This window comes from Vipera berus (assembly GCF_964194415.1).
Source record: "Vipera berus genome assembly, chromosome: 2".
NCBI classification, from domain to species: domain Eukaryota; kingdom Metazoa; phylum Chordata; class Lepidosauria; order Squamata; family Viperidae; genus Vipera; species Vipera berus.
In genome coordinates, this window is record NC_138203.1 from 160,868,917 (window position 1) to 161,116,045 (window position 247,129).

Sequence of the window (247,129 nt, forward strand, 5' to 3'; positions counted from 1 at the left end):
TACTCGTACCAGCTTCTGCCAACCTAGCAGTTCGAAAGCACGTAAAAGTGCAAGTAGAAAAATAGGGACCACTACGGTGGGAAGGTAACAGCGTTCCGTGCGCCTTTGGCGTCTAGTCATGCCGGCCACATGACCACGGAGACGTCCTCGGACAAGCGCTGGCTCTTCGGCTTTGAAACGGAGATTAGCACCGGCCCCTAGAGTCGGAAACGACTAGCACGCATGTGCGGGGGAACCTTTACCTTTACCTATTGTGTCTGATGCTGTATAGTAACAATAACAGGCTGTTCAGCTCATCCTGTTTAGTCTCTACTGAGAAGCATGCATTTCTATAAAACTAAAGTAAAAAAACTGAGAAAAAGCAAAGCTAAAATCTTGATTAGGGTATTGTTTTCTACTTGATTGTTTGTCTGGTATTAACCCCTGCTTATAGAATGTCAGTTGCTGGAGAATATGTGTTCTGGTTTGAATGCTAAGCTTCCAAGAATTCCCTAGTGCTTTTGAAGTTAGTTTGGTCTAAAAATGCTAGGGAATTTCTGGCACTTTGGCATTCAGACAAATCAGCCATCAATAGACACATAGAAATAAACCATATTACACACCATTCAAAAGAGACAATAAAAGAAGTTAAGAAGGAAACAAATACACCAGAAACACAAAGTGTTGAGTGGAGGAAGAGAAGGGAATATCCTCTAGGCACACAACCTGAAACTTAAGACATCAATCTTGGTTTGATTTGATCTCGCAGCCTTTCTGATGAGACTTTATTAAACTGTTTCAAAATGGCATTAGCAATTCATACTTTTATATTATGTCTATTCTGGACTAACCTATACTTTGTAAGAACAGAGAATGAGTGCTAGGTATAACCTGTGCAGATCAGAATTGTCCCTCCTTCCTCTTTGGCCTAGTTGTAAAATAGAATTCTTTCCCCGAAAGATTACACAAATGTGAAGCTAACACATTTTTTAATGATTATTTATTTAAAGGGACTTTTCCATCAGTAACTTGTTCTAGATTTTGCTCAGGTCACTGTGATTTATTATCTCTATTTTCCCCAAGAGTTTCTCTTCTTCCTGACTTCCTTACAACATGTCAGGTGCTTATCTCCTTCGCCTTCTTTAAAAAAAATTGAAACATCCATCTGGCAATTGCCATGATTGGAGAGTCTGCAATACTAAATGCATTAATGGCATGACAGCTCTATCGATTTCCTTTCTACCTCCACATAATGCAAGAGATATACAAGCCGATAGGCTGCCTCCCCCCACACACACACACATCCCTTGCTCTCAGAAGGGCTAGTGCATTTTCCGTAGCTCGTGTTCCCTCTCTCTGTCGCATTTTGATAGATGGGATGATGCTATCTCTCTCAGACTAAAGATGGATGCTTCCTTTCTCCAAAATAATTCCCCTAGATGTGAGGAAGTGTCCTCATTTCCTCTGTTGATGTAGCCTAAGCGGTCACAGTTTTAGAGTCTCAGAAAAGGTCAGATACCATCTCCATCTCCTAGTTGAAACTCAGCAGGATCTTTCCCACTTACGTTAAAGTGTTTTTAGAAAGATGTTTGATTTAATCAAGTCAAGGTCACACAGTGTGGCATTCTCCCTTCCCGCTTGGATTTTCACTAGTGTAATTATAGAAAGGAGTCTGTTTAGCTTCAGGAATGGTCAAGTAGAAAGGTCCCTGATGCCACCTACCAGCCATCTGTGGCTGCAACCATCGTTGTGTTGACTCAGACTATACCAATCCACAGCCCTAGGGCTAAACCATGGGTGTCCTGGCACACCTGAAACAAGAAATCATTCAGGAACCCTTAAACATAATCTGCGAAGTGGTGTTTTGTTTTTCTTACCTTCAGTTTAGCATGAAATTGGCACAATGCTGCCTTTTAAAGACAGGAGAGAATACCACACTGTGGGAAAATGTGGTGATAATAACATACACAGGTACCATGCAACTGTTTGGTTGCAAGCAGCTTTTGAGTCTATATTATCACGGCAAATTAAGTATTCATGCAAGTAGTCCTCAACTTACAACCATTCGTTTAGTGACCATTCAAAGTTACAACAGCACTGAAAAAAGTGTCTTAGGCAGCATCCCCACAGTCATATGATCAAAATTCATGCGCTTGGCAATGATCGTGATTTATGAGGGTTGCAGCATCTGGGCGGTCGTATGATCGCCATTTTCGACTTTCCCATATGGCTTCTGACAAGCAAAGCCAAAAGGGGAAGCTGAATTTGCTCAACGATTGAGTGATTCAATTAACAACTGCAGTAATTCACTTAACAACCATGACCGCAACCTTGCCCGGCAATGGAAACACTGGTTCCAATTGTGGTCATGAGTCAAGGACTATCTATACTTTATTTCAAAGTAAGGTAAAGGTAAAGGTTCCCCCGCACATGCGTGCTAGTCGTTTCCAACTCTAGGGGCCGGTGCTCATTTCAAAGTAGCCCCCAATTATTTTAGACCCCAACCCTTCTCACAATTAACCACAGGATTTTATATCTGTACTAATGCAAGATCATTTGTGCCAGAGCATGATCTGAAGATAAATGATGAAGGGATTTTTTTTCAGGAATTTTCCCTATAGCCTCTGGCCAGATATGGCTCATTATTTTGTTAGCTTCTCCTCCAACAACCACATTTGATCCAGTCCGTTCTGCTGACAAGAATTATCCTGCTGATGGAGAGAAAGAATCTGGAGCACATCTGCATTAATTCCTTCCAACATTCTCTGCAACTGAAAGGACTAAAATCAAGCTAATTTGATTAGATCTAGCCAAGTTGATGACAGCACACTTTCCTCAAATCTTCCTAGCACCCTATCTGAAACAAAAGCACATTCCAGACTCTCCCACACTGAACACAATCCAGCACTGTTAGGCCTGAAGTTGGTCCAAGCCTTGCCAAATATTAGTCTTCTAAGTCACTAAAACAAAAGGTTGGAAAAGTGTAGCTACCCTATTAAGATGTTTTTCACAAGATAGGAAGCAATACCTGGAGGATGGACTAAAAATGTCTGAATCCAAAACAATATTGTAGCTGTCCTAAGGCCTCCAAATACGTTCATATAAGAATCTAGAACCATTTAAAAGCTGTACAATAAAGCTTCCTAAGGAATCTGGTCTTGGTTCCTCACTGTGTTCCTAACTCAAACCTTCAAGCTGAAGATGGAATTGTTCCAATTAAAAATCATGCGTTGACTCTTCAGACAAATCCCAGACTTCTTAGCAAAAACGTATTGGTGCCGCCTGAAGCCATTGTGGATTCTCCCTGAATGTATTGATTCCAGTGACATTTGATCAGGCCAACACATCTTTCAAAGAAATGTGCCACAGATGTGGCTCTCCAAAATGACCTCAGCCAGGCTCCACCATATGTTAAGTGAAGCCACAAAATAAGTCTTCCTCCTGCACACTATCTTTACAATATTGTCCCCTCCATAAACACCAAAAGATCTTTTATTTTTCCTCATTGTAATGGCCTCCACTCTGGTCTATTAGAGGGAAGGTTCTATAGCATACCGAAAGAGTTGTGGCTTTGTCCTTGAGGTGAGGGAGATATTAACTATGGGTTATGCGTTGCTGTGTTGCTTTTTTTTTATAGAAATTTATGAGAAATGTGGTTCTCTGGTTCTCTGTCAAAACTCTGATTAAACATAAGCAATTCCTCCAAGTGAGATGAAGTTGAAGTCTATTAACTACATCATGGGTCCCCAACCCCCAGTCCGTGGACCGGTACTGGGCCGCGGCATGCCTGCAACCGGTCCGCACAAACAAGCAAAGTCCCATCCACAGGATGCAGGCAGCACACAAAACCACACACTCTGGTCTGCAGAAAAACCTTTCTCCACAGAACTGGTCCCTGGTGCCCAAAAGGTTGGGGACCTCTGAACTAGACTTTCATCCTTCAATACATCTCTTTTCTTTTTTTCCCTTTCATTGTTCCACCTCCCTTCCACCCCCTCCACCCGTTTTTCCACTTCTCCTTTTAAATATGCACATAATGCTCTATGTTTTATTTTACTACTTCTTTGCTATAATTGGCTGACCATTACAGTCTTAATCCCAACAAACCGTAGCAGGCCTTCTGCAAATGTTAAACTTAATATACGGTAACATAGATTTATATTCTATTCTCTTAGTGTTTTAGAAATTTCAGCATTCTTATGCCCTTTCATAGTTATCTATCATAGTTATTCATACCATTTATAGTATTTCATATAAAATCAATTGCCGTTTTATAGGATTATTTTGCGTGTGAATTTATGACCTCTGCAATTTTACATTAATAATTTTATCTTTACCTTATTTGAGTCTATCAATATGGCTTCTTATTTTCATTTCTATTTAACATAATTGTTATATGTTCTATGCTGGTCTATGACCAAACTAAAATTGATTGTTAACTTCTAAACAACTTCAAACTTTACCAAATGTCACCAGAAGCTGCGACTGCTTCTCATGGCAATGATCATATTAAACAGCATTCACTTTGCAATTGAAAGATGTTGTTTCCAAAACAACAACAAAAATCATTCTTATGAAGTCTCTGTATCTCAGCTTTAGTTCCAGATCTATAAGATGACAGAGAAGGGGGAGGAGGTGTAATTTAGAGGCTTCAGTAAGATAAGAAAGATCTATTCAAAATGGAAATTATCTGAATTTATAAATGTGTTACCCATTTACATTCATTATCACCCTAGTAATCCTGAAGCAAGGTGCAAAGTTAAGATTGGCAACGTAAAATTGCATTTTAGGTCATGGATAATAATTAGGAGGCCTGTGAAAATCAAATGCTCATCTTGAATTCTTCACAGTGTTGTAATAGGGGAGGTGGTTATTCATAGTCAGAGACCCTGCTAAGAAAAGATTGCCTTTCATAATATTTGTATAGGTAGTCCTGGACTTACGACCATAATTGGCCCCAGATATAGGGTCATAGGTCGAGGCAGTTGTTAAGCAGGTCACCATGTGACCCAATCCAATTTTACAATCTTTTTTGCGGTTGTAAAATTCATTAAGCAAATCCATTGCAACCAACTGCCTTTTTTTCCAGAAACCAGAAGGAAACACTGGTTTTCAACAAAAGGCATTGTAAATTGTGGTCACATAACTGCAGGATGATGCAAATGGACATAAATGCAGGCTGTTTACCAAGCACCCAAAATGCAATCATGATGGTCAGGGGGGCTGACCATCAAAACTTCAAAGCTGGGGAGTTCTGTTTTAACTTTGAAGGGATGCTAAGTAACCAGTCTTATGTCGAGGATTATCTTGTATCTGTAACAGAGGGAGGGCTCCTATGAATTAAGCAGCACTATGGATTGATTTTGATTATCTTTTTTCCAATAAGTCAAAAGGAGGGAAAGTAGTGAGGAAACAAAGGAGAGTTTCTAAGGCAGAATGAGGTGATCTAGCCACATACAGTGAGTTAAGCTTATTGAGGATTAAACTCGCTGAGAGGGCTGGCCATTGCTACTGGCAGATGATATGAAATGAAATGCCAGGTAGTTGCACACAATGTAACGATTAATGACAGGCTAATAAGCAGTTCCTAAGGTGAGCATGATTCCTGTGCAAGCCAAACTGGATTGCAACTATGATTAGTCTCCCTTTGGGGATGGATTGTTTTTCATTTCCATTTTTCTTCCTTGCCCACTTTATTTCAAAACTGTATTCAGGGCGCCCCCTTGTGTTTTATTTTTATCACTACATCCATGGCTCTGATAAAGGAAATGAGGAACAAAAGGACACACAAAATAAGGACATGCAGGGACTTTGCATTAGCCCTAACTCTCTCCTTCTCCTACATAAAGTAAAGGCGGGTGACTGTAGACTATCATCTAACTTCAAAAGGCCTGTCTAAGCTATCACTTCAGGTTTCTGACACAAGCCCTCTGTCTTAAATCCTGGGCAGAAAAGAAGCCGATGGTACAAGGAGGAAAAGAGGTGGGATAGACTGCCATTGGTAATAGCCTCCAACAGATCATCCTTAAAGGCATGCAATAAAAAAAATTATGAAGATGGACAAAGTAGATGTCTAAGGCTATAAGCTCAAGTATTCCAAGTATTTTTACTACTACCTCAGTGCAACAAGAACAGATGGGCAGAAACATGCTTCTCTGTGGATAGGTAAAGATAGGGCATGTGTCCATTTTATCTAAGGAAGCCTCTCCTGAAACAATTGCCATTTCTGATGGCCTAAAGATGCCCATCACTCTAGCAAATTTTAATAAATGCAGCTACTACTTCAACGTAATGTATATAGAGGCTAACATAATAGATAATGTATAAATCAATAGAGCAAAATATGAATGCTGTTCTATATTGATTTTTCTCAGGAATTCAAGTCACAAGTATATCCATTTATATTAAAGCACTGAGATCTGGAAGTTTATAACTGCTGAAAATATGAAATGGGATCTTGCCAGTTTAAATTTCAGTTCAGCCATAATTTCTCTCAGTTTCTTCAGAAAGTCAGTCCTAAACTCTTTCTGCAATTAGGGAAAATTATGTTGATTGTGCTAAGCTTCAATCAGGATTGCCAAGATCAAATGTGTGAACCACTCTGCATACATGAACGTTGTTGCTATTGTAGGTAGAGCTTTTTAGCAACTACAATTGGGATCAGCAAGTTGGTCATTAAGCGAAGCAGTTGTTGAGTGAAACCATGACTGTACTTGCGATTTTACTTCCGCTTTCCTTTCCTTTACAGACCTGTGAAAGTCATAAATGTGAGGATTGTTTGCAAATTTATTTCTTTCTGTCGTAACTGCAAATAGTCGCTAAGCAAGGCAGTCAATAAAAGAAAACTACGTGTACAATTATTGTAGACGATACAAATATTCCACAATTTCTGATTTAGGAGTTGGGAATCCAAACCCAACAAATCTGGAGAGCACTAAGTTAAAGAAAACTGCACTTACATGTGGCTCGTTTTCGAAATTGCCATCTTCCATTCCCTTCAATGCCAGGGAGTTGAATGCAGGATTTCTTTCTGAGATCCCTTGGTTCTGCCCAATCAGGCAATGTGATATGCTCCTGTCACATTTTGCTCAGGTAGCTTATAATCAGGAAATAAAGGATTCTGGACCTAACCACAGGGAGAGCACCACCCCCTACAGTCAGACAGGACTGGACACCTTTACTTTATCCATTCCAACCTAATTGGAATCGATCCAGTTCTGGAAATCAGTGCACACACAGTGTTCTTCCATAGCTACTTGGTTCTTGATGCAAGCGCCCATTGTCATTAAATGTTACCCTTGTGGTTTTTTGCTCTGCCTAATGACTTCAGACAGTTATATCCCTCTCCAAATATATTTGTACACCCTTGAATTAGAATTAGAATTAGAATAACAGAGTTGGAAGGGACCTTGTAAGTCATCTAGTCCAACCCTCCACCCCACCCCACCCCACCCAAGCAGGAGAGCCTACACCATTTCTGACAGATGGCAGTGCAGTCTTTTGTTGAAAGCTTCCAGTGATGAAGCTCCCACAGCATCTGAATTTTGTATTTTGCCATTCTACAGAAAGCATGATATAAACTGGGTGGAAGATAATATAATAGCATGCATAATGTGCAAATTTATAGGAGTCTTGCCAGGCCAATTCGTCATGCCAAACACTTATTTCTCAGACTAGATTCCTCAGAGGATGCTCAGTCCTATTCGTTTGTTTTCTTCTATTCCCCAAGCTTCCCTGCTCTTTCAATACATTCTGATATCTCCTTCAACTCTACATCATGTCTGACTGGTTCTTAGAAACCTTCTGCCTGCATAATTTTTCCATTTTAAGACCGCACTCTCTCCAACCTTCTATTTCATAATCCTTTCAGAATGGATATAAACTACTATGGAAACCCACTTTTCTACAGTGTGTTATGTAAATGCAGGGCTTTTTTTCTCATAGAACGCTCAGAACGGAGTTCCGGCACCTTTTTTGGATGGAACCTTGTAGGGTAGGCAAGGCGGGTTGTATGACATGTGTGAGTTCAGGCACCTTTTTCTTTTACAAAAAAAAAGCACTGTGTAAATGTCCTACAATACATTTAAGGATCTGATTGCTTCCCATTTTTCTCTAGGGAGAGAGAACCCTCATAATTATTGTGCCTCTGAAGCAGTGCCACCATCAAAATTTCTTGGATCCCACTGTTGTTAGATCACTGATTGCCAATTCCCTCAGTTACTCCTCTAAAGTTTGGTCTAAACCAGAGGTCCCCAACCTAGGGACCGGTTACGTGGAGAGAGGTTTTTCCACGGAACAGAGGGGGCATGGTTTCGTGTACTGCCTGTGTTAAGCATTGGTATCGGTGAGGCATTGACGAGGCAGTGGTGAAAAGCAACAACACGTTTACTAAGTTAACACGAACTGCCGCTTAGCTTCTAATTATACGGACCACCGATAGGCGGCGGCCAATGGAATTAAAGCAGTATTTTTCCCCTTAAAACACAAGCTAACAATTCTGGAGACAAGCAGTCTGGAGCTTAAACAAGACTCAGCAATTAACTATTACTTAAGTTTCCAAGCAATTTACATCAATACATAACAGCCTGCATTCTGTGGATGGGGCTTTCCTTCTTTGTATGGACCGGTTGCTGACATACCACGGCCCGGTACTGGTCCACACCCCAGGACCCCTGGTCTAAACTACAAAGAAATAGGTCTCTCTGTGTCACAGATTCCTCAATTACCTTCTGCTCTTTTTAACTATAAGGGCTAATGCAGGAATTTATTTTTATTTTCACGGTGGAGGTTGCTTAATTTTATGCACTTAATCCTTGCTGCTGCAAATTTTCGCTGCAGCTGCTGCTGCTGTTGATAGTGTGCGCATTTTGCGCGAAGTTCGCAGATAAGAACACAAGTAAGCAAATTCTCTAAAGCTTGACTTACATACAAGATGGATTTTGACACCTACAACGCTTACTACATTCCCTGATCCCCAGCTACAAAGCGCTTACAAGGTCCATGCATTTCCACTCCCAACCTCGCCCGGTTTGAGCTAGTTTTGCCGCGCTTATTATTGTGACCTTCCTCGGCATCCGTAGCTTAAGCTCCCAGCAAGGTTTAACAACCCGGATGCGGAAGTGCGTGTTCTTTTCTTTCTCGGGTGGCGTGGCTGTTGTTTCGAGCTTCTCGGTAAGAAGTGATTACAATCCGTTGGCATCCGTGGCTCGTCCAGGTGGGGGCAGCTGGGAAGAGGGTGGAGGAGGCGCGTTAAGGTGCCGAGCGTGTGACCGTGGATGCTTAGGGAGTGGGGAAAAGGGGCGGGAGAAAAATAAGTCGGCGACTGAAACCCCCCCCTCCCAATTCCTGCAATTACTCGCTAACTGAACGATTTGATTTCTGTTCTGCAGGCAGCTGCGGCCAGAAGCCCTCGCCATGGTAAGTGGCGGCTGCTCCTGAATCGGTGGTTCTTTTGATGATGCCAGAGTTGAAGAAGTCGGTTGGGAAAAGATACAGAGGGGGAAAAAAGCTTTTTTTTTCCCGCGAAGGGGATTTTGATAATGATGAAGGGCTAACATTATTCACGTTACACTAATGCTTAAATGTGTTCTGCGCTCGTACTTAGTTTTCACGCTTTAAACAAGGCGGTTTTATTTTTTTCTATTGAGTGAAATTTAATATATTGAATGCAAATGAAGTAAGAGAAATCATTTCATCTTATTTCTCTGAGTATTTCCACTCAGTATGTTAAATTTTATTTTTATTTATTTTAATTCCATTTATATCCCGCCCTTCTCCGAAGACTCAGGGCGGCTTACAAGCTTAGCAGTAGCCTTCATTCTATGTATAGTAAAGGTAAAGGTAAAGGTTCCCCCGCACATGTGTGCTAGTCGTTTCCGACTCTAGGGGCCGGTGCTCATCTCCGTTTCATAGCCGAAGAGCCAGCGCTTGTCCGAGGACATCTCCGTGGTCATGTGGCCGGCATGACTAGACGCCAAAGGCGCACGGAACGCTGTTACCTTCCCACCGTAGTGGTCCCTATTTTTCTACTTGCATTTTTACGTGCTTTCGAACTGCTAGGTTGGCAGAAGCTGGGACGAGTAACAGGCGCTCACTCTGCTACGCGGCACTCGGGATTCGACCCGCCAAACTGCCGACCTTCTGATCGACAAGCTCAGCGTCCTAACCCACTGAGCCACCGCGTCCCTTATAATTCTATGTATATGCCTGCTTATTAGGGCTTTCACACACACCCCAAGCGGCATTATTACAAAGTCAGCTTAATTGCCCCCAACAGTCTGGGTCCTCATTTTACCTACCTCGGAAGGATGGAAGGCTGAGTCAACCTTGAGCCTGGTGGGATGCGAACCTGCACTAATTGCAGGCAGCTGGTGTTACTTAAGGAGGCATTAGCCCACTGCTCCACCAAGGCTCTATGCAGCAAAACCTGGGGGCATTCTAGGAGAATAGTAATGGAAAGCAACTAAAATAAGTTTTAAGTTTTCAGATGTAGCTTGGCTGTTAGTATTGTAATCCCAGACCTAGGTAAACCATGGAAGTGGTTAGCCATTGCCTTCTTCCAGGATATTTTTTCAACTTACTGATCTAGCCAGTATCTTTAGTATTTCCTGGAAGTTTCCCATCAATGTAGTAACCAGAGTTGAACCTGTTATTATCTGAGCCCAGAGAGGGTAACACAAGCCATCCCTGTTCGCTGTAAGGAAAGTGTGTGAAAGATACTAGCACTGGGGGAGAAGAAACTGGAAGAACACAGTTTGGTATTGGGAAAGACAGTGAAAATACAGGTGGTCCTCAAGTTACACAACCATTTGTTTTGTGACCATTTGAAGTTAACGGCACTGAAAAAGGTGACTTACGACCGTTTTTCACACACAACAACCGTTGCAGGGTCCCCATGGTCATGTGATCAAAATTCAGTTTGCTTGGCAACTGTTTCATATTTATGACAGTTGCAGTGTCGCACAGTCATGTGATCCCGTTTTGCAACCTTCTCACAAACAAAGTCAATGGGGAAGCCAGATTCACTTAACAACTGTGGCAAGAAATGTAAAATGGGCAAAATGCACTTAATAACTGTTTCGCTTAGCAACAAAAATTTTGGGCTCAATTATGTTGTAAGTTGAGGACTACCTGTACTAGCTTTTTTGAAACATGCTGCTTTTGATTGAGACCTTTGCTGGATAAAAGCATAATGTAACCACCTTCCTTTTTGCTATAGCTCGATATTTATTTACATGCATATGCCTGTTGCTTGTAGATATCAGAATAGGGTAGAATATTCATTCATTTTGGTAAGTTTTGTGCCACTTGCAAAGGGAGATGAAAATGTTTCACTGATTGATCTTCGTCACTTTACTTACTCCAAGTTAGGTGAAAGGTTGGAATTACAAAGGCATCTAAAAAGTCTTAGTTGTATAAAACGGGTCCCCAACCTCCGGCCCGTGGACCAATACCAGGCCGTGGCATGCCAGCAACTGATCCACACAAACAAGCAAAGACCCATCTGCGAGATGCAGGTAGCACACAACACCACTCATTCTCCGGTCTGTGGAAAAATCTTTCTCCACGGAACTGGTCCCTGGTGCCCAAAAGGTTGGGGGCCTCCGGTATAAAACACTAACCAAAGCCTGTCAATCCATCAGCCTTTCCAATTCTGGAACAACAGGAAAGGGTTAGGATTATAGCTTGAAGATATTTGTAGCAGATTCAACAAATGTTCCATTAGTGATCCCAGCCAGTCTTTTCATGGGGATGGGATGGGTTTTTATAGACATTGCTGTTTGAAGATAAGATACCTTTAGTTTTCAACCCTGTTTTCTCCCAAGTGACCTTTGCCTTAAAAACAATTTATGATGGACATTTTTATTGGAAAACTGTCAGGATTGCTCCAAACAGCATTCAGCCAATCCCCCTGTGTTCTCTTCAGGAGAAAAGGGATGTGGAAGTAGGCTTGTCCAGATGACTGAACGTGAACGTGATTTCTGGAAGTTGTAGGTGAGAAAGCTCAAGCAAGATTTAAGAGGCAAGAATTACACAGACAGCAGTAAGATGTCTTTAATGCTAGTATTAGGAGCAAATATGGAAACTCAGAAGAATTTCCAGGCCTCATTTGTTAGCAAAGTCATTAAGGTGAAGCCACTCAGAATATTGCGGAAGAGTTTCCCAGATTTCTTCCCTCCTGCGCTAAGTTACAATTTATAAGATAAGATACCAATAAGCCCTCCTAGTCACTGGGTTGTTTATGTCTTAACATTCATTGAGGGGTCCTTGGTGCTCTCTGAGCTTGGTTGTTTACTTGCAGACATTTCATTATCCAAACTAGGGAACATCATCAGTGCTAGTCCTAATGATGTTCTCTAGCTGGGGTAATAAACACATCTGCAAGTAAACAACTAAGCTCAGAGAGCACCAAGGACCCCTCATTTCAGCTCTGAGCTATAAATATTCTTTATTACCGACACTCATTCCTGTCAGCCTCCTTATAAGCTCCGACACACTACTTGTTGCTAAAAATGAGTTCATAAAAGTTTCAATTTTCTGTTTGATAGAATGGAGTGTCAGAAAAGGAAAAATTGTTTGGGCTGCAGAAATAAAATATATTTTCACATTGTACTAGATGTCAGACTTACGTTGATTCTTCTATTTATTACAGCCTCGAAAAATTGAGGAGATCAAAGATTTTCTGTTGACTGCCAGGAGGAAAGATGCAAAATGTGAGTAGCAATTTCGGCTCTTTGCTTTCTTTCACTAATTATATTGGTTGTGTGATTTAGTCTTGTATTTTAGTTTATGCTGAAAATATATTTTGATTAGTATGTTCTAATGGTATTCTTTAATATTAATTGTGGGCACTGTCAACTTTTAAAAATGTTCCATAGCAACCCAGGTCTTGTCCAAATACTGTATTTGGAGAGCCATATCTTAGCCGTGCATTCTTTCCCTTCATCCATGTTTTAAAAGCAATGGCTCTTTTTGCCCTTATTTTTAAGTGATGTCTCTCAATATTTTCTCATGTATAAAAACATCATTAAGTAAATGACTGGAAGCTTAATAGTGAAACATTCTCCAAAGCAGTTTTAATTTACATCATTTAGAGTCATTTAAAAACCATAAAGTTTGTAGTACCTTCATTGGCATTACTTAACCATGGTAAATTTCTAATCAGCTAAGAAATTGCCATTAAACATTTTTAATGCATGTTTGATTTTAGAAACAGTTTTGGGAATTGTTTTATGCTTCAATAAAAGCTTTTCTTCATAATGGTTTTGAAATTTAGAAATGCACTGCACAACTGCATACAAGCTTGTGAGCCCTTTAGAAATATGCATAATTGAAGATTTGCTGGAAAAAGTATGTGAACCTGTACATAATAACTCGTGATGTTTCCTGAAGCAGCAGTGATTTCAGCAAAGTGATTCCTGCCCCTGTTAATCCTATGCATTAGCTTAGCAATATTTTGGCCTCTTCCTCTTTATAGAGTTGTTTCAACTCAATGGTGATGAATAGGTACCACTGTAGTAGGAAGGTAACAGCGTTCCTTGGCATACAGTCATGCTGGCCACCTGACTCTGGAAAGTGTCTTTGGACAACACTGGCTCCCTCTGCTAAGAAACAGAGATGAACACTGCCCCCTCGAGTCAGATACAGGGGGAAATCTTTACCTGAAATTGCTGGCTTTGGGTCATGCCACAATTCATTTCAGTTAAAATCAGGACTTTGATTTGGCCTTCCCCCCCCCCTCAGCCATTTTGTTGTAGATATGCTGGTGTACTTGGGATCATTGTTGTGCTGCATGACCCACATTCACTTAAGTTTCAGTTTATAGGCAGATATGCTGATAGGCTCCTATAGAATTTCTCAGTACAATCCAGATTCCATTGTTCCCTCTTGATTCCGAGAGTGCAGAGCAGCCCCAAATCATGATAGTGCAATTGACATGCTGGTTGGGATGAGAATTGTTTGTGGAAATGTTTTCTCAAAATACAACATTTCTAATTTTTCCCACAGAGTTCCACTTTTGAGCCCTCTGTCCACAGAAAATATTGCAGTAACCTGTTGAATAGTTCCTTACGGAAGACCCATGAATAGTTTCAGTGGATATTGTAAGAATAGCCTGCAGATCCTTTGCCATCACCCTGGGTTCTTTGTAGTATCCCAGTGTATTGTATTCCTGAAGCAGTTAGTTTAGGTTACTCTTAAGAGAGCTAATTATCCTAAGGTTTAACATATTTTCTCTGAGATAGTGAATGTTCCCTCAGAATGTTACTTAAAGGTGTAGTTCATATTTATTGGGATAAAAAAATCTGCTTATAGGTCTTAGGTCAAGCTGATATCACATTGCTGGTCACAGTATTGTAGGCTTACAGATTATTTTAAAGGGTTCACAGACTTAACACTGTAAGCCTCTGCTGTAAAGTTTTTAGTGCTAGTTATTAGTAATAAAATCACAGCAACTAGTTTTTGGCTTGTTTTTATGTTCTTTTGATACGTATGAATCTGTAACAAGTATTAGCTTTAAGGTTATTCCAGTAAGGTATTTAAAGAAAAACATTTTTTAAAAAGGTATGATAACTTAGTTCTACTTCACAAGTATCACTGTTGTCATGAGATAAAGTAGATATAATAAAATATTCAGTCTCAAAATTTCACTAAAGTCGGTTTTTTATTAGGCAGTTTCTTCCTTAGTATAATCAATGCATAATGATAACCCCAGTATTTTTGTACCACAGCTGTTAAGATCAAGAAGAATAAAGACAATGTAAAGTTCAAGGTGCGTTGCAGCCGATATCTGTATACTCTTGTCATCACAGATAAGGAAAAGGCTGAAAAACTGAAGCAGTCTCTACCACCAGGTAACTGAATTATTTGTGGAATTGTACAACATGTGAGAAAATTAATAGTAAGCAAATGGTCCCACATTTTAGCCAGTTGATCCTTATTGTGGTTTTAGGTATACAATTTCATTTATTTGTTCTTTCATAAGATGATGGGTATTCTCATTGGGTCACAGAATAGCAATTGCACTTAGACTTATATACTGCCCCATAGTACTTTATAGCCCTCTCTAAGCAGTTTACAGAGTCAGCCTATGCCCCCCCACCAATCTGGGTCCTCATTTTACCGACCTTGGAAGGCTGAGTAAACCTTGAGCCGGTCAGGATCGAACTGGATTAAGCAGTGAGTTAGCCTCAGTACTGCATTCTAACCACTGTGCCACCACGGCTCTTATACTATATAAGATGCTCTGAACATCTGGATAGAAGGCAAACTAAATCTAAAATGATTAAGTTATTATGTGTTGCATGTGGGGAAACCCTGAACATTTGGGGCACTGGGCAAGTTTTGAAAAAAATAAAATCATTACAGGCTTCCTGAAAATAAATATATGAAGAAATAAAATCAATCTGCCTTATATGAAGAGTTAACTTTACTTACTTAAGGATGCAGTGACATAAGTGAGGATAGATAGGTGATCCATTCATTTTAACAGGTCAAAGAAAATGGGGACATCCCCCCCCCCAACTTGTCCTTAATAGATGGTTAGAAAGTGGGAGCCATCTGGAGATGAAATTCCAGCGCCTGGCAGAACTGCTATAAGTTCCTCTTTTTAATGTCAGCTAATCCCCCTTCCCAAGAAGTGGGAAGGGGAAGCCAGCAAAACAGTCATAGGTAGGAAAAATGGCCCTTTAGATATTTTAGTTGATAATGAACTTTGAACATCATTGCCAGCAGTTTGAATTGGTCCCAGAAACAATTGAAACAATTTAGGTAAAGTAAGCCCTATTTTCCTAAATGGAATTTCTCTTAAGAACCTGGCTATTATAGCATTTTAGGTTATTTCAAACACCTTATTTCAATCCTCCAGATGTGGAATATTAAGGCATGAGTTATTCTGACCACATCTTCTCTCTCCTGACCTAAGCTGGATGAAGGCATTCCCAATTACAGCTCATGTCTGAGGTCAAAGCCAAGTGCAGAGAAACTGCTGAGCTATGAACCTACATTTGCTATTTTATCCAGCATTGATTAAATTGTTATTCCAAAGTCAGCATTACTAAATAAAAATGACTCTGTCACAGCAGAGGTGATTTAATCTTTGGTGATTTGCTTCATATCCAGGCATTGGTTCTGGATCTCTTGATTTAATTCTAGGGAAGCTATAAAAGAATCAGTCTAAATATTATCTGTATTTTGACACAAACTACAAATTCCAGCATGACATCTTCCAAGAGTTTTCTGGAACTGTCAGATGTTATGAATATAATGAACATTTAGTCACTCACTAGTGATTGATAAATTGAAAGGCCATTTTCTTCATTCAACAAGAACCAAACTATGTGCCTAAAACTATTTTGAAATTAATCCTAATTTGTAGGTATAGTAGCTTAAAATTGAAAGGCAGTTACTTTAAAATGTTTAAAAATTGAATCTGTAAACTGGCTGGAGTTACTTGATACTGTTGAATTAATTAGGCATTGCCTCTTAGAAGGACAGTGTTTTTCCTCTGAGAAGAAAAATTATAGTTAAGGAAGTTTAATTTCCATTTATTTCAGTCAATGAGTATAGCATATCCTTTCAAAGCTAGTGAGATTTAATCACTTAAATCCCTTTGCATTGTAAATTGAATTACTGTGTTGTTTGCTTAACAAATAGAAATATATTTTCCTTATTGATATCAAAATGAAAATTTGCTTCTAAGGGATAATTCAGTTTTAATGAAAACAATAAATTGGTGCTCAGTTCGTGTTAAAAATAGAGGGGGACTGAACGAAATGAAATGATCCCAGAAAGCAGTAGATGCATCCAAATAATACATATTTTGTATGAGCACTAGTATTGTTTCAGAATTGTCAACAAGGTGGGTTAAAAATACAGAACAGATTTAAGGGGAATGACTGAAAAGCAATGTAATGAATATCCACAAGGGATGTGGCAGATGGGAGAGTTTTGAGTTTTGCAGCAGATACAAATGAAATGTCAGCCTAATAAGTTAAGCTTTTAAAACCCTATGTCTAAATGTCATTTGTGTAGCAGGGATATTGTAGAGCTGGAAGGTTGCATTTAGGACATCAAATCCAACATTTCTGCTGGATAGAATAAAGAGATGTCATTTTGAAGAACATTGTTGTTCAGTGACATTTATATCAAGCCACCAATTAAAAACTATGACTCTTCAGGTTACTTGCTTTTCTAGCTATGAGGCTGCAAATTATGCTCTTACACTTTCAAAATTAGACAGTGTTTTGAAAAATGGTTAAAAACAATAGTTTTACAAACAAATGATTAGAATATTGTCTCTTTGCTCTTCTTCAATGTGTGTTTCTTTTTTTCTCTAGGTTTGGCGGTAAAAGAACTGAAGTGAATCTGTCCTTAGAATTTGGCTGATGGATTGTAATAAAGAAATGAACTTTCACTCTTGTCAGTGTCATATTTTTCTGTAAAGCTTGGGCAGGAAATATAACTGACCTAGCAAGCATTGACCTTCCACAGAGTGAAATCAATAGGCATAGGCAAAAAGCATCTCTTAATTTTGAAATAGGATTGATTTGAGTAGTGCCATGTGCGGCTCCCATCTACAGTTCTTGTTTAGAATAGTTACAGTTCTGATGCATGCGAGATGGCCTCTTGCAAATACAATTCTAGAATATTAGTAAGATGCAAGTTGGCATGAAACCCCTAAATCCCAAAGCAGGCATACTTTAGATGTATTGGGAATTTTAACCCAATGCATCTGAGGAGGCCAGGCTGGGGAGGCTGTCCAAACAGACCAAGTTTAGGAGGCATCTCTGTGTTGTTACACTTGATTTTTGTAAGCTGAAACATGTAATAATAGAATTGTCAATGTATGCAATATTCTTGTTTTGTAAGCCTCTTGCTGGCTCTAGAAGATGTTCATGAATAATGCAGGGGATGGTCTTCAGTATATAAGGAGTATGTTTCCATTGACCACTGCCAGCTTTCTTCCCATAGCTGAGTTGATTCTAACTACTGATCTGATCATCGTGGTAAGCAGGAGTTCTAAATCTTATAATTAAGAGATGCATTTTAAGATACGCTGTGATGCCCATAGGCGCCAATGTACCTACAAATAATTCTCTTGCAGCTATCAGACTTCTTGCAGACGTCTTGTTTTTCATATCTTCTAAAATGGAAAACTGGCATGCCATGGAGCTTATGCCTCTAGCATTTTCATTTCCAAAAATGTTTATTGATACTCGTTAAGCCCAGAGGCAGAAAATAAAAATAGCAATGCTGTATTTCAAGGTGTGTACTTGTCCAGAAGAAAGATACTGGTAAATTCAGATAGCAGATTCTTGCAGAGGAATGGCAGACATGTTTATTGGCTGCTTGCAAACTTAAGTCTTCATGCTAGTTTACCAGTGAGGTTTTAAGTTACAGTGCTTCAATATCCTTCTAATGTCCAGTGAGATTTCTGCTTGCCATAATTACCAGATCAGTGGTTAAGACCCATTTGTTTATAAGAATTCTCTTGAAAACTGGGCTTTTCACAACTGTATTTCAAAAATAAAACTGGGATTTGGGAAAAATTGTTTCAATGTATTACATTTCTAGATCATTACAAACATACCACTCAAACGTATAAGTGTTATTTAATGTGTTGTCTAAATTATAAATATTCCATGTTAAAATGAAAAAGTCTTAAACAAACCTTAGTTTGCTGGCTGTACAGCATTGATGCGGATGATCAGATTTTCGTAGTGTCTACCAAATTGTAATTTAATCCTAGAGATTTTGTACCTGTTTTATGAGATGATTAAGATATTCGACTGGGATGGCCAGGTTCAAGTTCCAACTCAGCTATGGAGCTCACGATTGTTAAATAGTTTGCTCTTAGCCTAATTTATCTGACAAGGTAGTTGGGATAAAATAAGAGATGATACTCCTCAGACATACACACAATTCTATGGATTCAGAGGAAACCCAAGATATAAATGCAGTAAGCACCGATAATGACTTCCTCTGTCTTTTTTTCTAATTTTGAATATCAGTCCTCTTAACAGGTTAATTGTAAAGATACAAGCTAAGGCTGTTAGCTGAGCAGCATTTTGATTAAAATGTAGCACCGGGTATCTTAAGTACAATAAAGGTTGATAACTCTTCTGCCGCAAAAAATACAGTGATGCTTAAAAGTTTGTGAACCTTTTTTGAATTTCCAATATTTCATAAATCCAACCTAAAAATTGATCTGTCTCTACATGTCCTAAAATAGAGCCCAATTAAATGAGTCTAAAACATACTAGTATGAATAAATATAGTTTGGTTTTACAACAACTTACACATCTTTTCCTTTGTGAATTATAACAACTTGCAATACGTTATTTGATGACATCATCCTAGAGGAAAAAGAAAAAATCCCATGCCTCAGAATTGCAAATATACATTCAATATTATAATTATGGCTGCCGTTATCCCATTAATAAGAATCCCCTAGTGCATGTTTTGTGAGATTAATTTCTCAATATTATACATGGGGCTGCCCTTGAGGACCACTCGGAGGCTTCAACTAGTGCAGAATGCAGCTGTGCAAGTTGTGATGGGAGTTTCCCGATACTCCCGTGTAACACCTCCGTGAGCTGCATTGGCTTCCGGTTGCCCTCCGGGTGAAATTCAAGGTGCTGGTAATGACCTATAAAGCTCTCAATGGCTTGGGTCCGGATTATCTAAGGGAACACCTGCTGCCGGCATCAACTTCCCATCGTCCCGTGCGCTCCCACAGGGAGGGCCTTCTTAGGGTACCGCTGGTCAAGGAATGCCGGCGGGTTATCCCCAGGGGAAGGGCGTTCTCTGTGGGCGCGCCGGCCCTTTGGAACCATCTTCCCACGGAGCTTAGGACTGCCCCCGACCTTCGCTCATTTCGCAGGGATTTGAAAACTTGGCTTTTTGAGCTGTCTGGCCCAGACTGAGGGGTTTTAATTATTTATTAATGGGGTTTTAGTTTAAATTCAGGGACTTAATTTAATTTTAGTTTTAACCGATTTTAACTTTGTATGTATGTATTTTTAATTTTTCCCTGTAAACCGCCCTGAGTCCCACGGGAATAGGGCGGTATACAAGTTTAAATAATAAATAAATAAATAAATAAATAAATAAAATAGAAGTGGCCATTACAAAATCAGGCAGAAAGGTAATCCATTGGAAACTTCAGCTACAATTCATATTCGGTCAGTTCACTTTTCTGTCATACCACTGACGTAGTGGTAGTGCTTCCTACTGCATATTGTTCTGTGCTAGAGAATTGTCAGTAAAAGACTAGAAGCTTTTTATCTGCCTGTGAAAATTAACATTTGTTGGTTGCACTCATTGTTCCAGTGGTAAAAGAAGTGGATGGAACACTGCTGCGTGGGCATAAAAAGAGAATCAGCAGAGGATTTGTCAGTCCTGCAGGAAGAGATGTTAAATATGGACTTGAGTTACCATTTTCTCTAAACACTGTTTTTAAATTAAGCATCATTTTGAGTCACATCCTTGAGTAGCATTTCTCCCGTCTTGTGTATTTGCAAAAAGGCTGAGATAGCCGAATTATCTCCTTTTCATCTTTAGTAGTGCAGCTGAAGCAGACATAAACTGGTATTAAATCTTCTGCTAAGTGAGAAGAGCTGTTATGTGGTTATGCTGCTTTGCAGTGATAAATGGAAAATCTCTTAATTTCATTTCACAATGGGATACTATTAGCCTTAAAAAATAAGCAACATACAGAGAAAGATTTCTATTACATACTTTTGCCCTTTCTGTCATCACTTCATGTAATTTTACCTGATTTTCATTTAAACACATATAGTTTTCATATCCTCTATTCCCTCCCATAGCATTGTTTGTAATTTGTTAATATTTTTTTTAAACCAGTAGTTTTTTTTAAGGTATTTTAAACAATGAGTACAAACTAATAATTCTAGAGCAATTCATCTGCTTTTAACAGAATGGAACTGAGATGCAATACCAAGAGAAATATTATAGATATTTTTGCAAGTCATTTCTTCATACTTTTTGAAATAAAACATGGCTTTCATTCCAGCTTGCATTTCCACACATAGATAGGTATTAGATACAGCAGAGGAACTCCAAAAACAAATTTCTCAGCAGGTTACAGAGAGAAAAGGGATTTTGCTGCAATCTCCACCTAACAGAAGGAGATTTTTCCTGTGAAAAGAGTTCAGCTCATAAAACGTGGGGTCCAAAACATTATTAAATTCAGCAAATCCACTTAAAGTGGAAAAGAAACTCAAGTAGTTTTGCCATAGCAAATTTTGTCTTCACTAACAATAAATGCATGGTACTTTGGGGGAAATATCTTTTTTTAATCAGTTTGACATCTAAATTCAGTGGGTTAATCTCAGCATACTAACTTCAGACTACAGAATATACTTTAAATGAATGTAAGCTTTAGAGTTTGTCAATATTTATATTCCTGTGCCCTGGAAGAATTCTATGAAAATAGAAGACAAGCATTGGCCTAGGTGACCACATTAGATTACAAAAGAATACAAAGATACATGAACTGACATCCACAACAACAAGACCAGGGGTTACGATAGTTCAGACAAATGACAAATCTTGGGAGAAAATCATGGCTGTTACACAACTTCCTCATTTGCTCAGTTTCTACTCCTGCTTGAACTGATTTGTAGTTTTAGTCTATAGACAATAATCAGATCAGGAAGGAACATACAAAATGAGAGGATAAGACTGAAGGATTTGGGTTCTCTTTATTATTTTTCACCAACCCTGAAGTAGCTAATGGAACATAAATCCCACCCCTGCATGTAAAGACTCCTTATTAGCATCCTAGGATGTAGCATTCCAATCGCCAGCTAATTACCATTCCCTTGAAAGGACCCTTCAGTTAGATGTTAAAGATTAATTGCATCAGACTGGAAGTCATGACCTCAGACTGGAAAATCTTTGGGATTTATACATTCTATTAACCAAAGAATATAAATTCTTGGAAGCTATAAATACAGACCATTGGTACAATGATTCATAAAGTCTACAAAGAATAGTCTGTTGTCTGGTAAGTTTCCTCTTTCAAATAAAAGTTTTGCAAAAGCTTTACACATATACAATTTGCTTTAAGCAATGCCAAGGGAGTTCCTTTTCACAAGTGAGACATGTGCAGCAAACGCATGTTTTCACCTTAGTAAAGTAATTCTCCTTTGAAGTGGGAGAAAATATGATAGAATTGAGAAAAAAAGTCCTCATTAAGCATAAATCACTGCTCATATTTAAGCTATTTAGATAATATAGGGAAATGAATTGTGACTCTTGCTTCTTAAGCATAATTTAAATCTTTTTTTCCTGAATGTTCAAAAATAATAAAGTGAGTAATTTTAAAAAATGAACATTGGTTTAATAACATTCAAAAATCTCTGATCTTGCCCAGAGTCACAAGTAATTTGTACTCTTCTTCCTTGCCAAGCTGTCCCTTGATATCATTAAGCATCCAGGGATCTGAAACACATATCTGATAATCTAGCAAATGAGCTTGTTTTTGTTGTAAACACCAGGTTTATCCAATTATCTTCCTTGAATCGTGTTGTACAATAACTAAGGATAATATTCAGTATTTTACCATTTGGATCTATTAATCCATCCCAGAATGTATATGCGCTGCTACATAGTGGAAAAGTTTGTCGTCTCCTTTTGAGAATCAATCAGGCTTAATTTATTATCTCACTGATTTACTACCCTTGAAGACTACCTGGAAACTGCAGCCAATCCAAATGCAATCTCAGACTGTGACTTAAAAAAATATGTCAATGTACACTTCTTCAAGAGCTGCACTATTTGTTTCCAAGGCCAACTCAGTTTGATAGTGGACATCTTTAAAACCCTTCATCATTCAGGACCAGCTTCTCTCACCAGTCTGTTTCTCCACTGAGACCCAGACAGCATGGTTCCCATAGACCCTATCCCCACAGGAATGCTCTATGCAGGAATCTCGGATTTATACTTTCTCAGTTACAGATTCCTTCTGTAGAACAGTGTTCCTCCTGATAGGTCCTTTTCACAAAGCTATTGAGACCAGGCTGTCTCAGTGGGTCTTTGGGAGCTAAGAGAGCCATTTTAAGCTCTCAGATGAGGATGGTATAATGATTGATCCTCAACACATGGGATGTTATTTATTACAATGTTAGTTTATCTTATTATGCTTATACTGTTGTATAATCTACAGAATACAGAATAACAAAGTTGGAAGGGACCTTGGAGGTCTTCTAGTCCAGGGGTCGGCAACCTGAAAAAGCAAAAGAGCCACTCGGAACCGATTCCATCACACACACAAAAAAGTGGGAGCCGCAAAAAGTGCGCGCGCCTGCGTCCACGCACGCGCATGCGCAAAAAACAAAATGTTTTGCGCATGCGCAAAACGGGAGGCACCTGCGCGGTGACGGGTCTCCCTGGCGACGGGCGCCTTCAGCCCGGGCGCTGTCGGAGCCACCCCCGGGACCTCCAAACCGCCGCCCGTTCGGAGAGGTGCGCGCGCAGCTCTCCAAACCTTCCCACTCTCCAAACGGGCGGCGGCGCCACCTGTTTGCAGACCTGCCACTGCCCGTTTGGGTGGCGGTAGGTCTGCAAGCTTCCATAGTCCGTTTGCAGAGTTGCCACCTTCAGAGTTGCTGCAAATGGGCCGCGCCAGCTTTCCCAAAGGGCGGCGCCACCGCCCGTTCGGAAAGGTGCGCGCGCAGCTCTCCAAACCTTTGGAAAGGTGTGCGCGCACCTCCGCCTGAATGGGCGGCAGCGCCACCCATTTGCAGACCTGCTGCCGCCGGTTTGGAAAGCTGCCACGGCCCGTTTGCAGAGCTACCGCCTTCGGAGGAAGGCGGCACTTCTGCAAACGGGCCGCAGCAGCTTTCCCAAAGGGCAGCGCCACTGCCCGTTCCGAGAGGTGTGCGCGCAGCTCTCCAAACCTTTGAAGAGGTGCGTGTGCACCTCCGCCCGAACGGGCGCCGCCACCACCCATTTGCAGACCTGCTGCCGCCGGTTTGGAAAGCTGCCGCGGCCAGTTTGCAAACCTGCCGCCTTCGGGGGAAGGCGGCAGCTCTGCAAACGGGCCACGGCAGCTTTCCAAAAGGGCAGCACCACTGCCCGTTTGGAGAGGTGCACGCGCACCGGGTGACTGGGAGCCGCAGGAGATGGCTTAAAGAGCCGCATGTGGCTCCGGAGCCACGGGTTGCCGACCTGTGTTCTAGTCCAACCCCCTGCTCAAGCAGGAGAGCCTACACCAACTCAGACAAATGGCTGTCCAATCACTTCCTAAAAACCTCCAGTGGTAGAGCACCTACAACTTCTGAAGGCAAGCTGTTCCAGTGGTTAATTATTCTCACTGTCAGGAAATTTGTCCTTGGATCCAGGGAGTTCTTAGATCTTATTGTTCTATATGTTGCTTAGAATCACACTTGGTAAAGCAGCATATATGTGTACATTTCTAAAACTAGATTACTATAAAACTAGATAGTAGAAATTACAATTCTTACTATCGTCCTTCGGACATACTGTATTATACAAAAGCCTAGCTCTCTAGGGAAGGCACTAATGCTGGGAAAGGTGGAAGGGAAAAGAAGAGGATGACCAGAAGGACTATTACGGTAGTGATGAGTACACAATTGGAACACCTACATGATCTGATGGATAGATTGTCATGAAGAAAAGAAAATCTATGTGGCTGCTAGGAGTTGAAAATGACTTAATGGCACATAATCAACCAACATGCAGGACCAGGTATTCCATTCTTGGAGAACTGCACAGTTGCCAAGCCTTTTAGGAAAGTACTCTCTAGTAAAAGACCAGCTCTAAAGAAACCACTTAAGATCGATTTAACTAAGTTGTGTTGGCTTGCGTTCATTTTCACAGGTACTTTTTCCAGAAATCAAAAAGAAATCTCCTGCAGGAAAGAAGATGGCTTAAATGAAAATGAATTGGCCTTTCCTGCTTTCCTTATTCCATTAGTGTCCATTGACATAATATTATTTCACCATCATTTGTTTTTGCTGAATATCAGAATGGCAGCAGACAATAGTAACTTTGCCCCATAGCTGACTCTGTGCCCCTTCTCCATCTCCTTCAGCTAAATTTCTATAGATGAAAGGGCTGCCTGTTTGATGAACAGACTAGACCCAGAAGATCACTTATGTTTGGTGCTTAAATAAGTTGTGAGATTATTACCCTTCTTTAGTGGAAAGTGCTTCCAAAGGGCAGCTTTACAATTACTGCAGAGCAGAATAACCCAGTCCTACACATAAAATTTAGCTTCTTGTCCGTAAAGTAATGGTAAAGGTTCCACCGCACATGCGTGCTAGTCGTTTCCGACTCTAGGGGACGGTGCTCATCTCTGTTTCAAAGCCAAAGAGCCAGCGCTTGTCCAAGGACGTCTCCGTGGTCATGTGGCCGGCATGACTAGACGCCAAAGGCACACGGAACACTGTTACCTTCCCACCGTAGTGGTCCTTATTTTTCTACTTGCATTTTTATGTGCTTTCGAACTGCTAGGTTGGCAGAAGCTGGGACGAGTAACAGGCGCTCACTCTGCTACGCGGCACTCGGGATTCGACCCGCCAAACTGCCGACCTTCTGATCGTCCGTATCACATTTCAATAAACCCTGATTGTTATTTTACTTCTGGCAATAGCTTTGAGTTAGCTTGGTTTATATGAGCAAATAGGATTGTTGTCATAAATTGTATCTTATTGCAAAGAGACGTCTCTTGTACTGTAGTTTCTTTTAAATCTCCTATTTTTTATTTATCTTTTCACTTATTATAAAATAGAAGAATAAATCTCATTTTATATAGTTACAACAGAAATGAAAATAGTGATAGCCTTGATGGTTGCAGGACCAGGCTTTAGGTTCATTCTTCACTCTCCTCTTCAAATTTATTGTGAGGCGGCTAAGCATCTGGCTCTTGTTGCTGGTGTACATTTCTATAAAATCCTATGTGTAGTGATGGTGCATAAAAATAATTCTGTCAGTGATTTAGAAGTAGATACGTTTGACCTGACTGACGTATGCACATAACTACACATAACTATAAGTGTATACACATGTAGATCCAGCTAAAACCCTGTGCAATTTATTAATTGAAATCAAATAAATAAATAAATTCCTGTAGAAAGAAGCTGAGGTGCACCCAATACACCAAGTTATGGCTTTTAGCTAAATATGATGGATCCATCCATTGCACCTTAATGTTTCAAGAAGGCTACTATGCCTTTTTAATACAGTATTGTTAGATTATATTTATCAAGCTAAAAATGGCTTAGCATTATGTGTGAACACCATCAACGAGAAGGAAGAGCTGCATACCCAAACTCCATATACTGATCCAGAATACAAAGCTGCATATCATCCATCTCCTACAGGGATATTTTCATAGCACCCATTTTAGGCATGAAGAGAAAGGACATGTAGCAATCATAAAAAATATCTGTATTGTGTTACATTTGGCATTGTTAAAATTTAAATAATTAAATACAGCTGGGAGTCTTTTGGTGAAGCCCATTGAGGGATACTATCAGCCTGAGCTCTTGCTTATCAGTTCAGAGGCAAACAAAGAATATTTATTTATTTATTTATTATTTTAATTCCATTCATATCCCGCCCTTCTCCGAAGACTCAGGGCGGCTTACAAGCTTAGCAGTAGCCTTCATTCTATGTATATGCCTGCTTATTAGGGCTTTCACACACACCCCCAAGCGGCATTATTGCAAAGTCAGCTTAATTGCCCCCAACAATCTGGGTCCTCATTTTACCTACCTCGGAAGGATGGAAGGCTGAGTCAACCTTGAGCCTGGTGGGATGCGAATCTGCACTAATTGCAGGCAGCTGGTGTTCATCAGCATTTATTCTATCTTGGTTCATAGAGGGAGAAACAAGTTGTTTAGCTGTATCTGCAGATTTTTCCTTTTCCTTTATATGCATCTCTGTCCATAGTTCAGTCTTGTTGCTGGAGCTGATACCACAGACAAGCTGTGTGGTAAAATAGTTGGGTCTGATAGGGAAGAGGTCAAAGTAAATCCTCATGGAAAAAGTGAGTGTAGGGTTTACAGATAGTGCTCAACTTACAACCATTCTTTTAGTGACTGTTCAAAGATACAACAGCACTGAAAAAAGTGACTTATGACCATTTTTCATACTTATGTCCATTGCAACATACACTTGGTCACCTTGTCAAAATTTGGATGCTTGGCAGCCGGCATGTATTTATGACAGTTGCAGTGTCTCAGGGTCATGTACTCATCTTTTGCAACCTTCTGAGAAGGAAAGTCAATGGGGACGCCCAGGGCTTTTTTTGTCATAGAACTCCCAGAATGGAGTTCCAGTACCTTTTTTGGATGGAACCTTGTAGGGTAGGCAAAGCAGGTTGTATGATGTGTGTGAGTTCCGGCACCTTTTTTTTTTTTTTACAAAAAAAGCACTGGGAACGCCAGATTCATTTAACCACATTACTATCTTAACAACTGAGTGACTCACTTAACAACTGTGGCAAGAAAGGTCATAAAATGAGGCAAAATTCACTTGACGGTTGTTTCATTTAGCAATGGGAATTTTGGGCTCAATTGTGGTTATAAGTCGAGGACTACATGTATATATATCTTCCTTCCTTCATGGTTTCATGGTATTTATGACAACACAGTGAATCAAGACAGAACAAGCTAACCAAAGTATACATTTTTCAGATAATAGAACATATTCCTGAATAAATTAAAATGAGGGGTTTTTTTGGCCAGAGCCCTTTAAGAATGATTAAATTATTCCCCCTGCATTCCATGTCAATATAATTTTTCCTCCATTTCTTTTTCATTGAAGCCAGTTATCCATGAACTAGGAGCGTGCGAGAAAACTGAAAGAACTTGTTAATATTAATACTAACTAATGTTGGAACCATTCTTACTTGTTTGTTTTTACTACCTTGCATGAAATATTTTTTTTTAAAAAAAAAAACAACCGCGACCCATTTCACGGTTTCAAATTCTGCTTTCTACTTCAGAGAGAGAGGGAGGTGGCAGGAGCAGTAAACCATCAACCCCCCCACACCAGTTCCTCACACGCCCCTTGAAATACTCCTGTGTGATCCCCATAACTTGCTTGGGTTCCCTGCGGTGAGGGAAACATCCCTCCAGGCGGGAAGAGGGGGGGGGGGAAAGCCGCCTTCCTTTTTTGCCTGGAGACGGGCAAACAAACTGAAGGCGTACCGAACCTTTGTGTCCCCGACTGATAGATTTTTTAAAAAGAGAGAGAGCACCAAGCCGGGGACCCTTTTACCACCGGCTCCGACATCCTGCAGGGGGCGTCGGCTCCTATCCTTAAAGGTTCCGCGCCCTTTGCCGCGCGAAGAAAAGAAAAGCCGAGGGGGCGAGGCCTGGCGGAGGAGCTCCGCGAGGCGGCACGCGGGAGGCAGGGCTCCCCCCCCCCCGGTCAGCGTGCGGAGGGGGACCAGCGCGAGCGGGCGCGAGCGGATGCTTCGGGGCCCCGTTTGCGGCAGCGACGGGAACGATGTTGCTGGCGGCGCGGGCCGAGTACCTCGCGCCCTGGTGGACGTCCTGGCTGCACGGGCTCCCCCATTTGAGCTTCAGCTTGCGACCCGTGCCCAACGCCTTCCGCCCGAGGGACGACGACTACCAGCAGGTGCGCTTTCGCCCGCCGCCTTCGTGGCCTCGGGCATCTTCGAGCCGTCCCTTGACTTTGCATGTCTTTTTTGCTTTTTGCCCCCCTTCCTCAAAACCGGAGGCTTGCGCGCAGAGTTTTGCTGCTGCTCCTCTTCCTCATCCCTCCGGATGTTCTGCAGATCGGCGTCCTGGTCCTGTTGTCCGTAATGGAAGGCCGGCTGTTTGCTTCGATTCCCTTCGGGTCTCTCGTGCTTCAGCTATGATCTTGAAAGGGGAGCCGTGGGGTTTCCCTCCCCCAGAATCTTGTGCCTTTCCAAAAGGACGGATTGCGCCGTCCGTGTGGGTAAAATTCCCTTTCTTTTTTTTTGGAACAAGAGATCTTTAGACAAGGGACCTTCCAACTTCCTTCCCCCGCCCCCCCCCCTTTCCGTTCACCCCCGTGGTTTCTTTGAGCCGATGGTGCACTAACGGGCCTGACTTGTTCCCCGATGATAGACCGAAGCGGAGGGTTTGGGAAGCCAAAAATAATTTCACCTTCTTTGTACGATTCTGCTCTACTCAGCCCGGTCAGACCTTTAATAAAAAAGCGTTCCCGATCACCGACGCGATTAAAGCGTGGTGAAGTCTGGAGTACTTTGTGCCCAGTTGGCTTGTTGGCGTTCTCAAGTTAAAGGCTGTGATTTCCACCAGCACCCCTTTTTTTTCTTTCTAGGTGCTGGCGTGTAGCATTTTGCCCTTTTCGTATTTCTGGTTGCTAGGGAATTGGCCCTTTTTGCTTTGATCTTGGCATGATATCATTACCTTAAAATGCAGTCTTTGGGATTCTGTCATTTAAAAAATGTGCAGGCAGCTGAGCTTTCTGTTGGCTGTTTTAAAACCAGGTACCCATCGATTGTTCCTCAAAGTTACAAAAATAAAACAAAGTTTATCTTATCTGGATGAAATGTGTGTTAGAAACCCTTCTGGGCAGTGGACTTTCTCTCTCCCAGCTTTCCCCAGTTAGGCATCCTTTTGGTTCTTTGCTTCTCCATATATCTTACTGCCTCAGTGGGTCCATAGAATTGGAAGGATTTTTGAAGATGTCTGATTTGTCTCCTGTTCTGTGCTAGATTTATAATGTGGGATAAAACTACAACATTCTTAAAAGATGGCCCTTCATTCTTTGGTATCTAGAAATCATTGTATATTTATATCGAGGCAGGCTGCGTCTTGGTCAGACAATTCTTTCCTGCCAAACAATTAATTCAGGACATATTTCTGTGCATCTTCAGTTATTGGTTCTTGTGTTGATCTGTTCTATCGAGGTCCAGGGATCAAAAGGACAGTCATGGATAATTATGTCCTAGTAAATCAGAGAAACTATAGACAAAGAGTTATTTGGGCAAGTTGTGAGTCATAAGTTATTACATGGAGGTGGTCCTCAATTACAACAATTAGTTTAGTGACCATGTGAAGTTACAATGGCAGTGGAAAAAAAGTGACTTATGGACATTTTTCACACGACGATTGCAGACTCCTCATGGTCACATGATCAAAATTCAGCCGTATGGCAACTGGCATGTATTTATGACAGTTGCAGATCCCAGGGTCACGTGATCACCTTTTGTGACTTTCTGACAAGCAAAATCAATGGGGAAGCCAGATTCATTTAACAAATGTGTTACTAGCTTAACAGCTGCAGTGACTGGATGACTGTGGCAAGAAAGGTCATAAAGTGGGGCAAAGCTCACTTAACAACTGCCCTGCTTAGCAACAGAAATTTTGGGCTCAGTTGTAAGTTGAGGACAACGTATATGGGATATAAGAGGGGTCGAGACAAGGAGAGAGGTCACAGTCTACACAGCAGTTGATACTTAATATCCAAGAGAACAAATTATGGTAGCGGTTCTTAAATGAGTATTATTTCCAGTAATCATCTGAAGCTGAGTGCCATAAACGTCCCAGCAACCCTCTACCCCTAGCCAAACTGGTGCGCATGCTGGCCTACAGTCCCAAGGAGGCTATTTCTCCTAGTGTACCAACCCTGAAATCTGGTGCTCTTCCGCTCAGGGACAGCTGATTAGGGATTGGAGCTGTAGAGTCTGGAGATGTTGCCCAGTTGGTTTTGCTACAACTTTCACTCCATGTCCTCAACTCTGGATCACAACAGATAACCTGGTTCCCCATTCTTACTCTCTTGACTTCTCTTCTCCCAAAGAAGAACCCAGGGCATATGTGACAAGCAGACTGGTTTGAAATTTTTGGGATCTTCTATGTCAGACATGTCAAACACAAGGCCCGGGGGCCGGATCCGGCCCGTGAAGCCATCCTGGAAACAGTGAAGGAACGGCCGCCACTGCCTTGGCCCTGGCCCAGAGACCCTCCTTCTGCCAGAGACCTTCAGATCTGTCCCACTCCTGCCCAGGCCTCCATAGGCACCCTTGATGCGAACAATGTAGAGCTGGCCATGCCTATCCAGTAGGCCATAAGCACTCTAGCCACGCCCACCCAGTAGGCCACGCCCACCCTGGCCATACCCACCCGGCCCCCTGAGGGCAACCACAATGCTGATGCGGCCCTCAATGAAATTGAGTTTGACACCCCTGTTCTATGTAATTCGTCTACTTTCTACCCTCCAACTCATCACACTCTGGAAATTCTCACATACAACCTAGAAATAACTTCTTCGGACCTCTTCAGCACCTGGAAATATCATTTTTATCTGGTTCTAGAAATGTAAACTAATTTAAAATAGTTTAGACATTTTGTAACATTTCCTTTCCTGTCTATACCACTGCATGTAGTGTATTCTAGAGAGCCCAAATTTATATATTGGTATTTAAGATAAGATAAGATAACCTTTATTATCAATTTTTACTGTGGGCACACTGGGACACATTAAAAATGAAATTCTGTTGCCAGCTCTCAACAGTGTACACATACATATTACACATATAAACATTCTATATACAACATATGTATATATGTACACCCTTACATATCAATACACATAAATAAATATTAGTCACTATCCATCTTGAATACATAGCGGATTTCTGCTACTTCTTGAGATTGGTATTATACGCATGCTAAAATTATTATGTCTTAATAGTTCATTTTGCCAAACAGATTGACTACTACCACTGGAGGGGGAAAAAAATCAATGCTTCCTTTGCAATGAGGTAGCAAAGACTGACATATAACTGAATTGCCCACAGATTATATAGTGATTTTTGGAGTTGATGTTGAATTCTTTGATCTGCACTTCTTGGTTATGAATTTATGCCTCCCAGTATGACTCAGGGGATAAAGCAGGTCAATGTGTTTGGTTCCACTTTGTATCACTTTGTGAAAATTGGCCCCAGGTGGTAGACTCTCAAGGAATGACCCATAAAAGCAAGACAGTTTGCCAACCCTTCATTTAGATGCAATTCTTCCTGAAAGAGGACCTTACAGAACTTAAATTTTATCAATCTTTTTGTATAATTTGCTTAGCAGACTGCTTGGCATTTTATTTATAAAAATATAGATACACACATCACCATATATGCCGTCAAGTCCAGTTGGATGTTTTTTTTCCATGTTGAGCTGTCCCTAACCTAGTCTTTTAGGTCTTCTTCTGAAGATGTATGTACCTATCATTACTGTGGCTAAGTCCATCACCTGCTCCTCCTCGTCTTCTCTTTCTTTCCACCTTTTCCTGCATTAGGGTCTTCTGCAGAGAGCTAGTCCAGAGTAGGGTAATTTGAACCTGATCATTAGTGCCTTGAGTGAGAACTGTGAGTTGCTTTGTTCAATGATCCGTTTGCTTATTTTCTTGACTGACTATGGTATTCTCAGGAGTTTTCTTCAACATTCAATATTCTTCATATCCTGCTCTTTTTATATATGCAGTTTCACTTTAAGAAATTGACATTCTATATGTTTCTTTGCTACACTGCATTTGATTTTTTTTAAAAAAAATACAAATAACTCTTACAAAATAAACATTCAAACAATATTACTAATTTTGTGGTCTTCAGTATGTATTGTCAGAGCTTACTGGAAATCTAGATATATTCTAATTCTCTCTCTCTCTCTCTCTCTCTCTGTATTTTGTTAATTTGTTGCTTTCACATGATTTGTTTTCCCTATTATTTCATTTCAGATTTCTCCCACTTGCTTCTTATATAATAGCCAAGTTTTTTCTTTTAAAAAGCATATAGGATCCCAGTATTGTTGGGGCAAGATGATTTTGGCAAGAAGAACTATGAATTGTTTCATCAGTGTTCCTTTTGTGTTTCACTCAGTGAATCTGCTGTGTGTGTTCATTTTATACCATTATAAATACCATGACCCTCTAATATCACAAACAATTTTGTACAATGAGTTTTCATGACTAAATCTATGCAGGAGATTAAATATGTTTTAATATTTCTTTTAATAATTAAATGTTAATGCATGTGTCACAAAGTCCTTAGAACCAATTTGGTGTAATGGTTAAGGCACTAGACTAGAAGCAGACCAGGCATACTAGTCCTGCGTGAGGCCCAGAGCTGGCTGGGTGACCTTGGGGGGCAGTCACTTTTAACTCAGCTCTAGGAAGGAGGCAGTGGCAACCCACTTCCAAAATCTTGCCAAAAATACCTAAAGGGACTTGTCTAGGCAGCCACCATGAATCAATACTGAAGGGGCACACACAAGAGTCTTCACTGTTCGTAGTAAAGCCGTTTACTTAACCAAGAGCAAATTTTGACAGTGCTGCCACTTTGCCTGGAAAGCCTGATCAGCTTTTTTTTTAAATTGAATCTCCTCCCAAAAGTTACTTGCAATCTCTGAGGGGTTCCTGACTCATCGTTTGAGAATCCCTATACTCTGATCTTGGTGTTCAAACACAGAGTATTATCCTGTGTTCTTTTCCTAAATAGGTTGTTTTCATCAGGGGGCAAATTGATAATAAAAGTTCCTGTAATTGAGGGGGTGGGGGGAATTTCCTCATTGGAAATTGCTGGTCTAAATGTAGGGGGTGAATACCATTTGTCATTTTTACACACCACATTGACTGAATGCAGTGCTATCCATTAGAGATGGATGTGTTCCACCATGGGGCTATTCATGATTTTCATCCTTTGCATAGCACTTTTCAAAATACCATGACTTCTGGAGATTTGTGGCTTGCGGGTGAAAATTTTCCCATTGTGTGGGCAGGGCTGAAGAATTAGAACTGGACTAATTCAGACCAGGATTTTGAATAATTCCCACATAATTGAGACCTGCATATCTGTAATATTCCAGGAGCTAGTGCCGCAGATGGCAAAGAGGAGAAGTGTCATTAGTATGCCTGGAGGGGAAAGAATCAGAACAGTAGAAAATGGATGCAGTTATATTTTGTTAAATGTCACTTTGTAGGTGTTCACCTGGAAAACCATCTAATGAACCTTATATGCAGGAAAGCAAATTATAGCAACCTTTATAAAAAGAATTCTGGATCTGATTATGGTTAAAGCAAGAATTTAATAAATGTTTCCTATTGCCTTTTTGTGGTAGGTTTTCAGAGTCTCTTGCTCCTCCATAAGTATCTCCTGGAAAGAATTTGTGAAGCAGCATTTGATACAAATTCAGAAAAAACAAATGTGCCTCTTTTTGTTAAAATAAATAATGGCTCCTATTGTTCCAGAACAGTACCCTGTAAATGCAAAAATCACCAGTCACAGTTTACTGGCTATCGAGTTATGGATATGTTGTTCATATAACCTAAATAAACTATTAAACCCAAAGGATATGTAACCTGACATTTATGCTGCAAGATATTCAGAGGAACACCGCAAGCATGTTATCTTGAAAAAGATGATTAGCACTTACTGTATTTATTGGCGTATAACACGCACTTTTTCTTCCTGAAAATAGGGGGCAAATGATGTATGCGTGTTATACGCCGATATAATGTTAATGACCCATAGTAAATACCGCACCTTTTTAAAATGAGGTGCGTGTTATACGCCGGTGCGTGTTATACGCCGATAAATACGGTATTTGTGAGTTATCCAGAACATGATTTCAAAATATAGCTGTAAAATACTGCTGCTGATAAGAAACATAGTTTAGAAAGATTTTTGTGTGTGTGAAGTCTGAAACTGCACAGTTAAATGTAGCCTTTAGACCTGATAAAATGAATCAGACTTGTTTAGCCCATATCTCTTTGAACTTGTGGAATGAGAATGAGTTAAAACAGAAAGCCAATGTCGTTATTTTGGACCCATGTTCATCTATATATTACTAAAACTCTCATTTCTGTAACATTTAACTGGGTGAAAGAGCATCATAGGGCAACAATTTTGAACCAAGGTACCTCAGATGGCTTAACTTATATAGAATGTGTCCAAAAAATCAGGGACCCTTGTCTCCATTATGATTGAAATTTGGCAAATTTGTTGTCATTTCAATGCTGTCATGCTGCTGTGCTGGCACCCATAGGCTCAGTAAACTGACCCCTCCTAGCCTCCAGATTCCAGGTGGACCCGACCCCTCAAAGGCTGCTGGAGATCAGACAGAATAGTCTTACCCTGGCCTTCTGGGGGACAGGTAGACAAATCCCACCATTGGCTGCCAGAGGGCAGTCAGCCATGGTCAAGCCAGCAGGAACTCAGAAGTCTACTGCTCCCACTGCTTTTTTTGTCCTTGATCATTCTGCTTCTCTGTTTATGTAAGGAAATATCTCCGAAATGATGAACCAATGGGTCAGAGGTTGTCTAGTTTTATCTAGTGTTCTTGTTAAGCTAGCAAATCTTTTATGTATCCCTTGATATATTACACATCTGATTTATTTATTTATTTATTTATTTATTAGTTTTTATAAACCGCCCTTCTCCCGAGGGACTCGGGGCGGTGTACAGAGGAAGGAAGGTATACAGACCGAACAATAAAATAATAAGAAACACTAATAACACAAACTGGGACCCCAATTAACGTTATCATGCCAGGCCAGCCTGCTGGAATAGGAAAGTTTTTAAGTCGCGACGGAAGGTACGGAGGTCAGGGGCCATCCGGATTTCGGTTGGTAAGGTGTTCCAGAGGGCTGGCGCACCCACTGAGAATGCTCTCCCCCTGGGGGCCATTAGCCGACATTCCTTGAGCGGTGGCACCCTGAGGAGGCCCTCTCTGTGGGAGCGCACAGGACGGTGGGGTGCTGACATCGGCAGAAGGTGCTCCCGTAGGTAGTCCGGACCCATGCCATGTAGGGCTTTGAATGTCATTGTTAGCACCTTGAACTTCACACGGAAGGCAACCGGAAGCCAGTGCAGCGCACGGAGGAGAGGTGTGATATGGGAGTATCGGGAGGCTCCCAAGAGTGTCCGTGCCGCCGCACTTTGCACCAGTTGAAGCTTCCGAGTGGATCTCAAGGGCAGCCCCATGTAGAGAGCGTTACAATAGTCTAGGCGAGATGTCACAAGGGCATGGGTGATCAATTGAATAAAAGGTAATATCATAGCTTCTTTGAAAGTGGTTGTTACTAAGTTTGAATCCTTATCGGCAATCTCTGATTGTAAATGATTTGTTATTTCAGAATGCTATTGGGGTGTCTTTGCAACAAGGAAGCCATATCTGGAATTTCTCCATGGAGGCCTGTTCCTATTCTGATTCATCTCATTCTCTAAAACATTCTTGAGTGAGTCTGTTGTTTTCAGGATGTAAACATTCACTTACTTGGAACTTGTAGGAGTTTAATTGGGCTTTAGAGCAACTTGGGAAAAGATGCTCTGCCCAGAGGAAGAGAAATAGAAAATCTTTTCAAATAGAAGTACCGTATATACTTGAGTATAAGCCGAATTTTTCAGCCCACTTTTTGGGCTGAAAAATTCCACTTCGGCTTATACTCCAGTCAACAAAAAAACTTACCGAGGACTTGTGCGCGGCCGAGGCTTTGGTGCTTCCGGGATCGCGCGCACCTCTCCCAAGCCACCGCCGTCCGAGACCTGCCGAAGTTTGGGGAGGTTTGGGGAGGTGCGCGCGCACCTCCCGAAACCTCCCCAAACGTCGGCAGGTCTCCGTTCCTCCGCGCCCTGCCTGCCTGCTTCTTTCCGCAGCGGAAAGAAGCAGGCAGGCAGGGTGCGGAGGAACGGAGACCTGCCGACGTTTGGGGAGGTTTGGGCGCCTCCCCAAACCTCCCCAGGTCTCCGTTCCTCCGCGCAGACCTGCCGACGTTTGGGGAGGTTTGGGCGCCTCCCCAAACCTCCCCAAATGTCGGCAGGTCTCCGTTCCTCCTGCCGACGTTTGGGGAGGTTTGGGCGCCTCCCCAAACCTCCCCAGGTCTCCGTTCCTCCGCGCAGACCTGCCGACGTTTGGGGAGGTTTGGGCGCCTCCCCAAACCTCCCCAAACGTTGGCAGGTCTCCGTTCCTCCTGCCGACGTTTGGGGAGGTTTGGGCGCCTCCCCAAACCTCCCCAGGTCTCCGTTCCTCCGCGCAGACCTGCCGACGTTTGGGGAGGTTTGGGCGCCTCCCCAAACCTCCCCAAACGTCGGCAGGTCTCCGTTCCTCCTGCCGACGTTTGGGGAGGTTTGGGCGCCTCCCCAAACCTCCCCAGGTCTCCGTTCCTCCGCGCAGACCTGCCGACGTTTGGGGAGGTTTGGGCGCCTCCCCAAACGTCGGCAGGTCTCCGTTCCTCCTGCCGACGTTTGGGGAGGTTTGGGCACCTCCCCAAACCTCCCCAGGTCTCCGTTCCTCCGCGCAGACCTGCCGACGTTTGGGGAGGTTTGGGCGCCTCCCCAAACCTCCCCAGGTCTCCGTTCCTCCTGCCGACGTTTGGGGAGGTTTGGGCGCCTCCCCAAACCTCCCCAGGTCTCTGTTCCTCCGCGCAGACCTGCCGACGTTTGGGGAGGTTTGGGCGCCTCCCCAAACCTCCCCAAACGTCGGCAGGTCTCCGTTCCTCCTGCCGACGTTTGGGGAGGTTTGGGCGCCTCCCCAAACCTCCCCAGGTCTCCGTTCCTCCGCGCAGACCTGCCGACGTTTGGGGAGGTTTGGGCGCCTCCCCAAACCTCCCCAAACGTCGGCAGGTCTCCGTTCCTCCTGCCGACGTTTGGGGAGGTTTGGGCACCTCCCCAAACCTCCCCAGGTCTCCGTTCCTCCGCGCAGACCTGCCGACGTTTGGGGAGGTTTGGGCGCCTCCCCAAACCTCCCCAGGTCTCCGTTCCTCCTGCCAACGTTTGGGGAGGTTTGGGCGCCTCCCCAAACCTCCCCAGGTCTCCGTTCCTCCGCGCAGACCTGCCGACGTTTGGGGAGGTTTGGGCGCCTCCCCAAACCTCCCCAGGTCTCCGTTCCTCCACGCAGACCTGCCGACGTTTGGGGAGGTTTGGGCGCCTCCCCAAACCTCCCCAAACGTCGGCAGGTCTCCGTTCCTCCGCGCAGACCTGCCGACGTTTGGGGAGGTTTGGGCGCCTCCCCAAACCTCCCCAAATGTCGGCAGGTCTCCGTTCCTCCTGCCGACGTTTGGGGAGGTTTGGGCGCCTCCCCAAACCTCCCCAGGTCTCCGTTCCTCCGCGCAGACCTGCCGACGTTTGGGGAGGTTTGGGCGCCTCCCCAAACCTCCCCAAACGTTGGCAGGTCTCCGTTCCTCCTGCCGACGTTTGGGGAGGTTTGGGCGCCTCCCCAAACCTCCCCAGGTCTCCGTTCCTCCGCGCAGACCTGCCGACGTTTGGGGAGGTTTGGGCGCCTCCCCAAACCTCCCCAAACGTCGGCAGGTCTCCGTTCCTCCTGCCGACGTTTGGGGAGGTTTGGGCGCCTCCCCAAACCTCCCCAGGTCTCCGTTCCTCCGCGCAGACCTGCCGACGTTTGGGGAGGTTTGGGGAGGCGCCCAAACCTCCCCAAACGTCGGCAGGTCTGCGCGGAGGAACGGAGACCTGGGGAGGTTTGGGGAGGCGCCCAAACCTCCCCAAACGTCGGCAGGAGGAACGGAGACCTGCCGACGTTTGGGGAGGTTTGGGCGCCTCCCCAAACCTCCCCAAACCTCCCCAGGTCTCCGTTCCTCCTGCCAACGTTTGGGGAGGTTTGGGCGCCTCCCCAAACCTCCCCAGGTCTCCGTTCCTCCGCGCAGACCTGCCGACGTTTGGGGAGGTTTGGGCGCCTCCCGAAACCTCCCCAGGTCTCCGTTCCTCCACGCAGACCTGCCGACGTTTGGGGAGGTTTGGGCGCCTCCCCAAACCTCCCCAAACGTCGCGCAGACCTGCCGACGTTTGGGGAGGCGCCCAAACCTCCCCAAACGTCGGCAGGAGGAACGGAGACCTGGGGAGGTTTGGGGAGGCGCCCAAACCTCCCCAAACGTCGGCAGGTCTGCGCGGAGGAACGGAGACCTGGGGAGGTTTGGGGAGGTGCCCAAACCTCCCCAAACGTCGGCAGGAGGAACGGAGACCTGCCGACGTTTGGGGAGGTTTGGGGAGGCGCCCAAACCTCCCCAAACGTCGGCAGGAGGAACGGAGACCTGGGGAGGTTTGGGGAGGCGCCCAAACCTCCCCAAACGTCGGCAGGTCTGCGCGGAGGAACGGAGACCTGGGGAGGTTTGGGGAGGTGCCCAAACCTCCCCAAACGTCGGCAGGAGGAACGGAGACCTGCCGACGTTTGGGGAGGTTTGGGGAGGCGCCCAAACCTCCCCAAACGTCGGCAGGTCTGCGCGGAGGAACGGAGACCTGGGGAGGTTTGGGGAGGTGCCCAAACCTCCCCAAACGTCGGCAGGAGGAACGGAGACCTGCCGACGTTTGGGGAGGTTTGGGGAGGCGCCCAAACCTCCCCAAACGTCGGCAGGTCTGCGCGGAGGAACGGAGACCTGGGGAGGTTTGGGGAGGCGCCCAAACCTCCCCAAACGTCGGCAGGAGGAACGGAGACCTGGGGAGGTTTGGGGAGGCGCCCAAACCTCCCCAAACGTCGGCAGGTCTGCGCGGAGGAACGGAGACCTGGGGAGGTTTGGGGAGGCGCCCAAACCTCCCCAAACGTCGGCAGGAGGAACGGAGACCTGCCGACGTTTGGGGAGGTTTGGGGAGGCGCCCAAACCTCCCCAAACGTCGGCAGGTCTGCGCGGAGGAACGGAGACCTGGGGAGGTTTGGGGAGGCGCCCAAACCTCCCCAAACGTCGGCAGGAGGAACGGAGACCTGCCGACGTTTGGGGAGGTTTGGGGAGGCGCCCAAACCTCCCCAAACGTTGGCAGGTCTGTGCGGAGGAACAGAGACCTGCCGACGTTTGGGGAGGCGCCCAAACCTCCCCAAACGTCGGCAGGAGGAACGGAGACCTGCCGACGTTTGGGGAGGTTTGGGGAGGCGCCCAAACCTCCCCAAACGTTGGCAGGTCTGTGCGGAGGAACAGAGACCTGCCGACGTTTGGGGAGGCGCCCAAACCTCCCCAAACGTCGGCAGGAGGAACGGAGACCTGCCGACGTTTGGGGAGATTTGGGGAGGCGCCCAAACCTCCCCAAACGTCGGCAGGTCTGCGCGGAGGAACGGAGACCTGCCGACGTTTGGGGAGGTTTGGGGAGGTGCGCGCGCACCTCCCCAAACCTCCCCAAACTTCGGCAGGTCTCCGGACGGCGGCGGCTTGGGAGAGGTGCGCGCGATCCTGGAAGCACCGAAGCCTCGGCCGCGCGCAAGTCCTCGGTAAGCTCCGGGCGGTCACTTGCTTCGCGTCTCCTGAGGGAAGGGGGGGCGACTGGAGCGGGCGTGTTTCCTCGCCTGCTGGGCGCCGCGATTTGCCCGGGGAACGCGCGGGCCCCGAATGGCAGCGTGGAGCGAGGAAGCGGACAGCCAGGGCTTCCCCGAGAGCCACGGCCACACAGGGTATTCCTGTGTATTCAGGCTTGCAAAATGGTGGATCGAGCCTCTGCTGGCGGCAGAGGCTTGCAGAGCGCGGATCCAGCCTCCGCCAGCAGCGGAGGCTTGCAGAGCGCGGATCCAGCCTCCGCCGGTGGCGGAGGCTTGCAGAACGGCGGATCGGCTTATACTCGAGTCAACAACTTTTCCCAGTTTTTGGGGGTGAAATTGGGGGTCTCGGCTTATACTCGAGTCGGCTTATACTCAAGTATATACGGTATTTGGCTCAGCAGTCCAGGACACAAAGTCTCATGTTGAATAGCTGTGTATAATCTGGTTTGTATTGGGAAAAAGTTAAAATATTTATTGGATCACAGGAGGGATGTTTGTGAATATTTTGGGAATAATATTCCGTGGTGACGCAGTGGTTACCATGCAGAAGTGCAGGCTAATTGTGCTGACTGCCAGCCGTTCAATCCTAACCAGCTCAAGGTTGACTCAACCTTCCATCCTTTCGAGGTCGGTAAATTGAGGACCCAGATTGTTGGGAGCAATAGGCTGACTGTGTAAACCGCCTAGAGAGTGCTATAGAGCACTGTGAAGCAGTATATAAGTCTAAGTGCTATAATTCTGCACCTAATTGCTTCTCTTGTCTGTTAAAAATAGAAAACGGAATGTGCTTGTCTCATGCAGAGCTGCTATTTGAATAGTTTAAGTCGACAAGGTGGTAATCTCTAACCAATGCTGGCCGAACTCAATATATGTGAGGTTGGTTAGTTATTGGATGGGAGACTCCTATGAAATGTCAGTGCTGTAAAATTAGCCTGGGAAGTCAGAAAAAGAAGGTGACAGTGGCAAACCACTATCATATTACTGTTAATAAAACTATGTGGATGGATGTAATCACCAGGAGTAAAATGAAACTTATGGAAGATTTTTTTCCTTTTTTTAACTTTGGGAAAGTATTGATGGTTTTTCTTGTTCAGATACTTGGACTGGTGTTAACAATTGGTTGTAAATTTTATGGTTTGAGGGCCATCCTTACATACACCAGAGGCTCCTAATCTTTGCTCAATATAGCACTCTGCCTTAGACCACTTTTTGCAGCTTTGCTAGCTTTCTTGCTTTCCAAAATATTGTTAGCATGCAAAGTAGTATTTTCAACTTGAAGCCCATCTCTCTAGACAGCATAATGAAAATTGTAATCTGATACATCTGTATATTAGGAAAACTGGTTTAAAGAGAGACTTTAAGAAGCATGGCTTGGCAAACGGTGAGAAAATCCAATGAGGAAATGCAGAGAGTCTTTGGTGGTGGAATGTCAAATTAAAATGTGGCTTCCTTTTACAATACAGTTCCAGCAGTTCTCAAATATTTGGCAGAGTCTGTGGCGATCCAAACAATCTAGCAATGTTTCTTTTCCTCTTCGGCTTTGTAGACCAGTGGGCAGTGGGAGAGGATGGTTCTGCAAGAGCGGTGGGTGCGCATGCGATCTCCCACCACTTCCGCGGCCCGGTTCCAAAACGGCTCAAAGCCCAGTAGTGGGTCGCGGCCTGGGGGGTTGGGGACCCCGGTTTACACAAGCATAGTGAAAGCGCTATCACATTGAATGTGAACAGGCATTTGTTGTTAGCTGCGAAGTCGTGTCCGACCCATCGTGACCCTATGAACAACGTTCCTCCAGGCCTTCCTGTCCTCTACCATTCTGCTGGAGTCCATTTAAGCTCACGCCTACTGCTTCAGTGACTCCATCCAGCCACCTCATTCTCTGTTGTCCCCTTTTTCTCTTGCCCTCAATCTTTCCCAGCATTAGGCTCTTCTCCAGTGAGTCCTTCCTTCTCATTAGGTGGCCAAAGTATTTGAGTTTTAGCTTCAGGATCTGGCCTTCTAAAGAGCAGTCAGGGTTGATCTCCTCTAGGACTGACCGGTTTGATCATCTTGCAGTCCAAGGGACTCGCAGGAGTCTTCTCCAGCACCAGAGTTCAAAGGCCTCAATTCTTTGGCGCTCAGCCTTTTTGATGGTCCAACTTTCACTGCCATACATTGCAACTGGGAAGACCATAGCCTTGACTATACGCACTTTTGTTGACAGGGTGATGTCTCTGCTTTTTAGTGTGCTGTCTAGATTTGCCATGGCTTTCCTCCCCAGGAGCAAGCGTCTTTTAATTTCTTGGCTACAGTCCCCATCTGCAGTGATCTTGGAGCCCAGGAAAATAAAATCTTTCACTACCTCCATTTCTTCCCCATCTATTTGCCAGGAATTGAGAGGACCGGATGCCATGATCTTGGTTTTCTTAATGTTAAGTTTCAACCCAACTTTTGCACTCTCCTTCTTTACCCGCAACATGAGGCTCTTTAGTTCTTCTTCACTTTCTGCCATTAGAGTGGTGTCATCTGTATATCTTAGGTTGTTGATATTTCTTCTGGCAATCTTAATTCCAACTTTTGATTCATCTAGCCCTGCCTTTCTCATGATGTGCTCTGCATATAAGTTAAATAGGCAGGGTGACAGTATACAGCCTTGCCGGACTCCTTTCCCAATTTTGAACCAATCAGTGGTTCCGTGTCCAGTTCTCACTGTTGCTTCTTGGGCCACATATAGGTTTCTCAAGAGACAAATAAGATGGTCTGGTACGCCCATCTCTTTAAGAACTTGCCACAGTTTGTTATGATCCACACAATCAAAGGCTTTAGCATGATGAAGCAAAAGTAGATGATTTTCTGGAACTCTCTAGCTTTCTCCATGATCCAGCGTATGTTGGCAATTTGATCTCTAGTTCCTCAGCCTCTTCAAAATCCTGCCTGTACTTCTGGTAGTTCTCGAACCACATACTGCTGGAGTCTAGCTTGTAGGATTTTAAGCATAACTTTACTAGCATGTGAAATGAGTGCAATGGTGCGATAGTTTGAACATTCTTTGGCACTGCCTTTCTTTGGAATTGGAATGTAAACTGATCTTTTCCAATCCTGTGGCCACTGTTGGGTTTTCCAAATTTGCTGGCAAATTGAGTGTAGCACTTTTACTGCATCATCTTTTAAGATTTTGAATAGCTCAGCTGGAATACTGTCACCTCCACTAGCTTTGTTGTTGCTCAGCTTTTCTAAGGCCCACTTCACTTCACATTCTAGGATGTCTGGCTCGAGGTCAGTGACCACCTCATTGTGATTATCAGGGACATTAAGCACATTCTTGTATAGTTCTTCTGTGTAATTTTGCCATCTCTTTTTAATCTCTTCTGCCTCTGTTAGGTCCCTGCCATTTTGGTCCTTTATCATGCCCATTTTTGCATTAAACGTTCCCTTCATCTCACCAATTTTCTTGAAAAGATCTCTGGTCCTCCCTATTCTATTGTTTTCTTCTATTTCTTTGCACTGTTCATTTAAGAAGGCATTCTTATCTCTTCTAGCTATTCTCTGGAATTCTGCATTCAGTTGGGTGTATCTTTCCTCAGTTGTTTGCAAAACTTTCTCAGACAACCATTTTGCTTTCTTGCATTTCTTTTTCTTTGGGATGGTTTTAGTTGCTACCTCTTGTACAATGTTGCGAACCTCTGTCCATAGTTCTTCAGGCACTCTGTCTATCAGATCTAATTCCTTAAATCTATTTGTCACCTCTACTGTATATTCAACAGGGATATGATTTAATTCATACCTGAGTGGCCTAGTGCTTTTCCCTACTTTCTTCAGTTTAAGCCTAAACTTTGCAATGAGAAGCTCATGGTCTGAGCCACAGTCAGCTCCTGGTCTTGTTTTTACTGACTGTATAGAGCTTCTCCATCTTTGGCTGCAGAGCACATAGTCAATCTGATTTCTGTGTTGACCGTCTGGTGATGTCCATGTGTAGAGCCGTCTCTTGGGTTGTTGGAAATGAGTGTTTGCTATCACCATCGTATTCTCTTGACAAAATTCTATCAGCCTGTGCCCTGCTTCATTTTGTACTCCAAGGCCAAACTTGCCTGTTATTCCGGTTATCTTTTGGCTTCCTACTTTAGCATTCCAATCCCCCATGATGATAAGGACATCATTTTTTGGTGTTAGTTCTATAAGTTGCTGTAGGGCTTCATAGAACCGGTCAATTTCATCCTCTTCAGCACTGGTGGTTGGGGCATAGACTTGGACTATTGTGATATTGAATGGTTTGCCTTGGATTCGAACTGAGATCATTCTGTCATTTTGAGGATTGTATCCCAGTATTGCTTTTCCTACTCTTTTATTGACTATGAAGGCTACTCCATTTCTTCTGAGGGATTCTTGCCCGCAGTAGTATTCCTGATGGTCATCTGAATTAAATTCACCCATTCCTGTCCATTTTAATTCGCTGATACCTAAGATGTCGATGTTCAGTCTTGTCATCTCTTGTTTGACCACGTCCAGGTTTCCTTGATTCATGGATCTTACATTCCAGGTTCCTATGGAGAAAAAATCTTTAAGCATTGGACTTTCCTTTCACCGCCAGACACATCCACAGCTGAGCGTCCTTTCGGCTTTGGCCCAGTCGCTTCATTCTTTCTGGCGCTACTAGTACTAGCCTTCTGCTCTTCCCCAGTAGCATATTGGACGCCTTCCGACCTGAGGGGCTCACCTTCCAGCTTCATATCGTTTTGCCTTTTGGTACTGTCCATAGGGTAATCCGGGACGTGGTGGCTCAGTGGGTTAGGACGCTGAGCTTGTCGACCAGATGGTCGGCAGTTTGGCAGGTCAAATCCCGAGTGCCGCGTAACAGAGTGAGCGCCTGTTACTCGTCCCAGCTTCTGCCAACCTAGCAGTTCGAAAGCACGTAAAAAGGCAAGTAGAAAAATAGGGACCACTACGGTGGGAAGGTAACAGCGTTCCGTGCGCCTTTGGCGTCTAGTCATGCCGGCCACATGACCACGGAGACGTCCTCGGACAAGCGCTGGCTCTTCGGCTTTGAAACGGAGATGAGCACCGGCCCCTAGAGTCGGAAACGACTAACACACATGTGCAGGGGAACCTTTACCTTTACCTATAGGGTAATCCCTTCATGGATTACTGCCTTGTCGTGGCGAAGGGGCTTGTGTAATTCAATGAAGCTATGAGCTATGCCGTGCAGGGCCACCCAAGACGGAAAGGTCATAGCAGAGAGTTCTGACAAAACGTGATCCACTGGAGAAGGAAATGGCAACCCACTCCAGTATCTTTGCCATGAAAACCCTATGGACAGTGAACAGGCATAGCAAGAAGCAAAACCTGGAGTCAGTTTTGAGAGATGGCTAAACCTCTGGGTCTAGCTACCTATTAAAACCTTCCAGCAATCAATGTTGGGAGGGCAGATTGTTTCCAACAGATTGTTCTATATATGTAAGTGAAGTTCAGTATTTTTAGCTCCTCTTTTAAAATTTGCAGCTTTTTAAAATGGTACTTTGTGTTGAGTGGTTGGAGGAAATCTAAATGTGAATGCTGATTAAAAATAAGCCTAAATTAAGAAAGCATGATTAAACTTACCTATTGTTTATTTCACACTCCTACTCCTAATTATAAATAAATAAATGGCTTTATTCATGATGGCACAGTTGCATAAATTCAGTTATCTTTTTTGGAGAATGCAATGTCATAATGTTTGAGGATTCCCTGTCTAACATATCAGAAATTGTTAGGAGTAGAAAATGCTGATCTATAGACATATGTGTACTGTTTAGCTTAGCTCTACTGCCCTGTGGTTTTGGCCTGCCCTTGAACATTCAGGATGAATTTTTCAGCAGCTGGTTTTCAATCATGATTATGCTATCTATAGTAATATATGATAGCTAATCTATATATTACTAAAATTTTTGTATTTACCTCTAATTGGACAAAATGTACATCATACGGCAAAAACCTATTCCACCAAGTTGTTACAAATGGCTGAACCTACCGAATACATCCAAAACCTATAACTCCCGTAGAATTGAAATTTGGCAAATGTTATAAAACATTTTATGACATAAACATTACCATAGAACATTTTATGTTATAAAACAAAATGTCATAAAACATTCCGTGTGATTAATTCCTGATCCTTGACTGGGCATGGAGTAGTTTCAAGGCATCTCTGAATATTTCCCTGAATTTTTAACAAGTTTCCCAGTGAAAACAGTACTTTAGAAGCTCTCTCATTGTTGAAGGCATGAAGGAATCTGGTAAGGAAATATCTATGAAATGATGACCCAAAGGGCTGGCATTAATTTTAGTTCATCTAGGCCCATTCCAAAAATGGTTTATGAATTGTGCTTCAGAATTTACTATTTACCAATATTAATCCTAATTTCTATTCAGATAATTTGGGAAGCTTTGAGTAAATTAAAAGCAGAAGCAAGCCCCTTATCTAAATTATATAAGTTTGAGAAGGAGCTTTTAAGCCCTGCATTTATTGCAGCTTCTTTCAATTTTGCATATCACAACAAATCACAGCTTAGTATTACATCCTGAAGATTTAGAAATTATTAATAGTGTCCTTAAAATTATCATTGCCACAATGTGTGTGATCAACTGTATTATAATAACAAATGAAAAAGTTTATTGATTTGTGTTTTCAAAATGTTTGAATTTTTCATAGTTATAATTCTGAGTTTCTCAGAATTTTTCTAATTATACAGTATGCCACAATAAAAGCTGAGATTTTTTGTAGACAAGGATGTAGTATAAGTAAATGTTTGTTTTTTCTCTAACACTTGACTTCAGAGGTTTTCAAATAATGAAGCATTTATTTAAAACACACACATACACACACACACACACACAATCAAACAATAGTACAATAAAATCAGGAAAAGAACACACCCAGGCAATGAACATCCAAATTCTAAGAACTATGTTTTAAAAAGCTGTTTTATAACATGGTTGGAGAGGTGACTGGTCTCTTCTGTCTATTGTCCAAATAGTGTATCAGCATATTATGGTATAAGGAAAGAATATAATTTTTATTAAGAATTTTAATTATAATACAAACTAATACAAACTAAACTTAGAAAAGAGAAGGAAAAGAAAGAATATAAAGTGCAGGGAAAAAGGAAGAATATCATTAAAAAAGTGACTTCTAATCTTCATCACAGATATGAACAAATTTAATAACTCTTTACTCCCAATAAGATAGAAGAAAGCTTTGTTTGATCCAGAATTTAAATGTATTTCTTTCTTAATGTCTCTAAACTTGATTCAAAAACATGAATAGAAGTTTCTAATATTATGGATAAATATACATTTTGATGAAGCTGGAATTAGGGCTTTTTCACTTTGTACACTTTGCAATGTACTGTATATTGTACCGTGACAAGCAAAAGATTAGACTTTTTCCTTTTGAATCTTGAAAATCACATGATTACACTTTAGTTTAATTTGATCTAGTTTAATTGGATTCTTGAGAATCTCATTTGTTGGCAGATCTATTTTAAATGTTGGTAAAAGACACAGTTCAAAAACTTTGTGAGGAAGTACAAGGGAGAGGCACAAAGGGAAGAATCTTTTTAATTATGCACATCTGCCTGCTTGTATACCCTGACTCCAAATAGTTACACTTTCCAATTTCCTTACTTCCCCTTTCTTCTGGCCTTCGTCAAACATTCCATCTAAGAAACAGGATCGGAAAAAGAATTGCTTCTTTTTTTCTAAAGCCACCATGAAGGCTACATATTCAGGTTTTTCCTTTGTGTTTATTGAATCAAATAAATCTCAGTCTAAATGTCTCCATTTTCAGATGTAATCCTCATACAGACCAATTTATGTGACCTCCTAAATGTCAGATTTCAGGCCCTCTGTCTTATCACACCCAGGATACTTTTTCAGTCTGTTCCAAGCCAATATGTTTGTCACTTTGTGTGATAGGATTTGTACCATGCGTTAGCCATTGTTTATTTTAACGATGGTATACTGAACAAGCCTTAGTGGTCTAGCTCACTTTAAATTCTGATCTTATGCATAGTGTTAAGCCCTGAATGAGAGGTGAAATCCTGAGGCCTAATGTCCCCCAACAGTTGATAGTATAACCTTCCAAATTATCCAAAAGCTATTACTGAACTGGAATTTGCAACGCAATAAAAAGTAAACATTATTCAATACCTAAGTAGGTAGTGTTGTGTCGGTAGTTAGTGGGGAGTGGTTTTCCTTCGGCGGGAAAACCTGGAGCAAGGATTGGATGATGAATTCTCGGCGGGAGATTCCTTGCCGGGGATTGGTTAAGTTAAACAGCCGTTGGCATATATATATTGGGCTTAAGGACAAGTTCTTCAGTTGACCGTTGTATAACAATAAACGTTACTGTGATTAACCTCACTGCGTACGCTCGTCAATCCGAACTTAACAGGTAGTATCATGTCAACTTTATTTAACTATAACTGAATACAAATTACTGTCTTAACATTGCCCACTTCTTTCAGAATGTGGCCATTGAGATGCTATCAAATGCCAAATGTGGCCCTCAGCTATGGAGTACCTGTATACCTCTGCCATAAATCTTGGTTTAACAACTCACATCAGTTGGGTTAATGCAACATACTAATCCACAATCAAAGTTGTGAGTCAGTATGCAGGTTATATTCCATTGTTACGTATAAGCTGGGTTGACAAGATCAGAAATGAGGAGGTGATAAGGCGCTTGGGAAAGCCAAGAGAAATCATCAGAACAATTAAAAAATGAAAGTTAAAATATTTCGGACAAGTGATGCGACACCCAGAAAAGTACGGTATACTCCATTTAATCCTCCAGGGAAAGATTGAAAGCAAATGAGGCCCAGGCAGAAGAAGAACATCATGGCTTCAAAATCTAAGGGACTGGTTTGGACAAAACTCAGCATCACTTTTTCGTGCGGCTGCTGATAAAAACAGGATTGCCAACATCCAATAATGGATACAGAAGGAGAAGGAGGAGGAGGAGGAGAAGAAGAAGAAGAAGAAGAAGAAGAGGAAGAAGAAGAAGAAGAAGAAGAAGAAGAAGAAGAAGAAGAAGAAGAAGAAGAAGAAGAAGAAGACATTTCTTCCTCCTCGAGTTAAAAAAAATAGTGAATTCTGATTTTCTTCCCTTTGTACTGAGACTAGGAATAAAAAAGCAAAGGAGAGAAAAGTTATGGCTCAGAATTTATACCTTTCATTGGTAGGCTGAATATTTCACTTAGTGGGTGCGTCCTTGTTCTCTTGCTGAGGTTTGTAGTTACTGTACGTTTAGGAGAGAGTGAGAAAGAGAGAGAGATGCTGTTTGCAAAACTGGTCTCATCCTGGCGGATTATAGATAGCAAATGCTATTGCTTTGCTGACCATGCATTAAAGGGCATCCTGCCAAGATGAGACTGAGCAGCTATTTATGAGCATGTGAAGTTGGTGGCTTGGGAAGGAAGTAAAATAATTTATTCTTCCTCCCACACTCCTCTGGCCTCAGGGTTGGAAATTACCCAGAGAAGCAGATACTGCCCAGGCTGTGGACTATTGCCTCATAGAAACCTGGCACTGTTTGGCTAGATTTACACCAGCAAAGAAATGAACAATGGTGCATGGCACAGCTGCCCACTCTACTGGATTTCTGATGTTTGTTTCTCATCTCAAGAGCACTTGATGGTGGCAGGGAAATAATGTGTATTGCATGCTTTTTCATTGCAGGCAAAGGATATAGGCTATGGGGACAGTGGTTGCCAATTACAAGTGCCTGTTCACATGACCAAGCATCCTTTGTCTTTGCTGCTCTGATTCTGGCAGGTTATTGCACTCTGCAAAGGAATATGTCTCCAAGTTGTGCACTGATAATTTAAAAGCCTTGTTTTTCCCTGCCCAGCATATCACATCTTATTAAAATCCTATAGCCAGTGATGGCGAACCTTTTAGAGACCGAGTGCCCAAACTGCAACCCAAAACCCACTTATGTATTGTTGGGTACCGGGTGGGCGTGGCCCATTGGGTGAGTGTGGCCCACTGGGTGGGCGTGGCTGTGGTGGTAACGGCCGACTGGGTGGGACTAAAAACTTCAATCAATCAATTCCAACTTTGTGAGATCTTTTTTTTCCCCGCGAGAAGTTGAAATTGATTGATTGATTGAACCTTTTTTATTTTTTGCACACGGTGGCGGAGGCCTAAAGCGAAAAGGTTTTCTAAAACCCAGCTGAAGGCCTAGGACTGGGGCGATGGCACATGTGCCCACAGAGAGGACTCTGCGTGCCACCTGTGGCACGTGTGCGATAGGTTCGCCACCACGGTCCTATAGCTATTGTCAGGTCAAGTGATTAGAGCCTTGTAAACACAAATTTCTGTTTTGTTTCATCCATACTTATAGATCTCCCAGTTCCATCACAAGCTGCATGTTGACTCCTTGCAATCCCAGAACTGGCATTTGACTGACGTGGGCATCTTCCGCCAGTGTGTGATTCCATATAGACCTCTAACCTAGAGTTATTTATTTACAAAAGTGCTTTATAGAAGAACTGATGTTGAAAAGGGTCTTTACATGCATCCATGTGCATTATTAACCTTGGCCTTGCGGGTCATTATCTACTCCCAAAAACTCTGCATACCCCAAGCTCTTTTCCCGTAAGTAACTATGAGAAATCTCTGTATCAGATGGTAACCTAGCATTTGGTAGCCTAGCTGGACTTGATACAAGCCCAATCTCCAAGTAATGGAGCTACTTTTAGTTTTAAGGACATTGGAGTGGTACAATGATTCTAAGTTAGCATCCTAAATAATCAGAGTGTATGAGATTGGTTTCTGAATAGACTATGGAAATTTCAGATGCCACATCTCAGTAATTTTCCTTGGCATTGCAATTTCTATACCAGACTTTATCTCCTACATGGATTCCCTTCATGTATTTTTCCCCTCTTCTGCCGTAATTCCCCTGATATGGAGAAGATGAAGTAAATAAATGATTGCATTACAATTGTTTAGAAAAAATATTTTGTCTTAAAATGGAATAGAAGCTGTTCAGAATCTGGTGGAATCACTATGTTTTTGGATTACTATCTCTTTACAAAGGAAAAAAGCTATCTTTCACAGAAGTTTCTTTTTAGCCATTATTAGTTTTTAAAAGATCATTGCCAACCAAACTTTTCTATCTTAGGCCCAACTAAGACAGCTGATGAGTGAAGCTGACTAAATTTATGTTCAATTAGTTACCAAATTGCAGTGTTTAAAAGATGATTAAATACATGTCTCTACATCTACCCATCATATTTTTTTCAAAATATGTTTTATTGGAACATTATCACCATGCTGTGAGTCTTTGTTCTTTTTTCAAAAAAATGCATACATTCAGTTATTTCTAAAGTACAATGAGATCTTTGTCCCCTTGAGATGTTCTTGCAAGTGTAGATTAAAACCCTTAGATATAGATTTTTTTTGTTGTCACTTGGATTCTTCTAAAGATGGTTTGAAATATTTTAAAGGGAAATGGGTTGAATTGAGTGGTGTGGATCAAAGGAAGCAGTCATAAGATTACACATTCTTGATATTTCCTTTGAGGAACTTTGAGGTTTTCACACCCGAAGGCCCAAAATATTGCATTGAGCAAGAGAGAGTTTTTGTTCTTTTTTCCTGTCGAATTACAAGTTCTTTCTTGCCACAGAAAGCTGGCTTTTGGTTAACAAATACTTGCTGTTTGTTTTATGTTAGGGTTACATTCTGACAAAAATATCTCTTCCCTCCCCAAGCAGGCTCTTACAAATGCCTTTATTGTACAGAGTCTCCTTTGGCTTCCTTTGTCATTCTGGCTGATGTTTGTGCATTCAGGATTTTGTGTGCCGCTGTGCTTTAACTGCCCGCACTTCCCTTCATCCCTTTGCTCCAGCATTCATCTGAACATACTGATGGCAACCTCAGGTCTTAACACCATCTGACAAAGCATACCTCTGTCCTAATGGGTCAAAAGATGCCTTTTAACAGCAACTAGAAGTCAGCTCAAAAAAGCTGCTCTTTGTCCAAAGCAATCCTTGTGATTTAGTTTTAAACAAATTGCCTCTCGTTGGGGATTCAAAGCTTGGCCCCTGTGTCAAGCAAGGCTCACTGTTTGACAGGCTTAGTTGATGAAAAGCAGCACCAAAGCCTCTGCAGTCAGTGGAAGAAGCAAAGCTTTTATTTTTCTTGAGAGAACTGTTTTAATGCATCCATTAATACATTCCCTGTTTGCTACTGGATTAAAGAATCCACGAGTTGAGCGGCCAATACATTTATATAAATAAATAAATAAATATTATGTGTTTTTTTATTTCGCTAAGAACATCTAAGTACAACTTTTTGATACTGAGGATACTGTGCTGGACATTAAGTTAACATCTTTATTGAACTATCCATTATCTTATATTACAATGGAATGGCTGAAGGCTAATTGAAAACCATTCTATACATTAGTAAAACCTAAAAATTATTTTCAGAGTGCTTGTAAGCAGACAGAGAAGAGCTTGTTTAATTTACCCAAGGATGCTACTCTAGAAAAATAAAAAGAAATTTGCTCTGACACTTGACAAATTGGTCTGCTTCAGCAACATGCCAAAGAAAAATTATGACATCTTAAAACTCCCACTAAATTCATACAGGGTAAATGCAGGTCTTCAGGTAGCCTAATTGCAGACTGTAATGGCATTATACTTCAAATCCAGTGTCCCTCATTGAGAGTAGAACAAGTGCACAATTGGTACTGGAGAATGACCTAACCTCCCAGCAGCCTCATTCACACTTGCCTAGTTATTGCTGTCTTGCAATGATTGTTAACGTGGATTAGAAATGCTTTGCGTAGAGACTGTCACTGTCCTATATTGTCCTATGAGACAATATAATCACTTAACAGCCTATCACAAATAGGCTTTTTGTGAGTTATACCCTCCAAGGCCCTTCATTCTTCATTGCAAGAACCATAGTGGTGCAGTGGTTAGCATGCAATTTGTTGTTGTTAGTTGCGAAGTCGTGTCCGACCCATCGCGACCCTATGGACAATGTTCCTCCAGGCCTTCCTGTCCTCTACCATCTTCTGGAGTCCATCTAGGCTCACACATACTGCTTCAGTGACTCCATCCAGCCACCTCATTCTCTGTCATCCCCTTCTTCTATTGCCCTCAATCTTTCCCAGCATTAGGCTCTTCTCCAGTGAGTCCTTCCTTCTCATTAAGTGGCCAAAGTATTTGAGTTTTAGCTTCAGGATCTGGCCTTCTAAAGAGCAGTCAGGGTTGATCTCCTCTAGGACTGACCGGTTTGATCGCCTTGCAGTCCAAGGGACTCGCAGGAGTCTTCTCCAGCACCATAGTTCAAAGGCCTCAATTCTTTGGCGCTCAGCCTTTCTGATGGTCCATGCATGCAATATTGCAGGCTAATTCTGCTGACTGCCAGCAGTTCGATTCTCACCAGCTCAAGGTTGACTCAGCCTTCCATCCTGCCGAAGTCAGTAAAATGAGGACTCATATTGTTGGGGGAAATATGCTGACTCTGTAAACTGCTTAGAGAGGGCTGTAAAGCTATACGTCTGTGGTATTGCTATTATTTTCTCACTTTATTTCTGTGCTTTGAGCTGAGCTATCATTTGGATCTCAAATGAGCGTTTTCTTCACTTGATTTCCTACAGGAATTGCAAGTAGCTTGTGTGGCACTCCCTATTTTTCCTATAAAAATCATTCGGAGGGGAGGGGGATAGATTGGGTGGAGAAATAGCCCCCAGTGAGGCTATTGTTGGCCTGAGCCAAAGCCCAACTATGTTTGTCAGGACTATGAGTATCCAGTTGCCAAGACAAGGGGCAACATGTTATTGTGGACTTTTTCTAACGTTCACCTGAATCTCTTGGGTGAAATATTGCTCTCCATCCAACATGTCACCAGAAACTAAAGCTTCAGGGATGCATTTATATGCACAGTGGAAAGCACTGTGATTAAAACAGCAACACCTATGAAGTTGTGCCATGAACATGTTTTCTGATAATGAAAAGTGAGGGGGGAAAATCAGATTCCGTGGGTGGGCTCTCGACACTTTGGAATAACGGCAAAGTAAATGTGATGGAGCTAAAACCTTTTCCACCCTTATTATTTCCCAGTAAAATCTTTCTGTTTCCAAATATTGCTTTGCTTGAAAAATAATTAGCAACCCAACAAGTGAAGACAGAGCCCATCAGATTGGAATGTTTCAATATGCAAGGAGGGGTGGAAAACTGGAATTGTATAAGACAAAGGCAATACAGCCTATAATTTTTTTTATATAAAAATATGGAATATAACCTAACACTCCCAAATAAGCAACCGTTAAAGTTACAACAGCACTGAAAAAAGTGATTTATGACCATTTTTCACACTTACAGCTGTTGCAGCATCCCATGGTCACGTGATCGAAATTCAGACATTTGGCAGCTGGCTCATATTTATGAACGTTTGCGGTGTCCCTGGGACATGTGATTCCCTTTTGCAAAGTCAGTGAGGAAGCCAGATTTCCTCAACAACCATGTTACTAACTTAGCAACTGGAGTGATTCATTTAACAACTGTGACAAGACAGGTCGTAAAATGAAGCAAAACTCACTTACAAACTGTCTTGCTTAGCAACGAAAATGTTGGGCTCAGTTGTGGTCGTAAGTCAAGGACTACATGACTGGAAATCATCCACCTGAAAAAATGTTGTTCATGATGGGCCAATCTATTATCAAGTCCATACATACTACATAACAGTTTAGTATCTTGTTCAAAGCCTTCACAAGGGAAAGTAAATCAACTGAGTCAAAATAGAGTATATATCTCGCTCCCAAACCGCAGTATGCAGCAATAAGGTTTTTCTCTGATCTTGGTGTTTCCATTAATAAAACATCGACTTTGTATAAAAACCGTAATAGTGGCATAAGCTAAAACATGCTTCATACCTATAAAAGGTAAAGGTAAAGGTTCCCCCGCACATGCGTGCTAGTCGTTTCCGACTCTAGGGGCCGGTGCTCATCTCCGTTTCATAGCCGAAGAGCCAGCGTTTGTCCGAGGACGTCTCCGTGGTCATGTGGCCGGCATGACTAGACGCCAAAGGCGCACGGAACGCTGTTACCTTCCCACCGTAGTGGTCCCTATTTTTCTACTTGCATTTTTACGTGCTTTCGAACTGCTAGGTGGGCAGAAGCTGGGACGAGTAACAGGCACTCACTCTGTTACGCGGCACTCGGGATTCGACCCGCCAAACTGCCGACCTTCTGATCGACAAGCTCAGCGTCCTAACCCACTGAGCCACCGCGTCCCTTCATACCTATACTACATTATAATAAACAATATATTTCCAGTAAAAGTATGAATGGCAGCAAAGGTTCTGCAAAAATGGACAGGCTTTTGGAAAATCGTTTGGACGTACTATCAAATGTTAGCTTTGAAAGAAAGGCATGACTGATCCTGCTTTCTGGAACCATCTCTCCTAAAATATAGAGAACCAACATTTTAATACTCACAGGAAAAAAAAGAAAGATTTTTAGCAGAATATCCTAAAAGTTTCTCTCAGTCAACAGATAATAATGCCATATAGACACACCATGTTGTGAGAGAAGGATGTGAGCTCTAAAGTGGTAGAACGAATTAAGGAGCAAGTTAAAGATTTATCAGGAGCCATCCTATTATTATTTTTTCCTGCTTAATTGGGGATTTCATTTGCATTTTAGAGCTGCACTTTTCTTAATGTTTGTATTTATAGTCCTACAAATACAGAATGGCTTGTAATGCAAAAAAAATTGTTTCACATGGTGAGGAAACTCCATCTTTCATGTAGAGCGTTTGGCTGGCTCCAGGCATTCTAAATGTAGCCTGCTTTCTGCCTACAAAACTAAAACCACTTCCATGTTGCAGAGGTAACTGGATGATGGGTTGGAAAACATTTTTAAAAATCAGTAAATAGGCAGTTGCATCACCGCCAGCCATAAAAGGGCCTTGAATTAGCCTGCACTTATGCAGCTATTAATGGTACAGTTGCCTAAGGCATAATTACCTCTTGTAGGAGAATGGCACTTCTGTTTAGGCACATAAAGCTTGTAAATGGTCATTTAGATGCTTATCCCCAGCAAGTAAGACTAGTTCTTATGATTTTGGAAAACAGATGGTGATTCTTATTTTTTTTTCCTTTTAACCACTCAAGTCAGAAATGACTGAGACAGTTGGGCATACAGCTGGTAGTGGCTAATATATCTATCTCTACTATTTGTGATTTGTGTTTATCACACATGCATATTTGCAAATGTAATGAGCCTTAAGTTCTGCAATATGAGCACTATTTATGAAGACCATAAGTTCTAGTCATGCCTTAACCATGAAAGCCAGCTGGGTGAGTTTGGACTAGTCACTTTCTCACAGCCAAACCCACCTAACTGGGTGGTTGTTATGAGGAAAATAGGGAGAAGGAAAATGTGATGGATATGTTCACCAACTGGAGTTATTTGTAAAAATAATAAAGACGGGATAGAAATAAATAAAATAAGATCATTTTTAACCTACTGATTCTCTGAGTTTATAGGGATTCTTATTTAGGTTCCATGAAATTTGATTTGCCTTGTTTATTTAACTACAGGAGAAGTATATATTTGATAAATAAATAGCTGTTTAAGTCAGAGACCCCCAACCTTTTAGGGACCAGGGACTGGTTCTGTGGGGAGAGGTTTTTCCGCGGACCGGAGGGGGTGTGGCCTCGTGTGCTGCCTGCATCCCATGGATGGGGCTTCGCTTGTTTGCGTGGCCCGGTTTCTCGTATGCCACGGCCTGGTGCCAGTTCACAGACCGGGGGTTGGGGACCTCTGGTTTAAGTGGATGCTGTAGCAGAATTTAACAATTTAGTTGGCAACTGCCCGATTTAAATTAAACAGGTTGGCCTATGGATGGAAATAGATCTTAACGCATTTGACATCTTTTCTGTTCCTTTGCTTTCCAGTAGTTTAAGCAAGACAAATTCCAAGTGAACTTCATTTTAGAAAGGCTAATTTTAAACTAATTTTATATGCTGTGGTGTACCGGAATCTTTCTATCCATTCTTGTTTTATGTTTTACTTGTTTTTTTTTTAAGCCATAAACAGAGGCTTAAAGAAAGTTCTCCCCTTCTTGTCTCATAGTCCTTGATCCTCTTGGCTCTGACCGGAGTTCTCTTCTTGGGTCTCAACCTGGTTTTCCTTGGCATCTATCTCATCTGCCTGTCTTGCTGCAAGAAGGAGGACGAGTCGGAGACTAAGAAGCCCAATTCTTGTTGCATCACCTGGACTGCTGTGGTAGCCGCTCTCATGTGTTGGTGAGTTCTTTCAGTCTGATCTGTAATAAGGGTGTGGGAAAGTTTGGAAAGCTTCCTTCAGTGACAGCTTTTAAAAGTGTCCTGTATAAAAAATTATAACTCAAGAGGGTTGGTGTAATGAGGGCTGGTTCTTCTCAAGAAGGACAGCGTTCAGTTAAACCAGGGGTCTTCAAACTTGGCCCTTTTATGACATGTGGACTTCAACTCCCAGAATTCCTCAGCCAGCATGCAGAGCTGAGGAATTCTGGGAGTTAAAGTCCACAAGTCATAAAGGGGCCAAGTTTGAAGACCCCTGAGTTAAACAGTGGGTCCTTAGAAAGACCTGTTGGTCCATTATTCTAAATGCTATAAGGAGGGCCCGCTCAGTTTTTCTTGTGTAATAGTATATGACTGAAAAAAACAGTATAAAATCTGTGTCCAAGGAAACATTCCCAAGCTGTCATGGATCTGAAGTTATTGCAAAATAAGATACTGAGTATTATAACCATAGCTTTTCTTCTGGGATGCTAGGAAAGATGGATATTGGGAAAGTGAGAGTTCATAGGATACCAGTATTATTTGCTAAAATTATGCGTTGTGTAAACAAAGAGCTCTGCTTCTTTTCCTCACCTCCTTAGTTTATAGTTTGAAAGAAAAACAAGTGTGACAAATGAATAGCAAAGTTGCAAGGGACCTTGGAGGTCTTCTAGTCCAACTTCTTGCTCAAGCAGGAGACCCAATATCACTCTGGACAAATGTTGTCCAATCTTTTTTTTTAAAAAAAATCTCCAGTATTGGAGCATCCATAACTTCTGAAGGCAAACCCTTCTGCTGAATGAATGAACCTTTATTGTCAAAGTACAACCATGTATACATTGAGATTGGCTGAGCCTCCCTTCGTGCCCCCCCCCACAACTCACATTGACAACAAACCCTCCATCTTATTACACCATGTGAGCTAATTGCACAACACACCGGCCTCGCAAGTCAATTATGCATAAAGTTTATAAAAATTATTTCCCGTTCAAGAGCCTAACAGCCCATGGATAAAAGCTGTTCTTCAGCCTGTTGGTACGGCTGGCTATACTCCTATATCTCCTACCTGATGGTAGGAGAGTAAAGAGATACCGACCAGGGTGTGAGTCGTCCCTGAGAATTTTCCTCACTCTTCCAAGGCAGTGAGCCCTGGCGATGTCATCCAGTGGTGTCAGGGGACACCCCACAATGTCTTGTGCTGTGCTCACCATCCTCTGTAATACTTTCCTATCCGCGGCTGTCAGACCAGCATACCAAACCACAATACAGTACGAGAGGACGCTCTCTATAGTAGACCGGTAAAAGAGGGTCATTAGCCATTGTTCTACCCTCTTCTTCCGCAAGACCCTGAGGAAATGGAGTCTCTGTTGGGCCTTTCTGGCCACCTGCGTTGTATTAACTTTCCAGGTAAGATCTTCACAGAGGTAGACTCCCAGGAATTTAAAGGAGGAAACTCTCTCCACACAGCCGCCCCCCCCCCATGTAAAGTGGGGCAGGTTCCTCTTTTTTCCTCCGGACGTCTAGCACCATCTCTTTCGTCTTGCCGATGTTCAGTTGCAAGTTGTTCTTGAAATACCATATGGACAGTTTTTGTACTTCCCCCCTGTATGCTGTCTCATCTCCACCTGTAATAAGACCCACTACGGTGGTATCATCTGCAAACTTAATTATCACAGTAGATGGGTCGGATGATACACAATCATATGTGTACAATGAGTACAGGTAGGGGCTAAGCACACAGCCCTGTGGCGAGCCGGTGCAAAGCTTCAGGGGGTGGATAAAACAGACCTGACCCTCACTGTTTGTAACCGGTCCCTGAGAAAATCTTTAATCCAATCGCAGATGGAGCGGGGAAATTTCAAGTCAGTCAGCTTTTCAATGAGAGTGCTTGGCAAAATGGTGTTGAAAGCCCAGCTGTAATCAACAAAAAGCATCCTGACATAGCTTCCAGGTTTCTCTAGATGGCTTGCTACAGAGTGTAGAGCAGTAGCTATGGCATCGTCTGTCGACCTGTTCCCCCTGTAGGCAAATTGATGTTTGTCGAAATCCAGTGGGAGACATGTCCTAAGATGTTGGAGAACCAGTGTTTTGAAGCATTTCATGACTACAGACGTTAATGCAACAGGTCTGTAGTCATTCAGGCACTCAACTGCAGTTTTCTTTGGGCCTGGGACAATGGTAGCTGCTTTTAAGCATGATGGTACACATGCTGTTTGCAAGGAGATGTTAAAGATCCTTGTCAGTTGTCAGGATCTTGAAGAAGTAAACATTTGGTCCATTAAATTCATGCTTTTATCATTGGTGAATATGCAACCACCTTGCTTTCTGCTCGTTGTTTTGAAGGTTCTTCTGTGATTCATGACTTTGCATTGTGTCTCCAAGTTATTTAAGCTTTTTCTTCATTATTTGTTTGGTATCTAGCATTTCATGATTTGCCTTTGCATTCCAAGGTATTCATAACTTTTTTTCTCCAGCCGCATAATTCAAAAACTATTTTTTCCCCATTCAGCTTTCCTGGTGGTCCAACTTTCATTGAAGGCCTTGATACTGCATGGCTTTGTTGTCAGTTCCTATGTCCTCACTTTAACCTTTTGAGTAGATCTATCATACTCTCTCTCCCCAGCAGCAGATGCCTCTTTATTTCATTGATAAAGTCATCATCCCCCTTAGCTGGAAAGACAAAATGTATTTCTTATTCTACTTCTCTGCCTATTTGTATGGGGTTGGCTTTGTAATAATTTACTTCTTTTAATATTGAGAAGGGGACTGACTTTTTGGTATCTTCTTTCTCCTTTAACAAAAGAGTCCTTAGACATCAAAGCAATATCACCAGCATATCTGATGTTGTTAAAGTTTCTTCCTAGAATTATAATTTGAAAATCCATTTCTTCTACTCCAGTATTTGTGTGATGTTTATTTCATTTATATGCAGAATATAAGGGGGCAATAAAACAATGTCAGTGCACTCCTCTATTAATTTGGGAACATTTGTTTGCTCTATATTGTCTTTGATTGCTTCCTAATCATCCCGTACATTGTTCAGTAGGCAGATGTGATCGCTTGGTACCATCCTATTTTTAAGAGCTGTCGATGATATCTTGTGATCTACCCAGTTAAAAGCAAACGAAGCAATAAATACTCTTTTTGGGAACCCTCTTGTCTCTTCCATTACTCACCAAATATTACAATGCAAGCTCAAGTGCCCCCTACTCTTAATGTGGTTTCTGCTTTTAGTAGTTCTTGTTCCATAGGCTATAGATACCCTAGTAATATTTTTCTTTGTGCTTGTGCCAGTTTTTAATTTTTTTATTTTTACATGTGGCACAACCTAGAAAAACAAACCCATCAGGAAAAGATTCAGCAGTCCATCTGCATTTAAAAGACAAAGGCCACTGTTTTGAAGACAGCAAAGCCCACATTTTGGACAGAGAGGACTGCTGGTTTGAAAGAGGGGTCAAAGAGGTCATCTGTGTCAAAATTGAACAGCCCTCTCTCAACATAGGGGGAGGGATACGACATTATATATCTCCAGTCTACAACACGGTCCTTTCAGCGGTTCCAAGAAGGCTCCACACCCATTTGCACCATTGAGGTGACCCTGAGGACACAGATAAACCTCCAGGTGGCCTCAGCAACTTTCTAAATTAGAATGCAAATGATCAGCTGTCTGCAAGGAATATAAATCCTTCCATTCCCCACCATCCAGTCAGAGCTGAAGAAGCTTCTTGGATGAGAGGCGAAGCATCTTCAAAGAGAAAAAAGAAAGTCCAGTTGCCTCTTGAAAAAACACATTTGGGAACTTTTTTATTTATTTATTTATTTCTGAGGATGCTTTCCAGAAAGGTAATTGTATAAGCCACAAGTTTTGATCACCAAGAAGCAAGTGGTCCAAATAAATAATACTTAACTTGGGCATCTTACCTGAAAGATGAACTCATCCATTTATACTCTTGATGATGATAATCAATTCCCTACAATCTCTGCTTTCAGAGAAACTGTCTTCCTGATTCTGTAAATGAAATCACAATAATGGCTTCTTGTCACTTATCTCTGTTAGTAAGGTTCTTAATTACCTGCTAATAGTTACTTGAAATGTAAAATAGACCATATTAACTAAAATATCATGTAGCTCCTGATGCTTGAGAGTACTTCACAGTACATACCCTTCTTGTAAGAAGTCTGAGCCATGTCACCTTTCTTTATGTCTAGTTTCTTGCATAGCTGTAGGAAAATGGACTTATTTACATGGAAAATTGCTGTGTTTTTATTTATTTATTTATTAGATTTTTATACCGCCCTATTCCCGAAGGACTCAGGGCGGTTTACAGGGCAAAGTTAAAAACAGTTAAAACAGTACAAAGGTTAAGATAAAGTTAAAATTAAAATAGGATTAAATAACAATAGCCCAAATTTAAAATTTAAATTTAAAATTTAAAAAATTAAAACCCCTCAGTCCAGGCCAGATAAATCAAACAACCAGGTTTTTAGGTCCCGGCGAAACGAACAAAGGTTGGGGGCGGTGTGGAGTTCCACAGGCAGGTCGTTCCACAGGGCAGGCGCGCCCACAAAGAACGCCCTCCCCCTGGGGATCACCCACCGGCACTCACTGACCGGCGGCACCCTAAGGAGGCCCTCCCTGTGGGAGCGCACAGGACAATGGGAGATTGATGCTGGCAGCAGGTGCTCCCTAAGATAACCCAGACCCATGCCATTTAGGGCTTTATAGGTCATCACCAGCACCTTGAATCTCACCCGGAGGGCAACCGGAAGCCAATGCAGCTCGCGGAGGAGAGGTGTTACATGGGAGTATCGGGAAACTCCCATCACAACTCGCGCAGTCGCATTCTGCACCAGCTGAAGCCTCCGAGTGGTCCTCAAGGGCAGCCCCATGTAGAGAGCATTGCAGTAGTCTAACCGGGAGATCACGAGCACATGAGTGACTGCGTAGGGCATCTCGGTCCAGATAGGGCCGCAACTGGCGCACCAGGCGAACCTGGGCAAAAGCCCCCTTGGTCACGGCTCCTATATGATCTTCCAAAGTGAGCCATGAATCCAGGAGGACGCCCAGGTTGCGAGCCCTATCAACGGGGGGGAACACCTCACCCCCCATAGTTAAAGATGGACAAAACTGGTTCATCTGAGATGCCGGTATGCACAGCCACTCAGTCTTGGTGGGATTGAGTCGAAGCCTATTTCTCCCCATCCAAACCCGGACCACCTCTAGGCAACGGGACATCACGTCGAGGGCATCACTGGGTTGGTTCGGGGTGGAAAGAAAAAGTTGGGTATCATCAGCGTACTGATGATACCCCACCCCAAAACCACGAATGATCTCGCCCAGCGGCTTCATATAGATGTTGAACAGGAGGGGGGAGAGGACCAACCCCTGAGGAACTCCACAAACAAGAGACCTTGGGGCTGACCTCTTCCCTCCTGTCAACACCGACTGCGAGCGGCCCAGGAGATAGGAGGAGAACCACTGTAAAACAGTGCCCCCCACTCCCAACCCCCTGAGACGCTGCAGTAGGATACCATGGTCGATGGTATCAAAAGCCGCTGAGAGATCTAACAGGACTAGGACAGAGGAGCAACCCCTGTCCCGAGCCCGCCAGAGATCATTCACCAGCGCGACCAATGCCGTCACCGTGCTGTACCCGGGCCTAAAGCCAGAATGGTACAGGTCTAGAGGAATGTGTGCAAACCAATTCACATTCCTCTTAATCTATTATATTTCTGTTACCAGTAAATTTGATTATTTCACAAGGGGAAGGGTAGCCAGATATTATAATTTCATTGGGTTCTTTGAGCGTTCAGCAGACTCTCCTCTTTTTCTCCCTGCCACCCATATAAATGATAGGGTCATTGGCTGCACTTCCATGACTGACTCAGAGAAGAAGGCCTAGTAAAGCCATTTCCAGGTGCCCCAAACCTTCACATATAATTCTAGATTTTGCTTTAATATGACTGAGAAGTTTATTGTGCTCCAATATTCATTTCCCTTGTAGCAAATTCCAAGAGGATAAAGGAAATGCAACAATGGAGGAATCTGTTTTACTCTATCTTCCAAAGGGATGGCACAATTGGTTTCCAAGGGTCACATGACATGTGCACATAGACTCTGAATTAGAGGACAATGAAACCAGGAGCCTCGGGAAAGTGAGATTATATCTTTATCTCCTGGATTTGAATATGATCATCTAAACGTTTCCTGTCTGTGTGAGATCTTCTTTACTATCCCACTGAACGAGACAGTGTAGTAATAGATGTTGCATGTGATACTCTGTTTCCCCAAAAATAAGCCCTACGCCAAAAATAAGCCCTAGCTTGATTTTGGGGAGTGGACCTAATATAAGCCCTACCCCAAAAGTAAGCCCTAGCATTGCGGTCGCCTGGGGGGTGGGGGTGGGGTGAGCGTGGCCAGTTTGATGTCTCTCGCATGGGATGTGAGGTAGCTCAGGCGGGGCTGGGAGGGGAGGGACAGGAACCATGGAGTTTTGCATGGTACAAACGAGGTAGAAGATACTGTTACCGCACCAAAGACATTTAGTCCGAGGTGACCAGTGAATGTGATTTCAGTTTTTACAATGTCCCTTGACTAGAAAGGGATTAATTCAGGGATCGCTCCCCTTTTCCTTCAGCATGGCCCAAGCTCCCTGTGCTTCTTTCCAAATCTGCCTCAAAGATCTGTCCTGTTCTTCCCAGCCCGTCCTTCCCTAACCCCACCCCCTTCCTTCGACTACCACCTCCTCATTTACCTATTTCCACCCACGTGGGGCAGGCTTCCTTTCTTGTTTCTTGTTCTTCTCCAGGGCTGTTTTCTTGCAAAAGTTTTGCTCAGTTACTTTCTCAGCAGCAGAACACGTCCCACTCTGAAAGGAGAGGGGAGCATCGCCCGTTGGTTTTGGCTTATTGGAGGGCTTCACCCAGTTTGGTGGTTGGCTTTGTCATGGTTCCGACAGATGAATCTCTTCAAAAGAACTTTGAGGCATTGTTTTCCTTAAAGAATCTTTTATTCGAGAAACAAAGTATTGGCACTACGTAGTTGAAGCCAAAAACTGAATTCCCCTCCCCTGGCACAAAGTAGCAAAGCACAATTCCCTCCTCCAATTAACAGTCATAAATCACATTCCCCAATTAGCTTGAAGCACAGGCTTTCTCCCATCACTCCTGCCCGCCAAATTTCTATCAACTCTGGACCTAATAACCTTGGGCTTCCACAGTTGAGTTATTGTTATGACTAGCTGGACTGTCATCCACATTCCCTCTCCCAGCATCAACGAACTCTAAAAGCGATAGAGAAAAGATGGCTACATTTCCATCTGTTGTCAGAGGAAGAACATCCAATGTTAGCAGCATTGACAGGCTTACAGGAGGGCTCCTCTTCAGCCTGGTGTATGCTGGGTGCTGAAGTTCTGTCCCAAGTGAGGTTTAGCAAGCCAAGAGCTCAGGGGCCCGTGTGTGTGTGTGTGTGTGTGTGTGAGAGAGAGAGAGAGAGAGAGAGAGAGAGAGAGAGAGAGAGATCTGATCCAACCTCTGTGTGTGTGCATGTGTGTGAGAGAGATCCGATACAAAATTTGCAGAGCAGAGAATCCACAGCATCGAGATGCCACGCCTGGCAATTGAAACTCATCCAGCTGCTGCCTCAAAGTCACATTTGTAGACCGTCCCGGAGAAGAACAAGTGACGTGACGAGAAAGAAAGCCTGCCCTTCGTGGGTGGAAATAGGTAAATGAGGAGGTGGTAGTTGAAGGAAGGGGGTGGGGTTAGGGAAGGACAGGCTGGGAAGGACAGGAGAGAACTGAATCGCTGAGGCTTTGAGGCAGAATTGGAAAGAAGCACAGGGAGCTTGGGCCATGCTGAAGGAAAAGGGGAGTGATCCCTGAATTAGACCCTTTCTAGTCAAGGGACAGCGTAAAAGCTGAAACAACATTCAGTGGTCACCTCGGACTAAATGGCTTTGGTGCGGTAACAGTATCTTCTACCTCATTTGTACCACGCAAAACTCCATGGTTCCTGTGCTCAGCCCCGCCTTCCAACCTGGTCCTCCAGCAGGCCTGCCACCCCACCCGCGATGACCCTGCCTCCGCTCCACCCAGTGCCTCTGCCTCTGCCTGCAAAATAAGTCACTCCCAAAAATAAGCCCTAATGGGTTTTTTGGACTAAAAATAAATATAACACCCAGGCTTATTTTTGAGGAAACACAGGGTAGGAAATCTTATCCTCATGATTAATTTAAAACAAGATATGAAAACGGGCAAGTGATTCCATCAATCCTTTGATAAAGCTAAGTGGTCAAACCAGGGCTATATCATATAGAATTGTTCTTATAAATAGGACCTAGTCTTCTTCTGCACATGAACATTCATAACAGTTAAACATGGAAATGGACAACTGAGTTCTATTGTGCTGTGTTTAGAAGTATGAGGGGGAAAGAAGATTGTCAAATGCTACATTACATGCCCTGCAAGATCAAGGAATATTTTACCATCTTATAGACAAGACTATTTCTCATCCTTACTTACACAGAGATGGGGTCAAATGTTGCTTTCTAAATTGTGGTTCAAGGCCCAAGTTTGTGCATATGCAAATAGCACCTTCCAGTGCCTTTTGATAATATCATTCTGTTTCCTTTGTACTGGGTCACTTTAGATGTAAAACATTGACCAACTGATCTTATCTTTACTCAGCAACCTATAAATTGGTGCACCTATGCCTTCCTGATTTGTCACTGATAAGACACCCAGGTCATACATTGCCAAAAGGCATTTAGTTAATTTAAAATGCTACATCAAAAGCTAATTACTAGGAAGAATTGAACAAAGTCCAGACAGAAATGTGACAATTGTACACCTTCTCCCCCGGAACCCCTAAACAACCTGGTTCTGCTAAACTATTTTTGCAACTTTTTTGAAAGCAAATAAGTGAAGAAAGATAGCTAAAGGAAGTTCATTTGTTATAGTAGTGACAATCAGTGTAAAGAAAGAATGTCCTCTGGATATGTTTAGTTACTTAACAGCGGCGTCTCTAAGTAGCAAAATAATAGGCCTGGCTAGGGTTGATCAGACTTGTAGTTAAACTTTTGGAGAGCTGCAAGTTGGGGAAGGTTGATATGTTTTTTGTGAAGTTACATAAAGTGGCAAGAATTATCCACTCTCATGGAAAGCTGAATTTTTGATGTTGTGTCTGGCATTTGTTCCACATCACCAATGAGAAATAACCACTTTTTAAAGGGTGCATATGCAAGCTTAAGAATAGCCAAAACATTAATCTTTGATGTATTACAGAAGATAAAGACTCTTTTCTTTCATGAATGATTTTTTTATTTTTAAATACTTCTTTTCTATGGTGCCCTGTTCCAAGCAGATCTGGTGTTTCACATTCTTGCATTAAAAACTGGTAATAGATACGCCCTGAATTTATTTTGCTATTTGACACTTTCGAAGAGTAACTGGTTTCATACATAGCACTAAGGTAAGCCATGGATTATTCAGGCTATGTTTACTGAGCAATCACAGTGCCCAAATTTATATATTAAGCATGTAAACATTAAATTGTGTGAAAACATGAACTCAGAAAACATCTTAAATCAAAATCAAGCAAACTATGGGATAGTTGAGCACAGTAATTAAACTAGGCCAGTCGAGTTACTTATGGCTTTTATTGCTATTTTTGTTGTTGTTGTTGTTTTTATTCTTTTTAAGAACTTGCAATGTTAGAAATAGGCATTCTGTATCACATCTGACTAACCTTAGCAACAAACACAAAGGAAATGACATCCACATACGTGCTTCATATATTTCCTTCCATGTGTTTTCTGCTGGGTTTCCACTGAATTCTGTTGGTTTCTCTTCTATAAACACTGTTCTCAATTAGATCATTCAGTTACTTTTGTTCCAAGGACTTAACAAGGATTTTAGTCCTTCATTGTTTGAGAGTCATCTGAGTCTCCAAAGGTGGAGGAGGGTTTTTCCCCCCCTCCCTAATTCTCTTTGCTGAATAGAACTATCTGTATCGAGGAATAAACATAATGATTAAACCAGCATGCTCTTCCCATTACTTGCTTCCTTCCCCAGAACAGAGGCATGTGATTTCCTTCGGGCTGATTAAAAACTTTGCAAAATCATCTCCATGGAATCAGATAAATGTATGAACTTTGAACAAATAAGATGGGGAGGAAGCAGAGAAATAAAATACCTAAGTCCTTTTAAGTTCCCCAGGGTGCCTTGATTGCAGCTGCTTACTGTAGTGTAATCAGTTGAATACCAATAGCTAGAAATCTGGTTCTTCGACTTTTAAATGAATAGGAAAAACAGTCTGAAAGAAGTTATACATAGTATGCCAGACATCTAACTCTGTCTTACTTTCTGCTCGCCATGTGCTTAGAAACATCAGTGTGGAGGCTTGCACCATTTAGGGTGGTATGATCAAACTGAAACTTGTATTTGGACCTGAATCCTCTCTTAAAGTTACTTCAGTTCCATTGGCTTGACATTTCAGATGTTAAATGACACTTTGCTTTATAACATACTATCACAGTGTGTATTACTTTTGCTTTTGAGCTGGTCATTGGTTGTCAATAATATTTATTTACTTTATGGAGATGAGAATCACAAGGGTTTTTAGGTTCATGGTGACTCTTTAGCTTACTTAAAACGGAGTGAAAAGTTGTTATATCTGGGTGTAAAGGTAAAGGTTCCCCCGCACATGCGTGCTAGTCGTTTCCGACTCTAGGGGCCGGTGCTCATCTCCGTTTCAAAGCCGAAGAGCCAGCGCTTGTCCGAGGATGTCTCCGTGGTCATGTGGCCGGCATGACTAGACGCCAAAGGCGCACAGAACGCTGTTACCTTCCCACGGGAGTGGTCCCTATTTTTCTACTTGCATTTTTATGTGCTTTCGAACTGCTAGGTTGGCAGAAGCTGGGACGAGTAACAGGCGCTCACTCTGTTACACGGCACTCGGGATTCGACCCGCCAAACTGCCGACCTTCCGATCGACAAGCTCAGCGTCCTAACCCACTGAGCCACCGCGTCCCTTATATCTGGGTTACATATATCCAGATAACCATTGGACGGCAGCAGAGAGATACATAAATATTAATGTTTTGCTGCCATCTAGTGGTCACCTGGATTTTTACAGTCCAAATATACGATTCAAGCTTGCCTTTCTATACGTAAGGGAATGTGTGGATGACCTTAGGGGACAAGGGGAAGCAATGCTGTCTAGACAAGAGACGCAGGAACCCCCAGTGATAGTCAGAGAAAGAAACATAGGAAGAACCTGACTAAGTGGATAAAACAGTCACAAGTGGGGTGGGGAGTTTGTACTTTCAGACTTACAAAATTCTGTTAATATATTTTTACAATAAAGTAGAATTAGTTTGTCTGGTTGTGTTTTCTGACTGATTTATCTGGGAGAACTGACATAAATCTTGCAAGTCTAGTAATCCACCAGCTATGATATAACCATCTTCTCTTAAAAGGGAAGGTTGAGACCAAGTGAAAATTGTTCAATACAGTTGGATCCTGCAGTGGGCTGTTTAGTGGGTGAACCACTGCCTCTTTAAAAAATGGTCAAGGAAGAATTCACCACCATTAGCCAACCACGATGGGCATGGATCACAAGTAAGCAAGCTATACGAGTACCCAGTCCACTTCATCAGGACCAAGCTTCTCCTAGATCAGGGGTCTGCAACCTTGACAACTTTAAGACTTGTAGACTTCAGCTGGCTGAGGAATTCTTGGGAGCTGAAGTCCACAAGTCTTAAAGTTGTCAAGGTTGCAGGCCCTGTCCTAGATAACCAAGCCACACTGAATTCCAGCCGCTGCTGTAGAACCTTCTCCAAGGCTTGAATCCAGTTTGGAGCAGAATCAACAGATGCCCAAATCTCCAAGTCAACTCTTCCCAGGAGGGCCTTGTAATGATATGTGAGAATGATCTTAACAGACAGGCTATTGGGTTAGGTAACTGAACCCACAGCAGGAATGTGGGTGGGGCAAGAGGAGTCCCTAGTTTCTTAGACTTCAAAGCAAACGGGGAGAAATATACTTTCAGATTTGCAAGATTGATGTCAACCTTACAAGGTTGACCAGACAGGAAACAACAGCACATAAGCTAATTTTATTTTATTGAAAAGTTACATTCATATAATATTGCAGTCACATGTACATTTAGTGATCATTTCCAATTTAAGGAATGTATTGCAGTCACTTAATGAGAGGATGTGGTATTTAAGACCTTCGAGATGAAGAAAAGAGTCAAGGTCATTCATATTACTGGAAGCAATGCATTTCCTAAATTTATATGTCTGATTTCTAGCCCAAACTGCTTGCATCTCACCTGGAGGAGGAATTCTGAACATGTTCTTTCTAGATGACTAGTTGAACAGACAGAAACCTGCTTGATTAGGAGTCCCTGATTTAAGCTACCACTACACTGTAGTGGGATTTATAAATTGCGTCAGGAAGCCTAGTGGTAACAAATGCAGTGACCTCAAAATAGGTGCAATACTATGTATACCATCCTGCCTTTAATCTATACCTCTGATTTTATTTGGCTGTAATTTTGAATACATATTGAAAATGGAATAAATTGTAACTCACAATAATGTAATAGAACTGTGTGTCTTGATTAAAAAAAAACAAAACCCCATACTCCAGATGTGTTCAGAGTCAGGACAAAAACTAAAGTTGATTAAAGATACTTCAGATCGGGGTGTGTGTGGAAAGGGGAGCTGGGTGGCACCAGCAGTGGACTGTTGCATATGTGTGCACACACCACTCGACTTGTGCAAGCAGCAGGACCACATGCACACACCCGCAACTCAGCTTCTGCAAGTTGAGCTGCTCATGTGCATGCTTGCCAGCACACCGCTCGTGCAAATCGAGCTGCACGCGCATGCTCGCCAGCCCACTGCTCACACGGCCCAGTAGTGGGCTGCAGCCCAGGGGTTGGCGACCCCTGCTTTAGATTACAATAATTAATTACATTTAATATGATTACTTCCAGGTAGTTTTAATTTTTTTGTCTAATTAAAAAATAACTTTTGTTGGCTCTTTGGGCATTGCTTTGGAGATCTATTTGTTTCCTTTTGATTTCAGATTACATGTTTCTGGGATGAAATAACTTTCAACTATAAAGTAATAACTATAAAGAGAGCAAACTAATTTTTCCCCCAGGTGGTTGGAAAAACAGAATTTACTCCTCTTGTTAAAAATTGCCTTTAGTAAGTGTCCTTCTGTGATTGATCACTAATTTTTTGTTACATGTCATTGACTCCATGCATGTGAGATCCATTAATGAAATAGTCAGGCCATGCCCTGTAAAGTCTTCAAGCCAGTGTTGCTTGTTTTTTGTAGAAAAACAGGGAAGAACTGCCAGGAATGCTTTCTATAATATAATGGTCTGTAATCTCCTACAACATACTTCCAATATTCCACGTGGGGACTGTAATTCAAAGCTGGCATCAATGTTTAATGAGCAGGAGATAAACATAGCCATGGCTGAGTACTCTTCTGTACGGTTCAGTAGGAGAAATGCACATCAGCGTTTAAAAAGTACAGCCCATCTGAAACAGGGAAATCATTAAAAAAATAAATAAAAGGAAAGCTGGCAAGCATGAATCATTTTTATTGGTTGAGATATCTAGGATAGTTGAATAGGAGTCACAAACTAAGTAGCTTTTCTGTATAATCTACTGCTAAGTAATTAACAATGACATGCACAGTCCGGCATTTCCTTTGTCTTCCTAAGCAACCTAGTGTTTTCAGAAGCTCTGGATTTTTCTTTCTCTTCTTCACTTCTCCCAAGGAAAATAGAAAGCATAAGGTTACACTGTTAAATTAGCTGCAATTGTTGTTGTTGTTTTTTTTAAAAAATAGAGAAATTGTAAAAAAAAGATAAAACCTTGCCAGACTTTATCCTCAGACAAATCAACGGAAAACACAATAAAACATGATGTCTTCTTCTGTAAAGTCTCTGTTTGAACTTTTATAATAATCCACCGCACAACCATTGATGCATAAATAAACTGCATGACATCCCAAAGTGCATGTGTGTAATTATAACCAGTCTGTTCATAGCAAACGTATTTTCTGGGATAATTCTTTAATTGATAGAATTGCTTAATTGATCAAATCAATGTTTGAGCTTTTACTATTTACATACTGTATTAGTTGTTAGTAACAAGCTGGTCATCTTTTTTGTTTTGTCTTCTGTTCTATTCAATGGTGGATTTTCCTCAGGTCACTCAAAAGTGAAAAGTTGTAGAAAAAACTTTTCTAGTACAGTACAAAAGGGCTTGTTCTTATTCCAAAGGCACTATATATTCATGAACTTAGCTTCACAACACCAGACAGACACCTTATAATAATAACACAATCCACATAATATCATAATATACCATAATCCAGGCTAGAGAAACCCCTCATCCAGAGAAAATCCTCAGGGAAAGATAAATGTAGACAGTTGAAATTTAAAACGTTTATACCATTTACATCCCAGACTTGTGCAAAAGCAAGCATGCATGAATTCAGTGGTTTAAAATGTCTAAAACTCTACACAGGTTGAAGTGCTTAATTTGCTGTATTCATTTGCCATTTCATGGCAGTTTTGGTAGCTGAATCCTATGTAAAATTATTGAAAATTAATTTGAAACTGAATTCTGATAAAATTAGTAATACTTTGGGTCATTGCTTATCTACCTTAAACTCTATGATTAAAAACGTGTTCTGAAAGGGGGGAACCTCTTTGCCCATTGAGGTTGAGGGGGCATACTAATCAAGCATAATATTGCACTATAAATGCTTTTGATAACATCCTAGCATATTAAATAAGTATATAATACTAATACTAATAATACTAATGCAGGTGGGAGTGAACTATCACAGTTGCAGTAGTTGAAAAAAAACAGTCCAGTAAGAGCTGAGCATGCAGCTTGTGCAAAAACTGTACGCTCCAACAAATCCTCTGTGAACAGAGATCTCTTCACATAGGGAATTCATGGAAACTTACAATCAGACCAGAAATGCTTAAACCTTTGCATGCAACTCAATAAAAGCAAGCACCAATGCTAATGAACTGTTGGGAGCAGAGAGATATAAAGTCAAGATGTTAATTATGACCTTTAAAACCTTATGTGGGTATAGGGCCAGGTTACCTACAGAACCATCTTCTCTCCATTACATCAGCCCATCCCACCTATTCAGTCAGGGAAAGTATGTTGAAGATTGTGTCAGCTAAAGAATTCCGACTCCTGGGATTCAGGAAGAGAACCTTCTCTGCCGTTGCCCCCACCTTGTGGAACAATCACCCCAGAATTGAGGTGGACCCCTATTCTCCTGACCTTCTGAAAAGATGTGAAAACATAGCTCTGCAGCCTCTTACAGGAGCAAACATCTGTAGGGCCAGATAGAGCTCTGAAAGTTGTCCCCCTGCCTTTTAATTTCTATCATTAAATTTTAATCATCCTTGCCTCTTTTAGGGGCAGTGCGGTGGCTGAGTGATTAAGATGCTGGGCTTGTCAGCTGGAAAGCCAGCAGCCCAGGTTTGAGACCCAAGCTCCACGAGTCAGGGTGAGCTGCTGTCCTTGCCCCAGCTCTTGCTAACCTAGCAGCTCGAAAGCATGCAAATGCGAGTAGATAAATAGGTGCCACTTCTGCAGGTACTCCTTTACTTTTTTTTTTGCCTCTCTTTAAATTTTATAGAGTCCCTCTATGAGGAAGATGGGCACTTTCAACCTTTGATAAAGAGCCTAAAATCCATTTGTTAGAGATCTCACTTCTTCTTTCTTAACCTCTCCATTAGGTGATTCAAATAATCCTAGTTATGTACAGATGAATTGCCAAAGATCAATAGGACTTACCATCTGTAAATCACATTTCCATTTCCATCTGTATTTGCATGCCAGGAATTTAACTGCACACAGATCTCATAGGTATGGGAAAAGAGATATTTGGGGGATTTCTCTCCTATGAGCAAGCTTAAAATCAGACAGCAAAAATAGTGTCTGGCCTTTATCCACTGATCAAGTGCAGCGCTTCCCCATATAGTTAGAATGCACCTTCCTTAGATGGAGTATTTCTAATTAGCTGCCTTTGAGTGCAAATGTCAAGCTATGAAATTTTTTGTCTTTAGGACCGCCTTAGTGCTTCTAGCTTGTCTACAGTTATGAGGGAGGTGGGAGCGGAGAGTTTGGGATCCACAGGTGCTCCCTATCAATGTGAGAGCTGAAGCCGCTGAAGAGATGTTTTGGCCAACCAAAGTTTCTTCTCATAACAATTGCTGGAAGTTTAATTGGACAATGTTGACCTGAATTGTCAGAGAGGGGAGAGACAGTTTTACTCTCTTAATTCTGTTTCCTACCATATTTTCAGAGCTAGCTTTCCTTCCATCGTACCAGTTTGCTAATGCCTAATCAAGTTTACATTAGAGATCGTAATGTCTCTGGTGTTTTGCTTTGTTGGGCTTCTCAGCCGGAGCTTCGACAGCAAATGCAAGATTATTTGCTCTTTGTCATGCTCCTTAGCTATTGTAATCTGTTTCATCAGGAAATTAAAAGATGCTATACCCAATTCTTTTTTTTTTAATTGAAAAGTTTTACAGTACATTTTTTTAAATAGAAAAAAAACCCTCCTTCCCCCTCCCCTCCCCCCAACCCTCCCCTCCCCTCCCCCCTCCCCAACTTCCCAGAGCTGAATACAGGGTATAAACTTACAAACCTAAGCTACAATATGCTAACAACAAAAATAAAACATTAAATTCTATCGCACTTTAACTCTCCATAAACATAACTATATTACTAACAAATAACAAGTAACTAATAATACATCTTATAAAACCACTACTTATTCAAATGCTAAATGAAACTTTTTAGTCCCATATTTATTCTGAATATATTCGATCCATCTTCTCCATTCCACAATATATATCTGTTGCGATTGGCTATACCCAATTCTTTCAATAAGATCATAAGAAAAATAAAAACTTTGGAAGAAGTGTGCTCGTTACTGTATATCCTTCTTTCTTATTAACTATAGCTTTGGATAACCTCAGCCCATAACACAGTGAAGCCTTTTGAGAGTAAGGTGAGGAAAGAGCCAAGGAAGCATTCTGAGCATGCATTTCTTTACCTTAAAACAAAATGCTCAAGACAAATATTTTAATCTGCAGTAAAGATGAATGGCAAAATAGAGCATGTTGGTTATTCTGAGCAAATGAATATATTATGAATTAGTGAACGTTTCTCCCCAAACAGCATCTCTTTCCTTGGAAAGAAACAGTCTCAGTTATCACTATTGAAGCTTTACCAGAAAAATATTTTTAACCCAAAGCAATATTTTTCTGCAAATTTTCACCTAGATGTCCTCCTAGATTCACAGCTCTCCTTGGATGATCATATAGGAGCTGTGACTAGGGGGGCCTTCGCCCAGGTTCGCCTGGTGCGTCAGTTGCAGCCCTATCTAGACCGGGATGCCTTGCGCACAGTCACTCATGCACTCGTGACCTCCCGTTTGGACTACTGCAATGCTCTCTACATGGGGCTGCCCTTGAGGACTACTCGGAGGCTCCAGCTGGTGCAGAATGCAGCCGCGCGGGTGGTGGTGGGGGCTTCCCGATACTCCCATGTAACACCTCTGCTCCGTGAGCTGCATTGGCTTCCGGTTGCCCTCCGGGTAAGATTCAAGGTGCTGGTTACGACCTATAAAGCCCTAAACGGCATGGGTCCGGGTTACTTACGGGAGCACCTGCTGCCGGCATCAACTTCCCTTCGTCCAGTGCGCTCCCACAGAGAGGGCCTCCTTAGGGTGCCGTCGGTCAAAGAGTGTCAACTGGCGGCCCCCAGGGGGAGGGCGTTCTCTGTGGGCGCGCCAGACCTTTGGAACCGTTTACCGGTGGAGCTCCGGACGGCTCCCGACCTTCGCTCCTTCCGACGTGACCTAAAAACATATTTATTTGAACAAGCCGGCCTGGTCTGATGGGTTTAGGGGTATTTTAACACTTTGTATTAATTTATTGAATTGGGCCGTTGTATTTAATGTTTTTTTAATTTTTATATATTGTATTTTATTGTATTGCCCTGTACACCGCCCTGAGTCCTCCGGGAGAAGGGCGGTATAAAAATTAAATTAAATAAATAAATTGCCTGTGCCTTTTTTCCATCTATTTTGCAGTGTCTGCAGTTTGTACTAGGATGTGTCATATGTTCAATTCTTTCCATTTTAAAAGCATAAAGGAACAAAACTGAAGCTTGCCTTACAGTGGATTGCTTTACATAATGCCTATAAATGGATCCAGTGGATATAAATGTCAATGAATTCCAAAATTATAGTGTATATGCATAATTCGTTGCTGTTATTTCAAACTTTTATAACGAGTACGAGAATATATCAGAAGTGTTCTAGGGGTGCAGGGCAGTGGTGGTATTCAGCTGGTTCGCACCACTTCAGCAGAACCGTTTGCTAATTTTTTGTTGCCCAGGCCCAGAATGGACTTCCGGAAGCGGCATCCACACAGAGAACCAGTTGTTCACATTTTTTAATCCCACCACTGGTGCGGTGTATAGAAAAGGTTGGGAGCCGCTGTCCTAGAGTGAATAAGACAACATCTATTCACTCTAGATGCATTCAAATCATCAGGACCAGATGGATTACATCCCATAATTCTGAAGGAGCTGGCAGATGTGGAGTTCTGGCAGATCCTGGAGTACTGGGGAATTAACAGAGGACTGGAAAAGAGCTGATGTGATTTCAATCTTCCAAAAAGGAAAAAAAAATATAGGAATCCTAGTGGAAAACCACAAGTATGAGCCAGCAGTGTGGTACAACTGCCAAAAAAAAACCAATGCAGTGTTAGGTTGCATCAACAGAAGGATAGTTTCAAGATTACATGAAGTGTTAGTATCACTTTATATTGCATAGTAAGACCACATTTGGAATACCAAATACCAGTTTCGGTCACCACAATACAAAAAAGTTGTTGAGACTCTAGAAAGAGTTCAGAGAAGAGCAACAAAGTTGATTAGGATACTGGAGGATAAAATGATGAACAGTTGCAGGAACTGGGTATGTCTAGTCTAACGAACAGAAGGCCTAGGGGTGACTTGATAGCAGTCTTGGATGGATGGATGGATGGATAGATAGATAGATAGATAGATAGATAGATAGATAGATAGATAGATAGATAGATGATAGATAGATAGATAGATAGATAGATAGATAGATAGATAGATAGATAGATAGATGATAGATAGATAGATAGATAGATAGATAGATAGATAGATAGATAGATAGATAGATAGATAGATAGATAGATAGATAACCTTTATTGTCATTTTCTACTGTGGGCACAATGGCGCACATTAAAAAATGAAATTTAGTTGCTTGCTCTCAAAGTGTACACATACATAACACACATTTAAAACATACTGTATACAACATATATATAGACCTACACCCTTACATATAAGTAACATATAAATATTAATCACTGTCCATCTTGAATACATCACAGAAGGAGGAAGCTTGAGAGTTCACAAGGTTAATACTGTATGGAACAAAACTGGGACTGAATCTGGATGTTCTGCTTCGGATACCACAGAGCCCCCTCCTCCCAGAAGGCAACAGGTTGTGAAGAGGATGTGTAGTGTCCCAGACAATCTTACGAACTCTGCTCAAGCAATGCTTATGTGCTATGTCCAATGTTTGGGGAGCTGCCACAGAGAGGAAAAGGTCGACCTATTTTCCAAAGCACCTAACAAAAATTAATGGTTGTAAACTTACCAAAGACAGATCCAATCTAGAACTAAAGAAAAAATTTCCTGGCAGTGAGAACAATTATTCAGTGGAATGGCTTGTCTTCAGAAGTTGTGGGTGCTCCATCTCTGGAGGTTTTTAAGAAGAGATTGTACATCCATTTTTTTTTTTTGGAATGGTATAGGGTCTCCTGCCTCAGCAGAGGGTTGGACTAGAAGACCTCCAAGGTCCCTTCTGACTCTGTTATACTGTTACTGTAACAGATCTAATTCAAACTTGGAGCATATTTGAAATGTTTAAACCAGGCTGTTTTGCACTCAGAGTAGATTTTTTCTATTCAAAGCAGAATGTTTTATATTTGATTTGATTTATATTTAATTTGAAACAGTTTGGATTAAAACCCTTTCACAGCTCCACCACCCAGTTCCCCTCAGACAGTTTGGCTCTCTCCCTCCCTTACAGTGCTGTCTCAGATTACTCAGAAGAAAGAGAAAGTAATGAAGCTTTCTTCCAGCTGTTACAGTTCACTGATTTCTTATTACTATTACATTAACAGTTAGTTGGCAGAAATTAGATTGCTTGGTGTCATGCCATTAATGTCAGCAGAAAATCAGCAGTCCTTTTCTAGGTAGCCAAGTGACTGTGTTGATCATCAGGCCATCATAAAACTGTATGAATTATAGGTGGTTCAACTGCCCACCCATGCGTTCTCTAAAGTAGACCATTTCTCATGTTGGCCCATTATGTCTCACATTTCTCATCCCTTCCTTGTCATGTTCCTTGTGGAGCATTTTAGACAATAAACTGTTTAGAATTAATATCTTTTGTACTCTCCTCCCAGAATAAATGGAAAATGGATGAAGGGAAAAACAACATGTGAAAGTTGCTTGGAATGGAGTGAAAAGAATGTTTTGGAGTGCCACATGGATGTGTGAGGTTGCAATAATGGGAAATATGAAAAAGATGTTTGGTGGATAATAAACATTTATTAACTTTATATACCACCCAACTCCCAGCCACTCTGGGTGGTTTACAAACTGTTAACACCCTTTAAAAACAAGGATACAACAAAATACAGGTAGCCCTCAACTTACGACCACAATTGAGCTCAAAATTTCTGTTGCTAAGCGAGATAGTTGTTAAGTGAGTTTTGCCCCATTTTACGACATTTCTAGGCATTGTTCTTAAGTGAATCACTGCAGTTGTTAAGTTAGTAACAAGGTTGTTAACTGGTTCTGGCTTCCCCACTGACTTGTCAGAAAGTTGCAGAAGTTGATAACATGAACCCAGAACAGTGCAACCATCATAAATATAAGTCAGTTGCCACACCTCTGAATTTTGATCACATGACCAAGGGGATGCTGCACCGATTATAAGTGTGAAGAATAGAATAGAATAGAATAGAATAGAATAGAATAGAATAGAATAGAATAGAATAGAATAGAATAGAATAGAATAGAATAGAATAGCTTTATTGTCACTTTAAATGTACACTAATCAGCATATATTAAAATGAAATTTCATTGCATTCAGCTCTCAAAGGGTAACCACCTCCAATATACACTACATAAACATGACAAAAATTATGCATATACCCACATACACATATATATATGACACAGAGAAACAACACAGTCTAGTTTGTCTGTATACATATACATGGCAGAAAAAAAGAATCCTGCAAATTTGCAAGACGGATGGCATAAGGAACAAAGCTGTTACAGAATCTAGTGGTTCTGCTAGAAATACTTTGAAACCTCCTCCCAGAGGGGAGCAACAGAAAGACCGTGAAGTGGGTGTGTGGGGTCTCTCACAATGCTTCCAGCTCTAAGCACATAGCGCTTATAAGTAGCATCCTGAATACCAGGGAGGGAGCTCCCTATGATCTTCTCAGCTGTCCTTACCATTCTCTGTATGGACCTTCTATCTGAGGCACTGCTGCCACCGAACCAGACAGTGATGCAGTTTGTTAGAATGCTCTCAATTGTGCCTATGTAAAAAGTGGCCAGGACAGAAGGAGAAAGATGTGCTCTCCTCATCCGATGCAGGAAATGCAAATGCTGGTTTGCATGCATCACAAAGTGGTTATAAGTCACATTTTTCATTGCTATTGTAACAGTTTCCCTAATTGGAATATCTATGGGGGGGAGGTGAACTGTAATTTAAAAAAAGTTGTATCAGTGAGGATATCATGGCAAAAAGAAGGAATTTCTTGAGGTCACTTTCATTATTGCATTGACTGAATGGGAGTTCCAGAAAGCTAGTTTCTCCATCTTTCCTTCGTTTAGCAGCTTCTAGAATTCTCAGGGAACTTTTATGATGGCATCAGGGCTCAGAGAGGGATCCCTAATATTGAACTGATTGATTTATAAAATTTATATGGAGGTCCTTTATGTAGTAAGTTAATCTTAAACCGTTAGTTCTCATTTAGATACAGCAAGCAGGAGGCTGTGCCACTCAGAACCTTACTATGGTAGAACCCAAAGTTTTCTACCTGTGCAATGCAGGCCATTCCCCAGCAAGAACAATTTTCATTCTGGGCCTACAGAATGAAATGTGGCATGCACTGTGAAACTCTATTCTGTTTCCTTGGGTTAATCTAGAATTAATCCACCCTCAGAGATAAATGTGCTATCATCATTTGTGTGATTGAATTAGTATTAACCCTCAGTCTAAACACGCAATCTGGGATTGTGCTTGTTGAATTTCCTGAAAAGTCAAATACTTGGACCTGCAGGATAGGCCATTCCTTAGGCCAAATGAAAAGAGTTAATCCATTCCCGTTCCCAACTATTTATAAAAAAAAACTCAAGAGAATAATCAGAAATGATATGCTGTTTTTTTTAAAAAAAATAGAATGAAATAGTACATTTCATTAAGTAAACATATCAAGAATCTGAATCTGTGAAAATACTTCATCGGCTTTGTGCATAGAAGGCCTTTATGGGGCTTCACAGATTCACCAGTCCTTTATTCCCATTGCTGCTTAAAAACCAAAACAAAACTGCTGTTACTCATCCATCAGGGAAGGGGAGAATGAACATCTAAAGAAAGAAATTCAAGCTGTCTGTTTTCAGAGTGAGGGTGAGGAATATCCCATCTTTCTGAAAAGCAGTACTTTTTCCTTTCTATACATAATCTTGGATCACCATTGAAATCTCTCTCTCTCTCTCTCTCTCTCTCTCTCTCTCTCTCTCTCTCTCTCTCTCTCTCTCTCTCTCACACACACACACACACACACACACACACACACGGGCAGGGGGAGAGAGAGACCACCCCATTACTGTATGGGAAAGATTTTAAGAATTTTTTTTTAAAAAATTCCTTTCAACAGATGGGACACCCTAATGATTTTCAGTCTAACTTTGGTGATGCTGCTACAATCACACTACCCTGATTTTTGTTTTCTTTTTACTCACATTTTTATATTTCCTCTCTTTTTTCTAGTGCTGCTGTTGGCATTGGATTTTATGGCAACAGTGAAACCAATGATGGGATTTATCAGCTGATCTACGCCCTTGATAATGCTAATCACACCCTCTCAGGGGTTGATTCACTGGTAAGGCATCTTTTCTGAGGGAAACAGCCTTAGAAGGGTTTTGTGGAATGCTGGAAATTGAAGCAGCTATCTGAGAATAAGATTCCATTGGAATGGTCTTCTATTGGAATAGCTGATACAAAGAGGCCTACCATTGTTGAAGTCTCTTCTCTACTTCATATTGTTAGCTTTCCTGCTGGAAATTTTACAATAATGGATCTAGAATCAATCTCAAATGGCCCTCTAGGAAAGCTTGATCTTAACATTTTTAAATAAGTTTTGGATCTTTTGGATAAGAATTGTGGCCATCTCACCTCAGAAAGCAAGATATTCCATAGGAAAAGAATGATACAGAATGTCCACCTTCAAGTATTTGTTGTCACACCTCCTATAGGTGGGGACCTTGAAGAAAATGTTCTCTGACTGATCTAATCAGGCTGGCAGGCTTGATCAAGGAAATGTATTGTTTCATAGCAAAGTTGATAGCAGTTTGGGCAGTTATAAAATAAAGGGCAGAGGCAGACAAGCCAACCTGAACAAAAAAGAGAGCCATTAAGAAGAGCAGGGAGGAAAATTATATCTAAGTGGATTTGAATACCCTTTACTTAAATAAGGCTTGCTCTTGAATCATTATAGCTGCTGAAATTCTTTGGCATGGTTTTCACAGATTTCCTGCAATTTTGCCTAAGTAGTTCATTCCTCTCTGTGAGATGAATCTGACAGTTAGTAGTACTGGATAAAGAATTGATTCGTGTCAACAGTTCCAGAGTCTATCATTATATTTTCCCTGAAGCTACTATCATCCGTCCAGTGCGCTCCCACAGAGAGGGCCTCCTCAGGGTGCCACCGATCAAAGAATGCCGATTGGTGACCCCCAGGGGGAGAGCGTTCTCTGTGGGCGCGCCAGACCTTTGGAACAGCTTACCGGTTGAGCTCCGGACGGCCCCCGACCTTCGCTCCTTCCGGCGCGATCTCAAAACTTTCTTTTTCGAACAAGCTGGCCTGGTCTGACGGGATGGGGTTGGGTTTTTATAAATAGTTTTAATTGTAATATGTATTAATTTTAAGGGCATAATGTTTAATGGCTTTTTAATTTTTGTATAATATTTTTATTGTGTATTGCCCTGTTCACCGCCCTGAGTCCTTCGGGAGAAGGGCGGTATAGAAATCAAATTATTAAATTAAATTAAATTAAATTAAATCTGTACTTCAGAATGGCATAATATGAAAGACGTGGTTGCATCATATACTGTCTCTGTTGGATATAAGCAAGGTTGATAGTTTCTTTTTCTGGAAGGAAGGCATTCTGGCTGCAAAAATGAAAAGTCAGAAATCTCAATTTGAGATTGGAAACGTTCACTTTGGTTAGTCAGTAAAGTGGACTAAATGGGCTTTTGTACTATCAAGAAATGCCTTGACTCTGGTTAACTTCAGAGCGATTATCTGAAGTTATTCTATTAATGTTGAAGGGAGTTGAGATCATATTGTAAGGATTTGGGCTGAGATAACCCATGAGAACATATTGTGTGAGGAAGGATTGCATGAAACAGAAGGGGGAACACTGTTGAACAAAGAAGCATTGTGAGTACCAAAAGGATATGAGTGAGTGAGTGAGTGAGTGAGTGGGAATGTAGCCATGATGGTGACTTAACATCCTTTTAGTTGTCTCATCCTGCTTTTGCTATACGGCTGTAGGAACCTTTGGGATTTTCTGTAATTTTACATATGTTTGCCAACAAATGTTTTCAGAGTTTCATATGGATCCCCATGACATATAAAAGGAGTCTGAAAGAAGAAGATCCTTGTTTTGTTTATTTCATAAAGCTATCCAACATGTGATGTTCTTGTACTGTTCACTGGAAACAGTAAATTCAGTTAAAGAATAACTAAGGCCTATTGTGTATCTCGCTGAATAATCAGTCTTGGTTTGACTCAGCTCTACCCTAAATAAATACTACTAACTTTGGCTCCCTCATTACAAAGGTCCCCACTCAGAAGTAAATCACGCCCTAGTAAAAGAAATCTATTAAGATTTCCATTTCAACAAAATTGTTGCCTATTGGTGAAGGAAAGATTTCAAAACCATTTCTCAAGCGTTGAGATTCCAGATTCGCAAAAGATTCCAGATTCGCAATCAGAAACATAATTTTGCAATGGGGAAAATTTGAGGTAATAGCGAACTTTCTTATAGGTGGCTGTCAAAATCAATCAAAGAGCATAGCATAAAATTGCACATGAAATCACAAAAGTGTCCTAAAGAAGTTCAGGGATGTGCAGTAATTTTTCAACTTGACTAAATTCAGTGTTCATGACTCGAGAAGCACTGTCAAGCATGGAAATAATTATGTCACGGTTTGGGGCTGGTTGACAGCTTCAGGGACTTTGATAACTTACCATCCTTGAAGAAAGCACACATTTTGGGTTGTTTCAGAGAATTCTACAGAAGAATATCGGGCTGTCTATTGGTCAATTGAACAAGTCAGTGACCCAAACATACAAGTAAATATACAAAAGACTATGAGAAGACTATGGTTGCGCGGGAAAGGCATGCCTTCCAGCCACCATAACACATGCCAGGCCTACGACCATTCACGACGGTGTGCAACGAGGACCAGTTGCCGATAATGCCCAGTGGCGTACTGACAAACAGCCCATTCCTAGGATGGTGGGGAACGGCAGAAGGTGCACAGACAGAGGGCCGTATCGTCACCGGGAGTGTCATCTCCGCTCTGTACAAGCGGTGAGACGCTCCGACCCTCTGTACTCCCCCGGAGGACCCGGGAGCGAAGGTGTGCAGCCTCCCATGTTAAGGCTGGTCTACCTGAATGCAAGGTCCGTAGCTAACAAAGCTCACCTCATTCGTGACCTAATGGAGAGCGAGCATGCGGACCTGGCTTGCATCACTGAAACCTGGCTGGGCCCAGAGGGTGGTGTCCCTCTGGTTGACCTCTGCCCGCCAGGTTTCCGGGTGCTGCACCAGCCTCGGGCCCATGGGAGGGGCGGGGGAGTGGCAGTTATCATCAGGGAATCCCTTAGCCCGCGAGAGACCACCGTCCCTCAGATGGTCGGGTGTGAGTCTCTCCTACTGAGATACGGCCCAGGGGCGCAGTTGGGCCTGCTGCTGGCGTACCTACCACCTAATCGTGCAGCGGCGGCCCTGCCCGAGCTACTCGATGTCCTCTCAGGGTTGGTGGTTGAATTCCCAAAACTTATGGTCTTGGGCAACTTTAACCTACCGTCCCTGGGAGGATCGTCCGAACTGGCTCGGGAGTTCATGGCTTCCATGGCGGCCATGGACCTGTCGCAAATAATTTCTGGACCGACTCATGAGAGAGGCCACACCCCGGACTTGGTGTTCTTGTCTGGACGGTGGCGTGATGATATCGGTGGGGGTGCCACAACTGTTACGCCCCTGTCATGGACCGATCACCACCTCCTGCGGCTAGACTTTCCCTTTGCCACCCCCCACCGTGGGTGTACGGTGCCAGTCAGATGGTACCGCCCTAGGCGCCTAATGGACCCTGATAAGTTCCAGGCAGCGCTTAGGGACACACATACACTCCCTGCTCACAGCTCGGCGGATGCCTTAGTGGAAGCCTGGGAAAAGGCAGCCACGGAGGCTCTGGACCGAGTTGTACCCTTGCGGCCTCTGACCCGGCGCAGATCCCAGCGAGCCCCATGGTTCACCGCGGAGCTCCGGGAGATGAAGCGTCGGAGACGGGGCCTAGAGAGCCGTTGGAGATCCAGTCGATCCGAATCCGACCGATTGCGACTAAGAATCCTCACCAGGTCTTATCTCGCTGCGATAAGGGTGGCAAAATCCAACTACTTTTCCACCCTCATCGCGTCCGCAGATAATCGCCCGGCTGCCTTGTTCAGGGTGACTCGCTCCCTATTAAACCAAGAGGTGAGGGAGGAACCCTTGCAAGGTCGAGCCGAGGAATTCGGTCAATATCTGCTGGATAAAATTGCTCGGATTCGAACTGGCCTGGACTCCAACTGGGCTGAGCTGGAAGAACAAGACATGGACAGTCTTGTCGACGTCATCTGGGAGGAATTTGATCCTGTAACTCCTAAGGAAGTGGACAGGATTATGAGAAGGTTGAGCGCCTCCACTTGCTTACTGGACCCGTGCCCTTCCTGGCTAGCCTATGCAGCTCGAGAGGGGACACGAGGCTGGTTCCTAGCGGTCATCTCTGCTTATCTGAGTGAGGGTCACTTCCCCACCGCCTTGAAGGAGGCGGTGGTGAGACCTCTCCTCAAGAAGCCCACCTTGGACCCATCCTCTTTGAATAACTTTCGTCCTGTCTCCAATCTTCGCTTCCTTGCGAAGGTTGTCGAGAGCGTGGTGGCGCACCAACTTCCTCAGATCCTGGATGAAGCGGTTTATCTAGACCCGTACCAATCGGGTTTCAGGCCGGGCTACAGCACGGAGACGGCATTGGTCGCTCTGATGAATGATCTCTGGAGAGCCCGAGACAGGGGCCATTCCTCTGTCCTAGTCTTATTAGACCTCTCGGCGGCTTTCGATACCATCGACCATGGTATCTTGCTACGACGCCTCAGGGGACTGGGAGTGGGAGGCACGGTTCTGCGTTGGTTCTCCTCCTTTCTCCAGGGTCGCTCGCAGTCGGTGCTGGCAGGGGGACAGAGGTCGACCCCGAGGCCTCTCGCTTGCGGAGTCCCTCAGGGGTCGGTCCTCTCGCCTCTCCTGTTCAACATCTACATGAAACCGCTGGGTGAGATCATTCGCAGCTTTGGAGTAGGGTACCATCAGTATGCTGATGACACCCAGCTTTTCATCTCAACTCCAAACAATATCAGTGATGCCCTCGACGTGATGTCCCGCTGCCTGAAAGCGGTCCGGGAATGGATGGGGAGGAACAGGCTTCAACTGAACCCGGACAAGACTGAATGGCTGTACGTACCGGCAAGCCAGGATATTCAGAACGTCCCATCCCTTAACATTGGGGACAAGTTACTACCACCTGTTGATAGGGCCCGCAACCTGGGTGTCCTCCTAGACTCGCAGCTCTCCCTGGAAGATCACATAGGAGCTGTGACCAAGGGGGCCTTCTCTCGGGTCCGACTAGTTCGCCAACTACGGCCTTATCTGGACCTGGATGCCTTACGTACAGTCACCCATGCCCTTGTGACCTCTCGCCTAGACTACTGTAACGCTCTCTACATGGGGCTGCCCTTGAGATCCACTCGGAAGCTTCAACTGGTGCAAAGTGCAGCGGCACGGACACTCCTGGGAGCCTCCCGATACTCCCATATCACACCTCTCCTCCGTGCGCTGCACTGGCTTCCGGTTGCCTTCCGTGTGAAATTCAAGGTGCTAACAATGACATACAAAGCCCTACATGGCATGGGTCCGGACTACCTACGGGAGCACCTTCTGCCAATGTCAGCACCCCACCGTCCTGTGCGCTCCCACAGAGAGGGCCTCCTCAGGGTGCCACCGCTCAAGGAGTGTCGGCTGGTGGCCCCCAGGGGGAGGGCATTCTCAGTGGGTGCGCCAGCCCTCTGGAACAGCTTACCAACCGAAATCCGGATGGCCCCCGACCTCCGCACCTTCCGGCGCGATTTAAAAACCTTCCTGTTCCAGCAATCCGGCCTGGCATGATAGCTTTAATTGGGGGTCCCAGTTTGTTTTACTATTGTTTTATTGTTCAATCTGTATCTCTTCCTTCCTCTGTACACCGCCCCGAGTCCCTCGGGAGAAGGGCGGTCTATAAAAACAAATAAATAAAAATAAATAAATAAATAAAAGAATGGATGAAGGACAAATTATTTGCTTTGGAATGGCCAAGTCAAAATCCAACCTAAGCCCCATAGAAATATAGCAGCAGTACCTGAAATGAGTAAATCATACTCAAAAACCTTCAGATAAGTGTTGCATCTAAGCAATTCACCGCAAAGGAGTGAGGCAATTTTGTTTACATTAATGTGAGAGATAGAACGCCAATTGCAAGAAGTGTTTGGTTGCAGTTAATATAACTAAAAGTGGCACAACCACTTTGATGTAAGGGAGATTGTTATTTTTTTTCATGTTGACCTCTGTAGAACACATGAATTCTGAGAATATTCTCAGAATAATATTCTCAGTTGGAAAAAAATACTTAACAATTCAGTAAATCTGAAAGGGAACAGGTAGGTACCTACTTACAGAATTGTATCTTTATTGACTAATTTCAGCAGCCTCTCAAAGGCAAGAGCTCAAGCATTTTGTCAGCGTCTCTTTTTGTATCTTCCGGCTACAGCTGAGAACACAATGCTAGAGCATTTCAAGTGGCACCATGCCTAGGAAAAGTAGCCCATCACCTGTGGTGTTTGGGATTCATGCTTGCTGCAAGTTCCTCTGGATGTCTTGGCAGAGAACTAAATAGCAATGCTTATAAGCTAAGGAGCTAGAAGCACCAAAAGGTGATGAGATTGGAGAATGTAATGCTCATTCTCACTTCATTGAAATTATACTAAACGAACTCTTTTTTATTTGTATTTTCCTGGGTCTATGCGATACTTAAATATTAGATTTAGAGCCCGCCCATCTCACTCCCAGAGAAAGTCTTTTGCTTTATGTTTTTGTTTCTGAATGCTGATGGTCTACTAATAATGTGAGGAACAGTTTAAATGCCTTTGAAATACAGTATGTCTAGATATCTCCTCCTCCATTATTAATGTCTGTCTGTCTGTCTGTCTGTCTCTCTCTCTCTCTCTCTCTCTCTCTCTCTCTCTCTCTCACACACACACACACACACACACACACACACACTGTATATACAAAAATAATGGTTCCACAAATACTGTGTTTTTCAGTTAAGGGATAGAAACAGGCTGCCTTCTACAATATGGTACATGACTTCTTTACTCAATTGGAGAGTACAGGATTGCAGAAAATTATTCTGTACCTTTACATGGAAAGCAAAGGAGATAAACTGAATTTACTGTTGTGGGCAAATGACCAGCAATTTTCATGTCCATTTGTTGCTGCTTTGCCTCTCCTTTCTTCCTGGGTCTCCTTTCCCAATGAGCCTTTAAAAAAATTGGATGGGAGGATAGCTGAAAGATGAACCCATGAACAGGCCCTGATGACTGGATAGATTTGGTTCATTCCAGCCCTATGGTGCTAATTTAACTTAAATTGCTTTTATATATTTATTAAAAAAATTAATTTTCTAATTTTACAATTAAGTATTTAAAAAGCAACGTTGTGACTGGGTTAATCAGTAGTTTAATAACATACATAAGTCTTTAATATAAATCTCAAGTTACAACATCAGATAGTTCCTCTCTTTTCCCCTTAATATCTACTATCTCATATTAAGCTAATACAGTTCTTATTATTATCAACTAAGTAAAAACATCTTTGTTGCATTTATCAATAATTTTTAGCTTATACATATCTTAATTGTGTTTGCATTCAATCCTTATATACAATCAATATCCTGTTACTGCTTTTTTCCCAAGCTTTAATTTCCCATCAGTATTCAAATTAACATTTGGTATTTATAATTTCCAAGCTTTATGTAACCAAAGTTCCCCTTATCTCAACTTTTTCCTTTTTCCCTTTTCATAACAAAATCTAACTTGACTTCCTTTTGAGAAGGATAGTTTCATTATCTACTACTGTGAGAGCAGCCTTTTCACTGGGGATTTATGGGAATTGATATCTAATGCATTTGGAAGGCGTCAGCCTGAGGAAAGCTGTTCCAGATTATAATATGTATACCTGAAGTAAGTTAGTCACCATCCCCTTTGTGTTGTCTTTATCCTTCGGGTGGTAATTCCATAAAACGACTTGGCCTATCCAGATCAATGTATAAGTCAAGGTCATTGTGAACATTCATTCTGCTGTACAAGCGATTTGAAGCTATCTGCAAGCTGCTTCTCATAGGTCTACTTATTTGTCTTTTGGCAGGTCTCAGGCACTACTACACAGATGAAAATAGTTCTGGAGCAGCATGTGGCCCGTCTGAATGAGATCTTTGCAACCCACAGTGAATATGTACAGACCCTAAAATTCATGCAGCAGATGGCAGACAATATTGTGTTGCAACTGTCAGGGCTCCCTATCTGGAGTGATGTCACTGTAGACTTGTCCATGATTGCCAATGAAGTCAGCTATGTAGAATATTATAGGTAAGTCAGCATGGTCATTGTAGCAAGAACACATACAATGCCAGCAAGGAGCTATTGAAGAGTTGGTGTGTTTCAGCCTTCTCCAAGCTAGATGTCCTCCTCCTCGTGTTCCCAACTCAGGATGACTCTTGGCTGAGAAATGCAGAAATGGAGTCAATATATTTAAGTGGCTGGGGAAAGACAGAGGTCTCCCATTTAACCTAATCTAGAATGTCTTGAAAGTTCAAAGGGATTTTTCCTTCAGGCCTCTGAAGCCACTAGAAAGAACAATGGCTCCATAGTTTAATTGCTGGCTTTTCCTGGGAAAAAAGTTTCTGCTCTGATATCCTAGAGCAGGGGTAGGCAACCTTGGCTCATTTATGACTTGTGGACTTCGGGACCCAGAATTCCTGAACCAACCATGATGACTCAGGAATTCTGGGAGTTGAAGTCCACGAGTCATAAAAGAGCCAAGGTTGCCTATCCCCGTCCTAGAGAATTAATGCCAATCAGCAGAGATGTTACCCTGTCTGTACCAATGTCTCACTCCTTAAAATAGCAGCTTGTGGATTTCATTGCATCATTTCAGAGGTAGGAATTCTTTCATTCATTTCCTTTTCCCTCGCTTTCCTTTTACACCTTTCTGACTTACAGCAAGATCCAGGAGGGCAGTGATTGGACAGGTAGGAGGAGGAGCATCACCACGGGCAACTGACTGTATTTTGCTTAATTCTTTCTTTCCAGCATGAGACCGCTTTCTTTAAAAAACAAATCAAATTATGTATATGAGAAAGTGATTAAAATGCTAACATTTCCACAACATCACTGCATCCTAGTGGTGAAGATTCTGTATGGTGCTTATGATTGCAACTCAGGAGAGGTCCTGCTTCATGAAGAAAAATTGTATAGGCACAAACTTTAGGATATCTCCATTCCAAACAAACATCATGGTTTTGCTAAATATTTGTTATAAATAGAAGCAGAATTCGGACTGAATTAATGTCCATAGTTGAGGTTTAGGATATAGGTGGGGGCAGGGTAAAGCTAGTCTAAGGTATTATAACACTCTGGAAACAAACTTTGTTCTGCAGCAAACAAATATGCGCTCGATTTATTTCATGGACTGTTTCTCAAATTCATCCCATTCGCACTTCTAATTTCTATACGAAACCAATTTATTTTAAATAGATATACATGCTTATTTAAACTGTTCAGAGGGCAAAATGAAGCCAGAACTGCCCTGAATGCTGAAAAGTGATATTTTTTTCCCCTCACCCTATTTTTTCTGCATTCTCTTGGGGTAGTGAAGTTGCACCAAAAGCTGCAGCTTGCCTGTGACTAACTCTTGGCCACCCGTGGAAGAATTTTAATTGGATTCCAGTTTAGTTCAGGCACTAATTAAAACAGAAGAACAAATACAGATCTTGCCCTTCCTCTTGGTCTGTAATATTAATGAAGCAGAAAGCCACTGGCTGTGAATTAATCCGTAACAGAATAGTGCCTGCAATGGTTGGAACAAACCCTCCTTTGGCAAACATGCAGAAAGAGAACTCTGGTTCATGTGCTCCAGGAATGAACTACATGGATTATATGTCAGTTGCATGCATGTGCAAGCACAAAACACATAGAGCATTGTGCAAACTGCATTATATCACAGGTGGGAGAGTCCGTGCTGACCAGGAGGCACTTTAACATTAGCAAGCCAGGTAGAATTATATCCAGAAATATCTGTTGCATTTTCTTAGCCAATGTGAATAGTTTAATTTACATGAATTACCCATTCCTGAAATGTCATGCACTTCCAACACAGCTATAACTCAAATATTTTAAAAACGGATTCTCAAGATCACCTTTTTCTGTAACACACCAGCTCTAGAAAATAATGGAGTACTAGTTTAAAACAGTGTGTTCTATTTATGTCTTGTAAAAGCCATGTTTTCACAGAAACATCCTGGACTAGATCCTCAGGTTGTTTGGGTAGAGCCTCTCTTACGTCATTTGTCCCATTCTAGGTGAGACTGCAGGTAAACTGCATTAGGCCAGCTCTTGGAATACCACGAGAACATCTGAAAGTATTCTTTTTGAGAAATAAATCCTTATAAGATAAATGCATAAGCCCCCGTGTCTTCTTTGCCCATCTGTTTATTCCTTGCTTAGCTCATTTATCCCGTACTCCACAATTAGTTTAGTAGCTTTATGGTTTCTCCTGCCCAATATTTGTCAGTTGTGATTTTGAAAGGAAACCCAAAGGTGCTTTTTTCCCCCCTCAAAAGGCAACTGGACTTTCTTTGGTTTCCCTTGGGACATTCCGTTTCTCATCCAAGAAGCTTCTTCAGAAAAACAAAGAAAGTCCAGTTGCCTTTTGAAAAAATAGCATCTTTGGGACAACCAGGACCTGGACGACTGAGATTCTCCATAGACATTTTGAAAGGAAAGTAACTCTCTGCCTGCTAGCTTCAATGTAAGTATATAGCTTATTTCCAGGAAAATGTGATCGCACTGCAGTCTTAGCTTCTCCAATCTGTTTGATTCTTCTAGCCGTAAATGTCTCCATTCGCATTTGAACGTCCCTTGGATAATGTCTCCCTTTCACTTTCAGCAGTCTATCAAGTCAAGTCTCTAGAGCAGCAGCTGCCCTTCTCAAACTTGGATGATTTGTAGAAATGCCATCTTGTTGTTGTTCCATGGTTCTGCAGAGGTGTTGTCCCCAAAGCCTAAAAACAGTATCCTGCTTAAAAGTTGCCATCCCTCCTCCTGCCAAGTTTCTCCAGGGATCTATGAGTTACCCAAGCATTCTCTTTCTTTCTCTTTTTTCTCCAGATGGCTCTCTTACCTCTTGCTGTTCATTCTGGACTTGGTGATTTGTCTTATTGCTTGCCTGGGGCTGACTAAGCACTCCAGATGTCTGCTTATTACGTGAGTATGCAAGGTCTTTCCACAAGAGAGGCAGGAAGAAAAGGTATCTTTCACAGCCAAGCGCAAGTTGCTCAAGGCTTTAATGCCGTCCAGTAAGAGAGAGTCCTCTCTGAAGAAAAACCATCTGGCAAAGTTCTCCCTTGTGGGATTTAGGGAGGGTTCTTAGAATTGGTATGCTCATGGTGGAAGAGATTGAAGACTTCCATTCCTCCTACATTGCATTCCGTTGTACCTATCACAACCCTAACCCTAACTACACTTTATGGATGAAAATAGGTAAAGGTTCCCCCACACATGCGTGCTAGTCGTTTTCCGACTCTAGGGGCCGGTGCTCATCTCCGTTTCAAAGCCGAAGAGCCAGCGCTTATCCGAGGATGTCTCCGTGGTCATGTGGCCGGCATGACTAGACGCCAAAGGCGCACAGAACGCTGTTACCTTCCCACTGTAGTGGTCCCTATTTTTCTACTTGCATTTTTACATGCTTTCGAACTGCTAGGTTGGCAGAAGCTGGGACGAGTAACAGGTGCTCACTCTGCTACGCGGCACTCGGGATTCAACCCGCCAAACTGCCGACCTTCTGATCGACAAGCTCAGCGTCCTAACCCACTGAGCCAACCAGCAATTTTGCATCAGAATTTTCCATCAGAATGCACTATAGTTGTGATATAGGAAATGTTAGACTAGCTTTCTCTTTTCCTCCTATGGATGTTCCTTTGCATTAGAGTGACTGCACTAGAACAAGCAGATACAATAAAATAAAAGGACAGAATGATAGTTTTCAATAGGGATTGATAGTCTTGCCATAAACCGCTGCTTTCTTTTATGGCACAGCTGCTCTGGCGTATAGGCAGCCCAAGCTGGCAAAAACTAATACTGTATGTCTTCTTTGTGTTTGAAAAAAAATTCTTCTGTTACCTCTCATTCCCTCCATGTGCACTTTGCTGGTTCCAGTCAGGCTGGAGAAGCACACAAATTTAATATGAATGAAGTTACCAGAATTGTAAGTTAGAGGAAACTGGTTTCTTGGATCTCTTCTAGCATTGATTTTAAGCATATCTTTTCCACTGCAGCACCCTCCCCGCCCCGTGTGTGTGTGTGTGTGTGTGTGTGTGTGTGTGTGTGTGTGAGAGAGAGAGAGAGAGAGAGAGAGAGAGAGAGAGAGAGAGAGAGAGAGAGAGAGAGAGAGAGAGATTTTAGTAAGACTGGAAGCTGTAATCTGGATCAAAATATCCAGGACAATCATACTTTTTATCAGTTTGTGCAGACAGATTAATTGGAACTGGATTCCAGGTGACTAAATTTAGTTCCCACCTGCACCGTTTGATTTATAGGCAATATTCCCCCTCACACACACCCTTGTAAATCTGGCTGTGTTCTGCACCTCTGTAATAGGCATAATCAAGACTTGCCCTAGACGATGTTATAGGTGCAAGAACAATAACAATGTAAGCCTCTATCCTGTTACAGCACTCAGACTGAGGGTGCACAGGTGACACTGATGCTGTTACCTTTCTGAATCCCCCTTTTGACTCTTGGTTGTTTATTTTTTGCCACACAGGATGCTGTGCTGTGGACTTTTCACACTCTGTCTCAGCTGGGCTTCCTTTGCAGCAGATGTTTCAGCAGCAGTGGTAAGCCCAACATTTGAACTCAGTTCTTCAGTGTTGAGCTGCGGTTGTTTTAAGGGCTTGGTGCACTAGGGTTAACTGTGATGCCCTGGGTCCCAGACTCATTGACCACCGGAGATGCCCAGCTCTTCTTTCCAATTTTCTGACAGCTAAAGGCCTGTTCGCTTGGGGGGGGGGTGTTCCGCTCTTCCTTGCCTTGCTTCCTGCAGTGTTTCCTGTCTTTGTGTTTCCAGAATCCTACCTTCTCATAACACAATACACACTTAGCAGGAGGAATTTTGAACAACAAGGAGACTGGTTATTTAAAATGAGCAGAAGTTATCTTGAAGGTGTTTTGCTTGTTAGCCTGACTACTTTGCATCAGGCAGAGGAAAATTAATTTGCCATGTACCTTCAGCACAGCCAATCTCATAAAATGCTCTACTTGTAAGGGAGTGACATTTCTGCCAAGGTTTCAAGGGGAGCCAGAAAGAGATTAAATAATTTGCTTTCTATTTACAAACTTTGGTTAGTCTAATTTTTTGACAGATCGGACTATCAGAAAGTAAATTCCATCTAAGTATGAGATATTTAACAGTTATTTAACAGCACGGAGACGGCATTGGTCGCTCTGGTGAATGATCTCTGGAGGGCTCGGGACAGGGGACATTCCTCTGTCCTAGTCCTATTAGACCTCTCAGCGGCGTTCGATACCATCAACCATGGTATCCTGCTGCGGCGTCTCAGGGGATTGGGAGTGGGAGGCACGGTTTTGCAGTGGTTCTCCTCCTATCTCCAGGGACGTTCACAGTCGTTGTTGGCAGGGGGGCAGAGGTCGACCTCGAGATCTCTCGTTTGTGGAGTTCCTCAGGGGTCGGTCCTCTCACCTCTCCTGTTCAACATCTATATGAAACCGCTGGGTGAGATCATTCGTGGTTTTGGAGTTGGGTATCATCAGTACGCCGATGATACCCAGCTTTTTATTTCAACCCCAAACCACCCCAGTGATGCCCTCGCTGTGATGTCCCGTTGCCTGGAGGCGGTTCGGGTCTGGATGGGGAGGAACGGACTTCAACTCAACCCCGACAAGACTGAGTGGCTGTGCATACCGGCATCCCGGAATATTCAGAACATTCCATCTCTTTCCATGGGGGGTGAACTATTACCCCCCGTAGATAGGGCTCGCAACTTGGGAGTCCTTCTAGATTCACGGCTCACTCTGGAAGACCATATAGTAGCTGTGACTAGGGGGGCCTTCGCCCAGGTTCGCCTGGTGCGCCAGTTGCGGCCCTATCTAGACCGGGATGCTTTATGTACGGTCACTCACGTGCTCGTGACCTCTCGTCTGGACTACTGCGACGCTCTCTACATGGGGCTGCCCTTGAGGACCACTCGGAGGCTCCAACTGGTACAGAATGCAGCCGCGAGAGTTGTGTTGGAAGTCTCCCGATACTCCCATGTTACACCTCTGCTCTGTGAGCTGCATTGGTTACCAGTTGTCTTCCGGGTGAGATTCAAGTTATTGGTAATGGTGTTTAAGGCCCTACATGGCATGGGTCCGGAGTACCTTAGGGAGCACCTGCTGCCGGCATCAACTCCCCTCCGCCCTGTGTGTTCCCACAGAGAGGGTCTTCTCAGGGTGCCACCGATCAGAGAATGTCGATTGGTGGCCCCCAGGGGGAGGTCCTTCTCTGTGGGCGCCCCGGAGCTATGGAATCGGTTGCCGGTTGAGCTCCGGATGGCGCCCGACCTTCGCTCCTTCCGTCGCGATCTGAAGACACTCTTATTTGAACAAGCCGGCCTGGCCTGAAGGGGGATGGGTTGGGTTTTTATGGTCATTTTTAATATCTGTATTTACTGTTTTTAGTTGGGCATATGTTTAATTTTCTTTTAACTTTTGTATTTTTGTATTTTTTTTATATATCTGCCCTGTTCACCGCCCTGAGTCCTTCGGGAGAAGGGCAGTATATAAATAAAATTATTATTATTATTATTATTATTATTATTATTATTATTATTATTATTATTATTATTATTATTATTATTATTATTATTATTATTATTGCCTCCTTTATTGCTCTGGTTTCCTTGTTATCTGAGAAGTCTACTTTTATGAACAGCTCTTCTTGATTTTTTTTTGTGCATTGTTTTCACACTGATATAATTGGTGTACATATTCAAAGTGGAAAAATAAAATTTAAAACAAATGTATATTCATAGTAAGCCTTAATATCTTAAATTTATATGCACTTTCTGCCTGTGTATATCAATTCACTTGCCAATGATAGAATATGTAGAAACGATTTCCTAAGCCTCCAGCATTAACCTCCTTAAGTATAACTTCTAGTAATGATAACAACTTCCTTTTAAAAACATTAATTTTATCTTATTTTTAAAAAATCTGTAATAAAATGTACACAAAATAATAAATAAATAAATTTTTGCTTCTTATAGGGTACCAGTGACTTTTGCGTGTCCCCAGATAAATTCATTGTGAATATGACAAAAAGTGACCTCAGTGCAGGTAAAAATATTGCTTTTGCCATCATTTGAGGAGGACAAACCCTTAAGTGAAAATTGAATGAAGAGAAATAAGACTGATGTAAGCTTCAGACCCAGCTCTGCGTAGTTAAAGATCAGTATATAAAATCTAGAGCTTTAGCACACTTATATAGAGGGATAATGTGAATATTTATGTTGAAAGTGCTCAGAATCCTGATTATGCTTTTCCAAACCACTTTGTGATAGTATATGGAAGGGTTAAAAAAAATAAGGAGCGAAAGATCATAGAATCAAAAAGTTAGAAGGGACCTTGGAGGTCTTCTGGTCTAACCTTAGTCTATTAACTGGCATCTTATGAGAATACTGACCAATCAGAGTTAATTTACCCCACAAGGGTCCTATAGCTGTTTGAGGTAAAAACTACCCCACTCTGCTTCTGCATTAAATTATCTTTCCCAAACCAGTTTAACATATCCAGTGAACAGAGGCAATAAGAGAATACTCCTGGCTATCGAACCTGTGCCAAAATCTCCCCTTTGTTAATGTTTGCCAAAATTCTGAGATTTTTCTCGTAAGCTAGGGACTCAGATTTCATTTTATTTCCTTTTATTGTGGTAGAACCATAGCTTAGGAGTTGTTCGAACTTGTTTTGAAGGATCAGCAGGAGAGGAAAGGTTAAGTAAGTTTAGTAGGGATAAAAGATTATGTGACGTGACCATTTGCTAATTATCCTTGGTATTTGCTGTGTCTCTTAACGTACTAAAGCAGAACTTCAGATTAGGAGGGGACATTGATTTGGAAGAATCAGCACGTGAGTAAGAACTAAATAAGGATAGAGAATTGGTGAACCAATCATTAGTTATCCTCGGCTGTTGCATTTATACTAATAGGCAGCATTTATGAGACACGTTATAAGATATAGCTTGATCACTAATAAAAGCAGAAGTCTCTGCAAATTAATACATTCATGGCAGGCTATGTTTTATGCAGCACATGAAAATAGATATATGCGTGAATGTTGCCACTCATTCTGCTCATGTCAAAAGTCTGGCAAAACCTTTAGATGCAAAGTTTTTCTGCAGCATTATTTCTATCAGCATATATTACACAATGCCAGTCTTGTAAGCTGAGACGATCCACATAGTGCTGTGCTATTTGGCACTACGTGCTGAGCAGTGCTATCCTGGTGTGGTTTAGAAGCTGCTAAATGTGTCTTACTTTAACCAATGACTCTCTTCCCCTTGCACTTTGCTTTTGTAGAAATCGTACAATACTATTTGTATTGTAGACAAAGTCTGGCCAACCCCTTTCAACAGGTAAGAACTTGCTTGCATTTGTACATTGTTGGCAAAGGATCACACAATAGCCATGAAAAGAGAAAGCTGGCTTTTTATTGCTTTCAGTGACAGAAATAGCAATAGTATTTAGGCTTATATACCATAGTATTTTATAGTACTCTCTGGGCTGTTTACAATCTAGAAGCATTATTTGCTTATTGCCCCCAACAATCTGACTCTTAGATGTTGAAAGGGGATAGTATTTAATTTGTTTACAGGAAGTCCTTGACTTATAACTATTCATTGAGTGACTGTTTGAAGTTACAACGGCATTGAAAAAAGTGACTTATGACAGTTTTTCACACTTAACGACCATTGCAGCATCCTGTGGTCAAATGATCAAAATTCAGACTCTGGGTAACTGGCATGTATTTATTGATGGTTGCAGGCTCCCAGGGTCATGTGATCACCTTTTACAACCTTTTTTTTTTTTAAAAAAAAACAAGTTTTATTAATTTTCTAATTTTACATCCAAATATTTATGAAGCAATGTGGTGGTTGGGTAATCAAAGGTTAACAATAGCAAATAACAAAATCTTTTGTAATCAGCTCAGGTTACATCAACAAGAGTTCCCTCTCCAGTTCCCTTAATTACGATAACATAATCAAATTAATACATTTCTAATTATGACACAATCAATTAGAACAATTTTTAATATATTTTCACTTATACATATCCGTGTCCTGTTTTTAAATTTTACCTAATTGCAATACAGTGTTCCAAAATAACCTGTAGTATCTCGAAAACTTAATTTTCGGGTAACCCACATTTCCCCTATTTAATTATATAACAATTATTGCTTTGAAGGAGCAGGCAGGACAGCGAAGTTAAGCAAAACTTAACTTTATTAGGAACCAGGCAAACAACAGAAGAACATCGCTCTATTTATACTTGCAGCTGTCAGATGTCTGACCAATTGGGGCTGTGCCGGCTTCCCGCTTCGTTTGCTTCCGCCAATCGGTGTCGGGCTGGTTTGACAGCTCAGAGCTGTCATCTGGTGGCGCGTGCGCTGTAGCTGGCGACTTTGACAGCCGAGAGCTGTCAGTCGGTTAGCGCCTGCGTAGTTCTCTCCGGCAGCTTTTGACAGCTGTCAAAAGCTGCCGCGGTTTTACCTCAGCCCCGTTGGTTTATATTAAAGTGGTTAACGTTAGTTTACATTAACATGTGAATACATAACACCCCTTACCCCTCCCTCTGATTGAGTTGAAGTTTCCCCTGACTGTTTCTTTTCGGGTTTCCCCATTCGAAGTCTTTTAAGTAGGCGGGGGGTCTTTTTGTTCTTTCGGAGCGTCGGGGGGGTGTCTCCTCTGGTCGTTCCTTGCCCCTAGGTGTATTGCTTCTGTTAGAGTCTGGCTCGGGGGGCAGAGGGTTTGAGTCCATCGTTTCTGGGTCCCTTTCGTTGGGATCGTGTTGTGGGAAAAAGTCATTCTGTGCGGGGTTTTGCTGTGGTGACATTTGTTCGGGGAGGTTTTGGTGTGACAGTGTTTGCGGGGGGGGGTTCTGATAGCATTTCGTAGTTCCCCCTTTCCCCCATATTTTGTGGGCTGCGTTGCCGTAACTGGTCGATGTGTCTACGGAGGTGGGTGTTGTTTCCGGTATAGACGATGTATGACAGGGGACCTGTCTGTTCTATGATGACCCCCTGTGTCCACTTATTCCCACTTCCGTAGTTTCTAGCCCAGACGGCTTGCCCGGTACTGAGAGTCCTGTGTCGGAGGGGAAGTTCTGGGTCTGCTGGGGTTCTGTCTGGATGTAAGCGATCCAATCTGTTCGTGAGTCGTTTGCCCCAGCGGAGTTCTGCCGGGGACTTCCCGGTGGTTGTGCAGGGGGTGGTGTGTTGAGCTAATAAAAATTGAGCAAGTCTGCAGTGCCAATTGCCGGTGATGATTTTCCGCAGTGCCTCTTTGGTTGATTTCACCATCACCTCAGCCAAGCCGTTTGTCGAGGGGTGAAACGGAGCCGTGGTGGTGTGCCTAATAGAGTTCACCGTTGTGAAACTCTGGAATTCGTAGGAAGTAAATTGGGGGCCGTTATCGGAGACTAACACATCCGGAAGCCCATGTGTGGCAAACAACCCCCTTAATACTTGTATTGTGGCTGCAGAGGTCGTGCTTGTGACTGGGGTCACCTCTAGCCACTTGGAATAACTATCTACCACTATCAGGAACATTTGTCCTTGGAAGGGACCCGCGAAGTCTAAATGGACGCGGGACCAGGGTGTTTTTGTTGTTTCCCATCTGTGTACAGGAGCTTGGGGTTGGGCTGCTCTGACAAGTTGGCAGGGGTAATACCCAGCCACATGTGTTTCTATTTCTTTGTCGAGGCCAGGCCACCAGACGTAGCTTCTGGCTAAAGCTTTCATTTTGACAGTTCCCGGGTGACCCTCGTGGAGGCTTTCCAGGACTTTCATTCTGTGTTTTTCAGGTATTATTACCCTGCTGCCCCATAATATGCATCCCTGGTGGGAGGATAATTCTTTTTGTTTTAGAAAGTAGGGTTGGAATTCTGGCTCTGGGGGTGTGGTTCGCCACCCTGAAGTGACGTAGCCTAAGACTCTGCCCAGGACTTTGTCCGCAGCTGTGGCTGCAGAAATGTCCCGGACTGATAATGGGCATTCTGGCAGTTCGGATATAGCTAGTATTTTTCCAGCTGGCGCGGGGTCTGGGTCTATCTCTGGTAGGGGCAGCCTGCTAAGCCCATCTGCGTGACCCATGCTTTTCCCTGGTTTGTGTTCTAATGTGAAAGAATAGGCTGACAAGAAGGTGGACCATCTGAGGATGCGGGGAGATAAAATTTGGGGCGTTTGTTTATTAACTGTAAAAATCCCTAACAGGGGCTTGTGATCTGTAAAGATGGTAAATTGGCGACCATAGAGGTAGTCGTGAAACTTTTTCACGCTGGCCACTATGGCTAAAGCCTCTTTATCGATTTGAGCGTAATTGCGCTCAGGTTTGACAGCGTTCTGGAATAGAACGCTATAGGAGTTTGGGTTCCTTCCCTCGTTAAGTGACTTAGGACCGCTCCTATGCCGTAGGGAGAGGCGTCGCATGCCAAACACAGGGGTAGCTGTTCGTTGAACAGTGCTACCGTGGCGTTGCTGGTCAGTAAGTTTTTTAGAAGCCTGAAACTTTCATCGTGCTGTGGGGACCAAGACCAGGGGTTGCCCTTATCTAAAAGCCTATGGAGGGGTTCTGCAATTGAGGCTTTATGTGGCAGGAAGGTGTGGTAGAAATTAACTAACCCCAAAAAGGCTTGCAGTTCCTGTTTATTCTTTGGAATTGGGGCTGTTTTAATGGCTTTTATCTTAGACTCAGTGGGGTGAATCCCTTTTGCATCAATTTTGAACCCTAGGAATTCCGCTGAGGGTACCCCTATGGAGCATTTGTCTCGCCTTAATTTGAGCCCTGCTGTTCTGAACCTAAGGAGCACCTTTGCCAGCTTGGTTGCTAAGTCCCTTTCTGATTCCCCTGCAATTAGAATGTCGTCAAAATATGGGCAGACCCCAGGGATTCCCTTTAGTGTTTTCTCCATGATTTCTTGAAAGATCCCTGGGGCTGCAGAGATGCCGAATTGAAGGCGGTTAATTTTGAAGGCTCCCTTGTGCGTGACAATTGTCTGTGCTAGGGCAGTGTCAGGGGTGACAGGCAGCTGTAAGTACGCCTGCGCCACGTCTAATTTAGCGAAAATGGCGCCTGACTTAATGGCCGCGAGGATGTCTTTAACAGCCGGGACAGGGTAAGCATGGGCATTTAATGCGCGGTTCAGTGTGGCTTTATAATCAGCGCAGAGTCTGATTTGGCCATTGGGCTTGATTGGGGTTACTATAGGTGTTTCCCATTCGGCCCCTTCGACTGGTTCTAAAACTCCCAATTTAACTAGCCTGTCTAGTTCATTTTCTATTTTTTCTCTTAAAGCAAAGGGAACCCTCCTAGCCTTAATTCTTATGGGCATCACGTTAGGGTTCAGTTTTAGTGACACCGGGGGTCCAGTATATTTCCCAAGCGAGCCGTCAAAAACGTCCGCAAATTGGTGGCAGACGGTGTCTAAGTTTGACAGCTGAGTGGCATTGACGCCTGTTAGTGCTATTCCTAATGCCTCGAACCAGTCCAGCCCCAGCAGGCTGGTCCTGTTTTCCTGGGTGACTAGTATAGTAAGGGGTCTCTTAAATTCCCTAAACTCCGTTGGGACTGAGGATTTTCCCTTGAGCTTAATGGGCGTTTTTTGAAAATCCGCTAGGCGGAGTTTAGTGGGACATAAGGCAGGTTGTTGCCAGCTGCGGCTACAAATGTTTTTGTAAGTTTGCCAAGAGATGAGGGAGACGGAGGACCCTGAGTCAACTTCCATCTCGCAAGGAACTCCGTGGATTAGGACGTCCACCTTAACTTTGGGCTTAAGGATGCTGTGGACCGTATTTTCCCTTGCTTTTCCCTTAACATTTTGTACTAGGGGTTTAAATTTTTGTTTTTCCCTGGATGTGGGTCGGTTCGTACCTGCAGACGTCACCTCCAATTCATGTAGGTTTTCTCGGCTCCGACTACGGCACACGGCTTTGAGGTGACCTGTTTTTCCGCATCCGTGGCATTTGGCACTGCGGAACCGGCACGATGCCCTCGGGTGGCTTCCACCGCAGCTGGCACATTTGGCTCTGCTAGGCTGGTAGCTAGCGCTCTTGTGGTTGTTGGAAGGGCCCCCTCGGTTTTTGCGCTGGGACTTGAGTCTCTTGAATCGCCGCTGAACGGCATCGATGTCCGTGGAGATGTCGTCGTCCTCTGGCCCGCTGAAGGTGCCGTCCTCCTGGTGCACGGACCCACTGGGTCCGCTATCAGGGGGTCGGGGGTTGTCGCCGTGGCTATCTTCATAGGCAATGACTTCCATGGCAACTTCTGCCAGCGTTAGAGCGGGTTTGGCAATCAGTTTCCTTCACAGGCGCTCGTCTTTAAGCCCGATGACGATTTAGTCACGGATCCGGTCCTCCAGGTCGGGGAACCGACACCGCCGTGCAGCGTGTCTGACTCGGGTTATGAAGTCATTAGCGGGTTCGTCAGGAAGTTGTACGCGTCGGGCAAAATTCACTCTTCAGAACAGCTCTGACTTCGTTGGCATGAAGTGTTTGCTCAGTCCCTCGGTGAGTTCTGCATAGGATATCGTTGCGATGGGTTCCGGACTGAATAGTCCCACAGCGGCATCGTAAACGGCCGGCCCGCTGAGCCAGAGGAGTGCAGCTGCTTTGGCCCAATTGTCGGTTATCTTCTTAACCACCAGGTACCCTTCTACCTGGCCTAGGTGTGATTCCCAGCATTCTGGGTGGCGGGTGTTGAATTCACGAATATGGCCGTGGTTCGTCATGCTGTCCGGTCATAGGTGCTGCTTGCGTTATTGTGGAAGCTATGCTTCCAATTAGTGACTTCAGCGAGTGACTAGCTCGGGCTAAGGGAAAAAATCTCTTCTCCCCTTAGGCGGTGACTTCAGCTACGCAAGCAGGCATCCCATCCTCGTCGCCAGTGCTTTGAAGGAGCAGGCAGGACAGCGAAGTTAAGCAAAACTTAACTTTATTAGGAACCAGGCAAACAACAGAAGAACATCGCTCTATTTATACTTGCAGCTGTCAGATGTCTGACCAATCGGGGCTGTGCCGGCTTCCCGCTTCGTTTGCTTCCGCCAATCGGTGTCAGGCTGGTTTGACAGCTCAGAGCTGTCATCTGGTGGCGCGTGCGCTGTAGCCGGCGACTTTGACAGCCGAGAGCTGTCAGTCGGTTAGCGCCTGCGTAGTTCTCTCCGGCAGCTTTTGACAGCTGTCAAAAGCTGCCACGGTTTTACCTCAGCCCCGTTGGTTTATATTAAAGTGGTTAATGTTAGTTTACATTAACATGTGAATACATAACAATTATCATGTCTAAAATACAAACATTGTTCATTTCAGTGCATTCTTATTTTATACAAACATATTCTGTTTATCATATTAATAGTTCATCAATTATTGAAAAAATATCTTTTTTTTTGTATCATTCCAAATTCTAACTATAAAATCAGTTTTTATCTTTTGAAGATTTCCCTTGGTCCATTTAAAGAAAATTTTAAGCTCTGTCATTAAAAATCTCAGCAAGTAGGGAAAAAACCCATTTTTTAAAATCTAACTCTAGCCTTGTTTTTGTGCCAAACAGGCTTCCATATCAGTGCCTTTAAATTCTCAAGTGTGTCTCCCTTTCTTCCTACACATATTGTTTGAGTCCAGGGAGACCATCTAATTGTCAATTTTTCAAAAGAAATATCCCCTTTATAATCATTAAATTGTTGCTTTAATAAGTCAATTCTCGATGTTTGGTGTAGTATAGTTGTCATTAGTTGAATCTGATCTTTTTCTTCTTCCAGTTCCATCTGGCTCAGGTAAGAGGTCATGTCCGGTGTTATAGTTATTATTTGGTTGGCTAAATTCTCAATGTACTGTATTTGAAGGCCTTTGGCATCCTCTATCTTAGTATTACTTTCTTCAGCTTCTGTTGTTTTTTGAATTGTAGATTTTGTAGTTAGAATCAAGATTTGGGCATCAAGGTCCTCAGTAGATTGTATTTATTGTTCTTTAGCGTCCCCTATTTTAATATTAATTTCCTCCTCTTCATTTGGTTTTTGAATTGTGAATTCATCAGTTGAAGTCCCGTTTTGGTTTGGTAGATTTAAGCTGTCAGATTTATTTAGCAGTCTGGCTTTCATTTGCTCAGCCAAGATTGTTTCAAGTATAAGTTTATAGTCAAATGGTGGGTAATATCCTTCCATTTCTTTGGTGTTTGCAGATAAGTCTTTCATGGAAGCTGTTTTTGATAAAAGCCAATAAATGTTCACCTCCACTATTCCTTAAAGTTGTTTTTCAGTGTCAGGTGTTGCCAATTCTTATCTTTAAAGATAATGTCTTCTTCTTCGGGCCAGAAAAGTTCCTCCGGATGAAACGGAGGGCTACTGCCCTTCCATGATCACAGGGAGGGCCTCCTCACGGTGGTCACCCCTCCAGGGCGACTTTCGACCCTTTTCAGGGTCCTCCAAGGAAGAAAGATCAGACAGCGGGGAGAGAGTTCTTCTTGGACATCCGTTGGCACCACAGGTGCAAACCGGAAGCCCCACCTTTTACAACCTTTTGACAAGCAAAGTCAATGGGGAAGCCAGGTTCACTTTACGCGATGTTACTAATTTAACAGCTGCAGTGATCCACTTAATAGCAAGAAAAGTTGTAAAATGAGGCAAAATTCACGTAACAATTGTCTCACTTAGCAGTGGAAATGTAGGGCTCAATTGGAGTCATAAGTCAACCTGTACTGCAAATTAAGATTTATGTAGAAAAAAATGGCTGATACCTTGCATGATGTGTTCTTTATTTGTAGGCCCTGACTATTTACCAGCGTTCTCTCACAACTATGCAGATCCAGATTCAGGGTCTTGTGCAGTTTGCAGTGCCTTTTTTCCCTACAGCCAAAGTAAGTTGCACAACGTTGTCTTTTCCTATGGAAGCAGGCAAGGCTCTTTGATGGAAGCTTCTGGGTTACATACATTTAGAAGTGGGTCACACCTGCTGTTTTCAGAAACAATATTTGACAAAGATAAAATATGAAAATTTAGGCACTTATTTGACCAGGGATGTGTTGAATATTCTTATGAGCTACCAGAAGATAAAACAAACAGGAAAAAAACAACCATGGTTTTATGGTTGACAGGACACAGGTGCCATGGCCATACAGTAGCAGAGGAAAAAGTCTAGGATCCCCTGTAATTCATAGTCTTCACTGATTTGGTGTCTCCAGATGGTAATTCTATGAGCTTTGGTCCCGACACATCCAGAGAATTGGGGAAAGTACTGTAGTGACTGGAAGCCATTTTAACAGATGGAGTGAAATTTTATATGAACAGGAAAGATTAAGCAACTTGGAACTCTATTTGTATATGTCAGATGTAGATGAAATTTCAAAGTCTTCTTGAGCTAGATAAAAAAGCCAGTTGCTTAACAAATCTTTTGACAGGAAATGTCATTCAGTGTTCTGTATAACATGGATGAGCTGCCTGCAAACCATAACCGAGGCTTATGACAGTTGGAGTTCAACAACATCTGCATGGTCACATTTTGCTGCGTGAAATGTAGTGTGATATTGGCTTCAGAGGGTAGGTGGTCTGTCTCCATGGGCTCCTCAGGCATCTGAGAAAGATGTCCTAGGGCAGGGGTAGGCAACCTCGGCTCTTTTATGACCATGAGTCATAAAAGAGCCGAGGTTGCCTACCCCTGTCCTAGGGCATTGTGAGGGATTGTGAGCAAAGAATGAAGTCATTGTTTTAATCTGAGAAGAGGCTACATGGTCCAGATGTGAAAGTTGTGAGAAGAAAGTGTTTCAAAGGGACGCCAAAGTAATAACTTACTATAACTGTACCTGACAGGTTTTTTTTAAAAAAAGAAGACTAACATTATAAATACCTTCCTGAAAATTAGATTGTCCTTGCTTCCTCAGTTTTGCCAGCTCCATGGGCTTTGACATGCATGCCTTTGAGCTTCCATATGGAACTTTAGCAACAGTATCTGAAATCAAGCAATGCCTCCATGCATAAGTGAGATGACTTTCTGTGTACATATATTGCCGATAGGTGAACAGTAAGGTAGTTCTGTTTTCCTTTATTTTAATGTTTAATCAAATGAGAGAGAATCCCTGGAAATAACAAATCAAAGTACCAAGGGAAGGAGCCCTTTTCTTTTTCATGAGGCTTTGTAAAACCACTATAGCTCTAATGTTATCCCTGTTTCTATAAAACCAATGTTGGGTAACAGTTAAGTTAAGATCAGAAGGGCAACAGTTCCAATTTGCAGTCAGCCAAAAAAAGTCACTGGGCCATTCACCATCTCTCAGCCCAATTTGATATCACAAGATTAAATCAGAGAGGCGGTACTGTGTATGCCAGCCAGGAACGATAGACTACGACAGCCATACAGTAGGTATCTATTCACCGTGATTGCTGGACAGTCATTCGAGATATGGTGAACACTATTCCTTTTCCAATAGAATATATGCTCCTTCTCTGATGGCTTTTGCCCTTGCTGCAGAAAGACCTGCTTGATATACAGAAGTTACTGAACTACTCCGAAATCAATCTCCACCAGCTGACTGCCATGCTGGACTGCAGGGGCCTTCACAAGGTAAGCAGCATAAGGCACACTGTGCTTTGGGGACAAAGGTGTTGGTAGCACATTAGCAAGATGCTTCTTTTCTTCTCCCCTCCCCCACTTCCTTTCCCTAAAGGATTACCTGGATGCCTTGGTTGGGATCTGCTACGATGGGGTGGAAGGCTTACTGTACCTCACCCTCTTCTCTCTGATGGCTGCTGTATCCTTCTCCATCATCATATGTGCCATGCCTCGAGCCTGGAAACATTTAGCTAGCAGGTAAAACGGAATAAGTTTCCCAGGGATACCACAAAGTCAAAATAACCTTGTCCATGGCAGAGGGACATTTTGAAAAAGGGGATGAATAAAATAAAAATGGGTGATTTTCGGCGACAGCTAGAACATCAGTCTGATCTCTCCTTCAATAAAATCGCAGAGTTGTGAGCTGATCTTCCTATTGTCCTGTCCTCGTTAAGAGCTATGCATGTTGAACTTACAGAAGCATTCCAGAGACTGCAGAAGGAGATATAGACTCAATAGCATAACATAAGGTTATTTAGTAATATTATGGCCACTTAAATGTCACTTAACAGAATGCATGCATCGGTTGTTGAATAGTAACCTCTCATGTCTTTCTGGGTTTCTTATATTCACCCTTAATTTGCTGAGGGAGGGTGGAAAGAGTAGCAAGAGGGGAAGAGAGTCAGACAATTCATGTAAGAGAGAGAAAAATGCAACAAAAGAATACCCTTCCCATTATCTAGCATCACGTATATGCATTCTCTCGCATTGCTCAGTTTTCAGCTCCCCAGAGTGAGATGGGTGGCATACCACTTGGAGGCTTCAGCTGGTGCAGAATGCGGCCGTGCGAGTTGTGATGGGAGTCTCCCGATACTCCCGTGTAACACCTCTTCTCCGCGAGCTGCATTGGCTTCCAGTTGCCCTCCGGGTGAGATTCAAGGTGCTGGTGATGACCTATAAAGCCCTAAATGGCATGGGCCCGGATTATATCAGGGAGCACCTGCTGCCGGCATCAACTTCCCATCGTCCTGTGCGCTCCCACAGGGAGGGCCTCCTTAGGGTGCCGCCGGTCAGGGAATGCTGGCGGGTGATCCCCAGAGGGAGGGAATTCTCTGTGGGCGCGCCTGCCCTTTGGAATGATTTACCTGTGGAACTCCGGACTGCCCCCGACCTGCGCTCGTTTCGCCGCGACCTGAAAACCTGGCTTTTTGATCTATCCGGCCTGGACTGAGGGGGGTTTTAGTTTTAAATTTTTAACATTGTTTTATTGTTGGGCTATTATTAATTTAATTCTTTTTAATTCTATTTTTATCTTAATTTTATATTGTCTTTTAAATATTGCCCTGTAAACCACCCTGAGTCCTTCGGGAATAGGGCGGTATAGAAAACTAATTAAATAAATGAATATAAATTTACTGATGGTCAAAACAGCAATTTTTGGACAACGTCTATACGTTCATTCCGTTATCTAAAAGTGGTGAAGGAAGCACAATCAGTTCTTTCTGGTTTTGTTTTTGTTTTCCTGTCTCCTGATTAATAGAAAGAGCCTTGGTGGAGCAGTGGGCTGATGCCTCCTTAAGTAACACCAGCTGCCTGCAATTAGTGCAGGTTCGCATCCCACCAGGCTCAAGGTTGACTCAGCCTTCCATCCTTCCGAGGTAGGTAAAATGAGGACCCAGATTGTTGGGGGCAATAAGCTGACTTTGTAATAATGCCGCTTGGGGGGTGTGTGAAAGCCCTAATAAGCAGGCATATACATAGAATGAAGGCTACTGCTAAGCTTGTAAGCCGCCCTGAGTCTTTGGAGAAGGGCGGGATATAAATGGAATTAAAATAAAAAATAAAATAAAATAAATCTGTGAACTGTCCGATAGGGTTGGGTTTTCAGCAATGGAGCAAAATACAAAAGGCTCTCTTTTTTTCCAGCTACTACGGTTTCTTTCCTGGTCTCTGCTAACATTACAAGAGAAACCCTAAAATTAAGGGAAAGCTTAAGCAGCTGAAATACCCAGTCCTTCCAGGAATGAGTGTTACCTCTTCTCATTTGCCACTTCATCCGTAACCATTCCATGCTTTCAGATTTGGCTTTCGTTTCTAAGACGGACCGGATTTGGTTTTTTTTTGTTTTTTTCCTTTTAGAGATCGGGATTATGATGACATAGATGAAGAGGACCCCTTCAACCCACAGGCTCGACGTATTGCTGCCCACAATCCCAACCGTGGGCAACTCCGTAGTTTCTGTAGCTACAGTAGCAGCCTGGGCAGTCAGACAAGCCTTCAGCCTCCTGCCCAGACCATCTCCAATGCACCAGTGTCTGAGTATATGTAAGTATGCATGAAATTAGTAGAAGAGGCAGGAGTTAGCAGTTAGCAGTACTTAATCCCACATCCTCTCCTGTGAGGTTCGCAAGGTGGCCACCGAGATAGCTTCTGCTACTTGATGTTCTCCACCTTAACTTACTATACTCTGGTACCGTCTGGCCCTGCTCAGATTTGTGCTGCCTGTTGTCTTTGCTTCCATCATTCCATCTTTCTCTGAAAACCATGATATTTCCCCATTTTACCAATCTAATAGCTGTCAACCCATGTCCTCCGTCATCCTGGCATCCCAGCCAGAAAACCCGAAATCCATCTTTGTACAGCTGCTAGGTCTTCAAACTTGTAACAGTTGCCTTCTTATTGAAAGAAGACAGCCTTAAAGATGAAAAACCTGAGCAACCATACTTTTGAACTGTATGTTGGAGAAAACGTTTTTAAAAATAAAGTCTAGATGCAGCTCTTAAAATATCCCTAGAGAAGATGTGTGAAACAAGCTGTTGTCCTACTTTTTGCATCTTTTATTCTTTGTTAATTGCTATGGTGTGATACTTTAATTTAACATGGTTTTTTTTCTTGTTGAGTTGTCATGTACATTTGCATGCCCTTTTATGGAAAGATCTTTGTTTAAATATATTTATTGGTCGATTGGTTGGAAAATGTGCTGCCTTTTGATGGAGGAAGTCTTGCCCATTTATCGTTCATAACTGCAGATAAGCCAACACCCTTGAAGCTTCAACCAAAATACCATGAAAAATGGTATCCATGGTCACCCATGGATAAGTCAATCCTTGAATTTTTAATCACAGCAGTGGACAGAAAATTGAAATTGTTATGTCAGCATTTATAAAACTATGATTTTAAGGCCATGACAGGCTGATCTGCAGATAAGTCGAACCCAGTTTTGGGGCTGTATTTTGTAGCCCAAAATTCTCAGCTCATTTACAAGTGTACATGGTACTTCCTCTTTGCTCCTGTCTATGACTTGGCTTGGCTTGGAAGGTAATAATGGATAGCAATAAAAAGAAAAATCAGAGGAATGTTTGATGTCAAAAAAGTTAAGCATTCTCAGAGCTGCTTAGGCCTTGGATGGGAGATTATTAAGAAATCCGAAGGCTGCAGGCTAGGCTAGAAGTTAAATTTTAAAGACAGCGACAATCATTTCCATATTTTGAGAAAGCAAAATATGTACATAAATTCATTAGGTATTTATTTTGACTCGAGTGAGTCTTTATTTTTCATCTGTGCATGAGAAGATATACATGGCTACTGCCAAGTTTTCTGTGAAAATCTAGTAACTTTTAGCTCCCATACAGATTCTCTGGCCATTGAAAAGATTCAGCGTCCACCAGAAAAGAGCATGGTGGAGAAGCTCTGGGACTATGCAGATGTGTATTGTGTACATCTTATTCCTACTTTGGATTTCAGGCAGCTGTTGAATCCTTATCTCCAGTACCCTCATAAGTTGTTAGTGTTTCCTTCAGGGAAATGGTGTTAACCTTGAATTGCCTACTGAATTTGAGCAAGGTTTAACAATGGAAAAGGTCCATTGGAGGAGAAAGTCCATCCAAAATGGCAGGAAGTAGATTTCCCATTTCTGTTTCCATAACTAGTGGAAACCATCTGGTCTCCCCACCCCTTCAGCTCTCTGAACTGTTTGCTGCAAAATCTTAGAAATGAAAAGTGCTAAGGAACAATCAAACAAGTTGTCTCTTCTGCCCAGTCATAGAGTTGAGGAAAGGAGTATTGTGCTGCCCATTTTTATGACTCCAATTTAGGTAGGAAGACAGAGAGATTATGTGATTTCTTTGCTGAATTATTTTTTTTTCCTAATTGTGACCTCGGAAGCATACTGTAGTTGCTGATTCCAGATACTGGTTAAAAATGGAAGCTTACTCAGAACTGTTCTTTCAGATACGTTATAGTAAATCCTCATAGGGAAACAATGCTACCTAAAAACTACCTGAGCAGAGTACCAAGAGATTTTTGCAGGCATCAAGAAGACTTACAGAAAAGTTGGTCCTCCACTGGAAACATAGCCCCATGAATACCCGGCACCATATTCACACTCATCTGCAGTTCCACAGATCAGTGCAACTGCTGAGTTGTCAGCCTTTTACCTAGTCAACTTGGTTACTTGTCCAAAGTCCTTGCCATCTGAGAATAATGGGAATGGAGGCCCACGTCTCTGAAGAACATTTAGGAAAGGCTTCATTAAACCTTGAACTGATAAGCAACCAGCCATCACCACATTCTCCCATCACCCTTCTTTTTTGGAGGGTATTGTAAAATGAAAGTTGGAGCATTGCTAGGCTTGAGATGGACAGAATGTTAACTACTGTTCTTCTTGCCTGTCCCTGAGTGACTTTTGCTGGATGCCCATCCTCTCACACCCATTGCACATAAAAGAAAGAGGGTACACATGTCCTCTGCTATTATTCTCAAGGCTCAGTTCTTCACAGTACATAGTGCTCACTGAATGTAGAGGAGTTTGTTCCAGAATGAATTCCTTCCCCACAATATTTCACAGATCAAGGAGACAGCTAATGAGGACTGGTGTAGCTTCCCCCAATCAGGCATTCTTCAGATGCATTGGGAGTAAAATTCCTCAGCCAGCTGCATCTCTGAGTATTTAACTGGAGATGATGGAAGTTCCGAACTAATGCACCTGGAGAGTACCAAGACAAAAGAGATTGATCGGGGAATTTATGAATGCTTGCTGATTCCCTCTCTAAGCCATCTTCATGGTGCTGCAAGGTGCAAAATGAATAAATAGCTCGAGACCCAAGAGCTGCTGCATTACGGGATGAGCTCCTGTCATTCGCTCCAGCTCCTGCCGACCTAGCAGTTCGATAGCATATAACCACAAGTAGATAGCTATCTACCAGTTTGGAGGACAGATTAATGGGGACATAAAAGAACCCCCAATTGGATGTTCCCCGGGCAACAGCGATGTCACTGGCTGATCATTTCAACATGGAAGCACCATAGGTGCTTCCGACACAAACACGAACATAAATAACGGCCTGCGTATCCACACACCCATTTTTTCCCCACTCCCACAAACGCTTGCCTCCAACAAGGATCCCCAGCTTCTGGGAGAATGTCAGGAATATTTCTTAGCCCATAACAGATTTCCTTTTAATAGATTGTCCTCCTGATCTCACTCCTCTTTACCTGCAGGAACCAAGCTGTGCTCTTTGGTGGGAATCCACGGTATGAAAACGTCCCCCTGATTGGAAGAGGATCACCTCCCCCCACGGTATGGTGGGCTTCGGAGGCTAAACCATTTTTATAACAAACCCTTTATTTCCCCCCCCCCTGCTTTTACTAACACTCCTGTTCAATTTAATAAACACATTTTCTTAAAAAGTGGGATGAAAAAACCTTCTGGCTTTTGTCAGAAAATATGAAACACCGGTTTATGGGATTTGTTTTTTTCTGATGTTAGAGATGAAAAAAACAGTTAGTATATGATTTAAATGCAGGCTTTTCAGAACGACAATCCAGAATCTAAACTGCTATCTGAAGATGAAAACTGCTGCAGGAGCCCTGCTTTCTGGAAGTTAGCTTTTTGTTGTTGTTGTTGTTGTTGTTCCCACAGTTGTTTTGGCTATATCATTTCTGCCCACAATTTGGAATGTATCTCCCACTGACATGGCATCCTTCTGGCTAGCTTCAGGCAGCTCTATAGCGAAAGCGTCGAAAACATTGTGTTGCGTTGCGTTGAATTAAATTGCATTGCTATTTGGCTGCTAGTCTCTCAGGCAAACTGTTGTGCGAGGCTGTGCTGCAATTCTTATCACATCGGCAGACTTTGGCTGTTGTTTCTGTAGCTTGCGTGATTGTGTGAGTTACACAGTGCATGTTACACAGTTCTATATTTCAGTTGGGGTTTTTTTACATTTTTTTTATCCCCACCTTTATTATTTTTATAAATCACTCCAGGCAACAAACATAGCTCCTTCCTCCTCCTATTTTCCCCTTAACAACAACCCTGTGAAGTGGATTGGGAGACAGAGAGAGTAACTGGCCAAAACTTACTCAGCTGACTATCATGCTTGAAACAGGACTAGAATTCACAGTCCGGTTCCTGGTTTCTAACCTTGTCCCTTAACCACTAGATCAGGGGTCTTCAAACTTGGCCCTTTTATGACTTGTGGACTTCAACTCCCAGAATTCCTGTCTGGCTGAGGAATTCTGGGAGTTGAAGTCCGCAAGTCATAAAAGGGCCAAATTTGAAGACTCCTGCACTAGATCAGATTGGCTTTCCCCTGCATCTTTAACATTTTGCTTGTTTCTGGAGGCAAGAATTGCAAGTTTCTGTTCAATTAGAAAATGAGTGGAGGTGGTTTTTTTATATTTTCTTCCCACCTTATTCTACTTTTATAAAATGTTTTTCTGCAAATATAGTTGTTATAATGCGTATCACTTTTTTGTTTAGCATAAGATTATTATTTTTTGACATCTTGCCTGCAATGCTTGCTTTGTTTTTCAGTTAACTGTTTTGCAGCTATATAGCCTTTTAAGGTGCTTGCATTTTTAAAATATCTTGGGAGGGATGGGGTGTTTTCCTCCTCCCCCTCCCCTGGCACTTTTTCATAAGAGATTTCCCTGTGCTGTAAATATCCCCAACCTCTCAATATAGAAATATTGAATCTATGGAATCTAGGCATTTAAAATTGCCATTAGTTTGCATTTAGACTCACTGCAGCCTTCTGAAAATTGGTTCCTTACCTGAAGTGTTTGGACTGCAACGTGCATAAGTCCCTGAGTATGGTCTCGCTGGTTGAAAATTCAAAGAAAATCTGGAGAATGCCATATTTTGAAAAGGTTTTTAGCAGAGTGGATTGCATTAACTGGCAACGGAGACCTTTTCAGGGTTTCTACAGGACAGAATTGTGGGGAAATTTCTGATAATTTCAAGTTATTTAGTTTTTCCCCATAACAATGCATGCTGCATATGGATTCAGTGTGGTGTTTCAAATAGGCAAAATTAAAAACCCTCTTGAGCAGTGCTGATTCCCCAATTGCCTTAACGTTGAGAACCCATGCTGTGAATAACATTTATTCCAGACTTCCAGTCATGCTGATTTAAATAGTCAGTAAGTAAAGGCTCTTAAATTTGATGGAGTGAGGTTTCTAAATAGTCTGTTACTGTTATGGTTTACTCAGCTGGAGATTTCCTTTAGGAAAGTTCCCACAGGACATCCCTCTTTCAATAAAACCCTACCAGGGGCCTTTGAAGCTGTACAGATTTAACATAGCCTACAACTTTGGAAATTACAGTATACTTCATCAGTTACAAGAAATGTTTTCCCCAAATCTGTCTAGAGAAGTGGAATGGGGGAATATTACAAAGGCAGAGCACCAGAGAAAATTGCTGCCTTTCCGTAGTTGTGTGAAAGAGATCCAGTCTGAGTGAATTTGATTTGCTCCCGCCTATTAAAATATTATGAAAAATTCATGTTTGAGGCTCTTAAGTGAAAAGTTATTTACATGTTTAATGCACAGGTTTAGGCTTGCTAAGTATTGAAAGGGATAATTCTCTCTCTCTCTCTCTCTCTCCCTCCCTCCCTCCCTCCCTCCCTCTCCTTCTCCTTCTCCTTCTCCCTCCCCCCCTCTCTCTTTATATATATTAAACATAGGCCTAGGATTATATAAATTGGTATCTCTTTACTGTTTGGATTGCATTACTTTTGCATTCAGTACTTGATCTATTTCTTGCATAGTTGAGACCTAACTTAACTTGATCACAATTCCTCACAAGCTTCTACTGCCAAGTGAAATTAATATTTAGTGCATACCATGAACCTAGTTCTCATTCAGAAGAGCTTGTGTTACCAATCTTTATGAAATTTAAATTCCTTCCTCCCTCCCTCCCATACAAACATTATTTAGTTTTCCATTGGACTAAAGAGTTTCACTTTGAACAGAAGTGCAAAAGTAGAAAGATTAAGAAGTAGTGTTTACAAGGAAGACAAAAAAGGGACTCAAGGCACTGAAACAGCTGGTGTTCTACTTACGTTAAAAAGTTACAGTCAGTTTTGGGCTGATGATGGAAATGCCCAGCGGTGCTATAAAAATGAATAATTACACCAGTGAGCCCTAAACTTGAATTAAAAGAACAAGAAAATTATCAGAAAAATTATTCAGCAACTTAAGCTATAATAAGTAAAATATGTCCCTAGCCTTTGATAAGTAATAAACTAGAGCAGTTGCACATATAAAGTACAAAAGAAATAGAAAACTCCAATGCCTTTCCAACTTCCTGTGTCCCTATCTGAAGTGTCATTTGCCAAGTTATTGTTTCTTATTTACTTAATACGGTATATAGGCTACCTGAGTCCCTAAAAGACTTTGAGCGGCTTACAACTAAGAGCTAATTTATAATAGGATATAAAAGATACAATTGACTGGAAGAGCAGAGTATGCAAAACAAAAGCACAAAATTACCTTGTCCCCAATCAGAACACCCAGGTCTTAATAGCTTCCTGAATGATACATATGAATCTCTGGGGTGGGGAGATCACTGCAAAAAGCACAAATTGCAACAGAAAAGGCATTGTTCCTGAGCCCTGCAAAGCAGCCTTATTTCATTGAATTCTTTCCAGGGTGTTGGAGTCTGGGGAAGGGTTGGCTTTACATGATGTCTGAATCCATCCCAGTGGTAAAAGCCTACAGCATGGGTGTCAAACTGCCGGCCTGCGGGCCGGATGCATCATAGCGATGCATTCACTCCACTCCATTGCCGGCAATGGCAAAAAAAGTCACGATACGGCACAACACGTCACGTGACTTGCGAGTTTGACACCCCTGGCCTAGAGAATAGACCACAGCCGAGTATTCATGCTAAGTCACAAACCAAACACATGACAACTCCACATGTGAATCATTTGTTATATAGCTGCAGGGACCACAAAAGTAGTTGACTAAACCGAATCCATATGTATTAAAAAGGCTCTCATAAATCTTAAATCTTAAAAATAAGATTTTAAAGTTAATGACACATCCAATACAAATTATGCCTCTGTAGTTAATGTATGTCTTAACAGTTCTGATAATAAATAAGAAAGAGGTGAGTTAGCTGTCTGAAAGAAGAACTAGCCAAGGGAACCTCAAAGGGTGACACTTCATTTAAATTTTTTATATACTGTATTCTAGGTGTGACTCCAGTGGTTTTACACAAAACAAAATGCCAAATCAATAAAACAGTTACAATAAAATATCCACCTACTACCAGCATTACATCACAATGGCGACAACTGAATATGCCATTAGTAGCTCCATGGAACAATATTGCTTTAATGGCCTTCTTGAAATGCATCAGAGTTGGTGCCTATTGTACATTTGGAGAGGCTATTCAAGAAGGAATGTAGAAAGATTGCCTCCAGCCTTCTCAGCCACAAATGGTGAAGATCTTGCTTGAGTTTCTCTTCTGAGGTGACAAAGCAGAATAATCCTATGCCATAGCTCAGGAAGCTGAAGCTGCAGGGAAAGGGCGGTATATAAATGCAATAAATAAATATTAATGGAACCAGTTTTCCAGAGACAAGCAATTCCCTAGATAGATAAATCCTAAGCCATTTGACATCATTCCGTATGGATGAACTTTTCATGCCTTATAAAATAGAGAAGTGGGTACATTTCAGTACAGTCACTAGGATGTAAACAGAATAACAGCTGCCTTTTTCTAATGTCACAGCTGAATTCTTGCATTCTGCATAGTCATGTGACACTGGATTCTCATCTGATGTGCAAGCAGACTCAGACTTAAGTTGTGTTGTTAGAGAAATGCAAATTAAATCCATGTTTAAACACAACCTTGTTTTTTATGTCGATTATTCTAAGAAATGTATATGTTTCATGGAATCAATTGCCCTGTGATATGAGCTATTAAAATTAATAACAATCTACCTGAAAGATGGAAAGCATATGCAAAAATGTTGCCTGCTTCATGATTGATCAGGGAGACTAGTTGATATTTGTATTACAAGCTGCCACAATCCATTTTCAGGGCTAACAGTTGTTTGAATATTCAAGGAACTATTTCTAATTTGGGCATTTAAAAGTCAGGGCTGTGCCACTTTGGGAGGCTTTAATCTTAGTGTTGCAGATATTTGCTATTGAAAAATCCTCAAAGCTGATGGCGAAATTAAATGTAGCTCTTCTCCATATACCAAGTAGTCCAATTTCAATAAGATTTAAATGCCTTAAGGAAACTCTTTCAAGCTCTATTCCATTCCAGAAAAGTAGTCTGTAAATAATTTTTCTTAACACTGTGACTGGAAAGACACAACTTTCTAATAATAAATTATTTATTTTATTTATTTATTTTATTGGATTTATATACCGCCCTTTCCCGAAGGACTCAGGGCGGTTTACAGGGTATTTAAAACAAAGATCGATACAAAAGTTAAAAACAATTAAAAAAGATTAAATCAAATCCCTAAAAATAAAAACCCCAATTAAAATTCTCAGCCTGGGCCGGAAAGCTCAAAGAGCCAGGTCTTCAGGTCCCGGCAAAATGAGCGAAGGTCGGGGGCAGTCCTAAGCTCCGCAGGCAGCTGGTTCCAGAGGGCAGGTGCACCCACAGAGAAGGCCCTCCCTCTGGGTGTTATCCGCCGACAATCTTTTACCGGCGGCACCCTGAGAAGACCCTCCCTGTGGGAGCGCACTGGACGAAGGGAACTTGATGCTGGCAGCAGGTGTTCCCTCAGATATCCCAGACCCAAGCCATTTAGGGCTTTATAGGTCATCACCAGCACCTTGAATCTCACCCGGAGGGCAACCGGAAGCCAATGCAGCTCGCGGAGTAGAGGTGTTACATGGGAGTATCGGGAAACCCCCATCACAACTCACGCGGCCGCATTCTGCACCAGCTGAAGCCTCCGAGTGGTCCTCAAGGGCAGCCCCATGTAGAGAGCATTGCAGTAGTCTAAATGGGAGGTCACGAGCGCATAAGTGACTGTGCGTAGGGCATCCCGGTCCAGGTAGGGTCGCAACTGGCGCACCAGGTGAACCTGGGCAAAAGCCCCCCTGGTCACGGCTCCTATATGGTCTTCAAAATTGAGCCGTGAATCCAGGAGGACACCCAAGTTGCGAGCCCTATCAACGGGGGGGTAACACCTCACCCCCCCATCGTTAAAGGTGGAATAATCTGGTTAACCCGAGATGCCGATATGCACAGCCACTCAGTCTTGGCAGGATTGAGACGAAGCCTGTTTCTCCCCATCCATACCTGGACCGCCTCCAAGCAATGGGACATCACGGCGAGGGCATCACTGGGTTGGTTCGGGGTGGAGAAAAAAAGTTGGGTATCATCAGCGTACTGATGATACCCCACCCCGAAACCACGAATGATCTCACCCAGCGGCTTCATATAGATGTTGAACAGGAGGGGCGAGAGAACCGACCCCTGAGGAACTCCACAAACGAGAGGCCTCGGGGTGGATCTCTGCCCTCCCGTCAGCACCGACTGCGAGCGGCCCAGGAGATAGGAGAACCACCATAAAACGGTGCCTCCCACTCCCAACCCCCTGAGACGCCGCAGTAGGATACCATGGTCGATGGTATCAAAAGCCACTGAGAGATCTAATAGGACTAGGACAGAGGAACAACCCCTGTCCCGAGCCCGCCAGAGATCATTCACCAACACGACCAATGCCGTCTCTGTGCTGTGTCCGGGCCTGAAACCCGATTGGTACGGGTCCAGATAATCAGTTTCCTCCAGGAACAGAGGAAGCTGATGTGCCACACTCTCAACAACCTTCGCCAAAAAGCGAAGGTTGGAGACTGGACGATAGTTATTTAAAACAGCCGGGTCCAGGACAGGCTTTTTGAGGAGGGGTCTCACCACCGCCTCCTTCAAGGCCGTGGGGAAGACACCCTCCTTCAAAGAAGCAGTTATTACACTAATATATACCAATTATATTTTCCAGGCCTGCATTCTGTCCCCTAGATATCCTGAAGCTACAGCAAGGGTCTAAGACAGACATGTCAAACTCGCAACGTCACATGACGTTGCGCAACGTATCGAGAGAGTTTTGCCATTGCTGGCAACGGGGTGGGCATGGCTTCTGGATGACGCGTCCGGCCCGCGGGCCAGCTGTTTAACACCCCAAGACAACTTGCTGCAGCCAACTCGCCACAGAACAATTCACCACGGCCAATTTGTCTCAGGGCAAAAGTTACATAATATCAAAGAAATGGTGGAAGAGAATCATTAAAGAAAGGATGCAAAAGGAGGGGACAAAATGAAATGAGAATGACAAAAGAAAATTTCATTATTATTGTTTTAAATAAATAAAATCATTGAATTGTCCCATGGCGAGTTGACCCATGGCAAGTCAACCACGGCAAGTTGTCCCACGGCGAGCAGGCCGTGGTGAGTTGGCCATGGTGAATCAACAGCGGTGAGTTGGCTGTAGCGACTTCTCCCATTCTGTACAGCAATGGGGGGGAAGGGATTTCTACAGACTGTAATTCCAACTCATTTGGAGGGCACAGATTTAGGGAAAGGGGCTTGTTCTCTAACTTTATTATGAGTCATTGATACAATTACGGAAGGTGTGTGCACATAGGCACACAGTTGTTCCTTAATGCTATATTTCCAGAATGCCCCAAATTTGTGATCCCATTTGTTTCCTATCACTTTGTGTGTGGTCTGTATTAATAAACCCAACTCTTATCTCTACTCCTTAGAGGTCTTCTAGATAGTAGTAGACTATTGTGTTGATAAATAAATGCAGGGGGTGGGTGATTTCATTAGAACTGACTGCAAACTAAAGAAACCAGGAGCTGAGGAACATATAATTTCAAAAACAATTCCCTGAAATGGTGAACTACAACACGGGATAAACAGATTTGTCTCTAGCTTGGGCTCACAAATTAGAAAGCATGATGTAGAGGGGAAACTGAACAAATTTCAACAAAATGCAAGGAAACCATCTCCCGGCCATAATGCTGGATTAATCATTTTTATTTCCTGAGTATTTTTTTTAAAATCTATAAGAAATATTTTGGAAATAAAATTTGTCCAAGGTGGACAGATAAAGGAAGCGGAAAAATTAAGGGTTCATACACTGCTTAGTCAGTGGCTATTTGCTACTTAACAACAGCTAGTGGCCTTAGATTAGGGAAAAATTGGATATTCTAATTACCGTAATTGTATTTACATCCCATCTTTCTCCAAATTTCTTGAGGCAAATGTCCTCTCTCCCACTTCCCATTTTATTATCATTGCTTCCCCGAGAGATGACTAGCTTGAGAAACAGTGACTTGCTTATAACTTAATGAAACTAATCTAGTATGTGCTGTTGGCTGTTGAATCCAGATCTTCTTTAATTATTCAGATCAATCAACCACACTGTTTGCTGAGTGCAAAGAAAGTATGGCAGTCTCACCTGTCCAGTGAACAGAAAACCCATACAGGTTGTCCTCGACTTACAATCACCATTGAGCCTCAAATTGGTGTTGTTAAGTGAGTTTTGCCCCATTTTACGGCCTTTCTTGCCTCAGTTGTTAAGTGAGTCACTGCAGTTGATAAGCTAGTAACCTGGTTGTTAAATGAATCTGGCTTCCCCATTCACTTTGCTCGTCAGAAGGTCGCAAAAAGTGATCACATGACTTTGGGACACAGCAACCGTCATAAGTATAAACCAGTTGCCAAGCATGTGAATTTTGGTCAGGTGATCATGGAGATGCTGAAAGTTATAACTGTGAAAAATTTAATTTAATTAATTTAATTTATTAATATTTCTATACCGCCCTTCTCCCGAAGGACTCAGGGCGGTGTACAGGGCAAGAATAAAACACAAAGTTACAAAAATTAAAAAGTAATTAAATACATGCCCATAAAAACAATAAATACATTAATAAAACCCCAATAAAATGATAATAAAAAACCCCACCAATCCCCCCTCAGGCCAGGCCGGCTTGTTCGAACAGGTATGTTTTCAGATCGCGGCGAAAGGAGCGAAGATCGGGCGCCGTCCGGAGCTCAACCAGTAACTGGTTCCATAGCTCCGGGGCGCCCACAGAGAAGGCCGTCCCCCTGGGGGCCACCAATCGACATTCTCTGACCGGTGGCACCCTGAGGAGGCCCTCTCTGTGGGAGCGCACAGGGCGCAGGGAAGTTGACGCCGGCAGCAGGTGTTCCCTAAGGTACTCCGGACCCCTGCCATGTAGGGCTTTAAATACCATAACTAGTACCTTGAATCTCACCCGGAAGACAACTGGCAACCAATGCAGCTCACGGAGCAGAGGTGTGACATGGGAGTATCGGGAAACTCCCAAGACAACTCTCGCGGCTGCATTCTGTGGTCATAAGTCACTGTTTTCAGTGCCATTGTAACTTTGGTCACTAAACGAACCATTAATAAATGTAAGTTGAGGATTAACTGTATGTGCTTACTTTTATCTTTTTATAGGAATGTCTGAAATTGAATTTAGAACTAGCTATATTTTTGATGTGTTTGAACTGAGCATACGTAGATAGTTCTGTGCTTAGTTCTTGGCAGATTCCAACTTACTGGCTGCTGGTAGACTAATAAATCTTTGCTGATTTTGAAAGGATATGTCTTTTTCAGGAAAAAAAAATGACTAATAACCACACATTGCCTGTGCTTGAACTGTTTAAAAAGTGCTGGATTCTCTGTTTTGCAAATTTAATACATAGGTTTGTAATAAAAGGGAAGTAAATGCATTTTACAGGGACGCGGTGGCTCAGTGGGTTAGGACGCTGAGCTTGTCGATCGGAAGGTCGGCAGTTTGGCGGGTCGAATCCCGAGTGCCGCGTAACAGACTGAGTGCCTGTTACTCGTCCCAGCTTCTGCCAACCTAGCAGTTCGAAAGCACGTAAAAATGCAAGTAGAAAAATAGGGACCACTACGGTGGGAAGGTAACAGCGTTCCGTGCGCCTTTGGCGTCTAGTCATGCCGGCCACATGACCACGGAGACGTCCTCGGACAAGCGCTGGCTCTTCGGCTTTGAAACGGAGATGAGCACCGGCCCCTAGAGTCGGAAACGACTAGCACGCATGTGCGGGGGAACCTTTACCTTTACCTTTAAATGCATTTTAGTCTTTAAAATGGCACCGTCATTAATTATATATGGAGGATAAGCATATTAATTGTATTTAATGTCCTAGGCATCTCCTACTTTTTGGGATATAGCTCCCAACATCCTCTCAGCCCTCTCATCCACGTCTGTTCAGATTTTGGCAGAATTCAAATCTGAAAATCATCTGACATATTGCAAAGAAAATTCCATACAGATGAATGCTAAAAGGAACCTCACGGATCACAAAACTCCTTATGGTATTTCCCATGAAGCATTTTAGGTTGCATCTCCCATTTTATGTACTTAAACTGTGTTATCCAATTCTAACAGTTGAAAACAGACTTTGATAAATTGTATCTTGGTAGTTTCTAAATTTTCCATTGTTGACTTATGGCAGATAGGAAAAGAACTTAATTCTGTCGTCTTCTCTAAAGCCTTTTAAGGAACCTTTCCTTGCTAACGGGACTGAAGATGATCTGAAATGGTACTATAGGGTCTCCTGCTTGAGCAGGGGGTTGGACTAAAAGACCCCCAAGGTTCCTTCCAATTCTGTTGATCTGTTTCTGTTCTACTCTACTCCTTCATGGCTTGACTTCAGAAGTTGTGGGTGCTCCATCGCTGGAAGTTTTTAAGAAGAAATTGGATGGCTGTTTGGTCAGAATGGTGTAGGGCAGGGGTGTCAAACTCAATTTCATTGAGGGCCGCATCAGCATTGCGGTTGCCCTCAGGGGGCCGGGTGGGCGTGGCCTACTGGGTGGGCGTGGCTAGAGTGTGTATGGCCTACTGGGTGGGCGTGGCCAGCTCTACCTCGTTTGCATCAAGGGTGCCTATGGGGGGCCTGGGCAGGAGTGGGACGGATCTGAGGGTCTCTGGCAGAAGGAGGGTCTCTGGGCCAGGGCCAAGGCAGTGGGGGCCGTTCCCTCACTGTTTCCAGGATGGCTTCGCGGGCCACATGAAACCACTTCACGGGCCGGATCTGGCCCCCGGGCCTTGTGTTTGACATGTCTGGTGTAGGGTCTTCTGCTTGGGCAGGTGGTTAGACTAGAAGACTTCCCAGGTCCCTTCTGTGTTCTGTACCTCTGATGGAAAAGAAACTTTTTTTTTTAATCCCATTAATATCCCGCCCTTCTCCGAAGACTCAGGGCGGCTTACAATCTAAAGCACAAATCAATGTGCTTAGCAATAGCCTTCATTCTATGTATATGCCTGCTTATTAGGGCTTTCACACACACACACACCCAAGCGGCATTATTACAAAGTCAGCTTATTGCCCCCAACAATCTGGGTCCTCATTTTACCTCCCTCGGAAGGATGGAAGGCTGAGTCAACCTTTTTATGCTTTCTGTTGAATTTTAAAAGCTACAAAGCCCAATACTGTTCTAATGTGTACTTTGCTGTGGGGTTTTGTGTAATCAAGTCACAACTTTCCTGTGAAAGATTCTCCTTTTCTCCACTACTGCTGTGTCTCAGTAGAATGGCAGCTGGATGCCATCACAGGATCTTTAGGCCTGGCCAACGTTTTTTTTCCCTAGTTGCCTTTCTGTTGTCATTTCATCCCACTCCACCTCTGCTAATGGTCAAGCTTGTTCTTCTGTTCCTGATGGTATAAATCATCAGCACATTTGTTTCTGGTTGGTTCTGTAGAGCTAGAACAGGGGTAGGCAACCTTGGCCCTTTTATGACTCGTGGACTTCAACTCCCAGAATTCCTGAGCCACCTATACTCAGGAGTTGAAGTCCACGAGTCATTAAAAAGCCGAGGTTGCCTACCCCTGAGGTAGAACTTCATCTATCAGACTTTAGAAGGAATCTTAGTAGTTTTTCTGTAGTTTCTATCAGTAAAACCTCAGCTCGTCATTGAACTCACAATGTATAACTTCTGTCCCATTTTATCTCCTCTGTCTAGTATTCTCCAAGTATGCGAGCCACCTATCTTGCGGTTAATGATGATTTCCGGCGACAGCCTAGCAACGAATTTCCAGCCTAGCACTCAGATTGTAGAGAAGAAGCCACCTGCGATGCTATAGTGAAACCCAATAATAACTGAAGGCCCATAGACTGCTGGGAATGAGATTGCTTTCCTAGCAAACTGGTCAGGTGTTCAAAAGGTGTTGAAAACAGATCAACTGAAGAAAATTCCTGCTGGCAGTCCAGGTGCTCTTCAAGGATTATCCTGTTTGCTTGGCTGGCAGGTTTTTTTTCTTCCAATATTACGTCTTCCTCCATTGCAGACCCAGGATGGTACCCGGATCTTCCATCCAAAGAGCTAAGGGTCAGAGGTCTGTTGATTTCCTGCTCATTTCCTGTCACTGCTGCAGTGGCCTTCCCAAACTTTATTATATTGGGGAGATGTGAAATTAGGATTTGGCTTGTCGTGGGTTTGCAATTAAGCTATGAGTCCTGTTTCCTTATCCTCTGCCCTAATTTTGGGGCAGGTTTGTTCATCCCTGATAGGGTGGTTCAGTCTTCCTTTTTTTGTTTTTGTTAGGGCAGATTATAAGACCAGTACACTGTACGAGTAAAGTGAACACTTGACACATGGTGTACAATGCTAAACTAACCTCAGAGAAATGGGGTTGCCGTGAAAGAAGGTGCTCCTCACTTCCCAATTACATGCAGTGCTGACAGAAGAGTGAATTTTTAGTGTCCTCTGAAGAGGCCTCTGCACAGAACTTACTGTCGGCTTGGCACTGTATCATCCATCATCCTTTTTTGATAGAACCTGTTTGGTATCTTGTGATACAAAATCCATGCACAATATTACCACTTGTCACTCGCTCTTTTGCATCAAGAACTGACATGAATTCACCAACTCCTGTTTTGGTGGCCTCAGGTATTATTTAGAACAAATGACTTTTTTTTTGTTCTATTACATATATTATTTCGTTTGCTATTTTTTTAGTCTTATGTTTTATATTGGCTATCCAAAGAACATAATTTTTGTGTCTTTTTTTATAGATTTCTGTTATTAAGGATTAGTCCTTTTTTATGCTCTTTGCAAGCCAACTTCTGACTTTGGCACTGATTTTTTTTTCCCCCAAAAAGGGGGAATAAAAACGAAGGCAAAATTAACCTTCCGGATAATGTATTTGTATGGCAAATGCTGACATATTCAAAAATACATTTTTCTTACTATGTGAGGGAATCAACAATACCAGAGAATATTGGTTTGGGCTGGATTTGCTACACTAATATGCAGGTAATGTTGAAAAGATGACAGTATAGTTTCTTCCAAGTAATGTCTTGCTTTCTCCATCCACGAAAGAAGTTCTTTCGTGGATGGAGAAAGCAAGACATTACTTGGAAGAAACTATACTGTCATCTTTTCAACACAATATCATGAAATTAGTAACTGTACATAACTTCCATTGTTACTTGCACACGTTTGGCTCTTGTAAGGGCCAGTTCTATAAGGGTAAAGTGAGGTGTTTCGGGTTCCCCAAATCAAGACTAAAGAGCAGTCCCCAGCTTCACACAGCTAGTCAGGCCTTAACTCAGCAGAAATCTTTAAGATACTCAATCTAATTTGTTAAGATTCTTCCTTGCAAATTAGACTGAAACCAGATTAAGCAGCCAAGTAATTGCCCTCTTTCACTGTGAGAGTGTATTTTCCTTCTCATAGCCACTGCTGTTCTTCCCACCTTTCCCACTGCTTTTAATCCTGCTCTTCATGTCCTTGAAGTAGAACAGTTGTTGACGTATCTGCCCTGAGAACTGCTCGCTTTCATTTTATCTTAGCCACCAGGAGATGAGCAATGACAAAATGTCGGATGTTAAAACAGTGCCAGGTAGTCTGTCCTTTGTCTCAGCAGCCATTTCCGATTACCAGTGTTAAGATTTCTTTTCCAGTCTAGTCACCATTTGTATGAGCAATCAGGGGCAGGAGATACTGTCATATCATTCCCTCAGGTAATGAAGATCTTGTGGGCTTTTCTGAAACAGAACCCGATTCTTGTTATCTACTATTGGAGAGAGAAAGCAAAAGAAATAACATTTTTGAGAGGAGGGACTCCAAGGAAATGAGAAGCACCGAAGGAAGGAAATCAAAGTACAATATGTCAAATTGAAGAATCAAAGCCTCTTAACAGGTCTGATTTCAACTTTTGCCAAAAGCAACCCCTTTTTTAAAGTTAACAAGTTACATTTTCTTGGGTTATGCTAAATGTTCCCAAATGAGTTAGCTTACCTTTTTATACTTAGGCATAGTTGGAAATGAAAGCAATATGTGAGCAGCCTTGGCAGCATGTAAACAAATGGGTTTCCCCAACTAAGTTCAAAGAACTCAGAATAACTTCACAGGCTACTGAAAATGCATGTGTCCAGTGGTGTCAATCTAGTATTTGGACAATTTGCACATTGTTCAAAATGAGAAGTACTACAGAAAGGATAATTACAGTGCTAACAGCTGCAAAGGTAGAGAGTTGCCCTCCAAGATACATAATGTGACATGGAGATTTTTAATTGTTGTTGTTGTTAGCTGCGAAGTCGTGTCCGACCCATCGCGACCCTATGGACAACATTCCTCCAGGCCTTCCTGTCCTCTACCATCTTCTGGAGTCCATTTAAGCTCACGCCTACTGCTTCAGTGACTCCATCCAGCCACCTCATTCTCTGTCGTCCCCTTCTTCTCTTGCCCTCGATCTTCCCCAGCATTTTTAATTACTTGACAGCAATTACATACTGTGTCTATCAAGGATAACTTGTACCTATCATATAAGGTAACATAATTTATGTATCCATCTTATATGTGACTGGCTACATTTTTAAGACAGAGGGAGAAGAGAATCTCAATTTTATGCTATAAGTGATGCTATTGATAACAGTACAATTAAAATTGTTTTTTAAAACAAACAAAAAATGCATGTGAATTAACTATCACAGGCTACTTCAGAGCTGTGCCTGATTTATATGTACTGACTGGGAAACTGATAATAAACACATACTAAAATATGAATTTCATTTTCCTGTGTTTTTTTTAAATTTAGTTTGATTTCAGTTGCTTTCAGTGCAGAATTTTGTGTTTGCAGTTATTAGATATACTTTAAGAACTACAAATGACAAAAATAAAAAAGAGGCACGCATTATTTTAATTACATTATTAAATTAAATAGTATACGATATTATAAATCTGAAAGAAAACCTGAAAATGCAAGCATATACTGTATAACCAGAGCAGATGCTTCTTAAGACGATAACTGCAATTTGTGTAATTCATACAGTAATCAAGGCCTACCCAAAAAAAAGACCTGTCTTGATTTGGAAAATAGTATGCTAAACAGTAGTTTAAATCTGCAGGGAGCATAAATTATCAATCAGTAAGTCTTAAATGTCTTTCAGACTCTTGATATCATAATACACTTTGGTGACAACAGTCAACATTAGAATTATTCTGTTTTATAAGAAAATGTAATGTGAACAGCAAAATTTAAATCTCAAACTGGAAATGTCTGAATTAATACTTCATGACATTCATACCCACCTTTCTAATACTGAAGCTTGATAAATGCAAACTTACTGTGTCTTAATTGGGCTCTCCAAGAGCAACCAGTATCACAGTTTCAAAATGGACTCCAGTTCTCTTTTCTTAAAGCAACCTGGCATTACTTATTGTGCTTAACATTTTTTTATAAAAAAAAATTGTTCCCTTCCCCAACTGAAATGAGATGTGCAAGTTAAAAGGGTTAAAAGCAAGCCCTTCTACAGTTTTTGTCCTGTGATGTTCAACAATTGTTGCTAAAAGCATAATGTGCATGTGTACTACATCATGTAGCTTTGTCCAAAATGGACAATGTGTGATTTTCTTGACAAACCCCTACTATATCAACTGATCTTTTTGATGTAACGATGGAATCCTTGGTTGTTTGCTTGCAGACGTTTCATTACCCGACTAGGTAACATCATCAGTGCTGGCCAGTGTTGCGGGGAAGGGGCATGGTTTTCTTCTTGATTAAAGTATTGTGATGATGCTAACTGACACAGTCACTTGACATAGTCTTCCCTGGACCAAAATGAATGGCAGTGAGGGTACATATATAAATGTTTCTCTCCAACAAAGGTAACCACACACAAAAACACTAGCTTTCCAGATAATAATCAGACTCTTTTTAATCTAGTCACTGGATTTTCACAAAATTAGGCTACAATGGTTAGTTTATGGTTCAGCTGGCTGCAGAGATCCAATCATTGTTTCAGCATTTGGGGAATCCTGAGCATCAAGATATAAGGCATAATTTGGTTGTTTCAGTGTAACATATATGAAAATAAAATAGTGACTATTTTATTTACCTGGGGTTTAAGCATATCATGTGAATCCAGACAATGTACAGGTAGTCCTCAACTTACAACAGTCCATTTAGTTATCGTTCAAAGTTACAATGGCACTGAAAAAGTGACTTATGACTGTTTTTCATACTTGCTACCATTGTAGCATCCCCATGGTCATGAGATCAAAATTCAGAGGCTTGGCAACTGACTCATGACGGTTGCAGTGTCTAGGGTCATGCAATCACCTTTGCAACCTGTCAAACAATGGGGAAGCCAGATTCACTTTACAACATGTCACTAACTTAACAACTTCAGTGGTTCACTTAACTGTGGCAAGTTGTAAAATGGGGTAAAGCTCCCTTAACAAATGTCTCACTTCGCAGCAGAAATTTTGGGCTCAATTAAGGTCGCAAGTTGAGGACTATCTGTATTGTCCTTGGAGATAAGCAAACAAGTCACTGTTGTTATTTTTGGAACAACGGGCTTTTAAGCAGATTCTTCAATCCAAAAGAAGAGTGTCTCCTTACTGCGAAAGCTGTTCTGGCATTAAACGTGTAAGTCTCAGTGTCTATAACCTGTATCAGAATATCCATAATAGTAAAGCCTTGGAGCTGCATTTCCACCAGTTTGGGCTTTGAACTCACAGCAAGAACACAGAGCATTGTACACAAGAGACCTAAGGAGCATGAAATATAGAGAAGCAGCTTTTTAATGTTGCATAGTTTAAGCTGAGGCCAAAGCAAAATTATGTTTTCCAATGTCCAAAAGCATTCCTTGTCAAAAGTTTGTAATAAACTCAAGATACAAGTTGTGTATGTGGAGTCCAAAAAATGACTCATGCTTAATCTCTCTCACTATTGAAATTACACCAACCCGTATTTTCAAATAATATTCACTGTTTGGAATCCAGCCATCTGTGACTGGGTTTAGCATAATTAAAAATTTTCCAGGATTCAAACCTCAATTAGTGTGATTCTTTTTTCAGAGATAGAGGCCATGGGAATGTGGTTGGGAAAGCTATTGTGTAATGAAATAGCAATACACAATGCTAATGACAATACTAATTAAGGGATGTTTAAACTCTTTGTTTTACTGTGTTTAAAAAGCAGTAAAAAAAATAAGGAATATGTTTTCCACCTAGATCTGAATCTCTCACAAGTTCTCTGCCATAATTTTCTGTTGTCTCTTTGCACCCATATTATTCCTACAACAATTAACAACACAATTACAATATGCATATTTTTAAAAAATCAAAATCACAACATATACTAAGTATACATTGCAGGAAAAGCTCATTGAACATCCTAGCCCAGCACCCAAAGGATCAACCAGGTCTTGAATGTATTCTTAAAAATAAAAACTAACAGGATCAGGATGAGTCAAATCTTGGGGTGAATGTGGAGATGGCATAATCTAATAGGTCATACAATTTGGAAGTCAATGTCAAAGCATTGTCAACTCTACTTTGGTAATGAAACATTTTGGGAATAAAACTAAGTTCACAAGCGTCAGGTTCCCAACAAGAATTTTCTTTGAATGTATTAGCCAAAATCTGCTTTGTACACTTTCCACCCATTGATTCTGTCATGACACACAAAATCCAATCCCCTTGCAACCTATAAAGTTACTCCACTAAATTAAATACATACATACATTCAATTTCTATGACTGAAATGGGAAGCCATAGAAACTGAATGAATTTAGTGGAGTAACTGTTTGGCGGTTGCAAGGGGATAGATTTTGTCTATGGATAGCATACAATTCAAAAAAATATATTGAAAAATACTAAAACATTTAAAAACAATAAAAACACTAAACCAATAAAACACAAAAAACATCTAAATTAAATATACATATATGGGTAGCACCCAGGGGGAGGGCCTTCTCAGTGGGTGCGCCTGCCCTCTGGAACCAGCTGCCCATGGAGCTTAGGACTGCCCCTGACCTCCGTTCATTCCGCCGGGACCTGAAGACCTGGCTCTTTGAGCTCTCTGGCCCAGGCTGAGAATTTTAATTTTAATTTTAATTGGGTTTTTTTACTTTTTCAGGGACTGTTGTAATTATTTTTAATTGTTTTTAACTTTCGTATTTCTTGCTTTAAATACCCTGTAAAGCGCCCTGAGTCCTGCGGGAAAGGGCGGTATATAAATCCAATTGAATAAATAAATAAATAAAATAAGAGCAAGATACTTGGCCACTTAGTAACATAGCCAGGAAACAGGGCCCTTGGCACATTCAGCACCTTGGGCTTTGAAACATAACCAGGTTTTTAAGGCCTTACAAAAGGCTAACTGAGTTGGGGCCATTCTGATCTCCAAAAGGGAAGATATTCCTTAGGGTAGGGGCCATTGCTGAAAAAACTCTTCTTCTGGTTATAGCCAGCTGATACTCTTTAGCCTGGCGGGGTTCACAGCATGCCCATACTGCTCAAGACTTGAAAAAAAGGTGATTATCAGTGCTCTGTTAATTATCAGTGATCTGTAGTCCATTCCAACCATGATACTAATTGTTCACAGGATTTGATGACTGCTTACGTATATCTGCAACCAGATCATATCACAAAACACACACACACACAATCCTGCAACAAATACAGATGTCAATAGCAGAGCCTGCTACCAATGCAATGACATTCTGGCTTGTACCAGAACAACATACAGAAAAGAATGTAGTGTTGTTGAGTCTTTGGTGCCCTCACACTGAGCTTGATCGTTTGCCTGCAGACATTTCATTACCCAACTAAGTAACATCATCAATGCTAGTCCTGCACTCAAGCACTGATGGCATTACCTAGTTGAGTAATGAAATGTCAGCAAGCAAACTACCAAGCTCAGAGAGCACCAAAAACTCCACATTTCAACCCTGAGCTACTGACATTCTCTTCTGTTGCAACAGTGGTTGTTTCAGAAATAGCTCTTTCTACAGAGAACAGTACAAATACGATGCCCTCTTTAAGCGGCACACCCCTGCTTAACCCGAAAGTTGTCATTCCCCTATCCAAGAAATCCAAGGGGAACTGCAGCGTAAGGCGACATAATCAGACTTGGCGATTCGTTCGGTTTGCCGAGGCTGGAAGGAACCCGACGGTTTCCGGTCTTAATCAAGTTTGTAAAGGTGAGAAGATTGCGGTAATCGTTGAGTTTTGCACAGCGTTGCTATCTCTTCTGTCGCCGCTTGGTTGGGCATCATTTTCCCTTCCATGCTTCTGTGAGACGGCAGGGGAAAAGAAGAAAATAAGTAACGTGTGGAGGGGGAAAAAACACCTCCCGGGCTGCAATAACCCGGGCAGCAAAAAGGAGAGAAATAAGAAAGTGAGACAAAAAGCCTGTACGGTCGTCCTAAGTAGGGGTCTTCAAACTTGGCCCTTTTATGACTTGTGGACTTCAACTCCCAGAATTCCTCAGCCAGCATGCCTGACTGAGGAATTCTGGGAGTTGAAGTCCACAAATCATAAAAGAGCCAAGTTTGAAGACCCCTGTTTAACGTTTGCAGTCCGGATCTGGTAAGCCCGGGCACTAAGCTTGAAGCTAATGCTACAACGTATCTGTCGTTTTTATCTGATTGGGCGTCCTCCCATTTTCTGTTGTAGGAGTCTGGACTATAGTGCTAACGCACTCTGCACTTACTCAGAAGACCTACTTTTTGCTTATCGAATCTGGGAATCTCCATTCTCTCGATGGCCACATTTAAGAGAGGATTGATGGTGGCGGGGGGGGGGAGGAGGAATGGGATGTATTGTTTCTCTTCCGCTTTGTTCATTTCCCCCGCTAGGCTTGGCAGATGGTTTCTCCTCGCTTCTAGGAAAATGAATTGTCGCCGACACGTGACACAAGGACCCGTTGCTAGGAGACGAGAGTAAACGCTACAGTCCGAGGTGGAATTGGACTGTCTGGGAGAAGAGCGGGGGTAAGGAGGCGGGAACTGGGGTGGCGGGAGTTGATGGAGGGTTTGATCCCGGAGGAGAAGGGAACACGCTTCTACCTCCTGGCTGCCTCTCTCCCACGGGGTTCCTTCCTTGAACCCGCCACATGCGAAACTCCCCTCCTTCCAGGGTTTTTGCTAGCTGGGATGATGGTCTCCAGAATCAGATCTTGTTACTGTCTTATCCAGATCCCAGAATGCTGACCCCAGTTTCCGTGCGATGGAAGGATATGGATTCCGTACACGCTTAGGGGTGCTGTTTTTATCCTTTACATCTTTCAAGGTTAAACTCCAGCCTTCAACAAACAAACAAAATAACCAGAGTTCAGTTGCAAGGGAGTCTTAGTCAAATTAAGTCAACTTAAGATTTATGGAAGAATAAACCTCTAGTCTGGGTGGCCAACCCTGATTCAATCTTGTAAGATTTATTTATTTTTATTTACATTAGCTATAGCTTCCAGATCATTGCATATTGACAGTATCCTATAGTACTCACAATAACTAAGAAAAACAATACAGGAAGCTCAGGAAAGTAAAGTAAGGTATATGATTTATATTGTTGCCCATCTCAAAATTATCAGGCATATATTTATTTATTTATTTATTTATTTATTTATTTATTTATTTATTTATTTATTTATTTATTTATTTATTTATTTTATTGGATTTGTATACCGCCCTATTCCCGTAGGACTCAGGGCGGTTTACAGGGCAGTTAAAACCAAGAATACAAAAAATTAAAAATAATTAAAACAATTAAATTAAATTCAAGCCCCAAGAGTAAATCTAAAACCCAGTTAAATTAACAACCCCAGAGTCTGGACCAAACAGATCAAAGAGCCAAGTTTCAGGTCCCGGCGAAATGAGCGAAGGTCGGGGGCAGTCCTAAGTTCTGTGGGTAGTTGGTTCCATAGGGCAGGCGCACCCACAGAGAATGCCCTTCCCCTGGGAATAACCCGCCGGCATTCATTAACCGGCGGTACCCTGAAAAGGCCCTCCCTGTGGGGGCGCACAGGACGATGGGAAGATGATGCCGGCAGCAGGTGTTCCCTTAGATAGTCCGGACCCAAGCCATTTAGGGCTTTATAGTTCATTACCAGCACCTTGAATCTCACCCGGAGGGCAACCGGAAGCCAATGTAGCTCACGGAGAAGAGGTGTTACACGGGAGTATTGGGAAGCTCCCATCAAAACTCGCGCGGCTGAATTCTGCACCAGTTGAAGCCTTCGGGTGGTCCTCAAGGGCAGCCCCATGTAGAGGGCATTGCAGTAGTCTAACCGGGAGGTCACGAGCGCATGAGTGACTGTACGTAGAGCATCTCGGTCCAGATAGGGACGCAACTGGTGCACCAGGCGAATCTGGGCAAAAGCCCCCCTGGTCATGGCTCCTATATGATCTTCCAAACTGAGAAATTATAATGATTATAATGATTAAAATTCTGAAAAAACTCCTCCAACAAATCATTTGTCTATCTCTAGGGGTTTTTTCTTCAGTAGCCTTGTCTTTTTTTTCAGTACCAATTCTCTAATCCCTCCATTTCTTGTTCTGCTGTTTTTTTTTATCAGAGTTGCTTACCAGATATTCCAAATTTAATAGCTTTTGTTGTGTACTACAGTACATGAACCATGTCTGTGTGCTGACTGGATCTTCATGGTGAGGCAATATGCCTCACAACATCAGATGCTGGTGAACAAAAACAGAGCCATTGCATCATTGCCATTTTGTACATTTCCCACAGGAATCTGTCTGACAGATCATGAGTGGAAACAGGATACTATATTATGATTACAATAAGATATTTTTTTAAAAAAATCCTAATCTTTCTTTTGTGCAATCGTACCTCTATCTGTTAAACTATTTTTGCTGCCTTCTCCTTTGGCCCTCAAGTGCATTTAAAGTCAAAAGAAGGGCCAGGTGAGGTTTTCTTTAAAATGACTGCCCACTGACAGTCATTGCATTAGCAGCAAGAGATGTTACGATGTCACTTGACAGGGGGCAAAGGATGGAAGTTGGGGGCCTATTTATGATATAAAAGATGTATTGGGCCTATTGGGGGATTAATTTTATTGCATTTCCTGCTGGAATTGGTGGGAAATTGCATTATTTGGTATTTTGGCAGCATGATATTGGAAAGCTCCAAGAGATGAAAATAAGGGGACCTAAAGCCTCTGCAAATTGTTCTTGATTATAATATAGTACACTATAGGAAATTGCCATTATGCAATGGCTTTGAAGCCATAACTAATGCAGATGAAAAAATGCTTATTGCGATATGGTAATGCCATGTGTAAACCTTCCTTGACTATTGGTAAGAAATGGGTGCCATTTGCTAGCAAATCAGGTTAAAGATCTTGGCATTAAGTTACAAGTATTAAACATTTTGAGAGCACAATATCTGAAAGAACATGTTTCATACAGATCATCTCAATCATATGAAAAGCCCTCAGGATTGCAAAACATACTGTAAATATTTACTTCATATGAAGCAAAAAGAGGACCTTATCTTTTGTGATTTCCATATTTTCAGATGACATTCAAGAAGTAGCATGGACTGACTTTGTTATTATTTAGTCACATTGTAACTTTTAAAATACAGTGTTCACTTTCTATCTATTAATTGCATGCAATAAAATACACACACACATACACACATATCCATATAATATTTATCTATTTTTCTTTCCCTTGGGAGGTTGCATTCAGATAATGGTAGTTTCTTCCTCTCAATATTTGAGAATCATGATGAAATTGATGAACTAAATTACTTTTATAGACATAACTTTTATGATGTTTCATTTCTATATTTTATTTTTATATTTCATTTTCAAAGTTTATCCATTGCTGAGCATATGTTTTATATAATTATTCTTACAAAAAAATTCTGGAACTTCTAGAATTTTAACTTATATTACTTATGTCTTTCTTTGAAGTTAGACTTTTTGATTACCATGTCTCAAGAAGCATTTTTTAAAGTATTGTTTAGCTTTGTATCCTATACACTACAATGTTTGCATCAACTAGACAACAGATTTCAGTACCCAAGTACAGTATTGTGGCTTCTTAAATATTAACACTTTTAGTATGATGTAATCTTCTGAAGATCACAGTCTGTCACATGTAGTAATGGACTTGAAGTGATCCACCAAACATTATGCCATAATAAACAGGAGATTGTGGGAGTTTCAATAACTGAGTAGTATAACTATAATAGATCTTCAAGTTTACTTTCCTCCTGGATTATGAGCACATGCATACATTTATTTTGGCAACAGTTCCAAAGTAGGTTGTTGCCATTGCTAACAGAGGAAAACTAGTGACTATCTCTGAAAAACTTTGTTTTAAGAAACCTGTCCAAATTTGAAACTTTTCTTTCCAGGACTTCTAGCCTGATTTGTCTTTTCCAGGACAAAAAGTATTATCCTTTTCATTGTTTCTTTGTTGTCAGGTGCAAAAGACCAGATCTATGCATATATTGTAGGTTCTATAATTGATTTATTGCTAAAAGCCTATGCATGGGAATCTTCTCAACTAACAATCAGCATCTGGTTGGAGTTAGATAAGGTCAATAGCACTGGGGGGGAGGGTTGTACTTAGTTCACTTGTGGCTACATAGGGATTCTAGGCTGATCCCTCTTTTCACTCTGCCTCCACATTCTGCCATACTGTTTCCTACATTTGTTGTCTCATTGCAAGATAAGAATATTAGAAGATTTAGTTGCTTCAGGGATTTCTGCTCTGCCTCTTCTTTATATTAAACTTAAAAAAAATACACCTGCTCAGCTGCTATCAAAATTCTTAATTTCCCAAGAGTACTGTACTCTTGTATGTAAGTATTCAAGGAACATCTTTAAAGTTATTGCATCATTATTTGCCAATGAAATCATAATCATTATCCAGGTGATGCCTACAAATAACAACCCTTTCCCTTGGACATTGCTAGGTTAATTGGCTTTCCAGCTGTTTCCTAGTAACAGAATATTGTAGTTTGACTGCTGGGGAAATACAGAGTTCCTTTAACAGAAATGATGTTTTGGATGAAGATGCTAAGAGCGGTGTTATGACCATTTCAAATAATTTCAGAAAAATGGTCAAGATAACCCGCTATACTGATATCCCTCATATCTGTTCCAGCGTGTACCGTAACCTTAAGCCAAGCTTCCTGTACCACAGTAATTGACAAATTTTTGGGTAGTAAATTCTCCAAGTAACATCAGAAAAACAGTTTAACTTTTTTCTTTCATCTGAAGTGAGCAGCATGGAGATTGTCTATGTTTACTTGAAGAAGCGCAGTGAATTTGGTCGACAATGCAACTTTTCCGATCGGGCAGCAGAGATCAGTGTGGACATTCAGCCAGATCCAATATTAACAACAAATTTTATTGAAAGAGACCCCATTGATAATGGAGTGCAGTGTGCTGGTGACATGTCAGAACATGAGGTAAATTGCTTGAATTTGAAGAGCAACTTCTACAGTATATTTGTTTCTGTCTAAAAGGAAATCATCCGATGAGATCAATGGCTTATCTGTATAATTTGTATAAGCAAGAAATGTAAGGTTATTGTTCACCAATGAATATAAAATTGATAATATCCTATCAAGTTGCTTTCAATTTCTAGTGACCACATAGATAGATTTTCTCCTTGTAAAAAGGTGATCTTTATGTACTGTAAACTTGCAGACAGTACAATGTGGGGTTTCCTTTTTTGAAACAAAAGAATTACTCAAAGGACAGGACCAGAAAATTCTAATTCTTTATTAGCCTTCTTAATAAATAGCAACATTTTACAACATTATCATGCAGAACAGAAATATGTGTTTTTCATCCATCTTTCATCTCATCAGCCCTATCTAAGCACTTCCTAGATGTGATGGTTTTCCATAATTTCCAGATACTGTAGACTAATGCAGGATGAGATTATAAGAGTGGTATTCCACATATGTAGAAATGTCCATCTGGAGAAGCAGTTTTCATCTAGAAGCACTTTTTTAGATATCAGGAAGAATATCAGGAAGAATAGGAATGATGTAATATCTAGACTGGAACTCAATGATAAGAAAGCCACATGGCTACCCTCAAAAAAAGCAACTTTATAAATTCTTCATCCCTCAATTAATTGTTACCATAAGCGTTGTGGCTCCCTATAAGAAACAGTCTGTGAAGATGAAAAAGACCTTCCATTTGAGAAAGTTTGAAACTATAGAAAAGAGAAAAGACGAGAAAGTCAAGAAGCTGCTTATTTCAGTAGATATACCACTACTTGTCCTCTCCAGCATTATCTGCTGGATTTTGCCACCTTTATGATCACTAAGAATATCTTTTAAAACATAAAATGGTCAAAATACATTCAAGATAGGTAGCTTATTCTAACACAAAACTGAGATCTCCATTTGCTGAATTTATCTGCTATTATTTTTTTTTTAAATTCCATTTATATCCCGCCCTTCTCTGAAGACTCAGGGCGGCTTACAAGCTTAGCAGTAGCCTTCATTCTCTGTATATGCCTGCTTGTTAGGGCTTTCACACACACCCCAAGCGGCATTATTACAAAGTCAGCTTAATTGCCCCCAACAATCTGGGTCCTCATTTTACCTACCTCGGAAGGATGGAAGGCTGAGTCAACCTTGAGCCTGGTGGGACTCGAACCTGCACTAATTGCAGACAGCTGGTGTTACTTAAGGAGGCATTAGCCCACTGCTCCACCAAGGCTCTGTATATGAACAGGCACCCATAATATGGATATTGTTCATTTATTTTACCCACCTTCATTATTTTTATAAATAACTCCATTTATAATGAGACCTAGTATTATAATGAGACCTAACCAGCTTATTAATACTGAACACAAAAACACAGAGAAACAAATTCCTCTTAGAAAAGCTGTAATTCTTACCCTCATATGCAGTATAAACTCACTTGCAGAAACTGACAATTTGCTTTCTTCATTGGATTCCTTTCATTCATGTGGCTGTTCATAGCCATGTACATCACATATCTCTGGAGAGAACCCCCAACTCTGTAGCCAAATACATACTCGGCATTTATAGTTGTGCCCGATCTTATTAAAGAATCTCAGATAGGAAATTATAGGAATAATCTGACACACTCCATGCTAAAGCCTTTGTGAATAGTTTCCATGCATTATTTTGGAAGGTCAGGTTCCAAAAATAAACAGCCAATTCTGGGTACAAACCTGCCTAAGATGAAAGGCAGTTTTGATAATAACTGATAAATATTTTTGTAATGTGTTGTTTGGGTGTATCTATTATTTTCACATCCTTAATAATTCATTCTTTATACACTGCTGTTCCTTCTCCAGGTACGATGCATGGAAAATTCAATCAGCCGTCAAGATGTTCTACTTGTGCTGCAATATTTATAACTATCACTATAAAGCTTTGCTGTATGTGTACACTTCAAAAAAGAAGCAAAAGTGCTGGTGATATATAGTATGATAGTGGTATTAACTAACACCCTTGATAACAATTTTAGATCTGAAGCTTTTCGTGATGAAATATAAAAACAAATAACCACAATCCAAAGATAGCTTTGACTTTCCTCTGTATTAGGTTAACACAGAAAGGTTTGAAATGGAAACCCGAGGCATTAACCACGTGGAAGGTGGCTGGCCTAAAGATGTCAACCCACAAGAAATGGAACAGACTATTCGTTTCCGGAAAAAAGTGGAAAAAGATGAGAATTATATCAATGTCATTACACAGCTTGGCAGTGTAAGCATCTTTGAGTCCATTTAGTTATATATTGGTCTGGGGGGGGGGAAAACCTTGAATATTGCCTTTCTTATTTTTTCTTATTTTCCATCTTTGTTCCTATTACATTTACCCAGTGCTTTTTTTGTACAAGAAAAAGGTGCTGGAACTCACACATGTCATACAACCTGCCTTGCCTACCCTACAAGGTTCCATCCAAAAAAGGTGCCGGAACTCCGTTCTGAGCGTTCTATGAGGAAAAAAGCCCTGCATTTACCAAATAATCACATGGTCATCCAGAGATTGATTCTGTTGCTTTATTTAAATAGTTGATGGATCATTGCATCAAACAGAACAATGCCATCAATATATATGAGGAGTATTTTGAGGAGGAGGAGACAGCAGCAGTTACTGAAGAGGCACCATCAGCAAAAACTATTAATCTTTTCAGGTAACGGCTAAAAACATGTTTTCAAAGTTTGCTTTAATCCAGTCAGAGAAGCTGTTGCTAGAATGGTTGTTATAGCTATTGATATCATGAAAAAAGCAGCAGACTGTTCTAATATGTATAGTGGATATTGATCATACTAAATTATCTACACTCTGGTTGTAGAATGCAAGTTACTTCAAACTGTTAATTTTCTGATAGTCTGAAAGGAGAATCCTATGCCCTAAGGATATGTGACATTGGAAATCTTTTTTACTAGCAAATAATTCAAAGCAACCAAGGAAGATATAAAATGGCAGACTGGAGTCTGATTCTTCCTTTATCCTCCTTCCAACTTTCTATACACAGCTAAATGAGGTTGAAGAATCTCTGCTATTTCTTTTAAAGGTTAGAGAGTCATGCTAATCTACCGTAATCAAAAAAGTGACCCTATACAGATGAACAAACAGTAGCACAAGCATTTGTGAACTCAGTATTTATAGATGCAAGGAACTCTCACGGATTGAAGACTAATTTATGTATAGATACAAACAGCAGAATGCATGTGGGGTGGAGGAAATTGTGAACAGTGAGAGATAAACTTTCCTTCAAACTGAGCTTATTTCCTGGTGACCGCATGGATTAATTCATGTCATTCTCTTAGCAATGATATAAAACACGTACTCCTTCTTTCAGGGTTTTGGAATTTTTTCCAATTTCCCAGTCCAGCTGGGAATTCCTGATGATTCATCCTCCAAATACTACTAGATCTGACTCTGGTTAGCTTTTCCAGGTCAGTCAAGGTCAGCTAGTTGCTGCCACCCAGATGGATTATGAATGAGACCAGAAGAAAATGAAATGCAGAAAGAAAAGATAGTAGCCTATTAAACAGATCATTTAATAGTAATAATCAATAAAATCACATTGGTCATACACATTTTAGAAAAATCATAGCCTACTGGTCAAATTGCCTAGGTATTACCTCCAAGTAGGACAGGCCCTACTTTTTAATATTGGTTGCACAAAAAAAAATGAGGGTGCCAGCTTGAGATTTTTCTATTGGCATTTGGTTGCCAGCAGTGGGAGGATGGATCTAGTTATATTCTTGTATTGCAATGAAAGACTAATTGACACATACAGTGGGATAACTCTGCATTATTTTAATTTAGCTCCTTGAGTGCAGAGCTGAAGCTTTTGATAAACTGTACTTCAGCTGTTCTGTGTTTAAACTATAATTTAGCTGTTTTGTACTATAGTCAACTAAGGAAAGTTCCCTTGTTCAAGACAATTATTCTAAACTCATTTGGTATTTTTTTTTTGAAAATTTCCATTTTGGCACCTATTTGTGCTAATTTATTGCAACAGAAAATGTCATATATATTTATTTACTCAGTATAGACTACATAAAAGAGTTGCTGGCAGCATATTGAAAACATACATCAATATTCTTATTTTATATGGCAGCATGCTATGTTCAAGTCATGCGGTCTTAAAGTAACTAATACTTTTCAGTGAAAGGGTTTGTAGGCATTTGGGACTTTAAAAAGGACATTTTTATGTATATTTTTTCCACTGAATGTGCTCTCAGGGGTCTTTTTAAAGCATGAACTGATATTATTATTTGGATTTATATACCGCCCCTCTCCGAAGGGACTCAGGGTGGTGTACAGGGCAACCAAAACACTATAAACAACACATAATGTATAAAAATTAAAATGAGATTAAATCAAATAGCCCTAAACAATAAACACATTCTAAAATTTAAAATTTTAAAAAATTTAAGATCTAAAATCCCAGTCCTTCAGTCCAGGCCGGCAAGTTCAAATAGCCAAGTCTTCAGGTCGCGGCGAAACGAGCGAAGGTTGGGAGCCATCCAGAGCTCAACCGGAAGTTGATTCCAGAGGGCAGGCGCACCCACAGAGAATGCTCTCCCCCTGGGAGCCGCCAGTCGACATTCTCTGTGGGAGCGCACAGGGCGATGGGAAGTTAACGCCGGCAAGAGGTGCTCCCGTAAATAACCCGGACCCATGCCATTCAGGGCTTTATAGGTCATCACCAGCACCTTGAATCTCACTCGGAAGACAACTGGAAGCCAATGCAGCTCGCGGAGCAGAGGTGTTACATGGGAGTATCAGGAGACCCCCATCACAACTCGCGCGGCCGCATTCTGCACCAGCTGGAGCCTCCGAGTGGTATTCAAGGGCAGCCCCATGTAGAGAGCATTACAGTAGTCTATCCGAGAGGTCACGAGCACATGAGTGACTGTGCGTAGGGCATCCCGGTCCAAATAGGGCCGCAACTGGCGCACTAGGCAAACCTGGGCAAAAGCCCCCCTAGTCACAGCTCCTATGTGATCTTCAAAATTGAGCTGTGAATCAAGGAGGACACCCAAGTTGCGAGCCCTATCTACAGGGGGTAACACCTCACCCCCAATAGATAAAGATGGAATAGAATGGACAACCCGAGATGCCGGTACGCACAGCCACTCGGTCTTGTTGGGATTTAGACAAAGCCTGTTCCTCCCCATCCAGACCCTCACCGCCTCCAGGCAATGGGACATCACGGAGAGGGCATCACTGAGTTGATCTGGGGTGGAAATAAAAAGCTGGGTATCATCAGCGTACTGATGATACCCCACCCCCAAACCACGAATGATCTCACCCAGCGGCTTCATATAGATGTTGAACAGGAGAGGCGAGAGGATGACAGATGTATCTGGAACCCATTTTTCAGAGAAATGTCACAATACAACCCATCTTAGCAAATGGATGTACCTTAAATGTATATTTGTTGGGCTTTTATATCAAAGGGACCCAAACCCGATTAAAAGAACTGCCACTCATCTCTCTTGGCACCCTGACCGAAGCCGGAAGTTGGCCGTAGCTTATTCCAACCTTGAGTTCCAACGGAGTTCAAAAGATATGTCCTATGACTCATATATATGGGACCTTGGTAAGTGGTGAAAAGACTGCTGTTATGATTTGTATACAGCATTAAACGAGCCATTCCTTCACTACCAGGAATGAATACTGTCTCCTTGTTATGGTCACCCTACCTGGTGTAAAGAAAGCAGACAGCAGGAAATATTTCTTTGTAACCAATGCTCCAAAAAGCAATAGGAGGGACAAGGAGGGATTGGATCACTTCATCCTTCTTTCACAGCTCCATTGGAAGAAGGCAGGTTTTTTTATAAAAAGCCTGCTTAGAGGCTGATATCCTGATTTCCATATTGGGTACTTCTTTTGCTTGTACAGAAATGCATGTTACTTCTCAACCAGCTAATGATTTTATGGCTGTATATACAGATAATCCTTGACTTACAACCATTTGTTTAGTTACCATCTGAAGTAACATTGAAAAAAGATACTTATGATCATTTTTTCACACTTATATCCACTGCAACATCCCCATGGTCACGTGATCAAAAATCAGACACTTGGTCACGGGCATGTATTTATGTTGGTTGCAATGCCCCAGGGTCATGTGATCACCTTTTGTGACCTTCTGACAGGCAAAGTCAGTCTCCATCCCATTCATATTGGAGGCACCATTTAAGGAGTTTCCAGATTGAAAGGATTAGCGGGTGACATCACTTTTTTTTTGGGGGGGAGACACCCGTGAGGGCTCCTTTCATGTCCCCATCAAGGAGCTGGAGCAAGTGACAGGAGCTCACACAGCAGTACTTGGGTCTCAGACATGGGCTGCTTGCTAACCTCAACCCAGCGACCCAACAACGTGAGCCACCACACTCCTAGCAAAGTCAATGCGGAAACCGGATTCACTTAACAGTCACATTACTAACTTAACAACTGCAGTGATTCACTTAACACCTGTGGCAAGAAAAGTCATTAAATGGGGCAAATGTCACCTAACAACTGCCTTGCTTAGCAACAGAAATTTTGTGTTCAATTGTAGTCATAAGTCAAGGGCTACCTGTATTGTAGAAACTCATCTCATGCAAACCAGTCTCATCCTTTCTTTTTTGCCTTTTGAAGCACATTCATTTTTCAGATGACTTTTCCCTGTTTTCTAGTGCAAGCAGACTGGGGAGCAGGGGTGACTACCTATTGCACCTAGGTAGGAAAGATGAAATGTGAAAAGAGGAAGAATAAAATAAATACTTCATCCCTCGTTTCATGAGAATTGGAAACTTAGAGGCAAATATGCCATGCTTGTCTCTTTTCTTTCATATATCAATCTTTTTCTCCCTTTTGTTAGAAGTCCCGAATAAACCAGATATGGTTTTCCAGCCTGCTTCGCCTTTGGTTTGCTTAGAGTACAACCCCAAAGATTCACATATCCTAATTGGAGGATGTTACAATGGACAGATTGGTAAGGGAAATCGACAATGATTGTAAAAAAGAAAGTAACCTTACTCTTTCTTGATGAATTGCTGAAAACAGGATGAATTGCCCCTATTTGCTGTATCTATTTCAATCCAATTCTTTACTTACATGTGGCTTTTGACTTAAAGATGCCTCCTATAATGTTTTATTTCCCATGTTCAACTGCAATCTCATTTTATAGAGTTATTGTTACCATTAGAAACAGAGAAATGATTCTACTTCATTCTTCATAGATCTCCCCACACAACCAGCCCAATGAGAAGGATTTCTGTCCCTTCCAGTTGCCAAAGTACGGTATATATAAGTTGCAGATAGCAAAAAATATTTCAGTGCTGCATCTGCAGAAACCCAGCTTACATGCATCACAGAAGAAAAGAAGATTTCTCTAATGCAAGAATTTTACTAGTAGACCCAATCTTCTTCTTTCCTTCGCATCTTGTAGTAGCTTATATTTAACTCTGGGATTTTTTCCCCTCTGCCATTCAAATATAGATATATCCTCCTACCAGTGGTTAAATGTTATATCAGTTATCAAAACAAGTGTTTGCAAAAAAACAACAACATTCTAAGTAAAATATTCATCTTGGTCACAGAAATTCTGTCCCATAATGACAATTGTATTTGTACCATCTTGACGCATGTTTTTTAACTTCATTCCATGTTTTGACATACTTATTTTGAAATAACCAGATACAATCTATGGGGTAGCTTTAATCCTGCTTTCTTTACATCCTGCTCTCTTCCTTGCCATCTTTGTTAAATAAATACATTTTAACATTGATATTTACTATTTTAATATTTACTGTTTTATTTGGTTTTATTTGGTTGTAAGCCACCTCAAGTCACCTCTTGGTGAGATGGGTGGCATATAAATTTAATAAATAAATAAGTAACGGGATTGAGGGTGGGTAGTAGAGAAGAAAGATGAAGATCATTCCTGGAGTCTGCTTGGCTGAGTTCTTCATACCATCATCCCTGCCACTTGATCCATTAGGCCATTTCCACCAAAGTTGTGTAAAAAGGACACTTTCAAGGTTTTTTTTTTCTTCCTTTGAGGAGCTGTGGTGGTCACTGCTCATGGCTAGGAGTTCGATCCTGACCAGGTCAAGGTTGACTCAGCCTTCCATCCTTCCGAGGTTGGTAAAATGAGGACCCAGATTGTTGGGGAGAATATGCTGACTCTGTGAACTACTTAGAGAGGGCTGTAAAAGCACTGTGAAGCAGTATATAAGTGCTATTGCTGTTAATCATTTTAGCTGCAATTGTTTGTGTTACTTTTCAATTTTCAATTATTTTTATTTCAAAACAAATGTAATGAATAAATAAAAATGAAACACTAGTAATGTTTCTCAATTGTCTTTCACTATCCCTTAGCTTACTGGGACACCCGGAAAGGATCACTACCTGTGGAATTAACTACAGTTGAGCTTAGTCATCGAGATCCTGTGTATAATGCTATCTGGCTGCAGTCAAAAACAGGAACCGATTGCTTCTCAGGCTCCACTGATGGACAGGTTACAATAAAGAAGGCTAGGCATAGATAATGTGGCTTGTCACAACTACCTATAACATAATTGGTAGCCTTTGCATCAGAAAGTTAGTGCAACAACTGTTCTAGATCTCAGAGAAATAAGAGCCACGTTGGTTTGCAATGGTTTGACTCTTTGCTCTGATATTTTAAAAATAGCTTGTGCACTTATTATTCATTACATAGTCTTGGCTAATTGGTGACAAATGGCATTTCTTAATAATTTGATACCAGCATTTGATGATAATTTGATATTCAGTGTTTGATAAGTTACTTGCAATACCAGTATCTAGGAGAATATAGCTGATTTGTACACACCAAGAGCAGTAAATAAAGTTTCTGTGTCTTTATCCATCATATATATATGCAGCTATGGAACATTAAATTTTCATATAGAGATCTGAGCTGGGAGACTAATAGCAGAATTTAGATTTGGAGTAAAGACTAGGGTAACTGATAAGCTCATAAAATACTCTAGAGTAATTATGGGGTATAAACCACGTTGGATATCTTAGTTTTATACAGTCGGTATTCCTTAAGTTTAGACTGTTGAAAATGTGAATTTAAGTATAGCTATATCTAAGTCGATAGTCATATAGAAAATAATTAAACCAACCTAAAAAGCAATAGGCTACAATAATTTCAGCTTCCAACCTAGTTCCAGATGGTAAAATTGAGTAAATCAATGGGTAGGTACAGGGTAGCAAACAATTCCCATGCAGTCACATTGTTGCCACCTTAGTTTAAACTACCCACATAAACATGGGCCAGTTCAAGAAATCTGATAGCGGTTAACATGCTTTTCTCTTTGGCCAGGTTTTGTGGTGGGACATTCGTAAACTATCTGAGCCCACTGAGACACTTGTTATGGATATCAGTAGAAAGGGCATCCTAGAAAATGCTTTAGGAGCCATTGCATTGGAGTTTGAGCCAACAATGGTAAGTATTTGTTGGATATTCTATATGTTTCCTCTGAATTCTTTCATAAGTTCTTAGGCTTTGGATGCCAGTAGAACAGCCATCATAATTCCTAGGTTGTAGTAAAAGCATAGGTGACTAGAACAGGAAAGACATAGTTATCATCCTTGAGTGAAATTGCAATAAATGAAAGCTGTATTATTTTTTCCTTTAAAAAATAAAATAAAATTGAATTAAGATGGCATCAAAAGAGAATAACATTATATAAACTGGTAGCAAGTCAGGAAAATCATGATTTCATAATAAGGAATATTGTGTTCATAATAAAGAATATCATGTATTCAGTAAAGAATATTGTATAATCTTGCAAAGCAAGATTAATTAAATGAAGCACTGCAATCTAGTTTGGTTTGTCTTTGGTTTTCAAACTCTCCTCATTCAATTTGCCTTGTTCAGACTGTAATAGTTAAAACTAAAAATAACGTGCACGATAGAACAATGAAGCAATGAGTTGGTATGGATTGCTTATGAGAGAAGCATTACAAAGCTAAGGCTTTTAAAGTTATTGAAGGAAGATGAAATTACACTTGTATTTTTAATGTTCTATTAAAATAACTCTGTATTAGAATCCTACAAAACAATATGAAAAAAGTAATTTCACAGTGTTGACACACCGTTAAACATAATTTAGCAACAGCAATGTAAATGTAAATTCTTAACATTTTTTCTATCTGTTAGTATTAGTCCAATATATTCTAGCAAATTTAGTATTCGTCCATGGTCAAATGGAGGTACTATAAACTAAAATATACGGTATTTCACTTGTTCACTTTAATTATAAGAAAGGGTAGGTATGTTAACTTCAGACTTCAAAGTATATACTTCTGTGATTAAATATTGTCTATCAAATTCTGACATGAATATAAACCACATGCTTTTATTTACATTGCTCTGATCTTGCTGCTCAATAGACAGAAGCACAATAGGGTGTCTTTACAGCAATCTCTGTTTTAAATGTTGACTTTGCAAAGGAAGATTTCAAGTTCATTTAAATAAATCTCCAATTCAGGCCTCTTCTCAGCTTTATTTTATTCAGATTCTGTAAGGTTCCCTCTTCCAGCACGCTTGACTTCCAGTAAACCTAAGCATGTATATGATCCAGTCTTTATTCAATCCAAACCTCTCGGGCCCTGTCCTGGCCAGAAATTCTTTGTTTACTGCATCAGAAAGTAACTAAGGATAGCAATATGTGTACTCATATTTTAAAGTTCAATAGAAAAATATTTTAACTAAAAATTAAATATGAAATATTTTAAGATTTTAAAGGTGTATTAGAATATATCAGCAGTATGATATAGTAGTTGGTCACCTGAGATTTTTTGATCCATCAATATTTCATTGCTTATATTGCTTTTTTTGTATGTCATTATTATAAATTTTAATATTTTTTAATCTTGTCCTTTTATTAGTATTGCTTTTTATTTCTTTCCTTTTTTGACTTTTTAAATTATAATGCCTATTAAGTAAGAACAAGGTAAAAATGCAAGGTCTCTGACTGTTTTTCCCCTTTTAAAAAAAATATGATGCTGAGTTTAAAGATCCTACAGAGTTTGGATCTGTTCTTAGTTATTACTAGGTGCAAGTAAGTCCTTGACTTAACAACCACAATTGGGATTGGAAATTCTGTTGCCAAACAAGGCAATTGTTAAGGGAGTTGCCCCCAATTTTACAACCTTTTTTATTTGCCACGGTTGTTAAGTGAATCACTACAGTTAATTGAATCATGCAGCCGTTATGCCAACCTGGCTTCTCCCAATGTCTTTGCTTGTCGGAAGCTGGCTGGGAAGATCCCATGAACCCAGGACACTGCAACCATTATAAATCCATGCCAGTTGCCAAACATCCTAATTTTTATCACGTACTGTGGGGATCCTGCAACAGTCGTAAGCGCAAGGACCAGTTGTAAGTCATAGAGCCTTGGTGGAGCAGTGGGCTAATGCCTCCTTAAGTAACACCAGCTGCCTGCAATTAGTGCAGGTTCGCATCCCACCAGGCTCAAGGTGGACTCAGCCTTCCATCCTTCCGAGGTAGGTAAAATGAGGACCCAGATTGTTGGGGGCAATAAGCTGACTTTGTAATAATGCCGCTTGGGGTGTGTGTGAAAGCCCTAATAAGCAGGCATATACATAGAATGAAGGCTACTGCTAAGCTTGTAAGCCGCCCTGAGTCTTCGGAGAAGGGTGGGATATAAATGGAATTAAAATAAAAATAAATAAATTTGTTTCAGTACTTCTGTAACTTTGTAAACCAATGCTTGTAGGTCAAGGGCTACAGTTGTAAGAGAGGGAAATGCTTTTTGGAGATGAAACTCATGGCAGCAAAAGTGTTTGAATAATATGGAGAACAATTAACATATCAATTTAAACATATGCAGTTAGATGTACAATTTATTTTAATGGCATGGTTATAAATATTTTGCAGTGTGTCAAGTTGCTGGTCTTTATTGGGTGAGTTGACAGGCACCGAAGGAGCTTGATCCAATGAGTGGATACTATTAGTGGATAACTGCTGCCCTCTTTCAAAAATTTTTTGCATGGAAATATGTATTATAACCAAAAACTCAGCTCATATTCCAGAGGGCCTTCTGTTCAAAGATGCCTGTATACAATCACTTTTATCTAACTTCCCTTTTTGAAGTCTACAGATGAAGCTCGACAACTGCATAATCAGTACCAATGGAATTATTTATCCTGCAAATCCAACAGGCCACATATTGCTCATGTTGACAAATGCACTTTTTCAACACTATGTTAAATCTTATTCCAAAGAGACTGCTACTTGAGGTGTGGGGAGGGAAACCAGTTACAACTTACCAGGGAGCTAATTGCTGTGGCCTTATCGCTATAGCCAGTAGGCACAGATCTTGATAAACACCTTTTTCTTTTTGTTACATGGTCAAGCAAGTTCCTAATCAAGGTGACTGTAGTTTTCTGAGAAACAGTACGGTGCCTAAATTGATAAGGACATCTCTCTCCATCACACATGTGGTCTTATTCTCTCTCTCTTTTTCTGTGCCAAATGCACATACACAAATATACAAGCACAAATGCATGAGCACACATACAAACACCCATGCGCACTCCAGATCTAACATCAGAGTTTTGAAAGAAAGTAAGTTCATACAAAGTTCATAAAAGAAGCAGATTTATTTTCCCCTGCATTGAAAAAAAATATTAACACACACAAAAAAAAAAAATCCATGTTTTGCTGCAGAATTAGAAGCTGCCTGTCTAGGGTAACAGACATAATTTCTCCAATCGTTTTTGCTTCTAAAGTATGAACTTTATTTGATATTTTTCTTTGAAAGGTATACTTGTATTTTCAAAATCACAGAGCTTGTCTTTCATATTAAATGGTTATTGCTGTGCCCTGTTGTGAAAGTATTAAAATATTGTGGCCAATGCAGGTGAGAACATAACATAAATGCATAATTATGTGTATATCCTGTTTATACATCACATGATGACCAGCTAAAATAAAATCATAGGTCATTTTGAATATTGTGAGTGCCATGTCTAGACTTCATTAATACATTCTGAAAATAATACTACCCCTGTCTTTCCTTTCCATATGCATCACATGCGAGCAGACTAGATGGGTAGATTGTTCCTTTTTAGGAAGTTTTACTTGTCCAGCAAATAGAAGTTCCAAACATGTAAGTAATTATAACTTTTCATTGGCCTTCCACAGCCAACAAAATTCATGGTGGGAACAGAGCAAGGGATTGTAATTTCTTGCAACCGCAAGGCAAAGACACCTGCTGAAAAAATTGTCTGCACATTCAGTGGCCACCACGGTCCCATCTATTCTCTGTCAAGAAATCCTTTCTACCCCAAGAACTTTTTGACTGTTGGGGATTGGACAGCACGCATTTGGTCAGAAGAGAGCAGAGAATCAAGCATCATGTGGACTAAGTAGGTAACTCCACAAAGCCATTATTTTTACTTAACTTTATTTATATTTCATATTTCTTAACCACTCATCTTCCTAGGAGAAGGGCTCTGGGTGGTGTTACAGTTTAATCAGTAAAATTATATATTAAAATCAGAATAATTTAGGATTAATTTTTTAAAAAAATGATAAAACATTTAAATAATTTTAAAAGATGAAGAGTTCCAAGATGGAGGATTAGCAGTTGTTAATACAGGTGCACGGGGAGGAGGTGTTCTCATGAGGCCAACCAGCCCTATGGTTGTATGGGTCCCTGTGTCCCCCATGCAAGGCTACACAGCTGAGTTTTGACCCCTTTGCAGAAGGCCAAGAAATTGGGGGCTTCCCTCAACTCTGCAGGCAAGATATTTCACAATGCAGGGGTAGCAGCAGAAAAGGCCCTCTTCCTAGACCCTACCAATAATACTGATAGCATAAAGTAAAAAGCAGGTGAAATATTTGTTTCACATACTTTCTATCAGAATATCAAAAAGATCTTAACATTTTATTATTGCATAGGTTTTGTGGATCACAGCCCCCCTGATGAAATGGACTGAAATTAATTCTCAAAAACATATGGAATGATACATTTTTAAACACAAAGGGGTTATTGGCATCTTTATATGTGAATGTTTCATATAAAATATAATGTGATATTAAATGAAAAGTAAAGTGGGGAACTGCTTGCACTAAAGAGCAAAATGAAATAGTTCTTACATTTTATTTATTTTTCTAATGTTTAGAGCTGCCCATCTCATCTCCAAGTGATTTTGGGCATCATACAACAAATAATTATCATCAACAAATATTAAAAGCATTTAAAAACTATAAAAACAATTAAACGGGAATAATGAATGGAGAATGTTAAAAGTAATGCAGCCACCTCATTAGTTCCCCATCCCTTGGGGTTTCCAGGCCTGCTGATATAACCTTGTCTTATATACATTCCTGTTTAAAGGGAAGAAGGCATATTCTGGAGGCATTACATGGAGGTTCAAAGCAAAGTATCCACCTTAATCCAGGTAGCAAATGAAGAAACCATTTAAGAATAAAATAGCCAATTTTGAGTTTCACTTGAAAATTCTGCAAGGATAAGAAATGGAACAGTGAGACAGGCAATTAAACTTAGATGGATTCTATCTGCCAAGTTAGATTTAAATAAAGAAAAGCTTCTTTAGGTAAAAATCACAAGCATGTGTTACAATAACGAACTGAAATCTGCAAAAATAATTACGGTAACACATTAATTGGAGTGAGAAAAGAGCTGGTAAAGAAGAGATAATTTCTATGTCTCACATTCCCTAATTTCTTTCTATTTCTGATACGTTCTGCTTTTTCATTACTCTCACCCCTCATCCTGTATTACAGTAACTAAAAAGAAGATGGTCCTGTGTTAGCAGATGGTAGGTTGGGAGAAAAACAACATATCACTTTTTTTTCTTCACTGTTTCAAAATAGCTTCCCTTTTGTCTGGGCAGTAGTCATATAATCCTCATTTTTTTTATCAGAGTACATTCTGGGCTCAGAGCCATCAGAATTCTCCAACTTTGTATCTTCTTCATACTGGCCCATTGTCTCATAGCTTGACTGAAGCCTAATCCCTATGGCAACCATCTTTCAATCTTTCTCCTCTGTTTAGAAACCAGAAGCCAGGCTGAGGAAAAAAAGGGCCTTCCTTCCAAACCAAAGCTAACCATTAGGCTGATTTCTTGAATTGAAACTCGGGTTACAGACGTTGAGATGCTTTGGATGAAGAACTGTTACAACTATTCCATCAGAAATGTGTTGTTTTTTTAAAAAAAACCTGAAAATACATGGAAGGCTATTGTTTTATATAAATTTCAACACTTCCAATTAGGAAGAACTATGGTAGCAGTAATGGTTTGTCCTTTCTTTTATCCAAACTTCTCCCCACCCCACCCCTAACACTTGGTATTACAGAAGTTATTATTTCATTGTTATTTATGTTCTGCCTCATTCTCTTTCTCCCTTTTCGCATATCCACACACAGAGATGATGCACTTATACACATATGGTTAGTTAGATGAAAGGATGAATGGATGGAGGAGCAGATGCACTCCTGGGAGAGCAGATGACCCCCCCCCAACCCCGCATGCATTTTATAGACAAATTAAAAACATCTTGTTTAAATGTGGGTTTTTTGGCTGATAGTTGACTTTTGTGACAAATTTTACCCTTTTAGTTTTTACATTGTATGTTTTATTCTTGCTATTACTTAGCCAGGCTCTCTTAGGATTAAGGAGAGCTATAAACATTGCAAATAAAGAAATGTCTGTAAAAGTATTTGGTACAGGTGGTCCTTGACTTATGACCACAACTGAGCCCAACATTTCTGTTGCTGAGTGAAAAATTTGTTAAATGAATTTTGCCCCATTTTATGACCTTCCTTGCCGCAGTTGTTCAGTGAATCATCACAGTTGTACAGTTGGCAATCTAGTTGTTAAGTGAATCTGGTTTCCCCATTGATTTGCTGGTCAGAAGGTTGCAAAAGGTGATCACGTGACCCCGGGACACTGCAACCATCTTGAGTACATTTCCAAGCATTTCAATTTTGATCGTGTGACCATGGGGATGCTGCAACAGTCATGAAGTGTGAAAAACAGTCATGGGTCACTTTTTTCAGTGCTGTTGTAACTTCAAACAGTCACTAAATGAATTGTTGTAAATCGAGGATTACCTGTACATGCAGATATTTCAAGCTCAGACCTCAACATTTACAAGTGGGATTCATGTACTTTGTACAAAAGGACTTACAAATTGCAGCTATCTTAAATGAATCCTTTGTAATAGAAGGGAACAGACATTTATTTATTTAGAGTATTTCCAGGCCATCTTTTAAAATAGGATTGTCACAAGGAGACAAGCACAGAAAAAAATAATAATATGTTTTCGGCAGATACCATATGGCTTATCTGACAGATGGTTGTTGGAGCACAACTCGACCGGCCGTCTTCTTCACTACTAAGATGGATGGGACCCTTGATGTTTGGGACTTCCTTTTCAAACAAAATGATCCTACACTCCACCTGAAGGTAATTTAAGGAAATGGAAAACCATGCATGCTTTGCCCCATGAGTTTCTGTATCCCAATTTTTTGCTGTAATATCTCCTCTCTTCTTTCTCAAGTTGCATTGATTACAACAGGGGTCTTCAAACTTGGCCCTTTTATGATTTGTGGACTTCAACTCCCAGAATTCCTCAGCCAGCATGCCTGGCTGAGGAATTCTGGGAGTTGAAGTCCACAAGTCATAAAAGGGCCAAGTTTGAAGACCCTTGGATTACAACATTTCTCTGGTTTTATGTATCAACTCATACCACTGAGGTCACTTTGCTGGCTCTCTAGGGCAGGGCTTTTCAACCGGTGGTACGCATACCACCTGTGGTACTTTGCCCCATGGCAGGTGGTATGTGACTGCTAGTCGAGTGTAGCAGGGGAGGGGAATGAGCCAAAGTGACCCAAGCCTGAGGGAGAGGCAGCTGCAGCTGCAGTTGCAAGACTGTCTGGGCTCAGCAGAAGCCCCAGGAGCCAGCAAGGCTCCAGCTGATTGGTGCTTCAGGAAGCAGCACAGAGCTGGAGGTAAACTGAAGAAAAAGAGGGGGGGGGAAGAGGAGAGGCTATAAAAGGAGGTGGTCTGGGTGGGAAAGGAGAAAAAAAAGACATCAGAGAAACAGGAGGAGAGGTCAGCCAGCAGGGAGGAAAAAGGGACAGAGAAGAAGAAGCAGCTGTTGCTGGAAGAAAAGGTCCCCTGGTTCGTTTTCTCCAGCCAGGAGAATGCAGTCAGTGCTGATGAAATGAAAAGCCAGCATGTTGTAAAGGAGGTGGGTTTATTTACTTCTGGATCAGCTGGCAGCTTGATTGGGTTACGGTAAGGATTTGCGTACAGTTTTTACAGCGTTTTGTAATTCAGAGGCTCCTTTGTGTGCTTTGGTTACTGGAATATTTTAGTGTATGTTAGGCTAGCAATGAGTCCAAAGTGTTGACTTCCGTAGGTTTAATCCCTTTAAACAAATGTAATTAGTTTTACCCCCTTGTCTTGAGTCTATCTATGGCTTTTAGAAAGTTTTCTTTGAAGGTAAACAGGCTTAATTTAAAGCTAAAGTTTTTTGCAATTGCCGGAGCCTTTCGGATTGCAACATTGTGACAGGTCTGAGGCAGCTTAAAGAAAACCCCCCTCAAAGTTTAAGTGTTTCTTTATTTTGTGAGTCTTTCTTGCTTTGCACTTGATTCCTGTGTCTTTAAGGGTAGAGGGAAGGGATGGGGGAGGGGGTGCATTCTTATTACACTGTGGAAGGAGAGCTAAGAAGGGCTGAGCAGCTAGCTCATGGGTCTACAAACTTAGCAACTTTAAGACCTGTGGACTTCAACTCCCAGAATTCTCATCCAACCATGATGGTTGAGGAATTCTGGGAGTTGTATAATAATAATAATAATAATAATAATAATAATAATAATAATAATAATAATAATAATAATAATAATAATAATAATAATAATAATAATAATAATAATAATAATAATAATAATAATAAAAAATAATAATAATAATAATAAAGTTGGAAGGGACCTTGGAGGTCATCTAGTCCAACCCCCTGCTCAGGCAGGAAACCTTATACCATTTCAGGCAAATGGCTGTCCAGTCTCTTCTTAAAAACCTCCAGTGTTGGAGCATTCACCACCTCTGGAGGCAGGTTGTTCCACTGGTTAATTGTTCTAACTGTCAGAAAGTTTCTCCTTAGTTCTAGGTTGCTTCTCTCCTTGATTAGTTGCCATACATTGCTTCTTGTCCTGCCTTCAGGCACTTTGGAGATTAGCTTGACTCCCTCTTCTTTGTGGCAGCCAGCCCCTGAGATATTGGAACACTGCTGTCATGTCACCCCTCACCCTTCTCTTCATTAAACTACACATACCCAATTCCAGCAACCGTTCCCTATATGTTTTAGCCTCCAGCCCCCTAATCATCTTTGTTGCTCTTCTCTGTATCCTTTCTAGTGTCTCGACATCTTTTTTACATTGTGGTGACCAAAACTGGATGCAGTATTCCAGGTGTGGCCTTACCAAAGCATTGTAAAGTGGTATTAGTACTTCACTTGATCTTGATTCTATCCCTCTGTTAATGCAGCCTAGCACTGTGTTGGCTTTTTTGGCAGCTGCAGCACACTGCTGGCTCATATTGAAGTGATTGTCTACTAAGACTCCGAGATCCCTCTCACAGTTACTACTATTGAGCAAGGTACCACCTATACTATACCTATGCATTTGATTTTTCCTGCCTAAGTGTAGAACCTTACTTTTTTCACCATTGAATTTCATTTTGTTAGTGCCCAGTGTTCGAGTCTGTCCAGATCCTTCTGTATCTTAAGCCTATCTTCTGGAGTATTGGCTATTCCTGCCAGCTTGGTGTCGTCTGCAAATTTGATAAGTTCCCCATCTATCCCCTCATCCAAATCATTACTGAAGATATTGAAGAGCACTGGGCCCAGAACAGAGCCCTGGGGCACCCCACTACACACTTCCTTCCATGTAGATGCGGTTCCATTGAGGACCACACGCTGAGTATGGCCTGTCAGCCAGCTACGAATCCATCTGGTGGTAATGCTATCTAACCCACATTTTTCTATCTTATCAAGTAGTAGGTTGTGATCTACTTTATCAAATGCCTTACTGAAGTCCAAATAAATTATATCTACAGCGTTCCTCTGGTCCACTAGTTTTGTCACTTGGTCAAAGAATGTAATAAGATTTGTCTGGCATGATCTGTTTTTGACAAACCCATGTTGACTTTTAGTGATGACTTTGTTTGCATCAAGGTGTTCGCTGATTTGTTGTTTGATTATCTTTTCCAGAATCTTCCCAGGTATTGAGGTCAGGCTGATAGGTCTGTAGTTTCCTGCATCTATTTTTTTCCCTTTTTTGAAGATGGGAACTACATCAGCTCTCTTCCAGTCCTCTGGTAGTTCCCCAGTGCTCCAGGATCTTTGAAAAATATAGTTCAGTGGTTCTGAGATCACGTCTGCCAGTTCCTTGAGAACCTTGGGGTGTAATCCATCTGGTCCTAGTGATTTGAACTCGTCTAGGCTGGACAGGTGCTCACTTACCATTTTCTTGCCTATCTTAACTTGCGTTTCTATTCTGTTTTTTATGGCACTGGTTTGGGTAGGTTGGACTGTTTTTTCCCTTTGTGTAAAGACAGATGCAAAAAACGAATTAAATAGTTGAATTGAATAGTTGAAGTCCACAAGTCTTAAAAGTGCCACGTTTGAAAACCCCTGAGGTAGCTGGTAGTGGTGCATATTAATAAACATGGATAAATTCATCATACATTTGTCAGTGCAAAAGGAAAGTGATTTAGCAAAGGAACAGCCACCAAAGAAATTAAAACTGGTACTTTTTTCCTTTTTTCTACAGTTTGTAATATTTTATTAGATTATAGAATAAAATACAAAAATACAAAAGCAAATAGTAGGACACAATGGGGAGGAAAATGGGGGGAAAGTGAGGGGGAGAAGGGAAAAAGAACAGACTTCCTCTATTGCAGTAGAAGGAAGCATTAACAAATTTTTACTTTTCCATAATATTATAAACTAGCCATTTCTATAACAACAAATGAATCTAATCAGTAAAACCCAAAATCCCTCCCCCCCTTTTTTTTAGTCAAGTTTTTGACACTGTGCTAACCACTGGTGGTACTCAAATATTGTCATGTCCTAAAAGTGGTACACTGTGAAAAGGTTGAAAAGCCCTGCTCTAGGGGGTTGATACCCACTAAAATTGTTTTGATGCTGCTGTAATGGCATTTCAACCACACTATTTTCCACTTCCTCGCTGAGGGGAAATTTTGCACAAATGAGGCAAATATACGTGTCCCAGGATAATGTTGCAGGATTCAATCTTGGATCAGTCACTAGGACCCAAGGTGTAATCTTCCAAACTTTTAGAGTCATGCTGGAGCCCATCCTCAGGGAACTTCTCTTTGAAAATGGGCTCCAGTACAAGTCTGAAAGCTCAGAAGACTAAACTTCCGGTCCTGGTGACCAACCAAGATTGGATCCTGGAAATTATGCAGCCCAGTATGCATCATCATAGCTGAAACTAGCCCCAATCCATATTTTAATAAGGGTGTGCATGTTTAAAGTTTCTGTGTAAGTCTGTTTGCGAAGAATAATAATCACTGCTGAAATAGAAATGCCAATTTATAAATCTATGGGGGGTTTCTTCCTTATTTTTATTTATTTTATTTATTAAGCATATATGCCGCTCATCTTACTATCCAGAGACAATACAAAAATCAACAAAACACCCCTTTTGTTGGAAAATTGAATTAGAATAAGATCTGAGGTCTTCAAAACAAGTTGCGATTGCATTCTAGTACTCAGTGCACAAAAGTCCAAGGTTAATAGAAAGTCAAATTTTAGCTGAATGTCAAGTCAGTTACCTAAGAAGGAGGTGAATTATGTATCTCTAAACACAGATTGGATACCTTTAATTAGGATTCCTTCACTGGGTAGGAAGTTGGTCTCAATGATCTCAATGGCTCCTTCTATGAAGTTTACATATATTTTACGGTAGTCTACATGTTGTCTGAAAGATGTGAACGAGTTGACATGGATATATTTGTTTGCCTCCTGAATGGGTCTTCCCCCACCAGGTTTGTGATGAGCCTCTCTTCAGTCTGCGTTTGCAGGATAATGGGCGTTTTATTGGCTGTGGTTCCAAGCTGGGCACAGTAACACTTCTGGAATTTTCTTCTGGCCTCTGTACTTTGCAACGGAATGAGAAGAACCTGGCCTCAGCAGTGAGTATCTCCTGCCTTTCACCAATGGGCAAAGTGCCAAAACAGCAAACCTCCTCTGAGAATTGAGATGAGATTGTTCTTTCTCTGGGTTGAATTCTAGTTTTCCATCTTTGTTCTCTATATTCTTTTTTTAAAAAAAATATTGTTAGCATAAATGCAACAACATATGATAGTCCGTAGCGAATCTGGACTGAATCTCAAAAAAAAAAAAAAGCTAACCAGAGTCAGACCTGATTAACATTTGGAAGAGAAACAAACATTTCCATCTTGATCCTAAGAGGAAAAAAAAGGGAATGTGGCCATCAGGTATCAAGTTCAAGCCAAGGAAGCCTTTACTTTCCCTGATATAAACCGGCCAAGGTAGTCTGTTAATACTGTCCTTCAAAAGAGCTAAGCCACTGTATACAAGCAATAGTGTTTCATCAAATTATTGCTTTATGAGATAGCAGAAGACCCCTTCCATCAGTAGAGTGCTGCTGGTGGTGGAATACAAACATTCAATAATATATTATTGGGACAGGCCATTTTTTCCACTATCTAGCTGTTGTTGGTACCCTGTAGAATATAAGAGTGATGCTACCATAATAACTATGGGTGGAACTTAATTGAATGCCTTTCACTCATAAGACTTAATGTGCATCTTTAGATGTTTGAGCGGGAGACGAAGCGAGAGAAGATTCTGGAGGCGCGCCACCGTGAAATGCGTCTCAAGGAGAAAACCAAGCTGGAAGGCAAGGATGAAGAGGCCAAAGAAGAGGTTGAGGAAGAAAAGCCTGAGGAAATTCTGAAGCGAGTGCATAACGAGTTCTTTGATGTAATTGAAGGAGAATTGCGACGCCGGGAACGAGCTCGAACCAAATTAAAAGTGGAACAGGTAACTGTGAGACCAGTAACAGGAAGCTCGGTGGGATGTGGGGAAAGGAGGCCTTCCTGAGTGGCAGGGGTACAAAACAAAACACCAAGAAAGGATGGAGAGTCTTAAAGATGTTTGGTAGGTGGTACTTATGATGTAGGGACGCGGTGGCTCAGTGGGTTAGGAGGCTGAGCTTGTCGATCAGAAGGTCGGCAGTTTAGCGGGTCGAATCCCAAGTGCCGCGTAGCAGAGTGAGCACCTGTTACTCGTCCCAGCTTCTGCCAACCTAGCAGTTCGAAAGCACGTAAAAATGCAAGTAGAAAAATAGGGACCACTCCGGTGGGAAGGTAACAGCGTTCCGTGCGCCTTTGGCTCTAGTCATGCCGGCCACATGACCACGGAGACGTCCTCGGACAAGCACTGGCTCTTCGGCTTTGAAACAGAGATGAGCACCGGCCCCTAGAGTTGGAAACGACTAGCACGCATGTGCGGCGGAACCTTTACCTTTACCTTTTACTTATAATGTAATTATTCCCATCTCAGAATGAGGATGGGAAAGACAGTTTCCCAATACTCTAGATTACTGTATGATACAAGAACATTTTTGCAAAACAAGAGATAGAACTCTAAAGTAAACAGTCATATTATGATGACTAGTTAGTTATTTTCTTGAGGAAAGGTGAGGATTTGTATACAGGTAGTCCTCGACGTATGATCGGTTGCTTAGTAACCATTTGAAGTTACAACGGGCCTAAAAATAAGGTACTTACAACCCACTATTATGTGATTGCATTTTGGACACCTGCCAATCAGCCCACATTTATAGCTATTTGCAGCGTCCCACGATCATGTGACCACGGTTTACTATGGGCTTTTTTTTGCCCAAAACCAGCATTTATTTCCAATTTCTGACAAAAAACCACCAGTTTTTACTGGTCTCATCTATTGGAACCATGACATGCTCATTGCAGACAATGGGTTTGCTTAATGACTGTGGCATTTGCTTAATGATTGCCATGTTCACTTAACGACCATGGTAATTTACTTAATGGCTCTACAAAAATTGGGTAAATCACATGATGATCTGCTAACCAGCATAATTTATGACCCTAATTCCGGGCTCAATTATTGTTCTAAGTCAAGGACTACCTTGTTAGATTGTGTTAGAGCATGCCCTCTGCATCAGAAGAATAACTTAACTGTGTAGGATTGCAGAGTGTTGTTATTTCTAGGGGATCAATTCATTCCTGTTAAAGATTCATATCCAGCCTCCAAGCATTTCCATTTATTTCTCCTATTAAAGAACAAATGGTTAAAACAGTAAGAAAAAATACCTTTTTGGGCCCAAAGAAAGAGAGAAATTTTGTAGTGAGCAAGCAGTATGAAAATTAAAAAGTTAAAATAAATACGAAAAATTATAAAATCAAACACACTTTCTATAGATTTGTGCAACAACCTAAAATTAATAATAGAACAGAAATCAAACCAATGGCAAAAACAATGGCAGAGATATAATCCGTGTAATCTATTAGTTCATCACAGTTGCCAGCTTTTATGTGTTTTTTTTGATTGATTGTTGTTGTGAATTTCCCAGAGTCATTGGGAGTTGGATGACATACACATTTTAAGAACATTATTATTAAATCATTATGTAATTAAAATCACACAACTAATCACTTTAAAGCTCAGAAGAACAGGATGTATTTTGTCTGTTAGCATAAGGTGCTGGTGATGACCTATAAAGCCCTTAATGGCTTGGGTCCAGGTTATCTGAGGGAACACCTGCTGCCGGCATCAAGCTCCCTTCGTCCCGTGCGCTCCCACAGGGAGGGCCTTCTCAGGATACCGCCGGTTAAGGAATGCCAGCGGGTTATTCCTAGGGGAAGAGCGTTCTCTGTGGGCGCGCCTGCCCTCTGGAATTATTTACCCGTGGAACTTAGGACTGCCCCCGATCTGTGTTCATTTCGCCGGGACCTGAAAACCTGGTTTTTCGACCTATCAGGCCTGGACTGAAGGGGTTTGAGCTTTTTAAATATTGTTTTAATTGGGCTTAATTAATTTAATGTATTTTAATTCTATATTATTTTTATATTGTATTTTATGCTGCCCTGTAAACCGCCCTGAGTCCTTCGGGAATAGGGTGGTATAGAAATTTAATTAAATAAATAAATAAAAATAAATATAGCATGATACCTTCAAACAAATCTCCTTTGGATGGAATTCTAAAGCCAGGATGCATCCAGAAAAACATACCAGGTTTCCAGTAGCCATCCTCCTATACTGCAAACATGACTGGCTTACAATGAAGATTTTGGCAACTGTTCTTATGACAGAAGATGGTCCCTCAGTATCAAAGGATTTATAAACTTTATAAAAAACATCTATATGTATCAGCTAAAACGTCATCTCTCTCAACAAAACTGCAAATACTTTATATTCAATTATTTATTTGTTCGTTTGTTTATGCTTGGCATCTTTTGGAGTTTTATTTAAATCCATGCTTGCTTAAAAGCACCAAGTAATGGATTGGCTGGATTTCCCGAAGAGTTAGTTCTGCAATCTGGGTAATGTGTTCTTTAGGTCTCACCAAACAGGTCTAATTTTATTGGGGATCAAAGAACATGAACTGCAGTCTTAAAATTTGGACAAGTTCATGTGGGCAAAGATACTCCTGTAGGCAGTGAGGTTCCTGGGAGCTCAAAGGTAACAAAATGCTGTATATGAAGAAAAATGTTACTTCCTGTATTGAAAGTTCTTTATGTTTTAGGAGCGGGAGTTTGAAGATGATGACAATGAAATAGTTCTTCCTAAGGTTGGTATGCTTTTCCACATTTAGATATTTTGGGGGGAATTAGTCTTCCAATAACTGAGAATCTCAAATATATTAAGACCCGAACAATCATAACCTTGGTCAATTCAATGTACCCTCGCTGAAGATCACTCCAAAACTTCCGAAGGGCACTAAGTTGAGGCAGATTGTAGATTCTGTTCAAGATGTTTCAAATTTCCAGAATGCTCAAAAATAGCTTCAGAATTTTAGAAGACAGGCCGACTAACCAAATAATAAAAACTCACTTCAAGTAGAATCAGCATGCTATATGTTGCCCTGATTAGGGTACAGATTCATTCGCATCAGTCGGTGGATATTCTAAAGCAGAGGAGACAACCGGCGCTGACCCAAAATAGGAAACATCGTCAGTGAGCACTGAGGACCCCTCATTTCAATCCTGAGCTACAAATATTCTCCTTTATTGGTACAGGAGACAACTGTTTGGTAGTAAGGGTAACATGTCTTAAAGTCTGGTGTTAATAGGCAGGACCAGGATTTCTGAGGGCAAGTTTTGTTGAATTTTCCTAAGCAGCTGGGAGGAAAATAGTGCCAATTACTTTTACAAAATTGATATGCTTGCCCATGCACATGTGTATCTACAAGCTTATACACCTATAGGTGTGCACAGATGTATATATTATGTATATGGGTTTGTGTATATAGTTCAGACCCAATACCTTAACTGCTACATTAGAGGAAAATGCCCCCTTGTGCTCTCATTATCGGATGTTTGGAATGAATTGCCTTACATGTAGTCCTCAACTTACAATCACAACCGAGCCCAAAATTTCTGTTGCTAAACAAGACTGTTGTTAAGTGAGTTTCACCCCATTTTACAACCTTTCTTGCCTCGGTGTAAAGTGAAACACTGTGGTTGTTAAGTGAATCTTTTGGTCATTAAGGGAATCTAATTCCCCCTGTTGACTTTGCTTGTTCAAAGCCAATTGGGAAGATTACAAATGGTGATCACATGACTCTGGGGACAATGCAATTATCATAAATATATGCCCGTTGCCAAGCGCCTGAATTTTGATTACGTTACCATGGGGATGCCGCAATGGTCATGTGAAAAACATAACATTTTTCAGTGCCGTTGTAACTTCAAACAGTCACTAAACGAATGGTTGTAAGTCAAGGACTACCTGTACTATGTATTGTTTCCATTCTGCCTATTAATATAGCCCCAGTGATCATTCAAGTGTGAGCTGCACATTCAGCTAAGTCAGGTGGATCCATCTATACACCATCAAAGACAGTATTATCTAAGGCTGCAGATATTTCATTTTTCAGTGTGTTACTGCTCACATTTTAAAACAATTTTATTTGAAAATTCTCACTTAAAAGTTGATAAAAACATTTCTGGCTTCTAATTTTCTTTTTGTAATGAGTTTTTTATGATGGGAAATTTAGAAAAGTTCATGACTAATATAGAACTCAAAACATGGTATTTCCTTTTGACAGGTCATTATGATTAGTCAAAATTTGTAAAAAAAAATCATTCTTCCCCCCCCCCCCCTTACAGGATGAAAAGGAAGACAAGGAGGAGTGAATGTTGAAATGCCTGCATGAAGCTTTCATTACCTTTGGTGCTTTGATTTCTCTCTTGTTATTTTTTTCTACATAAAATACACTCAATAAAAGTAATAATATTTGTATTCCTTTTTGCTCCGTTTACTCTTAATGGGAACTAGCAAACTTAGCTTTAAATGTCTCTACCATGAAAATACATTGTACTTCTCAATCTGAAAGGGACAAAAAATAAAAATAAGCTAATTAGTCAATTGGTCAGAAAATATCCACATGAATATACACCTCATAAGTCCACATTCATACGCATACAAAATAGGAAAATAAGCTATTTTCTAGAACTTCTGAGTTGGGGTGGAGTGGGAGAAAAAAGTGATCTGAATATGAGTTAATGTGATTACAATTCATCTACCTAGCAGCTCTTCTATTCACCAGAGCAAAGAGGCTTACAAAACATAGTGTTGCATTCACACAACATACTCAGCTAAAACCATACAAATCTCATAATTTGTTTAGGGTAATACATAAACCCAGTCATAGAATTAGTTAGTCCTTGGTGACTAATGCTTCCCCTTATCTCTGCTTCATTATGTACTTCTTGGCTTGTGGCAAACTGTAATTTATTATCACATCCAAAACGGAAGTCTGTGAATTGGGCTTGCCCTCTAAACTGTAACCCCAAGCCATGATTTGAATTTTATTTGCCCCCTTACCAATTCCCACCAATTGTACATCATATTATTCTTTCCAGAGCCGATTCTCTCAACAGGTACAATAACAGCTTTTGAAAGCAGAATGACTGCTAGTCGCCCATTCCCCCACCCGCACCCCGAGCCCCCTAAATTTATTTTGGATTCTGCTAGCTGGAGATGTGGAGCTGGTGAATCTTTCTCCCCGTGACAGATAGAAAAATGCTTATTATTTTTGTGTTATTCTATTTGTATTAATTATTACGGTACTGTATTTAAACTCCTTTAAAGAGAGCACAGCTTCAGAAAATGAGAAGAGAAAGATAATCTCTATTTTTCTCTAGGATTGAATGACAGGGGCAATGGGAAGAGGAGTAGCTTGGCAATCTATACGGTGTCCATCTGTTACTTTATAAATGTTACCCTGAAAGATTGACATGTAAAGTGTCTGCGCGACACTCAGGCTGGGGATATCGTTCAGGGCAGCACTAGAGTGAGTGGGGAAGAGTGCGCGCGCACACACGTGTACACACTGGCCAGCCATTCATGCGGCCTGGTGGGCAAGAGGCCACGGCCCAGTAGTGGGCCAAGGCCCACAGGTTGGGGACCCCTGCCTCAGATTATATCACACCACCCGTATCTGTCAGATGTTAAGTCAAACTGCCATGTTGCCGCCTCGGGTATCCATTTCTTGCTCTATGTTTCTTTTTCTTGAATTAGCATAAATTGAGGGGATTCCCACTGCAGCACTAGGATAAGGAGACTTAGGTTCAGCCATGGAAATTCATGGGGACTTTAGACCAAACACAGATCTCTCTGTCCATCCTATCTCAGCCTGAGGAAAAAATCAAAATTATGTGTGTGCCATGTATAGCTTAAACTCCTAGAGTAGGGATTCTCAAATGAAACTATTATCAACCATATGATGAATGTTTTTTATGTATAGCATCCTGTTTCCACAAACACAAAAAAAGTACAAATACAAAATATAATGAATGGGAATTTCACTGACCTGGGGATCCATTTGCCCCTGGTTCCTTATCACTCAAGAAATTTTACTGAAGGACATTATTACCACCAGCAAGTTTGCACTAACAGATATTGTTGTTATGCCAAGAGGTACATAAAATAATTCAAATTCAAAATAATAATATAAACTTATTTTTAGATTATATTTGGGGTACAAAATCTATTTTAAAAAGCCTTTAAATTAAAGAAAATATACATATATGCCATCATAATCATTTTATTTGCCCAAAAGTGAAAACTCCCATGCTCTTAAGACAAAGAGAGAGAGAGAGAGAGAGGAGTCGTCTTGGCTTCACTGGATGTGCCCTGCATTTTCAAATATTTGTTCAGTTGAAGAAAGTCTGAGAAACAATGCCTCAAAGGAAAAACATACATAGTGAAATTATTCTTAATGAACAAAGGACTCTTTATATTATTTGAAATGCGGCCATTTTGTTTTCCCATTATTACAGACCTTCAACAGTTCTTGCTCAGGACGCTTCAGACATTTTGTGTCCAATGATAAATGTACTTGTGAGACTTTGGGAAACACTGTTATAGGACAGGAGCTACCAGTTCACCCATAGAAACTGAGGTTGTGGCCTCCCTTGCCCTCAACTTCCTTGTTTGCATTAGTTGTTTCTGATCCAAGTACTCATATGTTAATTGGCTACTAAAACTACTTAGAAATGACTAAAAGCCCCACATCTTTAAACTCGCAGTCAGTCTTGATTCTGGATATTCTGGCAGGCCTAGGTCTTTTTCCCATTAGTAATGTATAGATAGTCCTTGACTTACTACCATAATTGAACCCAACATTTCGGTTACTAAGCAAAGTTAAGTGAGATTTGCCCCATTTTATCTTTTGCCAAAGTTGTTATGAGAATCACTGAAGTTCTTAAGTGAAACATTCAGCTGTTAAGCAAATCTGCCTTCCCCCATTGACTTTTATAATGAAAAATGTGAGTGTATAGATGAACCGTTTTATTCAATGTAATAAAGTTAAAAGATTTTATAGCCTATTAGATTCTGAGCATATTTGAAAAGTCTAATAACTTGAATTCTGCTTGTACCAGAATTTTCCCAAGTTCTTCAAGACTCGCTGTATGATAGAGTTAGCCTAAAGTAGCTACAAAAAGAGTGGTGCTAGGAAGGTTACAAATAGTGATCACATGATCCCAGGACAGTGCAACTGTCATAAATATGCGCCACTTGCCAAGGTCTGAATTTTGAGCATGTAATCAGGGAATGCTGTAACAGTTGTAATTGTGAAAACTGGTCCAGTTATTTTTTTCAGTGTCGTCGTAACTTTGAATAGTCACTAAACGAATGGTTGTAAGTCGAGGACTACCTGTACTGAGTATTGTCTCCATTCTGCCTATTAACACAGCCCCGGTAATCATTCACTGAGCTGCACATTTAGCTAAGATATAAATTACAGTATTCATATATTATTAGCACAGCAATCCTTGGATGCTGACACTTTAAACCAGTAGAGAAGAATCAGCCCTAGGGAGAATTCAGGGAAGTGCAGACTCCAGAATCATAATCAGTGGGAAATATAAAACAAAACAATTCCCTCTCAAAATATTAAAATATCTGGAAGCTCAGAAGTTCATTAAAGGCTCTTTCACTCTTCAACTCTATTTCAGACAGTACTTTGCAGTCTTGGAAGCACGCATCATTCCCTGACTTTGCTACAAGTGATACAGGGTGGAACTGTATTTCCCGAAATCTCTACAGGTAGTCCTAAATTCATGACCAAAAGTGAGCCCAAAATTTATGTTGCTAAGTGGAAAAAAAGTTTTGCCCTCATTTTACAACTTTTCTTGTCACACTTGTTAAGTGAATCGTGGCAGTGGCTAAAATTAGTAACATGGTTGTTAAGTGAGTTTGGTTTCCCCCTTGACTTTGCTTGTCAGAAGGTTGCAAAAGGGGATCAAACACATGACCCCGGCACAATGTGAGTCAGTTGTCAAGCATCCAAATGTGAATCACATGACCGTGGGGATGCTGCAGTCATAAAAATGGTTGTTTTTCCATTGCCATTGTCACTTCAGTCACTAAACGGTTGTAAGTCGAGGACTACCTGTGTATCCTTCCGATCCCAAACCTTTAGATAACTGCAAGAGAGAATGCAGCTGACAAATGAACGGGCATTTATGGAAGCCATTCATCTTTTTAGCGCCGATTACATAAAAGAAAAAAAAAGCCCCCACCCGTAATCCCATCCCTTCACCGGAATCTTCCTCCGGATTAAGTGGGAAATAAGGGCGCCCTGCTAAGAGCTAAGAAACTAATTATGTTATCGAGGGCACCGTCAAGTCTTCCGCTCTTCGGCTCCTGCACTGCAAAAATCGCGCCTCGGCCGTCGGGCGCGCATTCTCCCGGCTCAGCCAGGCGACCTTCCACGCCGGCCGGCAGGGAGCGACGGAGAGACGCGCAAGCCCCAACTCAGCCAATGGTGCGCCACCGAATCAGCCGGAGGAAGCTTCCCGCGGCCCCGGTTGTTTGTGTACAGTTTGGAAAGATCTCCAGGGGACTCGAAACACCAGGAGGCAGGCGAGGAGAGGCGGCGGCCGGCCACCTGCAGATCCCTGCACGCTGGTCCCAGATGGAGGGCGGCGGCGGCGGCGGCTGCTGCGGCGGCAGAGCCCTCAGAGGGGAGACCCAGCCCGGGCGCCCGCTTGCCAGCTGTCTCCCCAAAGGAACTGGGGCGTAATTGGGTTAGGGGATTCCAGTACCCGTTGAATGGCGGCGCCCAAACACCTGTCAATGGTTTCGCGGGGAGAGTTAACCTAGCTCAGAGCAGAACACGCACCCAACGAGACCCAGGAGTCCCGTGAATCTGGCCGTGCGCGGGGGATCCACACGTGCTGTAGCTTCGCTTGCCCGAGCCCGCCTTATCGGGCGACCTTGTTCACCATCATGAAGGAGACGAGAGAGTCCAAGGATCAGCAGCTCACGGTGAGTGGAAGTGACCTCTCGCCTCTTTCGGGCAGCAGAGAGAACCAGGGTAAAAGCTAGGAGGGGGCCTGGAGGGTGAGACCCAAAAGGGTCGGACTCTAACTCCCAGGATTCCCAGCCAGCGTTACCAATAAAAGCAAGAAGCTAGCGCTGCTTTAGAAAGAGAGCGTGCAAAGCCTTTGCGGAAGTATTAGAAATTGGAGAGGAACATTTAATGGGGGTTTCTTCCATTCTAGTGGCAAGAAGAAACTACCAAATGCAGCAAAATGGGATTAAATATTGGTGGGACAATATTGGAAGAAGGATAGTTTGCCCACTGTAGAAGAATGGGTGTTTAAAGTTTCGAATCTTGCAGAAATGTCTAAGATTTCTGCTTATTTGAAGGATCATTCACAGGAAAGATATATTTCAGTTTGTAGGAGATGGATAAATTATATTCAAAACAAATATGGGACTAAAAAGTTCCATTTAGCTTATGAGTAGATTTTAGTGGGATATTGTTATTGGTACGTTGTTTGTAGTTATGTTAAAAGAGAGTTAAAGCGCATTATGAATTTGGTTAATTGAATATTATGCACAATTTTTATTTAGAATATGATGATTGTAACTATAATCCTGTATTTAGCTCTGGGAAGTGGGGGGGGAAGTGGGTGGGTTTGGGGTAGGAGGGATTTGGGGATATATTGTAAAATTTTGTTTTTGTAAAACTCTTCAATAAAAAAAAGAGATTAAAAAATAAATAAATACACAAAATATGAGAGTAGATGGTTGTAAGACTGTTCTGGATATAAGGGACCTGTCCCAACTCGGGATCTGGCCTTACCTGCTTCCATCAACATATTCTGTCCCAGAGATTGGAATAGCAATATACATAAAATTCAATTAAATCTTATGCTGTGAAGTGGTGAAACTGCACTACCAATAATACCCAACTCAAGAGAGCAATACTGGCATTTTCTCCATATTATGATATTTTGTTACCTAGATACAGTTGTTTGGATTTTATTGGCTAATCAATGCTCTCTGTCATTACTGTCAAAGAAAATGGGACTCGGTGACGCTCAGCTTCTTTGTTTTAAAGTTTTCCCTAGCTGGGCCCTTCAAAAATAGTGGGTGTTTTCTGATCATAATTCTGTGTTCATTGAATGTATATTGTAAGCACAATGTTAATTGTACAATTTTATCTTTATAAATTGATGCTCAGATAAGAAAGGGCTGGTCAGATTCAATGTTGCTGTCTTATACAGTTTATTATTTTTTGCGTTTTTAGTACATAGAGTTGAACAATATGAAGAAAAATAAAACAGATTTCCACTCCCAGGAATTTCCAATGTAAAATAAAGCAGTTATGGGAGGCAGCAGAATACACTAGAAATATGAATAGAAGGGATGTGTAGTTAGCCTTGATTGCTTACTAGAGTAAAAAAAATGTATAAATTAGAAATAGTGATCACTTGCTGAGAATGTATATACTGGTAGCTTTTTCAAATATGGTTTATAAGATGTTGCACAATTTAAAGCACTCAGTGACCATTTAATGAAAGTTGTATGTAAATATTACACATTAATGTGCAATTAAACATTCAGTGCAAGGACAACATTTGTAAAGCTATTTTGAAACTATATTGCATTGAAATAGAAATCTATTGTACTGGAGCATTAGAAGTGATTTCTTTTGTCGTCAGTGCTATGATTGGAGGGTTGGTGGAGAAAAGTATATGAAATAGATTGCAAAAAGGTACTTGTACAACAAGAAAGAAATCTTCCTTGGAGAATGAACCCATCATATAAATTTTGCCTCGCTTCACAAGGAATAGTTTAACTGTCTCTGAAATCAACAGTGCCATGGGATGTGTATCTGACCCCCGCATTGCAATTTTGGAACAATTCTGAACAGATATTATAGAATTGCCAATGGTGAGCGAAATTAATAGTTATGGTTTAGCAAATTTTGGATGATGCCAAAAGTTCCCAGTTTCTGCTCAAGCAGCATGAGGAACAGAAAGCAAGATGTTTTTCATGGGTTCAGATCCTGTGTTAAAATTCATCTCAGGATAACAGATGAAGCCCTGCTGATAGGACGAGGGAGCTGTGCATTGGCGTTCACCCCTTTGTTGTCCGTATGGAAAACAGTGAACTGAAGTCACTAAATCTTTGGAGGCTTTAGTGATTGAATGGAATGAATCTCATAGGCTGACGTGGCTGTAGCTGGATACGTTGTTCCAGAAATGCTGCTGTCCAGGTGGTGTTTCCTTTCCTCCCAAGGAAAAAGCCTCTCATTGTCTGTTTGCGGCTACCTGCCTGAGCCTCAAAGAGACACAGATGATTTTCTCTCTTTAGTGACAGACTCAGGTGAGGCACACTGGGCAGGGAAGAACTTGGGACCTGAAGAAACTCTGCTTACACTTTGGGCCTTGGATGGCCAGGGCACGGAGATTGAGGACTTCCATGCAGGTGCTCATTTTTGTCTCTGTTGTTCTTTGGCTATTTCACGAATTGTGAGATACTTCAGTCACTCATCCATCTTCTTGTATTTTAGGTGGCACTTCGCATACGGCCAATCAGCATGGCAGAGCTGGAAGAAGGAGCCACACTCATTGCTCACAAAGTGGATGACCAGGTATTGTGAGAACCCTTTCTGGTAAATGGGTAGAATTTAGTTGAGCCTCATTTTATGAGCTGATCTTTGAAGCTAGAATTAAAATGAATTTCTGGAAATGTTCCCCCCTCACACACGAGGGAGAAACACATTTCATTTGTTTAAAATTCACATCAATGCAGTATCATGCAAGTCTGAGGTTCTGGTTCAGATTTTAAACAGGAACCGGTAGTGAGGGGAGACATTATGAATTAACATAAAGCAAGTTGGTTGGGTCAGCATCCTCTGATCTGAATCGCAGAGATGAGAAAAGAAAAGGCATTCTAACCACAGAAGTTATTCTATTCAGAGCTCAGAGTTACAGTCCAGATTTTTTTTTGCCATTGTCTATGCTGGCAAGGCTTAATGGAATAAAGTCCTAAAGCTGGTAGTAGGTTGCCTATCTCAGCATATACACAAAAATAAAAATGCCTTTATTATAGATCAGGGCTTTTCAGCCAGTGGTATGGGTACCACCTGTGGTACATTGGCACCTGGCAGGTGGTACGCGACCATCCTAGAAAAGTGGTAGCAGGGGAGGGGAATGAGCTGAACCTGTGGCAGCACTGCACAAGCCTGAGTGAGAGATGGCTGGAGCTGCAGGGCTGTCAGGGCTCAGCGGAAGCGCCAGGATCAGTGCTTCTTCGGGGTTGTCAGGGCTCAGCAGAAGCTCCAGGATCAGCGCCTGGCTCCAGCTGGAGCTCGGCACTGATCCTGACATTTCTGAGCCTAGAAGAAGCGCCGATCAGCTGGAATGTTGCAGCATCTCCAGGGTCTTCTGATTTACATTCAGATGCTTGGTAACTGATTCATATTTATGACGGTCACAATGTCCCGGGGTCATGTGAAGTGACCAAAACCTGCTGCAACCACCCAGGAGAAGGGGGGGAATAAAAACCAAACACCACCCCACCCCACCCCCACGGCCAATCCTCAACAGAAATGCTCACAACAATGAAAACCTCAGACAGGAGGAAGAGCACCGCCAGGCAGGCAGGCAGGTGTCTTGCTCGGCTGTGGCTTGGGGGCACTTTTTTCAGTGCCATTGTAACTTCCAACAGTCACTAAGCGAACTGTTGTAAGTCAAGGACTACCTGTACTTCATCACTTTTTTCCTTTTTTTTTGGTCATCAAGTTTTTGACACCTTGCTAGGCAACTGATGGTACTCAGATGTTGCCATATCCTAAAAGTGGTAAAATGGGTGAAAAGGTTGAAAAGCCCTGTTATAGATCTCTGACTATGCATCCACCTAACCTGTATACTCAGATTGGCAGCAACCAGGTCTCAGGCAAATAAAAGGATAAAAGTTGATTCTTTGAACTGGAGTTTGAAGGAAATAACTTGCCATCTGTAACTTTCAAAAAGCCTACTTTTAAGCTTTTAAGTAGCTTTCCTCTTTAGCTCTGGGTGGCTGTCAAGCTTGTTTGAAGTTTTTCAGAGCATGGATGTTAAAGGCTGATTCTCACTTTCTTCAAAAACTGAACTTGGCTAGTTGAGGCTCTTCTTGGCCACCAAAGCTCTCGGAAATATATCTTATTAGCATCTGCTAAGTAGTCTTGCTCGGTTCCCATTTGCTGAAGTCAGGAGGGAAATTAGTATGTTGATTAAAAGGATGTATTTTCTCTTCTCTTGAGAACTAATGAGAAGAGTTGACTATGATTGACCCAACAAGTCTGACTCCTGAGACCCAGACTGTCTCCTGTGGGAGCCATGATGTTGTATTTATATGCTATATTTGTTAGGGTTGAGAAATTACATCAGGGCTGAGCTTTTGTGACAGATAGTTTTCGCAGGTTTGGGGATATGACTTTTGTAAGTGTACTTTGTATTTAGTGTACTGAACTGATAGTCAGACAAACCTATTGTGCGTGTGCCATGGTATGCTGATTCTAAATCTCTTAAAAACAATTTTTAACTGCCACTGTTGGACCTTATCAGATCATGGATCAATCTTTTTTAATCTCTTGGGGGAATCTATTGCTTTCCTCTTCCGCCATATCTAGCAAGCTAAATGTGGGGATTTTGACCCAATATTTAGGGAGGAGGGACAAGCTGAATCCCAGTTACCATGAAGAGGGAAAATTAGACTAAACTATAGATTTTAATAATTGAGATTAAATTGTAGATTTTGTTTGAGATATACATTTTTTGCTGGTTTTGTAGGTGCAGCAATAGATTAAAACAAGAATATTGTGTATGCTTATTGAGTTCCTTGTAGAACAGAAAGTGAGTTAGGCAGTTGAACTAAATCTTGTCATTAAGAGTAAGGGTAGTTTTCTGATACATTGTCCATTGCAGAGGGCCAGAGCATTTTAATATACTACTGCTAAGATTTACAGGTCAAAACTATGTGATTAAATTTCTGGCTCATAGAGGCAACATGTCTTATTATATAGTCTTGCTACAAATATATACACAAAATAACCAGAAATAGAATGGAATTAAGCAAAGGCAGCATTTTAAAAATCTAAAAGATACCAATAAAAGTACCAGTTTCTCCAAACAGACCACACCTTTCTATAGTTAGGCAATCTGTTAATTAGGAAAGTAGATGAATAAAAACAACAACAACAAAAATAAACAGTTGATTAAATAAAAATGCTGGCAACTGAAAAAGATAAAAATTGTACAGATGCGTTAGATGACTCAAATTTAATGCTTTCAGAAGATCGCTAACAGCAGTTAACAAGATGCAGAATAATGTAATGTTATATTATTTTATCATTTTCCAAACTTAAGATTTATGACTAGTGCAAATGATCAGTCATCAAAAAGGCAGCTGTTCTAAATGACATCATCCAGATATTTTATTTATTCATAATGAAACTACCACAGAAGAAATTAAAGATGTAGAATTGCCATGAAGTTTCAGTTCTAGAGAATTAGAAGAAATACAGTTTCAAAATTAATTGGCATGTTTATAACATGCTTTCAGCCATATTGATGTATTTAAGAGTTTTTAAAATCAGAACTTTGCAGAATATTCTGATTAGTTATAGCTTCCCATTGTACGTCCACACTGTTTGCCTAAATGAAACAGATGTATCATGGAAATAATTAGCAAAACTGATGGTTGTGAGGTAGCCCAAAGTTTGGGGCAAGTCTGAAAGTAATGAATCAAATATAAATTGATATCTTAGCAGGCAAATATCTAACAGTTCCTCCAAGATATTCAATTATTGTGCCTTAGTATTTCCTTGGCTCTTTGACCGGTGTATGTGGAGGAGGGGAGGGAGTTTCTGTGACAACATTATGAAAAGAAACCATGTAGATCTTTGTTGTTGTTTTAAGAATAGGAGGGTGTAGTTAAAAAAAGAGGCAAATTTGAATTGATTACTATAGTTATTTGTGTACCCCTATTAATACAGTGTGACGGGGTCACTTCTTATTTCTTGAAACTAAGGTTGTCATGGAGACAGCTTTCTCACTGCCCCATCCAGCTGAGGACAGTTTATGGACCATGCCAGCAAATTGTTTACAGGAGTGATTTGTCGTCATGACAATAAGGTATTGGATTCAAAACAGGGTTGGAATTAAGCAGTAAGAAGGAACAACATCAGAATTGCTTCCGGGCCTGATAGTAGGAGTAGATATACAACCACATCCCTGTCTGGAGCTAAAGTGCATTTCCTCAAGACTAATGCCTTTTACTCTGGCCACGAGCCAAGACTTCATTTTAATCAGTAGTAATTTTCAGGGCCACAAAATAAAAGTTACCAAGCAGTCTTTGTTGGTGCTTGCCAGCTTCATTCCAAAGTGTCAGAACACATTTAACACTATATCTACAGTAGAAATTATTTCCAGTCAACTGGTATCAGATTCCCTTTTCCAAATTAAGAAAATATGTTGGGCGTTCCTCAACTTGGTCTTTCTGTTGCTTATTTTATCACTATATCTACATAAAAAGAATAATTAGTCCTGTTCAATTTATGATTTTTAATATGCACATTGACCTCAAGGTTAACACATTTGCTCAACTTTTATATGTATTAGTATCCATGAACATGCATAAGTCTTTTTGTATTCATTTTTATATATGCAAAATGCCTTATTCCATACTTTGTTTAATTTTGGTAGACAATTGTCCATAATCTGAGCCATTTGATTAAAATACTTTTTCATCAAAGAATGAAATCACCCCAATTGAAGAAGTATAAATATCAAAGAATAATTGTACATTATGGTAGTTTTAGAAGCACAAACTACATCAGTTAATATGCAAATATAAACATAACAAATCATTTTCCCCATCCCTAATAGCAGAAAAGATGCCCAAATTCTAGTGTGCAAATACATTTATTTTCAGGCATAAGAGTAAGAATTGTTCATGTAAGTAGAAGGCTATCTAGGGTTGTGGAATTCCATGTTTTGGTTCTTTGTTAACAATGCTTTGAAAATGGTATTAATCACTAAATGCTTTTAAATATTTTGTATTAATGAATAAAATGTTGAAATTATTATACTCAATAGAAAAAATACTTCTAACTTATTTAGAATTTTCTGTAATAATCTTAGTTTAGCTTTTACACCTGAGATGGACTTGTATTTGTTTGCAAATCAAATTATTCAAGAAAATTGGGGAGCAGCCTTGGTGTCTTGTCTGCCCAATAAAAAACATAGCTGAGACTCTATAAATCTGCCTGAAGCACTTGCCTCTTCCTAGATTGTATGATCAGTTAGAAAGTCTGATGGATCAACTTCAAACAGACAGATCTGCTCCATTTTCACACTTTTGGGCAAAATATCCCATCCTTCCAAGATGGGTAAAATGAGGACCCAGATTGTTGGGGGAAATATACTGACTCCGTAAACCATTTAGAGAGGGATTTAAAGCACTGTGAAGTAGTATATAAGTTTTAGTGGTATTGCTATGGACGAGAAGACTGCATTGCTAGAATGCAATGTCACAAATATTGTGAAGTATCAATTATGTAACCTGTATGTGTAGGTCAGTGTATGGGTAAATTTTAGTATATGAAGATTAATAAGTAATTATATAATTACAAATATATAGTCTGCTTGGTTTTGAAAAGTTGTTTCTATGGGTTAAAAGCTGCACCAGATTTTTGAAGTTTGCAGATTGCATATGGAATCTTTGGTTTCACATAGTTGTCAGCTACAACTTATGGGGCAAGAGACATTGCAGTGTAAATGAGCAGAAGGTGGGGGGGAACAGAAGTAGTTGCATGAATCCTTTGCTTCATATTATTTATTGTCTGCTACAGCGTCCTTACTATTTATATTAGAGAATTGTCATGTGAATTGAATTACATGCAATGAATAGAAATTAAGTCATTCTACTTTCTCTACGTAGAATCAATTATTATTAAGCCTTCACATGAAAAGATCAGTTTCTCAACCCCTCAAGCCTTTCTTTGGTTCCTTTCTACTGTTTGCTTTTGAAATGCAGGTGCCATACCTGTTTGAGTGTTTAGAAATATATACCCTGCCAAAAATGCTTTCTCTCTCTTTTTTCCCTTTTAATCATGTCAAATTCTCAGAGACTGCCTGAAGAAGTCTCTGCAGCTTTCTTGGCAAGGTTTTTCAGAATGGTTTGCCATTGCATGCTTCCTAGGGATGAGAGAAAATGACCAGCTCAAGGTCACCTTAGGTGCCTAAGGTGGGACTAGAATTCCCAGTCTCCCGGTTTCCAGCCTGATGCCTTAACCGCTGCCATAAACTGGCTCTTACTTTTCTTTAATAGAGCCTTTTATTCATTACAAAGAAGTGCATTATTCCTTTTCATGCAGCAGTGTTGCTCTTGAAATCCTGTCCTTGGCACACCTGTGGTGAATGAAATGACTCTCATGGAACAATGTTTAGCTTCAGATGAAAACTAAAGCAGCCTTGGATCCCTTTATCAAGAACAACCTCTCCTTTCCCTTTTATAGTCAGTTTGTGCAATTCCATCTCCCCTGTTCCAATGGCCAAAGGAGAGGGACCAATTGTACTGTATAATAATACCTGGTTGGGATTTTCAGCCATTCTCTAAAACTCAGCTGGGCTGCTTAGCAGCGTGTTTTTGTGGGGCTTGGGGACTCAAAAAGAAATTTGGTAGCTGTAAGTTATCTGTTACTGCCTTTGTAGCACAAAACCTGAGGTAACAAGAGGTATTCAGCCCAGCCAAATGTTCAACCTCCCTCCTTTAAAATACTGTATATTAATTCATTCATACTTTAAATCAGGTGATGGTTATTGAAATGCTATTTAGTAGCTCTTAGTGTAAATAAGGTGGAGGTTTTGACTATTTAAACTGATTATTTCTCTTTGTTGACTATAGCAGTTATTGGGCTATAAAATATTGGGGAAGTCCCAGGATATCCTCCATAGTAATTTACCAGCTACACCTGTCCTCCAGGGAGTGTAAGGTATTGTTCATCATTTGCTTCACATATTTGATTTGGAATCTTCACAAGAACTGAAAATCCTTGTGAGATATCTTTAAGACTAAATAGTATCATGAATTCAGGTTTCTACAATACTCTTCTGAGGTCTAACCACTGTGCTCCACTGGTTAATCTGTTCTTGTGCTTTTTTTAAACCAGCCTCTCTGGTCCCTGGTATTAATGACTGTCTTACAGAGAGTCCCTTTAAAGGCCTCTTGGAAATGGTGAAACCCAATCCAATGTCGCTATCAAAGGCAATTTGATCTCTATATACACAAAGACAACAGGCTGTGCTCACAGTGTGTAAGGGGGAGTGGGGAGACATGCTGACATTTGCTATGTCTTTAATAGCTGATTCTATAGCAGGTATCCAGTTCTGCGGCTCAGTGAAAGCACTCGAACATAGGCATAGAATCGATTTCAACAGCTATTGGGGATATTACTGGAACAAACCTTATGATAAGAATCAAAGAATTCTTTCCAAAAGATCAGCCACAGCCATATAGGGAAAGTTCCCAAGATTCAAATATATTAAAATTTACATTGTATTGTATGTTTTGAAGTTTCACTTCAAAACACACAGTAAATATGCAGCATTGATAGAAACCCCAACTGTGCATCAGGAAGTCACTTGTGTCCCATGGCAACACTGTTGACCCTCCAACTTAAATGTATGCCCTTGTTTTCCTGCCCCCTCTCGCTCTCTCTCATTGCTGATCTTGTTGGAGTTAAGCCTAATAAACAGACATTTGATCAGTAGTGTCCCCTGGCTAGTATGGACCTGTCCTTTCTGATATTCCAGATTAAATTTGACAGGAATTGGAGCAGCACAAAAGAAAATTAATTATCCCTAAAAGGATTAGATAGGTAGAGACACCTCATTAATCCATTCATTAATGCAGGCTGTAATATCTCACGGGCCTTTTTGTGTTCTATGTTTACTGCATTATGTTAATGTCTTAAGTAGGGTCCATCCAGAAAGCCATTATCAGTGATGAACAAACCTGATCAAGTATAAGGATGCTCTCATTGAAGGACTCTTGAGAGGACTAAGTGGTACTTACAGATATTTGACATGGTCCCATAATGGGATTGCCTCCTTTTCAAGACTAACATCCTTAGTGTAAATATTGTTTTATTTTCTACTTTTACTCCAGGAGTTTTAGATAGTTTACAACATGGGGTTTTTCCTTCTTTCATCCTTGCTGTACGGTATATTCAACTAAGAGGGAGTGACTGTGCTCTCTGCTACATTCTGGACTGTATGTAATCCAGTTGAGAAGTAACTTAACGCATCAGTGACTGTGAGCAAGAGCTCTTGGTGCAGGGATGGATGCAATTGGCACATAAGATGAACTCATGCCAAAGACTTCTTGGCCACAGGTGCCACTTACTCATTGAGCAGGAACTGTAAGTCTAGGAGGACCCCCAAGTTGCATCCCAACTTTTCCCGGGGGAATACTACCTCTTTAAGAGACAACGGTAACAAGTCACTAGAGCTTAGGGTGCCCCACACTCAAAGCCACTCCATCTTGCTAGGATTGAATTGCAGAAAGTTTCTCCCCACCCAGTCTTTTACAGCTGCTAGGTACTGGGCAAGCATTTTAAGAGCAGCACCTGCCTGGCCTGGGTGGAGATGTATAATAAAATATATCCTGCTTACTAATGATATTGTCCCCATGCTTTTGAATGATTTCACCCAGAAGTTTCATGTAGATGATAAACAGGACTGGTGAGAAGCCCAAGCCCAGAGATGCCCCACATAAAAGGGCCTCAGGATAGACCTCCCCTGTGCCAATTAACACTGACTGGAACCAGCTATGGAGAGAAAAAAACCACTGCAGAATAGTGCTCTGCTCCCCCACTTCCAAACGTTGAAACCAATCTAGAAGGATACCATGGTCAATATTACAGGATGGACATATCACCTTCATCCCAATCTCTTCAAAGGCTAATGCTATCTCAATGCTATAACTGAATCTGAACCTTAACTGAAGAGGGTTCTAGATAGCTTCCTGAACTGAAACAGAACACTTACCACCATCTCCAGTTGAAACTGGACAAAAGTTGTTCAAAACTGTCAGATCCAAGAATGGCTTCCTGAGAAGGGAATCCACCACCATATTCTTCCAAGCAGGCAGAACCATGCTCTCCCACTAAGAAGCACTGACCACTACTTGGACCCAACCTCATGCAATCTTCTGGGAAGCTTTACTCAACCAGGAGGAGCATGGCTCCAGAACACAGGTGGCTATGCTCACAAGAACAAGGACTTGCTACTTGCTACTTCTTTAAGATCAATCAGCTCAAACCCTTCCCAGATAATGAGCTAGGGCAGGGGTGTCAAACTGCCGGCCCGCAGGCCGGAGCATCACGGAGAAACCGCGCCCATTCCATTGCCGGCAATGGGAAAAAGTTCCAATACATTGCGCGACGTTACGTGACGTCGCGAGTTTGACATGTCTGAGCTAGGGCATGCCCAACCAAAGTCAAACTCCAAGTGAAATTGATTTTGTCCAACAGAAACCTAGAATAACCTTCAAAGCAGTTCTGTGAGGGATCCCCGTGTTAAACAGAAAGACCTGGTCACCAAGAACAAGGCCTCTGGCTATCTATGGTTGCAATAAGCAGAAAAACAAGCACACTTTGCCACTCTTATCGTCACAAATAAGACTGGTTGATTTCACTCTGTTTTCTCCAACACTGTTCTAGATATATAGATGTATCATTTAATCTCCCAGATCTCCATAAATCAGGGGGCTGTATAGGATTCATGATCACAGAGAATGTGTACAGGTGTGATCCAATCTAAGGTCCTTGTTACACACTCATTCCAAGCTGCAACTAAGGTCTTGTGCCAAAGGCTCAGGAATAGCTGCAAACCCCTCTGAAACACTACTGAGTCTATCAAATGCCTGGAGTGGGCTTTGGCCCTTCCTTCCTGAAGTGAGGAATAGCTACAGAGAACCCTGGAGCCAAGAGACAGTGATCTGTCTGTGACAAGGGGCTGATGTTAACATCCCCCAATCAAAATAATCTCAGCTGAGACCTGATCTGAGGATCAGCATCTTCAATGTTACCCATAGCTCTGAGGTGCAATGGAATATCATCCCAGTTTCCAGTTACTTGATCTTCCTCCCTCTGAGTATTTCCCAGCACATCTTCCCCTATTATAGCTGGGTTGTCTAATTAGATATAAGCCAATTCACAGTCACAGTCTGAGTACCCAAGAGATCCATGGGCCCTTTGCCTGATTATTAATAGCCTTTATACCTTGTGGAGATGATGTCAGGAAGGAAGACAAAGAAAATACAGGTAGTTACTAGAGAAGATGTAAGTTACATAGCTGCATTGGATAGAATGTCATCTAGCCAGAGGCTTCCTAAATTAACTTAATACCAAAGCTTGCACTGAGGCTAGGTACGCACTTTGCACTAGATTATTTATTTATTTCTATGTATTCCACCTTTATTATTTTTACAAATAACTGAAGGCAGCAAACATATCCAGCACACCTTCCTCCTATTTTGCCCACAACAACCTTGTGAGGTGGGTTGGACTGAAAGAGTGAATGTTTCAAAGTCACCCAGCTAGCTTTCATGTCTAAGGTGGGGACTTGAACTCACAATCTCCTTCTTTCTTGCTTGGTGCCTTTGTTTGATTTTTATTTAATGTAAATATAATCCTCATTTAGCAACCATAATTGAGACCAGCATTTTGATTGTTAAGTGAAGTGGTTGGGAAGAGAAACCATGACTGTGCTTATGATCTTACTTCAGCTTTCCATTGCTGTAAAGACCTGCAAAGGTCATAAATGTGAGGAGTAGTTGCAAAGTTACTTTTTCAACACCATTGTAACTGCAAATGGTTTCTAAAGAAGTCAGTTGCTAAATGAAGATTACTGTATTTATATGAACCCAAGTGGGTGCGCTGGCTCAGCAGTTAAAGATGCTGAGCTAGTCTGCCCACTTAGCAGTTTGAAAGCATGCAAATGTGAGTAGATAAATAGGTACCACTTTGGTGGGGAAATAACAGCGCTCAATGCGCCTCGGCATACAGTCAGGCCATATGACCACAGAAATGTTTTCAGACAACACTGGCTCCTTTCTGCCCCAGTATCCTTTCAGATTTCTATTTCTCAACCTATTGACTTGTTTCACCTTGAGGTCATAAGGTCCTCAAGCTAAAGAACAAATATAGAGTCCTAAAGTAGGGTATATTTAGTATTGGATTAGAAAGAATTAACATAAAGGTAGGCAAGTCTTGCCCCCCCATATGTTTCGGATTATGCCTTTCATAAATCCCTAGCAACGTGATAGGTGATGGTTAATCACTGAAGTACATTAAATTGCCTCCCTTTGAGCTAACAAATCAGTTACTAGGCAACTAGTGTAGAGCTTGAGGGAAAATCTTGCAATTGAGGGTATTACATTCATGGTTACAGATAACGAGTCCTGAAGCAAGGTAATGTTTTGCACAGAATCTTTCTAAAATAAGGCCAGAGACAAATATAGTATAAAATCCAAATGTGTGACCGACACATGGTTGCCAGTATAATGTGCGTCTTTATTTCTCATTTCTGGCGGCCAACAAATTTGCAGAGTTTTGAAATACTGCCAATTCTCTTTGGGCAGGGACAGAGGTGGGAGAGAATTTATCAGGAAACATCCTACCTTGTGCAATAATACTGTGATTATATCGTCTTCAGGTTTTACTCTTTGATGTCCACGTTATTGCCTGATTCCTGTCTGCTGTCCATGAGTTCTGGCATGTATCTTATCTGTTGCTGCCTTGCAAAAGTGGGTCAGAGAAAGGAATTGAAAATGGGATGTGACTGCAAAATGTTTCCCTTAGATGAAAATGCTTGGCCTACTCTTCATTTCTTTATTTTCCCTTGTTAAGCTTTGTTTCTACCTCTTCAGTAAAACGCCTCACACAATTTATCCAAATCCCAATCCATTTCTGCAGATGGTTGTGCTAATGGACCCAATGGAGGACCCCGATGATGTGCTCCGTGCCAATCGGTCACGAGAGAAATCCTATCTGTTCGATGTAGCCTTTGATTTTGCTGCTACTCAGGTGAGGCCCACCCCAGGCATCCATATCCAGGCCCTTAAGACCGGATTGAACAGAAACTTTTTTGAACCCTGACTTTTTAAAATATATAGATGAAAAGTAGTGTTGAGATGCCAAGAACTTGTGACAGCAGATTGGCAGAAAGAGGAATTCAGTGAATAACTAAAGGTCACCTTAAAGTAGGGATCAGCAAATATGGCCCCTTTGTGACCTGTGGACTTCAACTCCCAGAATTCCTGAGCCAGCTATAGCTGGCTCAGGAATTCTGGGAGTTGGTGTCCACAGGTCATAAAGGGGTCATGGTTGCCCCCCCACCCCACTCTACAATATGTGGATGTTTATGCTTGTTATTTTGGGGGAGAGGTATTAATTTTGAGCCAAATCACCCTCCTCTTTTTGAGAAACATTTAGGGAGTCCCATCTAGTTCAACCCGCTAAGTTGTGGGAATGGGAAGAAGTGCATCGAGACATTCCTAATCTCATGTTTCCGAACCTTCTTTTCATTCAAAACAAAGCCAAGGATGCCCTAATAACCCTAACTCCATCCTGTACTCTGTTTGCTCAGCTCTAAGATGCTTATCTAACGTCTGCTGCACCTTGGGTCAGAAGCGATACAAGTGTCTGATGGGATGGTTAGACCAAACTGTCAGCTCTATTTCAAAGTAATTTGCACATAAACTGAAACTGAAGCTCTTGAGTGAGATCTGTGCCTCCTCTGCCAGGTGTTATTCATGGACTGAGAATTAGAAAAGGGAGCAGAGAAGAAGCAGAGTAAGAAGAAGAGTTTTGAGACACATAAATGACTGGAAATACAGAACCAAAATCTCTTACTTTTTGGATCAACATATTTTTGCATCATCACTTCTTAGAATATGTTGGAAGAGAAGACAGAGTTCTCATTTTATGAGTCATCATGGCCCACTTTGTGTGGATGTATAGCCAATATTAACATGCTATGTTTCTTAGACCAAGATCTTTTTAAAGTAGAGATATGAGTATTTCAAAAGGAGAAGAGCTGTCAAGTGCCAAGGGGGAGAGAGAATCAAGTCCCTTTTATTTTATTGATTTAGCTCAGAAGCAGAGTTTCAGCTTACTACCTTCCCAACCAAAGGAAAGTGTGGGTAGATTGCCTTGTTTTAACTCATCTGTTTCAGATCTATAAATCTAGTTCGTTTTGGCCTGTTTAACCATTGTCAAGCCTGGAGCAATGAATCTGACATATGGGACTAACCCAAGTAGTTGTTCTGTGTGCTACTTATTTATTTGTATCTCAAGATACATTCCAACTTCTTCAGTCAATGATCCATGAGAAGACTTGTTAGATTTTACTCCAGATAGTAAGGCAGTAGCAAACTGAAGAGCTGCTGGCATAAGAGGAACAGATAAGTTCAAGGATATCATCGTAAGGAGTTTAAAAAGTCAAGCTGGCAATCATGACTGTGCAGTTGAAGACTCACATCTGTTATACATGTGTCAACTCCACACACAGGTATTCAATTGTGCACTTGTAATTGCCACCTTGACTTTTTCTATCCCTTTTGTACAAGCCTCTGATAAGGTTGATTGCCATCCATCCCTTCACCTTTAGGGCAATTGCTTCCATTTCTTATCTAGAAATAAGTCCTTTCACGTTTTTTGTCTATTCATATTTCTTCATCTCTCTCTCTCTCTCTCTGCAGGAAATGGTCTATCGTGCCACTACTAAAGGACTCATAGAAGGGATTATCTCTGGCTACAATGCAACCATTTTTGCCTATGGCCCAACGGGTAAAAACATAGGCTCAGTTCTAGTTGAAGATGTCTATTTCATTTTCCAATGAGTTGGTAACAACCATGTGGTACCTCAGTATTATTTTAAAATTGAACCCCCTAGTTGATTAACTGCAGGATAATTGGAAGCACAAAGCTATAAATGTCAGTTCATAAACAAAGTCATTTGTTCATTTAACCTTTATTCTGTTCCATTCCACTTCATTCATAGATTGGCCTATCCCAGAAAACACATTTTAGCAGCTAGTGGTTAAAGCACCAGGCTAGAAATCAGGAAAGTGGGAGATCTAGTCCTCCCGTAGGCATGAAAACTCTCTCAGCCCAATGTATCTCATAGGGCTGTTGTTGGGAAGGGGGCATATACTGTAGGAGGAGGAAGGAATATTATGTTCACTGTCTTCCTTTATAAATATAATAAATGCAGGATAAAAAAAATAAAAAGAATGCAAGGCTCCTGTCAAAGTAAATCTAATGACAGTTTTGGATAGTCCCAGAATGGAACTGTTCCCCCATTTATCAACCATTTTTCCTCATCTCTTTCTTTATATCTCAGGCTGTGGAAAGACCTACACCATGCTTGGCACTGATCATGAGCCTGGCATTTATGTCCAGACACTCAATGACCTCTTCCATGCGATTGAGGAGACCAGCAATGACATGGAGTATGAAGTGTCCATGTCCTACCTGGAGGTAGGTTACTTTGAAGGAGTCAGAAAGGAATATGAATGAATAAATGAATGAGTCTGAAATTGCTCAGTTATCTTTTCAGGAACAGGGAGACAATCACTCAGTTACACAGAATTTCCCAATTTCTGTTAATTGATACAAGTGTTTTAGCATGCTCCTAAGGTTTGAGTACTTCAGTGTTGATTTTTGTGCAGTCGGGTGCAACTCAGTTAATATCCACCTTGCTTAGCAACAGAAATTCTGGTCCCAATTCCAACTGTAAGTTGAAGGCTACCTTTATACAAAGGGACATGAATACCAACGGACAGACTTCCCAGTAGCTAGTATGCCAGGCATGTATTGAATTCATATTTATTTACACGTTATGTGGTGTGTATCTCCTCCTATTTTGCCTGAATGGGGAAAGGTTACATGGGACCCTGTCATTTTTGTCTCCTTGTCCAACATATCCTGTCCTCTCCAACCTTTCTGCCTTTATGGCTGATGTATGGTATGTAGAGATAATTTCCATGGCAACCCATTAGGACTCACGCTATATATTATTGACTCACATTAGCAGCATGGAACAAGCAGCACTCAGCAACAAAACAGGAAAGGCAAGAAGGAGTAGCTGGAAGAAAACCCTGAGCACAACAAGACTTTCCTGAAGAAATTCTTTCTCCTTCTCCTCAACTCTGTGCAAATGTTTGAAAGTGGAGTGATCATCTTTCCTTTTTGCTTCCATTTTACTTTGGAAATCCAGTCTTTCCTACCTTCTTCTCTCTCAAACCAACTTTCTTGTGTTTGCTCAGAAATTAAACCATGCTATTTGTGATTTGGCATACAGCTCATTGCACCAGTCACTTATATATGCCTGCACCACGTTGAATCTAGTCGGTGATGTGGCTCAGACGGTGACCTTTGTTCAGCATTTGCAGCAGCATTTCAGATACCAAATCCAGGCTGCATTCAATGCACAGAAGAAGTAATGAGGTGGCGCAGCCTGATTGCCACCTTATCTCTCCGATCCAGTAATCTATTGTTGATGGGATTCCAGGTGTTGTAAGTTGGTACTAGGACGTGGAACCTGAATGTGGAGATGCTTCTGTTCTGTGATTTCACTTCGTATAGTGTTTAAGCCACTGACATTTTGAGCTCTTCCCTACACCTCCAACAAGGTGTTTCCCCCCCCATCTCTGAGAAGAGAAGGAATGTATATTCCTCATTCCCACTAAAGCAGGAAAGATTTACTTCCTCTACCTCAACAGGAAGCATCCACCCATCACTAAGATGTTCCATGAATTATCTCTGCCTTCTGCTCTTATCCTGCTCTGTCTCAGTCAGGTTTGTGTCTCTTTCATCCTGACTTTATCACCATGTCCCACTTCTCATAATCTCTACTCACTTGTTCTGGATGAGTCTCTTTGCATAGATGGGAGATGTTAGATATTTAGACAGGAACAAGGTATCTTCCATGATTGAGGCACAGTTAGCGATGGGGTGGGAAAATACGCTTGGTAGACTTTGAAAGTGGCTCTCCAGTCCTCTGGGTTGTATATGGTGGCTGAGTGGCACCTGCCTGCCTGCCACCCAGGTGCTGACTTGTGAAGCTTTTTTTCTCTCTCTTTCATTGTGCTCCTTAGCTTTCAGGCCATAGTCCATGTTAGCATTTCCCTCATTTCCCCAGTCACATCAAAAACTCTGGAGCATCCTTCAGCCAGCTCCCAGTTCCAATGACAGGATCCAACGATAGGACCCTCTGCCTTTCCTTCCAGAGCTCCTTTCCTCAGCACAAGTAGCTGAGGCTTACTGTGTGGAGAGGTTTCTCAGTTTATCACCTGCACATTCTTGCCAGCTCTGATGCCTTTATTCACAAGCTTCCTTAATAGTCCCAATTCCCACTGTGTTCTTATGGCCAACCGTGCTGAGGCAAAATATAATTTGCCATTAAAAAGGCAAGCCTTTAGATCATGCTTGCTCGTGGATTAGATTTTAGATTTTAGATTTTATTAGATTTATATACCGCCCTTTCCCGAAGGACTCAGGGCGGTTTACAGGGCATTTTAAAATCACATCAATATAAAATACAAAGTTAAAAGAGAATTAAAAGATTAAATTATCCCTGAAAATAAAACCCCAGTTAAAATTCTCAGCCTGGGTCAGAGAGCTCAAAGAGCCAAGTCTTCAGGTCCCGGCGGAATGAGCGTAGGTCAGGGGCAGTCCTGAGCTCCATGGGCAGCTGGTTCCAGAGGGCAGGCGCACCCACAGAAAAGGCCCTCTCCCTGGGTGTTATCCGCCGGCAATCTTTTACCGGTGGCACCCTGAGAAGACCCTCCCTCTGCGAGTGCAGTGGACGAAGAGAACTTGATGCTGGCAGCAGGTGTTCCCTCAAATATCCCGGACCCAAGCCATTTAGGGCTTTATAGGTCATCACCAGCACTTTGAATCTCACCCGGAGAGCAACCGGAAGCCAATGCAGCTCACGGAGTAGAGGTGTTACATGGGAGTATCGGGAGACCCCCATCACAACTCGCGTGGCCGCATTCTGCACCAGTTGTAGTCTCCGAATGGTCCTCAAGGGCAGCCCCATGTAGAGAGCATTGCAGTAGTCTAAACGGGAGGTCACGAGCGCATGAGTGACTGTGCGTAGGGCATCTCGGTCCAGGTAGGGTCGCAACTGGTGCACCAGGCGAACCTGGGCAAAAGCTCCCCTGGTCACAGTTCGTATATGATCTTCAAAATTGAGCTGTGAGTCCAGGAGGACGCCTAAGTTGCGAGCCCTATCAACGGGGGGTAACACCTCACCCCCCATCATTAAATGTGGAATAGTTTGGTTAGCCCGAGATGCCGGTACGCAAAGCCACTCAGTCTTGGCAGGATTGAGACGAAGCCTGTTTCTTCCCATCCAGACCTGGACTGCCTTCAGGCAACGGGACATCACGTCGAGGGCATCGCTGGGTTGGTTTGGGGTGGAGAAAAAAAGTTGGGTATCATCAGCGTACTGATGATACCCCACCCCAAAACCACGAATGACCTCGCCCAGCGGCTTCATATAGATGTTGAACAGGAGGGGCGAGAGAACCGATCCCTGAGGGACTCCACAAGCAAGAGGCCTTGGGGTGGATCTCTGCCCTCCTGTCAACACCGACTGCGAGCGGCCCAGGAGATAGGAGGAGAACCACAGCAACAAGAATAGTCATGCTCTTCTTTGGTTATTGCAACAAATCCCTAAATACAGAATAAATATCCAGCTCAGCTTCATTAGCATATTATTATCATTTATCACTACAAACATTTTAAATTTCTAAATTCTTTCTAGGGAGCAAAGGCTTGGGTGTTTGAGGATCTTAATCCTACAAACTAAATCATTCATTCACTCCTAAGTGTGTGTATTTCCAACAGCAACGAATACCTCTTCTTTATTCATAAGTTCATATGAAGTACTGTATATGAATAAAAAATACAAGCAAATACATTTAAGTATTGTTTCCTTAAATTTCTAGTAAAAGAAGTTTGTAAAAATTTCATAGCATGCGTAAAACTTACAAGAACCCAAAACACAGGAAGAATGTATCTTGATTCTTTGTAAGAGCGGAATGGCCAAGCTCTGTCTCTGAGGATTCTGCAAACTTGGCTGGAACAATGCAAAAGAGACCTGAATTTGATGGAAAGTGGAGAAAAGCTACAATTCTGCTGAAAACAAATGCCAGTTGTCTAAAAAAATAAATCAGAAGTGTCCAAACCGTTAAATAACAATAGACCATAGAACTCTCAAAGTAAAACTAGGTCAGATTGTCCCCATGTTCCCTGAACTTTGCCTAATGGTACCACTCCTGCTGTTCAAGGAAAATGAACATGAAACAAAATCATCAGTGATCGGACAGCAGACTTAGGCCTGCAACAGCCAGAAAAGACCAACAGGATCTGAGTGGATCATCATCGCAACAGGCAGCACAGCTTGTTTCAGGGTGCAGGCAGCACAGCTTGTTTCAGGAGAAGATAGAAAATGCCACTAGATTTGGAACTTTTCTGGACTGGGGATGAGAGTAAGACTGTGTTCTTAGGACATGCCTTTCAAGTAGAGTTAATGAGGCATCTACGAACCGATATTAGGAGAATATGTGGGGCATGTCCCAAGCATCTAAGAAGGCAGTGATCAAGAAACCAATTCCTGTCTATTCTGAAGCCTGCTACTATATAAAATTTTGTCAAGCTGCTTGTGATTCCCCAGTCCTTATTGTAGACTTTTTCTCTTGTTCTTTTAATTAGATTTACAATGAGATGATCCGAGACCTCCTGAACCCTTCCTTGGGCTATCTGGATCTGCGGGAGGATGCTAAAGGTTTCATCCAAGTGGCTGGAATCACAGAAGTTTCAACCATCAATGCTAAGGAGGTGAATTGGAATAAATCCTGCAAAGGTTCAAAAAAACATAAATTTCATTGTTGCCAAATGCAGTCTTACAAGACAGCGATCCTAACTGTTAATTTAACTTGTTTTTTCAAGAGACTACCATGGATTTGTCACTCTGGATAGCTAGTCTGGTCTGATTGTAAATCCACATCCAGTCCATTTGGTTTAAACAACTGGCAAATATGGTTATAGTAACAGTTCCTAACCTAGTTTTTTTGTTTCTCACAATGACTGTGACTCCTTGACTTGTCTTTGGAGGAACGCCGTCAACTCAGAATCCCCAGAAAGCATTCTGTTTAACTTCCCACAAATAAAATCAAAATCTCTTCTTTCTTTTTTCTTTTTAATTCTTGTACTATATTTCCATGACTAGAGTTAGGAGCTTCACTTGTTTGTTCTGTCATTTATTGGGATGTAAGACCAGAATTAAGTTGGGAAATATGACTGGCCTTCTTTGTGTTTGGAGGCAGAAGAAGAAACATAAGAGGAAACACAATTGAGATGAACAAGAAATTCCGTCTTTTTCACTCGATATTGGTGAAAGGAATTAAAATCAGATCAATATTCCCTAGCAACTAATAGCACAGAGATTTCAAAGAACAGACAGCCAAAGTGTAATTTTTGCTTGTTCAAAAGTCCATCTCACAAGTAGTAATCCCAAGCAAATGTTCATAACTCTGCAGTTTTAACTGATTTAGTTACAAAAACCACCGCTGCAAGTCCCTTGTCCTACGATAGCTTCTCTTCAGTTAAAGAAGATTGTTTGGGGCAGTCTTCCCCAAGCCATTTGAGCTAAAAATAATGGGCATTGTGGACCAATGTACCACATGACACTAAATCAAGGAAAATTTGTTTAGTTGATATTCATCTCATTGCAACCGGTTTTTGGAAGAAACATATTGATGTACTATGTGAAGAAATCTTTGCAAGGAATTGCTCTCTTAACAATTAGTTAACAAGCCTTAGAAAGCCTTAGTAAGATAACACTTGGAATACTGCATCCAGTTTTGGTCACCTTATTATAAAAAAGATGTTAGCACTCTAGAAAGAGTGCAAAGAAAAGCAACACAGATGATTAGGGGTCTGGAGGCTAAAACATATGAAGAACGGTGGTAGGAATTGGGTATGACTAGCCTAGTGAAAATATAGACTAGGGGTGACATGATAGCAATGTTCCAATATTTGAGAGTCTGCCACAAAGAAGAGGGGGTCAACTTATTTTCCAAAACACCAGAAGGCAAGACAAGAAACAATGGATGGAAACTAATTAAGGAGAGAACCAACCTAGAACTAAAGAGAAATTTCCTAACAGTGAGAACAATTAGCCAATGGAATGGCTTGCCTTCAGAAATTGTAGGTGCTCCATCACTGGAAGTTTTTAAGGAAAGACTGGACACCCATCTATCTGAAATGGTATAGGGCAGTGATGGCGAACCTTTTAGAGACCGAGTGGCCAAACTGCAACCCAAAACCCACTTATGTATTGTCAGGTGCTGGGTGGGCATGGCCCATTGGGTGAGTGTGGCCCATTGCATGGGTGTGGCCCATTGCGTGGGCATGGCTGCAGTGGTAACGGCAGACCGGATGGGACTAAAAAGTTCAATCAATTCCAACTTTGAGAGATGGTTTTTTCCCCCGCGAGAAGTTGAAATTGATTGATTGATTGAAACTTTTTTTTTTGCACATGGCAGCAGAGGCCTAGAGTGAAAAGGTTTTATAAAACCCAGCTGAAGGCTTAGGACTGGGGCGATGGTGCGTGTGCCCACAGAGATGGCTCTGCATGCCACCTGTGGCACGCATGCCATAGGTTTGCCACCACGGGTATAGGGTCTTCGGTTTGAGCAGGGGGTTGGACTCCAAGGTCCCTTCCAACTCTGTTATTCTGTGTCTATGGGTCGTCTGTATCTCTTAGCTTGCTGAGTTGCCCATTTTCTTCTGCTTTGAGCCCCACTGAACTAAAATTCTCCATACTGGGACTCAAAGTTCCCTTTTGCCTTTCCCTGGTGATGGGATCCTGTTTCTCTTTCTCCATCCACAGCTCCCCATTATCTTCTAGATCTAGATGGAAGTCACTTTGGCTTGAAAAATTATTAGGGTTAGAAGGCCTTTTGCCAGCTAAGGCCTGATCAATGCCCAGAATCACTTTCCATTAGCAGGTCTTCACTATGTTAACCCATGTCCTGCCCTCATTGAGAAAGGGGGGAAAAGGAGTTTCTGTTTCAGAATTGTCCCTTTATGTAGGTAAGTATTGCTACCAGGGCACAATCTATTGCACTAAGCCCGGTCAGGAAAAAAAAGAAGAGATAGTTCTTCTTTCTGGAAAGCAGAGAAGACAGGAGATTCTCTACACAATATAGGTTTGTGACTTCACCAAAAATAATATACTATGCGGTACAAAGGTATGATAAAATTTCAGAAGTAAAATGCATATTCCCCCCCAAAAAATATGTCTGACTCTTTGGCTTTTGTTCATGTGCATAAGGTTTAGAAAGTCTGAAGACCAGACTAAAATTGCTCTTTTGCTCTGTTCCTTCTCTCTCTGGTCATTACCAAAGGCACATTAGTAACATCAGCTTCCTTAACCTAAACCAAATAGTTTTGGTCAGACTTGGAGAGTTACATTCTTCTTGTTCATGTAGATAATGCAGTTGTTGATGAAGGGCAATAAACAACGGACCCAGGAGCCTACAGCAGCCAACCGAACATCCTCACGCTCCCATGCAGTGCTGCAGGTCACCGTGCGCCAAAAGAGCCGCATCAAAAATATTATGCAGGAGGTGCGCATAGGCCGACTCTTCATGATTGACTTAGCAGGCTCAGAGCGGGCTTCTCAGGTATGGATGTGGAGGAGAAAAAGCCAATCACCTCAAGAGTGAAAACACACACAGAGAGAGAGAGGGAGGGAGGGAGAGAGAGGGAGGGAGGGAGAAATATTAGGGAAGCAGTAAGATAAGAAGAGCTTGGTGATGAAACCACAGTAGTGAAACAGCCTTTGCAGTGGCAAACTGGAAATTGGCTAATTTCCAAATTTGGAGATGTGTTTGCATGATTACTTTCCTTAAAGTCCTATAAGTGCAATAGTGTTACTGATAAATGTTTTATTGACAGTAAAATATTCCATGTCTGTTTCACAAGACTGAACGGATAACCCTATTCCAAGGGATTTACATTCTAAAATATAGACACAAAGAATGGAGGACAGAAGGCAAATGAAAAAAACACATTTAACTAGGGAATCAGTGAAAATTGCAGCTATATGCACTCAATTACAGAAAGTTAATTTGGTGAAGAGAGTTGCTTCAAAAGGTATTCATCCTGAATTCAATTGTCAAAGAGTGTGGAATAGGAATAAATGTGAGAACAGCTCTTTAAACAATGATAGAGTAGTTGAACTATGACCAACCAAGAAGCTCACCGGAATGGTTTCGGCTCAGACAATTAGCTTATCTTGCAAAGAAAAAGAAGCAAATCTTATGTACACTATCCCAAGAGCTTTGAATGAGGACAAGTTGCAAATTTAAAGCATCCATTTTTCACAGTTTTATTTGCATGGAAATTATCAAGATAGCCAATATTTCTCATATTTCCAAAACCATACTGTGTAAAAGTGTTAGGCAATTGTGCTATAAATTAAGGATGTTTCAAAAACAGAAGTGTTAATAGTTTATTTTTATCCATTAACAAAATGGAAAGTAAATGAACAAAAGAGAAATCCAAATCAAATCAATATTTGATGTGACCACTCTTTGCTTTCAAAACAGCATCAATTCTTATGTTTGTACATTTGCACAAAGTCAGGGGTTTATTAGGATTAGAGTCAGGTGTATAATTAACCAATTATGCCAAGCAGGTGCCAGTGATCATCAATTTGTAAGTTGAAACACAAGTCATTAACTGAAACAGAAACAGCTGTGTAGGAGGCTTAAAACTGGGCAAGGAACAGCCAAACTCTGCTACTCTGGTGAGGTTGTGGAAGACAGTTTCATGTCATAGGTCATTCATCATAGCAAAACAGCACAGGAACAAGATAAAAAGTAGTTATACTGCATCAGCAAGGTTTCTCCCAGGCAAAGGTTTCAAAGCAGACTGGGCTTTCAAGATGTGCTATTCAAGTTCTTTTGAAGAAGCACAAAGAAACAGGCAACATTGAGGATTGGCCAAGGAAACTTAATGCAGCAGATGAAAGACACATGCTTACTTACATTCAACATTGAAAGAAGTCCAGCAAAGTGCCATCAGCATAGAACTGGTGGAAACCAATGTGACCCAGGTACACCTATCTATTGTCTGGAGATGTCTGGCCAGAAGTGGACTTCATGGAAGAATTGCGACCAAAAAGCCATACCTTCAATGCAGAAACAATACTAAGCACCTCAGCCATGCACAAAAACAGGAACTGCTGTGCAGAAAAATGGCAGTAGGTGCTCTGGACTGTAGGTGCTTTTATCAGGATATTTGTGCATGCTATTTGACACCATTAATAGAAAATTATCCAAGCTATCCAGTTATTTATTGTCAATTAGAATTAATACAGTCTGTCTGGTATTGCTAAATAGTGTTACTGTTTGCAGATATCAAGATGGGTGGGGCAAACTGCTTCATGTAAACAGTCATCAAACCCTATTCTCCCTCACCCTGATAATATTATTTGGCCTGTAGTGAAACATCTATAAGAAAACAACCAAGGTCAGAGAGTACATAGAACCCAACAGTTCAACCCTAAGTTACATGTATTCTCTTATTATTTGAACAAGGTTGGGTTATAGTCATGTAGAAAAAGACAATCTTTCCTTGAAAGAAGGGAAACAGAGAATTAACCAGGCTTATGACATTTGGAATGAAATTTGCTATCAGCAGAGTCTCTAATGGTCCAGTCAACTGGGGACACCTTGGACTCTCAGTCATACATTCAAATCTTAATAATATTGCCATTATGGATCAGTCCTATTTATCTGGCACTGATGCCACTTCTAAATGACCAGTTTGTAATGAGAATTAAACTATTGGAACTGAGAACTTGGTAGAACATTCATGCCTCTCTTCAGTGAACACAGCCTTACCTACATGAAAGAATGACTCTCAATCATCCAAAAGTGTCATTCTTTAGAGCTTAATGGAAATGTCTTTAACATATAGTTTCCATCCAATATTTTGATCAAGACCTTTTTTGCCTGAATGTCCTCTTCCTTTGGCTCGCCATATTTCATCTTAAATAAGGAACTGAATCTGGTTCCAGATAAGGTCTTCTTTCCATCAGTTTTTTCTTTGGTGAAAGCAGCTTAAATGTTAGTGACAGCAGTATGATCACAGGGAAAGTATATTTCAATCTGACCTCAGAATTATATCTCAGAAAAATAGGGCTTGCCTCAAGAGTTGTCTGTGTTGGAACAGCAGTTTCATTCTCATGTCCATTCTACTTTTCCCGCTCCGTAGACGCAGAATCGTGGACAGCGTATGAAGGAGGGCGCCCACATCAACCGGTCTCTGCTGGCTCTTGGCAATTGCATCAATGCTCTCAGTGACAGGACAGGCGTCAAATATGTTAATTATCGGGACAGCAAGCTTACCCGCCTTCTAAAGGTAAACTGTTCCTATGGGCAGGATTAGCAAAAAAGCAGAGGGTGCAAATAGCCTAAAAGAAGCTATGTATTTTCTATAGATAGGCAAAACAGAGTAGAGAGATTTGAGGGGGGGCTTTATTTTGTGTCAATAAAAATCCCTAAAAATGGGATGAAATGTTCCAGTGAACAAAATAGCAATCCGGTTTGTTTTGTTTGGTCATAAGTTTGATACAGTCTGCTTTCTTCTGGAGTAGAACAGAGAAAAAGAAGCATGTATGCCAAGAATAATTTAAACTGTAACTGAGGGAGATGGGGAGAGATGAGGGCTGATATAGTGTACCTATGTAAGACAAGGCAATGTTCACACTTTCCTACTGTATAGCATAGTCATAATGTGTCAGGCTATAGTTTCAGGACCTTGGAGAGTTCCAAGCAGACAACTACCGTATGTCTACAACTTAAGAGCTCAAAATAAAGCTTTTATATTTCTTGATCCAGAATCCCAAAGAGTCCATAGGTGAGAGCTGAATAGTCAAATACCTAGTATGAAGATTGTGGTTCCCTAAGCAAACATGACTTAAAAGATGTGTACTGAGGAACCTGCTTCGATGGAATTGGGCTTGAAGGAAGGCTCCTGACTGGACAGATCAGTTTTAGTATTAGAGCTTGGATTTCAAATCCATGGCCTACCTGGTGTACGTGGTTCCTCCTTTTCTGTAGATAGACTGCTGCTGAAAGTCTGGCTTGGCTTCCTGGCATCTATATTCAGTCCTGTGTTTTTTATTTCCAGGATTCTCTAGGTGGGAACAGCCGTACAGTCATGATTGCTCACATCAGCCCTGCAAGTAATGCCTTTGAGGAGTCACGCAGCACCTTGACCTATGCTGAACGTGCCAAGAATATCCGCACCACAGTAGGATGCTGCATTCCTGCCATTTTATTACTACTACTGATTTGTCTAGAATTCCAACTCTTGGAGGTTATTCAGATAACAGAAGTTGTTCCACCTGAATCCAGCAGGTTCTCCAGTCTTTCAGATCTGGTCATTGAAACATTAATTACTTTAGCCTTACCATCGGTATATTTTCTAATGGATCTGGTAAGGCAGGAACCAGAATTGGCATAACAGCATGTAAGCATTGAACAAATGCTTTCCAATCATAAGGATAAGTAATCAATGGCCAAATTTGAAGAGATTCAAGTTTAGGCAGAAAGAAAAGGCCTAAAATTGAAATCTCAGAACAGAGGTATATATACATTGAACTTGATTCCGGTGTTCTACAATTTACAGATCTTATGTATATGTGTGGCTTCTGTCTTATCTGTGATAAAGCAATTTATCTAGCTATGTTATATCACTCAACCTCTGTTTTAAGCATGTTCCTGAGTATGGGGTTGAGAATTAGGAGTCAAGATTTATTGCCATGACACAAAGTCAGAAAGTAGCCATAGAACATAGGTATTTCATATAGATTCTTGGAGAGATGATGAATCTCTGTGTCCCTGCTCTGTTGATTTGTTTGTTTCTAGAGTGGCCACAAGGAAAGGGAAGCCAATCTCCCAGGTTTTTCCCCTTTGCCATTAACTTGCTTGGCAGAAGACAAACTATCTTTATTTGCTGATAATAGGTTACCCTCACAGTGCTTAAGCACCAATATATATTATACATGGGCTCTCTTAACTGAAATATAAAAAACAGAGTTTTATTTGTATAATAGAGACATCTCTTCCCTAATCCCTTTTTTTAAAATATATATATATATATTATTGGTTTTTTAGAATAACAATCTTTAGTGCTTAGTAAACAACTTGTTGTCTGGGTTTATATATTTAACAACAATCAATAAGAGTTAATTTCTATGCTTTCATAATCAACATCCTAACTAAAAATACCTTTCCTTGGTCTTCTCTTCTTCCAATAGTATTCCCCTTTTACCAACATTGATCAGATATAGTTTTTAGTACTTTCAATGCATACAAAATTAAATATAAACATTTTTCTAGTATTTAACAATAACATCAGAGCCCTAATAAGCAGCCATATACATAGAATGAAGGCTATTGCTAAGCACATTGGTTTGTGCTTAAATTGTAAGCCGCCCTGAGTCTTCGGAGAAGGGCGGGATATAAATGGGATTAAAATAAAATAAATAAATAAGTAAATAAACATCAATATGTAATGTCATTTCTAATCAGCTTATTTTACAGTTGCATTTGCAAAAATTCATCTGATGTAAATCGCTATAAGTTCTGTTTTCAGAACTCCTATTTAGGCTTATTTTCCCCTCAATATTCAAAACATTTCTTGTCAGTTATAATTTTTTCAAAATTGATTACATTTAACTATCCAAAACATCCCAATATTTTTACATTTCCCATATCATAAAAATAAATACTATACTACTTATAAATCACATGTCTCTTACTATAAAATCCCTTTATATCCAAAAGTTGACTATTCTTTTAACCATATTCAGACAAATGTTTGGTCATATGATACTCCATCTAGTACGTCAAGTCCTCTCTCTTGAGTCTGGCTCTCGCCTGTTCTTATTTAAGCTAAGTATCCCTTCAGTGTTCAGAACATTTCTTATCAGTTATAATTTTCTCCAAGTTGATTACATTTAAATATCCAAAACATTTCTTTCATTTAAATCATCCCATTATTTTTACATTTCCAGTATCATAAAAAAATAATATAGTACTTATGAATCACATCTCTCTTACTATAAAATCCATTCATATCCAAAGTTTAACTATTCTTTTAACGTATTCAAACAGATGTGTAATCATGCACTACTCCATCTGGTAGGTCAAATAATCTCTCTTGAGTCTGGCTCTCGCCTTCTTCTTTTGCTTAGCAACTTTCCAAGTCTGTATATTCAGCTTGCCAAGGGATTCTTCCTGTGTTTTTATAGATGTTGTTAATGGAAAGACAAATTGAGTAAGGTATTTTTGAGCAGGATTTTTGCCCATTTATATTCGCTATTTCCCTTCTCCCTCAATTTCTCTTTTCATTTTTTGTCTCCCAAACTCTAGTGGTTCTCCTGACAGCTCTATTTTACATTTTATCAAGTCTTCTTTCTTATCTTCAGGTTTCTTTTGAAGTTCTGAAAGATAAAGTGTCTTTTCCATTTCCAATATTATAGTAAAATCTTGCAGATTTTTCTTTGTGTTAAGCTGTAATTTTCTTCATGTGTGGCCTCCATCTTTAGATCACTTTTCTCTGGTTTCTGTTCTATTATCTGATTTATTTGTTCATTCTTTGTCACCATTTTCTGAGAATTTTTTAATTGTGAACTTAGGTCAAGGATATGCTCATTTATATCATCAAAATTGTTTTTAATCTCATTATGATTTGAACATTGTTATTTGGATTACCGGTAGTTGCAGCATAGCATACATTTCCTCCTGGAAAATATTTGTCTTGTCTTGAAGCATTACTCCTGCAGATCTCTTGATGTTCCAGACTGGGGATTTTAGAAAAGAGTATTGTGTGTGGTTTCTTACCACTTTTAGTTGTATACGCAACCTCCATTTTCATCATACCAACCAGTCCTAAATTCAAAATACTATAATGTTATATGTTTCTTATCTTTATGAATAGTCCAAAATGTTCAACCACTTAAAAACAATGCAGTAATTTTCCCCCTAGAGGTATAGCCAAAAAGTCAAAGTTTTTCTTTCTTTGCAAATGATTCTTAAACTTTAATATCACAGCTCAGTAATTGTTTATAATCAAAGAAGGTCAGCAGTTTTCATAGCAATTGTATTTCTCATCTGCAGTAGAGAGCCCAGTGTGTTTTCTTTCCTCTATTCCCAGCTGTTCTCTGTTTAGCTAAGAATTACTGAGGATTAAAGGCATGAATTGTACTCTGTTTCTGGGCTCTTGCCAATTTCTGAAGCAGGGCAGCTGTAGTTCTATACTGTGTTCCACCACTGTGTCAGTGGCTGTTTATTTCCCAACTTTTAAAACAAAAAGATTATTTTCTTATAATTTCATCAGTATTCTTTTAAATGGAAAATCTTAACAATTTCCATAGTTTTCGGTTTTATCCAAATTTTAGCTTTACATTAGTCCATTTCAATGTATTTTTGTCCCCCCTAAAAATTAAATTGCCGCTTCTGTCTATGGAATGGTGGGGTTATAGTCCCCTTCCTTCTCACTTTTGGAGGACTTTTTGCTTCTTGGGGATCTTTTCCAGGCAATCAATTTCAAAATAGAGAACAGAAAATCAATATTCTCACCCAGCTCCAACACGCTGTTTAGAGTTGTTCTTAGTTGGTGCTTTTGGACTTCGGATGCCAGTAGCTTGAGCTAGTCACCGGAGTGCAGCTACCCTTTCTCCTATCGGGTTGGAGGGCTTCCTCCAGATCAAATGGATCGACCATCATCTTTCCGTGATTGACAGGGAGACCCTCCCTCTGGGGCGAATTTAGACCCATTTAGGTTCCCAGGCAGGGTGAAACCAGCTGTGGAGTGCAGAACTGTGCAATCAATCGGCCATGTTGCTACATTGCAAAACCGGAAGGCCTCTTCCCTAATCCCTTAAGAGTCATCAGATCAACATGAAATCGCTTTGGAGACATGGCAATAGCTTGAAATACTCTACAGCAGTGATGACGAACCTTTTAGAGACCAAGTGCCCAAAAACCACCCCTGCCTGTCCCCGCTCTGTCCCCTGTCTTCCGGCCCCCACCCTGCCACCCCACCTGTCTGCAGGGCCACTCACCATCTCCACGGCCGACTGCAGATCACCCAGGCGGCCCAGCAGTGCCATAATGGCCATGCCCTCCGCATCAACTGTACGCATTGGAGCACAAGGGCGGAGTCTTGTCCCCGCTGCCCAGCTGCCATGTTCTTGGCTGCGCTGCTCTGCACGGCCCGTGCTCGGGGGCGACTCCGGGGGGCTGCTGGTGAGGAGGGTGCCGTGGGGGGAGGCGGGGCTGGGGTGACGGCATACATGCCCACAAAGAAGGTTCTGAGTATCACCTCTGGCACATGTGCCATAGGTTTGCTACCACTGCTCTACAACAACCTTTTAGAGACTCATAATATTTCAAAGACTTAAGCAGAAACTCTTTGTAACATTGCCTGGTCTATGGAGCTGATTGAGGAGGATGCCATAGATAATTACAACAAAAATCTGGCAAAGAAGCCCTTCTTTATGCTCAGATTCAGTTGCAAAAAAACCCAAAAGAAAGAGCCTCCTCGTAATCACAACCAGATTGCAGAATTATTTGCCCCATGAGGCTTCGTTCCTTCTTGCCTTTTTATTAGATATAGAGAGTCTTGATCTGTCCGGCTCTAGTTAATTAAACAGTTGATTTTCTAACCAAAGTTTTTATGTTATACACTGATTTTAACTCTTGTATCATTACTATTTTATGGAATGATCTAGTATTTGAAAAGTATCACCCCTATAAAGTAGACAACATCGAGAAACACTGCACAGACCTAAAGTTATTTGTATTATAACAGCTATAGCAATAGAATCTTGCAAGGCTGAATGTATTTCCTTGTGTGCATTTCACAAGAATTAAGGGGAGAAGGGGTCCTGAGATGCTTTCAAACTTAATTTCTTAGCCTGGATTTTAAGTCTCATTTATCTAATTTTTGCCTTGGTCATGGATCTTTTCTCTGTTCTTCAAGGCCATTCTCTTTACTCACTACAAAAAGATTTAATTGTTGTCAGACTCTGGATTAGTGAACCTTAAATAATTAAGTAGTCTTGGATGCTGCCAGAGTTTCCTGGCACACCCAACATTCATTCCGTATAATTCTCTCATGCCTGACAGGTGAAGCGCAACCATCTCAACGTCTCCTACCACATTGCTCAGTACACAAGTATCATTGCTGACCTCCATCGTGAAATTCATCGACTGCAGTGTAAAATTGAGCAACAGGAGCCCCGTCCAATGCGGTCAGACATCCGGAGTATTCAAGGTAGGCTGAGGTGATGCTATAGCATGAAAATAACTGTGTGTTCCTGGAAGATGAGGTTATCCGTACTTCAGCCCATGATTATGCATTACCATTAATGTTCGAAGTGATATGCTTCCATATAATTGCTAAGGAACATTAATTGCTAAGGAACATTAGCAGGAGGTGTCATTGGTCATCTCATGCTTGTGAATTTTCCTTATTGTTAACTTGCTTGGCTACCCTGAGAAACAAGAGACTAAAAGCTACAGGCCTTTGGCCTGAGCCAGCAGAGTTTGGTTTAAATTCTTACATTACATATCCCTCAAAAATTTCAGAAATCTGCCTGCAACGGCATCTTGACACCTGTAGAAAAAGAAGAAAGAGAATTGTATACGTATGTATGTGTGTGTGTCATGTATTGAGTAGACTTGATAGTTCTACCTTACAGATTATAAAGGGTCTCCTGATTGACAGGTTTGATGAGGCACTGAAAGTTTTGTAGAAGTCAGATGCAGACAATTAGAGAGAAAGCATGGGCTGAAATAGAAAGGCATGGAACAAAGGGAGCAAAAACATGGCTACTCTGTAGCTTTTTTCTCTCTCTGCACTTTGGCTGGATTTCCCATATCAGTTACACTTCCTTTCTCCCCCCTTTGTATAGCCGAAGTACACCTCCGTGGGAATCACTTTGAGAGGCAGGAGATGGATCAGCTCAGGGAACAGCTGATCAGCACCTTTCGGGAGCAGATGGATGTGCGGCGCCACCTCATGGAGTTGGAGAATAATTACATGGAGATACAGATTGAGAGTTCTCGCCACCTCCTCACCATTGCTGAGTACGCAGACAGCAGGGAGCAAATAGGACACATTCCTAGCACCTCGGTTGTGCAATTCACTGTTTTCCATCAGCTTATTTTGAGAGCTTAGACTGGGTGTGCCGGTTGTCTGTCATTTGCTGGCTCTTGACTATCATGCATTTCTTCAACCTTCCTTCCTTCCCCTCTTCCACCTCTTTGCAGTTGGGAACAGGAGAAGACACGTCGAGCCCAAAAGTGGCGAGAGGAGCAAAGAAAAGAGAGTTACAACAAAGATGAAAATGAGAAGGACTCTGACACTGGGGACGAACTCTCAGATGTGCCAGAGCCACCGGAAGTGGCAGCAGCTCGGGAACACACCGCTATTCTCCTGGGGGAGCAGGATAAACTTCATAAGCAGAAGGTGTCAAAAGCCAGTGGGGTGAACAGAATATAGCTAGAGGGAGGGAGGGAGGGAAGGGAGCAGGCGTGCTGCAGCTTTATAGAACGGAGCAGTCTGCAGTCAGCAACATTTCTCCCATCCGGTGTCTGTGGCTTTCATTGGCTCTGTGACTTTCTGCCTCTTCTCTGTGCCAGGCAGAGCTGGAAAGGCGCTTCTGGGAAGTACGGCAGCGTGGGCACCGGTTAGAGGAGGCCTTGCCGTGGTGCATCAGCTCAGAAGAGCAGAGAGAGGTTCTGAGTTTGCTGTGTAAGGTACATGAACTGGAAGTGGAGAATACAGCCATACAGTCGAGTACGCTTCTCAAGGACAACTTCGTCCGTCATCAGGAACGAGCTGTGCGTCGCTTTGAGCGCTATCGCAGCCTCTGCCACCGCATCATCCAAGAACAACGACAGATCATTCATGGTATGGCCACCTATGTTGCCCAGCGGAGATCAGTTTTTCCTAGCTTAGTGCTTTCCAGAAGTGTTGGATTCTAATTCCCAGCTGGGGAGAACTGATGTAGACTTAATGGATTTGTTGAGATGTGTGTGTGTGCATGCCATGGGTATATGAGCATGTATACTCTTGATACAATGTGATAGAGGGGGGCTCTGTGAACCCAAGTTCTTGCACTGAGGAGGATGCATGTAAGAAAATAAGAGATGTTAGCATGGTAATCATCTACTTTCCCAGACTTCCTTGGGGCACAACACAGCTCTCTAGCCTTTCTTTCAAGTTGACATGCCTTACCTTTGCTTATAAATTACAAATGCAATTGTAAAATCTTTCTTGCCTCACAATTCTGTGGCATCCCACAGTACTATACTCAGGAATGTCAAACTCAGACCATAATGAGAGAAGTATCAACACTAGTTCATTAACCTGAAGGTTGCAATAATGAAGTCTTTTCAAACTTTGGCCTAAAAATCTCTAGTGTGTAATTATCCTTAGGAGCAAACAGCATAGAACTTCATAGTGCTTCATTTTAGTTGCTGTACTGTTTTATATGTAAACAAGGGGCTTTCTGTTTTTTCTGGCTTATCTTTATTGATGCTGGCTCTATAAAATCATCCTGAAGAGCCACGTGCAGGTCATGAGTTTGAGACCCAGGATTACTTTGCAGCTGGTTACCCTGACTTAGCCTATTGCAGTCATGGCATTGATGCTTTTGCCATCAAAAGTATTCAGTGTCCTTCCAATACATTCCTAACCGTAGCATTTCTCCCATTCCCTTCATACTACAAGGGACTGTCATCTCAATTGTAGACCAGTATTGAAGCTTCTGTGGTATGTTTGCCTCTCCTGTGTGACCCCTTTTCCGCTTTCCCTTCCCATTGCCAGAGTCTCACCTAGTGATCCCATCCCACGTGGAGGAACTGTATCAGGTTTACTTGCACGAGCTTGAAGAAGGGGGCTTAGATCGAATGACAGCCATCGATCAAGCAGCTATTAGAGCTCTTAAGGTACATTGATTTTGCTCATTGCTGAAATCTTTTCACCTCATCCAAAGTAATATCCTTGGATATGCTTTTTATTTGTCCAGATTTCCCGCTCCCCAGCCTTGACAGCCACCTGCTCCTTGAGCAAGAGCTATGAAGCCAGCAATCCCCTTAAATTGCACATCAGTTCGGTCCAGGGAAATGTAACCCCACCCTTTGTGAAAGATGACTTATCACCAGATCCTGAGGTCCAAAACCCCAAAGCCACTCACTCCATCTTGCCAGGGTTGATTTGAAGCCGATTCCTCCCCATTCAAACTCTCATTGCCTCCAGGTACACGGTCGGCTCCACAATAGCATCACCTGACTGGCCTGGGGTGGAAATGAGCAGCTGCTTATCCATGAGCATACTGGTGATACTGCACCCCTAGCCATCAAATGACTTTGTCTAACAGTTTCATGTAGATATTAAAGAGGGGAAGCGAGAGGCCCAAACCCTGAGACACCTTGCAGTGCAGGGACCTAAGGCATAATCTCTTTTCCCCCAATATTGGACCTGGGTATGGAGAAAGGAGAAGAACCCCTGAAAGACAGTGCCTCCCACTCTCAATCCCTAAAGCCAGTTCAGAAGGATACCATGGTTGATGACATCAAAAGCCACTAAAAAATCCAGGACAGTTGAACCACTCCCATCTCAAACACCCACCCACCCCGAAAAGTCATCAGCAAATGTGACCAGTACTGCCTCAGTATTGTATCCCAACCTAAACTCAGACTGAAAGGGGCCCAGATAATCCCAGGTCTTCTGGAGGGAGCACCAACCCTCCCACTTAAGAAACTTCTCCCCCCCCCCCCCAAAAAAAAAGATAAGTTGGAGACTGGACAAAAGTTGTCCAATATTCTCAACCCAACTACATACCTCCTCCCAGGAGGCCTTAACACACAAGGAGAGCATGGGTCCAATCACTTTCTTCGCTTCCTTAGGACCAACCAGTTCAAATTCCTCCCATATAAGAGGGCTCTGGTCTGCCTCAGCTACTTCCAGTCGATCTGCTCAGAGTCTGAGTGAAGTGGAACAACTTTGTCTGATAAATGCCAAGAGTATTCCTCTTGTACTCAGTCAATAGTCATTCAACATTCATTCATTCCTGACTATTCTTGTTTTATCATGTGCATTTCTTAAATAACCCATTCTCACTACATTCAGCTAATATTTTGATCCTCCTGACAACATACCCAATTTTCACATAATAATGCAAGCACAAGCATGCTCTTTACATGTAGCAATTTTTGCTTCTTTTAACGAATGAATGAAAGGCATTCATTCCACATATTCTGCCTTTCTACCCACCATGTATATCTTAAAATACTCCATTCATTTTCCCATCTTTGGTAAATATTCTACCAATACAGATGGGTACTATTTGCTCTAATTTGTTGCCATTTATGTGAAACTTGCACTCATTCACTTAATTTTCACTGTCAAACACAACTGCCTTGTAATATCTACAGTATCTAAATTTTTCTGCTCTCTCTATATCTATCTATGTCTATATCTATATATCTATATCTCTGTATATCTATATATCTATATCCATATATCTATATCTATCCATATATCTATATGTCTATATCTATATATCTATATCTATCTATATCTTTCTATATCTATATATATGTATATTTGAAGAGAGAGCAGAAAATGTTAGACAGACTGCAGATATATATAACACAAACTCATCTCTAATATCACATTAACATTCCTTACACATTGATCCATAAATATATTAAATAACTTAAGGGAGCATCATATATTCTTGTTTTGTGACCTACTCAATACTGAACCAATCACTAAATTTTCCATTTATTTACACATATACTTCTGTTATTACCACACTCCGTAATCAACATTCAATTCTATATTTGTGCAAAACATCCCATCAAAACAACCTATTCAAATTATCATACACCATTCTTTAAATCAAACTTTTTCACATTCATACATTTCTCAGTGACTCGCTGAAAAATAAAAATCTGGCGTATGCAACCTCTGTGTTGCCATATTAGACGTCCTGGATTTTGCACACTGTTATCTCTCATACCCTTTTGATCAGAATTCTATCAGACATCTTCCCAGGCCTATTTAACAAATAACCTGTGTATTTTTTTCATTCAGTTTTGCTAACATTTCCCCAGTGACTGTTTTCCAATGGTCAAGAACAGATGGTTCTTCCTACACATACAGTGAACAATAACAACTGCTTTATGTGTTTATTACATATAAACAAACCATTTCCTTATTTTGACATTTTCCCAGTTCCACTGCCCACACCTGGTGCCATAGAATTTTTCAACATTCTCACAGTATTTGTGATATCTTTTTAAACCATATTTTTCTTGGGCCCTAACCTTTGTAGCATTTCTTTCAATTCCACCCTTCAAAAAGAAAAATCTCTAAAATACTTCTTCCACCTTTGCCTTATTCCAAATTGTTATTCACTTATTTGTTGGCTTATTATTTAGTTTTGTTATTTATTTATTAAATTTATATCCCGCCCATCTCACCAATAAGGCAACTCTGGGTGGCTTACAGATTGGTAAAAAGATAAATATAAAAACAGTTAAAATGAAGAAAACGTTTGTGTGCAGGAGACCTCTGTGCCAAAGCTTCCTCCGCTTCCTGCAGAAAATATCCTGGACTCGGACCAAGAGAGTGTCAAGACTCTGGGTTCTGAGGGTCAACAGCTGCCTTGGCGGGATTCTCGGAAGAATACCCTCCCACCCCTTGTTCCAGCATCAGACAGGTAAGATCTGTTCAGTACTCTTCAGAAGGGGCGAAAAAAGTAAGGTTCTACATTTAGGCAAGAAAAAACAAATGCACAGGTGGTACCTTGCTCAATAGTAGCAACTGTGACAAGGATCTCGGAGTCCTAGTGGACCATCACTTAAATATGAGCCAGCAATGTGCTGCAGCTGCCAAAAAAGCCAACACAGTGCTAGGGCTGCATTAACAGAGGAATAAAATCAAGATCACATGAAGTGTTAATACCACTTTACAACCCCTTGGTGAGGCCACATAATAATAATAAAGTTGGAAGGGACCTTGGAGGTCATCTAGTCCAACCCCCTGCTCAGGCAGGAAACCTTATACCATTACAGACAAATGGCTGTCCAGCCTCTTCTTAAAAACTTCCAGTGTTGGAGCATTCACAGCTTCTGGAGGCAGGTTGTTCCACTGATTGATTGTTCTGACAGTCAGGAAATTTCTCCTTAGTTCTAGGTTGCTTCTCTCTTTGGTTATTATTGTTGTCGTTGTTGTTATTCCAGTTTGCAACACCCACCAAAGTATATAGGTAGTCCTTGACGTATGGCCATACTGAACCCACAATTTCTGTTGTTACATGAGTTTTGCTCCATTTTATGACCTTTCTGGCCACAGCTGTTAAGTCAATCCTGCAGTAGTTAAGTTAGTAACACGATTGTTAAGTGAGTCTTGCTTCCTCGTTGACTTTGCTTGTCAGAAGTTCGCAAAAGGTGATCACATGACCCTGGGACACAGCAGCCTTCATAAATACATGCCAGTTGCCAAGCACCTGAATCTTGAACACATGAACATGGAGATGCTGCAACGTTCATAGGTGTGCAAAATGCTCATCAGTCATTTTTATCAGTGCTGTTTGAACAATCACTAAATGAACTGTTGTATAAGTTGAGGACTACCTGTATAAAAAGAAGGTCTTTGAAAAGTCTGGATAGTCAACTCTGGAGTGAAAGGCTTCCTGGACCCAAAGCCAAATTAAGAAAACCAGCGCAAATTTCCATAGGCGTTCACTGCCCACAGTAGATATTCTCCACTCTCTTTTGACTTCCTTTTTCTTAGATGCCGCGTCTTTTCTCTTTCATGGTTCTCTCCACCACTGCTCTCGGCCTGCCTGCTCTCTTAACTTTGTCTTGGAACATTTTCTTCCTCATTTTTCAGTTCATACCCCACCCCATCTGCATCCCTACTTCTGGTGAAATGGCTTGTCACGAAGACCAACTTCCTATTGTTTAAAGGTTGGGAGAAAAGCAAAAAGAAAAGAAAAGAATCCAAGCCCATTCAGTCACAATCGGGATATTCGTCAGATCTAATTCAGACCAGGAATCTCCAGTGGATAGGACTGCATCGCGTACAGAGACAGGACAGGGATTTTCTTTTCGGAGGTTTCCCCCCCCCCCTTTCTTTCAAGCCTTGCTAGAACTTATGGCACACAGTGGTGGTGTGTTTTTCCCTTTAAAAGCAGCACGACGTTGATTTTGGCCATCTTGCCAGTTCAATTTGTTGCAGTGGAGACTTAGCAGCCCAGAAAAAGGGGACTTTGGAGCCGTGTGAGGTCTGTTTGTCTGGTGCTGTGCTGGAATCAGCAGATCCTGATCTTTCTTTTCTCTTTTTTTTTATTAAAGAGTTTTACAAAAACAAAATTTTACAATATATCCCCAAATCCCTCCCACCCCAAACCCGCCCACTTCCCCCCCCCACTTCCCAGAGCTAAATACAGGATTATAGTTACAATAATCATATTCTAAATAAAAATTATGCATAATATACAATTAACCAAATTCATAATGTGCTTTAACTCCCCTTTAACATAACTACAAACAAGTACCAATAACAATATCCCACTAAAATCTACTCATAAGCTAAATGGAACTTTTTAGTCCCATATTTGTTCTGAATATAATTTATCCAAAGTCCTCCAAAGGGGACTTTGGAGCCGTGTGAGGTCTGTTTGTCTAGTGCTGTGCTGGAATCGGCAGATCCTGATCTTTCTTTTCTCAACAGTGAAGCCGTTCAGGTGTTCAAGGCGAGTCCTCGGGCTCGGCAGATGAAGCATTCAGCAGTGATGACTCCACCCCCTATCCACGTCAACGGCATGATCAGTCAAGAGGTATGGCGAGTAGAGAAGAGAGGGCTTAACATGCATAAGATGGTTTTATTCGGACATGATCTCACCGCTACACTAGGGGAGGAGCTGTAACATTCGGGGAAAGCTCTCTATACAATTTAATACGGCCTGCCTCCTTTCTTCTTCACAGTACACACCCCAAGAGAGTTTGCTTATCCTGGGCAGCCACCAAAATTCTTCCCCTGACAGCAGTGATCACTGTTCTGATGGCATCTTGATGCACGGAGGTGAGATACAGCCTTTGCTAGACATTTATTGAGAGCCAGACTGATGTTGTGGCTCAAGTGTTGGACTAGGAAACAGGGGGGTCATGAGTTTTAGTCCTCCCTGGGATCTGTAGGCCAGCTGGATGACTTTGGGCCAGTCACTCTCTCTCTCAGCTCAACCCACCACAGTAGGGTGGTGGTTATGGGGAAAAATAGGCGGGAGCATTAGTTATGCTGCCTTGAGTTGTACAGAATAAAGGCAGTGTGCATATCCTATAATTAAATACTTAGAGCAGGGGTGTCAAACTCAGTTTCATTGAGGGCCGCATCAGCATTGCGATTGCCCTCAGGGGGCCAGGTGGGTGTGGCCTGGGTGGGTGTGGACTACTGGGTGGGTGTGGCTAAAGTGCGTATGGCTTACTGGGTGGGCATGGCCAGCTCTACATCGTTCGCATCAAGGGTGCCTATGGGGGCCTGGGCAGGAGTGGGACAGATCTGAGGGTCTCTGGCAGAAGGAGGGTCTCTGGGCCAGGGCCAAGGCAGTGGGGGCCGTTCCCTCACTGTTTCCAGGATGGCTTCGCGGGCCGCATGAAACCACTTCGCAGGCCGGATCTGGCCCCCAGGCCTTGTGTTTGACATGTCTGACTTAGAGGTTCTGTGTTTCCTCATGGAGGAGTTCCGTGAGTAGTTAGGTTGCTAATAGTCTGCAGCTGAGGCCTATATTATTGACTCACTAGGAATCTTACTGCCTCCTCATCCGAATCACCCATCAGACCAGCAAAAGACAGCACGCTGAGGGACCCCCTCCCACTTTGAACAGACCGAAAGCTGCTTTCTGGCTTTTCCCTGCCGGTCTGTTGGCACTCTGGCAAAAGCCACCCAGGAAAAAGCTTTAATTTTGCCACATGCTTCCTCCCCTGGCAGAGCACAAGGAGATGGCGAGTGGCATCAAAAACATTGCGGTGAAGGCTGCCCGGCGTCGTTCTCGGGTGCTGGAATCCGACAGGCTGAACCTGCTGAAGCCAACCAAGGAGCTCAGCAACCTCTCCCTCCACTCTCTGAGTGAAAGTGAGGACGCCCTCTGCCGGGAAACCCCCGCCCTCTGCCAGCCAGCCAGTCCCAGCCTGCAGCACGCCATCAGCGAGGACAATCTGTCAAGCAGTACCGGGGATACCGCTCCTGGGAGACATGTCCCCAGACGTTCCCCTGGTCCCTGGCTCCGGGTTAACAAAAAGGGAAGCAAGAAACTTGAGAAGAGGGAAGAATCTCTAGAGGCCAAGAGGAGGAGACGGCGGTCGCGCTCGTTCGAAGTTACGGGCCAGAGGGTACGTCTCCCCTATCCTAACACTATGACTAGCTAAGATTAAGATTCACAGCAGAACAGACTTTGATGGTATCCTGGTGGTTTTTCTTCCATGGCTGAGGGCCAAGGCTAACTCCCATCCGGTTGCTTCTGCTATAATCAGGCATAAGTAAGAATTCACTAGCAGGCTGCAAGATGCCAGTGCTGATGTATTGCTGCCATCTTCAAGGTCCAATTAGGGAGCCTTTGAGTGAACCCTTGTCCCACTATGGTGATGCTATCCGTACCCTAAGCTAATTATTTCTCCTAATAATCCCCTGATTAAATGTCATAAGGGGTAATAGGCTTCCTCTGTTTTCTCCTTAAGACAGGCTTGCAAAGGCTCATGTGAGGCTTCCCCCCCCCCTTCAATTCTGAGATTCCAGAAACTACATTAGTGAAATTACTGCAATGAGTTGTTGCCCCTTCCTTGGCTGTAGTTCTGAGATCAGCATATGGAACTTGGGGAACTATAAATGGCAAGTGTGAATGCTGCTGAAAGCACAGTGATGCAAAATCAGAAGCAGAGGACCGCTGAACTGGCTCCTACCAGAATTCTTAATGTATATCTCTCACAGTAAAATTAACTGGATAGGGCTATGGAAGTGGGAGTCATGCACATCTGGAGGAAGCAGGTCAGGAATGCCTTCTGTGCAAGAAAAGTCTACCCATCAAGTCGGACCATTTTCCCTTTATTTACCAAATCAGAAAACTTTCTGATCTTTCAGAGCACATGACTGGCACCGTCTCCAGCAGATACTTGTCTCTGTTCCAGGCTGGCACTAATCCCTCCCACTGAAATGTTCCTCAGGTGTGTGATGGAACATAGTCCGGAGTCCCAGGAGGGAGAAGTTGCATTCCAGAGGAACAAGAGATAGCAAAGTTTAGATAGTTTGGTTGCGGGAAGAAGAGCGTTAAGACAGTTTCTTCCTAGGAATTCTCAGCGTATATATTTAACAGTGCCCATAGTCTGTTTTAGTTTGGCAAGATTTCTGTCTGCAGGTGAGCCACAATAAAGCAAACTGCTTAGAAGAAACTCAGTGTGTTTTTCTTGGTTTATGGAGTCGAACGTGTGCTTTAATAATTCATGGTGGGATAAAAGAGTTTCCTTATCCCTGAAATACCCGCTGAACCTGTGTGTTCATCTGTTGCCCCCAGCAGCTGCAGGGCCCAAAGAGCAATGCCTCTCAACGACATCCCCTAGAAAGCAGTTCTGAGCACAAGATAATGGCGGCAGGAGGAATGAACAACATCCGTGGCATTGGGAAAACTGCCATGCAGTTGTCCAGAATGAGGCTTCTACAAGTCCAGCCTTCCTCCGGTATGTGAGCGTCAGCCAAATCACAGTTTTCTGTTCTTGCCCCTCAGGGTAGCAAAGTCTCTGTTGATTGCAGCAGAGAAATTGAGTGCCACCACCTTACAGAGGTTGCCTGTCCTGCAGTTGCACACGCTAGATCTCCCTCTTTTACTTTAGAGCAATATGTCTTGAATCATTACCAGCTTGCATTTGAAGGTTGAAAGCCAGCTGTCGTGGTTAATACTAGAAGCTGAGAGACCCTGAGTTATAGTTCTGCTTTAGGTACCAAGCCAGATGGGTGACTTTGGGACGGTTGCTCTCTTTTTCAATATCAGATAATAGCAAAGCACTGATGAAAACATTGGCAAAAATAATGCAAGGAGTAGTCCAGGAAGTTGTCAGAAGTGACTTGAATGAGAAAGAGGAAGGAGGGAGGGAGGGAGGGAGGGAGGGAGGGAAGAAAGAAAGAAAGAAAGAAAGAAAGAAAGAAAGAAAGAAAGAAAGGAAGGAAGGAAGGAAGGAAGGAAGGAAGGAAGGAAGGAAGGAAGGAAGGAAGGAAGGAAGGAAGGAGGAAGAAAGGGAAGGAAGGAAGGAAGGAAGGAAGGAAGGAAGGAAGGAAGGAAGGAAGGAAGGAAGGAAGGAAGGAAGGAAGGAAGGAAGGAAGATGTTTTGGGATGACTCAGCTGTACTAAAGGTCAGCCTAAAGAACCATAACTGCTAAGGGGCTATGTAGTTATTCCCTGGCTTGTGCTGTAGCCAAGTACAAGCCCTGATGATTGTCCTCTTTTTCATTTCTGGTTTTATTCCTTCAGGTCCCAGTGAGGGATCCTCTCTTTCTGTTGCTTCCCATCAAAGTGGCATCTCCAAGAAAATAAGCCAGCCCAGTCAGTACGCACCACGCTTGAACTATGTCACGGTGAATGGGACAAACCCTCCTGGCAAAGATGGGAAGTACCGGCGATGTTAAGCTCTGAAGGGACACAAGGAAGTTGAGATGCTTCAGGGAAGTGCATCCAATGGCCAGTCAGGACACTGTGGCTAAAGGCATTAGAGGGAAATTGCTAACTCGAACAGAAGGTTTAAAAGCTTGCCTGGTGGGTTGCAGTGCCAAGAGGATTTTCTGGCCACAAAAACTGAATCTCCAGGACTATGTTTCCCCAAATTCAAATGAGTAGTTGTCTGGATGGGTACATGGAAGGCTGTCACCAGATAAATCCAGTGCTGTAATACCAAGATAGACGTGGAGGTTTCATTATTGTGCAAGCACAACGTTTTAGTTTTTAAACTATGTGTTAGAGGAGGATACAGTGCCACAGCATTGGTGTAACTTGGCAATAAGATCATATGCTGTGCGCATTTGCTGTACTTTTGCATCGTTCTAAGACAAATAATTTCAATATATTTAACTAGCACCTTTTTACAATGACTTTTAGAGGAAAAGGTTTGTGGACAACATTTGAAGCCACGCTATGTCTGTCTAAGGCCATGATTTTCTACTAAGGGGGTCTGTTGTCACTCAAGCACCATCCTTAGTTTCATGATTGGGTTATACTTACCTTTGGGGTTACATGGACTTTTAGATGATCCTATTAACAGGGCTGGATGCAACAAAGTCTCTTTCCAAAACAATTCACTACTGCTTTTTTCAGCAAGTAGATTTGGAAAAAAATATGTTTGTGATGGAATCCCAAATGTTGCCTTTTGTATCTCTGTCTGTAAATAAAGTGGGACAGCGAACAATGTCTAATAGCAGCACCAGAGTATTTCCAGAATCCTTCCAGTCTCCTGTAGTTTTTGTTGCAATACACGTGATGCTGACCCTACAAAGCTGTGTGTGGGATGTCCTTAGAAAAATAAGAATCCCAGAACATCTCATGCAAAACTTGTACATAGGACAGAAAGCCACACTCCAGATGGAACTTAAAAACTGATACAGACAAATCTGTGTACCCTCTCCTTATTTAGTCAATTTGCATACTGAATATATATCAGGAGAGGCTGGATTGAAGAAGGTGAGCATGATTTTGTAATTCAGGTACAGTGCTGGTGGCGAAAGAATGATTAAATATAAAAAACACCAAACAAATGACAACAAACACAACAACCAGCAATGAAGACATTGAAAGAGTGGATGACTTCTGCCTTTTAGGACTGACTGTCAACTGCAAAAGTGCAGTCAAGAAATAAGCCACCGACTCACACTTGGTAAGGATAGTAGTGAAAGCCTTGGAAGAGATATTCTGGTATCTCTGTATATATAATATATCTACAAAGATTGGTTTGTTTTTCATTTATCGTGTTAAAAAAGGGCCCCACAGGCATCGTCTAGCCATGTTGTCTTGTACTCTAATTAGGAGAATATTACAGAGAAGGAACAGTGAGGGTGAGAAGACTAGCTTGCCACATTTGCCATTTTTAAATGTTGATTTAAGAGTTGGCATCTTAAATCTTTTAAACTAGGAGTACGTAATGTGCCCAGTAAATTTTTTGCCGTAGTTGCTCATGATCATTTGAAATATGTGATGTTAGGAGATATGGATCTCTAATCTGCATTAGAGATTTTTTTTATGGAAGTAGGTATGATAGACATTTCTGATTTGCACAGGGCTGAAAAGATACTTGTCCGGCTATTAGTTCACATACATACAATCACACGGGGTGTAAAAAATAATGGTTTTTATGGCCTGTTTTTCAACCAGTTTTGTAATATTTTAGTTACCCTTCCTTTCCCGCATAAGACTTACTATTCCAATCTCAACTCGGTTCTGTTTAAAAAGCTATGGACAATAGCAGTGGTCAAAGGACAAACAATGGATTTTAAAAAAAAGGTTTTTCAGAACTTTATATGGTTTCAAAAATCTGCACAATCTCCATGTCTAAGGAGACAATAGACCAAGTAACAATAACACTTCCAATAAAAAACTAGCAGACATCCATACTGCAGAAGCATGTTCAAGATTCAAAGAACTACATCCTAATTTACACATAACAAAATTATCTCCGTGGAAATTCCCTGCAGTTGGCATCTAAAGTACTAACTAGAGGAAGCAAGGGAGATCTAAAGGTAGATAGAAGAATAACCAGACATCGATTTCAATCTAATTCCAAAGGGGTTTTTCAGTCAGGGTATCATTTTGTAATTATCTCCAGGGAACAAAACTTCATGGGGAAACAAGGAGAGCATAAGGCAGCTTCTAATTAGGCAAGGAAGACAACGTCTTGCTATGGGCATCTTTGATAATTACCTATTCCAAAGCACCATGAGAATCTCCAGTTCTACCTGAGTGTCTTCAAACTGAAGGGAGATGAAACCTTAAGCAATGGACAGACAGATGAGAGAACTCTCCCACTCTGACTAATTGCCTCTAGAAAAGAAAGTCCTCGGATTCAAAGGAAGCATATTTTATACAATGAATCCTCAGAGCTTCTCCAACAGGGCCAGTATGACTTAAAGATGCAAAGCCTGCATCAGACACTTTAATACTCTACTGAATGGTAGAGTCCCTGCTATCCTTCAGTGCAACCAATGGTTCTCTCACCACGATGTTTCCAGCTGTCTCTCCCCCACCTTCTATTTTTTGATCTTGATGAGTGAGTGGTAGACGGGTTTGACAATGATATGCAAATGCAAAGAGTTGTCGATCAGGTATTCGGAGGTACGTTTCTGTAAGTCGGCATACATCAGGAAATCGGCAACTTCATCTGTGCTCTGGTGGAAGTTATAGGTGTGTTTGACAAAGAGTTTGCCCTGCTGCCTGACACCCACCAGAATGGTCTTCTGGAAACTGACGCCTGCAAAATCTGAGCTGGTTGTGGCTGGAGTGATAACCAGACGGGGGCGTCCATCCTCAATTCTGATAGGCTGGATGGCCCCAGAGACTGAGTCGGAATAGACAGGACGCAGGCTCACCGGGAGCCAACGGGGAGAGAAGAGGACATTCCATGTAACTCTCTTGGCAGAATCATGGTTGCTGGGGCCCAGCTGAGTCTGGAAACTGGTACTACGGTCATCTCGAGCAGGGTTATTAATGACCCACTGGGACCCCCAAGAGATGGAGAGGTAGTTACGGGGCAGGAACATACTGCAATTGACATCAAAGTATTTGGCAAAATGGATTGGGGAAGCTGAATGGAACTGGAAAGCTTGGAAGAGCAGATCTTGCACGGTGCTGTAGTGCTTCACCATCACCACAGACTGTTTTTGCAGGTGGAAAAGATGGCTAGGGGAGATCATAGGATAACGCAGGGATCGCAGGATCTTCTCCACTACAGGGTCCTCAGGGTCATATGTGGTAATCCACTTCTCTACACCTGTGTACAACTCCAATTCACTCTGGAGGACCAGATCAGATCTTTCAAGCAACAATAGCAGCAAATCTAGGCTTACAGAGGCCCATTCAGGACTGCTCATGACAGCAGAGAAGTTCCAGGCCAGAAACTGGAGACAGCTCTCCTGCAGAGCCTCATCACCAATCCCCACTGCATAATGGTACCATCCCACCACATGGCCTTGGCTGGATTCGCTAGCCAAGTGGCCCCTCATGTACTCAGCTATCCCTCGCTGCAAACTGGACACGTGGTATTTACTGGCTAGACGATGAAGTGGGATGGCTTCATGGAGGAATACGGAGATCTCACCACAATACAGATACCTAGAGAAAAAAAAGGCAATGAGAATCTGTTTTTTCATGCCAAATTAAATAATCATCATGCTTAAATTTTACAATAAAACTTCCCTTTTAATGGGAATGAAAGAGGTGGTGAGGTTTATCTCTTTAGCTATCTACACAGTCCCCTGGTGGATTCAGCACCGCAAGTAGTAATACAAGTAGTATGCATTTCTTATAAGTATCGAATCTGGATATGTGTCAACTGCTGGGCTTTTTTTAAAAAAAAATTCATCAAGCCATCCCCACGTGATCGATATTGCACTGCTTCCTCTGCTTAAGCGAGCAGGAGGACTTTTACTGTGATGGCTAAAGAGCCATCTCTTCTATCTCACTTCCCTCCTCCCAAACTTAAAGAAGATAATTGCTTCCCTACCCCACCTCCCCAAATCTTCTCTTGCTATTTTTCTAAGATTATTATTTTCTAATAATCTAAAGTTGTGCTGCTAGGTCTGATGCGAGTTGGTCACAGAAATGGGAAAGATGACCTTTGGGTACAGCAGAAGAACCCCAATTTTCCTGCTGCCCGAAAGAGAACATTACTGAAAAATGGTGACAAATGACCTGTAAGAGAAAAAGCTTGCAGCAGTCTCAAGCAGGTAACAAGAGGACAGGTCCGTGTCTAGGCCTACATCAATACAACGCCCTATAAAGGGTTTAAACAGCAAGTGGAAGGTGGGAAAACCTGGAAGAGCCAAGAGGAGTGTAGGTTGTTTCACAATAGCCCCCAGGAGGATGAATTGAACTATGGCAGGGGTGTCAAACTGGTGGCCCATAGGCCAGATGCGTCACACGCAGGCCACGCCCACCTCGGCTCCGCAAAGGCAAAAAATATTGCGATGTGTCACGATACGTCACGTGACGTGATCGAGTTTGACACCCGTGTACGATGGTTAGTGAGCCATGCAGAAAAGCCCTTCATATCTTAGCAAGTAGTGTCCTCAAACCTGTTTATTGCTGACAATGTTTTATTCAAGGTCATGTCAGCAAGGTCAGTAGGCACAAGGGAGGGAAATCTGAGAGGCAAACTCTGCCTTCAGAAACCTAGCACCCGTCCTTGTATGGAGTCAATGAAAACAGTTCACACACTACTTTCTAATCCATGAAATTTCCCATGGAGAGCATGGAGAGCAGGCAAGCACCTGTTTACCTGATGAACTTTTCAAAAAGGGCCACATTGTCCGGTGGTTCGTGCAAGTCAAGCACGGTCTGGTTCTGCAACAGAGTCTCAAAGATCTCGCTATGTAAGCTAAGCATCAGCTGGTGGGTGTGGAAGACTTTGACTTCATCGGAGCCAGCTGCGTGGACCCTCAGGGTGGTGTCGCTGGAATTCCCGTTGAGTAGAAGCTCTTGAAGCCGCTTCAGCTGTAAGGGTGAATGGTTGATGGTAGCCACTGTGGGATCCCCAACGGTGTCTGCCTTCTGGACTGCAGTCGACGGGACCAAATAGCACGAATGGGCAGTGAGATTATTCAGCCAGAAAAACGGGGGGAAATGCAGTGCAACTGGCATGTGTTGTTATTAACATTTGGTACAAGCCAGGAGGAGTTTGCCAAGAGAGTGTGTGATAGAATACCTTTGCAACCAGACTTTATTATAAGTATAAATAATGATAAGGGTCAAAGCAATGTCTTGTCATAAAGCTTTTAATAACCACTTTGCTTGTATAAAAGGAGTGATGTTGTGTTGGGTATTAGATTCAGTGATTTCTGAATCACAAGGAACCCAAAGATTTGGTCAACATCTTTTTGCTGGAGTTTATTAAAAGCAGATAAACTGATATTATGCACATTCTCCTGAAGGTTGTGGTTTTCCTAAGGAAACAGTCATTAGTCTTTGGAGAAAGCAACCTATCCTTGATTTGATGTAAAGTGTAAATGTGTATGCATGCATACTATATGTGTGTTTCTGATAAATAATCACTGATGCAGGGAGTGAGACAGATATAAAGAATAAATGTGGACTAGGCTAAAAGGCAAGAAACCACAAATTCAAGTGCCACCTTAGTCATAAAAGCCAGCTAGGTGATCTTGGGCTAGTCCCTCTCTCTCAACCCAACCCACCGCACAGGGTTGTTATGAGAAAAATAGGAGAAGGAAGAAGGATTAGATGTGTTTGCCGCCTTGAAATATTCATAAGAATAATAAAGGCAGGAAATAAATAAATAATTAAATGATATCTGGACTTGCAAGGCGATCTCATAGCACATTATCCATTTATATTATACGACAGAAATAATTTCTGGTGCTCACTCTTTGAAATCCTCTTCATTTGGTGCACACAACAACACTATGTTTAAAGATGCTCAAGAATGACTCCAACCATCCAAGAGACGTGCTTAATTCGTTGACTTTTAGAAAATGAGCATTAATTCTTATTTACCTAGATTTATGCAGCTTCTATCCCTGGCCTTTGAGAAGCTGCAGTAATCATTTCTAGATCTGTATAAGTAAACCCCAGACAACCAGCACATTCCAGGTTTGACTGTGCCTCACCATGTCTAGCTTATTGCAATTTGGGATGGCCTTTTATAATTACACTCTGTAGCCCCAGATGGTCTCGAGCCCAGGAGGAGAGCAATTACTCCTGCTATTCCTTGAGGGTGTCAGAGCATTCGCCTTATGACTCTTAGGAGTTGGATCTGAGCTTCTGGCTCCCTAGCCATCATTAACTCAATGAAATCACTGCTGTCCAATGAATTAAATGCTTGCACTGAGCCAAGATGTGTTTCAGGGCCACCCTGGGGGAGAAGAAAGCTGAGCCTGTTCACACTCCCCTTCTCTTGGGTTGGTTTTTGTGTCCAGTCCAACTTGGGCAAGAGATAAAAGGGTAACATTCAAAGACAAGTAAGAAACCCACTTTCTCTCTCTCTCAAGGACAAAGAGGCACAGTGCGGTGGGAAAAGTCTCTCTCTCTCCTTAAGGAGGAATGCGCCCAGTGTGGTTATTTCTAGGAAAACATCACTTTTATTGAAGTCACTTCAAAAAAATAAAAGCACTGGTGACTCTCTTCGCTCCCCAGTGGAGAAGGGAAACAACCACACAATGTCCTCTTTCAGCCTCACATTGTCCATCTCTCTGCAAGTCTTTTTGTGTGGTTCCACATATCCGTATTCCAGATTTGTTTGATATTTATGTGGGATGCTTCCTGCATTAGGCTGTGGGAAATTGATATGCTTGTTTTGCAGTGAGGCAGAGCATATTAATGAGGCAATTTTCTCATTTTAACCCTGACTTCCAACTCCCCACCCCACCTCTTTGTTCACAATCGAAGAAAGTTCGTGCCTTTGGCTTGCCACAAAGTGCTAATAGCTAACATTTAGAATGTCAAAAAAATGAGCTAAAACACAACACCACAATCTGATTCCCAATATCACTGCTCTTTTTGCTGAGGTGGTAGCACAGTAAATAGAGTCAAAATACACTCACGAATTTTTATCCCATTCAAACTCCCATCCAGTTGGGCTATAAACTGATTCAACCCAGATTTTTCCTTTTGACTTTCTTGCACCCTTCAGTGCCAAGTGAATCTGGTCTAGATTGTATTTTTTTTAATTTTTTATCTCAGCCAAAGGATTAGCTTCCTCTAGAAACAAATGCAGCTCTGATCAAACTGAATTGGAGATTGGAAATAAAAGATGCAGCCTTTCCGATCAACATGAAATCCAGCAGTGAAAAGGTAGCAGAGGTTATCCGTGTGGTTTGTTATTGTTGAAAGCTGCTTTTCTATTTCAGCCATAATCTAAGTAGCTGTCGTGAAGACAAATGGGATACCAAGGCATTTTCAGTACAGTCCTGTTAAATCAGAATTCAGGACCAAGCGAGTTCCTAGGTGAAAGCTGAAAGGGCCAGAGTTTCAAAGCTGTGAGAATCCTCACTCTGTTCAAGTTAGGTCTGAACCAGTGGTGGGATTCAAATATGTGAACAGCCGGTTCTCTTTGTGGATGGCACTTCCGGAAGTCCATTCTGGGCCTGGGCAACAAAAAAATTAGCTACCGGTTCTGCTGAACTGGTGCAAACTGGCTGAATCCCACCACTGGTCTGAACCCTCTGTTCAAGCCACACACACATTGGTTTGACTTGAGACTATTGCTCTCTCAAGGAGCTTTAATAGTTAGGGAGCAAGACCACAACTTCTTGGGTTGGTGAATAGGAGCCAGGCGCTTTTCTAACCTTGGAGTCAGCAATGTGGAATGCTTTGCTGTGGAACAGAAGAAGCCAACTCATTCCGTCTTGTTTCCTCATGCTAAAGCCATGCGACAAACAAAGGCTACCGTATTTGATTTTTAAAAAATCTATTATAAATGCATTGCACGTGGCTAACACACTTTGGGAGAGCGTCCCTTAAAAAAGCCTTTGCTGATTCAGATGTTCTGCCATTCCCCATTCTAGCTGTCTCCACACTCATACTATTCACAATGTGATCCCCCAAGCCCAGCAAGTTCACCTGGAGAATCCCTTCCCAGAAGCCTGTCCTCTTACCTGCTTGGACAGCCAGACACAGGAGTGACAGGGCAGCCAAGAAGCAGGCCCATCGCCGGGGTGCAGCCTGCTGGGTCCCCAATCCTTTAGCCATGGCTTTTTCCTGGAGAACGTCCAGAGAAGGAATAAACCCTCAACTGAACGGGCTAATCTGTCTGACTCTTTATGTAGGACACTGACTCCCCCGGTCCCGCTTGCCATTGATTGGTGGAAAACTAGTAACAGCTGTTACCAAGGAAACCGGTTTAAGATTGTGAATGGATGCCTTTGGGGCATTGTGGGACTCCCAGGCAGTTGGCAAAGTCTCCCTGAGGGAGTAAGACTACCTTGATCCCTCAGCATATTGGAAGCTAAGCAGTTGAATAAAGAGCATCCATCTTTTCACTTTTGCTTTTCTGGTGTCTCAGTTTTAAAAAGTTAGAAAACTTCTTTTTTCCCTTCACTGTGGTCCAAAATTACTGAAGATAGAATAAATGTTACAAAGGAATGAATTCTTTCTCAAGCTTTGATCTTTACATATTTCATAGAGGGGTAAATGGGTCCATTGTTATCAGCTAACTGAAGGTTGGCATGAATGAAGAGAAGGACGAGGGGGGACATGATAGCAGTGTTCCAATATCTCAGGGGCTGCCACAAAGAAGAGGGAGTCAAGCTATTTTCCAAAGTGCCTGAAGGCAGGACAAGAAGCAATGGATGGAGACTAACCAAAGAGAGAAGCAATCTAGAACTAAGGAGAAACTTCCTGACAGTTAGAACAATTAACCAGTGGAACAACCTGCCTCCAGAAGCTATGAATGCTCCAACACTGGAAGTTTTTAAGAAGAGACTGGCCAGCCATTTGTCCGAAATGGTATAGGGTTTCCTGCCTGAGCAGGGGGTTGGACTAGATGACCTCTAAGGTCCCTTCCAACTTTATTATTATTATTATTAGGGCTTCACAGAACATAGAATTATATGCTATAAGAGATCCCAGAAGTCTTCTAGTCCAACCCTCTGCCCCTTGCACCATCCCAGTCAAATGGTTGTCCAATCTGTTTTTAAAAACCTCCAGAGATGGAACATTTACAACTTCAGGAGGCAAGCTATTCCATTGATTAATTGTTCTCACCATCAGAAAATTTCTCCTTCGTTCAGTTTTTCTCTGTTTGCTCAAGTATGGGATATTCTGCTTTTTGACATTTGTTCTACCAAATGAAGCGTGTGTCACCATATCATGGTCTTCATTGAGCAGTCTAATTTTCAAGTGACATCACATAGCACTCTAGATAAATTTGACATACTAATGGACTAAACAGTGATATGCGTGATATGGTATCGCAGCTGGACAGTATAGCAATAGGGGAAAAGAGTGTGGACTGATTATTGTACCTCCCCTGCCAGGTATATAAGTATACAGTATATGCTTACTATCATATGCTTAAATATGCTTCTAGCAGCAAGCAAGAAAAATCTGCCTTGCACTCTGAAAGTTGCAATTCAGCACCCCAGCAGAGATTTAGAGCTTCCTGCACTATTTCAAATTCATGAGGTTATTGGTCTGTGTAGCAAATATAGACTTCCATGTACTGTAATCTATTGACTGAATGCTTGGCTAATAACGTAGAATCAGGTTTATGCGCAGTTCAGAATCTATCAGAATTAGAACAAAAGAAGAGATGAAAGAATAAAAATTGGCAAGCCTATGCATGGAGGTGTATCCTAACTTTTCACTCTCCACGTGAAAACAGACCTCCCAGTTTGGTGATCAAAAGTGTGGGGAAGATCCAGCTGATTATATCGGCTCATGCGGAAATGTTACGTGAAAGGAATATGAACCAGCCATAACTGAAATGATACATCTTTTATCAGCATTGAATGGGGAGAGAAGAACCCATATTCAAATTGCCAGTTGACCAAGGAGTTCATTGAGTAATGAACTGGATATAGAGATAGATAGATAGATAGATAGATAGATAGATAGATAGATAGATAGATAGATAGATAGATAGATAGATAGATAGATAGATGATAGATAGATAGATAGAAAGAAAGAAAGAAAGAAAGAAAGATAGATAGATAGATAGATAGATAGATAGATAGATAGATAGATAGATAGATAGATTCATGGCACAAAGTTGGGTTGCTTGCTGGACCACCTATTAATTCTGCCCAACTCATAAGATCCAACAGGTTGGATATGCTCCAAGTCATTTATGGCAAGGATCCCTAACCCCTGTCCATGGACCAGTACCGGGCCGTGGCATGCCAGCAACTGGTCCACACAAACAAGCAAAGCCCCATCCGCGGGATGCAGCCAGCGCACAAAACCACGAAAAAACCTCCGGTCCACGGAAAAACCTCTCTCCAAGGAACCAGTCCCTGGTGCCCAAAAGGTTGGGAACCTCTGATTTATGGGACTCAGAAGTTGTAGCTTCTCTGTCATGGTGCCTGCCCTTTGGAGCTATATATTCCTGCCCCAAGATTCAGGTCATCCTGACTCTGCTGGCCTTCCATAAGGTGTTTCCCCCGGTATTGCACCAGGGTGCTGGATGAGCCTGCCTGATACTATAGGAAATTGAATGGTTGAGGGTTGTCCTCAGTTTCTTATCCTTCTGTTGTTTGTATCTTGTTGCTTTATACTTTGGTTTTAACCCTGCACTAGCTAGTCAAAGTTGCAATTTGCAAGTTGAGTGGCTATAAAAATCTATTAGATACATGCATACATACATACCATGGTTTTTGTTATGAGGACAATATAAGGAAAGACCCCCATATGGACTATGTTAAGCTCCCAAGAAAAAAATATTATTAAAATGTGGATCTAGGATAACTCGCCATGGCCAACTTACCATGGGACAATTCACTGTGGGACAATTCAATTATTGATCATTTCATTCAGGTACTTTTATTATTGGTGACCATGTTTTCATCAAAATTATTGTAACTGTTGTATTTCTGGATTGACCTTATTTTATTATTATTGGCCAGGGTTCCATCGAAAGTAATTTAATTTTTGTATTTGCTGAATTATCCCATGGCGAGTTGGCCACGGTGAGTTGGTTGTGGCAAGTTGTCCCATGTAATCTCTTGAACCACTTCAGCTCTTATGTATCAGAGCTATTTCAGTTATGATATCTAGAAACCCACTTTCTAGATTATCTAGAAAACACCATCTGTATAAGAAAAGTCTTACTGTGTATGTGTATGTATGTGTGTAATTATGTCGGTTTTTCTAGTTGGAATTTGTCGTACATTATTTCATGTTTACTGCATACAGATTGCTGTTTGAATTTTGTTCAGAGAGGGAATTCGGCTGCACAGTAAGTGATCATATAAATTTATCCTTATTTTTGTAATGTGTATTCTATATGCATATGTTCAATTAATAGTAAAATATTCTAGATGGCTCTTCTTCCAGTGACAATCAATAAAGTGCAATGTAATCAATAAATTAAACTTACCTGAAGAGACATTCTTAAAAGGATACTCTAATATGGCCATTCTGTATAGCACTGAGTAAACAGTTGGGGGGGGATGGATTTTTTAAAAATCTAAAACAATGTTAGGTGGGGTATGTTGGAGCCCTTAAATACTGTACTGTATATATCAAGTAATTTGCTTGCTGTTTCTTCTTGCAATGTTTGGAACTCACTGGATTTTTTTTTAAAAAAATCATTATCTAAATTTTCTAATGTCTCAGTGGCCTAACAGTGTCAAAGAGCAAAATGTCTGCGGAGTCTAGTAAATGCAAGCTTCAAATGTTTTGTTGTTTTCCATATCAATCAAGGATCCTGCTTGTCCCAGATTATGAAAATAGCTTGACTTGAGTCGGTGAGAAAGGAGATGGCAGGATGGCCCAAATCTGGGCAGGGAGATGGGAATCAAACTATCAGACCAGACATGAAAAGCTTGTATAGCAGGGGTCAGAGAAGAGTTTACACTTCAGTGGCTTGCTTGATTCAACCCAGATGTCTGCATAAATCCAGACAGCTAGTCAATAAATAGGAACAAGCTAATATTTCCCCAGCTGTGACCAAATTGGATGCATCTCAGATGAAAGTCATTGTGTTTGCCAGAGCATGAACCCTGGGATAGCTGTAAACGAGTCAATGCTGAGGCAGAGGAAGAAGAGGCCTCTGTGTGACTTTTGCTGGCAAAAAAAAAATGCACATCCACAGCAGGGCGACTTCTCCTGGCCCAGCAAATGGAGTCACATCCTCAGAACCAATCACTTCCTCTTTAGCAGCCTTGCCTGTATAATTGGAACCTACCCCAGCAACTAATCATTCTGTCAAGAGGCCTTAAAATTGTTTCTAGAAATAGCCTGTTATTCTTGTAATGTCCCCTCTTGTTTCACTTTGCAAAAGACTCAATGCTGCCACTAGAAACGTTCCTACATGTATATAGGATCTATGTATCTAGTTTTGCATTCTGAATATTCAAAGAATTGTCATAAGTATGAAGGATTAGAGATAGACCCTTGATGAAGGAATGGGTGATCTGTTAAGGGAGGGAAACAAATAAGTGTCCTGAGAAAGTAGAAAACACGAGAAATTCCAAATTATTCCATCTTGATTTTCTACAGAATAAGAAGGAGCAGAGAGAAGTTCTTGGAGGCTTTCAAGATTGATGTCTGAAGGTAGTCAGTTCAGGAAACAGGTGCCACAAGAATTACAGGAACGCTACTTTATTATTTAAGGTATCATAATAGAGTCTTGAAAGTTTACTAAAGACACCATTTTATGTGCAAATATTTTTCCAAGCAGGAGAGAGTCCAAACAATTGGTATGTTGATCAGTTTAGAATATCAAACCCCTCAGAAATATTTTAATATGCATTACCTAACAGAAATTGAACAAATGGATTGATCTACTTAGTTCCTCATGTTGGATGCTTGAAGTAGCTAAACAGCACAAAATGATAATTACTCTTCAGTGATCTTAAGCTGAAATGGTATGGCAAATACTATATAGATTTTGGTTTATCTGTTAAATTCAGAAAGAGATACACCAATAATTATATTTATAACAAGTAAATATGTTTAAACTCAACAATTGACTAGTTAATTGGACTCCACAGTTAATTAATTTCATTTGTAGTAGAACCAATGTCTACATTTGATTAGTGAATTAGTAATAAATTTTATTCTTTTTTATTTTATCCCATTAACAATCACTCAGCCAATAAAACACCTGTGACTGGAAACCAGTGGTTCGCAATTATATTGTTAAATGTCTAAACATATTCTCAAATCAGAAAATTAATAAATTGAATCCATTATCTCCTTACCCATTGATAATCTCGGGGCTGATTTAAATATTTTCAATTTCCCAAAGCAAAGTTTTCTACTTTGCAAGACGAGACAAATAGATAGCAAAAGATGACATCTGAAGTGCCCCCTCTATTTTATAAAATTCATTTGAGTTAATTTGATTATTTTGTTTAACTTTAGTGTTAATTCCTTTAACATTCTTCCACGGTAGTCTTCTGTGCATACAGATGGCAGGTTGAATGGTAGATGGATAGAACTGATTTCCCTATCAATAGTAATTTTACATCTGAGCTGCAAGACAATAGATTTCATGCTATTTGACTCTGGACAAAGAGCATCTCCTAGTGGCCACATGAATGGATTGAACATCATTCTAGGGGCTTTCTAGGCACCTTACCATCCAGAGCTATTACGGTACTTCAAATGACAAATATTTTTGGAGACAGAAGGCAAAGGAGAGCTCAGTCCAAGCTTGAGGGCTCTGCTTACCCAGACTGGCTAAGGCACATTAAAACCAGTTCCCGGAGTACCTTAGGGAGCACCTGCTGCCGGCATCAACTTCCCTCCGCCCTGTGCGCTCCCACAGAGAGGGCCTCCTCAGGGTGCCACCGATCAGAGAATGTCGATTGGTGGCCCCCAGGGGGAGGTCCTTCTCTGTGGGCGCCCCGGAGCTATGGAATCGGTTGCCGGTTGAGCTCCGGATGGCGCCCGACCTTCGCTCCTTCCGTCGCGATCTGAAGACACATTTATTTGAACAAGCCGGCTTGGCCTGATGGGGGATGGGTTGGGTTTTTATTGTCATTTTTAATATATGTATTTACTGTTTTTAGCTTGGGCATATGTTTAATTCTTTTTAACTTTTGTATTTTTGTATTTTTTATATGTCTGCCCTGTTCACTGTCCTGAGTCCTTCGGGAGAAGGGCGGTATAAATAAAATTATTATTATTATTATTATTATTATTATTATTATTATTATTATTATTATTATTATTATTATCTCTATCAGAGTAATTGTTGCTTTTGATGTCATCTGCTCAGACCTCTTTTTTTTTCATCTCCATATTAAGGATTTAGTAACTAAAACCAAGGAGAGAGACTTATGACAGCAGTTGTCATGGTTCATACTGGGAGAGGAGCGATGAAGGGGCCTTTCTTATGCTGGGTGAGCCTGGACTGATAATGTTTGCAGGGAACCTCACTGGTGTACATTGGGCTACCTGCTGGGAAGACATTAAGTACAGTGAGCCATTGAGTTGCCAGATGCCAATCCATCTTATTAAATTTATAGAGTGGGTATGGCTAAAAATTAAGATGTGGTAGCACCTTTTCCATCTAACAATTTTATTAAAAAGCATACGGGCAGTCCTTGACTTACAACAGTTCATTTAGTGACTGTTCAAAGTTACAACGGCACTGAAAAAAAGTGACTCATATCCACTTTTCACACTCATGACTATCGCAGCATCCCCGTAGCCAAGTGATCAACATTCAGATGTTTGGCAGCTGACTCGTATTTATAACGGTGGCAGGGTCCTGAAGTCACATGAGTCCCCTTTTGTGACCTTCTGTCAAGCAAAGTCAATGGGGAAACCAGAATCATGTAACAATCAGGTTACTAACTTAACCCTTGCAGTGATTCACTTCACAATTGTGGAAAGAGGGGTCGCAAAATGGGGCAAGACTCACTTAACAAAAGTCTCACTTAGCAACATAAATGTTAGGTTCAATTGTGGTCATAAATCAAGGACTACCTGTAATCTTTCATTCAATGGGGATGAATCTGATGAAATGAACTACAGCTCACTAAAGCACATACCTTTTAATAAATATTTGGAAAAGGTGCTATTCTACTTGGTTTCTCCTAATTATTATTTTTTTTAGCAATTGTAGACTAACTCAGCTCTTCTTCTACAATCTTGCCTGTGAAAACCAAGGGTACATCTAAAAAGAGATGAAGAATCTAAGGTAGTTTGCATGTCATGATCAAAGTTATTCCTACAGGCCTTGTCACAACCCATTATTGATTGTGGCCTGCTGAATTGCTGACACTGTTTTATAGGTATATTCGTGTGCATATTTTTAAAAAGTGCACCACTAGAATGCAATCTTTGGGGGAAGGAAGGCAGGAAGGAAAGGAGGGGGGAGGGAGGGAGGGAGGGAGGGAAGGAAGGAAGGAAAGAAAGAAAGAAAGAAAGAAAGAAAGAAAGAAAGAAAGAAAGAAAGAAAGAAAGAAAGAAAGAAAGAAAGAAAGAAAGAAAGAAAGACTGTTTTGAAGGAACCTCCAAGTTTAGAGAAGAACAGGAGAGAAAGATTGGCTCTTGAGAAAGAAACATTTCAAGCTGAAAATATGAAATGCAGCTGGGGGAAAAGAGATCAAAGTTCAAAAATAAAGTAGTTCCTTTGCTCTTTCAGATATCAAGTACAGCTGCATTTGTCACCTCACACCTATCTTTACCTGCCACTAAGTGAGTGTGCCATAATCAGGCAAATATGGATTCTTATATTACTAGTGGCAACAGTGCTCAGTGCTGCCTGCCATTTGTAGGTTAATCGCTTAGCAGTCCATCTGCTGATCGGCTCATTTAGCCACTGGTGCGGAAAAACAACAGCTTGATGAGGAAAGGCACACAGCCTACAAGAAGAAAAACAGAGCAATGGAGAGGGAAAAACAAGAGAAGGAAGATCAGCTTTGGACAGATAGACAAAGAAGAGACATAGGAGCCTCCTCTTACTGAGATCAATAAGAAAAAAGGAACTCAGGGACATACCTTGGGTTAGGCAAGCAGTGGCCGTGCTCATATGTTTTCAGACAATGTCACCCATTTGCCCCCACCCACCCACCCACACACACACACACACACCTCTTTAATCAGTGGTATAGTGCAAAACTGGTGAATAACTAAAATCTGCAGGATTTTTATTAGGTGAATAGTAAAGGAAAATGACTCATACTAAGAGTTTAATGTGCTTGGGTGTTCTGGCTGTATGACACCTATGCTAGGTCCCTTTCATGTTGTTCTCTGCGTAGCTGATGAGAAGAGAGAGCCCAGCAGCCAAGGGATGCTTCAAATGGCCAGGTGAGCACATGTTAGATGCAGCCATCTGTAAAACAGAGGAATTAGCCAATAATAACAACAGCATTAGCTGATAATATCATCTGATGACTAAAGAATTGACTCAGGCAACAACACAGCTCTCTGATGAAGTGAAGAGAAAAGGCAGATATAAAATGGCCTTCAGAAGAGGCCAGAAGTTAGGTGGTGCTAAAAATGTTGCTTATGGAGGATCTCAAGTCTCAATCTTGCCACTGTCCTTAGGACCCAGGTGGTTCTGGCCTGCTCACTAAATTCCCAGGGCTCCATTTCTGGATTCTTTAGCAAAGGTGACATCTTCCCGATCTTACTAGATCTACAGTACTTGTAGCAGAACAGATTTTTTTCCTTTAAGATTCATGTCTTGGAGTACTAGTTCTGATGAGGGGACAATGTTGCTACAACATCTCAGGTTTTTGGCTGCAGAGCTTCACTCAGCTCCATTCTATCAAGCCTTGGGTCTAAATTATATGCTAACTGCATCCTGACTTGTTCCTGTTTTGTTTTCTCCTTCCATATTTTTTAACGTTGCAAATTTAAAACAGATTGCGGATGGAAAGTATATATTTCAAGTAATGGATTCCCCTTCCCATCTGCAGTCAAGCTGACCATATCAGTAATTGGTAAAACCAATCATTTCAGAATTTGCATGGGAAAAAAATGAATATCTCTATCTGATTATGTTCCTTGTGCACCATTTCTCCATGATGCATCATCTAGTAACATTCTTTCTTCTCATCTCAGTGAAAAATTCTACTAACCAGGGCAAGGGCCCATCTGCTCCAATATTCAGTATCCCAATAGATTCATTCAGGAAGCTCTCAAATAACTATTGTCAGGGCTTTTTTTCTCATAGAACGCTCAGAACGGAGTTCCGGCACCTTTTTTGGATGGAACCTTGTAGGGTAGGCAAGGCAGGTTGTATGACATGTGTGAGTTCCGGCACCTTTTTCTTTTACTAAAAAAGCACTGACTATTGTAGTATTTAAGGGAGGCCATCTGTAATTCCGGAGATAATAATCAGCCACTATGAAGAGTAACCACTGAAGGCCATTAGCAAGAAGATGAATCATGGCGCTCATTGGCCATTCAGTAAGGGTCATTGGCTCAGCAGTTTCCAACTTATCTTTTCCAAATACTTATCTAACATTCCAGCATCTATGGCATTTGTGTCTCCTCATAAATAAGTTCATAGCATTTCTGCTTTGAACCAAAATGATGTAAGAACTTGCTTCTTTGGGAGAAGTTAATATTAGGGAGATGGACTGAGATACCAACACACCTAGATGGAAATTTGCTCTGTCTCTCCACTTCATCTCACAAGGCTTGCAAAGCAGCTGATGTTGTGAAGCAGTTCTTGAACCAGGTGATGGATTTGTAAGTTAAAGGCAGAGGCTATCCAGATGTGTTCTTTAAATCTCCTGCTAATATGCTCTACCTCCTGGCAACATTCACAACACAGTAGAAGGACAAAGATCAAGAAAGAGGCTTGGCAAATTACTTTCTTAACTCCATAAAGAAAAGTGCATGGGCAAATCATCCAGAGTCTAGCTCAATTCTATCTGTCAGCCTGTCAGTCAGATAAGGTAGACCACATCAGGAAATAAGGCAGGATAACTAGAACTATACTTTATCAAGGCAAGCCAAAGTAGTAGAAGCTTATGAGTGTGATTGTGCTTTTCTTCCCCCGGACACACCAATAGCCCAGTGAGACAAGGAACCACAATGAGTCACTTGCTAACACCGTCTCCTTTTGCAGGGGACATGTTTGTGTGTGCATGGGTGTGTGAGAGATTTTTTTATTGGTTTGGAAGTGGAGAGAAAAGGTTTGCACCAACGACAGCTGGACTTCAATAAATTCAATGCACACACACACACTCCCCCCAAAAAATGTACTGTAGAAGTAAATGGTTAAAATATCTCCTTTCCCCCCTTCTACTGTCATTACATCATTGCCATATTCCTCAATTGTTATGTCAGAAGAATAATTTGGGGTTCCAACTTGAGCTGGGGCTGCACAAGAATAAATAAATAAATATGAGATCCAGACAGCGGTGAGGAAAGAAGAAATATTTATTCCTAAAAGCAAAACAGGAGCAGGCTGCAGAGAAATGGGGTATAGTAGCAGATTTTTATAGGGGGAGCTTGTCCGGGGTGAAGTGTCTATGTGCTGATTCTAGGATAATGTTCTGTACCAGCCTACTACCAGCCCTGCAGATAAGGCAGGGACAACCCCTTTACAAGAAGGCAAGAGGCTGGAACTAAGCCTGCCAAATTTATGGACACAAAAGCAAACAGAGCAAAAACAAGACACGAACCATGAAACAGGAGCTATTCAAACGGTTGCCTTCAGCAAACCAACCCTCCCATGCATTCCCCTTTTAAACAATTCAGGGCGTGGCTTCTCTCTGCCTCCTTCCGAGGTGCCCCATTACCTTCCTCTGTTTACTCCTGATTGACTGCCTCCTGCGTCAGGCGTCCTTGAACAGGGCCAGCTGTGGGTCATCTTCATCCACGCTGTCAGGCTCACACAGCTGGGTCTGCATTGTAACCAGGTGGGAGGGGCCTGGCTGAGGGCTCTCATCAGCAAGCTCTCCAACACCCTCAGCAACCTCTCAGCTTAACTGTCAATTATCTAGTGGAGACCCTGATTCTCAGACCATTGTGGATTCTGTTAATATTTTAATGGAAGGTGGAAACAGTATAAAAAAATATATTTGGATGTAAAACTTTTCACAATTGAAAAAATTAGGGGAGAAATGCAGTAGGCCTAGAAAGATTGCCTCCCCCTGATCCAATCTAAGCAGTGAAGCATGCAGTGTGGCCCTCTTTTCAGATCTCTCATGATGACTAGAAGAACCAGCAGTTTCTGTGGCTCAAAGCTTCAAAGTTTGATCGATGGGCTGGCTGATGTTCTTAAACAAAAAAGATTTGCAACAATTATTCACATTCTGGTAACCACCTGCTTGGTTCGATGATCTGTAGTATATCTGGGACTGCTTTTGAACATTGTCCAAAAGTTTCAGTTAATCAAAACCAGGAGAGCTAAGCTGTTTAGTGGGACCTGCCTATCCAACACATTAAGCTTGAGCTTGTCCATCTGCACTAGCTGTTGTCTCTTTCCAGATCCACATCAAGCTACTGGTACTTTTGGAACAGTGACTAGTTTGGGCAGGGTTCCTGGAGGAGCATCGCTGCCATGCATGCCCCAGCCTGAAGGCTCTTCAACTTCCCACTCTGAGTCCATTTCCAAGCAAAGGCATCCTAAAATATTTGGCTTTGGGAGAGGAAAAAAAGGAGGGGATGTAAAAGAAGACTATGCATTACAGAAATGCACATGAAGCTCTCGGTTGAGAGGAAAACACACTTTAGGGAGTAAGGATTGACATCAGAGATGCCAGAGGAATCCAAAGGAAAAAAAGTCAAGATGGCAGCTTTGATCACATCATTGCAGCCGCACCACAGTAACTTTATTTTTTTAAAACACCCCAATGGCCGATCCTGAGACAAACTGTCAGCAGAACAAGAGCCAAGCAGCTTTTAGCAATCTCAGCCTCTTTTCAATCATTCTCTCCCAGCTCAGTGTCCACCACTTTGATTATACCCGCATGATTGCTACAGGTAAGTTCAAAGGTAAGAAGCCTCGCTGTGGAACATCCACTGCTGGGCAATATCAGTGGGCACCGGTTTCTAGGCAAATGGGCATCTCAGGGTCTGAAGAAGCCTTTAGCCTCTTGGATTCTGGCAGAAGTTCTTAAGGACTTCTATGGTTTGAGATACTATTTCTGCACCCGTATAGCATAAACGGAAGTAGCTGACAGCCTCCCCACCCCTCTGCCTCCATCTGTGCTGATCCAGACCAGCCTGCTTCTCCACCCCCTCCTAGGTCTGTCACAGACAAGTGTACACCTGCCACTGCTCCTCCTCCCCCCTCCTTTTGCAAGAGCTTGAATCTAACAGCTTGCTCAGCCTCTTTCCCATTTCTCTCCCTGACTTTTCTCTTTCTTTTCTCTCTGGGTCCTTACAACAGCCTTGCAGAGGAGGTGGTGGAGGAGGACCTTCAGACATCTACTAGGGAGAAGCAGCAAGGACCACTTGCAAAGCTGGCAAATAAAGGACAGCAATTTCCCCAGCCAAAGCCTCAAGGTAAGATTCAACCAGATTGCATCTGCAAGGAGATGGGAAGTAATGAACTGGACTGGACTGCCTAGCCTGATCTAGCAAGAGGAAGAAGGATGGAGTTTCCTAGAATAAACCTGAGCCATGGCATTACTTTGCTCATTTCTACCAACTTCAGGAGCCAGATGGATAGAAAGTTGATACTTACTAGGAAAGAGGGGAACAGAGGGGAATGATGCATCCCAAAACCCTCTAGAAATTCTGCTAGGTCTCACTCTGTCAATCCAGATAGAGAAATAGAATCATTCTAACTGAAGGAAACTCAGAGGCTATTTTGCCCAAATCTTCTGTTGATGAAGGGAACTCATTGCAGCATCATAGCTAATAAAATAATCAAAGGAAGGAAGGAAGGAAGGAAGGAAGGAAGGAAGGAAGGAAGGAAGGAAGGAAGGAAGGAAGGAAGGAAGGAAGGAAGGAAGGAGTAAAATGGAATAGAATATATCTCAGAGTTAGTTGAATGCCTCTTGTATTTAATTTTATTTCCACCATACCCACCATATTGGCATTTGTTCACATCCTTGGGCAGCTTGCTAACTGCCCGACAGATATAACTTAACATTCACTAACCTCTTAATGATGACTCTGATCCCAAATTTTGGAGGATGCATTATAATTCTGTCCTTTAGCTATACATCTCTAAGTGTTTTTGTTTCTCACACCTAAGAAACTTAACAGAAGAGGAGCAGAAGTTGAACATTTTGGTGGAAAGAAGACAAATTTGCTTTTGACCTTCCTTTAGAAGCTTCATTGTAAATCAGCGATTCTTTCTTTACATACACACTGAGGGGAAAACTTTTCTCAATTGAAAGATACAGAATTGCCAGGATAATGACAGCCATGGGGAAATATGTGGGTCAAATGTAATCAATCATTGCCTTCATAGCTATATTGATTCATTCTGTGGTACCGCTGTTTTACTACAAAGAACAATTTCCTGCAGCCAACGGTCCAGGGTTGGTGAGATTTCTGCTATTATAAGCAAGGATTCTATTGTATTTTTAACCCCATTGTCCTTGGTCTCCTTGTAGCTGGAAGGCGCTGGGAGAAGATGAACAAAAGTGACCTGGCTTGGGGAAGCAATGCCAAGGACCCAGATGAAAAGGAGATATCACCTTGCTTGGTTAGCATAGGGGCTCTCCTCTACTACTGCATCCTGCTGTGTGTGGGTTTGCCGGGTAAGACAAAAAACAAGAGATCAAACAGCTCCATAAGTGTATCAGTGAGATGTTTTCATGTGTCCTTCCAGCAGGTCGGAGGAGGAGAAGCAGCAGCATCAACAATTTGTAGTTGATTGATTTTATGGTTATTTATTTAACTGTCTGGAGTAGTACTGCCAAGTTGACACATAGGGGGGAAAATGTGCAAAAGAGCACAATAAAAACTCCACCATATCAACTCAAACGAATACACTCCAGAAACCAAATCACATTTTAAAAGTTTACAGAAGGAGGGACCCTAGCATTTTTTTTTTTTTTTGTGAGAAAGACTGCCAAGAAAAAATGGTCCCACCAAGAAGGATCTATCTCTAGTGGCTGTCAGGAGAAAATGGATAGTCTAGATTCTAGATCTCTCTGGGATTTGGTCCAACGCTTTAATTACGATCCCATAGTCATCCTAACTTCTACCAACCTTTTGGTGTGTTTTCATCAAAATCCTTCCAACAGAATATTTGTTTACTTCCTATATGCTCATCAACATTAGTAAAAAAAATATCATGAAATGTTACATCCCAGACTTTGGAGGCCACCCAGTCATTCCAGTAGCCAATTCAGTGCAAGAGATCAGTATGTTTTCCGATATCTGCTGATATTTTTTAGCAAAGGGAAATCCAACTTTGTTTTTATCCCAACATTTTAATGCACTGTCAGGATTTTTTTAAAAAGCAAGCAAGCAAGCAAGCAAGCAAGCAAGCAAGCAAGCAAGCAAGCAAGCAAGCAAGAAAGAAAGAAAGAAAGAAAGAAAGAAAGAAAGAAAGAAAGAAAGAAAGAAAGAAAGAAAGAAAGAAAGAAAGAAAGAAAGAAAGAAAGAAAGAAAGAAAGAAAGAAAGCATGACCATAGGAAGGTGAGAGGGAAGGTTTATTAGGAACAACTTTTACTGGTATGTGCCCATTATAGTGTTAATTTGAAGATGAGCACCAGAGGGCGCTATCATCTCACAAAGATGTGGAGAATATTGATGGGCCTCCATCCAGGCAATTTTATGAGTCCCTGAAAAGGGAAACTAGGTTAATTGGCTCAGAGAGTTGTCCCACAACTCCATTAGTGTTTTTATCGGAGCACCCACAACTTCTGGAGACAAACCATTCCATTAATCACTGGAACAGCTTGCTTCTAGAAGTTGTGGGTACTCCAACACTGGGAGGTTTTCAAGAGACTGGACAACCCTTTTATCTGGAATGGTATAGTAGAGTCTCCTGCCTGGGCAGGGGGTTGGACTAGAAGACCTCCGAGGTCCCTTCCAATTCTGTTATTCTGTTATTTGGATGTAAGAATTCTTGAGAGATAATAGGAGACAGGAGGAGGAAGAACTGCAAACGGGATTGGACAGATAAGAGGCAGCTGACTTCACCGAAGGAATGGGACTAGAGCAAACATCTCAAAAAGAAAAAAAAACATTCCAAGTTTCTTGGATAGTAAAGGGAAGGAGGGAGGGAGGGAGGGAGGGAGAGAGAGAGAGAGAGATGTACATTCAGATTTGCAACAGTAAAGGCAGTGAGTCCCAAATGCATTTATTACAATTACTGCAGTGGTAGGAGTCAGCCAGTTCGCACCAGTTCGGCAGAACCGGTAGCTAATTTTTTGTTGCCCAGGCCTGGAATGGACTTCCAGAAGCGGCATCCACACAAAGAACCGGCTGTTCGCAGATTTGAATCCCACCACTGAATTACTGTATATCTAGTCCTTCTTCTGGGGTCCTGTGGCTCACATCCATAGTTGTTTGTTATCTTTCCCAGCCTTATTTTACCTTGACAAGGACAAATAAGCTAAAGAGAGGCCATCTGATTCAGTTTTACAGAAACCAAATATTAGTCACAGCTATGCATACAAATACTAATTCATCCTAAAGCACTTTTAAACTCCTTATCTATCTACAGAAAATTTTTACTACCCTTTTGTTATCTTTTCTTCCTTGTTCAAGTTAACGTCTTAGCTGCCGCTGCACTTTCCCGTCTTGCTGCTCGTACTCAGAAATCCTCCTACTGCTACCTCTTGGCCCTCACCGCTTCTGACATCCTCACTCAAGTCTTTGTGGTCTTTGCTGGCTTCATTGTGCAGGCAGCCATCTTGTCTCGTGACGTTCCAGGTGCCTTTGCCCATGCAATCAACATCTTACAGTTCACGGCCAATCACGCCTCCATCTGGGTGACGGTACTGTTGACTATGGACCGTTATGTGGCCCTTTGCCATCCCCTGCAGTACAGGGCTATCTCCTACCCAGAACGCACCCAGAAGATAATTGGTGCCATGTTTGCAGTCTCACTGGCTACTGGAGTTCCTTTCTACTGGTGGCTAGATGTTTGGCATGATGTCTACCCACCCACCACGATGGACAAAGTCTTGAAGTGGCTTCATTGCTTCATCATCTACTTCATTCCCTGCACTGTCTTTCTGCTGACAAACTCTGTGATCATCTGCAAGCTCAAGCGATCAGGAAATCCCAACCGCCGCCTCAGCAGAACGATGGCCATCTTGTTGGCTATCACCACTGTGTTCATTGTCCTCTGGGCTCCACGGACATTTGTCATGATCTACCACCTCTACGTGGCATCGGTCAATCAGGACTGGCGAGTACATCTGGCCTTGGATGTGGCCAACATGGTAGCCATGCTCAATACCTCCATCAACTTCTTCCTTTACTGCTTTGTCAGCAAGACTTTCCGACGTACAGTCCGTGAAGTGCTAGTTTCTTACAGATTCCATTGTACCCAACCATCCAGGAAGGACACCACTTTGGAACTGACTCTGAAACCCTTGGGGGTCTGGGCTGGGACTTCAGTTTAGGGAGATTGTCGTCCTTCTGCAACCAGCTCCATTTTTGCTGGATGTGGATTCCGTGGGTCTTTTGGTGCACCAGCATAAATCAGGGACAGAAGGGATATAAGGCAACAATGCTGGGAAGAATATTCTGGATATGCATACATCTTGTGTGCACATATGTTTATTCATTATATTTGCACCAATGTGGCTGTGGATGTAAGTTTGCTTCTGTGTACGTTTCCAGAGCACAGCAAACATTGACAAGGTTTTGGGTGACCAGGTCGGCGATGGCAATCATGTCATCCTGGGATGCTGCAACCATTTTAAAGTACCAAGCACCCAGATCACGCTCATATGACTGTGAGGAAACTGCAACAGTGTAAGTGCAAAGACCAGACTTTTTTCAACATCAACAGAACTTTGAATGATCGCTAAGCAAATGGTCTTAAGTTGAGGACTAAGTTGGAAATGGCAATAATTGCATCACAGCCTCCTCAGCTACTATGGGATATTCATTGTGAACTATTAGCCAGGAAGACTCCAACAGCTCCTCCTTCTCTTCAAATAACATTTTGCATTGACTGCTTTGCCTATGCTGGATTATTTGCTCTGCATAGCCGTTAATGGGTTCATGTGTAGTCACCCAAAGAAAAACCACTTTTACCCAATACAGGTAGTAGATTACTGGTACAGGTAGTCTTCGATTTACAACCATTTGTTTTGCGATTGTTCAAAGTTACAACAGCACTGAAAAAATAACAAATGACTGTTTTTCGTACTTATCACCACTGCAGCATCCCCACGGTCAGAATTGCAACACTTGGCAACTGACATTTATGACAGTTCCAGTGTCCTGCAGTCATGTGATCATGTTTTGCGAACTTCTGACAAGCAAAGACAATGGGGAAGCCAGATTCCCTTAACAACCGTGTTACTAACTGAACAACTCTAATGATTCACTTAGCAACTGTGGCAAGAAAGGTTGTAAAGTGGGGCAAAACTCACTTAACACCTGTCTTGCTTAGCAATGGAAATTTTGGGCTCAGTAATCATTGGGGGCTACCTGTAATTTACCCAGGTCTGGGAAGCACTGCACAAAGGATCCCTGGGATGTTGCGGTTCAGTCTAATCCAGGGGTAGGCAACCTTGGCCCTTTTATGACTATTGGACTTCAACTCCCAGAATTCCTGAGCCTGCACAGACCTCCCAATTTGTACATGGATGTAAGATCATACGAATGTCCCAACAGGCCTATATACAATGTCTGAAGCTGAACTATATGCCTCTATCTGTGACTTTGGGAGAAAGCATGAGTTGATGGCTCAGCACGGAAACCTCTCCCTTTCCCCTCAGCATGGCTGGCTCAGGAATTCTGGGAGTTGAAGTCCACGTGTCATAAAAGAGCCAAGGTTGCCTACCCCTGGTCTAATCTAAGATTCATAAGGCTGAAGTAAAGACAATGGAGAAGAATGGTCTCTTTGGGGCCCTGAGTTTCTTTTCTTTTTTTTTAAAGGGTGGGGAGAGGTAGTGAAGTAGCTTCATTCAGAGAAACCTTGATTTCATTCTTTGCTCTTTTTTAAAGTAATGAATTGTTTGGGGAAGGGAGGAAGGGGAGAAGCATTCATCCATCCTCCTTTTGTGTTATGGTCTTACAGCTCTCAACCTTGTTCAGTGAGGTGAGCCATCCATCAAGGGCAAAGACAGACCCTCACTGCCATTTTCAAGAAAGCCCAACCAGGAGATGTATAGATGTGTTCCACCTCAGTGGAATACCTTTAGTGGGTGGCAGAAAGACAAATGTCTGGTTTATCCCCAGCTCTTATTCACAATATCTATTCTGATTCTTTCAAAGCATACAATATTTGGAGAAAGCAAGAAGGAATGTTTGTGGGCACTGATTTCTCTGTTACCGGAGGCAAAATACAAGGAGATCTTGAAAAAGCCATGCCCTAGGACTGAAAGAGAGAAAAATAGTAATATCCATGTAATGACATGTGTGTTTAGAAGGGTAGAACTGGCAGAATTGTTTCAAGCAAGCAATCCCTTTGTGTGGTAAATATCTCTGAGCCAGATAATCCATTCCACACTTTCAAAACTCCAACATTCTTCTCACTCCTCACCCCTAACTTTCCACTCCCATAAATATTTGCCTTTAGGTGGGTTTCTCTGAGGTTTTCTCTCTCCTCCTTTGAAAAGCTTCTTTCACACCCTTTTGGAGGGCCTGTCCAATCTGGCTGCTTCCCAAATAGCTCCAAGCACCATGGCCTGGGAGAAAAGCCAGCTATATCCCACCAAGCATCAACTCAAAGTCACAGATAGAGGCATATAGTTCAGCCTCAGATATTGTATATAGGCCTGTTGGGACATTCGTATGATCTTACATCCATGTAGAAATTGGGAGGTCTGTGCAGGGAAATGAGAAGCCTTCCATGATCTGAAGCTTCTTGATAGATAAGGTAAAGGTAAAGGTTCCCCCACACATGTGTGCTAGTCGTTTCCAACTCTAGGGGCCGGTGCTCATCTCCGTTTCAAAGCCGAAGAGCCAGCGCTTGTCCGAGGACGTCTCCGTGGTCATGTGGCCGGTATGACTAGATGCCAAAGGCGCACGGAACACTGTTACCTTCCCACCATAGTGGTCCCTATTTTTCTACTTGCATTTTTATGTGCTTTCATACTGCTAGGTTGGCAGAAGCTGGGACGAGTAACAGGCACTCACTCTGTTACGCGGCACTCGGGATTCGACCCGCAAAACTGCTGACCTTCTGATCAACAAGCTCAGCATCCTAACCCACTGAGCCACCCCGTCCCTTCTTGATAGATAAGACAACCCAATATTTATAGAAAATATTAAGTAATCATTGGTTGGCTTAGTGTGGCTCTAACATGTTATGTAAAGGTACATATAATGGTTTATAAGCCATAGTTTGTGGCTTAATCCCAGATAATTTTAATTTATTCAATAAACCAAGTTTCTGTATGATTTAGCCCAATTTGTGTGAAATGAATCAGAGTCACTAATCTTCCTTCCAATTTGCACTGAATGAACTACTTCTCATTCAGATAGGAAACCTGCTTTTGGGCTGAATACCAAGTCAAAACAAGGATCAGTGTTATAAATTCCACAAGTAAATGGAGAGTGCTTGTCTTATATAGATAAGACAATTTGCAAGTCTGCTTAACTTTTGTTGTTACTGACTTACTATTACTGAAGGTGTAGTCATACTTGAAATGCTGGGTACCATTCTATTCTCTTGAGAAAAGGATTTTGCATAGTTGGAGAAGTTGAAGAAAAGGGCACCAAAAGGCTCAAAGAAAAAGCAATACAATTTAATTTTATTTAAGTTAGGGGGGGGAAATACCCGCCATCAACAAAAGGGGTTTGAAGCTTTTTGACTAAACACATATTTAAAGTAATTTGAGGAATTCAAAGGCAGAGCTATTTCTCTCCATTTTGTGTGACTGAATTTTTGGATAAGTATCTGATGAGGCAATTTCCTTTTTGTTCAGGCAATTTCTTTAGTCAATGGTAGGGATGTTAAAAGGTATAATAGAGTTTAAGGCACCAGGCAAGAAACCAGGAGACAATGAGTTCTAATCCCACTTTAGGCACATAAACTGGCTGGGTGACTTTGGGCCAGTCACTCTCTCTCAGCCCAAACCACTTCACAGGTTTGTTGAGGGAGGAAGAAGTATTAGGTATGTTCACCCACCGCCTTGAGTTATTCATAAAAATAATAAAGACAGAATAAAAACATCTAAAATATGTATATTATGACAGTGGTGCAATATTGCTAAAGTACCATGTGCAATATTTTTAATATTAACAGCTTGGTTGGAAAGATAGATGGTTTTCCAAATTTTTACAAGATAAGAATGAGTGAAATATCTAAGCTTTTAGAAGGCAAGTATAAGGCCCAAAATGATCTTAAGTTAGAGAAACAGGCTTAAGATAGTGGTTTTTAATAAGAAAAAAAATGCTAAGTTATTACCTTAGGAAACAAATCAAGTGTACAGGCAGATAATTGGCTTGGAAAGTGTATGTGTGAAACTATCTAGGTCTAGGATTTATAGTTCCCAGATAGATATGGAACAGCAGTGAGATCTGACTATAGCAATAGAACTATAATTCCCAAGGCAGAAGGAGTTATAACTTCACTGAATTCTAAAATTATTAAATTCCATCATGTATTGTGGCATCCTAAGATTTAAGAAAATTTCAGAAAAACTGGAACCTGGCCAAAAAAAAATGGAGGGCAAGAGTGGTAGAGGAGAGTTTGAAAGTCGTTAAGATACGTTTAATCCATAAGTCATGACAATTAATGAAGGTTATTGTGGCCGCCTTCAAGTACCTGTCTGAATGCCTTGTCAAATTGGCAAAGACAATATGAAAAAAGTGAAGAGAATTTAACACAGGCAAACCAATGAAATGTTTTTACACTCTGACCAACATCAAATATCATGAAAAAAAGACTGAGTCTTGTGCTGCCTAACATTAAGTTTGATAAAAGGGGACAAGGATGGTCAAAATCTCTTCTAACTGACTCCAGAGTCTTCATGGACATGTCTGAACAGACCCTGCCAAAGTGCAGGAGTAACGCTAGGAAGAAATAGTCTTCATGGGTGTGTCTATAAACAGGTATTTTTTTGTCTTTACAGTCCAAGGCCTCTGGACTGTCCCAGTTGAGGAATGCTAGTCAGCGCCATGGCTTCTTGGTTTTCCTTCTGGCCAAGGAAGAAGCTACATTCAGCAGTTTCTGACCCACACAGCTATGATGAAAGGAGGAGGACTTTTCCAGTTGGTGACTTCCAGATTTGAGATTGCTCACATGTCTAGTGAAGTTCTAGCCAGCATGGAGGGCTCTCGCTGGAAAATGTAACAGGCAGTTCTCGACTTACGACCATAATTGAGCCCAAATTTTTTGTTAAATGATACATTTGTCAAGTGAATTTTCTCCCATTTTATGACCTTTCTTGCCTCAGTTGTTAATTCTATCACTGCGATTGATAAGTTACTAACCTGGTTGTTAAGCGAATCTGGACTTCCCATTGACTTGCTTGTCAGAAGGTTGCAAAAGTGGCCTTGGGACACAGCAACCATCATAAATATGAACCAGTTGTCAAGCATCTGATTTTTGATAACATGATCAGGGTGATGCTGCAAATGTCGTAACTGGGAAAAATTGTCATAAGTCACTTTTTCAGTGCCATTGTACCTTTGAGCAGTCACTAAACAAACTCTTGTAAGCCAAGGACTACCTATACTCTCAGAGAGGATAAACCTGTTATGAGGTAGTAGCACACATTCCCAAGCAGGATACAGCAAATTGCAGGTGAAGACTATTTTCATACTCTTAAATAATATTTTTGTAACTTCCTACATTTGGTAGGGAAGCATAAACAGAAGCTGGCATAGCTCTCTACCAGACGGCTTAGTTTACCGCAGAGCAGAAAAATATTTTTTATGGAGGTTTATAAAAGGAAGACTCCTCCCACCATGTTCCTGAAGTTGTAGAGGCATCCAATCCTCTCTGTTTCCACTGAGCATGCTGGAAAGGCCTCTGGTTCTAGCATTATAGCGCTTCTTTCCCTCAAGGCAATAACAATTTCTCACAGTCGACTCTCCAACATTAGCCGCCTTTAAGTCATTGTTCATGAATAAATAGACACGCTGATCTGGCTTGGTATAAGCTGGCCAGAGAACGCAGGCACAAATCCTTTGCTTGAATTAGCCTATTTTAGCTTCTTTTGACAGATCTATGGCTGCTTGGCAGCCTGCAGCAAAGCAGTAAGCAAGCAGAACCGCATTTCTTCCTTCATCATTTATTGTGAGAGCTCAAGCACGACCCTCTTGAATCTCTTTTGTACGGCCTTCTGGTGATGTCACTCTTCACTAACCACTAACTACTGCTACCTCCATGGCCCATGAAGCTCAGAGAAAGAAGCCATTCCAGCTGAGAGAATAATCCACATTCTCCTCATGTCAAAGAAGAAAGGAAAACGGTAATTTCACACTCCTCTCCTGTTGCACCTGCCCGCCACCTGCTTTGCCACAGGCCAGCATCAAGAGAGGACAAATACCTGGCCAGTCCTGGCTTGTCAATTAGAAAGAGAAACAGTTCCAATGAAGGGCAAAAAAGTACCTCATTGTTTGCTTAATTTTTTATTTTATTTTATTTTTTATTTTAATCCCATTTATATCCTGCCCTTCTCCGAAGACTCAGGGCGGCTTACAATCTAAGCACAAATCAAATGTGCTTAGCAATAGCCTTCATTCTATGTATATGCCTGCTTATTAGGGCTTTCGCCCCCCCCCCAAGTGGCATTATTACAAAGTCAGCTTATTGCCCCCAACAATCTGGGTCCTCATTTTACCTACCTCAGAAGGGTGGAAGGCTGAGTCAACCTTGAGCCTGGTGGGACTCGAACCTGCACTAATTGCAAGCAGCTGGTGTTACTTAAGGAGGCATTAGCCCACTGCTCCACCAAGGATTGAATGAATAAAAGCTTGATCAACTCAAGGCTGAGTTGGAGGGCCATCAAAATTTTTAGGATTAGTTATTTACCACTGGACTTTTTCAGTGCCCCTTGCAGGTCCCAGAAATTGGAAAACCCACAGAGAGAAACCTCTGGGATGGAGGTTTACTTGTTTATTGGGGTGCTGATCAGATCAGGCTACTTATTACTGTACTTCTCATGAGGCATTACCTGATACACCGTTTGCACAAGGCATTCACCAAGTCAGTTAAAATCCTAGGAACTGCTTTCACAAAGTGCATGAGTCATCACTGGCTTAGACCTTGGTGCATCTTTTTTGTGTCTTAGCAAGCTGGTTGAACCCAGCTTGTTTGGCTAATTCAGGTTTCAACAAGTTAAACCCAGGGTCAAATTTAAGGTATGTGGATAGTCAGCCCCCAAGAGAAGGAAATATTAAAAGGGCAGAAAAATATATTTCCTCCAAGTATCTTAAAGAGCAGAAAAGCATGCCCAGTTTTTTTTAATAGCCCCAAGTCTCCCTCCCCCAAGCAGAAACCAGCTCTGTAGAAATGCAGATGTAAATCCAGGAAGGTTGGAGGCCCCCAGCTAGAAGATTAAGAAGACAAAGACACCTAAAATCTACACACCCCACCCAAACTCTAAGACAGGACATAATAGGATTAACCCACAGATGCCAAAGCGACACAGGTCAAAATACATGACATTGGGAATGGAAAGCCTCAAACAGGAATAGGAAACAACTCTAAACAAAAGGCTCCAGAGGGTATAAAAGCCCACTCCCTACATGTGCTCACTCTCTTTTCTTCCAGAGCCATCTTTCTCTCTGGCTCTCCTCTTTAATAAACAGCAACCTTCTTTCTAAAGCAGTCGCCATGTTGTTTATCCCCCGCTTGGACTGAACCATGATGAAGACAGGTGTTATACAAATGCAGCCAGGCTGTGGCTCTCATTCCTGACTTCCAAAGGAGAACAGCACGATAGGAATAGCAGTTAAAAAACAACAACTCAGAGCCCCAGAATTTTTGACCCTTGACTGAATATGGTTTAGAAAAGAGCTCCATCCTCCACCGTGATAGCACAGGGATGCCCCAGTTGGAATGAGAGAAAGACATCTATGGATAACTAAGTCTCTCTGGCCCAAGGCTCAGCTGCACACGTACAAAGCTTTTGTCCCAGCCTTGACCCAGGGGGAAAGCCTGTCATTTTTGATACTCCTTTTCCCTCTTTTCAAGATGGGGTTGCTGTTGTCACAGAGACTCATCCTGGTTATTGTCAGGGTAGCAGCTGGAGTTCCTGAGCTGGAAAAAACAGTGTGTGCATTGTGATGTCTCACCGCCCGACTTTCCTTCTCCTTTGAAATTTGTCCTCCCACATTTTCTTGGGGTTTGGGAACATAGTTCAGGTGCTTACTTTAAAGTAGGCAAGAGACTGGTTTGTAGTTGCCTGGAGGAAAAAGAAATGAAACCCAGCCCAGGAAAAGAATTTGGAGAAGAAGCTGGGGAAGGAGAGACAGAGTAGCAAAAACACAATCAGCCATTTCCTTAGTTATTCAGAACTAAGTAGGTTGTTATAGTTCTCCAAGGTTATATATATATATATATATATATATATATATATATATATATATATATATATATATATATATATATATATATATATATATATGTATGTATGTATGTATGTATGTATGTATGTATGTATGTATGTATATGTATATGTATATGTATATGTATATGTATATATATGTTAAATGCTTGTTAACTATTTAGATTACCTTGCTAGGCCCCAAACATGGGACAAATCTTTATTTCCTGTTTCGGCCTAACTGAAGGCCATCCACAGGCAGTAGTCACAACAGTGACAGCTCATATTTGTGTTAGCAATCTAAAATTTACATATATATACATATATATATATATATATATATATATATATATATATATATATATATATATGTATATGTATATATATATGAAGGGACGCGGTGGCTCAGTGGGTTAGGATGCTGAGCTTGTCGATCAGAAGGTCGGCAGTTTGGCGGGTCAAATCCCGAGTGCCACGTAACAGAGTGAGCGCCTGTTACTTGTCCCAGCTTCTGCCAACCTAGCAGTTCGAAAGCACATAAAAATGCAAGTAGAAAAATAGGGACCACTACAGTGGGAAGGTAAGAGCGTTCCGTGCGCCTTTGGCGTCTAGTCATGCTGGCCACATGACCACGGAGACGTCCTCAGACAAGCACTGGCTCTTCGGCTTTGAAACGGAGATGAGCACCAGCCCCTAGAGTTGGAAACGACTAGCACGCATGTGCGGGGGAACCTTTACCTTAGATGATAGATAGATAGATAGATAGATAGATAGATAGATAGATAGATAGATAGATAGATAGATAGATAGATAGATAATAGATAGATAGATAGATAGATAGATAGATAGATAGATAGATAGATAGATAGATAGATAGATATAATTACCTTGGAGAACTATAACATCCTACTTACTAAGAGTTCTGAAGTTTGCATAAGCTGAGGAATTCTGGGAGTTGAAGTCCACAAGTCATAAAAAGGCCAAGTTTGAAGACTCCTGCTCTAGAACTTGCCAACCTGCTAGGGCAGTGTTTCTCGGCCTCTGGAATGTTATGTGGACCTACTCCCCGAATTCTAACTGTGGAATTCTGGGAGTTGAAGTGCACACAAAGTTCTTGAAACAATCTGCCAGGCTTTTGGGCGCCTGAGTTACTTTGTAATCAAGCACATTGCAGGGAGGAAAACCCCAAGATGTCCTAGGGAACTTGATAGCCCCATGGCAGAAGAGAAGAGAGGAGGCCAATTGGAGCCCTGCACGATGCTGATCTCTCCCAGGTTGCCTCCTTCATACAAATCAGAATATTCGCGGCAAGGTGTGTTAATATTTGCTGATGGGAGTCATAGATCACTTTGATCCTATTTCAGCCTGCCAAGGCAGAGGTTCAGTGAAGTTTCCAAGAAATGCTTAGCAAGCCATCTCAGCCGGGGCAAGGAAATGACAGGAGGAGGCCTTAGCTTGTTGTTCTCCATTGTGCAAATCACCTAGCAGTGAAGAGTCAAGAAAGAGCTTTGTCATGCCAATTATTCTTTCTGATCCTACAGCAAGAGCTGTTTTTGTGTGTATGTACTCAGTATAAAAATAAAAGTCTGAGAATGAAACAGAATACTCCTCAACCTTGTTGTTATTTGCACATATATTCATATAACTCTGCAAAAAATAGATGTTTCCTATAATGCGTTGCTCTTGGCATGATACTTACAATTTTATGTATATTATTTATATTCCACCTATATTATGGTCATAAATAACTCAAGGTGCCAAACATACTCAGTACTCCTCACTCCTCCTATTTTCCTCAGAACAACAACCTCATACAGTGGGCTGCCAGGGGACTGGCTCAAGTGCAACCGATTCAGAAACAAATCCCAATAGCTATGAAATATCACTATTTTCATGGCATCCCAACAGGCCAGAGCTGATTTCAACCTAGTGCACAGCCCTCCATTGGGAATGTCCCGAATTGTTTAAGAGAACAGGAGCAAGCAGATCTTGAGAAAGAGGACAGTGATACTAGATGTTCAGTAGATTATTGTTCTTAATCAACACTTGGTTTCAACAAGCAAAACCAAAAACGGAATCAGTGTAGTTTAACACAATCTCCTTATCAGTCCCGTCATCCTCCTAGTTAAGGCTCCTAATCTGAAAGAAAAAAAACTGTGGCAGGCACAGAACATGTATGAGTCATTGAACAAAGAAAATTTGAAAGAAAGGACAGAATGGTGGAAGATAAATGCACAATTCCCAGTTCACCTCATTTTGACCAGGACTCCAACAAACCAAGCAAGACATGAATCAAGCTTCTACAAAAATAATGATTAAACAAGGCTTGGCTTGGATTTTGTTTGGCTTGACCATAGCCTAACTGGTTAAATATTTCCAGAGACTCCAGGAATCAGTGTAATGTTTAACAACAAACACAAGACAGCTGATGACATAGATTATTTAGTAAATTCGTTCCCTAAATCCTTAGGGATTAACTACAAATGTGTTGTGGACAGAAAATGTCAGTCTGAAAACTCTTCTATGATCACAAAAATATCTAGCAGCTTGAACTATTTCTGTGCTAGTTACTGGTTACTTAGCATTCCACGTTAGCAGCTTGTTACTGTATTTGAAGGAACTGGATGTTCAAAAATATTCTATATTTTTAATATTCTAGTGTATAAATGTCCAGGATGGCTGGACATTTGGTATTGGTTCTATTTTTTCCATGCAGCACTTACCAAACTTACTTCTTCAGGAACATAGAATTGCTGGGTATGGTCTCCAAATGTAAAACAACAACAACAACAACAAGGACAGTGGAAAGAATGTAATAACAAAAACTAAACCAAAGCAAGATGTTGCACTAAATGACCTCCAAATTTCTT

The 247,129-nt window shown here is 41.6% G+C and overlaps 5 protein-coding genes across 6 annotated transcripts; 4 read left to right on the top strand and 1 right to left on the bottom strand.

Moving 5' to 3' along the window:
* The first annotated feature begins 9,056 nt into the window (after window positions 1-9,056).
* Window positions 9,057-17,392, top strand: RPL38 (ribosomal protein L38). 2 transcript variants are annotated; one of them, XM_081318294.1, is made up of 5 exons: window positions 9,057-9,150; window positions 9,369-9,396; window positions 12,632-12,692; window positions 14,709-14,831; window positions 17,316-17,392. In XM_081318294.1, exons 2-5 carry the CDS (start codon window positions 9,394-9,396, stop codon window positions 17,339-17,341), a joined length of 213 nt encoding a protein of 70 aa, XP_081174420.1. In that variant the 5' UTR covers window positions 9,057-9,150; window positions 9,369-9,393; the 3' UTR covers window positions 17,342-17,392. The 2 variants fall into 2 exon arrangements, with proteins under 2 accessions (XP_081174420.1, XP_081174421.1); XM_081318295.1 differs by having other exon boundaries at window positions 9,130-9,193.
* Window positions 17,393-28,485: 11,093 nt separating this feature from the next.
* Window positions 28,486-125,031, top strand: TTYH2 (tweety family member 2; the record flags this gene model as incomplete). The annotated part of the gene is made up of 14 exons (XM_081320035.1): window positions 28,486-28,617; window positions 57,346-57,518; window positions 80,729-80,840; window positions 88,744-88,964; window positions 91,764-91,859; window positions 93,418-93,490; window positions 95,921-95,990; window positions 97,229-97,284; window positions 104,677-104,769; window positions 106,377-106,469; window positions 106,573-106,715; window positions 108,597-108,782; window positions 111,957-112,035; window positions 123,741-125,031. The coding sequence occupies 14 exons, from the start codon at window positions 28,486-28,488 to the stop codon at window positions 123,819-123,821; spliced, it is 1,608 nt and encodes a 535-aa protein (XP_081176161.1). The 3' UTR covers window positions 123,822-125,031.
* Window positions 125,032-136,274: 11,243 nt separating this feature from the next.
* On the top strand, window positions 136,275-212,295 carry LOC308664018 (kinesin-like protein KIF19; the record flags this gene model as incomplete). The annotated part of the gene is made up of 31 exons (XM_081320925.1): window positions 136,275-136,457; window positions 138,588-138,749; window positions 139,058-139,179; window positions 141,965-142,107; window positions 143,374-143,487; window positions 144,876-145,015; window positions 145,846-145,968; window positions 149,698-149,921; window positions 152,855-152,990; window positions 157,605-157,751; window positions 158,398-158,625; window positions 161,372-161,416; window positions 170,165-170,245; window positions 181,619-181,729; window positions 183,406-183,493; window positions 184,050-184,186; window positions 188,432-188,557; window positions 191,215-191,409; window positions 194,009-194,155; window positions 194,927-195,049; window positions 199,936-200,083; window positions 200,724-200,898; window positions 201,082-201,280; window positions 201,454-201,724; window positions 202,643-202,764; window positions 205,390-205,544; window positions 207,563-207,668; window positions 207,817-207,913; window positions 208,817-209,217; window positions 210,396-210,555; window positions 211,344-212,295. The coding sequence occupies 31 exons, from the start codon at window positions 136,275-136,277 to the stop codon at window positions 211,496-211,498; spliced, it is 4,764 nt and encodes a 1,587-aa protein (XP_081177051.1). The 3' UTR covers window positions 211,499-212,295.
* Window positions 212,296-214,102: 1,807 nt separating this feature from the next.
* On the bottom strand, window positions 214,103-219,773 carry BTBD17 (BTB domain containing 17; the record flags this gene model as incomplete). Its single annotated transcript, XM_081320927.1, has 3 exons — window positions 214,103-215,183; window positions 216,349-216,625; window positions 219,680-219,773. The coding sequence occupies 3 exons, from the start codon at window positions 219,771-219,773 to the stop codon at window positions 214,103-214,105; spliced, it is 1,452 nt and encodes a 483-aa protein (XP_081177053.1).
* An 11,741-nt stretch (window positions 219,774-231,514) lies between these two features.
* On the top strand, window positions 231,515-240,938 carry GPR142 (G protein-coupled receptor 142; the record flags this gene model as incomplete). The annotated part of the gene is given in 7 exon segments (XM_081318991.1): window positions 231,515-231,644; window positions 231,882-231,909; window positions 232,054-232,169; window positions 233,231-233,377; window positions 235,342-236,195; window positions 236,198-236,260; window positions 240,837-240,938. Coding segments are annotated over 7 exon segments (1,440 nt in total).
* Window positions 240,939-247,129: the final 6,191 nt, after the last annotated feature.

Excerpts from the sequence above, each read along its gene's own strand:
- RPL38 (XM_081318294.1), top strand. Across the intron at positions 12,693-14,708 it reads CAGGAGGAAAGATGCAAAAT|CTGTTAAGATCAAGAAGAAT; the intron begins GTGAGTAGCAAT and ends TTTGTACCACAG. Across the intron at positions 14,832-17,315 it reads GAAGCAGTCTCTACCACCAG|GTTTGGCGGTAAAAGAACTG; the intron begins GTAACTGAATTA and ends TTTTTTCTCTAG.